The sequence below is a fragment of the Acartia tonsa genome, chromosome 6 (genome assembly GCF_053477335.1).
Source record: "Acartia tonsa isolate MP-2025a chromosome 6, ASM5347733v1, whole genome shotgun sequence".
NCBI classification, from domain to species: Eukaryota; Metazoa; Arthropoda; class Copepoda; order Calanoida; family Acartiidae; genus Acartia; species Acartia tonsa.
The window spans coordinates 40,818,667-41,076,563 of NC_137265.1; the positions used below are offsets into that span (position 1 = coordinate 40,818,667).

Here is a 257,897-nt window from a genome sequence, read left to right on the forward strand (position 1 = left end):
TTTAGCGGTTAGAAAGATCCTTCGCTACAGACAAAAAAAGCTTAGGATAATTTGTCACAGTTAGTGTGTGTTCAACCACAAACACACAATTAGGCAGACCAAGGTGCTTATGCTACTTTAAGCTAGACTAAACAGTTAGGGTTATGTATAGATTTTAGTGAAATAGAGTGGTAGACTACAGTGAGTGTGATACTTTAAGCTAGACTAAACAGTTAGGATCAAGCATTGATTATAGTAAAATAGAGTGGTTTATTTTAGACTAAAGTGCTTAGGCTACTTTAAGATAGACCTAACAGTTACGGTAATGTTTTGATTATAGTGAAATTGATCGTTTTATTTAAGAATAAAGTGCGTATGCTACTTTAAGATAGACTAAACAGTTAGGGTATTGTATTGATTACAGTAAAATACTTTATGCTATGAAATTTATTAATTTGTAACTGACTCATTATATGAAAGAATCATATTCATATTGGCTCCATTTAGAAATAGCACATCTAGAATTTCTATATTTATATGTAGATTAGCTGCTTTATTACACTGAGTTATTTTATGGCCCTCACTGTGCAATATAACCCAGATGAAAGTTACATCTGATATAACAAATTCAGGGATATCAAGGGATAAGACAATTGAGGATAAATAAATGTACACCCTCCTAAAAATAGTTACTCATATGTAGATTACTTTTATTGGTGGAAAAGTTTGGACACAGCTAGTTTGTGTCTGTCAACCAAACTAAAATGATTGAACCCAACGAATCAAAAAGCGTGTTTGTAAACTAATAGAATTTTTCATAATGTCCAATGCCCCCCCCCCCCACCTCCCTGTAACAAAGTAGAGAAATTAAAAAACACACAGACAAAAAACCACTCTCAAATTTCTACCCCTACCATTTTATATCAAGTATGACGACATCTATTCAAGCGAAGCTCGCAAAATGGAAAAAAATGACAAAACAATTTTACACAACAGACACTTTTCATGGGTATACTTATAAAGAATCTTTACTACAATTCACAAAAATTCAGACATTGGACTTGTACCCAAAGTTTGAAAAAAACGAACACTTTTTTGTTGGCTGAAAACTTGTTTGAACATGTTTTACAAATATCAGACTATTCTTTCAGTTTAAATATACACCATGCTAGACCTATACATTAGACCTACATACTTAATTCCCAGTACTGACGTTGTGAGTGACGTTCAGAATATATTTATATGTTAATTGCGCTCCTAAAAAAAGGCACTTTTGCAATGTGCAATAGCGCGCTAATCTCGCTCGCTCTTTTCGTTTCGCGCGATTCTATGGTTCAGGGGAGAAAGAGAGGAGAGGGAGGGGTAGTTGGTCATAATAATCATGGATTTAGGGATAATATATTACATTGGCTTCAAATACATGAATCATAGTGTATTTAAGTTTGAAATTTTGCTGTTAGTAGTATAAAATCATAGGGGTGTGCATTAATTTATCTGCTAATGTACCGTCCCCTCCCTTCCTGTATTATATATTATTTTTGTAGTATATATGTATTAGTAGGGTGGTAAATTGATGGAGAAAGGAAAGGAGCAAGTCTGCTATAAAGAAAGGAGGGGAGAGCGGAGGAAAGGAGAAGTGTGTTTAAGACTTGTTTTTACACAACATGAGTGCCGCTTTTTCCGCATTTTCAAAATCATACACTTTTTAGATTTGCCTAAAATTTTTCAATTCTATACAGACTATTTGCATTTAAGTAATTCTTAAATTGTTTTTTGCTGCCCTATTTATAGAACAAACTTTCCCTCTGTATATCAATCTAATTGGAGCACAAAAAGATATGATATATTTTCGGTGACACCCGCGTTTACTCAAATACACTTTCAGAGAGCCACCCTTCTTTTTTCCTTCCCTATTATCGTCCCTTACTCACGCCTTCTTCCCCACACACCGGTATTATCCTCCTCACCACCCTTGCTACCTTCCCTTTCTCGCCCATTTCATTCAGATACTTTCTTTACTCCACTACTCACACTTTATATACTACTCACCCCCCCCCCCTTGTGTGTCTACATCAGGGGTATAAGGATAGTATAATGGGTCATAGATTCAAATTTATTGTTAGAATTCAATATGCAAAATTTATTTAGAAAATTAAAAGAGATACTTTTTTGAACAAGGAAGTCCAAGGGGGCGGGGAGAGATATTAACCCCTCTCTTCACTAAATAAATTTTCCCCAAAATTTTTGGAAATACATAATTTCTAAATCATTTTTAGTTACTTTGTGTTAACTTGTTGTTCTATAATAATAAGAACATGATGTCTTTGCAACAAAAGAATTTAAAAAAAGGATCATGTTACTTGTTGGTTTAGCGCTAAACCTACAAGTAAAGGAAGATAAAAAAAGAAGATAGGCCGACAATGTTAGTTATCCCAGTCAAACATATGTCATCTCTCCAAAAAAATTAAATGACAATTTCAAATTCATAGAAATGATAGGAATTCATTTTTGTAATTTTCCCCCAAATGCCAAAAAGATGAAAAGAATGTTTTTTTTCATTGAAAATGAAAAGTGAATGGCCAGCATTTATTTTTCATTTTTGTAATTTTTCGAAAAATGACCCGGCATTAAATTTTCATGTTTGACTTTTTCCAAATTATGCCAAGAATCTTCATATCATTAAGAGATGAAAAATAAATGCTGGTCATTTACTTTTCATTTTTTTCACGAAAAAAAACATTCCTGTCATCTTTTTTTCATCTAAATGACTTTCATTTTAATTTTCATGCCATTCTTTTTTTCTATATTACATGTTTAAAAAAAATCCCGCTAGAGGACTCAAAGGACCTAGGAAATCTTCTACAAATCCCTTATCCCTTATCCCTGCTTGTATGTTTGTACAATAAAGTTGAGAAATTTTTTATGTAGATTTCTAAAATGAGGTTGAATTTTTAAAATTTTGCTTTTTTGTATGTTTTTTTTGAACAAAAAATTTAATCAACACATTTAGACAATTATCCGCCATCTGAAAAAAGCTTTAGATATTTTTTGATCTATACCGCCTTAGAAGAGTTTTTTAATTTTGAAGATCAAAATTTTCAATATAATTTTAAAAACATTTAAAACTTTAATCTTCTATTATTTCTTTTACTGCGATTAAGTTTTCAACTAAACAAAATCTACAAAACACATTATACATTAACACTCGTTTTTTTTTTATTTCACAATAGATTTAATAAGTTTTAAACGAAGAACACTATGAAAACAAATCCAAGGCTTAAACAATAATAACCCATATTCTTAACTTGAAAATTTTGCAGCAGTTAACAATAATTATTTGACATCAACATCACCCTTTAAATATTTCCCATGTGTTATTTTGTAATTTAAGGCTTAAGTATTTTAAAACCCTTTTAAAGAGTATTCCTTTATTATTCTTGACTTCTATTGTATGCAGACACTTGTAGTATGGGCTTACAAACGTTTTTGTATAGGTGCTTTGGAGGAAAATATTGTAAATACTCAATTTTATTGTTTTTAGATCTAAAATACCCTAAATAGCATCAAAAACTAATAAAATTTTACTTAAGTTTTCCCCAAACGCTTTTATGAAAAAGTGTAGTAAGCATTAATCAATACAATCAAAAGAATCATTTTATTGGGTAAATGTTGCCAAAATTCTAATACTATTATGGCCACAAATCAAACAAAAACCAATCACAAACATAAAACATTCTTTTAACGCACCGTTAAAATAAAATTTAACCATTTTTCCCTATAATAAGAATATAGAAATATTTATATAAAAAAGAATGGTGACACTTATGGCGGATTAGAATAAGTTTTCTCAATAAAAAGACGACATTTTACATCTTAAGGCGGATTTTTCCTAAATTAACCGATTAAATTTTTTTTATAAAAAACTATAAAAATAACTTATTTTTCAAAAAAATAATTTAATTTATTAAATCTTTAAATAAAATTTCACAAGATTGTTGTAACACTTCTTTCATATAATTGATTCTAGGAGGATTTGCGGAAGATTTCCTAGGTCCTTTTAATTTTAAAGGGCGAATATAGGTTTGATATAATATGAGCTTATTTCAAAGGTGCCATTATATAGATTATAAATAACTTAAGGATATTGACATATCTAATTGTATAAGTCTGTTTATAGCTTAAAACCTTTCTAACTCAAGATAATATTATGTAATAAGTGTGGTTCCCTAAGAACCCAATTACCCTAGCATCACACAAGGCTTCGTAGCAAGGTTGAATTAAAAAGCTTTCGTAAAGGATAGTCGTAATAACGTGGAAACTAATTAATCAGGGGTAAATATACCCATCTTCTACCTTAATACAAATTATATAAAGTAAAATATTTAAAAGTTTAAAAAAACATCAAATAATGTAAAAAGTAAAAAAAAATAATTGATAAAATTTTCTTGGAGGAAGAATGATTTCAAATCCCTGTTTTTTTAAGGTTCGTGTGTGTGTGTGTTAAAATTGCGTACATCAGGGTTTTTATATTTTCCAGAATTAACCAATGATCTTTGTACAGAAAATAAACTTTAAGACGTATTATTTACCCTAGTCAAAACTTTTACGCAAATTATTTCTACGCTTTTAAAAAATTGAATTAAAGAGTATATAATCTAAAAAAATAAACATTTAAATTATCTTTTAAGGTGCGTGCCATTGTAATAGTCAATCAAACTTAAGCAAAATAGTCAAAAAAAAGTCTTGTAAAGGGCTAAAATAAACCGTTTGTCGTCAATCTCATTTATCATATGTTCAATTGAAACAGAAAATTGCAAAATCTACTTAAGGATTTTTTTGAATTTTTAAATTTGGCATAGATATTCTAAAAGTATGAAATGGCACCTTTCATATAAGCTCATATCATATCAAACCTATATTCGCCCTTTAAAAGTGGGAAAAGTTAAGTAAAAATAAATTTAATTAAAATTGAGTAATTATTATGTTATTAGAAAATATAACGGAAATATTTTTGAACATGAAAGGAATTTTTAACATTCATTTAAAATAAAGAAATCTTATTTGAATTACAATTTCAATTAGTCATATAAATGACTAAATTCAGTGTCAACTACAACACATTATTTATTTTAGTAATATCTTTGGCCATCATACTTAGGTACATGTGGCAAGTCCTTGGATGCTGCTTTACATTATATATTATTTCCGTAAAAAGATGACCTGGAATGTAAATTTCATTTCTCTACAAACATGACTGTCATTTAAAATTCAGATCTCCACAAAAATGATTGTCATTTAAAATTCATTTCTATAATCATCAAAATCGGTGCCATTTTAGAAGGGAGTTGATTCTGAAATATCCCTGATTTTCATTTTTCTGGCATGATGATTTTAAATGAATAGATGTAAGCGAAAAAGATGGAAATTAGATGAATTTTAATGAAAATGTTAGCTGGGATATTTTTATTGAAAATAAGTAATTTTTGTAATTTCTAAAGAACTTCAAAACCCCAAACAACTTCCTTTATCTTAAACAAAATTAAACCAGTAAAACTCCTCCCACTCTTTTTCTCCTGAGAAATTTCCACCAATTTCTAAATTAAACCTTTGATTTAAAAAATCTATCTCCACCCTCTGGAAAATATAACTCAGGACACTTTCATGTACAACCCCCTCCCCCCCTTCTATTACAACCAAATTAAACCAGGAAAACTCCTCCCACTTTTTATCTCATGTGTAATTATTTAATAACATTTTTGCATCTATTCAATACAATTACTAATAAAAGTTTAGCTAACAAATTAATCTTATTTTTTTCTATTTATAATTATATTAGTATCTCTATAAGGAATGGAGGGGGGATATTGCTAAACCTACAAGTTACATGTATGAGTTTGCATAACATACAAGTAACATGTGATAAGCGCTAAACCTACAAGTAACATGATCAAAAAAAAAGTTTCATCAGTTTTGTCCATGATGAGCAAAAAATTTACTTTAACTCATTGCTTTATCCTTATATCCCTGGTCTATATAGTGAGTGTGTGTGTGTGAGTGATTCCAGAGGGGGGCAATTGTCAGGGGGGGGGGAAGGAGAAATGAGAAAAAAGAGAAAGGACGGAGAGGGGGGGGGGGCAGAAGTTTAACTTTTTCAGTACGTTACAAGCTTTCTGCTTAGTAACACTCCGCGGTTGTTATTTTAGTGTAAAAAATCCACCGAAATGTAGGCGAAAAATCCGCAAAACACAATTCACAATCAAACAGCTGATAGTACAGAAGTGTTTGTGATTCAATAATGTAATATTGTGGCGGTTATAATACAGTTTTGTGCCTTTAAAGTGACAGTTTAGTCATTTTTTACCAAAAAAATTAGACGTATAGTGATACAGAAAGGGAATAAATTCTCATTTTAAAAACATTCCCTGTTAAAAAAAATGCTTTATTAAAAGGATTAAACCTCATGTGATAAAGTTTTAAAATGTTTGTTTTATACCAACCTAAACTTTATGGTTAAAATTCTAGTGAAAAAACTTAAAGCTGTTTTTTCTACCTCGATTTTTTATATTTGATATAGGGAAAAGTCCATCTGAAGAAATTTCGATTAAGGGATTTTTATATGTATATTTTCTTGCAATAAAACAATACTAGTAATTCTTTTTTGTTTGTTAGTTTTTTAATATGATGCTGTAGTTGTTATAAACAAGAAAATTTTAAGGCTTTTAGGAACATTTTTTTTTGCAAAAACTATTTCTTTTAAGATTTTCAGTATTGATAGCTTGCATAGCAAATTGTAATACATAAAAACCAATAAAAAAGGCACTAAGAATCTTAGGGATTGCGATTTTTATAAGCAGAAAAGTTTCAAGCAAAATAGTTTCCTCTAGGATGAAATATCCTTTCATCGTATATATAGTTGCGTGCACAGACATTTGCCTGGAGTGCGTGAGCTTGATTTAGAGGTACACCCCCTTTCTGGGCTGGATCTTTAAATCATTTCAATGGTGCGCTAAATCGGGGTGAGCCAACTTTCCACCAATGAGAGCACAGCATTTTACGAAATGCCGCGCTGTGATTGGCTGAAATTCGGGTCACCCCGATTTGGCGCACCATTGAAATGATTTAAAGATCCAGCTCTGGACGCCTCTATAAATTTTAAAATAAATATACATATAAAACTACAGGGTCCTGAATACTACCTCTGGATATAGACAAAAACTAGACCCCAAAAAGTGCATCGTTAAAAGTAACACTGTGATAAAAAGTGTTTTCATTACAGCTGAAAAAAGCCTAATTATCATATCCATAAAAAGTGATAGCTAAAAATATTGTTTGTGATAATCATTTTTTTTATAAGAGTGGAAGCAAGATACTTCAACAATCTGATAAGAATAAGAAAAAAGCACTTGAATATAAAAAGTGAGCATGATTTGTGGATGGCTTTTCAAGTGAAATAGTGATAAGAAAGCTTGTTTTTATTTTATAATAATAACAACAATAAGTTGAGAAGTTTTTGTGCAAAAATGGAAACAATAGAACAAATTGACAGGTGGGTCAGTTTTTATTTTAATTTTGTCCTATTTATAGAAAAGTTTAGGATTTAATTGTCCTTATCCTTGTATAAAGTAGTTATGTGTTTCTGTCTGAAGCTAAAGTTCTCGGAAACAGCAGGTTTAAATTTGTGCTTTTCTGAGAACCTTTAAAATTGCCATAAGGTGGTTTTAGGACTCTTGTTGACACTTCCTTAATTCTTGTCTAGGGGCGAAGCAGATTTTTAAAAAGTAAGAGTTTTCATATTGATTAGTTTTTACTTTTTAATATATAAAAAGCATCTTTTGTGTAAAAAATAAATAAAAATAAAACAGAGCTATACAAAATTAATTTCTTCCATAGGACTAAAAGGCGTTATTTTGAATATTAGAGAAGCTTCGCTTAATTAGGATTAAATTAAAAAATAGATAAACTTAATTAAACATTTACAAAATCTAAAGTTTAAATGTCTGAACTTTTAAAAGCTAAAAAAGTCAACCTTAAGCTATAAAATAAAGAAGAAAATTTTATGAATTAGTTTACGTAAAGATGATTAAATAATTGTTATTTAAGATTGTCGTGCACCCCGAGTTTAAGGGATGGTGGTTAATTTAGGGTCTGATTTTGTACACTTAATATTTTGTAATTATGTTTTCTAAACAGCTTTTTTTCTTACTAAAATGTATAAAACAATCATATCCTTAATATCAAATTATTATCAAACTTAAAAGATATAAATTTTTAAGTGATTATTTGCCTTTTTACTTTTCAAACTTATGTACATTCTCTGTCCACTGAGAGTCTGTAATCGCTAAAGGTTGTTGGATCGATATTCTCAAATTGCCGGGGAGGTTTGGCCATAGGACAACTCATTTTATAACAGCCAATTCAAAACATGTTCATTTTTTATTGTTTAAAAGAATTATATGTTGAAAATAAGCTTTTGTGTTGAAATTATATCAACATAAAACTATATGTATTAATGATGTCATTATTGATTTATCTTTAATGAAACTAATATGACAAGATCAAAAATAAAGTAGTCATCGATATATATTCGTTGTCATGTCAATAGAATGTAAGCCACTACCACTTTGATCAAACACCATGCTTCCACGTTTGATAGGGTTAGATTTCTAAAATATAAGCATTTCAAAATACTAACTATATGATATATAGAGTAGGAAAAGTTGCTTTTGTTCTTTGTACAGATATACTTAATCTTCCCCTCTCATACACACACACACACACACACACACACACTTACACACACCACCCCTAAATTGTCATAGTTGTCAGGGATCTTGAGGGAAATGACACTGGACGATAATTTAATTTACATCCCCAATAATGACAAACAAAATTACCCCTTTTTTGTATATAATTTCTTTTTATAAATCAATTCTAAATAGTTTGAACCTTCTGTAAAAGTACCCAAAGTTTTAATCCGGTGAATAAGAAAGTGTGATTTAAAAATGTTGGGAACCAATGAAATTTTCAGTCCAACATCCCTGCCACCCCTGTCAAGTTATGCTCTCTTAAATCCGGAGGGGGAGCGGGAGGGGGGGGAGATGAATTAAGAATAAGGTCCCCAAATTATTACTGCCCCGAGAGATAACAGTTTTATTATTGGTAGGGTGGAGAGGGGGGGGGGATATTGCAGTAGGGATTAACACGGAAGATATTAAACAGATGTGGGAGGGGGGGGGGGATATGAAGCAGGAATAGGAAATGTAGAATTGCACCAAATTTTTATTTTCTCAGGGGAAAGGGAATTGCATATTGGCGTCTGAAATCATTTTTTTGTGGTTATCTTTTATTTTAAAGTGGTTTGAACATTTTTTTTTTAATAAAAATTATAATAACTGAAATATGTTATACCTACTTTGTTAAAATAAATATGACTTGAGTTTACGTAAACTTCACTACTCTGAGCATTATTTACTACCAGAAAACTATATCTACTCACATTTAACTGGTCCCCAAAGTTATATAATAACGTTTTCTTATTCGAAGCATACCTAACATTTTTAGGACTTTTATTGAGTTTTAATGGATGGCTCATTAAGTTTAGTTCCAAACTTTTGAACCACTAATTGTAATCTACATAAGGGGTAATTTTGTGTATTATCATTGGGAAGGTACATCAATTTATCGACCATTGTCTTATCCCTTTAAATCCATGATATAGACAGAATTTTTTTCTTCTAAAAGCTTTCTCTATGTCCCTGAACTGCACATATGTACATCGGAATGAACTCTAATCCATGAGATATAAGGGTTGCAGCAGGGCAAATTAGTTGAAACTGAAAGTTGTATTGATTTTCAGATTAGCAACATGATTGCATTTATAATTCATTCTTATTTGCTCATTCCAGCATTAACAACTGCTCAATTGGATATATTATAACTTATGGATCGTACACCAGATTTTTATGTTGTCTATTAAATCCACGTATAATCTACATCCATTACTGTTCAAGTATTATAAAACTTGGTTATGTTCTTATATTTTTTAGCTAACATCGATATTTTCGTCTTTGTATATTGAAAGATTTAAGAAAAATATAGATGAAATAAGTTACCCAACGACTTATGATAGTTTAGTTCATTAAGCAACATCCTAGCAAACTAAAAATTTATATATTATGTTTTGTCTATTGTTCGTCCGTCAGTCTATCTTAAAAAACGTGCAATTAAATTGTAGGTAAAAAAGTTGAATATTTTTAGAATGAGCTGACATCACCCCCTTGAAAAATAAATTAGGAAGAACTAACTTCTCTTTTTTTCATCCCATCAAGGCTCAAACACCCGTAATAATTTTGCAAAGATTTGTAAGTTTGTTGTTGCTGTGCTACTTGTCAAACTTTAAATGGAAAAATTAAAAAAAAGAAGTTAATATATGGTATGTAAGTATAGGTATATATGTATATGTATGTTTACAAAAGTGACCTGCAGTTTAGTTAATTTGCACTAGCATAGTTTTGGGCATTTTAACATATTTTGGCCGTGTCATTTCAAATTTGTAATTAATATCTTTATTTCATTTGTACGCCCTACATTTTTTCTTTCTCCAGTTTTTACAAGGATCTTAAGGAATAATACAATGGAAGATAAATCGAAATACATCCCAAATATTCTGCGAGTAAAATCAGTTTGGACACTTCTAATCTAGAACAAACCAAAAACCAACAAAATTCAATAATATTATCTAGAGCTTTTGAGCCAACAAATGACGTAGTTTAAAACTTTGTGTACCATTATAATTTCAGTCCAATGTCTCCTCCCTTCATGAGTTCTTTAGTAATTGTCTGTATAGCCCCGCCCCTTATTTTCCAACTGTTTACAGCTTATGCAGGCTGGTCAAAGCCTTGCGGGTTACAAATCTTCCTAACCTATAAAAAGGTCTGTCATTGTTGGCTACAAAATTTGAAGACATTTTTTATTAAATCTTGTAATAAGGGGTAATTTTATTTTGATATTGGAGTTGTGCATAGGTTTATCGTCCATTGTCTTATCCATTAAGATCCCTGTATACGCCTTTCTTTTATAAAGATGTATTTTGACATTTTTTAATTGCATACCTTCTTTATAAGCATAAATATATGATCCAACTGACTATACATACATTTTACAAAACTGACCACAATAAACGGAATATTTATTAGAATTACCCCATTAAAAACCCAATAAAATATTTGTTTATTAAAACCTCATTTACTAAAATAGTAAATCGATTCTGTTGGTTTTGCACCTGTTTTTTTGTTTAAATAGTTTTAGTGCTTTTAAATTATCACTTTTAAAGCTATAGTTCAAATTAAATTAAATGCATGAAAGATAGGTAAAACATTTAAACATTTAAACAATTTTAAACATACTCGAGCAGTTATAGTAATGTGAGTTAATATAAAACTAAACGATAGTTCCTTGAAGTATATTTCTTGATATGGTCAGTTGGACGTAGTAAGTAACATTTAATAGAGTAGTAGCGATACTAAAAATACGATGTAAAACTTTTCTAATCACAACAAATGATTGTAATGTATAAATTATGCCAAGAAGTTTGACATCTATGGCTTATTTTTATTTATGGTCCTTTCTTCTGTAATTACTACGATTCTATCTGCTTTACCTACTCGAGATGGGGTTTTAAAAAATGCCGCGTTTTTTCGACAATTTTTAGACATTGATTGATTGAACTAAGACGATGGGATTTTAACACATTTTTTAGCCATTTGTATAATGTCTAATACAGATCTAAAAAGATGCATTAATAAATATGCAGTTAAAATGGATTTAAGTTGTATTAGACATTATACAAATGGCTAAAATAATAATTTTAAAATTTTGAATTCTCAAGTTGTATACTCTGTGTTGAAATCCCATCGTCTTCGTTCAATCAATCAATGTCTAAAAAATTGTCGAAAAAACGCGGCATTTTTTAAAACCCCATCTCCGGCTCTATCAGGGAGGAAAGGGGGCCCCAAAGTTATACTTGTCTGGTACCCAAAGTTTTATAAACATTCTTTCATTAAAATTAGATCTTGATTGGTTGGTACAAACTGGCTGTGTCAAAACATCAATTTATTTTCCTTTGTCTTATCCCTTAAGATCCCAGTTCCCTATTAAACCTAGAAGAGTTATGCTGACTTCCAATTATGATGGTTTATGTCGACTGTATGTCATATAGGTATGTTAGGTAACCCTAATTACGACGCCATATAATGATTTTTAAATACATACCTATTGAGATGTTGCTATAATAACAACGCAAAAGTCTTAATTTTTCCATCAAACATAGGTATCTTAGTTAAGATCCTAATTTATTTAACAACTAATCTAAAAAATAACCTATGACTCATTATTTTCTACTTTTTAATATTTTATCTTAAAATTCTGGTATAAAAATATGAGTCATATCTGTATGATTTGCTTTAAAAACATGGTTTAAGCAAGGATAACCATAAACATTGCTGTATAAAAATTTATGAAATAATAGTTTAACTTTGTATTGTTGAAAATATTAATTTGTAGCAGGTATTGTCCATAAATCCATAAAAACAATATTTCATAAATGGCTCATATCAATTTGGGCAGTTTATGATTAATTTTAAATTCTACTAACAAACAAGGAATAGGCTTATAAAGCTCTAAACTATAATTTCCTTCTAAAAGTCGAATAAAACCAGAGATCTGGAGGGTTTAGACTACGGACGATAAAATGATGACACCCCAATTTATGTGATAAACAATACTACCTCTGTTGAAGATTGTAAATATTGGTGAAAAAGTTTGGCCATAATCTAAGCTTCTATAATGTTTGAATGAGAGTAGGTGTTTTAAAACTTCAGGGATTAGTAAAATTTACTGTCCAATGACCCCTCCCTCCCGGGATAAAATAAAATATAAAATATGTGCCTGCTTTCTTTCTTTCTATCCGCCCGCTATATTGATTTTATCCATCTGTTACTTACAGTTAATAGTACAACAATATGTTTCAGTTTATAACTTGAATGTCAGTTAAGTAAATGCGGGTTTCCTCTCAATGATCTAAAGGGATAAGACAATGAACGAAAAGTTAATTTACATCCCCATTGATGACACAAAATTACCCCTTCTGTAGATTACAATAAGTGGTAGTAACCTTTGGACACTCAGCTTAATGAACTAGCCAATTAAAAATTCAATTGAAGTCCCTAACTTTGTTAATCCGACGAATAATAAAAGGCTATCACAAAACTTTGGGGACTAGTGTAATAAACAGCACAATGTCCCCTCCCTCCCTGGGTCGTTCAGTTATTTTATTAGTAGCGCAAATGTTTTACAATTACGGTCTGTTTGTGTCCGTCCGTCTGTCATGGATACTTACGAAATAGCCGTCTTATATATCAAAAAGTAGAAACGTTTTTTTTTAATTGTGCATTACTATCTTGTTAACCAGTAAACCGAAAAAGTTCTCTCCCTTTATATAGATTTTGCTTAGTTTTAGGCTATTTTAATTCTAACTAGATGCTAGTTAGACAGTCACTAGTAGTAATATTATCCTTCTTTTCTATGTAGGGGCGCTTAAACATTGAAATGTAGGGAGGACTAAATTATGTATAATGCTAGAACATTTTGATATATTATATTGTGTTGTAATCGTTATCAACAAAGAAAATAAAATAATGATACATAAATGGAACTATTAAATAGATTTGCATGGCATAGATATATTTAGTATTATTTGATATCCTATTTACCCAATTTCCAATATAAGTAATCAATTGATAAAGAAAATATGAGTATAATAACCCGTATCGATCAGTTGACTACCCATAACCGCCCCCCCCCCACCAAATTTTTTTATTATTCGAAAATATTGTTTATATTGTCAAGGAGGGAGGGTACATTTAATACACTAGTCCCAATTTTTTTACAATAACGTTTTCTTATTCGTTGTCCTAACAAAATTGAGAACTTTAATTTTATTTTTATTGGTGGGTACTAAAGTTTCAACCACTAATTGTAATCTACAAAAGGGGAAGTTTCGTGTATCATTACTGGGAATGTACATCGATTTATGGAGCACATTGTCTTATCCCTTAAGATCCCTCTTTTATCATTAGGATAAATGAAACTCTTATTCAGTGGAGTTCTAACTCGTTTTTTACCTATTCTCTTATATAACAAATTAAGATGAGGAGGGGGGGGGGAGAGTTCTTTTGTGATATAAAGGATTTTTTCCCAAAATATTATATCATTTGCAAATAAATAATAAGTAATCTATCAACATATAAGAAGAGAATATAGGTTAGTATTCAATATTCCATGCACATATTCAGGGGTTGTACAATGGAAGATTATTTTAGTTTTTTTGTACAATTAAAAATGAAATATCCTTTTAATAAAAACATGAGTTACAGCAATATTTTTTTATTTTTAATTTGGAGGCAAAAAGTTCCTCTTACAGAAATAATGATACTTTTCATGATGCATGTCGAGCACAGAGCCCGCCCTCCCCCTATCATTTAGTTTTGACTAGCACCTTTGGGGGTTCTAACCTTGCGGGTCCTATCTATACCTACGCTGTACTAATTCTAAGTAACAAATTCAAACCAACCTAGCATGACCTTGAGTAACAAACAAAAGTACAAAAACTACTCCACCCTTACTTCACATTTTAATAATAATTGGAGGTTTTTGTACAGCGCCGAAAAGTATATATTTATTATAAATATATTATGTATAAAACAGACCACTGTGGGCTAGAATTGAATCAAGACAAAAGTAAGTGCCGAGCCCTGGGACTTATGTGTGGTAAAAATAGACATAAAACCATGATTATTCCAGGTAAAACCAAAATATTTCAGCGGGGGCTTTTTGAGAAAATTAGATTTGAAAATTTCAAGTTCAATTTCCACCCCCTAGGAGTTGCCGCATAATCATGACAAGAAAAGCAAATATTATTTATTTTAAATTTTGAACAACTTTGCTTTTATGAAGTCTTTCATAAAACCTCTCTATATATGATTTATTTTAGGCTGAATTTTCGTGACCTTTGCAAAGCAATTGATAAAAATGGCCATTAATTAACTCCCTTTTAAAGTGGTTTTATAAGGAACATTATAAAAGCAAAGTTGTTCAAAATTTAAAATAAATAAAATTTGCTTTTCTTGTCATGATTATGCGGCAACTCCTAGGGGGTGAAAATTGAACTTGAAATTTTTAAATCTAATTTTCTCAAAAAGCCCCCGCTGAAATATTTTGGTTTTACCTGAAATAATCATGGTTTTATGTCTATTTTCACCATACATAGGTCCCAGGGCTCGGCACTTACTTTTGTCTTGATTCAATTCTAGCCCACAGTGAGACATAATATGATGTATATGTAGAATATTGATACTCTATTCTTATTCCACTTTCATTAATATTCCATATCATTCTTCTATTATATTATCAAGCAGCTGCGCTCATAGCTTCGGGGGAATTCGTTATATATAGGCCAAGGGGGTTTGACTTCTATGAAGCTTCCTTGAAAAGGAGAAATCAATCGGCGTTGGTCAAACAGACAAAAAGACTATTTCTATTTTTTAAAAATTTAAGAAAGAGGTCTGATTTTTGTTGTGTAGATTTCCCTAATATTTATATCTTATGGACAATTTTGATCTTGTATTATTAAAAGTTCTAGTCAAATGTTCTAAATTTCTCGTAAATGAATAAGATTTTAATTAGTAAACAAAATAGATCCTCCTTAGATCTATAAAATCTGTAATTAAAGATATAAAGATAATATAGAATGGGCTATCAGGGCACACGCCTAGACTAAATTGATAAAGGTTTATATATAGGGGCCACCACATGGCCACCTGCCATCATATCAAAATTCAATTTTATACGCCTTGAAATTTACCCCATTTACCCCCTCATGTAAAATATTTGGCGAGAGACGCACTGTAGACTGATAATGTGTGCAAGTTTAAATTGTACAGTAAAGACTGTACATTATATTGAAAAAGTTATTCCGAAATGTTTTTTAAATGAATAAAACAGGGAGTAGACCTTTCAGCCTTTAATTGTAAGCTATATAAATGGTAGTTTTGTACAAAATATACACTACAAAATCTGACCCTGAATAAATGACTCATCCAATATTTTACTCCCTTTAACTATCTACCACAGACCACAAATATAATTTATATTTAATTAAATAAACAAATTCAAAGCGAAGCTTTTTTGCGTGTATGCTATAGCGGATATAAGAATGAGAGACTAGAGACGTCCAAGCTTTTTATTTTGAGGGGGTTAAATGATGGGTTTCAAATGTTTTAGGGGGGGGGGGGTAATCTAATGTATTTCTTAAATTTTTGAGGAGGTAAATACGGGGTTTCAAAGTTTGAGGGGGTAAACACCTCTTTACCCCCACCCTTGGACGTCTATGTTGATAAACTATCTTTACGTAAAGATGAAAGTCATACTTTGATTTTAATCATCATGGTTTTATATTAAGAAATGTTTTTAAAAAATTTTTCATGGAAATTAACATTCTTGTTTAAGTAAATTTTAATAGTATAAGATGCATTAATTCAATTATTCATTGAATTTAAATAATTTTTAATTTTATAATGAATGATAGGTATATCTTGAAAAAATCAAAAAAATCAACCCATGATTTTGATATTTGAGTTTAAATAAATGTTGAGGAATTCTAAATGCAATGTTATGGATCTTAATCTATTTTTTACTTTTGTTAATGAAGTTTTCATGCAGAAACACATAAGGATAAGAGGTAGTGACATTTATGTTGCAAGTGGACTACCCGTAAACCCCTCGTATACCCTCCACCCCTCCCAAAAATGTTTCTATGTGCATTAAACTTGCAAGACTCTGAACCTGAGAGGATCTTTTGCTCCTTTTAAAGAAATGCAAGTGAAATTTAAATGCAAGGGAGGTATGTTATGTTTGTTGAACTTGCGATTTAAGATACTCTGCTAAGGGGGGGGGGGAGGTTAAAAAAAATATAAACAAGGATATTGCACCTGAAAAAATGTCTGTTTTGTCGCCAACTTTACTGATTATTCATAAAGGAAAGCATTTCTTAAGTATTTAGAGAAATATGCAGAAAAAACATTATATTTTAATGTTCAAAATTATCATTTCAGCTGGCCAAAAAGTTGGGAGTTTTCTTTAAGGTCCCCTGTCCATGAGAGAATTTTATGCCTTGGGTAAATTTTTTTTTCAGGGATAAATAATAATATTTTGAATGAGAATTCTAACTTTAAGTTCAACAATATACCTTCGAAAAATTTTGTTTAATTGTATTTTAATATTTTTTGTTTTTTTTTATGTAATTTTTAAGTTACTTAGGTACCTATGGATATTATTTTTCTTGTTATTTATATAAATTTTATGAAAATCAGATAATGAATTTCTAAAATGGCCAGCGCATCTGATAAAGAACTTGCTAAAATTAAGCAATTTAAAGCAACCCGTAATTTTCAAATTTTTGGCATGTAATTTTTGGTTGTAAAACATTGAAACACAACCACAATGGATTTATTATTACTTGGATCTTACACCAGATTTTCATGTTCTCTAATAGAGTGGAACTTGTAGCGGGCTAAAGTAACGATATCATCCATTACCCCATCCCGTACCCTCCTATTAGGTTAATGAACTGATTAATAACTGACAGGGAAAATAGTAACCTAAATTGACGACAATTTTTCCCCTGTCATAATATCCACATATATTCTACATCCATTACAGCCACCGCCACAACAAAAAGTAATGAAATTACAGACTTCAAATTTGTTTTCTCTGGCTTGTCAGGGCAAAATTATATTCATTCTTATTTGAATTAATGATGGTTATTGTCAGGGATTTTCAGGGATAAGACAATTAACAATAAATTGATGTAACTAACCAATTATGATAAACAAAATCACTCCCATTATGTAAATTGAAATCATTAGCAACTAATCACGATTTAACTGAAGTCTCTAAATGAGAGAACGTGTTTATGAAAGTTTGAGGATCAGTATAGTTTAGTCTAATGTCCCCTCACTGTTGTAAATGTTTCAATCAAGCTGTTACTGAGATCTTATACTTCAGAGGAACAGACCAATAAAACCACACAAAAAACAAACAAAGAAATATTTTTAGAAACACTGATGTTTTTAAATCCAAAAGATTTAGGCAACTCCAAAACAAGATAGTAAAAAGTTTTGTTGAAAAAAATTTTAATCTCACATTTCATTGGCCCCATTTTATATTTAAAGTTGCCTGGGAGGGAGGGGATATTGGACTGTTTATTACACTACTTCCCAAAGTTTTATAACAACGTTTTCTTATTTGTTGGCCTTACAGCTTTAGAGGCTTGATTGGTTGGTTCATCAGAGTGTTAAAAAGTTTTAACCACTTATTGTAACTTAGAGAAGGGATAATTTTGTGTATCATTATTTGGGATGTACATCAATTCATCGACCATTGTCTTATCCCTTTAGATCCCTGAAAGTTGCCCACATTGCAAATACATTTCTTTAGAAATTCAGGCTTTTTAAGGATTAGATTTTCTTTCTAAACTTGCTAAAACAGATTGTTAGAAAGATAAAAAAGTCTCAAATATAAAAAAAACTATATTTTTCTAAAACCATAAAATACTAGATTAAAATAAGAGCTAACCGTTAGTAACGAACAAGAAATTGAGTTACAAAAATGTTAATCCTGAATCCTAATAGTGTTAATGAAAGAAGCATGTAAAATGAGACATGAATAATCCTCCCTGTTAAAAAAAAAAATCCACAAATCTGCATTTTTACAAAATTGGCTTCGTTCAAACAGGTTTTGATGGGGTCATCGCCCCCCCCCCACTCCATACCTATTTGAAAAAAAGATTAAAAATGTTGGGGATTATTTTACAGTTTAATGTCGCACTTCTTTGTAATGAAATTCTAAGAATTGTAAAAGGATTCCGTTTACGAGATCTTTCGGGACACACATATACAACTTTATAGAATAGGATATGCTGAAACATATATAACTATTAATATAGGCATCTACACATCGGTGATCCATACATAATATAACATTAACCATACCTACTTAAATTTTAGATCAATTAACCACATAGGTAGGTATACTACGTACCTAATGATAAAAAATATTTTTTAATTGTATCTTGATGCATAATATTTCCAAATTGAAACAGATTAAAGACGGTTAAATATATATACTTCCTGTCCCCTCCTTATTAGTCATACAACAAATCTACAAAAAAATACCTTCTTATTTGAATCCGTAAAATAGTTTTAAAAAGCTTTAAGAATAAAAATGTAATTCTAACTAAACTACTAAACTTCGCCAATATCTAATAGCTTGATTATAAATATTTGCTATTGTGAGCTTTGCAGTTATGTAAAACCATGCTAATGTTATATATTTTTTTGCAGGTATGAATCTTTTGCGGAATAGATGAAACCCCCAGTTGGGGGCGAAGAGGGTATTTAAAAGATTTGAACTGTATATTTTACCAGGGATTGAGGAGACATAGGGCTAATTATTAAACCAGTCCCCAAAGTTTTATAATTACGATTTCTTATTCGTTGGCTTAATTTCTTTGGAGTCTTTTATTGAATTTTGAGTGTTGGATCATAAAGTTGAGTGTCCAAACGTTTCAACCACATATTGTATTATACAGAAGGGGTAATTTTGTGTATCATTATAGAGTTTGTTACATCAATCATCGGCCATTGTCTTATCCCTTCAGATCCCTGATATTTTTCAGTGGGTATTAACAAGTATTTAGGACTTGGTTCACAATGCCTAAATACATCCTTAAGCTCTATTCAACAACCTTCAAAAGAGAAGATTGCTTTTTAGTAGCGCAGCTTCTCTATAATTAAAATAAGGCACAATTTCTGACAGCAACGTTTAGAATGCAGTAGCGATAAAGAACATGTAGTAAGGAAAGTGATATTGAAATTAGACGAAGCCCAATCTGTCCCACTTTTGAGCAAGACGATTCCTATATGACGTCATATAAAGGGAAAAGAAAAAGGGAAGTGGGGGGGGGGGGGAGAAAATCTCTTCAAAAGAGATGGAAGAAAAGGGAATCGTCTTGCTCAAAAGTAAGACAGATTGGGCTTCGTCTTGAAATTAAAGTAATTATGATCCCTAAGTTTAAGTTTATGTACTCGTTTAGCCTTCCGTTGGATTCAAAACTAACTGATAAAATAGTAGAGTCCAAACTTTAAAAACCAATATTTGTAATATAATTAAAAATAAGAGGTAATTTTGTTCTTCAAAATTGAGGGTATATTTATATTGTACCTTTACTAGTTCTATCAGCGTAGATACTCTACATGTTGTACAAATTAGTTTTAAACATATTTGCAATAAGCATTTCTAAATTGTTATTTTTTTCAAATAAAGAAATAAATGCATAAAAAAGTAAATGATTATATTGAATAGTGAATCTGTAGGTAGGTGAATATAGTGTTGTTTAATATCAAATTTCAAATCTTGTATTAGCTTCTTATCCTTATATATATAATACATAATACATGTATAATAAGGCTAATGCAAGTTCTTTTTGTGCAACTGCCTTTTTGTCATAAATGTCACCTAAAGTTCTTAAGTTTTTACTTCAATATCACAGAAAGTGGCGTTAAGCAGTCGATATTTTACTTTTTAATTTGATTATGGGTTAAAGATAAAGCATTCTATGTCCCAAAGCATTACAGTACAATTGCATTAATTCTAAATGAATATGAGCATTAGGTATATTTGGAGATATTTCAACATTGTGATATCTTTATGCTAGAAACTTTTATTCTAAAAGGGATGTGTTCCATTTTTGTTTCTTCGTTTATTTTTTGTTCTTTCTGCAAAATGCATTTCTAGAGTGGTATACAGTTTTCAAGTATTATTTGATAGCAGCGCGGCTTCTGTAAAATTGCCTTTGTATGTATGTTGATTCTTTATAGATCCTAATTGTGTGTTCAAAATTCAGGAAGGTTATTATTAAGTTTACTGATGTGTGGCTTAAGTTTTGCTTTTTTTAGGTAATCTGGTAGCTAATGACCATGCTTACATTTAACCCAATTATTAGGCCCCTAGAGGCTAAAAGTGTGGCCGCTATTATTGTATTAATGAATATGTTATGAATATATTTATCCTTGCTAAATTAAATACTACAAAAGCAAAAAAATATCTGTATCAGTAATTAATCTGTCAATAGGTAAAATAACAGTTCTAGATTGCAAAACTAATTAAAATTGTTAATTAGGGTTGGTTTTGGCAATAAAAGGATTGTTTAATAGCCATCTAAAAAGTACATTTTTGAGTTGGATTTCAATAAGATTTAAACGGTTTAAATCAATTAAAAGCAATTAAGAAGGATTTTAAAAGTGCTAAAAAGTTATTTTTTCATTAATAGTGGCTGTGCGTAAAGCATATAGGAGCTCTGTATCTAAAGGGGAACGATGTAAGCAGAAGATAGTCGAAACCATGCTATCAATTCAACTTTTAGATCAAATAGCCTAAAACACACCCTGGAACCTATGAGAAACTTCCATGGAATTCAAGATCTTAACGACAAATTTGAAATCCATATTGATATGATAAGTCATGTTTTTGGCACATTGAAATGATTTTTATTTTGTATAAAACTGGAGATATATAGTAAAATACCTTGTAAATGCATTTCATAAAACTTTATTGGTCTTTCATGTTTCTGAAAACTCTTTTTATTTTACAGCCAAGATTTTCTACATTATAGAGTGTCCCTTAATACCCAATATGTCCGTCAATTTAATAGGGCATGTATTTTTTCTTCTTCTTTTATAAGTTTTTGGAAATGGTTTTTACAGCATATATGCAGAAAATTGCAAATATATTTTCTGTAAAATTATTTTTTCTCGAATAATAAATTAATGAAAGCGCAATATAATAAATAGAATGGAAGCTAAAGTAAAAATATACACTAGGAACGGTATGATTTTGTTAAAATTCTGACAACGTAGCAGAGAGTGGATAGAAAAAGAAAATACCGAGAAATCATTTCATTACTTGTTTTCCGGCTTCAGGGAGGAAGGGGACATTGTTTTATAAATCATACTGGTACCCAAACTTTTATGAACACGTTCCCTCATTCGTTGGCACATAAATTAGGCACTTTTATTAGATCTTGATTGTTTAAACTTTCTAATAATTTAAACTACGGATGGGGTAACTTTGTTTTTATTATCAGGGATATACATCCATTTATCGTCAATTGTCTTATTCCTTAAGATCCCTGAGCATTAAATACAAAAATATTAATAAAATGAAGTTCACATCAGTCAAGGGGTAGCAACTACAACCTATAACTATTTTTTAAAATAACAGTAATCTATAAATTTTCACAATATAGAAACCATGCAGATATTGTATCCTATTATATAAAGTAGTAAGCTTTTTTTGTCTGTAGCGAAAGATCTCGCTAACCGCTGAACCGATTAAGTTCCCCTTAACAGGGTAGCTTCTCATAGGTCCCAGGAAGGTTTATAACTATTTTGGGGGAGGGTACATTGACCCTCCTAAGAGAAATCGCCCCTAGAAAAAAAATTCCCCCCCAAAAAATATTTTTTTTTTACTTTTTCTTTTAAAATCTAAAATAAGAAATTGGGCGATCAAATTGGATTCCCCTCTCCTCAAGTGCCCCTAGAGGCCTCTAGGGGCGTAGCCGCTAGTTAAACAATATTTTAGCTAAAGATTGACGTACAGATTTACTTAAACTGTAGAATAGCTGTTCTCAGATAGTTTTTATCTATTGCTAAAATCAGAATTGCCATGCCTACATATTTGAATCTATTTACGACCTGTTAATAGCCTAGTATTGAAAAGAGCCCGCTGTTCAAAATCATGGAGGGAGGGGATATTGGGCTGTTTATGACACTAGTCCCCAAAGTTTTATAATAACGTTTTCTTAATAGTTGGCTTAACAACATGGTGACTTTTCTTGAATTTTGATTGGTTTGTTCATAAAATTAAGTGTCCAAACGTTTCAACCACTAATTGTAATTTAAAGAAGGTAATTTTGTCTTTGTGTATTACTGGGGATATACATTATTCATCAATGTATCGGTATACCTAAGCTACAGAAATTAAAAATAAGAAAAAATTTTATCCAGAAAATTACTGCTGATACATTACAATTGTTTTTTTCTTGAATTTTACTTGATCGATTTAAAACATATTGTAACATAGAAATTTTCGGCAAATTTGGTAAGAAACCCCCTCCCCCCCCATCACTTATTTGGACATGGCACACAATGATACAATGGACTTGAGTTGGAATTAGGTAAATCAGATAAGAAATTCACAATTCTTAAAGCATGGAAATATAGGAAGGGCATTTTCATCAGAGGGAAAGGAATACCTAACTCACTCATACCATAATATCTTAAGTATGTTATTGAGTATTTTCAAATTTGATCCAGGGCAGGTTCTAGGCTATTTGATGGGTCTTGGTGTCACCAAGCTCACTTACCAAAAAAATGACACAAAAAAAATTATCACCCCAACCCCAATTTTTTTTTGAAAAAAAAACAGAATATGAGGACCTACCCCTTAGTCACATTTATCGGCGAAGCCCCAAAAGGCAAGGGGTGAAGTCACTATAATATATATATATAACATATCTAATGATCATTTTTATAATTATACAAAATTCGGTTTTGATTATAATTTGTTAATTTATGCCTACTAGGCCCTTTTAGCTATTTTTGTCTGTAGTTAGTTTTAACCTTCAAAACTTTCATTTATGCATGTTTGCTTGAGGAAGATTGTATCAAGGAAAGACACACGGATATCCAGTTATATGTATTTATATGTATAGACTGTAAACAAACATAAAAACATTTTATTTATCTGTCCTACAATACCAGGGAAGGAGGGGATATAGGACTTAAAATATACTGGCAACCAAAGTTTTGTAACATTCTTTTTTATTTGTTGGCTTAAAGCTTTAACTTTATTAAATCTTGACTTTTTATTTCATGCATCTTCCCTTGTCTTATCCCTTGTGATTCCTGGCTTTAAATGAAATAAGAAATAGTTATGACCGTTATTACCAGTTTTAAGATTGATTTTGGAAACATGCTAACCGCATAATTCAAATCTTGAAGTTGCTTCAATTAGAATTTTTTTCCCAAAGCTATTTTTTGTCATAAAAAGCTAAACAAATCTTTTTTTTAATATACAAGGCAAAGCTTTCTTTTTTTCCTAGAATTGTTTTTATTACTATTATGGTTATTTTACAATTTTTTGTTTTAATGTTTAGCTTCGCTTTTCTGGATATTGTCTTCCTTGTTTTCACCCTTAACCTATTATTTTGAAAAATACCCTATATACATGACACAATGTCCTTTGAGATCATCCAGGGAAAAAGGATGTGATAAATGATAACTTTTTTGGACAAGGGGGTATCCTACACCTTTAGAAAATAACCTAAAACAGAGACAAAAGACAGACAGAAATCGTACTACTTTTTTAATTTAAAAGGGGAAAGAATGGGGGCAGAAAATATCCTAAAACCACCCCAATGCTAAAATATGAATATTACAATGGCCTAAAATTATACCAGGATCTTTGTGAAGCTTTTCTAAAAGAGAAAAACTCAATTAGTTCAGTAGTTATTGAAATCTTAAGTCAAAAACCTTATACTTACTACTTTATATTGTAGGATAAATTTTGCAGTCAATATTAATTTTATTTGGATAATTTTTCACGTTTACCCATCCTTGATCCCTGCATCCTCTTGCATTGTTATGTCCTTTAAAATGTGTGTAATCCTGGTTTTTACTCATCCTATTTGACACGGCATTGTCCTCCTTTTGTCCTGTATCTTCGTAACCATCAGGGCTTTTAAGGGATAAGACAATGGATGATAAATTGATTTCCACCCCAACCATGATAAACAAAAATAAACCTTCTGTAGTACTAGTTGAAGTTTATACCATACAATCAAAATTAAATAAAAGTACCAACAAATTAGAGAAAATGTTCATGAGACTTACTTACGGTACAATATCCCTTTCTTCCCTGGTAAACAATACAAGGTAAAAGTCATGCCCATCTATTGTTTAAATTTACCACTTGGAACCTTGTCTGTCCATCTGTACATAATATATACATCTTATACATTTAATTAAACACAAGGTCTTTATCTCTTTTTATGGCTGCTTTATCAGGCTTGTGACATCAAGATTATTATCCTATCATATAAGGGTTTTTGTATGTAGCTTATGATTTCGATAACTGCTGAACTGATTGAATTTTCTATTTTTGGAAGCTTCTTATAGGTCTCTGAATTATTTCAGGCTATTTAATTCTTATATCTAAGTTTGGTTTTAGGCAATTTTCGGACTTTCCTTACTCCTTCGAATACAGAGCTCCTAGATGCTAGGAGCGCAGCTGCCAGTGTACATTTAATATAAATATACATAAAGAAAGTGCAATAAAATATATTGTCTGCAGCTTTTCAATTTCCAATTCTTCAAGATCAGTATAAGGCTTACTTGAAAAATTTAATCCAATTTAAAGATCAAATAAAAAACTTACAGCTTTACAGCTTAGATTCATTGTAAAATACATTGTTTGTCGAACTTATGGTTATTTAAAAGTATAAAGGTTGTGAAGGTTATTTAGATTACACACCAGGGTTCTTAGGGGATAAGACAATGGAGGATTAATTGATGTATACCCACAATTGTGATGAACAAAAATACCAAAATAATATTAAAATTATTTGTTGAAAAGTTTGAACTTTGCTAGTTTGTAGGAATCAACTGCAAGACTTTAGAAGTACCACATTTTTAAAAGTTAATGAATCATAGTATGTTTGGTTATCAGTTTGATATGCAGGCCAATGCCCCCTCCCTCCCGCCCTGAAGAACACAGATAGCTAAATATTTGCTTATCTGTAATCTACATTTGAATTATGTTACCAGGGAAGGAGAGAACAATGGCAGATTATCTATTCTTTTCTTTTTGTCTACCATTTAGTTATTGTTATTTGTATTTTTTAGGTGGTACGGAGGGGGATAATTTATTATTTACCATTGTCCTATCATTAGAGAAATACACTATCGCAATGACCATGTGTCGACTCTCAATTGGGCCTTTGAAAATCAATCAATGGTAACTGGAATATTAACACGGCCAAGTAGCAGAAAACAATTTGCTAGCAGACGAAAAAGGTCAATACTATAGATCTGTTGTCCTATCTCTGCAATGTTAGACAAAATATTCACAATTTAACATGTGTGCCTATGAAAAGTGAAAATGAAATAGATAGATAGATAAGAAATCAGATTAAAGATGTTGTCTTAAATCCATCAAATTATGCAAACAAATTTATCTTAAACTAGAATTAAATCTTTTTGTTTTGAGTTTGAATCAATTTTTTAATCGTTAAATTTATATTTCTAATTTTTTTCTTCCAAATCGTACGTGAGTCAGAAATTTTGTTGTAAAAAAACATGTCCAATTATTGATTGATAAATACAAAGTGCTGAAAAGTTGGCCCACAAAATTTTATTTAAAGGCTAAGCAGCCGCTCATACTTTGTCTTGGCTTTTGCGGTAAACTGTCGAAAAAGGACTCATTGGATGTGACCGCTTAGATTCTGCGGCTGATCGAAAACAAATAAAGTATAGGCCGCTTGTTGATAAAAAATCGTTAGCTGTGCAGTTTAATTTAATACTTTAAAGCTACTGCAATGCTAAATCGCAGTTCTGAAACATTTTTTTTACAGAGTTCCATTGCTTTTTAGATTTTGTTAAATTAGAACACCCCCCCCCCCTTAGTTAAAAAATGTTATATTTTTGTATGACCCCCTTCGTTCCGTATTTGAAAAGATGTAGGGTGGGGCTAAGTTGTAAAGGAGGAGAAAAAAGATTTTAAAAGTCCTAGTTTTGATTGATAATATCTATTCCCCAAAGTATATTTATTGAAAGTAATGTTTTTATTCGCGATAGCTAGGTAGTTTAACTAAATATGTATTTCTTTAGTTATTTCTTTACAGCATGTTTTCTAGATTTGATACCACTAATATCATTTAAATGAAAAAGTTTAAGATCTCAATAAAAACTGAACCGATTGGGTTTTCTTTTTTAGGTTTAGATAGGTCATGTTTTGGTTTTAAGCTATTTCATTTTCATATTAAAGCCTTAAGATGGATTTAATCTATTTTTGTATCTTCCCTCGACCCCTTTAAAAAAAAAAACTTTCAACCCTTGCGGGAGGCATTAGTCTAACAATAATACCTATTTTTACCAAGGCTAACCTATTAAACTGTTATTCGGTATTCGGTTGAATATGTGAAATCCCATGTGCGTTAAATCTACTCTCACCGACCTAGAGGGCAAAAATTTAAAACCATCAACTTAACATACTTTGACAGTTATGTATAGAGACTTAAAAATTTATTTATTTCAGGGAGTGTGCCGCGCTGGGGGGCCTCTTTCAACAAGTAGTCAATGACATGAAGGTAAGAAGACGTAACCAGTTTTTTTGCGGGGCTCCAGGAATAAACGGATACTTAAATGTGCCAGTGGATATATAGAATATACGTGGATATTATGACAGGGGGGAAATAGTTGTCAATTTATTTGCTAACATGGACATTATTTATTGGTAAGTTTGTTAATCCAGTAGGATTGGAGGGGATGGGAAATTGGGAATTGTCATTATAGCCAGCTACAAGTTTCACTTTAACAGAGGACATGAAAATTTGGTGTAAAATTCAATTAATAATATATCCATTAATGCGCCTAAAAAATTAACCTCCATTTTTTTTTAAATGACAAAACTTTTTTGGGATGTTTAATTATTCTTATTTTTTTCAAGAATATATTAGACATTACAATTTCTAACCCAATTTTAAATGGTTTAAAGTCAGAGGCAAAACAGTTGTCCTCGCAATTTCTGTCCTTATATTTTTAGATTAATTTAGAAATACCTTTATTTTAGACCTAAATATACAACTTTTTTTACCACCTTATAAATTAATGGTATTCCATTAGGCCAGATTTTTATCTTTGTGTATGTATCAAGATTATTTGTATTCTAAAGGTGTTTTTGTTCCAGCCTTTATCTTATCTTTTAATTGAGTTTACATTTTAGTAAGATAAGACCTACAAATATAATAAAAAGTATTTTTTGCTAATTATAATTAGCCATTGTTCATGAAATGGTATTCTTAAAAGGATTTATTTTTATACAAGGACTTTTTATATCATCTGTATATTAAGCTCATTTTTTAACACATTCTTATTTATTCGCCTAAAAGCTTTGGTTGCTTTTATTAAATCTTGAAAAATTGGTTTAAACCAGCAATTTCTTAGGTAACTTTTCAACCAATAATTTAATCTTCAAAAATGGGTAAAATGTTCATGAATAGGGATATACTTCATTGTCTTATCCCTTTATATCCCTGGGTTAAACCAGTAAAATCCCTGAAAATTTATTTTTCGTCCTCTGATTTAATGCTGACAAAACTGGCACACGGTTTTTGTTTAATGTGGTTGTAAGAATTTAAAAAGGGTTGTAATGTACATTTTAGTTTAATGCTTTAACACCAAAAATGGGAACTTTAAAGTAACACACACACACACACCTTCACGTACAATGCATTGAGGGAGGGGGCATTGGGCTGTTTATGACACTAGTCTCCAAAGTTTTATAGTAACGTTTCCTTAATTGTCAAAAACCTTGGGGACTTTTATCGAATTTTGATTAGTTGGTTAAGGGAGTGTCCAAAGGTTTTAACCACTAATTGTAATTAACAGAAGGGGTAATTTTGTATAACATCAATTTATCCGTCATTGTCTTATCCCTTTAGATCCCTGTGTTTACGGGGGTGAGTCCTTTGCAGAGGGTGGTTGTAGATTTAAAGGGACTGTGATTTATTGGTGGTTGTTTTTAGGGTCTAACCATTTAAAGTAATGGGGATTTTAATTGTTTTTATACAACATTTTTCCATAAAGGATATTTTTTATCGTAGATTATGAATCATTCAAATTTGCTATGCATGTCTTGAAATCTGCCCTATTAGGCAATATTTCTCATGTTTATAGGACGTAACTAATTTTCTATTTAATATTTAATTAAAATAAAATAAATTGTGTAGAATATAGGTTTGTGAGTACAGGAAATATCCTTCTACTCTATTCTTATTTTCAATTATACAATTCAAAGAAAATAAATTTCTGAGAAAATTAGTTTTATTTTTTAAAATATAAGTTTCGTCCCTACCCTCTATAGTCTTTTTTATATGGGCATTCGGTAAGGGGATAGTAAATGGCTTAAAACCATTCCAAATGATGATTAGGAAAATATCCCTTCTTTAGATTAAAATTATCAGTTGAAAAGTTTGGATATTATAAGTTTTGAATCAACCAATCAAAATAAAATCAAGGCCTTAGAGCCAACGAATAAATAATATTCAGTTTAACAACCCCTCCCTCAATGTTAAAAGTAAAACCATATCTTACTTGACAAAGCTATTTTCAAAATCTTTAGAATTAATTATCTATACATTTTACTATTGATAAAGTTTCTTTTTCTACCTAATTGATTTATGATAAGGGGGGGGGGGGAAGTTTGTACACTTATAGGAAATGAAATTCAGTATCAAAGTTTGGGAGGGACGTGTGGGCTTGTTTTTAAAGTTATCAATCTAATTCTTTTTGTGAAATCTCTTATATGACTGGATGTACACGGAAAACTTTGAAAATTGAATTTTGGTACTTTCCTTCAAGAGGCTAGTGGAGCAAAAGACCCCCCAAAACACTAAAAATATGAGTTCTGAGCTTATTTTTAGAGATATCAACCTAATTTTTTAAATGAAAACTTTTTAAAAATAACTGAACTTAGTAACCATTACACATTTCATTTTGGGACTTTCCTTCTAGGGGCTTGTGGAGCAAGAGACCCCCCAAAACTAAGAGAAGGAGTTCTGAGCTTATTTTTGAAGATATCAACCTGATTTTTTTCAAAGAAAACTTTTTAAAAATAACTGAACTAAGTAACCATTACACATTTCATTTTGGGACTTTCCTTGTAGGGGCTTGTGGAGCAAGAGACCCCCCAAAACTAAGAACAGGAGTTCTGAGCTTATTTTTGAAGATATCAACCTGATTTTTTTCAAAGAAAACTTTTTTAAAATAACTGAACTAAATAACTACTACACATTTCATTTTGGGACTTTCTTTGTTGGGGCTTGTGGAGCAAGAGACCCCCCAAAACTAAGAAAAGGAGTTCTGAGCTTATTTTTAGAGATATCAACCTGATTTTTTTCAAAGAAAACTTTTTAAAAATAACTGAACTTAGTAACCATTACACATTTCATTTTGGGACTTTCCTTCTAGGGGCTTGTGGAGCAAGAGACCCCCAAAAACTAAGAAAAGGAGTTCTAAGCTTATTTTTGAAGATATCAACCTGATTTTTTTTTGCAAAGAAAACTTTTTTAAAATAACTGAACTAAGTAACTATTACACATTTCATTTTGGGACTTTCCTTCTAGGGGCTTGTGAAGCAAGAGACCCCCCAAAACTAAGAACAGGAGTTCTGAGCTTATTTTTGAAGATATCAACCTGATTTTTTTAAAGAAAACTTTTTAAAAATAACTGAACTACCTAAGTAACCATTACACATTTCATTTTGGGACTTTTATTCTAGGGGCTTGTGGAGCAAGAGACCCCCCAAAACTAAGAACAGGAGTTCTGAGCTTATTTTTGAAGATATCAACCTATTTTTTTTATAGAAAACTTTTATAAAATAACTGATCTAAGTGACCATAACACATTTCATTTTAGAACTTTCTTTTTAGGGGATTGTGGAGCAAGAGACCCCCCAAAACACTGAAAATATGAGTTCTGAGCTTTTTTTTATAGATATCAACCTTATTTTTTCAAAGAAAACTTTTAAATGTAATTGAACTAAGTACCTAACTGTTACACATTTCATTTTGGGACGCTCCTTCCAGAGGCTTGTGGAGCAAAAGACTCCCCAAAACTAAAAATATTAGTTCTGAGTTTTTTTTAAAGATATCAACCTGATTTTTTATAAGAAAACTTTTTAAAATAACTGAACTAAGTAACCATTACACACTTTTGATTACCACTACATTATTGATATCTTTAAAAATAAGCTCAGAACTCATATTTTCAGTGTTTTGGAGGTCTTTTGCCCAACCAGCTCCCAGTAGGAAAGACCCAAAATGAAATGTGTAATGGTTACTTAGTCAACCTGATTTTTTTAAGAAAACTTTTTTAGACAGAACCGTACTAAGTAACCATTACACATTTCATTTTGGGACTTTCCTCCTAGCAGCTTGTGGAACAAAAGATCCCCCTAAACACTAAAAATATGAGTTCTGAGCTTATTTTTAAAGATATCAACATGATTTTTAGCAAATCTGTTGTGGCTACGTAGTTCAGTTAAATGAAAAAAGTTTTCCTTAATAAATCAGCTTACCTAATATCTTTAAAAATAAGCTCAGAACTAATATTTATGGTTTTCAGGGGTCTTTTGCTTTACTAGCCCCTAGAAAGAAAGTCCCAAAATTAAATCTGTAAAGGTTACTTAGTTCGGTTATTTTAAAAAAGTTCCTTTAAAAAATCAGATTGATATCTTTAGAAATAAGCTTAAAACTCCTATTTTTAGTTTTGGGGGGTCTTTTGCTCCACAAGCCCTTAGAAGGAAAGTCCCAAAATGAAATGTGTTCTGGTCACTTAGATCAGTTATTTTTAAAAAGTTTTCTTTTAAAAAATTCAGGAAGATATCTTTAAAAATAAGCTCAGAACTCCTATTTTTAGTTTTGGGGGGTCTTTTGCTCCACAAGCCGTTAGAAGGAAAGTCCAAAAACGAAATGTGTTATGGTCACTTAGTTCAGTTATTTTTAAAAAGTTTTCTTTAAAAAAATCAGGTTGATATCTTCAAAAATAAGCTCAGAACTTCTATTTTTAGTTTTGGGGGGTCATTTGCTCCACAAGGCCCTTAGAAGGAAAGTCCAAAAATGAAATGTGTAATGGTTACTTAGTTCAGTTATTTTTAAAAAGTTTTCTTTAAAAAAATCAGGTTGATATCTTCAAAATAAGATCAGAACTCCTATTCTTAGTTTTGAGGGATCTCTTGCTCCAAAAGACTCTAGAAGGAAAGTCCCAAAATGAAATGTGTAATGGTTACTAAGTTAAGTTACTTTTAAAAAGTTTTCATTGAAAAAAATCAGGTTGATATCTCTAAAAATAAGCTCAGAACTCCTGTTCTTAGTTTTGGGGGGTCTCTTGCTCCACAAGCCCCTAGAAGGAAAGTCCCAAAATGAAATGTGTAATGGTTACTTAGTTCAGTTATTTTTAAAAAGTTTTCTTTGAAAAAAATCAGGTTGATATCTTCAAAAATAAGCTCAGAACTCCTTCTCTTAGTTTTGGGGGGTCTCTTGCTCCACAAGCCCCTAGAAGGAAAGTCCCAAAATGAAATGTGTAATGGTTACTAAGTTCAGTTATTTTTAAAAAGTTTTCATTTAAAAAATTAGGTTGATATCTCTAAAAATAAGCTCAGAACTCATATTTTTAGTGTTTTGGGGGGTCTTTTGCTCCACTAGCCTCTTGAAGGAAAGTACCAAAATTCAATTTTCAAAGTTTTCCGTGTACATCCAGTCATATAAGAGATTTCACAAAAAGAATTAGGTTGATAACTTTAAAAACAAGCCCACACGTCCCTCCCAAACTTTGATACTGAATTTCATTTCCTATAAGTGTACAAACTTCCCCCCCCCCCTTACTATAAAATTAGGGACAATAAAAAAGAAATTTTATAACGTTTTGTGTGTTGATAAACAATGCCGAAAAAAGACACAATGACACTTTTATGGTTATAGTTGTTTTAATTAGTAATTGTGTTGCGTTTTATAAGTTTGTCATTTCTCATAATATCATTTAGAACCTTAGATTAATTGAAATAAATGATTTTCATAAAAAATACAGTAGTAACAACATTGAAAGACCTACGGACTTACTAGCAATAATAACTGAGTTGCTACGCTTTATATTTGTCATAGGAATCATATTACTAATTTAAATAATGCAGACGTTAAAGATAGGAGTTATACGTAACGTATTGACGGATCAACCCTTATTATATAAGAGCTTCGCTTCGATAATTCACTCAATATGCAAGGCACTAAATATAGTAGTAGTAGTAGTAGTAGATTTATTTTCCAATATAAAAAAAAGACAATAAAATAATATACGATAAAATAAGCATAAGTATATTTATAATTATAGAGTTTCATATTTGTGTTGCTTCTGCAGTTACATTGGCAGCTAAGATGTCGCGTGAGCGGTGTTGTCTCTAGCTGTTGAAAAAAAGGCAACTTCTATAGTTTCTGAAGCAAGAAAAATGTACATATGTACATTTATATCAGGTCCCGTTTTCCCGCGTGCAGCTTTGTAGTTCCCCCCTTTATACACTTGAATTGTGTATTTAAAAAAAGAAAAAGTTTAGTACTGAAAACCTTTCAGTTGAAAAATGAAGAAAAAAATAAAAAAACATTAAATTTTTAAAGGTTTAGATGGCATACAGGGCAGAGTAGTCTTGAACATTCAATATTAATAGAATTAATTAGATGTGCTTTAAGTTTATTTTTAAATTGAATTTTACTGGCTAAATTTTTGATAATTTGGCAATCAAAATCATTCCAAATTATAGGAAAATTACAGTATGGCAATCTTTTTAAAAGCCCAATTCTAAATCTAGGAATTCTAAAATCAAGATTGTTTCTTAATTGATAATTATCATTAAATTTTTCATTAGTTTCCCAAGTGTTCAAAAAAGATCTTGGTAAATTATTCATTTTATAATTATGCATAAATTGTAATTGAAAATATTTGACAAGCAAATCAAATGGTAAAATATTTAGTCTTTTAAACAATGGAGAAGTGTGAGCATTATACTTAGAGTTCATGATACATCTAATGGCCATCTTTTGCTTAGTTATAATTGGTTTTAAGTTGGCAGAGGCAGCAGTAGAATAAATGAGAATTCCATATACAAGATGGCTATGAAAAAGTGAGTGATATAAAGAAATCATTGATGTTTTATCAAGTATATTTTTTGATCTTCTAAGAATAAATAATGCTTTTGAGAGCTTTAGACTCAATTGTTCAATGTGATATTTAAAATTTAAATTAGGATCAAAGTAAATACCAAGAAATTTAATGGCAGGAATTTCACTAGAATTATTAACATAATCAAGTTTTTTTACTAGAGCATCATTGTAATTTGAACAATTAGGATCATTTTCATCTATAACTAGGTTGATATCATCCCAGGGTATATTTTGTCCTTGGGTGTGAAAAATAGTAAATTTAGTTTTAACTGGATGTAAAGACATTCCATTAGCCCGAAACCATTGAGAAATTTTTCGAAGTTCAATATTTACAAAATTGACAAGATCATTAAGATTTTTTCCTGAAGCTAGAATAGTTGTGTCATCACAGAATAATAACATAGATAGTAAAGTTGATCTTGGAAGATCATTAAAGAAGATCAAGAATAATATAGGGCCTAAAATACTTCCTTGCGGTACACCACTATCAACTATGAGTAAGGAAGATTTGTCTTGGCCTATTTGAACAAATTGTTGACGTTCAGTCAAGTAGTTTTTGAACCATGTTAAAATGTTTCCATTAATACCTATTTTGCTTAATTTATTTAATAACAATCTTATTGGAACCATGTCAAATGCTTTGGTTAAATCACAAAATATTCCAATGGTAAACTCCTTATTATTAATAGCCTCAGTGATTTTATTAAGTAAATGAATCATGGGATGGGTTGTTGAGTGGTTTTTTTGAAATCCAAATTGGTTTTTGTCTATTATGTTATTAGACAATAAAAAACTACTGAGATGATTACATACAATTTTTTCTAGTAATTTATTGTACTTGGTCGGACGGACAGACAGACTCGAGTTAATTAATTTGCTCGATAGCGGGAAAAATGTCACAATTAGTGAATTCCAAGGTGTTTGAATTTTCATGTTATGATGGTGGTTTATATCAGGGATCTAAAGGGATAACACAATGGCAAATAATTTTTTATTATCCACAACGATGGTACACAAAATTACCCCTTTTGTAGATTACAATTGGTGGTTGAAATCTTTAAGCACGGAACAAACCAATCTAAATTAAATTAAATCCTCAAGGTTGTGAAGCCAACGAATAAGAAATCGTTATTTTAATACTTAGGAAACTAGTGTAATAACCAGTAAAATGTCCCCTTCCTCCCTGGTTTATATATCTCACTCTAGTGGTTATATACCGGTACAATTTGACCAAATAATCATTAAACTAAGCTACAAGTATCATTATTTTAATCACAATGGTCCAGTAAGAGATATTTAATCTGATGAAAATCTTTTTTGTCTTAAACTTTTTAACCCATTATAATTGATTGTTATTGTAAAAAAATAAGGGCATATAAGTTTTTCTTGTGGTGAATGTTTTTCTTAACCATAAAAAAGTTTTCCTCTTATTTGACTTTAACTTCTCAGCTTTTTGAACAATTTTAATTGTTCTATGCCACAGTGTTTAGTATATTATCTCATATGTAATGGTGTTCGTTCTTTCACCAAAGAGTAATACATGATTCCGTAAATATCACGTTATAAAGTGTTATTATCAGCAAAGGGACTATAGCAAGTTTGATTATAGGGCAAATGTATTTTTTGTTAAATATCCCCAATGATGACAAACCAGTCCATCTAGTTTTTAAAGTAACAAATAAGAGAATGTGTCTACAAAACTTAGGGTAATAAAACGAACCTAGATTTTAACTTTCTACAATTTTAGTCTCTTGCTAATATAAAAAAAAATCCTTTTACATCAACGTTTGACCACCATATGAAAGTATCCTACTGAAATGATACACTTAATTACGCATTGAATCATTTGCTTGAAATGTAATTTCACAAAGTATATTATATTATTATTATTATATGGCAATTACACTTTATATATGGTCTTACTATAAGAAAATTAATATTTGATCATAACAAATTACATTTCAAATGTTGTGTACTTTGAATTTTTTTCTTAAAGCTTGATTTCACATTAAATGATAAAAATGTGTTAAAACGATAAGACGTAACAATTAAATGCAAATACTATTTTTCTGTAGCGTAGCAATTTCAAAATTATATAAGTTATGTTGGTCCGCAATTGCTTAGAACTTAAGTACTTTCATCATTAAAATAAATTAAAGATAAGGAAAGTTTTGTTATTTGTTTACTATAAGGTTAGGTTAGTTTAGATAATATTTGGTACTAGGTAGCCCCGCAGTGGTTAGGCATACATAAGAAAGAAAACTTGTCCCCTTATTTCCATTTTATTAAAAAAAATATAATAGAGAGTAGGGGTCTTGAGTGCTCGACCGACACTTTGAGGGCAAGCACCGTTTAATACCTTGTTTGACTACATTATGCCTGATTTATCATTCTTTTTAAGATTATGATTATTGTTAAGTATGTTATAACTGCACTTCATATGAATTTTTTTATCCTTGTGCATTCATATTTGAAATCAAGGCTATTGTTTATCATATTTTTTTTATTGAGTTATGTAATTTTGTTAGTTCATTTTAAAATTTATATTGAAATAAGAAATCGATTATTGGCTGACGAATAATCCTTTTTTTATTTAATCCCTTACTAAATTTAATTAAAAAATAAACTTGATATGTCTAAAAGAAGCCATATTCATTTAGAAAATATTTTTTTACTTATTAATTTATTTTTAGATGAATTTTGTTAAGACTCTTCAATTATTAATTAAGTTGACTAAAAAGTTTCCCCTCGTTTTTGTTTGGTTATGAATACAGGGATCTAAAGGGATAAGACAATGGCCGATAAATTCATGTTCATCCTCATTGATGATGCACAAAATTACCCCTTTTGTAGATTATAATTTGTGGTTCAAACGTTTGGAAACTCAGCTTAATGAACCATCCAATCAAAATCTATTAAAAGTCTCTAAGGTAACGAATAAGAAAACTTTATTAAAAACTTTAAGGATTAGTGTAATAAACAGCCCAATGTCCCATACCTCCCTGTTATGTATATGTTTACTGTTGATCTATTTGTGTGTGTTTGTTTGCTAATTGGGCGGGTAAATCAATTAAGAAAATATAGATGGCTTCGTCCTTAGCTTTTAAGATCTCCTGTCTCATAGGAGATAAGCTGTATCCCCATTACTTATATTAGAACCTTCATGGAGTGATTTCTCTTGGGTTTTAACTTATCTTCTCCCAAAACAGTATGAAACTTCTCTGAAAAGGAAGGATTACGATCGAAGCACATAAATCAATTCTCCTTCGATTATAAAATTTATAGACAAACATATGGTAGATAAACCTTTTTATCGAGAAGATGCTCAACATTTAGAAGAATCTGCATATTATATTTCAGCTTGCTGTATCTACTGTGAGCCTAGAAAATTATAGCTCTACAGAGGTTAAGACAGACGGACAAAGTGAGTTATAGAGTACCTTCGTTAATAAAGTACAAGAAGAAAGTTTTTTTTCTTAGTAATGTCAATGCCCTTGACTTCTCTTTCAACCCTATAGGTATATATCCTTTTAATAATATCCGTTTAAAAGGGAATATAGTAAATAAATAAATACAACCCCTATATTAAACAGGATAGAGAATTCTTTTCTTAGAAACAAATATAGTTTTGTTATATATTACTTGGAACTAGAATATTGCACCAAAGGAAAATCTAGCTTGCCTCCTGTCAAAGAACCTCTTTCAAATGTATTTACATATGCACTTCATTGGACACATTCAAAGCATGTCTTTCCCCCATTAATAGGGAAGTAGTTTTAACAAGCAAAATATTTTTCTTGGTTTTTAATACTTAATTATTATTTTGATCAACTCCGTGATGAAATCAAAGGCTGATCTGTTCATAATTATTAAATAAACATGTCCGTATCCGTGTACAATACACAACTAGTATGTAAAGGGAATATTTGTATAAGGTTACAACTACTGTACTATAGTTGTATATTGGTTTGAGGCAATCATTTTATTAAACCTTATTAAAAACCACTTATCAGGTTAAGAAGGTTTATACAGAGGGGATATAAGTTTGGTTAAGTGGGGCTCTCTCTCACCCCTACACTTGTTGTTATTCACATTTTTTACTCTCAGTTAGATACACAAATTGATTACAGAGTATTAAATTTTTAAAATTCAAAATACAACATTTAATTTATAAACTACCAAATGAAAATTCGTAGCTACCCACTTTCCAAAGAATAATCCCTTTATTTTGTTTTTTTCTTTATGGTCCTTTTTTAATGTTTAATTCTGAGCAGATTTAATAATTAAGCTAATGTGATTAAACACCATTTATATTTATTTTGTATTAGCAGACAAATCATTATTTTTTCTAGAATTGTCTGCTTTTAAATTGCCGCGGTTTGTTATATCTCCATCCGCCAATTGGTGATTGGTTGATACAAAAAAGGCAAATCCTCATTGGTTTAGAGCGATAGCTACTTGGGAGCGTCCGCCAGGGACGACATTTAATTAGGAATTAATAAAAGTTGCAATATCCCTTTAGAATCTAGGCCGGGACCTAATTAATGGCCAGGTTTCCTATCCCTTATCCCTGAGATTTGTTAATGGTTCCTTTTGAAATAAACTTTTGTACAACGTTTAAGATAGGTTTCGAATTGACAAATTTTGATTCCTTTCCTGTATTAATTTCTACCAATTTGCAGCAGTAATCCATTCGTTACCCTTACTGTAATTATTGATTGGGGTTAGAAAATATCTAATTTCCTTTGATTTGTTTGCCGTATGGTTTTACTTTTACAAAACAAGGGATTTTTTTTACAATAATCTAATTAATGTATTTATTATTCTTATCATGCAATATATGTTTATGTAGCTATTTTCAACCCTACCATATTTTCGATAGGATGTTAATTAAGGATCCGATTTTATACAGTACATATTTTGTACACACAGGAATTTTTTTTTATTTTTTTTTTATAGTATTTGTAAAAAGGTTTATTTAATTAAATGCAATAAACTAAGAGATTTTTCAATCAAGGTGTTAATGTAACTTTAATGTACTTATTAATATTTAATTACTAGTACTTACGCCCCTAGAGGCCTCTACAGGGGCCCTTAAAGTAAATTGGAAGGAATCGACCCCCTCCTCATTTTGAGTTTTTAAAAAAGAAAATAAAGAACCTTTCTCCAGTTTGGTTATAACCCTTCTTAGGACATATGAGAAGCTACATTGTAAAGGATAACCAAATCGGTTTAGCAGTTAGCGAGATCCTTCGCTATAGACAACAAAACCTTACTACTTTATAGAATAGGATAATGCAGTACTTTTACAGAAGATTATAGTTATAAAATTAAATAGACCATTACATTACTGCATTTGTTTAAAAGTGACATATCAACATTGATAAGCTAATTTTAAAGATAATTATGTTTATGTTAAAAACTATGAGAAAAAAAGATTATTTATAAACATAGATTTTTTATGAATTTTGCCATCCTTGTTTATTTAATAAAATCTTTTTAGGGTTGAATGATAAATGAAAGTTAATCTAAGCTAAGATTAATTCCTAAGATGTTTCTCTAAAAGGCTTTGTGAAATTTTTCTAATCCTTTCTTTCTCTTTGGATTAGTGAGGGAACGGGCAATGGATGTTAATTTATTCTACAACCCAATCTTTCTCTCACTTTTTTTTTCAAATTACAAATACCAACCTATTACACCAGGGATCTAAAGGGATAAGACAATGGCCGATAAATTGATGTACACTCCCAATGACGGTAGATTAAAATTAGTTGTTGAAGCGTTTTAACACTCAACTAAAGGAAGCCATCTAATAAAAAACGTTAATTTAAAACTATTGGGACTAGTGTAATAAACATCCCATTGTCACATCTCTCTTTGCTAATACACTCTGCAGAAATCAAATTGTCATCCATTGTCCTATCCCTATATCCCTGCCTTTCTAGACTTTTTTCTCTTCTTAGCGTATTCTTGCTGTCAGATTGAATTTAAAGATTTCCTAACCAAGAAACCATATCTATCTTTTTATGATGGCTTTAATAGGAAGAAAAATAGTTGTGTGATGGTTGGAGGGGGGGGGGGGGGAGGCAGGCTGCAAAACCACAAATGAGGGCCTATATATTTCATTGGTGGGGTAGGGGTGAGTGTGTGGTACTGGGATGTTAGGGATAGGCAAAGAAAAAACTAACTTGTACCACAAAAAATGCTTGAAGTTTTTTTGTACAATTTTTTACATAACAAAATAAAGTGTTACAATTTATAATTTTTTACCAGCTCATAAACGAAATGCAAAATAATTTTTCTATGGTAACTAATCTCTACCACTTTTTAGAAAAATCCTAGAAAGCCTTACTTATTTATTTATCTTTTCCTCTATTCCTGGCGTTAAAAGAAATCTATTTAACCTTAGCTTTGACCTTAGAGCATGAATATAGCGAGTGTGTTTATATTTTAGTGAAACTTGTAACCAAAACTCTTCCAATATCCTTCTTTCTAGCTGTTATTGATTTTTATATCGTCATAATCCTTCCAATACTTTGTAGACATACCTACAGTATATGTACATGATATTAATTATAAATAATCCAACAAAGTAATAATAATTATCAAACAAAAATCTTTGCTTTATTTGTAGTTCTAGTAGCTACGCCCCTAACATCTAGGGCTGTGTATTGTGATGGAAAGGGTTGGGCTAAAAAAATATAAAGTATCCTGGACCTATGTGAAGCTTCTCTAAAATGGACATCTCAATCGGTTCAGTAGTTATCTATGTTTTAATCTAAAGATAAAAGCACTTAACTATATTATATAACAGAAAAACAAACATCCTATTACTTTATTATAAGTATAGGATATCATTATATAGTATCTGTAATTCGTTCATCAAATACCTTTGTTTATAGAGTGGCTGCGCTACTAAAGATATGAAAATCTTAATTAAAAATTCCCCCTCCCCCTTTAAAAATGTTACCTAGTCAAAATGAGTAAATTAAGTCATTATTTTTATACATTACACTTCATCATTTTTAAAGGTAATTATGAATAGTTAAAATATTTGCATAAGGCTTAATAAGGCAGACCTTGTTGTAACATAATGGCTTATTTATATACTAACAAGCACGGCATTGTGCATAGGGAAAAATGGAATATTCTCTGTGTATACCTACATCTTTAAATTTTTTAAGAGATTCAACCCTGTGATGTAAAGAGATAAAATAATGGATGAAAAATTTATGTAAACCCCAAATTATTATAAACAAAATTACCTCATCTCTAGATTATAATTTTGTGGAAAAGTTTGGACACTGCTAGTTTGTACTGACCAATCACCAAAGAAAGATTTTAAGAAAATCAATGAGAGACCTTTTTTTTAATTTTTAAAAATAGTTTTTAAAAAAAGCTAGCTAGTCAAAGATTTTTAAAAAAGTAGACATATTATTGATTTAAAGAGAATTAAAGTGAAATTTACTCTTTGACTGATTTAATTATGTAATTGTTAGCTAGTAGCAGAGCTACTCACTGTATAATGTTTGTTTGTCATTCAGCTTAACCACAAGTTCGTCCTGCCGTCACTAGAAGATTGTTAACAGTATAAACAATATAGTTGTACAGTTTCTATGCAGTCTATACATTACAGTATTTCCTCTGCGCATATTGCATTTTCTCATCTCACTACTGAGTTACAGTTTGCCCTTCTTTTTTCATCCTTTAACTTGTTGTTTCCACTATACTCAATAACATTATTATTCTTGTTTTTGAAATTGGAAGAGTTGAGGTTATGGACCCTTGATTTGCTAATCGGAGCTTGAAGAGTTGTATGCATTCATACTCTCCAGGGATAGGATAATGGATGATAAATTTATATTAAATTTAATTCAGTTGATATATATATATGTATATATAATATATTCTTAGTTGCATTGGGACATTATAATATTCTTTTATTTGAAGAAACATAATTGTTACTTTGATCTTAATGAAGTTTATGATTTTGTGGGTTTTTATAAACACCAAATTTTAATACTAACGTTTTCTTATTTCTTGGCTCAACAACTTTGGGGACTTACATTGTTTTGTGATTGGTTAGTTCAACCACTAATTTTAGTCTAAAGCAGGGGTAATTTTGTGTTTTATCATTGGGGATGTACATCAATTTGTCGGCCATTGTCTTATCCCTTTAGATCCCTGGTATATAGTGCACCTATACTCACACAAACGCACCCTAGTTTCCCCTTTCCATAGAAAATCAGGGGATGGGGGGAGGGGCGATATAGGAAATGATACAATTTCAAAACCAGAAAAGGATTAGAAAATTTGATAAAGTAAAACTCCCATCCATTCTGATATTGATAAATAAGATAAAATTTATCTTTCATATTTCCTTAAGCAGTGAAGATATGATAATCTGATGTGAAATTTTGGCAGTTATTGTAAATAAATCAAATAATTTAAGTTTTTGTCCAATATATTTTGACATTGTGATAATTGTATAGTTATAGAGTAGCTTCGCTGTTAAAAATGTTAACATCTAACCGGGGATCTAAAGGGATAAGACAATGGTCGACAAATTGATGTACATTGTACATCCCCAATGATAATTAACAAAAGTGCACCTTCTGTTGATTTCAATTAGTGGTTGAAACGTTTGGACAAACAACTTAATGGACCAACCAATCAAAATTCAATGAAAGTCCCAAAGTTGTTAAGCTAATGAATAAGATTTTGGGGACTAGTGTAATAAATAGTCCACTGTCCCCTCCCTCCCTGAATTTTCCCGGTGTTTTTTTTGAATTGTGTTGAATCATATATGATTGAAGAAATTGATCAGCCGTGAAATCTAATTTATAATTTTCTCTCTTCCTATACGAGTGTTACAATATTTATGCCTTTATTATATTTTGGTTGCCTATCTACTCTAGGATTAGAGCGTGCCAGTATGTTGAACTGTTTATTACACTAGTCCCCAAAGTTTTATTATTTGTTGGCTTTAATCTTTGGGGACTATTAATGATTTTTGATTGGTTGGTTCAAATGTTTCAACCACTAATTGTAATATACAAAAGGTGTAATTTTGTTTATCATCATTGGGAATGTACATCAATTTATTAGCCACTGTCTTTTCCCTGCATAAAACATTTCCTTTAGTTTAAAATACCAATATGTTTTTGATTTTTTGGTCTTCTTAAAAAATCGTGTTTGCGCTACCTAAAGCAATTAAACGCCATTATTTGGTTACAAAATTTTGTTTATTTTGTGAAAAAAATGAAGAAATTGCCTGTTATTAACAATCTAAAACAAATATTAACTTTTTAATAAGTTAATTTCTGGCGTAGAAGTATTTTTCCATTTTTCAACTTTTTCCCTTCTTACTTAAAGCTGGGTTCTAAAGTTATAAAATATTTGTATTTCAATACACACATAGGTCTAACTTTACTGTGATGCCACATAATATAAAAACCCTGGAACCATCTTAATGTTTATAACTATAGAACACAATGTTTCTTTATAAATTCTTATATACTGTTGTACATTTGTTGAATAGGTTTTTAAAACTAATTCAATTTATTTTACTATTTTTATTTATTTAATTTCATGAAAGAGAATTAATTTCTCCAAATATAAATTAGTGATCTTCAGGTATAAGTATGAAAAATAAATTATTGTACACCCCTAATATTTTTTATTTTTTGCAGATTTTAATTATTGGTGGAAAAGTGTGTAAAATGCTAGCTTGTACAATCCAATCTATATTAATCAAAGCCTCAAAGTTTTTAAGCAAATGAAAGAATTTCTAGGGCCCAGTAAAATCAACTACTCTATGTCCTCTCGCTTAAAGGGATTTATAAAATAGGATACCTTTCCAGCAAATTAAAGTTAAATTATCCTTTTGATATAAGAATACAAATAGTCAATTAAAATGTATGCTGGCCTGCCATTGGTAATTTAGTCTGGCCTATTATTGGTCATTTTTATTGTATGGCGTAATTTTTAATAGGTCTAATAAACAGCTTCCATCTCTTTGCATAAGAAAACTAAAAATTTTTATTTAAATACTAAAACATGAAATAGTTGGTTGCTAGTGAAAATTGAATTTAAAATTGGTAAAGATGTTAAAAGGTGGAGACTAGAAGTAACAAAAATAAATGGTTTTCCTTTCAGACTTTTGGGTTAGGATACTTTACAGCTAAATTTCAGATTTATATTTTCCAGTATGGCTTTAAACCATTTAATATCCGCTGTATTATAGCGGGTTCTTAGCCATACTGAAAATCATGTATCGTTTCTTATTATAGACATTTTCCACTACTAATAAAATAATTCTTTTACTATCCGTGGAAAGCTGACTATAATGATAAATAAATATTTATAAAAAAGCAAATATTTTATTGAATTGTTAATTAGCATGAAAAATATAAAGAATTAAAAGAAAGATTTGCTATTTTTTTATATAATTTTAATACACTCTATTCTTACTTTGTTACCAAAGGAAAATAAAGGTAGAATCACTTATTTTGGAAGTTAACAATACATTTCCCCTCAGAAAGGCAGGGTACATTTTACTTACATATGCTGGTCCCCAAAGTTTTATAAACACGGTCTCTCAATAGATGACTTAAAACTTTCAGGAACTTTAATCAAATTAGAGGAATTAAATTGTGCAAACTTGTCGACCGATTAATTCATCCTATAAATTTGAGTTTTTACTGAAATTGTGGATTCTTGTTAGATCTGTTTGAGAAATATATAGGATTTTGTGCCAAGTCTAAATGTAGGAGCAATGGAAGTGTAAATAGAATTAATTCTATTCTTCCCCAGACTAAATTGCATATATTCCAGGGATCTGAGGGGATTGGACAATGGATGAAAAATTAATGTGCACCCAAAAAATACTCCTTCTATAGAAAAGTTTTATTACTGTTAGTTTCTACCAATTAATCAAGACCTACCTAAGTCCCCAAAATTTTAAATAATAAGTGAATTTATTTATAAAAACTTTGGGGACCAGTATAAAATTACAATCCAAAGTTCCCTTCTTCCTTCTTCACAATATTGTAAAATCTCTTTGCACGCCCTTATATGATTACTTTGACCCCCATTCACATCTCGACAACCCTAATTATTTTTTTCTTCAACGTAAAGAATTAATAAGACCTACATTTTATTTTATACAAGAAGGTTTTTAATATGATTATGTATAATATATATTATGAGAAGCTTTTTATTGATCATGGGCAGGTTTTAGTCTATTTGTTGAAAGAGTTGTAGTTCCACCTCTTTCTGTATATATGTTCCTATGGAAATATCTGAAATATTTTTTAGTATTATGACTTTGCATGGCAATTGCGATAGAAGCTGTTAAAATCTTTAAATATTTAGATTTTAAAACTAAAATTACCCCCTCTCTTTTGCTTTCATGAAAAAATATTTGTAGCAAGGGGCGAAGTAATCCGTCAAAGAATAAGCTATAGAATATAAAAGTTTCTTCGAGAGTAAGAAAACTAGTTGAAACTATTAAAAATTATTTTGTGTCTCTAGTGTTTCTCATTACGTTTTATATTTTAGGTGAGTTAAGAATCAAAGCTAGAAGAAAAGTCTACATTCATTTAAAAGTTGTTTGATCAAATTACTATTTATTGAAAGTCTTCTTGATTATTAAAAGCTGATATTAAATTTAAATTCAGCTTAAATTTGATAAATCCAGAATTAGATATGTCAGAGACAATGAATTGATGTACAATAACAAAATTATTATTACACCGAAATTATTGGTGGAAAAGTTTTGATACTGCTAGACCCCAAAATTTTTAAGCCAACGAATGATTCAATCAAGTTTTCCCTTCCTTCCTGGATAAATTTTTAAGTCTCAGATTAAAATTTACATAATTGTGACTCCTGTTTAAAATTGGTAAACATTATCTCTGAAATATCATGTTATTCCAATTTACCATATATGGCCATAAGCTGTTTGATTTTGCTAAAATAAGTTCCATAAATGGAGAAATTTTATTTAAATGCCCATTTTTAAATGGTTATATTTTTGATAACATTGTCTAGATCAGGGATCTTAAGGGATAAGACAGTTGATGATGAATTTATATGTATCCCCAATGATGATAAACAAAATTAACCTTCCTGTAGAGTAAAATTAATTGTTGAACAGTTTGGACACTACTAGTTTGAAACCAATCAATCTCAAAGTTCAAACTTAAAAAACTTTGGGTACCAGTGTAATTTACAGTACAATGTCCCCTCCCTCCCTGCTCTAGATATAAAGATATTGTAATAGTAAAATCACGCAATCGTGTTAGAAATTGGACAATTATTATGTCCAGTGGGTAACACAAACTTAAATTAGACCATTTTTCTGATGAATCAAAATATACACAAAATTATTCAGAATTTTAATATTTGGACTCCATATTTTCTTTCTTTGTATTTATATACTGACTGTTTTTGTATAAAAATATTTGGAAATAATTCCCTTTTCTTTCAGAAATTGTAGAATAATTTCTTAGAAAAAATTAAGGGGATTTTATTTTGGCAGAATTGTTTTTGCCAAACCATTTTCTAGGCGTTTGATATTATTTCTTTTGAAGGTTTTTGCTTTCATATTGTATTGTCCTGAGAAAATGTTATATGTTTTCAAGATTATTCCTATTATATGATTGTTTCTTCAACTACAAAACCGATTGAGTTATATATTTTTTGAAAGTTCCCAAAAGGTATAGGGATGGTTTTAGGCTATTTAAATTAAAAGTTTCAGTCTTAAATAGTTTTGGGCAATTTTTCTGCCATTACCTAGATGCCAGGGGCACAGCTGCTAGTGAATCATAAAGTAACAGGATTTTCATTTATGCCAAAACATACTAGACTGTTTAGTCATTAATTTATAGGAAGCTTCGTGCTGATCTGTGTAAGAGTTCAGACTATATTTAGAGGGTGTGGATTAAAAATCGCTTCCAAAAAAGTTCCTTTCTAGAAATATAGAAACAAAAAATATTATTGTTTCAAATAAGATGCCCTAGAGTTATGGGGTGCAGCCACCAATAAGCTAGAAAAAGTAATAAAACTGATTTGTAGGAAGTAAAGAATTTCTACCAGATGTATGTGATTAGTTTAGGGTTAAAGCAAAGCTAGCATAATATGCTATAAAACATTAATAAATGTGCAAAATTTTAACGAACAAGAAATTATAATATCATAATACAATATACCTACCCCTCCCCATTATTGAAATTTAATAAAATGGGGGGGGGGGGGGTGTTTCTGTGCTTGAAACCGCCTATTTTAGTACACAGTTTTTTCAGTAATTTCTCAAGATATTTATGCAATTTACTTGGACCTATAAGAAGCTTCTTTTAAAGTAAAAGCATATCGGCCTAGTGGTTAGCGAGATCCTAATCTACAAACTTCCTGTTACTTTTATATGAGAATTATGGTATACCAAGTAAAAAAAAATGTGTACCACTGTGAAGTCTGTGTAGTAAATATTCAGCTTCAGCTATAAAACTTGCTGTTCTCACTTTCTACAACTCACTATGGTATCAAACAGATTGTTAAGGACAAAAATAATATTTCACAAAAAAATTTAGAGTAAATAACAACTGGTCAGATAGAGTTTTCCATTTAAGGAAAGCTTTGAAAGTGAAGTGAGGTTACAGGCTCTTAAGTTTATAAATATAAGTCTTTTACTGCCCTCATTACTTAGTTGCTGGGAGCGCAGCTGCTAGTTATCAAAAAAGAAATAGTATAATTGTATGAAATCTAGGCAAAACAGTTTTACATTAGGTGATTTACCCCCTTCATAAGTGTTTTCATAACAGTTTTCCCTGTATATAAAAAAAGTATGATGACCAGTTGTAACCTAATGTGTTTGATATTTGATATGATGAGAACTAGAATATAAAACTTTAAAAGGGGGAGAAAATGTAGGTTATATCATATTTAAAAATTCTCATAAAGTCTTCATGCATAGGTCTTTGGACTCTTTCTCAACAAAAAATTGTTATTTATTTTCTGTTTATTACATAAGTAGCTTTCTAACATATGTACCTAAGTAGTTGTGTGTCTGTGTGGGTGTTTCCTAAGACTAACCCCTAGTCAAAAATAACCCTGAATTAAAAAAAAACAGATATACCACCAAAAATATTATCCAAAGCTAGAAGAATGAAAATACCTAGAGGAGAGAATTTTTTTTAAACAAATGGATTTATTATTACTTGAATCTTACACCAGATTATCGTGTACTCTACTAAAGTGAAACTTGTAGCTGATCATACACCAGATTATCATGTACTCTGATAACATGAAACTTGTAGATGGCTAAAATAATCCCCCCTTTAATCAAACCCCTCTCCTCTACTGGATAAACAAACTGGCCAATAAATGATGTCCATGTTAAAACCTAAATATACTACATCTATTTTAGAACAACACATTTAATGCGTTCAATGTAAAATCCTAACATATTTGGAACAGGTGAAATATTAAATTGAGTATTACTAAAACAATATAGATACATAAAGCATACTTACATAACATATGCTTTATTATTAGTAGCGTAGCTACTCTATATTCTACATATAATATGTCCGTCGTCCGTTAAATATATTTTTGTCTACGCAGTTATTTCTTTGTTTCCTTACACAAAATACCCTTTTCTATATATTTTTGCTGTATAAAACTTCATTTGCCTTTTTAAAGATCTTAATATGGAGAACATTGTCCTTGGTTTAAATTACGTGCACACCTTCACTCTTGAAATTAAGCTTGTTATCAGCAAGTTGGGAGGGACATTGGACTGTAAATTATACTGGTACCCAAAGTTTTATAAACCCATTCTCTTATCATTGACTTAAAAACTAGTTGATATTTTTAAAAATCTTATTTGGTTGGCTCAAAATAGCATTGTCCAACGTTTACAGAAGGATCAAATTATGTATCGTAATTGGGTATGTACATTAACTTAATTTCCATTGTCTTATCCCTTAAAATCCCTTGAAATCAGTAATTTGTAATTTAATCCTTTCATTTAATATGTTCAAACTTAGATTAGGATTTCAATGGGGATCAATTATTCATTAGTTTGGGTCTTCTTTGTTAGAGTAATGAGATGTTAGTCTGTCTTTATGTGAGTTTCCAAAGTCCCGACCAATTACATTTTGATGGATGGGAGGGATTTTTACCTCAAGATAAACTCTACTATCTAATGGATCTTATGGGTTAAGACCTTGCACGAAAAATTGTTGTATACAACCAATTATGATAAACAAAATTAACCCCTTCTGTAGATTGAGATTGTTAGTATGATTTTTTTTACTCTAATAGTATGAACCAACCAATCAACTTCAAAATGTATTATTCTCAAATATTCATATCGAACAGCTTAATTAAGTAAGTAAAGATTATATTTAAATTATGTGATTATAAAATTATCATAATAATTACATGTAAGTCATCAATAGTCAATTTATTATCATAATTTGCCATATTATTCACATCCAATAACTACATCATATAGTACATACTGCATTTGGTGGTTTTTAAGACGTCTATAAATATTAAGGTGAAAATTAACATATAATAAAACATTGTTTAAAAATATTAAAATAAAATAATCTACCTACCTACTTATTTTAAAACAATACATTTGTTGTGAAAAATTTGAATTAGCAAAAATGTAAATGATCTTTTTTTTTTGGGGGGGGGGGGGGGAACAAGTACCTATACTTTGAAAAGTGTGTTTTTAAAAAAGAAAATGTTAATAATCTTTTCTTTAAAAATTAATCAATATATTTAGAAAAGCTTTTGTTTTTATTTAATACTTATTGAATATAATATTATATTGAATGGAACTTTTTTATATATGAATTAAATTTTTGTATAGGTATACTGTATTTGTTTTTGAAATAGGGTATTTTTTTTATTCTAAAACTTTATTTGCAATAACTGCTTTTGCAATTTCATACCCAAGCTTGTTGTGAAGAAAAATACAATTATCAGCTAGATTTTTCAGGACATACGGAAATTTCCCTTTTTCTTTATAATGTTTATATTCAGGGAGGGAAGGAACATTGGGCTACACACTAGTCCCCTAAGTTTTATAATAAAGTTTTCCTATTCGTTGGCTTAAAAACTTTTGGGACTCTTTCTTGTATTATAATTGGTTGGTTTATTAAGTTGAGTGTGCAAACGTTTCTATCACTAACAGAATGGGTAATTTTGTTTATGATCATTTAGGATGTTTATGAATTTTTTGGCCATTGTCTTATCCCTTAAGATGTCTGGTTTACATTAGCATCGTTCGTTCACCTTTCACACATAGAAATAAAATTATTTTATTAGCAGTAAAGGAAAGAAATGAGATTAGAAAATGTAAATAACCTATTATTTATCTTGTAGTTATGGATATAATATACGTGGATATTACGGGGAAAATTTTGTCTTCAATTTAGGTTGTTACTTTAGTCCCTATTTATTGGTAAGTACTTTTCTCTAGTTTAAGGAAAGGGTATGGGGTATGATGGGTGGATTGGGGATTATCGTTATATTAGCCAGCTGGAAGGAACATTTTATTAAAGTAGGCGAAAATTTGGTGCCAAATCAAAGCTCTCCTGGTAAATGTGAACCTTTCGGTTCAGTGGTTTTAAATATATTCTGGTAACTATGTGTATGATAAAATAAGTTATTTATTCAATAAAGAAAGGAAATATTTTCTTTTGAATATCCTTTATAGTTGCAATAAACCCAGGTAGGGAGGGGACATTGACATTGGGCTGTTTATTACTCTAGTCCCCAAAGGTTTAAAATAATGTTTTCCTGTTCGTTGGCTTAGCAACTTTGGAAACTTCAATTGAATTTTGATTGGTAGGTTCATTTAGTTAATTATCCAAACATTTCAACCACTAATTGTAATTATATATATCATCATTTAAGATATACATCACTTACCGGCCGTTGTCTTATCCCTTTACATCCCTGCAATAATCCCCTTCTTTTTCAGTTTTTCTCACCCGTTTGTAATTTTAGATTAAGAGATATTTATATGAATAGCCCCTGCAATAGAAAAATATAATAATGAAAATATAGAAATTATATTTTTTTAATGTTTTTATAAAGACTTATACAACATTTCTAGCTTCTTTGCTAAGGATATTATGTTATCCCTCAACAAAACTAAATAGTTTCAAGATTTTAATCTAATATTTCTACCAAAATAACTTGAATATATTGAGTGTAATAAATGCAAAAGAATAATTATCCTTCCCCTTCCTTTGAAAGAAAGAAAATATGAAAATGTAATATATTATTGCATAAATAATTATGCTCAAGTGTGCGTTATTAATATTATGCATAATAATAACATATAATTTATACCACATTTACTCAATGCATTCAAAAATGGATACACAACAAGAATAACAAGATCCATAAAAAATATCTTACAAATAAGACAAATACATTTTTTTAATGTTCAAAGAAAAATTAATTACTTTATTTGTCTTATAGTAAACTAGCGGCTTCGCCCCTAGCCTCTAGGGGCTGTGCCCTAAGACGTGATCAAAAAAAATTTTTTGGCGAAATTTGTAAAAGGACCAAGAAAATCTTCAGCAAAAAAAGGACCAATGAAATCTTCAAAAAAAAAAAAATGGGGGGGGGGGAGTTTTTTGGTTTTTGGGGGGGTTGGGGTTGTCCCACCCCTTAAGAAAATAGCCTAAAACCACCACAGGACCAGTAGGTATTTAATGTAAGATTATAGAAAAAATCTCCATGAATATTACTTTTATTTATGCAAAGTGTTTTATTCAAATTGAATGTAAAATGTTAAGAAAATAAACATGATTATGACCTTTCCTATCAAAATCCTTTCATTTCCTGCCTTAAACTGTTTTGATAGCTAAACAAGCTTTTCGTTTGTACTTTGGGTTAGATTTCCATCTTTCAGGGGTGTATGTTTTCAATAGAGTTAAAAAAATTTTTCCAATAGCAAAGGCCCTAAGGATAGAGGCTAAGCTGCTAGAATTATTAATATGCAAAACAGCAGTTTTATTGTCTGTTTTTACGCCCTATTTAGTATATCCCTCCCTTTGCATAAAATTGAATTTAAATATATATGGTCTAAAAATGCGAGTAATTTGATAATACTGGCAACAATAAATGTGTCCTTGTTTTGCTTGTTAAGAACTGCATAAGCTTTATCAATCTTTTTTTAAAAAAATAATGCAATAATTTATTTCCAGTATGTCTTCGAAACCGATCAATATCTGCTGGATTAGAACCGGTTTTCATTCGTACTGAAAATCATGTATAGCTTCGTATTACAGGCATTTTTCCACGAATATAAAAATAAAAATCATAAAATTACCTAATACTTGTTATGTTAACCCAGGCCTTCGGCCTCTTGGGGCTTACAAAACTGGTTTGAATCTTACAATTTTTCATTTTTATATCATCGGATAGCTGTCTTTAATACGATGCGATATATAGTTCAAAATTTTTCACACAAAATTTGAAATATAAATGTGACTTATTTTGCAAAACAGTTTAATTTTCAATCTTTCATAATCTTAAAATATCCAAATATGAAAAATCCAAAACTGCAAAAATTAATTGCAACTAATGGGAAAAAATATTTAGTCATGTGTTCAACAAGGATACATATTACATATGCAGGGAGGGAGGGGGCTTCAAGCTGTTTATTACACTAGTCCCCAAAGTTTTATATTAACGTTTTCTGATTCGTTGGCCTAACAACTTTAGGAACTTTAAATAAATTTTGATAGGTTGGTTCATTAAGTTGAGTGTCCAAACGTTTCTGCCACTAATTGTAATCTACAGAAGGGGTAGTTTTGTGTATCATCATTTGGGATGTATGTAGCTCCCCTATTAAAAAGGGCAATCAGTAATTATAAATTTGATGCATTATTAACATTTATTCCAGTTTCATAGCCTATTAATCACATTACAAAATTGCTAGGTGTTCTTATTAAATAGTATATAAAAATAATTAAGTTAGCTAAAAGTGTAAATGTAATTAGCATTTTTAAAAAAGTAAATATGATTAGTAAAAAAGTTTGCTAATTAAAAGTTTGTAGCATATATGAGGGGGGTGAAAAATTAACAGGGATCGGCAGCCGTCTATTTAAGAGGCAGGTAGTTAATTCATTGAAAATTACAACTGCAAAATTCAAACTTTTGCGGCTGCAGGGCACTAAAAATTAGTTTGGTGTAAGTGGATGTTTTTGATGTATGCAATTAATTTTAGACACACCGGGTCAGCAAAGCAGAAAATTTTATGAAAAACAAAAATAAATACCTATTTATATAATTTCGATGTGTACAAGTTTTAATTAGGTGTACAAAAATCTCACAAAAAGTCTTGCATATTATTTTTTACAAAAATTATTGAATTTTATTTTATTCCTAAATTCTTCTATTATTACCTACCAATTAGAAAATTTATTAAATAAACTTCTTTTTGTCTATCCATTCTATAAGCTCTGCTTTTATATATTAGTTAGAAACTTTTTACATTTTATTAGCATGTTATTGCTGCGCTCATAATGGCCATAATTATCCTTGTTAGGATAGATAAAATGCATCAAACTGAGAAATCGTGAATTGTTACATCATTAAATTACTCTATATTGACTATCAGGGATCTAAAGGGATAAGACAATAAATTGATGTACATCCACAACGATGATTCACATAATAACCCTTCTGTAGATTACAATTAGTGGTTAAAACGTTTTGACATTCAACTAAATGAAACAACCAATTAAAATTCATTAAAAGTACTTAAGTCTGTTAAGCCAGCGAATAAGAAAATGCTGATATAAAGCTTTGGGTACTGGTATAATAAACAGCCCAATGTCCTATCCCTCCCTGATATTGACTGTATAGAAACAACGGTAAATGGATGGAAAGAAAAAATAATTGCAGATCCAAACATAATGATTGCTTTAAATTGCCTCTGACCTAGTTTAGAGCAGGGAAGGATTGGGCAATAGACTGTAAATTATACTGGCCAAACTTTTTTAAGAATTATTTTTATCCACAGAATTTGTAAATTTATTTCTCGTATTCATTCGAATCCGGTGGATAGGACCCGGTTCTCATCCATACGAAAAAACTATGTCTAGCATCGTATTATATCTAGCTTTCTACGAATATAAAATGTACAATCACAAGATTAAAACCAGTTTTTTAGCCGGTGCCTTCGGCACCTCGGGGCTAAAAAAACTAATTTTAATCTTATAATTGTACATTCTATATCCGCGGAAAGCCGTTTATAATACGATGCGAGAAATAACTATTATTATAATTATTGGTGTACATTACTTTTTCCTCGATTGTCTTATCCCTTAGGATCCCTGAGTAAAAAGTCAATTATCTTGTTTGTTGCATAGCTACTCTATAGCTAGAATATCAGTACGTTTTCTCTTTATCCGTTAGAGTAAGTTACATATTTTACTCTTTTTTTGTTAAAATATATTTAAGATTTAATGATATTCACCGCAGAAAATTGCATAAGCTTTTCTTACAATAATGTCATATTTATTTATTTATTGACAATTTAATGCCTATTAATCTAGGATATTTAATTTTGACAAAAAGAATAGTTTTACTGTATAATACCTTATTGTTATTTTTTATTGTTAGCTGGCTAGTGTTACGGTTCCAAACGGACATTTTTCTTGTTTTTAGAGGCATTGCCGTTTTATAAAAATCAATTATTATTGCACTTCATGTATTATAATAAATCATAATTTTACATAAAATAATATAATAAATCTTCTTATAGAATCTATATAACAAAAGTTGGAGAAAAATATTTGTTAAAATTCAATTATCGAAAATTGATATCATAACTTATGGGGATTTAAATAGGGGGGAAAAGCTTTATTTTCAGTGTGGGGAAAATAATCTTTTCTTCTAGACATTTGTTCTAAAAAGTAAAATTATCTGTGTCACCACTGAACCTTTATGGTTTTCCTTAACAACGAGAAAAAAATCCCCTCCCTCCCCAAAAAAATGCCTTCTCTGTTTCTTTTTAAAACTAAAATAAAAAGTGGATGGTCGACTCCTCTCCCCCTCTCTAGGGGCATATCAGCTAGTGTATTCTTTATGCTGACTTTGTCTCAAAAAATACGGTGGTAAAGAGCTAGACTACACAAAAATAAACAGGCTTCTCCATTACAATATATATTTTGCTTTATTTAAGCCTTCTCAATTCTATAAAATAATAACCATATTTGCAACTCAAAAAACAACCATTTTTGCAATTAAAAAAAACAACAAGCTTTTAACTTGAAAATATTAACTATGCTAAGTAATTAAGAGATTTTAATCAATTTTATTTGTTTTAGGCTGGTGTACCCCACTACGAGGATTTTATCAACAAGGCTGGAAAACTACATTCACAACTCAAGTAAGTATTTTTAACCAAGATATGACAATGGCGGATAAATTGATGTTCATTCCCAATGATGATGCACAAAATTCCCCTTTCTGTAGATTACAATTATTGGTTGAAACGTTTGGACACACAACTTAATGAATCAACCAATTAAAAGTCCCCAAAGTAGCCAAGCCAACGAACAAGAAAACGTTATTAAAAACTTAGGAGACTCGTGTAATAAACAGCCCAATGTCCCCTTCCTTTGTGGTTTTTATCATCTTTTATTTTTTTACTTTCAATTTAATATCTTTTACATTTTAATTTGTTATGCCTTTTTATCTATGGCTGTGTTAAAAGATATAATTGGATATTCTATTTAACCTTCTCTTTTGTTTTTCATACATTTATCCATATCGAAAATGGAAAATAGAATTAGTGATATTAAATTTTTTCTGTTCACTTTTTATGAATCCTCATTTGGAGCCCTTCAATTTTTTATGCTTAGGTATTTGTTGTTCTTATAAAAATTGTACAAGTACTTGTAACAAAATAATCCACTCATTATATTTTTCATAAATTTTGGTTATATATCAAGTGCATAGAGACGAACATAAAAAGTTTATTAATAAAAAGAATGTGCAGTTCAGTAATTATAATTATCTTTGGCTAATTTATTTACATGATAATTAGTCTTGGCGTACAATTAGGTGAAATACAGGCAGATAATTAGAGGGCCAATTCAAGAATATACGTGCACAGGAATTTACCATTAGTTTGTGAACCTCTGAAATGAATGTGGAGCATAACCGACAAACTGACAGATCATATGAATTACATACTGGATGCTTATTTGTACAAGAAATTTTCAAAAAATATTTCAGCTGTCTATTCTATAGAATCCGAGAAAATCCTATAGCGTTACGGACGGACAGACAAAGTGAATTATAGAGTAGCTTCCCGACTAAAATTAGATTTTAACACTATTGCTTGCTCTAATACTTGTTTTGTAAGATACATGTTATAAGCATTGTTATACTTAACATTATCTACATACCCTAACACACACACACACACATACACACACACACACACACACACATACTTACACACACACACACTCTAAATAACCTAGTAAACAAGAGGGTAAATATTTGAAGCACATACTTTGTTGGGGTTACTAAATACCCATTATACACTTCATAAAAATAGTTGTAGGATTATTAAAAAATTCTTTTTAGTTTTGGTTATTCTATCTTTCTATTAGTCTACATAATTGGGTAATGTATATCTATAGGTCCTCAGTCAAAATAACTTACAACTACTATTGCCATTTGTATAATGACTATAACTTATCGGGTTTACGAAGTATATCGATCTCTTTGTAAACCCACACGTTCATAAAGTTGAATATAGTGTTTGACTTTATGCTCTTAAAATATGATATTTTTGTGTTTCAAAATTTTGTTCTTTTAAACTTTCATTAATGAACACTATTGTAGTTATTATAAACTTTTAAGCAATTTTAGTTTATTTTTGTTGTTGTATAATTTTAGCACAACTTTTAACATATAGACACCCTCATCACACTCACCCTCTATGTAGCATAAGATTGTGTACTTATTTGTTGTGTGCTATCAATTCCACATATTGTCATATCTGCAAAGTCTTTCATTTATTCTGGTACCCAAACCTTTATGAGCACGTTTTATCATTCATTGGCTTGCCAATTTTGGTACTTTACTTTAATATTGGTTGATTTGTATAAGCTAGCAGTTTTGAAACATTTACCTAACAATTATATTGACAAATTTACATAAAGGTTAAATTTGTCAATAGAATTACTAATTAGGTGTTTTTATTAATTTGTCTTTCATTGTCTTATCCCTTTAGATCCCTTCAGATTCTCAAAAAAATGAGTGCAAATAAATTTGAGGGTGTGTTTGCGCTGTAGCAACAAATTTCTGATGATTTAATAAATTAGGTGGAAATGAGGGCCCATCCATATTTGTATATATCCATAATTCAATATCAGAGATTATATGTAAACATTCATGACAACACTCTAAATTATAAATCAAATCAGTACATATGCTTTTAGTGCATTTGTGCAACAATTAGAAAAAAATATTTTTATTTTAAAATAAAAAAAACTACCTATTCATTTTTGATAAATATTAGTATCATATTCAGGGGATCTTTAGAGATGGGTCGATAAACCGATAACCAATTATGATATGGAATAGTTAGAAATTATTGGTGAAAAAGTTTTCTATCTGAAAGCCATTCAAGCTTTACTATTTCCCAAAAATGTTTTCAAGTCAACGAATAACAGGACGAGCTTATAAACTATGGTAGGCCATAGGATTTATATTTCATTGTCCAACCCCTCCGTTCAATAATTTGTTTTAGTGAAAATACCCCTTTGATTGTGGTTCTCAATTAATGGCCAAAGTAAGTAACGGAAATTAATCCAACATCCTTTGGTATCTCATATATGAATGTGTGGGAGGGGATTAGATTATAAATTAGTTTATTTGCCACTACCCTATCTGTTAATGAATAAATCAAATGTTTTATACCTTTCCATTATTCAGATGCACAATCCTGGCGCTTGGATCCTTCCTGGACACCTTCCAGAAGATTGCAGATTCTGCCACAAACACAAAAGGTAAAATTAATTTATACGCCTCGCTTTCTATTTGTGTAAAGCACAAATTTTGCTAATTTTGGTATCGAAATGTTTAATTTAAAGTTAAGTTTTATAGGGGAAGGTTTTTAATCTATTTTTACAGGGGGTTGATGAATTAAATATTGTATTTAAAACCATTTTTTTTGATAGCGTCAATATAGCAAGTGTTTTTATTTTGAAATAATTTAAAAATACTTCAATGTTATTGCTAATCCATTTTTGTTTATTTAGATACATATTTATAAAAATATAGCTAACAATTCAAATAATAATATAAAAGCTTTTGATAAACAAACAAGTATAGACCTATTCATTTTAAATAATCTATAAGAATAACAAAAGATTTGATTAAGAACCTAATTTCTAAGAAAATATTTGTTGAATGCACTCAATGGCCTGTAATTAATTTCTTTTTCTTAATTTTCCCGACAAAACATTGTTTGGCAGATTAGATTTTTTAAAATTTATTTGATAAAAGAAAGAGAGGGAGGGTATAATTGACTAGGAATCACAGTTTAACAAACACATCCTCTCATTTGTTGGTATAAATCTGGGACCTTTATTAAATCTTAATCGTTTGGTATAAACTAGCATTGTTCAAATTTTTCAACTGGTAATTTTATTCAACAAAAGAGGTGAATTTATTGTCCATAACATCTCTGAATCTACAGAAGAGGTTTAATTTTGTTTATCATAATTTTACTAATTTTACGTCCATTGTCTTATCCCTTAAGCTCAATAATAAAAGAACAATTAATGGGATAAATCACAAAATATTAGGTTTTAAGATGTAGGTATTAAGATGTAGGTATTTTAATTATCTGTTGAATGTTTTGTGTTACACTCATGAATCTAAAGGGATAAGACAATGGCCGATAGATTGAAGTACATCCCAAATGATGATGCACAAAATTAGTGGTTGAAACGTTTGAAAACTTAACTTAAGTAACCAATCAAAATTCAACTTAAGTTCCTAATGTTGTTAAGCAAACGAATAAGAAATCTTTATTATAAAACTTTGGGGACTAGTGTAATAACAGCCCATTGTCCCCTCTCACTCTGGGTACACCATAATTGTTTTTAAAAGCGAAGCTTTTCTATAATTAGGGCCGGTCCGTCCGTCCGTCCGTACGTCCGTCCGTCCGTCCGTACGTCCGTCCGTCCGAGATAGATAGCTTTTATTCCTTAATTTAGGCATGTTAGAATTGTCCTATCGATTTTAAATTTTGCATGATGATTCCTGTAGTAGTTAGGTACGATTTAGAAAGCGTAGCAATCCTATAATCATTACCAGAATGTCCGTATGTCCAATTGAAACATGTTGATTTTTCTACTTTATTAACAACGAATTTTTATGTGATCTAATTATCCGTTTGATCTGATTTTTGGTATATTGATTCCTGGAACAACAAAGAACAATATTATAAGCAAAGCAACTCTATAATCAAGTCCTAAAAATGTAAGTATGTCCATAAACATAATCCTGTATCAAGCAGTTTTTCAATAAATTTACTTACAATTTTGCTTCGACTCTTATACTTTTATATTCTAATCATTCAGTTTAGACACGATACAAGTGTTAATGTCCGTTTGTCCTACCGTTTCGGTGCTTCGCTTTTATGGATGTTGTCATCCTTGTTATATAAACACCACTTAAATGGTTTTAAAAGATTTTCTTAAACTTGTATTATGTTATTGTTGTTCTAGGATTATACCAATAAAATGACGAATTTCAATAGGATTTATTTTCTTAAAATGAAAATAAATTGTAAACTTTGAAAAATTCTTAAAGCAGGGATAAGACAATGGCCGATAAATTGATGTATATCCCCAATGATGATACACATAATTCTCTCTTCTGTAGATTACAATTATTGGTTAAAACGATTGGACACTCAACTAAATGAACCAAATACGAGTTTACATTTTTATTAAATTGTATGATACTCAATATTCTTTAATTTAGGAGCCACCAAAGAGATAGGGTCCTGCCTGACCCGCATAGTGCTGCGCCACAAGTCTATGGAGGCAAGAATGAAAGCCCTATGCTCCGCTCTTCTGGACTGTCTTGTTCTACCTCTACAAGATAAACTTGAAGATTGGAAAAAGGTAAAATTTTAATTTGTTCAAAAACAAGGATGACAACATCCATAAAAGCGAAGCACTGAAACGGTAGGACAAACGGACATTAACACTTGTATAGTATCTGAACTGAAAAATCGGAACATAAATGTATAAATGTCGAATCAAAATTGTAGGTAAATTTTTTGAAAAACTGCTTAAAAACAGGATAATGTTTATAGACATACTTACATTTTTGGACTTGATTATAGAGTTGCTTCGCTTATATTATTGTTCTTTGTTGTCCCAGGAATCAATATACAAAAAATCAGATCAAACGGATAATTAAAACACTTGAAAATTTGTTGTTGAAAAAGTAGAAAAATCAACATGTTAAAAATGGACGTACGGACATTCCGGTAATGATTATAGAGTTGCTACGCTTTCTAAATCGTACCCAACTACTACAGGAATCATCATGCAAAGTTTGAAATCGATAGGATAATTCTAACATGCCTAAATTAACGAATAAAAGCTATCTATCTCGGACGGACGGACGGACGGACGGACGTACGGACGGACGGACGGACCGACCCTAATTATAGAAAAGCTTCGCTTTTAAAAATTATTAGACGATATCGTATACATACAATTTTCCACAAATGTCAAAATAAAATCATAAAATTAATACCAGTTTTGATAACCCGGGACTTCGGCCCTTTAGGGCTTACAAAATTTTAATGTTATAATTTTTCATTTTAATATCCTGTGAAAGCTGTCTATAATACGATACGCTAAATAACTATTCTTTTTCTTTGATTATGTAGTAAAATAATTTTGGATGTAGTTTTTGAGTAAATATGAAGTAACATTCTGTTCTGAAATCTTTATTGTATATTTAATTGTTAATATATTTAAGCTTTTTCAGTCAGGACTACGAAAATAAGTTTTATTAATAAAAATAATTCCTTAGTGAAATAAATTAAATTATTTTAATAATATTTGGTATCTCGTACATTTGAAATTAACGTAAAAACTTAATTAACTATTTAATTTTGAGATTAAAAGTCAAATTAAAATTTTACTCTGAATAAATTTCTAGCAAGGGAGAAAAATTTTTAATTAAAAATGCGTAATTCATAAAGAATTTTAAACCAGCAATCAACCAACTATGGGACCGATACTAGGCTTATGGCTCTAATCTATATGCATAAGGAACCCTTTGATTTCATAACCTTTAACTAAAGTCCTAATTGTCTATAATAAATGATATTAATGGATATCTTATTATCGCTATCCGCCTGACATTGCATCAAAACAAGGATGACAACATCCATAAAAGCGAAGCACTGAAACGGTAGGACAAACGGACATTAACACTTGTCTAGTGTCTGAACTGAATAATCAGAATATAAAAGTATCGAAAGAGTCAAATCAAAATTGTAAGTAAATTTGTTAAAAAACTGCTTGATACAGGATAATGTTTTAGACATACTTACATTTTTAGGACTTGATTATAGAGTTGCTTTGCTTATACTATTGTTCTTTGTTGTCCCAGGAATCAATATACCAAAAATCAGATCAAACGGAAAATTAGATCACATAAAAATTTGTTGCTAAAAAAGTAGAAAAATCAACATGTGTAAAATGGACATACGGACATTCTGGTAATGATTATAGAGTTGCTACGCTTTCTAAATCGTACCTAACTACTACAGGAATCATCATGCAAAGTTAAAAATCGATAGGACAATTCTAACATGCCTAAATTAACGAATAAAAGCTATCTATCTCGGACGGACGGACGTACGGACGGACGTACGGACCGACCCTAATTATAGAAAAGCTTCGCTTTTAAAAATATTTTCTGCTGTTATTTGTCATCCTGACGCGGTACGTTATACACTTGACCTCCTAAAACCGACACAATGCCAGAGAGGGAGGAGGCTGTACACGACCTCTCATTCTTTGGTGGAATAATTTGCATTGTCTAAACTTTTCAACCAATGATTATAATGTACATTATGGGTAATTGATGTTGTACATCCATTTTCTTATCCCTAAAGACCCCTGCGAGATACCAAAAAGTAATAAATAAATTGTTAACATTTTGTTTAATTTTGTATAACACTCTTGATTAGATAATAGAGTTGATTTAACAATACTAGATTATTATATTTTCTCCTAGTTTGGTTTAATCGTAGTTTTTACCATAAATACAAATAAACAAGGACAAATAAGTCCAAAAGTAGCGAAGCAATAACATGCTAACAATACTTTTTTTGAAACAGAAAATATTAGGTATAGAAAAGGTAAATCTTATGAAAATTTATAAAAATCATACAATTAATAATAGTCAAAGATATAATATGAAATTTTAAAGGCACTAAAAAGAAATTTAAGAAAGCTTTTTTATTTTAAAAAGTCAAGCAATCCTATTTTCATTTCTATCAAGCATATTATAAATAAAAATGTCTTTATATTTTGTTGCCAACTGTCGCACCTTATATTGATTTATGAGTCAGACATAGGTCTTTGTGATAATTTGGAAAGGCGTGCCATCTCAATAATTATTATTTGTCTTTTTTTCATCAAATTTTCTCCTGGGGGATTTTCTAATTTATGTTTTCTTCAAATAAAAGTAACAGGACGTCTGTAAGTGGGTGTCGTAGGATCTCGCTAACCGATGAACTGATATGGTTTCCCTTTAAAGTGAAGCTTTACATAGTTCCAGGGAAGGTTGAAAACTATTTTGGGGGAGGGTACCACCATACTTTTAGGAGAAATCGCTTTTTTTGTTGTGTTACTTATGAATACATTCATTCTTGTTTTAATACCTATTTATCCATATTTATTGATAATTTATGCTTTTATATACAAATACAATACATAAATATATTACAACAAGAATGACAACATACATACATAGCGTTGCACAGAATTTGAATTGTTTAAAAACATATCAAGAAACGGTGTTTAGCGTCTATCTTAAACAGAAACCATATAGATTTATTACTATCTCTACAATCATAGATACCAAGGTGGGGTTAAAAGGGTGTTTAGTGTTTACCCCACACAAACTTTGAAACCCCTCATTTTACCATCTCAAAATTTTCAAAAATACATCAGATTATTCCCTAAAACTTTTGAAACCCCTTATTTAACCCCCCTCAAAATAAAAACCTTGGACATACTTCTCTACAATTTGTTAAGGAAATCCTCACAAAAAAAAATGCCAATATTTTTCGTTACGGACTAACGGATTGACAAAAAAACAAGGATAGTTATAGTGTTGCTTTGCTACTAATAAATCACTGTAAAGTTTCAATAATAGAAAACATACAACAATAAAACTTTTCTAATTCTCTTTTACAATTAAATTCTTTCTTTTTAAAACTTTTATAAAGAAAATTTGTTGGTGAAAATACAAATTATTTTATTTATTTTTGATAAATTACTAAATACAAACATTGTAGAGCTAGAAAGTTTGTTTTTGGTTGGTTTAAGCTATTTTCATGATTTGTAAATAGGGTAAGGGCGAATCTGCTACATTATATGTGTAATATATATTACAAATTGAAACTCCGAATGCCCCAAATAATATAATATATGCTTATCTAGCATACCAAAGTACATACCTACGCATTTATAAACAAACCAATTCTAAATACAATTGATATTTCAATTTCTAAAGCTTTGATTGATCACATGGTTAGTAGTATAAGGTGTAGAATCCTTTCCGCAAAAGGACCTGTTTTTATTGTATTTATATTTTTAAAAAACTATCAAACCCAAGGATCTAAAAGGATAAGACAATGGCCGATAAATTTTATGTACATCCCCAATAATGATATACAAAATTACACCTTCTGTAGTTTACAATTAGTGGTCGAAACGTTGAGATATCCTACTTATATTACCTACAAATAAAAGTCCCCAAAGTTGTTGAGCTAACAAATATTTTTTTAAATAAAATTTTGAGGACTAAAAATGAACAGCTCTATGTCCATTTTGCGTGATTATTTATTTGCTGTAAAGACACTTTTGCAGATGTGATGGAACACCGAATTTTATTAAAGGCTTATGGGTGGAAAGTACGTAGGGTTGGCTTAGAATTAGTTTAATCTTTTCTCATTCTATTCTTATAGATTTAGATATATAAATAAAGGTATGCAAACTGTACATGTGCTGTTTCTGAAATCTTAAAGAACGCTTCATACGCTTATACTGTAATTAGAAGTCTTAATTATGTCTTGTTATTTTACCATTAAATATTAAATATAAAGGTAGATAAATAAACAGAATTGAATGAAAGTTAATATTTTGAAAGTTCTAATCTCTACGAAACCAAAACATTATTCCAGATTAATATAGGATGACTTTACATGTAAAGGAAGTAAGGGGGAAGTTGAACTGAAAATTATATTGGTATCTAAAGTCCTACATAAACGTTCATTGTTGATTTTAGAAAAATAACATTTGCTACTTCTATCAGTTGAAACTAGCAAAAAAAATATATATTGGCTTATCTCAAAATTATCCTTCTTAAATTTTTCTTTATTTCCAAAAATTCTTAGATTAAAAAGTAAAGTTTCATTGTGGTAATATTATTATGATTTTAACTTAATTTCTATTGAGACGGGGAGACAGACAAAGGGTGAATTTAATTTAGAATTTTATTTCCAGTTTAGCTTATAAACCGACTGATATCCACTGGATTAGAACCGGTTGTCAGCCATAATGAAAAATCGTGTATAGCATCGTATTACAAAAATTTCTATGGATATTAAAAATCATAGAATTACGGTAATATCAATTAAAGGAGCACCTTTAAAGCAGATATTTAACCTTTCAAATTTCCAATTGTATGTATAAGGTATTACATTGATGTATGTATCATATAACAAGGACAATCATGCCCAGCAATAACAGCAATAACATTTTAAATGAAAGGAAATAGCCAACAGTTTGGGCTTATAAAAACTTGAATAAAAAAACGCATCAATGATGTTCTATATTTAAGAATATATTTATTGTACTAATTTCTTTGACGCTGTGACATATAGACGTACATATATGTATACCCTAGTTATAGAGCAGCTATGCTACTTTATACTATTTCATTTATGAATGTTAACTTCACCTTATCCATCAAAACCATTCATACAGATATCATTTAAATAGATTCGACACATGCACTATAATGTCATTCTCATGTAATAATAATGCGTTTACATCCAGGGATCTAAAGGGATAAGACAATGGCAAATAAATTGATGTACATCCCTAATGATGATATACAAATTACCAACTCTGTTGCGTAAAAGTGGTTGAAACCTTTGAACACTAAACTTAATAAGCCAACCAATCACAATAAACTAAAGTTCACAAAGTTGTTAAGCCAGCAAATAAGAAAACGTTATTATAAAAATTTGGGGACTAGTGTAATAAACAGCCCTAATGTCCCCTCTCATCCTGACTATAATGTCATTCTTATATAATAATGTGCGTTTACATGTATTATATGTTTGTCACATTTATTTCATGTTATTCAATTCATACTTCAATACTTGGCTTGTTTGCGGTTCTAACTTATTTTTCTTAAACTATGTAAACAAGGATAACAAGGTTGTGCAATATAATAGACAAGGCTGCTAATAAAAAAACTAGGGGTAGCTGTTTCATATAGCAATATAGGTAATAATAACGGCGGCTATAAAGCAGCTTATGGAAATTTCGACAGCTAACACTATTTATTCCTATTGTTAAAGGCGAACGAATACATAAAAAAGCAAAAACTGACCAAAAACTTTCAGTGTGTAAAATACACCCCTCAAACACCTACCCTCCTTATCCCTGCATCTTTTAATCTGGTAAAATATGAATTATCTGGATGTTGGCAGGGATCTTAAGGGATAAGACAATAGACGATGATTCAATATACATCCCTTAATCCTTCTGTAGATTAAAATTAGTAGTTCAAAAGTTAAGACTATATTGTTGTTCTAACCAATTAAAATTCAATTAAAGTAATTAAAGTTATTGAGCCAACCAATAAGAAAAAGGTTGTTGTAAAACTATGGGTAACAATATCCCTTTTCTCCCTGAAGTGTTGCCATCTTTTGAATTCAATAAATTTGCCTGGCGGCCACTTAAACAAATCATTATTTCAATTCATAAAAATTGTTTTTAGGAATGATAGAAATTTTTAGATTTACTTAACATTCATGTTTCTAAGTTTTTAAAAACTTTTGTAATACGAGAAATGGCACAAAAAATATGCATCGGGGATCTAAAGGGATAAGACAATGGCCGATAAATTCATGTACATCACCATTGTAATAATGATCCAAAAATTACCACTTCAGTAGTATAATTTGTTGTTGAAACGTTAGGACTCTCCCCTTAATAAGCCAACCAATCAAAATTCAATAAAGTTCCCAAAATTGTTAAGCTAACAAAAATAAAATGTTGTTATAAAACTTTTGGGACTAGTGTAATAACAGTCCTATGTCTCCTTCCGTAGTAGAAAACATTCATATATTTGTGGTTGATAATTAAACCTTAAAATTGAGGGATATTTTTTGAAGATAAATCAATGGCCCCTTTCCTTCAGTAAGTTATTTGAATAGGCGTTCGAACACGCCTTAGTTATAGAGTAGCTCTGTGCTAATACTAGAAAAAATAAGGCGAAAAGCATGCATGTTTTGAATAATCAAAACGCATTTTAAAAATCAGGCTTTCTAAAATTCGATCACGAATTTATTGAAAAGATATCCTCTAGCTTATATTTAATAGAAAATTTAAAATTTCAATGAAATTACAACCTTTTTATTTAAATCACAATGCCCTGTAGTTGTTTCAAATTCATCAGATAAGTGATTTTAAAAGTTTTAGATTTGATAAAATCAAATGTACATCAGATTTTGATCAAATATTTAATTTCTAAAAATCCCATTTTAAATAATATTGTTTTTAATATTTGGTAAAGATATCAGCTGAGAAAATCATATTTCCTGCATAGCGCTACATACTTTAATGGACCGATAAATTGAATTATAGAGTAGCTTCGCTACTAAAAAAATGAAGAAGTTGTAAAAATATCAAAATTTGTGAGAATTATGCATTTTGTGCTTTGGTTATGTCATATAACGGAACAATCATATTAAAAAAGAGAGAGTAAAGTATAGTATACCTTATTTCTAAATTTTGCAGAACATTAGGACAATTCAAGTCTTTATGAACCTTAAGAAAACTTTGTGGATTAGATTCCTGAATTTTTATAGAAGTAGTTTGAATTAGGAAGTATACCTAGTTGGTATACAGAGAGAGAGATGTCAATGGGCTGTTTATGACGCCAGTCCACAAAGTTTTACAAAAACGTTTTCTTTTTCGTTGGCTTAACAACTTTGGAGACATTAGTGAATTTTGATTTGTAGATTCATTAAGCTGAGTGTTTAAACATTTCAACCACTAATTTTAATCTACAGAAGTGGTAATTTTGTGTATCACGATTTGGTTTGTACATCAATTTATCGGCCATTATCCCTTTAGATCCTTGGTTAGTAAGGCTGATATTTATTCATGCAATTGGTTGATTTATGTCATGTAATATTGATGATATTAATTCTCACGTTTACGCGTTTTATTTGTCCTAATTGATCATGTTCGCGGCGCACAACATGAATTATTTCGTGCTATGACATTATTATTGTACTAAAGTTGCATAAAAGAAACGAGTGTGTGTGAGTGTGTGTGTGTGTATTTGTGTGAGTGTGTGTGCTAATATTAAGTCCATGTCACTTTGCAAGGACCTATGTTTTGAACGTCCGCTAGTTGTCTCGATGGTTAATGGGTTATATTCTCAGTCCAAACCTCGTTTTTGTTGTATTCGAGATAAAACAATGGACGATATTTTATTAATAATATATTAAATTGAGGTAATCTAGAGATTATTGGTTATAAAGTTTGGACACTGTTATTTTGCACCTAATAATTTTTAATTACCTTTTAACTTGTCAGCGCGAATATCCGATGGTGCAACCTTTTATCATACTGCCAAATCCTTTAGTCTATGGTCGTGCAATTTAAAGGGTAGGTTAATTTGGCTGTAATGCTTCAACTAGGGCGCAAAAAGCACTTAGCGTTGTTAGATAAGATTACCTAAAAGTCTTTGTTAGTCTAAGTTACTATGGATAATCACTTTAATAAAACATTGACTGCACAAAAAGAACCTGATCCCAAAACTTGACACATGCATTGTATAACAGAGGAAAAAACTTTTCTTTGCAAAAAGGGGGAAAGGGGATTTTTCCTGCGAATTAACACGCTATTTTTTGGTATCATTTTTAATTTCGCAGCTATTCTGTAACTTAGACATTATGTAGGCAACTTGCAATTAATCGTGCAATACATGAAATTACTCCTTCTGTAAATTTAAAATTTTGACACTGATGGGTTGCAAACCAATCAAGATTTAGCAAAAGTACCCAAAGTTTTAAGCTCCCGAATGAGAATTTATAATTTTTAACTTTGGTTACTAGTATAATTTACAGTCCCCGTCCTCACTGCTGTAACTTTTTGTGACAGGGTGCTAAAAATATGTAACACAAAAGACAGATTTGTCGATCACTGTACAATGCTTATTTAATAAAGAAATTAACTTATTATTACTGCGCTTTAATGGACATGACTATCCTTGTTATTACTGCGAATATCATATTTTTAAGAATGATATTTTGATATTGCATTTAAATCTAAATGCAAAGCTATTTTACCAAGATAATTTCGGGATAATTCTAGGGTTGATTTTAGGAACAAAATGGGGAACGCCTCTTTTTACTTTTTTAACCCTTTGTTTCGATATCTTTGTATTTTTTTCAACAAAATGTTGATAGCTACTCTTTAACGAACGTTGTACGTTCGTCCATTCTTGTATATGATTGAGAACTTTAGGAAAATGATCTGAAAATTTTAGTTTTTATGACAGATTTTTAAACATACATTACTTTATTGCAATTTGCTTTGTTATAATGTTATTTTAGACAGGGAGGGAGGAGACATTTGGCTGTTTATTACACTAGTTCCCAAAGTTTTATGATAACGTTTTCTTATTTGTTCGCTTAATAACTTTGGAGACTTTTACTATATTTTGATTGGGTGGTTCCATAGACGTCCAAGCTTTTTTTTGGGGGGTAAAAAAGTTTAAGGGGGGGGGGGTAATTCGTATTTAGAGGGGGTAAAATGGCGCGCGAAGCGTGCCGAAATTTCCCCCCCCCAAAAAAAATTTTTTTACCCCGGGGTAAAATTTGCTTGGTGGGGGGTAATTACCACCCCTGAAATCTGTTGGCAGGGGTAAATTTAGTTTACTCCCCCCAAAATTTACCCCCGGGGTAAAAATTTTTTTTTTTTGGGGGGGGGTATTTATCGGCCATTGTACTTTCCCTGACTTGACGGTTGAAAAAAGCTGCTTGTTAGCCGCTTCCTTAACCCCCCCCCCCTTATCTAAGCAATGTTTATCATTTGGGTCACATTATTGGAACAAAAACCCTTTCGTCAAATCATTTCAATCTGTTGAAAATAAAAACTTTAACAGATTTATTAAACAATTGTTTAGTATCCTTAATGGAAACAGGGGTGGGACAATGAAAGTTAATTTTATATGTTATCTTATATTGCTTATAATTATTGGATTACAAATTTTGTAAGTTAAAAGAAGAAAATTTATTTTAACTTTTTGAAAAATGATTTCATATTTTTGCAACATGAATGGCAAGAAAGTTATATAGAGACATGCAAAAATTCTTTACATCTTACACATTGTGTCAAAGTAGGCAGGGATCCTAAGGGATAAGACAATGATAATGAATAAAATTACCCCTTCTGTAGATTTAGATTATTGGTTCATAAGTTAAAACACTATTAATTTTGAACCAACCAATCAAAATTCTTCTTAAAACTACCCAAAGTTTTGAGCTAAATAGTAAGATATGAAACTTTGGGTACTAGTGTAATTTACATTCCAATGTTCTTTCCCTCCCTGAAAAGTAGGTGAGAAGCATAAATCATATTTTTGTCCAGAAAATATTGTCAAAGCTTTTATCCTTATGCATCACTTTTTTAGCAGGGAGGGGATATTGGACTGTAAATTTTACTGGTACCCAAAGTTTTATAAATACGCTATCTCATTCGTTAACTTAAAAACTTTGAGGACTTTTATCAATTTTGATAGGGTTGTACAAACTAACAGTGTCTAACCTTTTCACTAAGAGTTTTTATCTTTAGGATTTATAATTGTGTTTATCATAATTGGGGGTGTATATAAATTTATCGTCCATTGTCTTATTTTTTAAAGAATTATATTATTGTAACTGCAAAAATAAGTGAAATTTAGATAAAATTTTCAAAATTAAACTTCGGTTAAAATAGTATGACGCATTTTATTATGAAGGCTATTTTTATATTTCTCATTAAACTTTTATATTAAAATATAGAATTTTAATATTCAAATATAAATAAGCAGAATTTTAATTATAAAGAAAAAAGGCATTGTTATTTCCTATATAGTGACATAGAAGTGTGGATTACTTTTATTATTACTTGGATCTTACACCAGATTATCATGTTTTCTAATAAAGTGATATTGTAGCGGGCTAAAAAAACAGTCTCCTTACCGCGTCCACTCCTGGTGAATGAGTGAACTGACCAATAAATGACAAAGGAAATAGCAACCTGAATTGGCGACAATTCTTTCCATGTCTTAATATCCACGTATATTCTACATCCATTTTGTGGACATACTGACATATCAATAGTCGCTGCGTTACAAAAATTATTGAATTATTTAAAAATAACATTTTCCAATTTAAAAAGCACTTTTTAAATTAAAAATTTAGCTCATGAAGTAAGGTGTTGTTATTTTGGAAGGGTGTATCCGCCCTAATTTAAATGATTCATTTGTCATTTAGAATTAAACTTGTTTACAGCATTGTTGCCATTTTTACCAGGAAATAGATGATACATCCCCAATGATTAGAAACAAAATTACCCTAATTACTAACCATCAAGATTTAAGAAGTACCCAAAATTTATGAGCAGATGAATAAAAAGCACGTCTTTAATATTTAGGTACAAGTATAATTTATATTCCAATGCACCCTTCCTCCCTGTATTTCACATTAGCGTTTGTTGAAGTGTGGCTTGTATATATGTAGTTAGGATCTGTTGGTGCGTTGTTGGATCTTACAATATTACGTCAGTAAAACATGATTCAGAATAAATATTTAGGTACACAGTTTCTCTCTATGCACACAAGCTTCATCGGTTGACAAGGGTTATATGTAAATAATATAAAATATATATTTCTACATTTTAGCTGTGTGTTTTTGTGGAAAGTTTTTTTCAACATCAGTGCAGCATATTTTATTGAATTGATGTATGCTTGTTTTGGCTTCGCCATTTATGAAGATTTATTCTTGTTGCATTATCGTGTAAAAAGACTCTTAATTTATGTAGGCAATACTAATGCTAAAGCAAAGACTGTATTAAAATGATCTATTATGATGTTTTTAGTAAAAGTGTTTGTTGGAAAAATCTCTTATTTCGAAATAAGATTACCCATTAGTATTACCACAATTGAAAAATTGTTCTTGACAAAAAGACACAATCTGGGGGTTTACTTTCAGGTTAGGCGAATAGGAATTATTGAAATATGAAGGGTACAAGACTCCTGCTGGGACAAGGAATAAGTGTTTTGGGGAGGGGCATTTAAGGTGTCCCACCTGCGATATAAGTAATTCTATCTGTTTGTTTGAATAAAACAACTGGTGTATGATTTATTCTTGATGGATTGAAAAAAGCTTTCAGCCAGTTGTCTTCATTCAACAGACAACATTGTTATTTTAATACTGCATTACAATAATATGTCTCAATTCTGATAATTCTTATATAAAAGTATTAAGATGTTTGTTCACTGTAAATTAAGATCTCGCCAGAGGCATCTTGAACTTGATTCACTTACTGTTTTTTTTTTTTATAATTAATCAACTACTTTCAACAAATATTACAAGATATGATGTTTTTTTTTCTACAGAAAACTCGTAAAAATTTAAAATTTATAATAAATGAAAAAATAAGCTCTAGGTTATAGTCTTTCTCTTTTATACTTTTAATTATCTTATTTAATTTAATTTTTTTGCTTTTAGGTCGGACACAGCCTTGACAAAGAGCACAGCAAAGAGTTTAAGAAGTTGAGAGGAGAACTTAAAAAGAAATCAGATAATGCCTCCAGACTCATTAAGAAACATAAAAAGTCCAAAGGGTAAGCACATTTTAAATTTGTATTTAAATGACAGATAAATTTAGGGTCCGATTTTGTACAATACATAATGTTAATATACTAATATGTACAAATAAAAGTTTCTATAACCAAATATTAGATACCATTTATCGGTTAATTGCCTTTGTCCTTTTTAAACTGCGTACATTATCGGACTCTTGGGTATCTTGTCATCTTTATTGAAGAACCGAAATCCTCGTAGCGAAGCAGATCTACAAACCTTCCTCTGTATGTCATAAATAATCACGGAAAAAAATTATTATAATGGTTCCTAATACCTTTTGATTGGATGTTTCTAAGTGTACTAAGAGCTCCATATATATCCTGTAATTTTTTTTTACCGCTTGACCCATGTACATAACACATAAAGGTTCAAATATGTTATAATAAATTTAAAGATATGAATACATTAAATTTAAAGTAGTAAAGCATGTTAGAATTAAGGAGGCGAAAGAATATTTTGTGTAAATATATTTTGTGTATGTACATAAAGGAAAGTAGAATCATATATTTAAATGTAAAATCCTAGATACTTAGGCTAGACTTCTAGGCTAGGTCATTAGGATTAAGAATTTACTTTATAAACTTAAAAGGATTACCCTATTGCAAAGAAGTGGTAATGTTTTGTCTTTAGCTAATGCTTTTGAGTTCTCCATTTCAGGTTCACATATTTTGTTTTTAGATTAATGTATTGGGATTCTATTAGGCTTTTCTTGTCTTTATCAACTTATTGCCTTCAGAAACTTCGCTATTTATGGACATTATTGTACTTAGATACTCAATAATTAGGGAGTGTCCGTACGTCCGCCTTTTTGTCCAAGCGCCCATATGTCACAACTGAAAGTTTTCAGTATTGTTCTAGTTTTTGTATTTTTTATGGATATACAATTCTTTAATTCATGTAAATTGACCAAATTCTTGTTTCTTTCTAATATTGTTAATTTCCAATCCTGCGCAACTTTAAGACATAATTGTCCTTGTTTTGCTTTGGTTTGATGAACCCAACCAAAACACATTCATAATCCTGAGGAAAATAAGGAAATAAACTCTGAAAATTTACATTATATCTTATTTCCTTGCAGCATATCTTAAGTTTTCAATAGATACAGCTGAGACTTTAACCCTATCTTTGTAATATTGTGAAACAAGGATAAATTTATCCATAATAGTAAGGATTACAGTCTTTAACAATAGATTTTTTAAGCAGTTATTGTCCAGTAATCAATTTATAAGACATTTTTTGTTAATTTGTTTATGTAATTTTAAGAATGTTAATAGTCATTTTTACCAAAAATTATGGAGATGTTATGCTATTCCTGTATTCAGTGAAATGGATTATTTTTCATTTAAAATACCAAAGTTTGCAAAATAATTTCATATTGGAAAGGGTGACTTTAGCCAGTGAGTAATATTACAGGGTGCGCCACATAAATCCGGACTTTTTCTTATTTTTAAAAAAATGAACATAAAATCGTCAATTTCAAAGATTTTTTTGAATTTTAAAAACTGGGAAGCAAACTAGCTATATGTCTATTAGATTATTCAATAAAATCGCCGCCAGCCTCAATCACCGCCTCTACCCGCCCCCTGAACCGCCCCAAGACCCTGGTCACCATGTCCCTGTCCAAGCTGGCGAAGTTCTCCTTCATAGTGGCAATGAGGGAGGTCTTTGTGGTATGGGCGCGTCTATTGGTTCATGCTTTAATGGCGCTCCAGGCCCAAAAGTCAATTGGATGAAGATCGGGGCTGCTGGGAGGCCATATCTCCTTAGGGACGTGAGTAACTGCAGGATCCAAATTCACCCATCTTTTAAGCTACCCTTCGACACGGCGGCTCTCATTTGGGCCACAATTAAGCTAGAACAACGTGCAATACCTTTTTGGAAATGGCATGAAGATTAAGCTAGGGTTATCATCGCAACACATAGTCTAAAACGAGTTTTAAGGTTACAAATGGGCCCATGTAGTCGAGAACCGAGAAATTTTCACGAATTTTCACAATTTTTGACGTTTTTGACCTCTCAAAATCTGCCACGTTTCACTTTGATGGAGTACTACGGCCAAGCCATTTCAGATAGAGAGCTCTAGTCTTTTTTAGTGTCTTACTTATGTATCTAACAGTATCCCCAGCAAGTTGTATAACTCTACCTCACCTACAGATGGGCTGAGGTCAGATTTAGTGGGCCCTAATCAAGAATCCAGGGTAAACTATCAGCGCGTTTCGATTCTGCCATGTTGAACATAAGCGCTGCCAGCTTGGAGAATACGTCCTCCATCGTCTAAAAATTTTTATGGGCAAAAAGATAACTACCCAAGCTTTTTATAGTGTGGTCAAACGTCATGATTGGTCAAGTAGTTTTGGTGCTATGGCCGTTTGAAAAAAGTCCGGATTTATGTGGCGCACCCTGTATTTCATAATCATGTTATTTCTATAGGAAATAAATATGAAAATTGCCTAATGTATAATAAAGTTATTCAAGAAAGAAAATAAATGTAAGCGTGGACTAAAGCATTTTTGAACAAACTATTTTAGCAGTCTACTAATCATTTATTATATTTAAAACCCTCACAAATTTTCCTTTTAACATTTACTTAGCATAAACATTAAAACCAGTAGGAAGGGACATTGGACTAGTCCCCGAAGTTTTATAATAACGTTTTCATATTCGTTAGATTAACAACTTTGGGGACTTTTAATGAATTTTGATTTGTTGGTTAATTAAGCTGAGTATCTTAACGTTTCAACCACTAATTTTGATCTACAGAAGGGGTAAATTTTTGTAAGTACTGTACAAAATCAGACTATGATTTAACTCGAGTGTTACTTCATTATTTGTTGATAATTTTAAAAATCTAGAATGAAAAAATTCTCTGAAATAATCTTACTTATAAAAATGTCATATTAAGTGATTTTTTTTGAAAATATCTGGCAAATATTAAGTTTAATATTAATTACTGCGCTACTGAGGGATGTAACTATCCTTGATATTCATCTTTACTTAACTGTAAAACGTCTTTCAGACACACAAGCGTAATTAAACATAACTGCGGCTGTATAACTTTTTTATGGTCATAAACAGAATGCTTCAGGGAGGGAGAGGACATTGGAATGAATATTATACTGGTGCCCTAAGTTTTGTCTCATTCCTAAGCTGTAAATCTTTGAAAAGTAGCATTGTCTAAACTTTTCAACCAATAATTTAAGTTTATAAAAAGGGAAATTTTGTTAATCATAATTGGGGTATATTTATATATCTTATCCCTTAAGATCCGTGGCATGTAAGCATACAATATGAAAGTGAGTCAAGACTGTGTGCAGTAATTGAAAAGTAAATAAGGTTTATTACTATTTTCTGCAGCTTGCCTCCCTAAACAAATAATGATTACAGCGATTTTTTAGAAGAATAAAAATGAAATACATAGTTTTTCTTTGTAAGTTACCAAAAAGTATATCATTTATTTAGCAATGTTTCATGAATAATTTTAACAATTTTTGCTATGATGATTTATTTTCAAGGTATTATGAATGCAATGTTTATTCTTCATTTATGGTTGGCGGTCCTGTTAGACGTAGATGCTGTTATTATATCAACATAAGACATGTTGTCATTACAAGCAGCTTTATATTGTGACTAAGCCTTAAATTTAAACCGTTTGGATGCTACGAATTTTTGTTTTGGAAAAGAAAGAGATTCCGAGCCTTGCATTGTATAATTAATGCTACAATTACATATGTATGTTAACAAAGGCTTCTAGGTCTAACATGGTCTGCAATGAACCATTTATAATATTCCATACTTTGGTTAGTGAAGTAAGCCTAGCCGAGGGAAGATAGGGTCGATTAATTGATGTACATCCCACATTATTATATACCAAATTACCCCTTTTGTAGATTACAACGCTTGGAGACTCAACTTAACAAACCAACCAATCAAAAAGTTCCAAAAAGATGAATAAGAAAACGTTATTATAAACCTTTGTCCCCTCCCTCTTTGCATATTACTATTTGGGGGCAAGAGAGTAATGTAGTTTAATTTACTTGCTATTATCCTCTCCCTCCTTGGATGTGCTGCATATTAGCATTCAGAAAGTAAACCATACCTTACCTAAGTTTCTCATAATGACACCAATTTATTTCTACAAGTTTGCCCAACCTAGTTGCTTTGCATTTTTAAAACTTACTGTAATTAGTTTTACAATTTTCTCTGGTTTATCCAGGGATCTAAAGGGATAAGATAATAGCCGTTAAATTGATGTACGTATACAATGATGATACACAATATTATTCCAATCAAAATTCAATAAAAGTCTCTAAGGTTGTTAAGCCAACGAATAAGAAAAGTTATTGTAAGAATTTTGGGACTAGTGTAATAAACACCCTTCCTCCCTGGAAAAATGTAGTTCCAATAATGCGCAAAAATAGTAAAAATAGTGCATCATATTATTGACATAAAAGTTAGATAACCCTACCTACTAAGGTGAACCAATTATAAGGAAAGGTCTACTTACTAATTTAGTTGATATCCTATTATAAAAGTAGTTTGTCCGCTTTGATCTCACTCAATACATTTCTGAAAAGCTTATCATAGTTCTAGGGATGGTTTTAGGCTATTCTTTAATACAAGTGTTATGTTGGTTTAAACTTTATTTATCCTCATTCCCCTAGATGCTAGGAGCGCTAATCTGCACTCATCAATGAGTTTCAATTATTTTTTTTGTAAATGGGTGAAAAGAAACATCTTTTCTCTTTCAAATTCATCTTTGTTTGCTGAGTAAAAGTTTTTCCAATTAATTTGTTGTATACATTTAAAGTCTACCTGTCCTGTTCTCAGGGAAGGAGGGAACATTTGGCTGTGTATTACACTAGTCCCCAAAGTTTTATAATGTTATTTTCTTATTCGTTGGCTTATTAATTTTGGGACTTTTATTGAATTTAGATTGGGCGATTTATTAAGTTGAGTGTCCAAACGTTTCACTTTCAACCACTTATTGTAGTCAGCAGAAAGGGGTAATTTTGTTTATCATCATTGGGGATATAAATTAATTTATCGGCTATTGTCTTATATCCCTGTCCCTGTCCCCCTAATGCTAGGACAGATAAAGTTCACCAAAACTTTATAATTTCCCCCCCCCCTTTACCCTCCCCTGATAAGTCGGATAAAGGAGAAGGTATATGAAGTTTAAATTTGTTCCTTAAAATAAATGATTTCTGGGTGGGAAAGAAGGAAAGACTGATTTTTTTTGTAGAAACTTCATGCTGTTTCTTAAATATGAATTAGGACCTATCAACTCTTTAAAAAACACAAATTATGTCAATATAAATAATTATATATATCTTTATGCTTTATATTGTTATCACATTAACCCTGTCCTTTTATACCATTAGCAGGCTAAATTCAGAGACAGACTTGAATAAACATTTTGGAAAATCAAACAGGAAAAGTTTTGCTAAAAAGTTTGCTATTCAATAGGTGAAGAATTTGGCAGCTCTGATAAAAAACCTATCGGTGTGTAAGCTTATAAGTGCGCTCTTTTTGGGACTGATTAGGGTGGGGCAGAAAAGAAATGTCTCAATAGTAAACCGTCTAAAACCATTCCAGGACCTATATAAAACTTTCCTTAGTAGTAAACACAAATTGTATAGTAGTCAGCAAGATCTTAACGGCAAACAAAACATACAACTTTATATATAGAATAGGATATTAATTTAATTAACAACCAAAATTTAATTACAATTAATTAGTGTCATTTGGACTTTTACAAAACATTTGATAAAAAATGAAAAAGTTTTCTTCTAAAATTCAAATACATTATTCATTCTGTTTTTCTGTAAGTTTTAAGTATTGGACCCAGCGAGGACTGTAAAAGTTTTCTCTTTCTTCTAGATGAATAAATTTGTACAATCTGAACAGACTCTGTCTAGATCAATACTAAACATTTATTCACTTTTTTTTTTTAAAGGGGTCGTACCAAAAAAATTTGCTTAGATATATTAGCGATCTAAGGGGATAAGTTAATGGCTGATATATTGATGTACATACCCAATGGTGATACACAAAATTACCCCTTCTGTAAATTACACTTAGTGTATAAAACACTTGGACACTAAACTTCATGAAATAACCAGTCAAAATTCAGTAAAAGTGCCTAAGGTTGTTAAGCCAACAAATAAGAAAACGTTATTTTAAAACTTTGGGAACTAGTGTATTAAACAGCCCAATGCCCCCTCCCAACTTTGGATAAATTAGTCCAAGTTCCTTTTAAAGAAGTACCCCTTTCATTAAATTACTTTCTTCTCAGCACTATTTATTGTGGGAGAAAAAGGTGTAATGGCAAGGAAAAGAAATTGTAAAAAGAAAATTTAATCTGGTAAAGTGAGTTTTTCCTTGTTTGTAGCTGAGACTTTTTTGGCTGATAAACAGTGTGTCAACTACTAGATTTACCAGCAAAATTGCCAAGGATTAGGGGAAAAGACAATAGATGATAAGTTGATATAAATCTCCATTGATGATAAATAAAATTACACATTCTCTAGATTATAGTTATTGGTTGAAAAGTTTGGACACTTCAATCAATCCAAATTAAATGAAACTACCTAAAGTTTTTGAGCCAAAGAAAATGGTATAGTTTTTTTTTTAAACTTTGGCTACCAGTGTAAATTACAGTCAAATATGTCCTTACCTACCTTATATCGTAAAGCTATAAATCATCCAATGATTTTTAGAAATTGAATAAGTTTGCTTAAAACACAGGACAACTATAAAGCTTAGAATATTTTTAAAAAACCAATGCACACTAACCAGCTTACTTTTTTACAAAGAGGAATAATTTCATTTCAAGGTTACCTTTTTTAGCTGAATTAATTTTAAATCTGGTCGACTTATTTTTCTAAAGAAAAAGTGTGTTACAATTTGCCATTTTCCCATTTTGCTCACTTTCACATCTACTGACACACTATCTTAATGGTTTACTAGGTTATTCTCATACACTAAAATATGTAGACTAATGGTCAGGTAGCTTATTTAAACACTTTCACATCTACTGACACACTATCTTAATGGTTTACTAGGTTATTCTCATACACTAAAATATGTAGACTAATGGTCAGGTAGCTTATTTAAACACTTTCACATCTACTGACACACTATCTTAATGGTTTACTAGGTTATTCTCATACACTAAAATATGTAGACAAATGGTCAGGTAGCTTATTTAAACACTTTCACATCTACTGACACACTATCTTAATGGTTTACTAGGTTATTCTCATACACTAAAATATGTAGACAAATGGCCAGGTAGCTTATTTAAACACTTTCACATCTACTGACACACTATCTTAATGGTTTACTAGGTTATTCTCATACAGTAATATATATAGACAAATGGTCAGGTAGCTTATTTAAACACTTTCACATCTACTGACACACTATCTTAATGGTTTAATAGGTTATTCTCATACACTAAAATATAGAGTCAAATGGTCAGGTAGCTTATTTAAACACTTTCACATCTACTGACACGACACACTATCTTAATGGTTTACTAGGTTATTCTCATACAGAAAAATATGTAGTTGCATGGTTATGTAGCTAATTTAAGCACTTTCAAGATTTATTCATCAAAATGAAAATGATCAAAATTTCTAATTGATTTCTTAGAGAACTTAATGTATTGATAATGGTAATGAATTCACTTTTCATAGGAAGCATTATATAGTTTCTGGTATGGTTTAAGGCTAAATTGTTTTTAGATTAAAGTATTAAGCTTTTTCTACTACCGCCCCTCAACGTTAAATACTAATACCCGTAGATGCTTAGGACGCAACCACTAGTAATAATATATGTTACTGTATATGTACATTGTACGTGAGTGTGGGTATTTGTGTGTGTGTGTGTATGTATTTATGTGGGTGTGTGTGTGTTTGTACGTGTAAGGAACAATTTAGTTTTGGCAAGGCGGACATGCCAGCAAAATTACACCATGGAGGATCTACAAAGATATTAACATTTTAAAACAGCCAACTTTTAAAAATCCATGAAGACAGTAGTTTCAATTCTTAAAGTTAGGGAGAGGGGTTAAAATTTGACTGTAAATTATGCTGGTATTTTTATATAAGTTTTCTCTTCTTCGTTGACTAAAAAACTTTGGAGACTTTAAAAAAATCCTGATTTGATTGGTGTAATGTCCAAACCTTTTCACAATAATTTGAATTTACAGAAAGGGAAAAATTATTTATTATCATAAGAGTGGGTAACCATTAATTTATTGTATAATATTGTCTTATCCCTTAAAGAACCTAAAAATACGAAACAATTCTAATCATTTTGTAGGCCAACTCCCTCTTGAGTGGCCCTTCACATAGCCACTACTCCCTTAGGACAGAGTAATTAATATAACTCAACCATAATTATGCAACCTATACCTAACAACATTTACATTTTGGCTAGAGTGTTAAAAATATCCAGTTATACTTATTTTTAAAATAGGTGTACCTATAACTTATACAGCTAAATCAAAGTTATACATCCATGTTAATATAAGTTAATATATTATGTTTGTAGAGTTTATTGTCCTATGCCTTTACTTTTACACCAATCATATGTAGACTGATATAAACTTTTCAAATTACCATGTACAAACTTAACCAAAATAAGCAGGGTTTATAAGAAGTGGGTTATTCAGGTTTGGCGACAAATAGTTATTTATAGCATCGTATTTTAAACAGCGTTCCGCGGATATTAAAATGAAATACCCAGAATGGCCGAACGCCTGGGGTAACAAAATATCTTAATATTCGTTAATAGTCGTCTATAATAGATGCTCTACGTGATTCTTCAGTATGGCTTAGAACCGGTTCTTATCCAGCAGATATTAGTCGGTTTCGAAGCCATATTACTTCCATTCAATATTTATATGCTACCAAAGGCACAAGTATTTTGGGGGTAAAATAATTAATCATATCCCTTAATCCTGGGGGGTTATTAGTTTTACCACATGAATATTTATTTTTTTCTGTGTTTATTCTGATTGCATGCAAGAGTATACCTGTCACATACAGGGATATACCAACTATAAATAAATTGATGTACATCCCCAACAAGAATACACAAAATTACCACTTTTTTAGATTACAATTGTTCGTCGAAACCTTTGGACACTCAACTAAATGAACCAATCAATCAAAATCAATTAAAGTCCCTAAAGTTATTAAGCCAAAGAATAAGAAAACGTTATAATAACTTTGGAGACTAGTGTAATTAAACAGCCCAATGTCCCATCCCTCCATGTGCAAGAGTATACCACCTGTCAGATACAGGGATATACCAAGTAAAGATAAATTTTTTTGCTTTTTTTTTATTTTTGAAAAAGACACTTTTAATAAATTTAAAACAATATGTATATTTTTCTAGCATATCTTTAAAACCGATTAACATCCGCTGGATAATAGCCGATTCTCAGCCATACTGAAAAATTAAGTATATCACCGTTTTACAGACAATTTTCCACGAATATTAGAATAAAAATCATAAGATTAAAACCACTTTTGTTATAATACGTTGCTATAAATAACTATTCTTTTTGTCAATAAAAAAAATATTATCGTATTACATTCAATTTTTCCAGCTGTTCTCAAGATCTTATAGAACAAAATTAATACTTTGACTAACCCTGTATATGACAAAAGATATAAAAAGAAACTTTATTGGCAGAGTTTTGTATTTATTTAGCATAAGACACACACACACAAGCACACCCTCTCACCAGGGAGGGAGGGGACATTGGGCTATTTATTATACTAGTCCCCAATGTTTTTTTAAAAAAAATTTCTTATTCGATGGCATAACAACTTTAGGGACTTAAGTTGGATTTTGAATGGTTGAGTGTCCAAACAATTCAACCGCTCATTGTAATCTACAAAAGGGGTAAGTTTGTGTATCATCATTGGGGATGTACAGTACATTAATATATCCGCCATTGTCTTATCCTTTTAGAACCCTGCCCCCACACACATAAGCAGACAAGTTTTGGAGATATTGTGCAACATAGAATACTAATATATATCTTTATATATTTATTTATCAATCTGTCCCCCCATAAACAATAACAATTTTGCACTAAAATTTCGCAGTAATAACTATATTTTTAGTAAAGATAAATGAATTAGAAAATATTTAAATACTGAAAAACCATGTATAGCATCATATTATACAATTTCCACGAATATTACAAAAAAATAAGATTATTAGTTCTAGTTTTGTTAGCTTATTTCTTCAGCCCCTCGTGTTTAACAAAACTGAGGTGGATTCTTAAAAAAATTTGCCCCACTAATCGCTTAGTGGGGCAAAATTATTTTCGTGAAAAATACACCAAAATCATATTAAAAATCTACAAAAATTAAACAAAATCATAGAAGGGTTACCTATTAACATAAGATTTTATTTAATTTTTGTAGATTTTTTATGTGATTTTGGAGGATTTTACACGAAAACAATTTTGCCCCACTAAGCGATTAGTGGGGCAATTTTTTTTTAAGAATCCACCTCTGGTTTCAAAATTTTTTAAATTTTCTTTTCAATATCCGCGGAAAGCTGTCTATAATACGATGCCATAAATAACTATTCCTCCCTGCTTTTGTGCTTGGTGTAGCATCATATTAAAAATTCAGTCAATCTTTAATGAACCTTATACAGGGAGGGATATCACAATGTTTGATAAAATATACACTAGCAGCTACGGTCCTAGAAGCCTCTAAGGGCACTTAATTGGAGGGTAATTTTTTCTAGGTGAAACTTATGTTGGGAGGTTGGAGAGACCCTTCCCTAAAATAGTTATAAACCTTCCCTGGACCTATAAGAAGCTTCACTGTAAAGGAGAACAATATCGGTTAAGCAGTTAGCGAGATCCTTTGCTACAGACAAAAAAACTTACTACTTTACATTATTTGATACATTCCAAACTGTCCTTTAATATTTTTAAGCTTTCAATGGTAGAATTTTGGAGAATATTTTATCATCCATAGTCCCTGTATTCTTGTTAATGAATCTTTTTCTTATTAGTAAGTAAGAGGGTTTTGGTTGAGGGGGATTTGTGGGGTATTCAACCCCCCAATGGAATATAAAGAGAAAATTAACCTTAATTTAGAGGATTTTTGTTTTTGACATGTCTCTAATATTTTTATATAGTAGAAGTTATTAATAGTGGTTAGAGCAAAGTTGAAATATATTTCTATTTCATATGTTCACCTTTTACTTACATAGGAATGCCTAAAAAACATAGTTTAACCTATTTTATGAAAGTATAGATTTAACATAGTGATATTCAATTATTTTTTCGTCAACTATAATAGATTATAATTTAAAAAAAGACTTTTTTCTTCCTATTATAAAAAGAATTTTAAAAAGGGGGATAGTTTCTTATTTTTTTTTTTAGGTTGGGAGGGGACATTGGACTGTAAATCAGACTTGTACCAAAAGTTTTATAACCTTTTTTATTTTTGGGGTAATTTTATAGTACTATTGTTCCAAATAATTCAATCTTTAGAAGGGTTAATTTTGTTCGTCATGACTAGGTATGTACATCAATTTATCGTATTTATTGATGTTATCATTTGTAACGTTAAGAATGTAACCAAAATTTATCTATCCCTCTTTTTTAAAGCCCTTTTTCATATACCATCAGGTTTACATCACGCAATTTTTAAAACAATTAATATCTCCTCTTACGTTCATTTTTCACCTGAGAAACCAACGGTAAATAAAACCCCCTGTAATACTGATAAATGAATATGACAGCTTTTTATCCTACCTCCATAACAGAAAATATATATACACATACAGTATAGCAAAGATCTAAAGGGATAGGACAATGGCCATGGTGATACACAAAATTACCTCTTCCTTAGATTACAATTAGTGGTCAAAACTTTAAGACACTCAACTAGATGAACCAACCAATCAAAATTAAATAAAAGTCTCCAAGGTTGTTAAGCCAACGAATAAGAAAACGTTATCATACAACTTTGGGGACTAGTGAAATAAACAGCCCAATGTCCCCTCCCTCCCCGACAGTATAGACCCTTACAAATAGCATTACCGCAATCTTTTTATGAAAAAGATAATTTGTCTAAATCTTACTTTAATAAGATTGCTGTGTACATAACACATAAAACTTATATAAAACATATTTTACAAAATATATCTGAAAACACATTTCTAATGTTTCGCAAATTTACTATAAAAACAACAAAATGTTTGAATTGTTTCTTTTTCGCTATCGCATTGATATCGATTGAGTTCTTAATTTAAAGGAAGTTTTACATTGGTCTCAGTATGGTCTTTGAATTTTTGTTTTAAAAGTTAATATCAGGATTTTAGGTTATTTTTCTTCCCTCCCTTCCCTATATGTTAGTTTGGCAGCCGCTTTTTCCGTTAAAGAATAATTGATGCTCTCTTATCTTAATGATTTTTTTTAGACTTGCACCAGACCCAAAGGTTGAGCAGACACTAGCCGAGGCCAACAAGCAGGCCGCTACACTCCACGACGTCGAAAAGTCGGCCGTCCGTCGGGTCCTAGTTGAGGAGAGGTCCCGCTACTGCCTGTTCATCTCATGTCTGAAGCCTGTCCTAACGGAGGAGATCTCGATGGTGTCGGAGTTCCAGCAGCTGGAGGAGGTTCTCACCAAGCTGGACAAACACACTGAGGAACCTTACAAGCTTCCAGAGGCTTCTGAACAGGTAATATTCAAGTTTTAGTCAGAGATCTTAGGGGCTAAGGCCATGGATGAAAATGTGTTGTTAATTCCGAATTACCTCTTTTTCTGTAGATTAGAATTGTTGGTTAAAAAGTATGGACACTACAAGATTGATACAACAAAGATTTAATAATAATAACCAAAGTTCTTAACTCAAAGAATGAAAGAAAGTTTATATAAGATTTTATGTACCAGTTTTATTTATATACCAATGTCCCATCTTTTCCTGGGTAAGATTGACATTTTGGTACACATACCAGGAAAGGAAAGGCATATAATAGTTTGGGTCATTTTAAAACAAATTTTGGCGTTGGTTTCAATTACATTTTAATGAGGTAAAATGAAGGATAATATTGGAATAGTACCAATCCTGATTTTTCTGCTTAAGGACAAGCTTTGATGCATAATAGTTTTCTTTAAATAAAACTTCTCTCTGATTATGAATATACTGAAAGAAAGTGTTATTTTTTTCTCAAAGTTTGAAGTTAATAAAAAGTTTTGTTTGTGGTATGGCAAGTTAGGGTACTTAACGTTTTTACAACCAGCAAAAATACAGTTACTGTGTTTTTGGCAATATTGTTATTTTTAAGTGGATTTTACAAATTTATACTTAAACACTTCAATTTTTTTACAGCATATGACTAAAATATCTCCTTATAAAGTTGACAAATACACACACTTTTTGTTAAAAAACAATGGTTGTTCTTTTGCTAATTGTATAAATGTCAGCACTCTGCAAGTTATGCAAAGTTACTGACATCTTCAGCTAGTTGTGGTCGAGGGTTGGGGTTCAAGTAAGGGGAAACTTATTATGTTTTTTTTAATTCATGTAAATTAAAAAGTAAAAGTAGTACATAATATTGACTGTAACGCGACAGGGGATAACATTATGGATAATAGATTAATATACATTCCCAATGATGATATACATAATTTCCCTTTCTTTAGATTGAAATTACTGGTTGAAAAGACTTTTCTGGTTTGCAACCAATCAATTCAAATTCAAAAAAAAGTACCCAAAGTTAAGATTATGGGGTTTCAAAAATTTAGACACCAGTGTAATTTACAGACCCATGTCCTTCCCTGGAAACAAAAGTCTTGAGTAGTCTTCCTTATCCCTGCTTGATATTTTATAAAAAAAAATAATACAGTTATGATCTATATAGCTTTCAGGTATATTCTATGTGTATAATATTACATTTTGCATACCAGAAAAATGGGGAAAAAAGGAAACTAGATATTGTATGTATTTCTATTTGTACTCAGCAATACTTTACTTTTATGTAAATTCTAGGGATAAATAGACATGTAATCAATGCTAGTGTATGTTTAAATAGTTATTATTGATCGCATCGTATTAAGACAGTAGTCCGCGGATAGTAAAATAATAATTTCAGTCTTGTTTGACAGAGGGGCTGAAGGCCAAGATCAACAAAATTGATTTTTATTTAAGATTCGTGGAATATTGTCCTTAATTCGATAGGAGAGTTCTCAGCATGGCCAAGAACCGATTCTAATCCAGCGGTTTCAAAGCCTTTATGTTTATTATCCAAAAGCTTTAAATCAAACCCCTCAGTCAACCAACCCTTTGAAATTGATTGTTTGCTAGTCATTCACCTTTTATTAAGATGGATAATATTAAATGCTTATAAATAATCTTCGATTGCGATATCTCTGAACCACTAAAGGTATAGTAGAAGAAAGAAGTCAAACTGTTTTTTTTTTTTCATTGTCCAACCCTAAATCCATGTGGGTATAGTAATACTGTTGAGATGAATGAATACAAATGCTAGAATTAGGTAAATGACAACAGGAGATTATTCCCAGGGAACTTAAGGTATAAGACAATGGAAAATAAATTGATATACAGCCCCAATTATTATATTTCAAACTTCTTCTTCTGGTGGTCTCTGCTATTAAGATGAAATAAAACTTTAAGTCTTCGAAACAGAGATTGTTTTTTAAAACTTTGGGTACTAGTATGACTTACAAACCAATGCCCCTTCTCTCCCTGGATTATTCCATACTAGGATAAAGCGATATGCAAGTAGATTTTAAAATATTACATTTAATTTTAAAAAGTTACATTTAGTTTCTACCTAGTTTTATTAAATATTTTATTTTTTAGCTACATAAAATGATTCTTTGGTTTAAGATAAAAAAAAAATTTCAGCCCAATGTTAAGCATCTAGTGGCTATCAATTCAAGGGATGTTTTAAAAATTGCCTAAAAACATCCCTATAAAATTTAAATACAAGATAACCTAAAACTACCGGGTTCTTAAGTGAAGCTTCCCTAAAATTGAAACTAAATAGGTTTTAAGAGTATTAATGAATATAACACATTATTAGTCATTGATAATTTTATTATTAACCTTTCTATTGAAGCTTATCTTTTATTCATGTATTTGAATTTTTAATTGTTAAGCATTATGAAATTAAGGGGGGGGGAAGTTTGTACAGTTATAGGAAATGAAAATTCGGTACCAAATTTTGCCCTGGCCGTTTAGGCTTGTTTTTATAGTTATCAACCTAATTCTTTTTGTAAGCTCTCTTATATGATTGGATCTACCTGTAAAACTTTGAAAATTGAATTTTGGGACTTTCCCTCTAGGGGCTAGTGGGGCAAAAGACCCCCCGAAACACTAAAATTTTAAGTTATGAGCTTATTTTTAAAAATATCGAGCTGATTTTTTAAATGGAACCTTTTATTACATAGATGAGTTGATTAGCCACCCCATATTTCATTTTTGCACTTTACTTCTAGGGGCTTTTGGAGTAAAACAACCCCCCCAAATACAAAATTTATAAGTTTTGAGCTTACATACCCCTAGAGGTAAGGTGCAAAAATGAAATATGGAATGGCTAATCAACTCATTTATGCAATAAAAGCTTCCATTTAAAAAATCAGCTCGATATCTTTAAAAATAAGCTCATAACTTAAAATTTTAGTGTTTGGGGGGGTCTTTTGCACCACTAGCCCCTAGAAGGAAAGTCCCAAAATTCAATTTTCAAAGTTTTACAGGTAGATCCAATCATATAAGAGAGTTTACAAAAAGAATTAGGTTGATAACTATAAAAACAAGCCCAAACGGCCAGGCCAAAATTTGATACTGAATTTTCATTTCCTATAACTGTACAAACTTCCCCCCCCCCCCCCCTTACCTATTAATTCATTAAATTAAGGTCAATTTTTAAAAGATTTAAGGATAAAATTATTTTGTTTGGAGCTAATTTACTTTTTTATTACAAAGTATCCTACCTTATTTTTGCAAAGTAAAAGGTTTAAGGCGTTACTAAAGGCAAATTAACGCCTGTTAAACTTTGAATTATTGTGTTGACTTGCAATTTATCGACATATAGGTTAACAGCCGGGAGTAAATTATGCTGGTACCCAAAATTGCATAAATAAGTTTTGTCATTTGTGGGCTAAAAGACTTTGGGTATATTTAATTAAATTTTTGATCTACAAAAGGGGTAATTTTGTTATTATTATTTTATATGTATTACATCAATTTATAGTCCGTTGTCATATCGATATATGTTGATGTAATAGCAGCATAATGTTCAACATACAGACTCTGATATCACCTTGAAAATTTTATATCTTAATAAAAGTAATATACATACATAATTGCCTTCAGATGTTTATTTTATTTTATTGCCTAAATAAATATGTAAATAGCAGGGATCTCAAGGGATAAGACCAGGGATCGGAAGCCTCACGTAAGCCGCGTGTAAGCCTCAGTGAAATCGTGATTTTATCACTATAAAATTCAGCTGGATGTATAAAACGGCTCTTTAGCAGAAAATCCTTCTTTCTGAAATTTTTTTTTCTGCTCACAAGCAGGTTTAAAACTGAGGCTTATGCGCGGCTTACGTGAGGCTTCCGATCCCTGGATAAGACAAAGGATGATAAATCTCCAATGATGATCAACAAAATTACCTATTGTGTAGGTTACTATTATTGGTTGAAAAGTTTGAACACTGTTATTTAAACCAACCAATTTAAATTGAAACTAAACAAAGATTTTGGGCCAACTAATGAGAGAATAAAACTTTAGGCACATGAATGAAATACAGTCCAATGTCCCCTCCCTCCCTGGTAAACACAAACTAGAGGAAATTAAAAATTCATGCAAAAAGTTGACTTAATGTTTAATTAAGTAGCATTAAATATTCATGGCTAGTTTGTTGACATAGAAAAAGCAATTGTTTTTGTCATATTAATATGAAAATTTTTCTTTTTGTTACAATTTTTATAAGATTAAACAAAGCTCGGTCTATTTACTATGTTATGCGTATTACTGGATGTATTTGGATTTTTAGATTTTTCATCAATTTTTATGTTTTTTTACTCAAAAAATGTTCACCATCTTCCTAGAACCTTCATACTTTAATGAACTGCGCCAGTTGCCAGACCAATGTTGCTTCAACTATCCTTTTTATTGGCACGCGTCTGACATGTCAGGAGTAGAAATCAGGGATCTCAAGGGATAAGATCATTAAGAATAAAGTACTCCTTCTTTTGTAGATTTCAGATATTGGTAAAAAAGTTTAGACGCTGCTAGTTTATACAAAAAGTTATAACAGTAATTTTTTAGTCCTATATCCTCTTCCTTCCTGGTAGATATAAAATATAGTATCTTCAGTAGGTACTACGATGTTTGAACCGAGATTTGAACCTATCACCTATTCGACTTGGAAGCAAAGTTTTATACCTTGTTAAAAATAAAATAAATATAGATGATATTTCATATAGAAAACAAATGCAGAGAGGAAGGGGACATTGGGTTGTTTATTACACTAGTCCTTAAAGTTTATAATAAAGTTTTATTAATTGTTGACTTTTGGGACTTTTAAAGAATTTTGGTTGGTTTATTGACAAAACGTTTCAATAACTTATTGTAATCTTCAGAAAGGGCATTTTTTTGTGTCATCAGTAGCGATGTACACCAATTTATCAGCCAATTGGTTATCCCTTTAGATCACTGAGAAAATGATACAATTTGCAACTATTTATTTAGGTCACACAGTCGCAAAGTTTGGAAAAATACAACTTTTTATCAAAATAATTCTTTTTCTTCTCTCTTGGATAAAATTGATTTTTCTTTACTTTTTTTGTTGTCAAATATTCTTTTGTTTTATAGTATATTGTTTTAATTATTTATCCTATATACATACATGGTTACAGCAACTTTTATATATTCAAAACCAAGAACAAGTATAGCGTAGTAGAAGCGATGTGTTTAAAGAATGTTTAGTAAAAGCAAAGGCTATATGTTAATGAAATAAGCTATTACCATGATGGATGTACGAAAAAATCGTCGCCAATTTAGCTTGCTAACATGGAACACGTTTATTGGTCAACTCGTTCATTCAATTGAAGGGGAGAGGATTGGGTAAGGAGAGTGGAAGGGGGAAATCGAAATTTTAGCCCGCTGAAATTTTCACTTTTTTAGTGAACATTAAAATCTAGAGAAATATTCAAGTAATAAGATATGTTCATCAACATTATGAATCATTGCGCAGTGTCCCAACTTTTCAACCATTAATTTTAATTTACATATGAATTAATTTTGTTCAGCATCTTTTGGTATTAAGTAGCAACAGTACTTTCATTTTTAATGTACATATATGTACAAAAAATGTATTGTGTTTCATCTAAAAAACGCATTTATTGTAGAACAAGTGTTAAGGGAATTAAATTTTCATCACATATGTTAAGTTTTGTAATTTTGAAAAGGATGTTATTGATTTTTTACATATTATAATTACGACTGAATTTAAATATATATTTTTGGTAATGATATTTTAAATAGGTTGCTAAAAATCAAAACTAAATTTTGATCAAAAATGCATTTTTAAAATTAATTGTGTTGATTTACTAATTAAGTGACATTTCAGGTATTAAACGATATAAAGACCAGTTCTGGAGGTATCGTGTTCCAGACCCCGCCTAGCTCTCCCTCCAGCCTTGGCAGCCGCAAGAGCAGCATGTGCAGCATCAGCTCAGCTGGCAGCAGCTCAGGGGGTAGCACTAACTCACCCAGCCATCATCTTAACAAGAACAGACAGGTACAAAGATCTTTTGCACTTATAATAGTTTTGGTCTGCTAGGAGTATAACAAATTTAGCGGCATTGTGTTTTAAGACATAGTCAGAATAAGCAAAGTTTCGTTGGTTTCAGAAACCAAAAATCTAAGACAACTAATTGCATAAATCTTAGGTACATTGTTACATCCTTTTATCTCTAAAATATGGTTTCAATCTAGGTAAGCAGTTCTATATTTCTATAGTTCTACAAATATTTTGGAAATGATTGCATTGCATATTTTAAAAGAAGGTGTATCAACTTTTTTTTTTATAGCTAGCCGGTTCTTTTAGTAAGTAGTAGATGTAAAATTTTTCATAGAATTCAGATATGCAATCGTTTTTTTTGTAGATTTCTTATTTTTTAAGTAATTTAAGTCTTAAAAAAAAATAATTAAGTCGGTTTTAAGGTACTAAAACGCAACAAAATAAAAGAAGAAAATGGCCAGTAAGAACAAAAATAGTAAGATCTTTAATTTGACACCTTACTTTTAAAATTCTGTTGAGTAATTATTGTAAAAATCTATTTTTTTAACCTCGGTTTAATAAAAACTTTAGACCTAAATATTTTCTCAAACAGACATAAAAACATGGGTTCATATATACCTTTAGAATCAGAAAAATATTACGAATCCATTGTAAGCAAAATTGAAAAAAAGTAAAAAAAAAAAAAATGGCCAATTATATTTTTTGTTCAGGCAACACTATCGTCTTCCCTTTTTACCCCCTCTTTACCCCCTTCCCATTTTTATACTCAATTCAAGAATTAAGACGTTGCCTGTACAATATAATATGATATTTTCATATAATTCCTTTTATTGTAGTTTATATACTATATTGTAAACTTTTTTTTTCAATTTTGCTTACAATGAATTCGTAATATTTTTCTGATTCTAAAGGTATATATGAACCCATATTTTTTTACCTGTGAAATAATAAAATTAAGTTCAAAGTTTTTATTCTCGTGGGTTTAAAAAAATCGATTTTTTCAATAATTACCTGACAGAATTGAAAAAGTAAGGTGTCAAATTAAAGATCTTACTATTTTTGTTCATAATGGCCATTTTCTTTCTTTTTTTTGTTGCATTTTAGTAGCTTAAATCGATTTAATTTTTTTTTTAAACTTAAATTACTTAAAAAATAAGAGGTCTACAAAAAAAACCGATTGCATATCTGAATTCTATGAAAAATTTTACATCTACTACTTACTAAAAGAACCGGCTAGCTATAAAAAAAAAGTTGATACACCTTCTTTGAATATTTGTAGGAAAAGTTACTTAAACAAAATAATACTTTGCCTCGGGGACATAGTGATAGGACAATAGAATTTAGATATCTTGATTCTTTAATATGAAATTCTGCCGTTAAAAGTTTGTAAATTTGTGGGAAAGAAAGAGGTGTAGAACTTATTTTTCATTATCCTCTCCCTCCCTGACTTTGCCTGCAATAAAAGTAGGAAGTTTTAAATGACATTTAAATTCTATGCCTATCTCACATCTCCCCTATCATCAATACTACCCTCTCCTTCTCTCTTTTACAATATTCTTTGTTCTTTATGTCAGGGATAAGGGATGCTGTAATAGAAAAAACAGCTGTAGGAATAACAATCTTTTTGTTATATTATCTTTGAAGATTTTATACAAATATATTATCATTTTAACTAATATGTACAATATGTCCTTAATGTCTCATCCCTTTTCCCCTGAATATTAAACTCTAGGGGCAGTCAGAAATGTACATTATATTGTTGCAAGGTATTCCCCTTATACTAATAACATCACCTTTACATTATTTTAGTTGCAAATCTACTATTTAATTGTATGTGCTGTATTAATGATATTTACAGAGATCTTAAGGAATAAGACAATAAACAAAAAAATGGTGTACCCCCGGCTTAATTATGATAAACAAAATTACTCCTTATATAGAGAAAAACTGTTGGTAAAGATGTTTGAACATGGTTGGTTTTTAAATAAGAAGTCCCTTAAGTCTTTAAGCTAGCGTATTAGAGAACAGTATAATTCATTGTCTAATTTACCTCCCTGAAATTTAGTTTTTGTGATTTCATTGAAAAATCTCTTTCTTAGCTAACCCCAAAACTAAAAAATCTAAATTTAAATAAATTGTAAACTTTAAAAAATAGATAAATCTGTCAAAAAGCTTGCATGAATTTATTTTACATAAATAAAGAAAAGGAAAACAAAAATAATTTTGTCCATATGAAGAATAAAAACAAAAATATATTTGATTTTTAAAAAGAAAAAGGGACAAAATACAGTAATTCAAGAATCAAACTTCTCCCTTTTTTTAAATAAGTGGAAAGTAGGATAGGGTAGGAGGGGAGGGTTTCTTTGTGCTTAACCCCTGCAGGGTTTAACCTGAGGTGCCCCAACCCTTTGTAGCAACCCCAGACCCAATATGACCTATCCTAAAGTAAACAAAAAAAAGTTTTCTGGGTTCGTTTAAGTACTTTTGGGGAAAATGCCAGAATGTTGTTTTTTTGTATTTGCCCTAGTTGTAGAGCAGCTTCGCTACTAAAAATGTCCTTTGTTAACAAAGCCGCGTCGCGCAAAAACAGGCGACAAATATAAAATGGGGTTCGATCATTTCCACATAAAGACCTAAATTAAACTCTTAAATTAAACCATAAATTAGCAGATTGTACGATTGGTGTAAGATATCATAACTACAAATATCAAGGATCTAAAGAGACAATGGCCGATATATTGATGTACATCCCTAATGATAATATACAAAATTGTCCCTTTTGTAAATTACAGTTAGTGGTTGAAACGTTGAAACACTAATTAATGAACCAACCAATCAAAATTCAGTAAAGTCACGACTAAAAAACTTTGGGGACTAGTGTAATAAACAGCCCAATGACAAAATATCCCTTTTATCTATTTACATTTAGATTGATTTTTTATGATGTAGAAAACTTTGCTAAAATGATATTTGCACAATTTTGCGCAAGTGAATGAACACTTTATAATCTGGCCAGGTCTTTGTTTCTACAGTATCAATTTTCAAACAATATTGACTCTACCTAATTTTTGCATGTTCTACTACATCTTGTCCACCAATCCAAAATAGTTCCTTAAAACATTGTATTATCTATTCCAGTATGGTTTCGAATCCGATTAATATCCGCTGGGTTAGAACAGGTTCCAAGCCATACCTAACAAACATGTATAGCATCGGACTATAGACAATTTTCCAAAAATATTAATATACAGGGTGTTTTTTTTAATAAGTTAAAAGTATTGCTTAATTTAACCCACTTGCCATTGACAGAAATTAAAAATCTATATCTTAATTTCTTCATTGATGTTGGACATTCTGTATGAGAAAAAAATATTTGGCGATTTTCAACAAATTCTGCCTTAAAAACTGGTTTTTCCAAAGTACCTATTTTGGAAGATTTTAGTATCATGACTAATTTAAAGGGTTTGCAAAAATGCGTAAATTTTTAAAAATCAAATAGCGCGGCTTGCGTTAATAGTAGAAAAATGTTATGCATATCGTTAGAATTGTCATAAACTCTAGTTTTTGGAAATATATGTAACACATACAGGCTATTTGTAGTATAGAAGCTACATTGGAAAATGTGAGAAATGGTGAAAATTTTAAGCAAGTTGGAACATTTTACCACGTAGCTCCTAAACATTACGTAGCACAGGAATAGTTCTTAAACACCTAAAAACTAGAGTTTATGACGATTCTAACGATATGCATAACATTTTTCTACTATTAATACAAGCCACGCTAAAATCGCTAAATATTTTTTGCTCATACAAAATGTCCAACATCAATGAAGAAATTAAGATATAGATTATTAATTTCTGGCAATGGCAAGTGGGTTAAAATAAGCAATACTTTTAACTTATTAAAAAAAAACACCCTGTATAAATCATAAAATTAATACCAGGTTTATTAGTCAAGGCCTTCGGCCCCTTGGGTCTAACAAAACTTATATTTGATACATTAAAACTTTTTAAAGGTTTGATAAATGTTTGTCAAGAAAGCAATAAATCACTGTAATCAATGGATTTTAATATCTTAACTGAAACTGAGTCGATCTGTTATATTGACACCTCCTTATAGCCTAAAACCTGCCCTGGACCTACAAGATCATACTGGACATAGGTACTCCTCTTGTTACTAAAAGCATGTATTTTAAAACTTTGTATAGCCTTTATCTACAATGTGTATGCATGAATAGATAAAAGTAAAATGTATGTCCATAAATAATTTTGAGAATAAATCACCGATTTTACACCCTCTCATAAACAGATATTATATTATATTATAGATTGGGGGAAAAAGGTAAAAATCTAATGTTGCAATATATATATTTTAATAAAGACGGCAAAAAATTTAATTGCTTATTTATTTTTATCAAAGATGTTATTTTTAGGATTAACACGTTTATTATGTAACTTTGGATTACGTTTAACTCCATGTGTGTTTCAACAGTGCATCTTCTATTCAGCCAATTTAGTTCAACAAATATTAAATAGAAAAAAGTTTGGGTATTATCCCTTTCGTAGAAACAAACGCCTCTTAAGGGGCGTTTCGTCGCATTTACACTGTAGATTTTCTCCTAATTCTAGCCCTTGCAGGGTGCTCTATCCTTGCGGGGCCAATTGCCTAACCTTGCGGGGAAATAACCTATTAAAAGCCAGTCTGAAAATACGACGAATCGCCCCTTAAGAGGCGTTGCCACGAAAGGGCCTATGCCCCATTCTTTTATAAAATTGTTTATATTCTTCCATATTTTTCTACAAGATAGGCCTTGAACTAAAACGAAAAAAAAACACATTTTTCTGCATGTATTACACACATTTATATAATGCTAAAAAAATATTTACAAGCTCGACTCCTATTATGCAATATATAATGTAAGCAATAGGCATTGTGTTGTCAAAAAGTCTGAACGTAAAGCTCAAAGTACAAGAATATTTTCTTTTTAACAAAAGAATTGAAACCTTTGCCTTTCTAATGCAAATTTTTGCTTTTAAACATAAAGTAAAAACAGATTTACATAGTATACCTATAAAAAAATAAGAATAAACCCACTATTCCCAATATTTAATAAAAGTTATCTTGAACATTTCATTGCCTTTCTTTATAGTTTAGAATTGATAATATCCAGGGCTCGGCAACGCGGGTCAGTCGCGTGTAAGCCTCAGTGTCATCGTCATAATGTAACTAAAAGAACTGTTATGCAATGCTAACAAAAGTGATTCAAAAATATCTCTGGATAAGTCAAACCTCAAAAAATGTTGCAGTGACTTAAAGTTATACTGCAACAGTAATGAGCAGTACAATCGCAATTGGACCATTAGAATTCATGGGCTATCTGTCTCTTCTGAGCTTGTTAAGAAAGTGGGAGCTGATGAGGCATGCATTACTACTGCCTACAATGCTATCATTGAGCCTGTGCTGAGGAAGCTTACCCCTAAGCCTGAAGACACTGATGTGAACACAGAATGGGGCCCTACTAAGATTGACTCGGTTCCTAAAGTCTTTGATCTCCTTTCTAATGGTCATTTTGTTGGTAAAAAACGAAATAATCTTCCAAGAACTATCATCATAAGATTCATGTCAAGGTATATGAGAAATCTGTTCCTTAGGTATAAGAGAAAATTTATGCCAAATCCAACGGCAGCAGAGACAACAATGGGTGTCAAATTTTATTCTGCATTTCCTGATCTTACAGCAATGAACCATAAATATCTGATGGCCCTGAAACAAGACCCTAGGGTTAAGGCTGCTTGGGCATTTGATGGGAACCTGAGATTCTCTCTGGCTGACAGCAAAGGTGAGGAGTCTAATGAAACTGGAGCTGGGTTCTCAGAGGTATTCTTTGTTGAGGATATAAGAACAGATCCTACAGCAGAGGTTGACAAAGCTGTTGCCTCCCTCAATGACTCATCACCCTCCAGAAAAAGTAGAGCAGATCTTCCTACAAACAATCGGCAACTGAGATCTAAGGGCCCAGTTAGAGGCAATGGAGGGTCTTGGAGCCAATCATCTGGACATGGTGGACATAGTGGAGTGCCAGCTGGACGTGGAGGTGTTCCTGGTGGACGTGGAGGTGTTCCTGGAGGACGTGGTAGAGGGCGTGGTGGACAGTATTCTGGTCGGGATGGACAGCATGCTGGTGGAGCCCAAGGAGAACATAAGGATTCAGGAGAAAGCAGCTGGCAGGAGGTAAAGAATGGAGCTACAAAAGGTGAAATTGAAAAAGGTGAAGGTCTATTGCCAAATGATAATGACCTTGCTTGCTCTACCTTTAATGTTAATTCATTTAAAGATTAGATTTATCAACATATTCCTACAAGAATCTACTTTTAAATAAAAAAAAACCTATTTTTTTCTCCTAAATTTAGCATTAATTCTTATCTGATTCCTCTGGTTTTTTTTTTCTTCAATATTTAATAATTTTAGCTCTAGTTAAAAAAAAATATTTTATTATAATACTTAGGATTTTATTCAGTACCTTACAACTTATCTTTTATACCTCTTCTAAAAAACATTTGTTTTTCTTTAATGATTTTAACATTTTAAAAATTTGTTGGACACCCCACATATAGGATATGAAAAATAGTAAAAATTGTCCGTGTTACCGGAAATATAAGATTTATACCTACCCCCTCCCATTCTCATACCTTTCTTACAACCCCTACACCCTTGTACACCTGTATGTATGTATTTATGACTTTCAACCCCCCCCCCCCCTTTTTCCCACCCATATCCAGTCCCTCCTTTTCCTGCACCCCCTCTTTATCCTTTCTTACTTTTGGTGTGTATGTTTGTATATTGCTTATTCATACATTGGATTTATTCTAAATGAATGAATCATTTCATAGATTTGGGACAGACAATCTAAGTAACAAAAATTTTCACAGATTGCTATTTGAAGAAAATGAAGATTTTGATATTTATCGAGAAATTGATATACAGAGCTCATACTATTCTCCTGATAAATTTTGTGAAAAATTTAAAAATTCTAAAAATATTTCTATCCTCAGTTTAAATATTCAATCTATTAATTCTAAATTCTCTAGCCTTTCTGATCTAATTCATTTTTGGAAAGAGAAAGGGGTTATTTTTGACATCATTTGTTTACAAGAATGTTATTCCATTGTTATTCCATCCATCTTTGAAATATCTTTATATCACCCTATTCTATTTAAAACAAGAACAACTTTTGTGGGTGGAGGCGTAGCTTTCTATATTAACAAATCTTTAAATTTTTCTGTTCTAAATGAGTATCCCATTTTTCATGAAAAAATTATTGAAAGTTTGTTCATAGAATTGGAGTTTAGCAACAAGAAAAAACTTGTTATTGGTAATTTCTACAGACCCCCTAGCACTGGGTTAAACAATCTTACACCTAATATGCAAATAGAGTTATTTTTGGAACATTTTCAAGGCATTTTAGACTCTATTATGGAGCGAAAATGTAAAGCAATTCTTTGTGGAGACTTTAATTTAGATTTGTTTGCTTACAATGTACATAATTATACAGCTGATTTTGTCAGCATGCTTTTTAGCGCTGGCTTTCTGCAGCTGATCTCTAATCCTACAAGAGTCTCAGCCCATAACAATACAGCTACGCTTATTGACCACATCTGGACAAATGATATTAAGGATCAAATGGTTTCTGGAGTAATAACTACTTATTTGAGCGACCATTTCTCAACTTTTCATCTTATTAGCACTAATAAACACAAGACAAACCCAAAAGTAATTTCCACTAGAGATTTTTCTGATGTTAATATTGAAAGCTTTAAAGATGACTTAAGTAATTTGTCTTTTAATGAAGTCTATGCAAAAAATAACCCCACAGAAAGCTATGCTATTTTCCAAAACTTATTTCAAGCTTCTTTTGAGAGAAATATTCCTGTTAAGGAAGTTAGATTTAATAAAAACTACCACATGATCCAAAATTGGATGACCAAAGGTATATTAAGGTCTAGGATTAAGAAATTTGAATTACAATCTAGATTAGCAAAAGTTCCAACAACTGAGAATAAGGAATTGTATACTAAATATAAAAATGTTTATAACAAAGTTTTGAAAACTGCAAAAAAGTTATATTATAGTAATCTTCTTGTCTCCAACCAAAACAATCTTAAAAAGAGTTGGCAAATTATTAAAGATGTCGCTGGTTTGAACTCAAAAAGAAAATTTTCAACTAATAAGATTATTGTTGATGGTAATGAGATTATTGGTGATAAGAACATAGGAGAGGCATTTAATAGGCATTTTTCTAGCATTGCTTTTAATATTCGACAGGCTATACCCCCCACTGAGAGATCCCCTGACTCTTATCTTGAAGAATCTGACAACCTATTTAACATTCCCCCAATCACACCTGCAATTATAACTGAAATTGTTAATAATTTTGACCTAAAAAAATCTTGTGACTACCTTGGAATATCATCTTTTTTATTGAAAAAAGTCGTTTCACAAATTCTAGATCCTTTATGTCATATTTTCAATAAATCAATTGAACTTGGCTCTGTACCTGATCAATTTAAAATGGCTAAAGTAACAGCTGTCTTCAAAAAAGGCGGAGATCCTTTCAATCTTAATGATTACAGGCCAATTTCTCTTCTTCTTATTTTTTCAAAAATTCTAGAAAAGTTCATTGCCATTAATTTGCAAGCTTATCTTTCTGATAATAATCTTATTGATGAACTTCAATTTGGATTTCAGGCAAATAATTCAACATATCATCCTATGATTCATTTACTCAATCATGTAAGTAAAGCTATGAATAATAAGGAGTATACTATTGGAATTTTTTGTGATATTCGCAAAGCATTTGATTGTGTGCCTAAAAATACTCTACTTATGAAGCTACAGAAATTTGGTATTAATGGGAACTTGCTTAATTGGTTCGAATCATATTTAACAGATAGAAATCAATTTGTTAAATTTGGTTTTTTTGACTCTGATCCATTAGAGATAGACAGTGGAGTGCCTCAAGGTAGCATATTAGGTCCAATTTTGTTTCTTATATTTTTTAATGACTTGCCTAAGTCAACACTTTTAAAAGTCCTACTTTTCTGTGATGACACTACTATATTAGCCTCTGGTAAAAACCTAAATGAGCTTGTTGAATTTGTTAATGCAGAACTCAAAAATATTTCCCAGTGGTTTAGGGCCAATCAAATGTCTTTACATCCCAACAAAACAAAATTCACTATATTTTATCCTACTCCCTCCCTTATTCAGTGGAATGAAATCAATCTCTATTTTGATGATAATGATCCAAATACCCTTAACCCTAACCCTTTACTTAGACATAGAATTGACTTTGTCAACCATGAAAGTGATATTCCAGCTATAAAATTCTTGGGTATTAATTTGGATCCAGCCTTAAATTTTAAAGTTCATATAAATGAATTGAACAAAAAGCTCTCTAAATCATTATTTTGTCTCCGAAAATGTCAAGGTCTACTCACTGAAAAAGCTCTCAAAGCTCTATATTACTCTATTTTTCATTGTCATTTAGTTTATGGAATCCTTATCTACTCATGTGCATCACCCACAAATCTTACTGGCATAATCACTAAACAAAAAATGGCTGTGAGATGTATTAAGCAAGCAACTTACTATAGCCATTCTAGTCCTTTATTTAAAAATCTCAATATTTTACCCTTTGAATCTCTAGCACATTACTTCAAACTAAAATTTATGTATGAGTACAAAAATAATTTGTTGCCAAGGTCTTTTAATAATATGTGGCCTAGACGAGGTGAATTAAATGGTAACTTCGTTTTGAGAAACAATAATAATTTAACTATTCCCTTTTCTCGAATTAACTTAGTAGAGAGGCTTCCTATTTGTTCATTTCCAAAGATATGGAACAGTTTTGATGACCGTGATAATATAAGAAATGCCTTAAACCTAAATCAATTTAAGAGTAAGCTAAAAAAATGCCTTCTAGCAAAAATAGACATAACATGTTATAGACTTCTTTGCCGTTCTTGCCACCTAAGAATGTAAAACACTTATTATGTCTGTTCTACAAGTCTTCACTTATTTACCCTTCTTTATTAATTAAAAATGTTTATAGTCAATATTACAAACGCACATCATGTTATTTTCCCCTCCAATTCCTTTCCTTTCAATTCCATATTATAATCCCCATAATATATCATTGCGTAAGTTCTTGTTTTAAATAATTATGTTTCATGTTATCTATTATTTTTTTATCATTTTTTCTTATCTGCAAAGGCTACTTAATATTACCTCGAGAGAGATTATTTAGTCCTTTGACACGAATTTTGAATGTGAATAATATTATCTTTATTATTAAACTGTAAGTAATCATGATCAATTTTATTGTTTGTTTGTGATTATACCATGTTATGTATATATATTTTTTGTATGTGTCATAAAATAAATATTTCATTTCATTTCATTTCATTTCACTTTAAAATTCAGCTGGATGTCTAAACGTGTTCCTAAACAGACAATCCATCTTTTAGGAATTTTTTTCTTCACACAAGTGGGTAGTAATTTGAGGCTTATGCGCGGCTGACGCGCAGCTGCCGAGCCCTGATTTTTTCTTTTTAAGAAATAGGTCAAACATGCAAATTTTGTTTATAAAATAAATACATTTAAAATGTATGACAGATATCATAATGGATAAACTGGGATTTAAGTTGTTTATTTACTAAACAATCTCCATATTTATTTATAGAAAATAACCTTTCTCCGTTTATTGGGAATGTTAAGATATCTTTCATTTAAACTTTAGTTTGATATTCATTTTTTTTTATTTGAAATGTAATATGTCAGGGAAGGAGGGGACATTGGGCTGTTTATTACACTGGTACCAAAAGCTTAAAAATAACGGTTTTTATTCATTTGCTTAACAACTTTAGAGACTTTTATTAAATTTTAATAAGTTTATTCATTTCTGGAGTGTCCAATTACCGCTAACTATCCACTAATTGTAATAAAAAAGAGGTTATTTTTGAGTATCATCATTAGGGATGTACATCAATTTGTCGGCCATTGTCTTATCCTTTTAGATCCCTGGTAATATATTCGTTGATTAACAAATGTTGAGTATAATAAATTTCTTTTAGTTGCATTAAAATCATTAATAATAATGACAAAATACTCGACAAACATTTATTAAACCTTCAAGAGTTCTAATATATTAATATCAGCCTCAGGGAGGGAGAGGACTTTTGACTGCAAATTATCTGTTAACACGTTCTCTTGAATGTTTTACAAAAAAAAACTTAAATCTTGATTGGGTTTTACAAAGAAGCTTTATATGAACTTTTTTTACCAATAAAGGGTTATTTTGTAAATCATAATTTGGGGTTTATATAAAGTTTTAGTCCATTTTTCCCTTACAGTCCTTGATATATAACTAAGAAAAAGTTAGTAGTAGATTAGGTGCTTACTAGGAATTTATAAGAAATTTCAGAAGTCTATCTTATATAGCAGCTGTGTAAATTCTTTTTTTAATTTTCTGTATAAACTTTTTGATAGTTGTATATGTACTAAATATGAAGAAACTTGCAGACTCAATTTTCCTATTTCTGCGCACAGCTTAGACCAGAATCAGTTTTTATAAATTAAAACACCTTATTATACTTATTTTATTAAACATTATCCTAATAGTAAAAGTATTACTATTTTTTTGTCTGTAATGAAGGTTTTCCTAGCCGCTGAACCTATTTGGTTCTCCTTTGCAATGAAATTCTCAAAAGTCCAGGAAGGTTTATAACTATTTTGTGGATGGTTACCACTAGGGTTGGGCCGGATATCCGGTGTGGCCGGATATCCGGCCATTTTTAATATCCGGCCGGATACCGGATATTGAAACTATCCGGCCGGATATCCGGCAATATAATCTTTTATATTTTACAACAAAAATCTCTGTTTTTTTTTAATCTTAAATGGCTGTAATTTTCTTTTTATTGAAGCTAGAAGAAAATTTTTTTCTGAATATGTTTATCTTATGTAAATTTTATAATAGAAATCTCAAAACATAAATTTTGGCGGTGGCAGCAGTACTTTGCAGCTGCCAGCCGCAAACCGACGGTTGGCAGGTAAACGGCAACGTGTTTTATGAAATTGTAATAAGTCATGAAGATATATAAAAAGCTTAAGTTTAAAATTTGAAATCTTCAAGTAAAAAGTTGCGGTCACAGAAACCATTTAAAGATTTCTGGAGACCTAAAGGTTCAGAACTTGCAGGATTATACCTGGAACCTGAAATCGACTTGAACATCTATATTACATATGAGGATGTACGACTATAGGATATTTTAGTATGAAATGCTTTGTTTAAGTAAAAAAAATATTTTTACTTTTTACCTGAATGACCTTACCAGATTTGCTGGCATCCTGTGCCCGCCAGGAAGGAGGTATTAAAAATTTTCAACTCTTAGTTATGTGTCATACCAATATTTCGAAAGTCACTCAGTTGTAGCCCTCTACCTTTTATACACAGAAAATGGGATAGAAAAAAACAAGGGCAGGCATTTCACGCCACCTCCCCGCCCATCCTCCAACCGTTAGGGGTTGATATTACATATTGAGGGTAGTAATAGTTAATTAGATATATTTGCTATGGAGATTTAATAGTTACTTAATTTTTAAGTTTTAACCTTAATTTTATCCTATTATATAAAGTAGTAAGCTTTTTTTGTCTGTAGCGAAGGATCTCGCTAACTGATGAACCGATATGGTTCGATATGGTTCTCCTTTTTAGGTCCCAGGGTGGTGGTTTTAGTCCGTTTAATTTTTATAAAAAAGTCGTTGTAAGGTTTTAAGTTATTTTTCTGCACTTTCATGTCCTTTCTAATATCCCTAGATACTAGGGACGTAGCCGCTAGTATAATATAAAACACCAGTTTATGAAGAATTTTTTTGCGGGTATAGTCCCTTTCGTGGCAACGCCCCTTAAGGAGCGATTATTCGTATTTTCACAGTAGCTTTCCTCCTATTTCTAGCCCCTTGCAGGGGACTCTAACCTTGCGGGGCCAATTGCCTAGCCCTGCGGGGCAATCACCTAACCAAATATAACCTAACCTAACGTAAAATAACCTATTAAAAGCAATTTTAAAAATACAACGAATCGCCCCTTAAGGTGCGTTGCTACGAAAGGGACTATATCCTTTTTTGATACTTTAATATGTAGTAATTTGGCCGGTTATCCGGCCGGATATCCGGTAATTTGGCCGGATATCCGGCATTTGAAATCAGCCGGATATCCGGTATCCGGTATCCGGCCAAAAAACTATCCGGCCCAACCCTAGTTACCACCACCCTTTCAAGTAAAGAAAATAGAGGGCTGTAAGCACTAGTAAAATGTAGGTTTTTTAGCCAAAAAGAGGAATACTCTAGAAATTCGACCTGTTATCATTTATTTATACCTAAATAGAGAGACCCACGTCTTTATTTAAATCATAAGTGCATAGCCTAATTTTTTTCATATTTTTATATTTTATAGCTGATAAAACCCTCTATTTTCCAAAAATCTAACATCATTTCAACAAGTTTTATTCATTTATTTTATATGAAGTTCTTTTAAATCTACAATAATATTTGTTTGTTTTTTTTTTGTTTAGAAATACATTTAAATAACTAAGATGGCATTAAAAATTTTAAGTAAATTTCAAAGTATATAAAGATTTCAAAAAAATTATTATAGCAATTCAGATTCTCATACTGGAATAGATCACTAGGACAAATGAACATTAACACTAAGAGAATAATTATAATATATGTAAATATTTTAAATGTACGGACATTCTGGTAACGATTATACAGTTGCTACGTTTTCTAAATAAATACTCAACTACTAAAGGAATCATAATGCAAAGTTTGAATTCAATAAGACAATTCTAACATGCCTAAGTTAACAGGGAAAAAACTATATGGACGGGCGAACAGACCGTCACTATTTTTAGAACAGTTTTGCTTTTAATAGACACATCACTTTGAATTTATAATTCATAATTACAAATATGTTTTACAAGTATTACAAAGACCTGTTAGTTCCTTCATTTGCACCAGATTTTTAAGAACAAACAACGTTTCATTTTTCTCTTAATCTTGCCTTTTCTTTCACAAGCAACACAAATTGTTTTAAAGCTTTTAAATGATCTATTGCAAAATATGGCATGTTTGTTACTTATGTCACAATCACACTAATATTGAATTTTATTACTAAAAAGCTTTCCGGATTTTTCATATTTTGACTTGCGGATTTTTTTTTATGAATTTATTAGGTTAAAAACACATTTTTACAGCTTTTTTTCAAGAAAAACTATACTCAAGTTCAAATGCAATTTATTCTTTAGGCTATGCACTTATGATTTAAGTAGAGACGTGGGGCTCTCTATATAGGTATAAATAAACGATATCAGTTCGAATTTCCAGAGTATTCCTCTTTGTGGCTAAAAAACCTACATTTTACTAGTGTAAGGCCCGTATCCGATAGTTTCTAATAATTTAAAAGAACCATTATTCAATAATATTTAAAATTAGAAAGAAAAAAAAGAAAAAATAAGTAAGTTTACTTTTCTTGTACTGATAATTTTAGTACTTCAGGGTAGAAGATTATAACCTTTTGAATTGATGTCTGTGTTTTAAAGCCTTTTTTCTCATAAAAAATATTGATTTAAAAACCTGACTTTTGGTCGAATTGTGTCTAATCTTTGACCAAATTCTTTCATCAAAGAGAGAAAAGTTAAAAGATTTTTTCAGGAAGGGAGGGAACACTAGTCCCCAAAGTCTTATATTAACGTTTTCTTATTTGTTGGCTTACCAACCTTGGGGACTTTTATTAATTTTGATTGGTTAGTTCATTTAGTTGATTGTCCAAACGTTACAACCACTATTTGTAATCTACAGAAGAAGAATTTTGTGTATCATCGGGGATGTACAATGTACATCAAGTTATCGACCATTGTCTTATCCCTGAAGATCCCTGAAATTTTAAGAGAGACTTTGCAAGGGCGGAATATAAAGAGGGGTAAGATAAAAAGTGGAGTAAGAAATGGATTCAAAAAGGGAAATGCAAGAAAGAAAAGTTAAAATAAAGAAAATATTTGATTTCTCAAGTTTCTCTTTAAAACTTTTTTAAAATTCCTGTTTCAAAGAGTATATAATTTAAGTAATTAAGTAACGAGGCTATTCTACATGTTACCAATGTTGGCATATCTGTTAATAGCTTTTTATTGATTATCAGTATTCTATTTGTCTAAGAACATTGTTGATATTGGGCATAATCATCCTTGTTTCATTATTATTATTCTTTTCAGGGAGTGAACACAATAGTCGGACCTATGCGCCTGAGTTCCATATCCTCGCAGGACAGTGGCTTTACCAGCCAGGACACACTCTTCCTTAGACCTGGCAGCCCACACAGGTATAGTTCTATATCCATTAAGTTTATTTTGGGACATCTGCCATACTTGAAATGGTAAGTGGAGTATTTTTTCTCTCTTAAAAATCAAATTAATTATTTTTATTCAAAATGTAGGTTTGCTTTTAGTATCAAAAATGTCTTAAATACTGCCAAGGATTAAAACATAACCTTCCTTTTAAGGCAATCACCCATTTTTAGAATTTAAGATTTTAAAACACCGCATACAAAAAAAAGACATTATTGTTTTTGCAAAAGTCATTATGTGTTCTAAATTCAATTAAAGGGTGTGGAAAAAGGGGAGGAGGGGGTCAGTTTAGACAGTTTGGGAATTAGAAATTGCAAATTTTTGCAATAGAGAAATTGTTAACAAATTGCAACAACATCCCCGCACATTCTTTAACTCTGTGCAAATATTTTGCTTGCAGATTTGTTTAATGATGTGCTAATTCCTCTCTTCTATCTAATACACAGTTCCTGCCAAATAAACAAATACTTTAATGTTCATTTCCTTTCAAGAGACGGTGTGTCCACGAGAGAAAGTGCTTTTTCTGTAAAAGTACAAAGTAGTTGGATGTTCGTCTGTCTGTTTGAAGAAATATGTAGACTTAACCAGGGGTTCGAAAGCTAGTTTTTTAGTTACCAAGATTATTAAAATAAATTGGTTGACTTTTCATGGAAGCTTTTTAAATGTCTTGGGGTAGTTTTTTTTCTGATTTCTCCCGCCCTTCCCGAGAGGCCACGGGTGAAGCAACTATTTTAGTATATGATTAAAAAGAAAACATTTTTCTTGACCCGAATTTTTTTTCTCGTTTATTTTATTATTTGAAATGTGATATTTATGTCAAGTTAAATATCATTGTTTTTATTAAATATTCCGGATTTTAATATTTAATCTTATTATTAATTGAATATTAATCATATTTTATTGATTTGGTTATAATTTATTACTAGTTTTATAAGAAAATATTAGTTTTTATGAATCTAAAATTTTAAGGACATACAACATATAATCATTGTAAAAAAATTCTTTATGTTTTAAATGCATTTCAAGACAAGACAACATAATATTATGTTCTAATAAGCTGTTTCAATTATAAATTTGAAAAACAAAAGAAATTTATTGTGCTTCTTTATCTAAACTGTATTAGCTCCTTGTTTGGTGGGTATGAATTTATTCAGGTTCTGATTTTCTACAGTACATATGTTGTACACTAGAGGTTTCTGAAGTTTTACATTTTTTATAGAAGGTTTTAAGAATCCTAAACCCAAATATTATTTTATCTTAGTGGGTTATTAGTGGTTCTTTACCCTTGTACTGAAATTTACATACATTCTCAGGCCACTGGCTGCCTGTTTTTCCTTTTTATGTCTCTGACCAATAAATCTTAATTTTTTTAGAAACAAGACTCCCAACGGGTCCGACCAGGAACTGTCTGGGTCCGGAGGCTCAACTCCAGGAGGTGTACAAGGTGGTGGAGGATGGCCTGGCCTGCAGGCTGGTCAACGTCATCAAGGACTTGTTGCAGGTTAGTAATATAGTTTTAACCACGTAAATTGTTTTCTATACCTAATGCTTAGCTTTTTCATTTAATTTTGATATTCTTATTATTGCCTTTCTTGTAAAGGGACCATAAATTTAAAGAATTCACCTAGTAATCCATTCCAGCTTATACAACGAAATGAATTCGGAAAACAAATCTAAAAACCTATACCTGATTTTCAGCTGTCGTTGGGGGCATACTTGATGATAAATATTATTTTAGATTTAATCGCTTGTTCACTGCACCTTATTACTGAATCCATTTTGTATGTATGATAATTTGGACAGGCAATCAAAATTTTAGAACACTGTCAAAACATTTAGTACACATGAGCATGTGATTTAATATTCTATTATTTGTCAGGTATACCTGGACCACCGCTGACTGACCGTCCCCACACCATAAGCTCCGCCTACGAGAAGGGTGGCCAACATCACAGACCAGCCCTGCAACCTTACACATTCAACCCACCAGAACGCATTCATGAGGTGAGATATATAGGCTAGTTTTTTAGTTACCTAAAAATCGTTGAAATTCTCCATTTAACAGACACACACCTACAAAAACATACGAACAGACTTTAAACATAGATCCTCTACGACCAATATGAAATTATTGCAATTAATTAGCTTATGAGATCTTTATGGACATACATACATGTACATAACTACGAACATGATGTTACTTTAGTATTTAGGATTAGACTTTTTCTTAATAGAGAAACTACACTGCAGTTTCGATATTTTCATTTGCCAGTGGTCTTCTAGAAAGCTGGTTCTAAGCTACATAACATTTAATTTTATATTAATTAAACTTTACAAAAATTTTTATAAAAATCTTGAGGTGCAATATTATTTTATTTATGTACGAGCTAAGAAATGTGCAAACTAAGGAATTTCCTGGGAAATTTTTGCTGATCAAAATTTCTGTCAAATTAAATTCTTTGTTTAAATGCACTTTACCGCTTACTCTCTTCTTTTAGAAGCGAAGTTACCAGGGATATTTAGGGATAAGACTATGGAAGATAAATTCATGTACATCCCTTAATTACGAAAAACAATATTTCTCCTATGAAGATTTAAAAGATTAACTTTGGATGTTAAATGTTTGTACAACTTGAAACTAGATTAAATTAATCCAACAAATAGGAGATTTTCATTGCAATTTATTGAGGCTAGAATTCTGTACATAATTTTGTTTGGGCGCTAAAGGTTTTAAGACTTGAAACTTAATCTAAAAAATGAGAGATCCTGTATAGAAATGTTTGGGCTAGAATTCTTTACTGTCCAATGTACCTATCCTCCCTGTTAAAATTATTCCATGTTTCCGTCCAACGATCAATATGCTTTATATAATATATAATTATATAATAAGGTTGTTATTGCTACTCTGCTACCTTTGGACACAACTGTGCGTGTTTTCTTATTTCTCCTACTCTCCCTCCCTCTCACACACAATTTTTTTTTCTTCATGGGTCAATGATTTATATTTTATTTAATGCAAAATAGATAGTATGTTGCACTGTTATGTTATATTATTTTTATTTCTGTCAACTTTTGTATTTTCAAGGTGTTTATGAATTTTGACTTTTTAAATGATGCATTTACAAATGGTTGTAGAATATATGTGGATATTAGGATAGGGGGAAAATTGTCATCAATTTAGGTTGCTAACATGAACATCTTTTATTGGTTAGGTCGTTTATCCTGTAGGAGGGGAGTAGATGGGGGGTAGGAATTGTTATTTTAGCCCGCTGCAAGTTTCTTTTTATTAGAGTACATGATAATCTGGTGTAATATCTGTAAAGTAATGATAAAACTTGCCATTTACATGGATAGATTAAAATTAAAAATGTCAAAATTACCAGACATTATAATTAAAATTTGTGTTTAGATTTAAAATATTGCTTAGAGACTATCAAAATATAAACAGCGCTAGATTCAGGGAGGCAGGGCACATTGGACTGTCAATTATACTTGAGTACCCAAAGACTCATAAATGTATTATCTCATTCGGATGCTTTTAAACTTTGGGTACTTTCATTCAATCTTGATTGGATGGTTCAGACTACCAGTTTCTAAAGAACGTAGTAATAGTGTCTAACTTTTTATCTTTGTGATGAAAGGGGAGGTGGGTCCTTTGTCTTATCCCTTAATATCTCTGATGAGACTTGTCGCAAAGTGCTTGAAATAATAAACATCTAAAAGGCTAAAAGTTCAATAATCTGTGATAATATTTTAGCACGAAATATTTTTAACACAAAGTTACATTTATTGGTTTTGTGTTATTCTCAAAAGTTATAGAAAATAAAACGTCTTTTGGTATTTTATTTTTTTAAAACTGTTAAATTCGTTATATTTTTTTACGATTTCATAAATTTTGTAGGTGTACCTACATACCCATATCATATTAAGGTTTCTCTTTTTAAGGGAAGATTCACTCTGATACTGAGATTGTTTTTGACTATTTTATTCTTAGATATAATCCTTGGGAAGGATATTTTTCTGTCCCTTCTTACCCCTATTGAATATAGAGCCCCCAGACGAAATTATTGATAAAAATTAAATATTGTTATTAAAGCATTGTTAATGCTAAAGGATATAAGAAAAAAAGGGACTTAATTTTTCCTGCAGACAATGTGCAATTTATTTTCACTTTCACCTTTTCACTTAGATAATAGTTAGTTGGTAATGGTTTTGTACAGTTTTATTCTCGCAACTTTGCCATCAAAACACATTAAACCTAGTTAGATCGGAGTAAAGCAGCCGCTTTAAAGCTGTCTGTTTAATTCATTAACTAGTTGTTTATTCTTTGCTCTTCCTAGTACTAGTTGCTAAATAGCAGCTAGTTATAAAGTTAGCAGTTGCTAATGGATATTTGATATATTTTATTTATTCCAGATGCTTATATAAACAAAACAAAATAACAAGACTTATAATATCTACTTCACTAGGTATTTTGTCTGACAGTATTTTTACATTTTTTAATATCAAATTCTGTTGTAATATGAACACTTCCTTAAAAATTTTAATACTCTTATTGAAAAATGTTTTGATATTATGCAATTCCTGGATTTTAGTTTAAAACTGTGAAGTGCAGGCAAGCGGAAACTAAAAATGCTTTTGCTTGCATTAAACAAAATTAATATCATTTAAGAATTTTATATTTGATTGATTTAAATAAAAAATATTTGGGTATAGTCCTTTCCATGACATCGCTCCATTTTTATTCTTTTCGAAAACTGGCTATAAATTAAAGAGGTATTTTTCTAGGGTACAAGGCCCTTAGTTGCTTCAACCTTGCTCAAATTAGTTGAAAATCTTACCAGAACATATTTAAAGCTTCCATGAAAAGAGTGCTCAATCGTTACAGACATAATTTCTGTTGTAGGCAAAACACTTTTCTCACAAAAATTTCTCATAAACTAGAAATTTTCGAAAGAAAGTAATTTTTATAACTTTCGCTGATTTATAAATACCTCATCACGTATTTGTGTGGAAATAAAACTTATTGCAGCCTGGGATTTAGGATGTTCGTTCAGGTCCGCAGAAATTCCTTGCCGAGAAAGCAAAAATCCATAAAAAAAACACCTTACATTGTTATATACCTGCAAAGCTACAATAAACAACAAGATAAAAAGAAGTTGGATCTACTGCAGTTCACGGTAAAATATTGCTGGTAAGGAATATTTCCAAAAATCTATGAATTTTAAAGGCTGCTAGCTGCCAAACGGCTGAACGTACAGATCATACCCGCATACCATTTTAAGCAATAAGAAGGCCTACAAATAATCTGGAATATCCAAGATCCAATGATGCACAGGGAAAGCTTCACTGAAGAAAAAACGCGTAAAATAGGTCTTTTTCGCGCATTTCTTTGCACTGCGAGATAATTATGCATTATTGATTTATGGCTATTCCAGATTATTTGTAGGCCTTCTTATGCTGCTTAAAACAGTGTGCGGGCATGATCTGTACGTTCAGCCGTTTGGCAGCTAGCAGCCTTTAAAATTCATAGATTTTTGGAAATATTCCTTACCAGCAATATTTTACCGTGAACTGCAGTAGATCCAAGAAGTTTTGATGCTTAGAATAATAGCAGATGTATGGCATTTTGTGGTTAAACAATTTTAAATTTAATTTGCGTACGTGAGGGAACACCTGGGATTTTATACTTTGATTTTTATCCAACAAAATAGAGAAAGTCTAAGCATTATATGATACCAAATTTTATAGATAATATTTTTTTTATTACTTAGCAATTGTGGTCATTCATATTTGTTTTTAAGACAATTTAGATTATTTTAGTAATTTTTCTAAAACATGTAAGAGTTAACTTTAAATCTAGCTTTGATTTTTTTGAAAATTGCAAAATTTTAATGTATTTATAAATATATTATTGATTGGACAAACGCACAAAGTTGAGTAAAAGCAGAAAAAATCATAGGAACATCACGAAACCTTTAAAATATAAGTGTTTGTTTATTTTGACCGACAGACAGATGGATAAAACAATGTATAGACAAGATATGCATATGCCAAATGAATCTACACTGTAAATTTCAGCAGTTAACATTAATAGCAGCCGAAAAAATCTATTCCCTATAGCGTTATGGTCTGACCGGCTAACTAACGGACAAACTTGATTATTTAGCAGCTTCGCCACTAAAAATCCAGATTTTGGTTTGTCCGAAAATTGTCTTTGTCTAGCTAATCAACTCTCCTATCTATCCTAAAACTTTTTGTCTTCTAATTTGGTTATAGTCCAAACTTTTAATTGACTTTCTAACATGAAAAAAAATAAAGAAATGAATGTTAGATTTTGCATGAATTGTCATCAAGGACAAATATGTTCATTGTAACACAGTCAAAAACAGGGAGGGAGGACACATTTGGCTGTTTATTACACTAGTCCCCAACGTTTTATAATAACTTTTTCCTTTTCGATGGCTCAACAACCACGGGGATTTTAGTTAAATTTTGATTTGTTGGTTTATTAAGTTGAGTGTCCTAACGTTTCAACCACTAATTGTTATCTATTGAAGGGATAATTTTGTGTATTATTATTGAGGATGTACGTCAATATATCGGCCATTGTCTTATCCCTTTAGATCCCTAGATTTGCTCGCTAGTTTTCTCATGTTTTAAAGCTTTTACAAGCTAATTAAAAATAAGGAAGTCAAAGTAATTTAAGTGTGTTTAAAGGAGAAATGTACAGACGGACATTTCATGATTGTAGATTAGCTTCACTACTGAAAGAAATACCTAAATATCTTACAAAATGTAACTTTCACACATTTAATGACAGCCTTAATTTTTTAAAACACGAACAATTTCCCTTAGGGAAGTTTTTCCCTATGGCCAAAAAATGTTGATTATTTTTACACTTCATGTATGGAGGAAAATTTATCATTTAATTTTTAAAAGATATTAAGTAATTTAAAGGAACATGCTAGAAATATGTGAAAAGAAAAAGAACAATATATTCTAATACTTAATTATCATGAATATAATTTCATTACAGCAGGGATGCTGATGGATAAGACAATGAACGATAAATTGATACACAACCTCTAAACGTAATTACACCTAATAAAGATGAATACTATCACTTGAAACTAACTAAACAAAATTCAATAGAGGTCCCCACATTTTTTGAGTCAGTCAACGAATAGGATAAAAACCTTGAGTACTAGTGTAATTTACAGTCCACTGTTCCCTCCCTCCCTAGATTATATTAATTTTGCAATGTTATAAGAATATTTATCTTTGTTAATTATCTGAATATTGTAATTATTTGCAGGAGGATGAAAGGCCCGGATCAAGCAGCTGTGATTACGAGGAGACTGGATCCACGAATTCTGGACCTTGTGGCACAGGGTCCAAGCCTCCAGTTCCACAGAGACACTCTTCAACCTCCAGCTCTAGGCATGCAATAGTCAATCTTTTTTAAATTTATATATTCGTAGTTTATTGACATGGAGAGAAAAATCGCACCACTATGCGTAGCCGCAGCGATTTTTCTACCCGAGGTTTTAACATTAAAGATACACGTTTTTGATAAAAATGTAAACATTAACATTTTTCTACGCACTAGGAAGTTTTAACGTTTCCTTTGAAGATTAGGTTTTCAATGCTTTTTTCGTAAGTTTGAGATTTCAATGTTCATCTAGAATATTTAAAAAAAATGAAATATCTTTGAATTTTATTAAAGTTTTTCATTTTTTTTTATATTTTATTAAACAAGCATAAGTAATTTTTCACCCTTTTAAAACGCTAAACTATTTATCATCTAAAATATATAAATAGCTTTATAAATTTTGCTGCATAATCAAAACAAATTTTTACTAAAATAAATTTAATTAAACGCAATTTTTATACTAAATAATTAGAAATTACATAAAAAAAATAATTTCAAAAAATATTTTTAGAAAAAATCTTACAAGTCATATTTTATAATTGACCTTTTTTTAGGTAGCTAGTTAGTAATGCAAGCTAAAAACTTTTTAAAGCATTCATTTTAAAAATCTTAAATACACATAAGTAATGACAAGTATTGATTAAATATCTAATGTTATTTTTATATCAGTGATCTAAAGTGATAAGACAATGGCCGATAAATTGATGTCTCTATGATGATATACAAAATTACCACTTCTGTAGATTACAATAAGTGGTTGAAATCAAAATTCAATACTAGTCCCCAAAGTTGTTAGGGCAACGAATAAGAATCCGTAGAACGTTAATATGAAACTTTGGGGACTAGTTTAATAAAAATCCCAATGTCCCCTCCCTTTCTGATTTTATATTGTCTTTATAATGCCGACAACAAAAGAAGAAAAAACATAATTAAAAGTGTGAATCTTTATTTATGCTAACGGTTAAGAACCAGGGAGCGATATTTCTCTAAAGAAAACCTAATCTATTATATAATACTAGCAGTCTTGGCCCTAGCCTCTAGGGACTTTGTCCCAAGAGGTAAATAAACCACTACATTTTAAATTGCATAAAAAAATTATGAGGATTTTTTTTGTTTTTGGGTGGGTTGGGAGTGTCCCACGCACCAAGAAAATAGGACCAGTAGATATGTTCCCTGAAGAATAGAATCCAATCGGTTCAGTGGTACTAAGATCTTAAGGGACAGAAAGACGGACAGACATCAAGCTACTTTGTATTATAGATTTCGCCAGTTTTGTCAATTAACAAGCATTATGATCCTTTTTTCAAGTAGAAGAATTTTTTTTTTTTTGGGGGGGGGGAGGGGGGGGGATTAGTTTTTCTTGAAGTTGAATATCCATCCCTTGTTAAAGACACAAATTTATTGCCCTAACCGGAAGTTGTATAACTTTAATTGTGTCCAAGCTTATAAGAATATCACATAGATATAATACCCTAAGATAGTCAATCAGATAAAACAATGATATGATCTCATAGTACGAGCGACTGAATTTTTGGGCCATAGAATATTCTCAAACAAAGATGTATTCTAAGAATTCAACTATAAAAAGCTGACTTATACGGATAAAATGAAAATAACTGCTTTTAGACTTTCTAATCAATCATGTGATTTTTCATGTACATAGTTTCTTTTGGCCCAATTAAGGAATTGTTCATCTAGACGTTCTATATTTATTTGATACAGTGTACATGCTTGTAAGAATAACACTTGTCCTGTGTAATTTTACAATAATTAAAGTTGTATTATTAAACACTAAGTCAATTTAGTAATAGCTGCTTTAATTTTGTCTCTTTTTTTGCCTATACAAAAAAAATTATATATAACTCCGTATTCGAATATTGAAACAATAGCATTAATTATAAAAAAAAAATTTAAAAATGAAATAGCCTAAAACCACCCTAGGACCTATGTGGAGCCGCCCGAAAATGGAGAACTTAATCGGTTCAGTAGTTATTGAAATCTTAAGCTTAGGACAAAAAAACCTTTCTACTTTAGATTATAGGATTAAGAGTTTTTCAACAACAAATGTAAATGTAGTGGTCTCTTTTACATGTAAAACATTTATTACTGTTTCTTAGTACCCTCCCACTAATTTTTTGAAATGGTCAATGAATTATGACAAAAGCTATTAAACACCCTTACTTTTAGGAGGAAGAATTTATCCGTAAAAACCTCGAGAAGCTTTTTATGTTTCATTTGTCATGTTAGGGAATAGAAATTTACTAAAATATAATTTGCCATTGCTCTTAGCCTGAAGGGGTTTTGCATCTCAGAAGTTCTTGGGGGAAAATTTATGCATTATAGAATATTCAAAAAGAGATTCAACCTGTTAAAAACAAGAATAGGTATTCTCAAGACTTTTCTAAACATTTTAAATATATAAATCAAGCCGTTTAACATATCTTACTGAAAACACTCATAGATTAGCTAGCCCTTTCCTTTTTGCTGAATTATTATCTCACCATTTAATTATATTTTTGCTGAGTTATTCCCACACCCATAATAATTTGATTACACCTTTAAACAGGAAGTTTCACTTAAAAATAATAGATTTAAAAACAAATAGACTAGCATAACTTTTTTCAAAGCAAAAAGGAGTGGATGATAATCTGGGATCTAAAGGGACAAGACAATGGGCGATAAATTGATGTACTTCCCCAATGATGATACACAAATAACCCCTTCTGTAGATGATAATTAGTGGTTGAAACATTTGAACACTCAATTTAATGAAACAACTTTTCAAAATTCAAATAAAGTCCCCAAAGTTGTCAAGCCAACGAATAAGAAAATGTTATTATAAAACTTTGGGGACTATTATAATAAATCTCCCACTGTCCCCTTTCTCTCTGATGATAATAGAGCTTGAATTAATCTGCATTCTTTTTTTACCCCTATAGTTTCAAGGTACCAAAAATAGAAGGAGAAGTTAAAGATTATTTTTTCTTAAGTTCACGAAAATTTTGTATCACAATAAATATCATGTCAAATAAGATGATAAATTTTTCCCTCTTTCCCAAGTAAAGTCTACTGGCATGAAAAGGATAATTAAATGGCTTTGGCTACCACGTTTTCATTCATTTGTCATTACATAGGGTTTCATAGAAAATTTCTCTTTTTTTGTTAACCACATAAGAGATATAAAAAAATTATGTCTTATTTAATTTTATATAGCGCAGCTACTTTTAAATTGTTCTTAATTGTCCCAGGATAAGCATTTTTAAAATATAAAATCATAAATTTGTTTATGAAAACACACTTTATTTTATCATATTATATGGTTTAAATTTGTGGCCATATATTGCAAGCTTTGGTTAATTAGAAACTAAAGCTGCACGGTTTTAAATTTCGTATTTAGAAATTTTCCTCATTTAACAAAATCTGGAAATTTGGTATAAAAAGCTAAAATGGTATTTCAATACATTAATACCCTAAAATCAAATCCGCTAATAAAATTGCTATTTAGTAGTTTGGCGACAAACCTTTAATTAAACGTCCTTCCCTTACTTCTAAACATACGGACAGACTGATTATATTAATAAAGTAGCTTTGCTTATAGAAAAGAAGGTTTAGGGTTTGAAGACTTGTAGAAGGAGAAATCTAGCTAATCATGCTTTTTGATCGTTACTCCCCAGGGAGGGAGGGGACATTGGACTATAAATTATAAACATGCTCTTTAATTACTTGGCTAAAACTTTGGGTACTTATGTTAAACATTAATTGATTGCAGTGTTCATTCTTATCACATAATTATTTTACAAAAAGGTGTAATTTTATTTATCAATAGTGATGTACTCCAATTTATCATCCATTGTCTTATCCCTTAAGATCCCTGAAACTTACTGTTTTTTTCTTGATTATAGCATCATGCTGTGTTTCTTTCATAATCTAAATATACGAGTCCTTCACGCACAAGTTTAGGCGTTTTCCCTCCAATTGCCAGTCAAGCATTGACCTCCCCCCCCCATATTTTTGAAAAAAAAATCGAAAAAGGGGGTTGAAATGTTATTTTGTTTGTTTATTTTATTTGGGTAAGTTCTGTTATATCGGGTACTTGGAAGCCCCGCAGTGTTAGGAACCCAGGTGGATGGAAGGGGGGACAGTGCTTTACAGTCACTTTGAGGGAAAACACCCAAGTTTCTCAATGGAAAATTAGGATAATAAGTTTCTATTATGATTTATTAATTCATTCACTAACTTAATTTTTAACTAGCGGCTGTGCCCCTAGAGGCACTGTATTCATGCACGGTTAGGACTTGCTAAAGAAGATCATGCAATTAAAGTGTTATTTGTCTATTGAATATTACTTAACCTAATATCCATGGTTACATGAACGATGCCCTATTAGATGACATCTTGATGAACTCGCCCTTATATTTAATATAGTAGAAAGATTGACTTATTGTATGTGATATACCAGGCCATATGTTCCAAGCAAGCCTGCACAATTTAATGTCAACGGAGTACCAACTTTCAACTGTGCACAACCTGATATGGGTAAGTCAAGATTTGATATAGTTTTATTATTTGTCAGTAAGCTCTTTATAGTTCTTATAAAAAATGACATCTTACAAAAAAAATAATCAATTTACCAATGGTAGGCCAGTATGACATCATTTTTTATAGGCACTATAAAAAGCTCCATGTGTCAGATCCCTATTATGTGTACAACATAGATTTGTACCGGCAAGAGATTCCTCTTTTAATCATATAGTACCCACAAAAGGTTAGGTTCAGTAGAGGTGAGCTATCTTTTGATCCCCGTATGGGTGTAAAAATAAATAAACCAATACTGCAGTGGGGTAGTTTGAATAACATGGATCATGGTGTGTGAAACGTGAAAAATTTTAAGGAGAACAATATTTAGAAACTATTTGAGTAATGGTTTAACAGCTAATTTTGAAATTAATACTTCTGTTTATTATTTAAATATTTTCACGTTTCACTCCCCTTGTTTCAAATAGTATTTCATTGTATCGAATAAAATAGACGATGAATTTAAATTACTTTTTTAAACATTTAAATGAAATGTAAAGAATTTGTCAAAAATGTATTTTCTAACATGCTGAAAGATACGTCTAAGAAAAACTTGAAAAAATCAGGGATAAATGGACATTTAATTATATTTTTTTAACCAATAAGACACGTTTTCTGTTTCATATTGTACCTTATAATGTCATAGGCTTTTTTGAAGTGAGGGATGACTCATCTGAATAAAATAAATAGAAACATGTTCATCTTTAAAAAATTAATTACATTTTAATATTGTACACTAACATATTTTTAATTGTTAAAAAATTGAAAGATTGTTTTACATATTGTTAAAGAATTGTGGCAGATTTTTGTCTTTGTATGCCCTATCCCTGCAATCTATGCAAAAAAAGGGATTGTAATATTGTTTTGCAATAGTGTAAGCCAATATCTTATATCTTTTTAAAGGAAACTATAGCTAGGATTTCAAGATTAGATTAGCAAATCTTATCAAATAAGCTTCCACACTTCTTTTTTGCAATTATTATTTCTATGTAAGTAGCGCAGTAATAACTAGCTAATAGGTTTTTAGATTTTTGTTTAGATGAAGCTAAATGAAAGTTAAGACTATTTTTATTTGGAGGAAAATTAAAGTGCTATTGTTAAATAAGTCAGCACTAATTTAACTTTCTTTGATAAACGGACGGACCCACCTATATTTATATTAGCTTTTTTTGGATTGTTAGTCATGCTAACATTAGCTTAAGTTTGTTTGTATTTACAGGGGCTTTTGTTTTACAACAATTTGTCTCTGTGTCCTTAATCAAACTAACAACATGTCCTTTTTTTGTGTAGTTGTCCCGCAGCCGGTCTACATGAACATGGCAGATATGAACGCTATGACGGCGGCCAAAAATAACGGAGGTAACATCGGTAACGGAAATAACGGTTCTGACGACAGCATGGAGCTCAAAACTCCGACGGCGGAGGATTTGGGCGGGGTGGAGGCAGAGGCGAATGAAATGGCGGATGGAGGTTATTGTAACGGTTAGTTTTTGCACTAATTTTGGGGTTTTTTACTAACATAATTATTGCTGAAAGATATTTAACAAAATTAAAATTACATTTGTTAAATATCTTTGATTTTTGTTTTAAAAGCATATCTAGACCATTGGGATAATGAAAATTAAGAAAACGAAGTAGCGGGTTTCATCGTATTTTCACATTAGCTTTTGATGCGAACATAAGTTTAATACCATAAAAAGATCTAGATATTCTTTTGAAATAAAATCAACTGTCTTGTTATTTGCTCGTCTGCTTTAAACGTGTTTGTTCTTGTCCGATGGGAATTTTAACATTGATTTGCTTTTGTATCGTGAATATTTCTTTTTTATTTCATTTCGGGTTTGTGAAATAAATTATGATTTGAATCAGGACTCGGCAGCTAACAATTTTGCTGCTTGCAAAACTGCCGAGCCTCGATTTTAATACTTACTTTATTATTTCAAATGAGAAAAATTGGCCTTTTTTCTTTTTAATTAAAAATGATTCCATAGAAATAAAAAGATATAAATTTAAAAACATTGATTAACTTTTTTTGCTTTTTTAAAAAATCCAAATTACATATTACATATGTAATTGTATTATTTTGCCAATTTTTAATTTTTTTCTCAATAATTTTTTCTAAACGGCAAAACAATATGATCATATTTCCAGTATGACTTCGAAATCGATAATATTCGCTGGATCAGTACCGAATCTCAGCCATACTGACAAATCATGTATAGCATCGCATTACAGACAATTTTCCACGAAAATTAAAATTATAAAATTATTACCAGTTTGGTTAGCCCGGGCCTTCGGCTTTTAATAAACTTTTCATTTTGATATCCGCGGAAAGCTGTCTATAATAACGATGCGATAAATAACTATTACCTAACCCCCTTCATATAGGAGGTTATGGGACGCTGGGTCGCAAGCCCCCCAACAACAAACAACTGCACCCCAACTTCCCCCAACACCATGGTTTGATGACCCCGTCACCCTCCCGAGGGGGTAGCATACTCCGCCCCCACTCATTTACCCCCAGCCCAGAAGCAGCTAGTACACCAACTAACTTGCGTGGTAGGTTTAGTTTTTAGGTTAGGTAAAAATATTTTAGTTTTATAAAATATTTTTACTTAACCTGCATATTAACATTACAAGAGGGATATTTTACCTAAGGAAAGACTGACTTCCCTATAACTTGATACGCCATTCAAAAATGCTTTGTTAATTGATGACATCGTTAATAATTTTTATACCTGTCCGACGGAAAAGTTGTAGGTAAAATAGTATTTCTACAGGTTTAATATCCCCCGTTTCTTACATTCCCCTATGCATGATGTTTTTTTTGCTTGAAAGTGCTTTATTTTTTATTTTGTTCATGGGTATGGCAACCAGGGATCTTAGTGGATAAGACAATGGACAATCATCATGTACATCCCCAATAATGATAAAGAAAATTGCCCCTAAAGTAGATAAGACTATTGGTTAAAAAATTTTGATTCTACTAGTTTGCAACAAACCAATAAAAGTTTAATTAAAGTACCCAAAGTTTTTAAAATAGCGTAGTTATAAAACTTTGGGTACAAGTATAATATACAGTCCAATGTCCCCTCCCTCCCTGGTGACAGCAGTCATAAACATTATTCACATATTCCCCCCATAGAAATATTTCTATTAGAATGACCGGCTAGCTAGGTACTAACATTTATGCTTCCTTTATGCGTTTTATAGGTGGAATCACATAAGAGATAGTTATACCTATATGATAGAATTAGATAGAAGGTACACCTGTAGTTTTACTTGGATGTTACATCAGATTTTCATCAAATATCGTAAAACTCACTTTATGCTTCCACCCCCTTTAATCCATTCTACTAGATGAACAAACTGACCAATAAATCAATTCTGTGTTAGCAACCTTAATTGAAGACAATCTTTTCCCTGTCATAACATCCACGTATATCTTATATCCATTATGCCTAAATATTTTATATAAGTCCATGATTAATAAGTGCCAGACTTAAAAAACCTAAATATTATGCATGTTTTAAAAAGCATTTTGTAATTATTAGTGCATGATATATAAATATATGAACTGTTAAATTTTATTGGTAGCATAGATTCTCTATAACTAGGTATTTCTGGCCAACCGTCTGTCAGAGAATGTTATTACCATTTTTTCTTGTAATACTCTTGGACGAAACTCTCCTTGTCAAATACATGTTTGGATGACAGTCAAATTCAGGGTACGATTTTGTACATACTGTATTCTGTAGACATCGATTTTTCAATAATTTTGAAAATGTTTACATACTAAAATGTACAAACTAAGAAGTAAAAAACCAATATTAATTAAATCAACCTATAGTACCATTATTTTAGGGGTTATTTGCCAGGTACTTTTTAAACATACGGACATTTTCAGTCTACAGGTTATCTGTCACCGCAACTTTGACCTTATTTTTTATTACATGCTTTTGAATAAAAACAAAAAATGTTCAAGTCACCCCCATAAATTTGGAATGTAATAATAACAAATCCTACTAAGCCTTGCAGACATATTTAGGCATCTAAAATATTCAAACATATTCGAAATTGTGCGGATTTGTCTCTTGTAAAATATACTACGTGTCCAAAATATTTTAAATTCAAATTTTAATTGTCCATACGAAAGACATATATTACGTTTTAAACAAAATACAAAATTATTTTTTCCGCTGGATTAAAATAGGTTTTCCACGAAAAAAAATATAAGTATAAATTCCTCTTTTTTAATCTGGGGATTTGGCCACTTGGAGCCCATATAACTGGAATTAATAATACTACTTAATTAAATGATCATTATCTTTTTATTATCACGGACATAAGGATTGACATAACTTATATTTTAAGAAGCAGCAAAAACATATTTTTTTCTTATTTGATAATTTTTTCCTTAAGTTAAGGCCAATTTATTCCGTAATAAATTTAAATAAATTTGTAAAAGGGAATTTAAAAGGGTCCAAACAAAATAATTTCTTTTTTTAAAATTGTATTAAAAATCTAACGTCAAAGATCTGTCTAATATTTAATCTTGTTAAATATTCAATTTAAACTTTTAACGAATTTGCAGTGCAGAAAAAGAATTGGTACAATCTTAAATTTTGCAACTGGACCATCTTATAATCCACCCCCCCTCCCCTCTTAAGTAATTTGCTAAAAGTAGAACTTCTTGTGGCTCATAACCTGCGGGGTATTGGTCGCAGAGTTTTCTCATGAATTTAGTTAAAATCTAACTTAAAGAAGCACAGTTTGCTATCTGCTAAAATATTTGAATACATGGGGAGGGTGGAGGGGTTATTGTTGATCATATAGCAAAATAAGGAACTATGTCACAGAATCATCAATAATTGGTTAAAAGTTTTCAATACTGATCTTGATTAGTTGGAGTTACTTTAGATAGTCCGTTCATTGCATACTAACCAGGGAGGGAGGGGACATTGGGCTGTTTATTACTCTAGTCTCGAAAGATTAATTCGTTTCCTTCGCAACCTTGGGAGCTTTCATTGAGTTTTTATTGTTTGGTTCATAAAGTTGAGCGTCCAAACGTTTCATCAACCACTAATTGTAATCTACCGAATAGGTAATTAGATGTATTATCATTGGAGATATATTTCAATTTATTAGCCATTGTCTTATATCCCTGATCTTAACTTACATTAGAGATAGTATAGTATGCACTGAAGATAGACTTGAGTTAATGATAGGTTTTCGCTTATAAATTGAAATTACCAAAGATTTGAATGTTTCCTATTATTGCCATGTCAGGGGAATTACTGCAAAAATATTAGTAGGATAAATGCATAGACCCATTAATAATACGAACTTGTTACAATGGTTGTTATTTCCTAGGATTGATCGTCTTGTGGGTGTTTCTTTACCTGAAACTTCCCCTTCTGACACAAATCTTATCCTAAGGCTCTTGCACCTGTCCTTACAATATAAGGTACAAAGCCTTTTTGTGACAAACGACTAAAGCATTAAATCTCCATAAATATTTTTGCATAATTGCTATTAGAAATTCAATTTATATCAATCAATCTTACTAATTTGATTTATTCATTATGCCTAAGATCACCAAAAGATTGTAGGTATTATTCCACGAAATTATAAATGTAGCAACCATCCTAATCAAAATTGATTATTTTCTTTGCATTTTTTTTATTTTGGACTTCATGAAATTGATCTTAATAAGCTTTCTTTTTATGATCACTCGATAAAAGCAATCAATCTAATTTAGGTCTTGTTTTGCAAGCATAAACATAGAAAATAAGTTGATAAAGTTTACCTTTACGGACGAACCATGAATCTAGGTGTAGCTTCGCTTCTATATATTTTACATGCATTCCCTGTAGAACCTTGGGACCTTTTGTATTCAAACATACACATTCAAATATATATATAAATGCTTAGAAAGCAAGGATACAATAAATAATATATATCCCTAATTATGATAAATATAACTACCCCTTTTGTAGATTAATAAGATTGCAGACACTACTAGTTTGTACCAACGAATCAAGGTTGAATAAAAGTTACAAAAATTGAAGCCAACGAATGAGAAAACATGAATAAAAACTAGAAGTACCAATTAACTAACACTCAGAATTTTTTTTCCCTTCTAGAAAGAAACCACTTCCAACACTTCTATCTAGACATTTCTTATGATGACATTATGTCTGAAGTCTAATGTCGATATAGCAACAACATCCATGTTTATTGGGGTATTCAAATTTGCAACAACACTTGCCGGTTTTTTTTTTACTTGAATGCATTTTCAATTTGTTTCAACCTTGGAAGTTGTGTGAAGAATGGGCTTCCATTATTTCCGCCCGATCATCAACAATTGATATTAACTACTAAAGTCATGGAAAAAAAGTGCTTTTCGATTTTTTTGATACATAATTTTATCTATTACAGGGATCTTAGGGCATTTAAGAATGGACGTTAAATTTCTGTACATCCCCTATTATAAACAAAATTACCCTCCCCTAGATTAAAATTATTGCTTTGAAAGTTCAGACACAACTAAACAATTAAACCAACCAATTAAGATTTATTTACAGTAAAGTTTATAAGCAAAGGAAAAAACATTTGGTTACAAAAATAATTTACAGTCCAATGTCCACATCCTCCAAGATATATTTTGAAGAAATAATACATATTTTTTTTGGTGAGGAAATGATTGCACACCAGGCAAGAGTGCAGCAAGCAAAATAAATTCAATTTCTGGGTATCATGGAAGATCTACAATAATTTGGAGCATTTTTGTACAATTTTTAGTAAGTAATTATGAATACTGAAGAATATTATATATAAGGAATAGTATTCTACCTTTCATTGTCAAATTATTAGTCCTCTCTTTTTCTAAAAGTTTTTTTGTTTTGTTAGTTAATAAGATCTATAACAGATTAATGTATACACTATGTTTTCTTTAAGCCGGCTTATATACCATTCCATAGCTTAAAAACGTTGGTTGTTTTTTAAAAACTAACTGTGTTCAAACTTTTACACCAATAATTGTAATCTATAAAAATGGTTAATTTTGTTTATTTTAATGAGGGATTTACATTGATTAACCTTCTATTGCCTGCCCTTTAAGATCTTCGTTTTTTTTATTATTATTTTAAATTTGAAGATACACCTTGTACAAATTTTGAAATAAAATGTGTCCATCTGATGATGATTGTAGAGTAAGAAACTTTGTATCTGCATTGATTGGATCTATATTAAGCTTCAAGGTTCACAAATCTTTAATTGCCATCAAATAATTATTTTAATGCACTCTATAAAGAACCAAAATTTGACATTGGAGTTCAATTTATTAATTTAAATTTTTGTATTTAACCTCAAAATAAATAAAAATAAGATAATTTTTTTGTTGCATTTTTATCAATACTTGATTACTAAATATCCACATAGCAGAATTTCATTCAGAAATTTTCTAATTACATTTATGTGCAGTAATATTTTTATAGCTTGTCCGATTAACAATTTTGAGGGTAGCTTAGTATTGGTTCTTGGAAGAATGATGATGTTCAAATTAACCCTTCAGTAGATTACAATTGGTGAAACGTTTGGACACTCAACCAACCAATCAAAATTCAATAAAAGATTCCAAAACGTTATTATAAATCTTTGGGGATTAGTGTAATAAATAGCCCAATGTCCCCTCCCTGCTTTATATCTCAACTACTAGACTGATAAAATAGTTTGAGTAGTTCTGGTGAGAAATATATTAATATTAAATTGAATGCAGATACTCTTGAAAAGCCAATACTTCCCATCCTTCAACCACACAGACAGAGAATTTAATTCTAAACATAAAATAATTTTAGATTCAAGAAACAGTCATTATTTCAAACTAATAAAGCCCCCCCCCCCCCTTGTGGCAGATCTAAACCACTTCTGATTTAAGTTTAAAAGGAATTATGGGAACTTTCTCTTCTCTGGACTTCACCTATAAGGAGCTTCACTGCAAATGAGATCCAGCATTAAGCGAGATCAGACAAATTTTAAAACAAACATCCTGTTACTTTTTATATCATGATAAGAATTTTAACATTTTACCTCTATTATCAGCATATATTATTATTAAATGCAAACCAAAAACCAACAAGTTGTATGTCAACTAAATGGCTCCAAGTTTAACTGGGAATGGAAACAAGTATTTTAATGGAAATAATAATAGATATGACTGTTTAATGAACTGTTTTTTTGTATTCTTTGTCTCTTTAAGCACTTTTAAGAAAGTATTTTTTTCAAATACTATTTTTTTGGCTAGGTTAAGAAACGAATAAAAAAAACAACTAGGAACACGTTCTTTCAAGAAGTAAAAGTAAATAAGGGAAACGGGGGTGTCTATGGTACAATTATCAATATAAGTGATTGTACCAGAAACTTTACTAAACTAAAATTCTGTATTGAATTAAATTTAATATCTGCAAACCTGAATAGAATAATTTTGTTTCAACCAATAAAACTAGTATACTACTGCTTTGAAAGCATTAGTAACAGCGAAATAAATTTCCAGTTGTGCTGTGTAGTTATTCCATAATTGAAGTATTGCGTCCTTGCATATGTCAACGGATATAGAATACGTGGATATTGTGTGAGATTCTGGCATACCCTGCATGATGATATTACCATCCCCCATTATGTCTGGAACAATATCCACGTATTCTATATCCATTCATATGTTCGTAAGTTACAAGGTTTAGTGATTTTTAAAAAAAATTTAAAAACAGTTCACTGTTCTATTTTGATACAAGCTATTTTAAACTTCCATTGCTGCCCTACTTATGGATTTTTAAACAATCCCCTGTATAACAAGCTAAAAATACTTAATTAGGTATATAATTAGAAATTTTAGATAAAATCATTAAAAAAAATATGTAGACAAGTATCCTACCTAACTTAACCTATCTTTCTTAATACCAAAAGATATATAATTGAAGAAAATATATTGAAATTGTTTCTCTATTTCAGGAATGGGTTCCACGCCCCGCGGAAACGGCACAATCCTAAGACGTAGTTTGTCCCAGAGTTGCGGTGAAAAGCCGCCAGGAGTGATCAACAATATAATGCAAGGCGGCCACCAAAATCGGAATTCCAGCACTGGCATGCAGTTCATGCACGGCGCCAATGGCGGGGCAGATCAGCTGATGTCACCACAATTTCCGCCACCGCCGCCAAATGAGGCATCTGATGTCGGCGGCAGCAATAATACAACACCCAGAGGCAGCATGGAGTTCCTACCGCCGCCCCCTCCTCATTTACTCCACAGTGATGAAGAGGGCGATAATGATGGTGCAGCAGCTCCTAATGAAAGCAAAAACGATAATAATTGCAGCATGAGCGTGTCGGAGAGTGTAAGAAAACTACAGCAAAGACACCATAGCATGATCAACAACCAGAACGCTCACGGAGGTATGATGAGACCAGGCAGCCCGGCAACTCTACGGCGTGTACAAAGCATGTCAGCCGCTACCCCACCACAAAACACACCACCTTCAGTTTTTAATTCCAGCTTGCAACATCATCAGATGGACCATGGTCAGCGTGCCAGCCTGAAGGCAAGGCTGGAAGCTGCCATGTCATCACCACGGGCACAAGCTCCAGGTAGTGCAGCACAACATCGGCCACAGTCACCAAATCCAGCTGCCGCCGCTGGCGGCGGTAACAATGAAGTTATTTACGCTCCTGTTGCAGCGCTGCAACAAAAGATACAGCAACAGCATCAGAAGGCGGCAGCCGCGGCCGGACATGGTGGACCTGGCGGTAACATGATGATGAATCCAGGAATGGTTCCGCATCCACCAGGTCCAGTCTTCCAACAACAGGTATTTTTTTTAATCTTACACCAACTCATTTTATTTGAAACCAATGATAGACTATTTTGCTTCAAACTTCCATATTAAATGAGGAATTCGGGTGGAGGGAACATTGGACTGTAAATTATGTTGTTACCCTAAGTATTTTAAGTTTTTAACCCAGTTATTTTATTTGTAAAGCTTTGGGTATCTTCATTTAATTTTAATTGGTTTGTCAAATCTTTTCAACCAATAATTTTAATCTATAGAAGAGGTTGTAAATCAATTTATAATCCATTGTTTTATCCCTTAGGTTTCTATTAATAAAATGATTTTTTTCTGCTTGCAAGCAAATTTTATTTTATAATATTGAATATTTTTTTTAGCCTCAACACAACAGCTTTCAACATCAACCACAACAACAGAATAATACATATTACAACAACAAACCTCATAATAATTTACAAGGTAAATAATTCATATTACAACAACAAACCTCATAATAATTTACAAGGTAAAAAATATATATTACAGCAACAAACCTCTAAATAATTTACAAGGTAATTAATTCATATTACAACAAAAACCTCATAATTATTTACAAGGTAAATCTAATATTATGAAGTTATTTGTGTAATAGTTAAATTTGGTAAATTTTAGGTTAGAATATTATCCACCAAATCTGATACTTAAGTTGTATGTTATTTTATTTGCCTTATTATCTTAGGAGTTTACCCACAACATCATGATCAACAGCAGTATGGCCACCACCAACAACAACATTATGAACAAGGCCAGGCAGGTCAGGCATCCACGGAATATGGATTTGGAATGCAGTTTCAGGTAAAATAATCTTTAACAAGATTAATTTTACAAACTCCTTAAAACATCTAGAAATAATTTTCTGTACCTAACTTAAAAGCTATAAATATTGGAAATTCAAAGAAAAAAAAGTGAAGATATGCAACAAAAAAAGGAGACACTTTGGAGACCACTATTTTACAGGTCCCAAGGGCCACGCAAATAACGAGAAAATATTTTTAAGATTTGAATTCTTTTACTATACTAGCAGAAATTACTTTTATTTATTTCTTTTCTAAATTTAGGTACAAGCAAATCAGTGGTATAACCAGAGCTACTCAAATCATCAACACTACAACCATGACCAAATAATGCAGGTATTGTCTTGAATTTCATTTGAATTTAAACATATAATAATAATTTGAACTTAAACGTTTCTGTCCATCAGTTTTAATCTTTATTGGATTAAATGTATTTGTTTTTCTTTAAATGAGTTTACAATATCATGCTAAGGTCGTTATCGACAAAGAATTCAATAATTCAATAATAGAAAATAACTGTTATTTTTAAAGACAATATAGGTTTATTCTTATGATATAATTATTACCCTTTCCTTTAATGCAATTGCCTGTAAACTTTTTAAATCCTCAAAATTGTAAAAGACTTTAAAGAAACTGTCCGATTCTGATAATAAATATTTTGTAGGACATGGACCCGACGCTGGGCCAACGGCCGCAGCCACCCTCATTAATGCAGGCCAACAACCACGGATCAGCCGCCAACAGTAACGCCAAGGTCCGCCAGTGGATTGAAACCAGAACTGTCGCGGACGTAAGGAAAGTGCGGCCGGTCCTTAATCAGGAAATACAGCGGGGCTTCTCCTTGCGGAAAACGGTCACAATCAATGATCGGTCGATGCCAAGGTTTTAGAAGAAAATTTTATAAAATTGTACACACAAAAAAATATTTGTATGGAAATTTATCCTGAAGAGGAAAAAGAAATATGGACCAGTCAAAAAAGATATTCCTGTGCGCAAATTTGAAATGAGCTTATTTAAAAAGAAAATATTATTAAAGTTGTAATTAAAGCTTACAATATGTTAGTCAACAATACAGAAGTGAACTGCAGAAGTGTATAATAATAATAATGCCAAATATCTCCACTAATCAGTGATAAACTTTCTCTCATGTATAAGTAAACCTGCTTATACCATGGTTGAGAAAGAGATGAACTCATATCAGAACAATTTTTGTACAAGTTTCATATTATTCCTACTTTACTAGTTCAAGTGCAGCTATTTATTTTATCAATTATCAGGTTTTTACAGGGTGGTCAGTTTTTTTTTTGTTTATTTTGAAATGCAATTTTGAAATAAAAGTTTGAAACTTCAATAGAAATTTACAACCATTTTTATGAATTATTAAAAATCCACGAATCAAACAAAAAAAAATTCCTAAAACGATGATTCTTACATCAAAATAGCTTTTAACAACATAAGAATGATTAAGCATACTCAAAGAAACAAACTAAATGGACACCCTGTATTTTCAGCTTTTTAAAAATTCACAGATAAGCCTTGGATTTAAATAAAATTATAACAATCAGATAACAAGGCTGCTATATACTATATAAAGATGTGGCATATCACAAAATAAACTTTTTGCAACATTTTACAGCTTTTTGCATTGAATAATTAACTTTTTTTGCACAAATTTTCACTGCTTAAACTTTTATAACAACTTACGAAGAAAGTTTTCAATTAGATATGAAAGTATTATGTAGTAATAGTTATTTATCGCATTGTATTATAGACAGCTTTCCGCGGATATTAAAATGGAAAATTATAAGATTAAAACCAGTTTTATTAGGCCCAAGGGACCGAAGGCCCGGGATAACAAAACTGGTATTATTTTATGATTTTTATTCTAATATTCGTAAAAAAATTTCTGTAATACTAGGTATGCTAAACATGATTTTTCAGTATGGCTGAGAGTCGGTTATAGTCCAGCGGATATTAATCGGTTTGGAAGCCATACTGAAAAGTAATATTTATATGTTATTGTTCCAAGTCTAAAATAGTGCCGTATTGTGAAGGAATACAATCTTTTTTTACTTTTTTATATACATGTAAAAATGTTGATCTTTACACACATTGTTAACAATAGTTTTTAAGCTTGATACACTGCAATTATTGTTAACACAAAATTATTTGGAAAAGTTGAAAATTGCCACTGTTATATCAAATTAAATAATATGCTTTGTAAAACAAATTTTTGTTGACTAAAAAATATTTTAAATAAAAATTTCATTTGGTCTCATTTCTTTAGTAAAACTTTATACATTCTTACAAAGGATCTTTCAAGACGTTGTTAGAAAATTTTTTTTTTTCTTCTCATATTTGATCTCTTTGTTATTGATTAATAAAATGTAAACTTTTTATAAAATAAAACTAAATTTATGAATATGAAATGCTATAATGTTATTAGATGCTTATTGTTTAAAACATTTTGTATCATTAAACATTTTTTATGTGTTCGTGTTTTTCAACTCTTTTTTTCTGAGTTTTATGTATAAAATTTCATGAGGTTATTAAATCTCCCAAAGTTTTATAATTATTGACAGTAAAATTTTAGTTTATTGTTTGTATGAAAAATTAATTTTTACATGTTATCATCGCATGGATGTTATTTTTGAATGTATTTAAGCAAAGACTGATAAAATTATTTTGTGCTTTTCCAGCTTTCTGAAATGTTTGTTTTTCTTAAAAATTCAAAATGAGTTTTACATATAAATACTAAAAAAGAAATTAACTTAAATTTGTAATATGAAAGTTATGTAAAGGCTTATACAATGTTTGAGAATGAATTATAATTAATTGAAAATTATTGCTAGAAGCAAATATTTATATCAATTCTTAAATATTGGAAGCCTGTATACCTAAGTAATGTAATGTAATTATTGATAAAGATTTGGTTAATTTTGTTACTAGTCATTTAAGAAATACATTCTGTTCATTTTGCCGAATTTAAAATTGTTTTGGTTTATTTTTCAACTTTGCTAATATTGCAAGGATATCAACATTCAGAAGTAGCGAAGCTCATGAAAATAAATGTGCCTACCCAAGCAGAAAGACAAAGATGTTTATTGTTGAAGGAAATCGTTACTTTAAATTTGGAATTGAAACAAATTTCTCTTATAGAAACTAAGAACAACCATATTTCACGAATAGATTATCCATCAAATACACAGCATAACGGATGAAAAGATAAAAGGCAATGTTAATTCTTAGTGGTCGTTTGATTCTTTACAAAAAAAAAACATTACCTAGTTATTGATAACATCTAAAAAAAAGAGATACTTAAATGAAAAAATCCAATGCATACCACAAAGCAGTACAAAAAGACCAAGGTCTTTAAAGCAAATGAGCAAGAAAAGTTGGAACATTGGACTGTAAATTACACTAGTACCTAAAGTTTTAAAACCAAGTATTCTTATTTGTTGACTTAAATGGTTTTTAATTGGTTGTTCTGTCTAAACGTTTCAACCAATATATATAATCTACAGAAGTGGTAAGTTGGTTTATCATCAATGGGATTGTATATCAATAAATCATCCAATGTTTTTATCCCGTAAGTTCCATTGAGAACAATTCTAATTTGATTTTTAAAATTAAAACAAAATAATCACGCAACCTTTCACTAGAATAAAGTTTAGTTACATAATAATTAATTATGATTAGAATGATTAACGTACAGAATAGAAATACGCAAATTTGTATGTTGTGCAATTATTTAATCATTATGAAATGTTTTAATCTACATGAATAATTGTTTTGCTTAATTTCTTCTTAGAAATTTAGAAACAGACTCAAATTGATAAAGAATATATGCGAATATTACAAAAATGGGAAAATTGACGTTAATTTAGCTTCCTAACAACAAACTCATTTATTGGTCAGTTCGGTCATCAAGTAGGAGGGTAGGGGATTGGGTAAAGGGGTGTGTGTGTAGCCATAGTTTCTTAAGGTTTGGACCTAAGTAGTCATGGAGTTGGACAAGACACTTTTGTATGCTAGCTCCAGGGCCAGCTCAAGGTCCACGCTCAAGTACAAGTACTTGACCCGCTGTCTCAAGGGACCTACTCTTTGTTGACTCACCCTTGCTTAGTGTGGCAGGTGTCCCAAATTAAGTCACCACAATGAATGACGCTCTCTACAGAGGAGCTTGGGTAAGGGTTGTACTGATATTATGTACTTGAATATTGAGTATCCAAACTACCCAATTATCACCCTTCTTACACAACCAAGGGGAAGTTGCGTGAATGAATTGCGACTGAGAAATTCGAGTTGCCATATGGGGACTTGAACTCGAACTCTCACTACCGTAACCACTGAGCTACGACGCCCCTACTGGGTAAAGGGGTTGTTTTAGCCTGCTTCTTATCTCACTTTATTAGAGAAAATGAAAATCAGGTGTAAGATCCAATTATTAATATATCCATATCCCTAATAAGTTTTTAATGCTTTTCTTATAACTTTTTAAAAGCGAAGCTTTTCTATAATTAGGGTCGGTCCGTACGTCCGTCCGTCCGAGATAGTTAGCTTTTATTCGTTAATTTAGGCATGTTAGAATTGTCCCATCGATTTCAAACTTTGCATGGTGATTCCTGTAGTAGTTAAGTACGATTTAGAAAGCGTAGCAACTCTATAATCGTTACCAGAATGTCCATACGTCCATTTTAAACATGCTGATTTTTTTACTTTTTTAACAACAATTTTTTATGTGATAAAATCATCCGATTGATCTGATTTTTTGATTACTGATTCCTATTACAATAAGGTACGATATTATGAGCGAAGCATCTCTATAATCAAGTATTAAAAATGTCAGTATGTCCTTAAACATAATTCTGTATTTAAGAAGTTTTGCAACAAATTTACGTATAATTTTGTCAAACCATATATTTTCATATTTTGTATATTCAGTTCTGACAATCAACAAAAGTTAATGTTCGTCTGTCATATCGTTTCAGAGCTTCGCTTTTATGGATGTTGTCATCCTTGTTTTCTTATTAGTTTATATTGTTCATGTTTAAAATCATTATCAGCATATTATTTTATCAAATGATGATTTATTTGTATATATAAATTTATTAATATATTTAGATGATTTTACTCTATAAATAACTTATTATGATAATTATTTAAACATTTTTAAAATGTTAAACTTCATATTATCCTGCAAGACAGCTTTAAAACCTAAGATCATGCTATAAATATAGAAAGATTAAATGATAAATCAATTAATTGGACAATTAGTAATCCAGCGTAGAAACAATCCGACCACTTTATTGGTTAGATATTGTACATTTTTTGTCATTCTTCTTGTTGTTCAAAAATTTCATGGCTAGTCTCTGTGAGACATAAGCATACAAAAAATAATGTTATAATTAATATTTACATAATTTTATGCATGGTTTGATACATTCATAACCTGGGTTGACCGTAGGCAAAAGCTGAAAATACCAATAGGTTGTCCTAGGAGTTAGGATTTCCTAAGTCTTCCATTTTCCTTGATATCTATGTAAGGCAAAGGAAACCCTAACTCACAGACAAGCCTAAGATATTTTAAAAGATTTGGCCCATTTTTTTTTCTTACCTTAAATGATACTATTTTTACGTCTTATATGTAGTCAATTGTACATTGCTGCGCTACTGATATCATTGTAAAGGCTCAGCTAGAATAAACTGCGTCATCCCTGTCTTATCAATGGATGCAGAATATACGTGGGTATTATGACAGGGGAAAAATTGTCGTTAATCCAGCTTGCTTACATAGAACTCGTTAATTGGTCAGTTTGTTCGTCCAATAGAAGGGAGGGGATGGGGTAAAGGGGGTGGAAGGGGAGAATCGTTATTTTAGCCTATTGCAAGTTTCACTTTATGAGAGCTTTGAGGACATAAAAAACTGGTGTAAGATCCAAGTAATAATATATCCATTGTCTTATCACAAATGAAGAAAGGTTTTGATAAGAAGGTCTCTATAGTTTTTCGATTGTTTACCTTACAAAACAGCTAGAATAATTCAAATAAATTAACAAAAATGATTAAAAGCGAAGATTTTTTATAATTAAAATCATTCAGTTCGTCCGTCTGTAACGGATATCTCTTATCGTTAATTTAGGCATGATTAAATTAATTTCAAAAGATTCCTGTAGTAGTTAGGTTCGTTTATCCTATTATTTCAGAGCTTCGCATTTATGGATGATGTCATCCTTATTTTTAAATTATTTAATCCAATATAATTCTTCATTCTTCATTATATTTTATCAAAATGATTTCAGACACTTCAAGAAGTAAAATTTACATTCATTGTAATTCACAGAAATTTTCCATGGCAAGCCCTTTTTTTCTAACTTTAACACTAGTTGCTTCGACAACAGCCCTTCGGGGATTTTGGTACAAAAGGGAGCAAATTTTCCCCCCGCCCTACTCCCCCTTTAAAATAAAGGTTTAAAATCAAGAGCACAAATCGTTAGACAAAAAAAAACTTTACTACTTTGTATTATAGGATAAAACTTCTACAACAAAATTGAAAATACTCCAGTTAAGTGGTTTTCAAGATTTTAAAAGAAAAATTGGAAATATAGGTTATAAATATTTGTTTTTAGTTGTAATAGGAAAATTTTGGGAAATTAATACTTATGCAATATAACAAGGACCATAATGCTCATAAGTAACGCAGCAAAAACAAACTCTCATAATATTTAGTTCTGCAATATACAGTCATATAGCCTAATAAGCTACCTTGGCGGACGTAAGTACGGACAGAACCTGGTATTATTGTAGCTGCGCTACTTAAATGCGCTTTAATATGAGGTACCAACAATTTTTGTTGCCATCCAATAAAACCGGCAGTACTGTCGTTCCCAAAAAAAAGTGTTCACTCAAAAATGTGAGTTCGAGCCTACTTTAAACGCAATTAAAATTTGATGATCCTTTAAGTTGATACTTGAGTCAACGCTATGAAATTTATGTCTACTTTTATTTTAAATGTAATTTGGGATTTTTTATTTACGATTTTATATGGACAACCATTTATTTACTGCCTAGAAATCTTGTTTTTATTCTTGGGTTTCTTCCAGGGAGGGAGGGTACATTGGAAAAAAAGATTACATATTCAATACTGGTACCCAAAGTTTTAAGAACAGTTTCTTTTATCCATTGTTTTAAAAACTTTGGTTACTATTTATTAATTCTTGATCGATGGGTTCCAACTAGGAGTTTCCAAACTAGGGAATGGGTAATTTGTTTATAATCATTAAATTTGTACATTGTCTTATCCCTTAAATCCCTGAGTTCTTCTTATGCATGAGTATTCCTGCAAAGCAGTCTAAAGATTAATCAACCATGCTTCCTTATCGTAATCTTTAAGTAATTCAAATATGTTTTCCTGTTTTATTTTCTATAAGCATTTGTAATATTTAAGAGGGGCCCCTAGCAGCTGTAAACTATAGCAAAAAGTTGGGGGGATTTTTTCTATTGACAACTGAAAAAAATGAGACTTAAACAGTGGACTGTATAACTCTACGGATATTTTTTTAATGTCCTGTTATCTAACAGTAGTATTTTTATCATTAATAGGAGATAAACTTAAATAAAATGTGATAATTACCAGGGAGAGAGGGGACATTGGGCTCTTTATTACACTAGTCCCCAAAGTTTTATAATAACGTTTTCTCATTCGTTGCCTTAAAAACTTAGGGGACTTTCATTGAGTTTTGATTGGTTGGTTTAGCAAGTTGAGTGTCAAAACGTTTCAACCGCTAATTGTAACCTACAGATCATAATTGGGGATGTACATTAATTTAACGGCCATTGTCTAATCCATTAAGATACTATGTTAAATGCTAAAATATTATCAAGACAGTTTTGTCTGAACTATTATAGATTTCTTATGCGCAAAACAAAAACATTTCCTCTCAGTTGTTATCCGGATTTCTAGGAGTCAAGTACTCAAAATCAAGTATTATATAATTGTTATTTATCGCATCGTATTGATAACAGCTTTCCGCAGATATTAAATTGAAATATTACAGGATTAATACAAGGTTTTTTAACCTCTCAGGACCGGAGTCTCGATCTAACAAAACTGTTATTAATTTTATGATTTTTCATTTTTAATATTCGTGGAAAATTGTCTGTAATACGATACTAACCTGATTTTTTAGTATGGCTAAGAACCGGTTCTAATCTAGCGGATATCAATTGGTTTCGAAGCCATACTGGAATAATACTTCTTTCTAGTTAACTTTTGTGCTGCTATCATATCAACATAAGACAATAGTTATTGGTATGATATTAACACAAAGCTTTGTGTAGTTGTTATAGAATTCTAGTAGCATTTTGATTTTGTTTATATATACATAACTCCAAAATGTCTACATCTATATTAACATAAGACATTTATTTCTCTTGGGATGGTGTAGGTATTTTTATTAACCTACCATGAGAATCTTAACTAAAAAGGAGAACGATATTGGTTCAGCGATTAGCGAGATCTTTACATACACACGAGCATACAGACATCCTGCTAATTTACTATTTAGAATAGGTTTCTAGAATTATATCAATGGTTTTATTAAATAGGATTATTGAAAAGTTACTGTTTGAAACATAAATTATTGTTATTTAGAAAATTCAATAAAATGGCTGAAGTAAACATAGAGGAATTTGAAAGCACTTCAGATAAGGTGAATATTTACAAATAATAATTATACAATATTAAATGCGAAGTAAACAAGACCTTATTCGGTCATAACACATACAGTAATGGCAATAGAATATACGTGGATATATTGACAGGGGTAAATTTGTGATTGATTTGGGTTGCTAACATGCACCTCATTTATTTCTCGGTGCGTTAATCTAGTAGAAGGAAGGGATGGGGTAAAGTTTGTCGATGGGGCGTATCGATAATGAAGCCAGCTGTTAGTAAAGAAAATAAATAAACACAAAATAACGTCTATTACATAATCGTTACGCATGTACTTTATGGAATTTCTTTGAATAAAGCTTCTTATTAAGTTATTCAATTGCTTTGTAAGAATACAGTTTGTTGATTTAAAAAGAAAATTTTAGCCGCCTAAAAGTTGGATTGCATCTTATTGACCACTATAGGGTAATTAATCTATTAATTAACAATAAATCTGGAACTAGCCAATAGTGCTCATAAAAAATGACGTCATCCAATACAAATTACCAATGTTAGGTCACTATATCTTTTACGAGAAAGACCAAACTACATAACTTTTGTGTCACTTTTGAGGAAGACGACTACCTTTTCTCCCATCTCTATTGAAGAGATTTTCTTCCTCCCTTCCCTTTTTCTTTTCCGATATGTATATGACATCACAGGAATCGTCTTCCTCAAAAGTGACACAAACGTTATGTAGTTTAGTCTTTCTCCCTTTTACCATTAGTCAATTAAAATGTATACTGGCCTATCATTGTTCATTTGTATTGTATGACGTCCTTTTTTAAAAGCTGGTTCTTAATTTAAGTATTAATCTAGGAGGGAAGTCTGGATAGTTTCGAGATTATAGACATTGAAGATCATGAAAACAAAGAAAACCAAGATAAAGAATGTATTAACAAGGATAAGAAGGTAATATATTTAAAGAATAGAGGGTGGACGAGCTTTATTAAACTCTTCTCACGGGGTGGAGACCCTTTTTCGACTTTCAATTGGGTCTTTAGATATCAGCCAATAGCGTCGGCAATATTACACCGCTACAAAAGAGCAGATAGCAATTTACTAGCAAACGAAATGGGTCCCCACCATTGGGCCAGGTATTGTCTGGGTTATACTGTGGTATTCGGCAACCGTGAGCCATGCCTATGGCACCCCTGAACTAGGGTTCGGTGGAGGGTCAATGGCCCTCCCCCGAGTCCTGGGGAAGGGGTCTGACGACCCCCTCCCTATGCTTAAAATTAATGATTGAATCTGTCATGTTTATTATGGTTAACTGTATTCTTAATTCTCCCCACCCTTTCCAGGGATGGGGGATCATTATTGCCCAAACTGACTATTGTATATGTATTATAATGCTTTTATGTTATGATTATTTATTCCTATCCATGTAGCTATTGTTTGTTGTATATAGCTTTAGTATCCTTTAAACCTTCAATAAAGTGACAACTGAAATAGATGTTGATTATTATCTAGTGAATGCTAGAGAAGCGTAGCTTCTCTATAGTAAGGTGTCCACGTCTGTCACACTGCCGTAATCTAATTGAACTCCGGTGTCTGCCATTTATCCTCGGATAGAGCAGACGCGCATCTGAGGCCAAGGTACTCCCAGCAGTGAAACTGGCAAAACTGACACAAGCAACCTGAATTACCCACCCTGGACAGCAAAGTCTAACTCTGCATCCGGCAGTTGTGGAAGCGAGACAGCAAAACCTGACGAAGAACCGCGAGAAGCGCCGACATCTAACGGAGAATTGAGAGCTGAAACAGGCCTGCGGACCGGCTGAAACAAGCCAAATAAGTGTAAACGGCTGAAAATAGGCCAACTTTACTGCAAGAGATAGCAGGATCCGAACCAGTGGCGCCAGCAGGACGGGACATTCCCTGCCGCCATCAGCCGGATTTGGATCAGCGGCGCTAGCAGGACGGGACATTCCCTGCCGCCGATAGGCTGAAACATGCCATATAGCTGCGAGCTGCGAGCCAACATACGAGTGTAGTGCACCAAAACAGAGAAAACTACGTCAACTCCAAGTATCCTGAGAGGCTACAACGCAGCCGCCCATCTAGCAAAACAGATATTATATCACATTTGCAGGGATTACCACCCTGGTGTGATGGCTAAACAATAGATTTATGAGCAAAGATTGGTAAACAAATTGTTGTGTTGTGATAAAACTAAAAATAGAACAGGCTTGGATTTATTGTGTATTGTGATAACAACTAAAAATAGAACAGGGTTGGCAAACAAATCTGTTATGTAATTGTGATAAGGACACAAATAGAAGCCAAATGTAATATAACAAAGCCCCTGATATACAATCTAATCACCTCAAGCCTACAGCACAACAACAATACACCCCTTATTCCAGAGGAAAGGGAGGAGCCCACTCTCCACTGAAGGAAATACAATCAAGGTGATATAATAGATTAGCCTAGGATTAAGGAGAAAAGGCACCATTACTTCATCACACAGTTATTTCAAACCCACAGCACTCCCCCCTTCCTCACAGGGGGAACGGACGGATTTACCCCCGTCCCCTCACGCGCTTCCCCCCTCCTACCCACACTAACCCAAGTCCGTCGACGGTGTGGAGCTAGTGACCGGGAACACAGAGCGCCATTTACGGACAGCGCAACGGAGTGCGGCAATATCATAAAATTCAACGGACAAGCGGACCAATGAGAGAGCGAGTTGAGGGATAAGTGCGCGTTTTACCCGTGTGCGCGGATTTGACGGTGCGTAAGCGCGTTGCAAGAACGGGAGATTTCACACACACACACACACACCGGAGCGGAGCTACTTCATAGCATATAACAGGGATATTTTTAGAAAACAAATAAAGAATTCTAAGCTCCCTCCCCCTAGCTATAGTGTGATAGAGGAAAACCAAATCAGTTCTTGACAGCAGTTCAGACCCTCAACATCTATCTACCCCTACCAGCCTACTCTACCACCTCAGAATCCAACTAGTGATAAACACAGCTAAGCTATATTTTTGTAACTAAACTACCAACCTAGTGATAAAAACAGTGTTGGCTGTTAGGCTAGAAAGCCTCTAGTGACAAACCATTTATTCTATTTACGTTATAACTTTGCGTCCCGCCGTTGAACCGTTGCCCCGATGGAACAGCCGCAAGCGCCAGGAGGTGACCAAGCCCCAGTATGGCTCCAGGATGACCCTCAGCCGGCTCCAGCCGAGTACCGCAAGCTGATGCTGAGTAACCTGCCAGAGTTTAGAGGACCGCCCAAGCAATCCTGGAGTTCACATATCCGCAGACTCGAGATGTCATGGGCGGCTTACCGCGTGCCACCCCATGACTCCCTCAACCGCCGCAACGCCCTTCTACTGTCACTGGTAGGGCAAGCGGCGGAAATGGCGTCCCATCTGTTTGGCGAGGCAGGCCAAGCCTTGACCTACGAACAGGTCAAGGCCGAGTGTGAATTGCTATTTCGTCCTGCTTTTGAATCCCAAACGCTTAAACAAGCGTTTAGGGATTACAAGCAACACTCGACAGAACCTATACAAGCGTACATATCAACTAAGTGCGCCTTGTATAGGGACGCCTACAACCATGAGGATCTCGAGTTGTTGGTGGACGAATTAAATCGTGGAATTCGTAACGCCAATGTAAAACGCATCATGATGGGCCATGAAATTACGAGTGTACCTGAGTACACTCGTAAGGCCATGTTTACCGTCACCATGATTACCAAGCAACTGAAGGAAGGTGTGTGCTTAGTGGACTCGACCGACGGGCTGACTGGATCTGCCTGCATCCAGTTGCCCCAATATGACGAGTCGGAGCCAATGGAGATTGGCGCCTTGGCTCCGGGTCTCCACCAGATGGGGAGGGTCGCTCCAGATGACAAGGTTCCAGGTCGCTGCTTCCGCTGCCAGGGGAGAGGCCACAGAGCTCGAGACTGCCCGACGCCGATGGAAGTTAGTCTAGAGGAGAGACGCACCCAGCCACGCTGTGACCGTTCTGCCAAGTGCGAGCGTTGCCACTACGACGGCCACACGGCGGCCGAGTGCAGAGCTGACTGGGCCCAGGTAGCCAGCCGCAGGCGCACCGCCGACAAGGGTGCCCCTCCAGGGAAGCCCAGCAGAGTGGCCCACATGGAAGGGAGCGCGCCCCCAGCACCACCGCAGCAAGCAGCCGCCCCCAGAGCCGCGGACCGAGCCGACGGGATGCCGCAGTTTGGGACCGTTCCAGCCAGGATCAACGTACTGGGCGGCGCGGCTGAACCCAACCGGGTTGGCCTGGGCTTCAGTCTCAACCACCTGGGGCCGGAGCTGGTGCAACCCTACAACATCGCCGAGCCAGAGGTCCTGAGGCCCCAGCCTTTTAGCCTCAACATGATGGAGCCTGCTCGGCCGAGCCTACCCAGCAAGAGTGGAGGGGCGCTACCCAGCGTCACTGAGACGATGTACGGGGAGGCCCTGGCGGCCGCTGAACGAGAGAGGCAGGAGGCGCTAGCCAGCGCATCAACATCGATGTATGGGGCGCCACCCGGCGCCGCCACCTGTGATGACTGGGGGGTGCTATCCAGCGCCTCCCACCTGGTGCCTGGGGCGACACCCGTCGCCGCCACCGAGATACCTGGATCCTGGAACGAGCCAGCCTCCAACCTGGTGCCTGGGGCGACAACCGTCGCCGCCACCGAGAGACCTGAGTCCTGGAACGAGCCAGCAGTCCCAGAGGAAGGGGTGACACCCGTCACCCCCAGTCAGCCAGCGCCACCAGCCTGCAGGGAGAGCCCAGCTACATGCCATCCAGAGCCCCCTGCCAGCCGAAGGAACCCAGCTGCTCAACACCAGGATAAGTTGAATTTGTTAAATATGTTGTATCCAAGCCATTGTAAAACCCCAGCCTTGCCTGTGCCCCCTGCACCAGAGGCTGGGGAGATTGAAATTTGGGAAAATAAGGACTTGCCTGTGCCACATGCACCTGAGTTCCTAGGGCAGGGGAGGGAAGTGAGTAAGGGCGAGCCTGTGCCACATGCACTTCAGCCCCATGCCACTGGGCATGTCTTGGACAAGGGAAGGGAGCACTTGGGGCTAGGGGAGCCGACACCCAGGCAAGTGCCAGTCGCTTGCCAGTCTGTCATTGGGGAGGGTATCGGGGTGCCCCGGCCGCACAAAGATAACGCTCAATGGAAACTTGTATCTAGCCAGGAGCAGCCCAGCCGTGTCCAGCCACAAGAAGCAGCCGTGACCAGAGCTGAAGATCCCCAGCCGCGTGTGAGAGGTAGATGGTCGCCTGGAAGCTTCTCCCATTGGTGGATGGTCCTGTGGGGCCTCCTGCTGGCAGCCGTGTGGCCTACAACCAGCTACGTCCTGGTGGGATGGGACTGTGCCAACCCCACCCACGTCACATCCTACAATAAAGAAAAGATGTGTAACACGGAGCCTCTACACCAGGAGGTGCCCCTGGGCCATGAAGTGCACGTCCTGCAGCAAGTCAAGGTGAGGGAAACAACCGGGTACAGTTGCCAGCTCACCGTGTCCCAGTGGACATTCAGGTGTGGGGTATGGGGTCACCTCAAGGTGACCTCGGTCCCCACCCTCCTGAGGCCAACCAAGATAGACCCAGAAACGTGCCGAGACCTGGCCAGGAACCGAGTCTACACGCTGCCAGGCAAGACCCAGCCACTGACGTTCCAGCTGAACCACCCCTTGTTCTTCACCCTCGACATGGTGGGCGCCCTCGTCAACAGCCCCGAGGGGGTGGGTTGTGAAGGGGAGGACGTCCACTTCGAGGGCCAGCTGTACCGCAATGAATTAGTGCTCCAAGAGCGACGGCTGCTGGTCAAGGAAGAGACCTACGTGGTAGAGGATGGACGGGTGGAGTCCCAATCTGACCACCTGACCCTGGAGTGTCCCCATTCTGAGCTGTCTTGCATCACTGGGGAAGCAACCTACGTGTGGGACCACCTGGGGAGAGATTGCCCCTTGAGGCTGATTCGCAGCCTCCAGCCCAGCCTAGTGATGGATGCATACCTGGTTGACCATCAGGCCCAGTTTTTTATCAACATGACCAACCCCACCTCGATAGTGAACTGCGACTTCGAGGCCCATGCCACCAACCATCCAGCGTTGTTCGTGGCCGCTGACCCAGCCGCGGCTGCGCTGCCCAGAGTGTCGGCCAGGGATGTTGACGTCCCCCTACAAGCCCAAATACATGCAGGCTATATTGGGTTTACCCTGGAAACGCGCATGAAAAGCACAGCAGCAGAAGAAGTAGCGGCCAACTGCTGGAAGCTCCAGCAACTAGACCTGGCCCACCCGGTGCGTGTCCAGGGGAGCACGTTCTCGGTACTGAGGGGAGACATCCTGCTGCAGCTGACCTGCCAACGCAATAAATACGTTGTCCGCGAACACAAGGAGTGTTGGGACAAAGTGCCAGTAGAACCCACCGGATTTGTAGACGCCGTGACACGAGTATATAGTGGCCACGCCACCAAGATTCCCTGCTCCTCCACATACCCCCTGACTGTGCACGCGGAGGAAGGCTGGATAGAGTTAACCCCCGCTCCTAAGAAGAGGCCACCCCCGCTGGATACGCCTAAGCAATTGCTGACAGAGCCCTTGGATGACTTCAGTTCAGGGGGCTTGTATTCGCAGGCTGAGTTGAACGACTGGCAACAGCTGCTAGCGTTCCCAGCATACAAGAGCGCCATGCTGACCGGCCTATCCTATGGCTCCTGCGTTCAGCAAGGCAGCTGTTCGGCCACAGGAGACCATGGGATAGTGTCCTACAACATTGACCGACTGGCGGAGGAAGGAGAGGCCGCCCTGGATGTCTGGGCTGGATTTAGACAAGCTATCCACGAGTGGGGAGATGGCGCAGCCATACTGTGCTTGCTGTTGTTGATCCTCAAACTGCTGGGGGACCTAACCATCATTTCTCTGGCAGCAGCACAAGGAGGCGTCCGAGCAGCCATGAATGCGATGTCACAAGTGTTCCTGTACCATCCAACTTTGTATAGGAAAGCTCTGGCTAGAGCCAGGCTCACCCATGCCAAGTCCCGGGACTTTTCAGTAGACTGGGATGCCATCCCCATCGGCCGGGAAGCAGCCGAGGAGATGGTGTCTATGCAATCAGCTGATAGCGGGCATGACCGCCCAGGTAGGCCAGGACCGCCCTCTGGCAGACCCCGCGGCCCCTCAGGAGGACAGGCCGCTGCCCAGACGATCAACCTGGCAGCCAGCGCCCCAGCCGCTGCCAACAACAACCAGCAGGCCCCACTGCTGACCGTCCCAGCAACAACTGTGCCACCTGCCAACCTGACACCTGCCGGCGCTGAACAACGTGTCCAACCAAAGCCAGCCTCTGCCTTCTATCCCACGTTGGGAGCCCATCAACCCTGAGAAAACACTCACCACTAGGATTCCATTGAATCATTATCGTTTGTATATATCTTAGCCCTAAGGAGCGGACCGAAGGCCTCAACCACTGTCGGAAGTCTGGTAGGGAAACCCTCTCCCAGCCTTCCGAGGGGAGAGTTGTGGTATTCGGCAACCGTGAGCCATGCCTATGGCACCCCTGAACTAGGGTTCGGTGGAGGGTCAATGGCCCTCCCCCGAGTCCTGGGGAAGGGGTCTGACGACCCCCTCCCTATGCTTAAAATTAATGATTGAATCTGTCATGTTTATTATGGTTAACTGTATTCTTAATTCTCCCCACCCTTTCCAGGGATGGGGGATCATTATTGCCCAAACTGACTATTGTATATGTATTATAATGCTTTTATGTTATGATTATTTATTCCTATCCATGTAGCTATTGTTTGTTGTATATAGCTTTAGTATCCTTTAAACCTTCAATAAAGTGACAACTGAAATAGATGTTGATTATTATCTAGTGAATGCTAGAGAAGCGTAGCTTCTCTATAGTAAGGTGTCCACGTCTGTCACACTGCCGTAATCTAATTGAACTCCGGTGTCTACTACTACACTACTAAAGTATCTGCCTTTGCACATTAACGTCTTCTCCGATGGTAGAAGGGTTGTTTAAAGAGTCCATGATATTTTTGCGTTTACGCTGGATAGCCCTCTTGATCGCGCCAGTCTTGGGCATGAATCCAACGCCATATGGCACTTCAGCTTTCACCTTTAAAGCATTAAAGGAAGCCTGCAGGAAATGCGCCACTTTAACTGCTGAAATACTGCTACAAGTAGACCAAATACCCCAAATTTGAAGACCATAGCTTTAATAACAAAAAGTTCTGGGCATTAAAAAAAAACATTTTAAAGATTTACAACTGTCTCAAAAGTCATTATAACTTTTTTATTATTGAAGTTGAGGGCTTCAAGTTTGGAGTATTGAGTTTACTTGTGACAGTTTTACAGCAGCTAGAGTGGTGTGTTTCCTGCAGGCTTTCTTAAAGTAGTTAGTACCATGATTCAGGCAAATACGTGATACGTGACTTAAATTCTACAACCTTCACATATGCATAAAACAATTATATAGGATAAGCGTTATTTTAATGTACAGTCAGACAGACGGACGGATGGACATCTAAATAAAAATCACCAAATCTTTCTTAATTTAAAATAATCTTATATGCAAGCTTTCAATATAAAAATACCTTATTTGTAAGGTTTTCAACCACTGTTCTAGTTGGAACAATTGGGTTCTTCGCAGCATAATTAATTGCCTCTTGTTCTGCAGCTCGAACTATCTCTTTTATAAGATTATTGTCATGTAGATGCTCGCCTTTCACTTTGACAACTGCGCAAGTCGCAACATCCACAGATAAGGTCACCTTGCAGCTATACCTGAAAATTTAGCATTTATAAATCTATTTCTATATGACTTGGAAACTGATTAAAATCTTCTGGATTAGTACCGGTTCTCAGCCATACTGAAGAGTGTATAGCATCGTATTACAGACAATTTCCAATGAATATTAAAATAAATAAAAAAAACACAACTTGATAATATTTTTTTTAGCTCAGACCTTCGGCCCCTCGGGCTAACAAAACTGATTTTAATACTATAATTTTTCATTTCAATATCCTCGGAAAGATGTGATACGATGTGAAAAATGGCTATTATTTCAACAAGAAATCGTTATATGCAAAAGAATATTAAAAGATAGCATAATAAATTAATTGTGTATTTATAAAATGATTCAATGTTTACAACAAATTGTGCAAATATTTTAAACATTTTATTGTACATGTTTCTGATCATAAACAAACCTTTTACTTCGTATGATCTCTGCAATGGTAGTAATTCTTCTTTCCTCGTTGCAGCCTCTTTGAATATTCATAGTTAAGGAAAGAATGTTGAAGATTAAAGTCATCCCAAGTATTTAAAGGGCAAAGCTTCTATCCTTTAAGGGTTCTCAGTATTGTTCATATAAATTCAACTATTTTTCTACACTAGACCTAACAATCGGCCTCAAATTGTAAAATAAGCTCCTATTTTTTGAGTTTGCATGCCTCATAGATGCAATACAGACTTGAGCTGTGCCACTTTTCTATATATGATGCATTGAAAGTCCTTAACATCCTTTCCATACTGAGACATAGGCAAGGTATGCCATTTTTTGGTATATGGTGTAGAAGGAGAAAGAGAGGAGATCAATAGGAATATTGGAGATTCAAGAAAATAGTGGTGACTTATGCTGTTTCTCAAAAAGTTTTGTACTGATGAACGTTTTACATAGGAGATGGATACCCCCCTAGTACTTTGTCCCCTAGAGGGTTTGTCGCACTAGAATCGCTCATAAAAACCTTAAAGTTTTTCTTCTGTAGCTTAAGATTTCGATATCTTTTTATCCCATTGAGTTTTTCATTCTATGGAAGCTTCACATGGGCTCCATGAAGGTCTTAGGTTATTTAGTTTATAGATTTAAGTCTTGGGATGGTTTTAAGGCTATTTTCTGCTGTTCCTACCCTCCATACATAGAGCTCCTAAATGCTCTAAAGTAGTCAAAAAGTTTTTTAACAGCTAGTTTGATTTAAATCAATTTAGGTATTTTCTAATTTAGGATAAGAAGGATATAGAAAAAGAAAATACAAAAACCAAGGATGTGTGGACTTCCTATGTTAAGGTAAACTATAAAACTATCTATTAATTATAAATCTTACCTTCTGTAGATTAAAACGATTGGATAGAAAGTTTGGACATTGCTAGTTTAAACCAACCAATCAAGATTTAACAAAATTATTTAAAGTATAAAAGTAAACGAATGAGAGAAACACCTCCTTACAATTGAATACAGTCCAACGTCAGTGTTTTATTTTACGGGTATAGTCACTTTCGTGACATCGCCTCTTAAGGGGTGTTTTGTCGTATTTTCATAGTACTTTTGAATAGATTATTTTAGGTTTGGTTAGGTTAGAGCATCCCGCAGGGTCTAGAAATAGGAGAAATAAGAGTCGATATCATGAAAATGACAATACCAGAAAAATCTTTTAAATTAAAATATTGTATTTTCAGAAAAATTTAATGGACAACGACATTCCAAATGGCGGAGATACAGAAACCTCATCTGAATCAGAATGGTCTGGACAGCTATGGACTAAATATATCACTACTGTATAATATTGTAAATAAAATAAGCTAAAATTACTTGATAATTACTAGGTCCACCTTTTCCACATAGGCGTACCTGTGTTAATTTACTAATAGTATCATCACAATCATATTAACCTATTTTCTAATATTTGGAATGGTATATAATTTCATGAATTAAATAAATTTATTTATCAATATAAATGTCGCCTTTTTATATTTAGGAAAATTGTTAAAGATGCTTCAGGCTAATTTTCAGCAACTATTTATGACCATCTAAACTTTTTTTCTTTTTTCTAGATCAATTTTTCAGAATTATTCTTCGTGGACTTAATAAAATCTTATTTTCTTTTATATTATAACTAGAGTGTAAAAAACCTGTCAATTCCTTTCATAAGTTAATAACATAAACTTTCAAATCTTCAAAAATGCAATTTCATTTCTACAAAATTTATTTTAAAAAACATGTTAATAAACAGAATTACTATTTAAATGAATAAAACTATTACAAAGAAAGAAAATAATAGCAAGAAAATAAAAGAACATGACAATTTTCATAACACATACAAAATTGCCATAGAAAAAATTCACTGGTTAACGGCCTTTGAAGCTTTGTTAAAAATCCCATCTTAAAATTTACAATTATACATTTCACTCAATTTATTTAGGCAATTTAATGAGATCTGCAGTTAAAAAACATTCATTCAAAAAGTGAGCAAATGTATAAATATAATTAAAATGAAAAATAACAACAGCAAAATAAGCTCATTATTATTATTATAAAATAATAAGCATTATATTGTACAATAAAACACACATTTAGTTATAGGCAATAGGCATTTATGAAACTACTGGTTCTCAAACAAAAATTTGAGGATTTTAAAAATCATATCTAAAGTTCTATAATCACAACAATAATAGACCCTAAAAAGAAATTTACAGGGGGCCTTTCCATCCAACAAGTATCAGTTATTTTGAAAAAAGTTACTATTTTAAGGGATCTATAGGGATAAGACAATGGCCGTAAAATTGATGTACATCACCAATAATGATACACAAAATTACCCCTTCTCTATACTAAAATTAAAGGTTGAAACGTTTGAACACTCAACTTAAGGAATAAACCAAACAAAATTCACGAGCTAGCGAATAAGAAAACGTTATTTATAAACTTTGGGGACTAGTGTAATAAACAGCCCATTGTCCCATCTCTCCCTGAATTGAATCCTCCCTTTTTTAATTATATTAAAATGTAACTATTTCAAAAACATGTATTGAAACTTGAAAGTGTTGGAAAGTCACCCTGTATCTAATACATTTACATTATATACAACATCAGAAAGAATTTAAAACCAAACAGACCTGACAAACAATTGTTAGAAAATTCATCAATTAAAGAAAGAAAATTTAATTCTATACAAATTATTTTTTTTGTAAATTTGAATTTTTATATACAAATGAAACTAATCAATTTTTTTAATGCAAATTTGTTATTCTAAATAATATTCTAATAGTTCAAAAATAATTTAATAATTGAAAAATAAACTATAATTATAAAAAAGAAACAAAACATTAAGAGAGGGATTATGAAACTGACAAGTTTAAAATTGTCGTCTTCACATGAATTTTTGACTAGAATTCAACACTCGCTTTTTGTGAGATTATTCTTTCAAATAATTCTCAACGTTAAAATACATTTTATATACAATTAATTTTTTACAATACATACATTATTTGTAAAAGAAACAACATGAAATAAAACTGCTAAAGAGCTTAAACACATTTTGCAAAGAAGTTAATAAAAAATTACCTCAAAGTTTTTTTTTGTACTTTTGACAGAATACTTGTGTATTTGCATTTAGATGTTAGATGAATGAATTTATAAGAAAATGTTATAGTTGGGTAAAGAAATGGATCACTTGGTATTGGAAGAGAAAACAATTTGATTTTCATGCCTTTGAATAAAACCTTGATTTTTGTTTGGTTAAGTGGGTCATATACTACTTATTGTTCTCTACAAAATGATCCATTCATGTGCACAACTATTGAAAGTAAATTGTTTAGTGTGTGTTTGTTTGACTACATAGCAGATGAGGTTAATTACATGAAGGCATGTTTAGAATGTGGGTCAAAGTGAATATTGCACATTTTCCGGCCCAAGTACCCCATCCCTCCTCCTCTACAGGGTGTCTCATTTCAATTGTCTCAATATTTCTTAAAAGAGGCTTATTTTTTCTAAAAAAAATCTTAGTAGTTTGTCCCTAAACCTATAGAAACTGCCATTTTTCATATGTTTACATAAAGATAATCCGTGTCTTTTTATTTGATTATTTTTTATTAGAGTTACAGAAAGAAACAATTCAAATGTCACCCTGTACAAGAAAAGAATTGAAGACTTACAATATTTTTACATAGAATTTGTCATTCATCAAATTACAAAAAGAGACCTACGCCAAAAAAAGTCATTTTATCTTTTTAAAATTAGATTAAATCTTTCAAATGGAAATTGAAATTAAATTACATAATTCTACTTTCTAGATTCACCTAATTTTAGCAGAGAAATGTTAATTAATTGAAGGAAAGTAGAGGTCTCTGTTTGCAGAAGATGAAAGTTTTGACATAATTAAGGCTTTTGACTCTGTCATTTAGTCAAAATTAATCTAAAACTAAAAATAATTATTAAATACAATACCAAAATTATTTTAATTTGAAGAAAAAAATCGTGTAAAGGAATATGGCCCTCCGAGGAAAAATATGGTGCCTCCAGCTTTTTAACCATTTATAAATTAAAAGTTTTCTGAAACTCTATTTTTATAGATAAAAACAATAATAGCAAAGTTTAAAAATTTTATATAGAGAAAAATAAAATTTCTTTTCTTGATGCTTTTTTGAGAAACATTGGATGCATCATAATTTTTCTTCAAGTGACATATTCTTTTTTGAAAAATTTTAGCTTGATGGTAACATTTTTATTACTGATTTGTCTTTTCTGCATAATAAGACTGAACACTATGGCACTAATATTTTCACGGGCTTATAGCTCTAGCTCTACATGACAAATTAATAATCAAACAAAATATCACAGTTAAAAGATAATTCTAATCATTCACACACAAAAAATCATTCTTTCTCTAAAATTCACAACATTTTTGGCGGTTAAAAGACGTTTAAAAAGTCATTTTTAAAACCAAGAAAAACAGATCTTTTTTCCAGCTTACAACTTGAATTTTTACTTCAAGAAAATAGAAAATTTTACACAAAAAAAACATTTGATACAAACATACATTGATATATTATTATTAAGAATAATAAATATCCATTTATACATCTTTGGTATTTCAGCTGTCTTGAGAAGGACTTTAAACTCTTTATGCAAGAGTTTTACAATATGAAAAAAAAATACATATTTACATAAACGGATTGTGTAATGTTAGTGATCTAAATTTAATTAGATAATCTAATTAAAATCTAAAATAATATATTTACAAAATTAACTAAATTTCTACAAAGACAATAGCAAAAATTTTCAAATTATATATGTTAACTTAATCTACTATATTTTGTTTTTATATCAGTATTTTACTGGATTTGTAATTTGGACTCAAAAAAAGTGACACAGACCCTGAAAAAAACCTCCTAATCCTAGTAAAAGGCCTTCCAATTAGGGTACAGGGCTTTGTTTTTATAACTAACAGATCTTTAGTTGATGTGTTTTTTGCTGTAAAGAAGGTGTATCAACTTTTTTTTATAGCTAGCCGGTTCTTTTAGTAAGTAGTAGATGTAAAATTTTTCATAGAATTCAGATATGCAATCGGTTTTTTTGTAGACCTCTTATTTTTTAAGTAATTTAAGTTTTTTTAAAAAAATAATTAAGTCGGTTTTAAGGTACTTAAACGCAACAAAATAAAAGAAGAAAATGGCCAATAAGAACAAAAATAGTAAGATCTTTAATTTGACACCTTACTTTTAAAATTCTGTAGAGTAATTATTGAAAAAATCTATTTTTTTAACCTCGGTTTAATAAAAACTTTAGACCTAAATATTTTCTCAAACAGACATAAAAAACATGGGTTCATATATACCTTTAGAATCAGAAAAATATTACGAATCCATTGTAAGCAAAATTGAAAAAAAGTAAAAAAATTAAAAAATTAAAAAATGGCCAATTGTATTTTTTGTTCTGGCAACACTATCGTCTTCCCTTTTTTACCCCCTCTTTACCCCCTCTATACCCCCTTCCCATTTTTATACTCAATTGAAGAGTTAAGACGTTGCCTGTACAATATAATATGATATTTTCATATAATTCCTTTTATTGTAGTTTATATACTATATTGTAAACTTTTTTTTCAATTTTGCTTACAATGGATTCGTAATATTTTTCTGATTCTAAAGGTATATATGAACCCATATTTTTTTACTTGTGAAATGATAAAATTGAGTTCAAAGTTTTTATTCTCGTGGGTTTAAAAAAATCGATTTTTTCAATAATTACCTGACAGAATTGAAAAAGTAAGGTGTCAAATTAAAGATCTTACTATTTTTGTTCATAATGGCCATTTTCTTTCTTTTTTTTGTTGCATTTTAGTACCTTAAAATCGACTTAATTTTTTTTTTTTAAACTTAAATTACTTAAAAAATAAGAGGTCTACAAAAAAAACCAATTGCATATCTGAATTCTATGAAAAATTTTACATCTACTACTTACTAAAAGGACCGGCTAGCTATAAAAAAAAAGTTGATACAACTTCTTTGCAAATATGCTGCTTAATGAACATCTTATCCAGGCATTTATACATCAAGTTATTTTTTTTGTCTAATTGGAAAATTACATTCTACATTATACATTTTGAAAAAATAACAAGTACATCTATTTCTGCTGGTTGTAAAAATTGCAGCAACCTCCCCGTCAATATATGAAATCTGACCTATTAATAATAAGCTTTGACTAGTGGTTTAAGTTTGATTATAAAGGTAATGGGAGGGGAAGGGGGGGGGGATTTGAGAGCGGTTCCTAACTCCTCAACTTGGAAACTCCCATTGATGTGAAGGCAAAATGTCAAGTAAATCACTTAATCACTTTCATCTAACGCCGCAAAAATTTCGAGAATTTAATATTTTTTTTTATCCTCTTCTGAAAAAGTTAAACATACATAATCCGAACATTTTTGCAATTGTCCAAAAAAAATATATTTTTTTCCGGCTAAATTTGATTATAAAACATCTATTTGATAAGATTTTCTTTCTTTTAATAGTTTCAATTCTTTTAAAATAAAGATAACTAAATATTAATAAGAACTAAATTAATTTTAATACTATACACAAAATTTTTAATGCCCAAACATCCCATAAAGAAGTTTTTTTAGGGAAATCAACAAAAGTCATTTGTCTTTAAAAACTTCTAAGGTTAATGTTAAGTAAAATACAATATTAAAGAACATCTATTAATAATTTGGTTTATTTACTCTGTATGTAACAGCTATTTTCTAAAATCCTCCACAAATTGCAGATTATTTCATGTAAATTTCTTGTGTTTTTTTCTGACTTTTCACAGACTTGCTTAAAAACAAATACAATTGTTTGAAAAAATTATTTTATGTGTCTTTTTTTTTATTGTTTGAAGCATCAACATTGGTGGGTTGATAATGTAATGCCCTGTAATAAGTTTTCAGATGCATGCGATTTTGAAACTTGATTGCGATGGGATTTAAAAATCTACCAATGAGTCATCTGATTGTTGAGTTGAAGAGCAACATCTTCCTGAAAATTTTCCAGTCCTTCAGAGATGTACTGCTTGATTCTGAGGGGTAGGCACAGCTGATCTATCTGTTCTTCAGCGGTCAGCTGTTTCAAGATGGTGGCTCGGCATCTGTAGAGGAAAAAAATTATGAGTTTTGATTGAATAGAGAATAATATGAAATGTATAGGAAAGCTTATAAACCAATTAATAACTATGCTACTGTTAGAGATGAAGGAACGGGCATTTTGACTGGTTGATAAATTAGAGAAAAACTGGATATTTTTACGATAAATCATAAATTTTTATTCCATTTTTTATAAAAAAAAATTTAATTTTTCTAAACCCTGCAAGGCTCTCCAAAACATTATTAACCTAACTAAAATATTTTTGGATCTTCTGAATAAACTGATGACCCACCTGTCTTGTAGATTCAGAAAATCCCGCTTCAACACGCCCAACGACATCTCCGTCTTGGCCGCCGTGCTGCAGATGATCGGGTATACCGGCTCCTTCACCTCGTTCAGCCCGGTAAATGCGACGCCGAGGTTGACACCGTCCTTGTAGTAGGTCAGCGTCCCCAGGATCCCGTCGAAATACATCCCGATAGTGGTAGAAACGTTCTCCCGAAAACACTTGACGTATTGCCTAAACAAAATTAAGACTGATGAATATAAAGTAGTGGATTTATTATTACTTGGATCTTACACCAGAATATCATAAACCCTCATAAATTGAAACTTGTAGCTGGCTAAAATAATGACTACAATTTTTTCCCTATGTCCACGTATATTCTATATCCATTTATACAATATTTAATTAAAAGGCTTGGGGTCTACATTCTTTTAATCGACATGTATATGCCATTTGATTAGAGTGGCCATGGCTAACATATTATCGACATGCTGACTTTGATATTATATAATAAAAGCCTCAAAGTTTAACAAGGAAAACGACAACAATATTAGTTTTCTAGTAAAACATGGAATTTTGTAGTAAGAATAATCCAGAGGATTTTAAAATAAAGCTATTTCTATTTATAGTATTTGAAATGGGCAGAAAAAGGATTTTCCTAATCACATAAAGAATGTATTCTTAGTATGTTAGTAGCGCAGCTACTCTAAAAATAGAGTGTGTCTGTCGCTATAAGAATTAACTTCAAAAATACTTTTAACGAGACGTCATATGGCTCTTAGTAATATTTTTTTCAGTGAAGCTATATTAACAAACCTGCTCTATCTCACTCTATAATGCTATAAAGTCCATTAGTTTTTATAAGTTCAATCATGCGTTTGCCCATAACTGATTACTTGGTACCATAGGTCGAAAAAAAAGTCTGTTTAGTAATCATTTTTGACAGAGTTATTATCAAATAAATGATCGAACATATAAAAACAAGAGGACTTTATTACTATTACTAAAAATGTTATTATTGCATCACTACCCATGGACAAACTTGTCCCTATTAAATTGTTGTCTTACTAAATGCAAAATATGTCTCAAACAAATTGATTCAATAAATACAAGTCATAAAAAAGGTTCTACACAAAAAATATTCTTGAAAGATTCCATTTAATTATTTTTCATGTAAGATAGTTAAATGTTATGAAAAGGGACTTTTTAAATGCATATATTTTTCCTTTAAATGTACTAGCCCCTAAATAAAAAAGCATGGACGCCCTTGGTAAAGAAAGTAGGAAAATAGCCTAAAATAAAACTTAGATATAGAAATTAATTAACCTAGAAACATCCGGGGACCTTAAAAATGCTCCCATAAAATGAAGAACTCAATCGGTTCAGTAGTTGAAATCTTAAGCTACAAACAAAAAAACAAATTATGTTATTAATGTATTGTTATTATTATTTTAATATTTAAATTTGTCAACACACAAGAGTGTCCCTTAAAGGTATGTTGTCACTTTGAATTGTAAAATATTTATTGCAGAATATTGTCCCAGGGATGTGATTGTGCATACTCATTGCAAAATTGGCAGGGATATTTAATCTGAAGAATTTTTCTTTGCATTGCAAGGGTATAGTTCTTTTTGTAGTATTGTGTCATTCTTGTGATCAAACAAAAATAGCCTTAAACCAAAACAAGACGTCAATAAAAAAATCTCAATATCTATAATAAATCCCTAAATTGGAGAACTTAATCGGTTAATCGGGTATGCGAGAGCTTCTCAGACAAACAAAAATTCTTTTCTATTTTATATCATAGGATAGTTTAAAATTAAAAATTAGAGGAAAGGGGAAGAAAAAGTGGAGGCAAAATAGTTTTTTTTTTCTGATGAAATATCCCTACCCTCAGATTGCAAAGTCTTTGCGGGAAAAAATGTAGAAGACAAATTAATTTGATCAGTTACATTGGGTGTGAGTACAGGGTGGTTTATATAATTTGTCCTAAGTTCTGATGTTTAAGATGTAAATGCAATATTTATAACCACTTATTTCTTGCCCAATGGTTGGTTGCAAGGAATACATCAAATTACCGCGGTGTTCGGAAATTAAAGAACCTTTATAACTGCAAATTTTAGGGGTATTTTGGCATTTGAAGATAAAAATTTGGCGTCTTCCATAAAAGTGCCTTGTTGAGCACAAAAACTCTCTTATATTCTTTTTATAAATTGAAAATAAAGAAGGGAGGGTGTAATTATTTGTTTTTATCTTACTTTAGGTTAGGATAGTTTGGGTTATTTGGTACACGGTAGCCCCGCAGGGTTAGCTCCCCATCCCCCTGTAAAGGTTTGGCATAGATGTAGTAACTGATTCTAAAAATATTTTAATAAGTTGCACCCTGTATAAATTTTGTTTATCTGCGTGGTCACAATTTTGTGTATTTTTGTAGTTCGATTTGATTTTTAAAATTTAATTAAAGAATCAAACTATTTTCTCTTTAGCTTTTCCGTCACAGTTACAAATTATTTAAACCAAAGGAAATTTTTTAGAATTATTGGTTGGAAACTTTATAAACAACAAGACTTATCAAATTTAATAAAATTACCCAAAGGTTTTAAGCCCAGGAATAAAATAGCGTGGTAATGAAACTTTAAGTACCAATGTAATTTACAGTCTGGTCCCTTTCCTCCCTGACTTATTTAGATCAAACATACTATCTGATAATGCAAATATATTGCAAATATTTTACACCTGAATCAGAGACATAGAGTAGCTTCGCTTATATTTTGCGTCGTTCCAATTTCTAAAATATATGTTCTGTTTGTGTCAATTGTTTGTACCTAAGTGTATTTGTTAAAATTCTGTTTTGAAAACTCGAATCTTTTTCACTATGTATTCAAAATGTTGTACCTTAAAGTTAAAGGATTAAAGCCTATTTAAATCAAAACATACATCATTTTATGAAACCTTTTGTGCCAATATAATTGTTATGATTTTAGAGAAGCTATTTTATTCGGGAAGGAGGGGACCTTGATCTGTGAATTATCAAGGTACCGAAATTTTTATAAACAAGTTTAATTATTCGTTGGATTTAAAACTTTGGGTACTAAAATTAATTTTAAATATTTTACGAATTCGAAGTATCCAATATTTCACTACTAAATCTTAATCTAGAGAGTGGGTGTTTTGTTTCTAATAATTGAAGGGTGATCAAGTACATCAATTTATCGTAATTTGTTTTACCTCTTATCAATGAATCCAAAAAATTTTATTAATGTGAACATAAATATTTTTCAAACCTTTTTTTCTCTGCACAATGCGTTCCTTGTCTTAAATTTGTTATCTCTATTTTCATCGACAAAAAGCATTTCAGATTCAAATCTGTTGTCGGATAGAAAAAGAAAATTTTTCATTTTTGAAAGAGATAACTCTACTTTACTAATGAATTTTTACTTTACTGTCCCCTTTGGAAATTCAAAATTTGTAAAACAAATAAAATACTTATAGTTTTAAAAAAAAGTTTTTAGTTAAAAGGAAAAACAGTCAAAAAAATTCAGATACCTTTTAAACAAGTGCGTCTACTATATTCCTAAGTATGTTTTATGGCTATCCCCAAATTTCCAAGATTATCTATTTTATTTATCTCCTTTTTCTCTATCTTTGTCTTTACTTTTCTCTATCTTTTATGATTTTCCTTACTGTTTAACTTATTATGTCAAGCAGCTTTGCTGCTATTAGACGCAATCGTCCTTATTAACTGAAATTAATCGATTTTAACTGCATTTTTACATTACTGATGGACTAAAATGCCATATATGTCACTAAACAACACGGAATAACGATGAATAAAAGAATAATTGATTTATAAACTATTTAACAGCAGCACATTCTTAAATTATCCAATATCCATAAATCTTGCGGATTTTCTGTTCGAGGAAAATGCGCGTAAAAAAAATGCGCTCATCAGCAGCAAGTGATTAAATTATAGTTAGTCGACTTTAGTAGGCTTGAATATGGTGTACTTAAGTGGAAAATCAAATTTTTTTCATTTGATATTTAGACTAAGATTGATAATTTGACATTGAATTTTGAACTTTTCTAGTACCCAAGGTTTTATAAACGACTATACTCATTTGTTGGCTAAATAATTTGGGAATAATAGATTAAATTGGTTGGTTAGTTCAAACATGAAGTGTTCAAACTAAGATATTTATCTACAGAAGACGTAATTTATCATTCACTGGGTTGTACATCTATTTATTGTCCATTGTCTTTATGGACTAGCTGAATCTTTATTAGAACCATGATCTATTAAAAAAAGAGCCACACAAGTAAACTATAGTCCTTAAAAATGCCACGCCGTACAATACAAATTCTTAGAATACAAAGTCTTTGTTGCAGTGCAAATTTGACAATTTTACCATAATTTATTATCAATAAGTTAGTACAGTTTTTCGTCAATTTGAAAAAGAAAAAGAAAAACTATTTTCGGTCGGTGAACTGCTGTTTTAGTTATTCAAAAAAATGACGGTTGCCTTTTTAGCCTGTAAATAAAATAAAAATAAGTTGAAAATTCAAATAAAAGTTTTTTTTGTAAGAAAAGAATTTAAAAATTCTTTTAAAGACCATAATTAATGATTAAACTTTAAATCTGTTCTAAATTTGCAGCTTCAAAGGCGTAAAATATCAGGGAACTTAAGGATAGAACATTGGACGATAATTTGATGTACACCACCCAATTATGACAATCAATATTCCCCTTTTCTGTATATTAAGATTAATAGAGGAAAACTTTAACAAATTAAGATTTACTATAGTTTTTAAGCAAAGTTTTTGAGAGAGAAGGTGAATGTAAAACTTTGGTTACCAGTAAAATTTACATTCCCAATGTCCCCTCCCTCCCAGTAAAATTTGCACTTTACGCAATATATAGATAGTAAAATCTAAACGGGTATTTTAAAAGTTATAAATTATTGTGAAACAAGGAAATGTAAAGTACGGGGGTACAAAGTATTTTCTTTCTTTTTTTGTGTGTCAAATAAATGACTTTCAAAATTTTACTTTGTTTTTAAATCCTGTCAAAAAAATGTGTAGTTTTTATGTCAATATGATATCATTGTGTCGATTATAAGTCAACTATGACCATACTTCTCTAAGTAGACTTAATCATAGTCAACGATGGCGATAATATGTCAGGAAACGACTGCAATTTCATTAATGCTATATATAGACATAAAACAAAAAATTGCATATAGGCAGATTTTTTAACCGGGAAACTTCTATTTTAAAACACTTTTACTATACGGAAAGTACCAATCTCTTAAATATTTGATGCTGTCATCAAAGTAACATAGACTATAGCGTTCTTTGGTATATATTAGTTTTTAGTATTAATACCAATTGTTTGTTTTCTTTTTATTAAATTATAATTATTATAATTATTAGTCAGGTATGACCACTTGAAACGTTATGAAATTGTTTTTTGAAGCAGTGAAAGTGGTTTTCCACAAAGGGCCTGTCGAGCCTCCCCCTCTCCCCTCCATACTCTCATCCATTTTTGAACTAGAGGTTGGGTGGTGGTTAGTTTTTTTCCCCATAGATAACCCCTGGGGAGCCCTGTACCTAATATAAACTAACCTATTTAATATGATCAAAAGTAATACACAAACAAACTAAAAACTGCCCTTCTTTATTTCAATTTTATTTCATATTAATGGTTGGGTGGGGGGAGGGGGCAGTGTTTAACAAGTCACATTAAGGTAATCGCCGCAGTGCAGCCGCCACTTATAAATTTGCAATATTGCTTACGTTAAAATCAAATATGATCGATTATGACAGAATTTTAAAACTTAAAATTTTTTCTTTGACTTTCAAGTTTACATAAATGTTCGAGCTTTTCATAATCTCTGATGTTATGAAAGCATTTGATTCAATTTTACATGCTGACTAGCATCACAACATTCTAGATGGAAAATTCAAATTCAAACTTTGAATTTAAGATTTTTAAAGCTAGGAAATTTAAAATAGATTTTTCTAGATTAAAAAATAAAACATTTAATTTATTTTTTGAAATTGAATAATTTATCATATGAAGTATGACTTCAAAGCCGAATAATATCCGCTGGATTGAAATAAAAATCATAAAATTAATACCAGTTTTGTTAGTTCTGACCTTTGGCCATTCGGTGCTAACAAAACTCGTTTAGCTGATAATTTCCATTTTTATATCCGCGGAAAGCCGTCTATAATACGATGCGATAAATAACTATTTCGGCCTTTTTCTTTTGTACGCAGATAAGTTTTGAAAGATTATAAATGATTTTCTAAAAGTATAAATTTAAAGTGTCAAAGAATATTTTTCTCTGAGTGAAAAATTGTTAAGCTAGCATGAGAATACTTAACGTATTATCACAACAAGAACACATACGTCCATGAAAGGTAAGGAGAAATTTGTTGTAAATAAGGACACATACATTGAAGTCGAATGGTAACAATATTAGATTTCAAAAACTGGATAGTGTTTAGGGCTCTCGCTTACTACAGAACCAATTAAGTGTCCTTTTTAAAGTAAGCTTTACTAATGTTCCGGGGTGGTTTTAGCATATTTATTTTTAGTTTATGTTCACTATGGGTTTCAGGCATTTTATGCACTCTACCTCCACTTCTAGTACAGATAACACAAATGCTCAGGGCGCAACCGCTATTGGCATTTAATAAAAAGTCTCAGTTGACATTGTATAAAAAAAAACATAATTGATATTTTGACTGGTGGTAAAGTGTGTACCTGTGTTGACCCTTGTGCCAGACGAGCCCCTTGTGGCTGAGGCCCCAGCTCTGTTCGTCCTCCCCCAGCATATTCACAAAAGCGTCCACGTGGAGGCGTGCCTTGGCCGTCCCTATGCCGAACATCATACTCGTTCCAAATATCCTAAAATACAAAACAAAATTAGTTTAGGAGTTTTGTGGTAATCTTGGTTGAATTCATTGGAGTGGTTTAAAGTAGGACAACTGCCATTTAAAGTCACTGAGGGAAGAATGGGGACATTGAACCATAAAAGAAACTGGTACTCAATGTTTTATATACAAAATTCGCTCATAATAAGTAAGCTGCTTTGCTTTCATATTTAAAATATTTTGAATAGAATTTATAACTAAAATATTCTTTTATCTTAGAATTGTTTAAAAAATTTAAATTCAGTTTGAAAGTGATATTTAATTTTAACCTTTTTGTTTTTAAATATTTTTAGTTTTGACGTTGTTAAAAGAAAATGTGATAATCAGTTAAAGGTAAAACTATTTAGTTATTTTAATGATGACAGAATTTGTTCCATGGGGATTTATTTTCATTTAAACAAGGACATTCATATGCCTATGCTTAATTCTTTATTCTTAATTCGAAGATTTTTTAAGAAGAGGAGAACTTTAAATTTTTCATTACTTACCAAATTTTGTCTTTATGAAGACAAAATCAATTATAAATTTTACTTTAGGTCAGGTTAGGTAAAATTTTTAGAAGCTCCAACGGGTTATTGTTAGGAAAAAAGGTATAAAGAGGAATACTCTCTCTAGAAATAAGTTACTGGATATAGAGGGATGGTTTTTGCTTGATAAAACGGATATATTATATATATTTATATTAAATTTTCAAATAAAATCTCCTTAACAAAAATGCAAATGAATTAAAGAAAATCTCCACTCCTTGTTTAAAAATGCTGGGTTAACAGCCGTAAAAAATATTTGTTTGAAAAAAAATTTAAAAATGTGAAAAATTGCATTCCAGACTTCCAATTATTATTACACAAAAGGATAACACATAAAGCACACACACACACACACACACACATACACACACACACGCACACACACACACACACACACACACATAGGTGCGTCAAGCATTTCTGGACAGATTTACTTTTAAAAACAAAAGTCTTCCAGCAAACTTACGCCTTTTAAATTGCTTAAAGCTAACTGTTAATGTTATAAATATGAATATCATATTATAGTATTAAAAAAATTTTCTAATACACTTTTTAAAGAAAAATTTTAAAGAATATTTTTCAGATGTCACTGGTATCTTGGGACAAGAATGTATTTTTTTTTAAATTGACAATAAAAGCAAAATTGTGGTTTGTATATGATAAGGCTGTAAATTTAGTCATACTTTGTGTCAAGGGTTGTTTATGGATTTGAACCCTTAGGGGTGTATTTCAACCCCACTTAATTTTTTTAGGGGGTTGGATGCACCCTCCTTCTGCAGGCATCTGATACCAATTATATAGGAAAATCTTTATTATTTAGTTCATAAGATTTTTGGAATATTTTGATTTAATTTATTGCAAAAATATAAGTTTATTCTCATAATTGCACATTTGTAAATCAAATATTTACAAAATATAGAACTTATGAATACACAAAAGGACAACAAGAAAACTTAGAATACAAAACGATGGAGGGATAAACACAGGGTCCGATTTTGTACAGTATATATTCTATGCTCATGGGTTTTTCTTTATTTTTCTAAAAAGTTTTATTTCCTAAACTGTACAAAAAATAATTATTAAAACCAAACTTATTTACTTGAATTATACTTTTAGTATTTCGCTGATCATCTGCTATTATACTTTTAAAACTTAAGTACATTCTCGATATACTAGGTGCCTGTCTTAAAAAAACAGGCCTTGTCTTGTTATTGAAAGCCTAAGATAACAATTTCCAACTTTTTATTTGTTGAAATGTAACTCATTAAAAAATTCTTGAAATATCCTTTCAAACACTTCAATATTATTTGTTGTTTTTTTCTCCACACGTGATTTAAGAACATTCATAATATTTTTAAATTTTTAATGCGTAAAATAGCAGTGATCTAAAGGGATAAGACAATGGCCGATAAATTGATGTACACCCTCAATGATGATACACACAAATTACACCTTCTGTAGATTAAGATTAGCGTTTGAAACGTTTGAACACTCAATTTAATGAACCAAATAATCAAAATTCAATAAATGTCCCCAATGTTGATAAGCCAAAGAATAAGAGAACGTTATTATAAAACTTTGGTGACTTGTGTAATAAGCAGCCCATTATCCCCCATTAAAATAGTGCCTTCTACAAAGCTTATATTTGCTCACTATAAGTATTTTGTTTTATAATGGGATCTTAAATATGCCAAATCTTAAACAAGCAAACTTTTCATTGACGTTACAGGTTCGAACCTATGATCTACAATAAAGTTTTAAGTTTAGCATACTTTTTTATCTTTGTTGTTTTTGATTAATCTTTTCAGAATGCCATTTTACACAGGGAATGAGACATTGATAAAATGACGAAGACCCCAAGAATATTTAAAATAATGTTTAGTGTTCACCCTTTTGTTTATAAAGTTTGGACACTCTAAGTTTGACCAACAAATCAGGATTTAATAAAAGTACCCAACAAAGATTATAATTATAAAACTTTGAGTATCATAATTTACAGTTTCAATGTGATTTACACGATTTAGCAAGAAGGTATTAAAGTGCCTGCTTCTAAGAAATTACATAAATTTGTAGAAGCTAAAAGTTCACGCTTTCAATTCGATTACACATTAAATGATGCCTTTTATTGCCTTAAAATACACACAAACACATCTATTAACAGGCGAATAGGCTTGAAAATTATGTAATTTTGAGTATTTTGGATTTCCCCCCAAAATTTACCTAATTACCCCCCATTTTCTAAGAATTATTTAAGAATTTCAACAGAAAATATATGCAATGAACTGTAATAATGTTTACACTGCACATTATTTAATATGCCTCAAGAATAGTTTAAAAATTCCTATTCCTATTCATGCCAAGTGTATCTTTTATAATAGCTGCGCTATTTATGGACACCAGTGCAGTGGGTAAGGTTAAATTAATGTTCTAGGGTCTGTAACATTTTAAACTATATTAGGATACATGAACAATTTAACAAGTACAAGATCAAGCACATAATTAGCGCAGCAACATCAAGCTAATAACATTGTATAGAATTAATTTTAAGTGTAGCTAGAATAATTTACATGTATTCAGTCAAAACAAGCATAACAGAGAAAAAAAAACTTGTTATTTCCATTACTAAGTTACAATGGATATCATATTATATAAAGTAGTAATGATTTTTGTATGAAGGTTAAGATTCCATTAACTACTGAACCGATTGAGTTCGCTATTTTAATAAGCTCAACATAGGTCCTTGGGTGGTTTTAGGGTATTTTAATTTTATATTTAGGTTATGGGATGGTTTCAGGCTATTTTTTCAATCTTCAAATACAAAGCCTCTAGATGCTAGGGACGCATCCACTAGTCAACAATTAAAATAACACAATAAGTTTTAAAGTAACACATTTTTCAATAACAGTTAAAAGTCAAAACAAATTTTGAGTAGCTACATTATGTAAAAAAATAGTTATTTGTAATTTGACCACACTACGCGAGAAAATATAAATAGTATTTATACATTTAAACTAATAAAAAAGTTAATAAACTTCAATTTCAAGAAGTAAATAGTGCTCAGATTAATTGATATGAATTAATTAGAGTTTATTTAATTACAAATGAAACAAAAGTTTTGTACGTGCTTATTTTGGTAGCTAAGTATACAGTTTATTTTCTATCAGCGGCTACGCCACTAGATGCCTAGAAATATTTTTTTTTGGGGGGGGGGGAGGAAGGGGTATTTTTTCAGTCTTGGGGTACCCTTCTTCTCTAAAATAATGATTATAAACCTTTAAAGGACCCATAAGCTAACCTGAAAAGGAGAACCATATCGGTCCAGCGTTTAGCGCCACCCTTCGTTACACTTAGACAGGTAGACAGTCTAAAAGACATCCTGTTACTTTTTTGATGACTTTTTAAGAAAAAAAGATGAAAAGTAAGAAATGAACAAATTAAATACTTGTTCTTTAGGAATAATATTCTCAAAAAAAATTTCAATTTTTCTGTAATTTTCAAATAACCCTTTTTTTGCAGTAATTTTGCTATTTTGCAAACATACCCCACACCCATTTGTGCAAAATTATGTTTTCTCTTAGTCTTATTGTCTAAATATAAACTAAAAATATACACAAGAAACACTGGGCAATAATCAGGTCAATATTCTAGAAATTTTTAAAAGAATTAAGACATCTTCTAGGTCTCTATGATCATTTTAAAAGTTTAGAGATATACCTACGTTCTAAAGTAAAGTTTTCAGCAATTTGGCTTATAGGTTGATTATTTTTCTATTTGTATTTTTTAAAGTAGCACAAAACATGACCCAGGGTCTTAAAAACCTTTTCAGAAAATTACTAAACTCTCAATATAGCAGATTTTTTCAACTCTAAAGGGCGATTTAAACTTTTAGAGAATAAAGAAACAAGTATTAATTAATATATCCGTACTAAAAGTAGATTAAAACCTGACCCACGGTAAAAAAGTCCTGTATTTATGAGGTCTCAATGAACACATAAACTTCTTTTTTTTTACTGAATAGAATTAAAAATATTTAGAAAATTAAACAAAATCTAGAATAGGGTTCCAGCATTTTTAAATTGGCGGCGCCAGAATTGATTTTCCACCGACTTGACACGAGTCATTTATATAACAACTACGCATTTGCATAAGTCTGCACAATTTAGCCACACCAGGTTTCTATATTACATTAATTGACTTAATATTTAGATTGCTTAAAACAATGCTTGGTTATTATATTTAATCTAACTTAATGATATTATTTCAAACACTAACGGCTACGCCCCTACCATTAAGGGGCTCTGTAATAGAAGGTGTTGAGATGGGCTAAAAAAGCTTAAAACCATCCCAAGACTTAAAATAAAATAGACTTAAACAGAACCTATAAAGCTAACCCAAAATAAAGAACCTAATCGGTTCAGCAGTTACTGAGATCTGAAGCTTCAGACAAAAAATTCTTACCATTTTATATAATAGGATATACGTTAACCAACCATTTGATTGTGCTACCTTTGTCTGATATAGCATAACTTTGTTTTGAAAGTTGTACCTGTTTATGGACTAAAGCATATAATATATTTTTACAGATACTTAATTTTCTAGACCTTTAAATTTTGTTTTGATACTTTTATTTTGCCGTCTTGCATCATTTACCATGACATAGTCGCATAAAACCAGGATTCTAAAGGGATAGTCCAATGGCCGATAAATTGATGTTAATCCCCAATAATGATACATAAAATTACCCTTTGTGTACAATAGTTGAAACATTTGAACACTCAATTTATTGAATCAAACTATCACAATTTAATAAAAGTCCCCAAAGTTGTTAAACCAGCGAATAAGAAAACGTTATTATAAAACTTTGGGGACTAGTGAAATTTACAGCCCAATGTCTCCTCCCTCCCTGCATAAAACTAAACATAAAGTGTAAAAAATTATCTTGTTAACATTGTTTTTGTTTGTTGCGTTTAACTTACAAAGAAAATAAGAGGCGTACACATTTTTTGCCATGTTTGGATTTGAAACGTTTTTTACTTTTTTTTGTTAAAAAAGATTATTATTCTAATCAATGGGGGGGGGGGGGGAGGGGGGAGGATATGGACAACGGGATGTTTAGTACATTAGTCTTATAATAAATAATGTTTTCTTATTTGCTAGCTTAACAACTTTGTAGACTTTTATTCAATTTTGTTTGGTTGGCTCATTTAGTTATGCGTCCAACGTTTCAGCCAAAAATTGAAATCGACGGATCTCTGATTTTAATAACAAATGAATGGAAATTATATTTCAAAATTTGATAAATCTAAGATAAATCATAAAATGAAAAAAATTTCTAGCATGGCTTTGAAACCGATTAATATCAGCTGGATTAAATCCGTTTCTATGCAATACTGAAAAATTATGTATTACAGACAATATTGAAAAAATCTTAATATTAATACCAGTTTTGTTAGTCCTGGCATTATAGTTTTAATCCTGTATTTTTTTATTGTAATATACGCGGAAAGCTGTTTTTAATAACATGCTATAAATTACTATTATCTTCTTATCTAAAGATGACGAACATACGAACAAACCATACTAATAGCGTAGCTGTGCTACTAAGATTAATTAAAAATGATACATAATTATTTTAAGAACAGTTTTCCTTAAAAAATAGAATTAAAGGCTGACTTTGTAATTTCATACAGCTTGACTAAAACAAAACATTTGATAGTCTAAGTAGGTATACATTTAAGGACAACGAACAATGCATTATATAATATGTATAAATAGTACATATAAGTAATAAAAAGTTAAACGGTTATTCTGCTTTTTACTATAGCTTTAAGTCAGAAAACATCGGAAGTATAGAAATATAATGAAAGCTAAAATTTTAATTATTCTCTATTTTATTAGAATTTTACAGCAGGGAGGAAGGGGACATTGTTTGTTTTTTACACTAGTTCTCAAAGTTTTATAATAACGTTTTCTTATTCGTTGCCCTTACAACTCTGAGGACCTTTATTGAATTTTGATTGGTTGGTTAACTAAGGGGTAATTTTGTGTATCATCATTGGGGATACACATCAATTAATTGGCAATTGTCTTATACCATGGATCCCTTATAGATACTATCAATTTTGAATGGCGGAAAAATAAAAGGGGTAACAACCCACCTTTTAGAAACAGTAATCTCCCAGTAGAATCTGCCCCCATTGAGCATCCTGGTTCCCCTGACTCCTGCGGACCCGTTCGACCAGTTCGGGTGGAAATGCGCAATTCTCTGCTTCGGACCACACAGCCGGACCTAACAAATAATAAATCCTATTATGATCAGTTTAGGTTATCAAGGGAAATTTTTCTTTGGAAAGAGGGGGGGGGGGAACAGTAGTCCACCCCCCTCCCAAAATAATAAACTTCCATGGACATATGAGAAGCTTCACTATAAAGTGGTTAACAAGATCATTCGTTACATAGTGACAAACATTATAAATTTTTTGTTATTCCGTTGATTTCTTTAATCTTTAATGGAATTTGTCATCCTTGTTTGTTGTTCTAAAAAAATTACCTCATGTGATTTATCATTCTTATTCCAGGACCAGTGATCCTCACAGCCCTGGCTGAGGGGCGGGGGAACTGTCACAGGTAGGGGGTGATCACGTGATACATGGCTGTGATAATGGTGTTGGGGGGCCGGGGAGTTGTACCCGTTCTGGATGGCGGGCACAGGTAATCGTTCAGCCCCTAGAACAAATAAAAATGATATATTATTACTTGGGTGTTGCACCCGATTTTCATGTACTCTGATAAAGTGTTGCTCTCAGCTGGTTAAAAAAACGATACCCGCATCCATCCTTCTGGATAGATGAACTAACAAATTTTCTTCTGTCATAATATCCATTCAAACAAAATAATTATTTTATTCCAACGAATAAAGGAAAAGTTAGTAGCCTGTCTAACTTTGTGTACCGAAGTTGTTATTATTATTACAGGGCTCATCAGCCGCGATTTAGTCGCCTGTAAGACTCAAATAAATCAACCATATACAATTTTAAAAATCAGCCGGAAGTCTAAACCTGACATAAAAATGGCAATCCCTCTTTTAAACAAAAAATTTAAAGCATCCAAGAGGGCTTAGTCAAGTTACATGTTAAATGCGGACGTTTCTTGACAAAAATTGAGATTTTACCCACCCCAAATTGGAACACACAATGAGGACTATATTTTTAATATTTCTCGATAAAATGTGTTAATTTTACCTGAGGCAAGATTGTGATTTAAATTGTGATGCAAGTTTTCCTGCTGGCGAACTTGAGCGCCAGGCGCGTCGCCTTGCGGGACTCCAACCTGTATTGGAACCCGTTCAGGTAGGACAAGGTGGCCAACTTCTGGGGCAGAGTAGTCTTCCAACTCAGAGTCATCTTGCACTTCCTTAAGTTTGAACAGTTGGATTGTTAAAAAATCTTTTACAACTCAATGTGTATATATTACGTAATAAATGAATCATAAGAGAAATGTAACAAAAATTTATAAAAGATTTTATTAACTTTATACATAAGATTTATCCATCACGTTTTGTGCCTAATGTTCAAAGAACGCTCACTCCCTCCTCCCCCTCCTACTTGAAAATAGGAGGAGGGGTCATTTTCGCGATGCCCGAACGATACAGGATTACAGAGTACCCAATATAACCTAACCTGATCTAGCATAAGTTAATAATTAACACCATGAGGGGTGGGAGATTCTGTACTCAACTAGGAACTTTGGGGGAAACTATCATAGCATTTACACATTTTGCTTCAATGCTAATTCTAATGTTACAAAATTTTGCCGTTGATTAGGATTATAAATAGCTTAAAAATTAAAAATTTAAGCCAAAAAAATGAAAACGGGAAGTTTTATGCTATAATGCTATTAATACCTGTTGGTTTTGTTGAAGGTCTGGATGTGCTCGTTGGTGGTGGGGATGATGGTTCAAAATGTGTCCGCTAGGAGGCGGCACAGCTGCGGCGGTTGAGCTTGACTTGTTCCACCACATTGTCAACCACACGATAACTCATCCTAAACAAGTTTTAAAATCATAATTCATATTAATGGTTATAGAATATACGTGGATGTTAAGACAGGGGAAAAATTGTCGTCAATTTAGTTTACTAACATGGAAATCATTTATTTGTCAGTTCGTTTATTCCATAGGAAAGGAGGGAATGGGGTAAAGGGGGTGGATGGGAGGGATGATCGTTATTTTAGCTAGCTACAAGTTACACTTTATTAGAGTACATGATAATCAGGTGTAAGATCTAAGTAATAATAAATTCATTTTTGTTTTGGAAGTGAGTTTAATACAAATACAAAAAAATGTTAAGAAAAAATTAAAATGTCTATAGAAAAAAAAGTAGTTGTGTAAAGATATCAGTTCATGTACTTTTTGCTATAGAGGTGACTTCTGAAATGTTGTCCCTTTTTTGCATTCATTAAGATAATTTAATTATAAAGCATTCGCAGTAAAATAGTTTTAAGTCTGTAATACACTTATTTAATCTAAATAGTATATGATCAGTTAAGTAACTCTTTTGTACAATTAATTGCAACCCCCAAAATACTTGACGTCCAATAAATTCAACTAACTTAGTGCCTATTAACTCATTCACTAAGAATTGCATATTGTTTGTCTACCAAAATTGTTACTTAATTGGTCATAAAGTATTTTTGCAAAAGATTAAATAATTTGTATTGTAAACTTAAAACTATTTTATAAGGAACTCTGATAAATTAATTCATTAGATCCATAAGGATAGACAAATATTTTTTAGCTACTTAGATTACTTAAATGGCCAGAGCAAAACTGTACATAAATATGCTCTTAGCCCTTCTCAAGGGAATGTCCATCAAAAAAAGATTAAACAATCATATTGCAAACTTAAAACTATTTAATGGAGAACTCTGATAAATTAATTCATTAGATGCATAAAGTTAGACAAATATTTTTTAGCTACTTAGGTTACTTAAATGGCCAGAGCAAAACTGTACATAAATATGCTCCTAACCCTTCAAGGGAATGTCCATTAAAAAATAGATTAAATAATTATATTGCAAACTTTAAACTATTTATTAAGGAACTCTGATAAATAAATTCATTAGATCCATAAAGATAGACAAATATTTTTCATCTACTTAGGTTACTTAAATGGCCAGAGCAAAACTATATATAAATATGCTTCTAACCCTTCAAGGGAATGTGCATAAAAAAAAAGATTAAATAATTATATTGCAAACTTTAAACTGTTTTATAAGGAACTCTGATAAATTAATTCATTAGATGAATAAAGATAGACAAATATTTTTTAGCTACTTAGGTTACTTAAATGGCCAGAGCAAAACTGTATATAAATATGCTCCTAACCCTTCAAGGGAATGTGCACCAAATAAGATTAAATAATTGTATGAAATATTTCAAACTATCTAATAAAGAATTCTTATAAAATAATTCCTTAAATGCATGAAAAGAGAAAAATATGTTAGGAAGTTAGCAAAGTGATGTGTTCCATATAGTAAGATACTATATTTTTTTAAGTCTTCAAACTTTATGATAGGGAATTAAAAGTATTAAAAATAATAAGCTTAATTAAGTTACTTTTTGACCTAAGAAAGACTTTAGAAAGATATAAAAAGCACCAGAAATACCTAGTTCTTGCCGTTTTCATATTGGTGGTTAATAAGAAATTCAAGGAAGCATTATTAAATTATGCACCTATTTCATTTTTAAAAGTTTTCTACTGTTATCGTCGTTTCTAACATGACGGTAAAACTAATTTCTATCTTCCGAAATTTTAATAATAAGCCACTTTGCTTTTAAGAATATCTTGGTATCTTAATAGTTTCTGAGATATATTTTTAGGAGTCCCATCCCATGAAGTAAGGTATACATTCTTTAAAAAATGGAGTAAGGGGAGAAAAGCCCCATGGAACACACACTATATGTTTTAAAAAGAGACATAATTAACCAGAAAAAAATAGTTTGTAATGCTATTTCAAAGTATGCGAGTATGTGTATGTGTGAGTGTGTGTGTGAGGTTCTGAGTGCAACATATTTCTCTTTTAAACTGCCGACCTTGCACAAGCTAATATTTCAATTGCAATTATATCAACTCCAAACAAATACATATATTATACAGGGATCTAAAGGGATAAGACAATGACCGATAAATTAATGTAAATCCCCAATGATGATACACAAAATTACCCCATCTGTAGATTGAAATTATTGGTCAAAAAGTTTGGAATCACAACTTAATAAATCAGCCAATCAAAAATCAATAAAAGTCCCCAAAAATGTTGAGCCAAAGAATAAGAAAACGAAATCATAAAACTATGGGAACTAGTGTTATGAATACCCAAATTTTCCCTCTCGGCCCTGAATATTATATGTTTCTTTTCTCACATAGAGAAATGTTAATTCCTTAAGTAATGAAAGTCTATTCTAGTGTTTAACTTTACACTAAAATTTAATAATTGAAAGGTAACTGATACTTAAGCTTTAATTTACAAGAACTACTTGGAGATTGGTCAACTACTAATAATTCCTTTCAACTTTAATAATAGAAATCCTATTTTTATTCAGTATAAACAAAGTTTAAGAACAGAATATTATTCTACCAGCTCTGATATGCAAAATGCAACCCAAATTCCTGGCTAGAAAATGAATGAATAAGTAAATAAAGAAAAATATGCACTGCAGGCACTTGGACATCAGGGTCAAAGTAAATGAAAGGTAGTTTCACTTATTTTGCCCCCCTTATTTTTTTCCAGTCTGGCTTCGAAACCGATTAATATCCACTGGATTAGAACCGGTTCTAGGCCATACTGAAAAATCATGTACAGCATCGTTTTACAGACAAATTTCAATGAATAATAAAATAAAAATCTTAAAATCAATACCAGTTTTGTTAGCCCGGCCATCGGCCCCGGGTAACAAAAACAACTGGTTTTTATTTTTAAATTTTAATACCTATATGTTGAAAGCTGTCTATAATACGATGCGATAAATAACTACCTCATGTTTGGGGATAAAACCTTGTGTGACTTTCCTAAAATTTAATGAAACAAGGATGACAACATCCATAAAAGCGAAGCACTGAAACGGTAGGACAAACGGACATTAATACTTGTATAGTGTCTGAACTGAATAATCAGAATATAAAAGTATAAGATTCGAAGCAAAATTGTAAGTAAATTTGTTGAAAAACTGCTTGATACAGGATAATGTTTATGGACATACTTACATCTTTAGGGCTTGATTGTAGAGTTGCTTCGCTTAAAATATTGTTCTTTGTTGTCCCAGGAATCAATATACCAAATATCAGATCAAACGGATAATTAGATCATATAAAAATTCGTTGTTAAAAAAGTAGAAAAATCAACATGTTTAAAATGGACGTACGGACATTCTGGTAATGATTATAGAGTTGCTACGCTTTCTAAATCGTACCTAACTATTACAGGAATTACCATGCAAAATTTGAAATTGATAGGACAATTCTAACATGCTTAAATTAACGAATAAAAGCTATTTAAAAAAGTAAAAAAAATCAACATGTTTAAAATGGACGTACGGACATTTGGGTAATGATTATAGAGTTGCTACGCTTTCTAAATCGTACCTAACTACTACAGAAATCACCATGCAAAGTTTGAAATCGATAGGACAATTCTAACATGCTTAAATTAACGAATAAAAGCTAACTATCTCGGACGGACGGACGGACGGACGTACGGACGGACGTACGGACGGACGGACGGACCTACCCTAATTATAGAAAAGCTTCGCTTTTAATAATAAAAAAGGTTAGGGGTGGAAGGAGGGTTTTCTCCTGGCGAATTATGCAATTTTGAAAATGAATTATTGTTCATATTAGTCAACAATATAATTTACAAAGGTTTGAGAGATGTAATTAGTTCAAGGTTAAATTGGGTACAAAATAGCTATTGTTAGCGCAGCTACCCTTTAACTATAATTAATAATATATTCTGTTTTTTTTTTCAAGTTAAATTTACAATAAATTATCGATGTCTATTTGAGTAAACCTAACGTATAACAAGAATAGTTTTCGTGAAAACTGATGCCTTTTGAAAATGAAAAAGATTACCGTCCATTTTTGTAGTGTCTTAGATTAATTAGGCTTGGTAAAACATTTTTAATGTGAAAATTATTCTTCTAGTAAAATCTATAACCAAAGTTAGAGTTAAGGAACATAAAGACAGACTTACAGATGCAATGTACGCACAAACAGACAAACTTTTTTGGAGACTATCGTTTTAAATGTCCCAACACACAATTAAATGACGAGAAAGCATTGAACAAGTGAAAACTATTTGCCTTTTTTTCAAAAACGAATAAAAAACCTAACTATTTCACATATTCTCTCCGCTACATATGATAAAGATTATACTTGAATTTTATTCTATAATTAATTAATTTATTTGAAAAATTAAATATTGATTTCAAAATAGCCATTATTAGCAACAAGGGCACAGACGTTCAAAGGGGGGGGGGGGTGGGGTATAGGGTTGATTACCCCCACCCCTCCAATGTTTTAAATGTCCCAACAAACAATTAAATGACGAGAAAGCATTGCACAAGTGAAATTATTTGCCTTTTTTTCAAAAACGAATAAAAAACCTAACTATTTCACATACCTATTCTTTTTGCTAATTATGATAAAGATTATACTTGAATTTATATCTATTATTTATTATTTGTTTGAAAAATTAAATATTAATTTCAATGACTACTACTTTTTACTCATAATTTAAATAATTAATGATACCTATCCTTTGATTTATTTGGTTTTAATATAAAATCCAATGTACAATTATAGGTTTATTTATAGAAAATTTTTCAACATAAAACTAATTTTTTTTTATTTTTTTATAATGTTCGACTAGAAACCTAACATAACGCTTTTCTTAATCCATATGAAATCCAATGTACATTTATAGGTTTATTCATAGAAACATTTTTAGTTTAAAAATAATATTTGAACACAAGAATGATTTGTGTTCATTTAGAAACATCTAACGCTTTTCTCATAATGTTATAGTTATATGTTATTATATATAAAGCATGGGATAAAGGGACTAAAGGGATAAGTCAATGGCAGATATATTTATATACGGTGCTAATGATGATACACAAAATTATCCCATATGTAGATTTCAATAAGGGGTTGAGCACCCAACTTAATAAACCGACCATTCAAAAGTTGTTTAGTCAACGAATAAAAAACGTTATTATAAAACTTTGGGGACCAGTGTAATTAACAGCCCAATATCTCCTCCCTCTATGATTTAAAGCACAAAACTGTAATAGGCCAATATTTGACAGATTCTGATATAAATAAAATTGAATGTGATATAATTTTTAAAAAGAAAGAAATAGGCACAGTTTTGTGATATTTGTTTCCTAGTAAAAATGCATAAAAAAGTATATTTACACTTTTACAGTCGCAGACATTTAGATTTTTCACCTGTTAGTTTGCCCCTCCCCCCTTTTCCAGCCCCTTGTCTGTCCCTCACCTGCCCTGTATCGTCATAACAAGTGGACAGGCAATACATTTGTTTTAAAGCGAAACTGCTCTATAATTATCTACTGCAGCAATAGTTGGGTAGCTTTTCATGTACTATATCATTTTACATAGTATTATATAAGTGCTAAGGTTTTTTTTGTCGGAAGCTTAAGATTTCAATAAGTACTGAACGGATTGAGGGGCGCAACCGCTAGTGGTTACAATAAAAAAAATGTTTTCTTATATTTGATTTGAAACAAACTTTCTAGAATACCATGTTATTGTTCATTTGAAATGTCACATGTCTAAAAATATTGAAATAATCAGGACATTTCTTATATCTTTATTACAATTGCATTATGTAGTTTAATACCCAATTCATTGACGATTTTTACGTTATTTGTCTGTAACTTAAGAGCTTCGCTTTTTAAGGATAATGTGATGCTTGTCTAAGTTTAAATGAGGTCATGTTGGGTATTTCCTAAGCCGTGTCCACTTTTAGGACTTCTGGTGCATGTAGTGCGGGACAAATATTTACTATAGTAACAAAAGCAAAGCTTTTTAGATTTTAGGTTTGTGCGACTCTTGATAATAATATTATTGCTTTATTGATATTTAGTAAAAGTTTTTATTAAAAAAACTTTGAATTGAATAAAATTAAAACTATATATTTATTTTTTTCTGTACAAGTTAAGCAGTAACGCCCCTAGTGGCCTCTCCAGGAACCTTAGAATGAGAAGGGGGGGGGGGGGTAGTTAGACACACCACCTTAAATTTAGTTTTTTTGGAAGGATAATTTTTTGTTTAGGTGAGATTTCTTTTCGAAAGGGTGGAGTTACCCTTCCCCCAAATAAGCTTAGACATCATATCACTTTAAAAGGATATATACAGGTATTTCAGTAGATATAAATTTGTAACTTTAATATATTACTTTGTTACCTATGTTTAAAGTTTTTAAAAAATTATTTGTACAGTCAGTTTGACGTTTTTCTCCTAAGAAAAACAAAAAACTTTGCTCTAAAAAATGAAAATACAAAGAAAAGTACGAAAAAACAATAATGAATATTTTAATGACTTTTCGGTTGAAAAAAGTATTTTAAAAACTTTTATCCGCAGAAGTATGAATAAAACAAGAGACTTTTGTTTACAGACATTGCTAACTTTTTAAAAATTTAGAAGTTATTTGAAAAATATAAATTCCATACCTTTTGAGGTCAAATTTCTACATTTTGCAAATACTTTATGCATGTTCAACTTATCATTTTAAGAAGATACAGCTACGTAATAACTCACTTTGTCTGTCTGTAAGAATTGATTTACTTAGATGTCATTAAAGATAGAATGCTGATTTTTTTAGTGAAGATTGTCCCCTATACATGAGGACTTTGTCTGTAGGTCCGTTGTTAGTGCTAAGGGCTTTTCAATTGAAAAAATGTAACCTTTTCTAATCCTTTTATTGATAGACATTTGAAATTTCAATGGGCAAACTATGATTGTGTATTTAAAACTATTATCTTAAATGGTAAAATATGAAAATGCACTACAAAATAAGGCCATGAATAGACAAATGATCTCTCTCTTTTCATGCATTTATTGTTTACTGCTAAAGTGCAATTTTTACTCTAAATAGTAAATACATCTTGGAAAAGAATAATGGGTCTTTTTAAAGAACATTAGTATAGTTCTAAGTATTATTTCAAGTAACAGCATGTCTATCTATCTGTAGTTTAAGATCTCGCGAACTGCTGGACCAAAATGGTTCTTCCTATAAAAATTTATTTAATTTTTTTTATAAAACTAAAATAAAAAATGTAGGGTCTACCCCCCTCCCTTTCCTCAAGTGCTCTTAGAGGCCTATTTTTATGTAAAGTATGAGTTTAAATTATCTTGTGGCCTTAGGAAACCACATTTTATCAAATAATGATAAATAATAAATCAATAAATAGACATACAATAAAGATAGTAATATAAGTGCGTGACCAGGGAGGGAGAAGACATTTGACTGTAAATTATGTTTGTCCCCAAAGTTTTATGAACACGTTTTCTTATTCGTTGTTTAAAATTTAAAATTTATTATGTCTTAAATGAGTGGTACTAAGTAGCAGCGTCCAAACTAATCCAAAAATACTTTAATCTACAGAAGGGGAGAGTATGAAGCTATAATAATTTGGTACATTAATTTTCTTCCATTGTCATATCCCTTAAGAGAGTATTCATCAGGGAGGGAGGGGACTTTGGGCTGTTTATTACACTAGTCCCCAAATTTTACAATTATGTTTTCTTGTTCATTGACTTAACAACATTGGGTAATTGTATTGCATTTTGATTGGTTGTTTCAACTACTAATTGTAATCTACAAAAGGGGTAATTTTGTGCATGATCTTTGGAGATGTACACCAATTTATCGGCCATTGTCTTATCCTTTGAGATCCCTGGTATTCATATGATAATAGGAATTATTATATTTGTCTAGTAAAGTAATGTCTCTTATCAGCAAACACACACTCACGGAAAAAGATGAATAACTCAAATAAAAATGTTTTTTTTTTCAGTATAACTTCGAAACCGATTAATATCCGCTCGATTAGTACCGGTTCTTGGTCAAACTGAAAAATCATGTATGGTTTCGTATTATAATAAATTTTCTACAAAGAGCAAAATGAAAAATCACTATATGCTTTACATTATTTTTCAGTATGGCTAAGATAATCCAGCGGATAATCGGTTTCAAGCCATTTTGGAAAAACCTTTAAAATTGAATAAAAACTGAATCTTTTAACAATAATTCCTTAAACATCAATAGTCTTATTATATTTTAAATATTAAAATTATTTAATTAATCCATATCTTTGTTTTGATAGTAACTTTAGCTCGTGTCAAATTGACAACTTAATAAATATTTAATTACATTAAATACACAAAAATTTGCGCCATTTCGCCATTTAATTAATACATTTTTAGTGGCGAAGCTACTCTATAATTTGAAATGTCCGTCTGTCCGTATGTCCGTCTGTCCGTCTGTCCGTATGTCCGTCTTAGTTTGGGGGAAACGTGATTTTCTCAGCTCCTATAAAAGATAAAAGGCTGAATTTTTTTGACAACATTCCCATTATCAAGGAGCACAATTAACTATAAAACATCAATGGCGATAGGACCGCTTTTTAGCAGGTTTTAGGCTATTTTTGTGTTTTTCACATTTTTCTCCATATCTTTGGTGTTTATGGTCCGATTTCCAAAATTTTTTCAGTTATAGAATCAAAATTAAATTTCCTGTCGTTTCAAGAAAACAACTATGACGGTCAGACTGCCTTTAAGCAGGTTTAAGGCTATTTTTGTATTTTTCACATTTTTCTCCATACCTTTGGTGTTTATGGCCCAATTTCCAAAGTTTTTCAGTTATAGATATCAAAATTAAATTTCCTTTCGTTTCAAGAACACATCAATGGCGGTCAGACTGCCTTTTTGCAGGTTTTTGGCTTTTTATTGTATTTTTCACATTTTTCTTCATATCTTTGGTGTTTATGGTCCGTTTTTTTTTAATTTTTGTAGTTAAAAATATCAAAATTAAATTTCCCGTTGTTCTGAGCATCCAGTATGTAATTTACTTTGACCGTCAGTCTGTTAGTCATAGTACTGTAATATAAATAAATATTAAGAAATTAAAAACAAATGTTGAAAAGGTTTCGTGATTTTTTCCTAATATACATGCTTTTGTCACCTAATATCTAAATTTTTATTTAATTGTTTATGCTTCGCTACTTATGGATGTTGTCATCCTTGTTTATTTAAATTTGGTATTTAAATTTTTGTTTAAAAGACAGATTTTTCTGTTCTTTCATTAATCATTGAAGACAAACAAAATAATCTAATAATCAATAACACAGGCCAGATATATATGTATACAATAATAAGTACGTCTATGCAGGAAGGGGACATTGGGCTCTTTATAAAATTTAGTCCCCAAAGTTTTGAAATAAAGTTTTCTTTTATTGAATTCTGATTGATTGAGTTAAAAAGTTGACTGTCCAAACGTTTAAACCACTAATTATAATCTACAGAAGTGATAATTTTGTGTTTCATCATTTGGGATGTACAACAATTTATCGACCATTGTCTTATCCCTTTAGATTCCTGGCGTGTATGGCATTTAAATTATTGTATCGATTTATAGAGTAAGTGTATTTATACGACTTCAAGTCAATACATGAATAACAAATTTTTGTATTTGAAAAAAAATGCTTTCTAATAATTACTCTGAAATCTAATAAAGCAAAGCCAACATGAAAAATTTATATAGAAAGTCTAATATAACATTGATGTTTAACTTTAAATCCTTATTAAAAAAATACATTTACATTTTAATTATATTTTTTGATAAGACGCAATGTTCAATACATTTATAATTATTTTTAAAATAGTATCTAATAATATAGATATGATATTAATTTATGAATATAAAATTTATCAACAATGAGCAAACAATACTTCTAGAATTAAAAAGGAAACAACAGTAAATTGTAATACTCTGATAGACTGCATAAAAATGTTAGATAAATACTACTGCGTAGAGAGTGTAGGCCATTTACATACATACTCGTATTTTCTGTGCCATTTAAACTTTTTGATGACTCAGGGTTTTATTAATTAATGAGAAGATAATCCATATCGATTTAATTATAAATCAATGATTTAGATATCTGTATATACACAGTAGTTGAGTGTCTATCATTATAAATTGCATTTTTGTAATGGGATAGATCTATTAAAGATGTTTAATGGGTTCTGCTACTTGACTTCATATACATCAAATGTGTTTTTTAATATTAGAATTATTCTAAGCTATCTTTGTAAATAATTTTGAAGAAATAAACCTTTCATTTAGTTTTTAATTAACATTAATGATACAAAAAATAAAATCGTCATTTTCTAGCAGACGAAAAAGGTCCCTAGCACTTAAACCAGGTAGCTGTCTGTGTTATACATCTAAGCGTATTTATCATTTATTTATCACATAAACTAACACAACTAAAAGCCTTTATAAATTATCATTAAATAAACTATAAAAGTTACTTATTTTTATTAGATTTTCTTCATAAACCTACCCCTTATGCAATCTTGCAGTTTTGGTGTTTTCATTAATTTAGGCAAATTGGAACTTTTTCTCCACAATGTACTGTAATTCAGGGATCTAAAGGGATAAGACAATGGCCGATAAATAGATGCACATACTCAATAATGATGATACTCATTCTGTAGATTGCAATTAGTAATGGAAACGTTTGTACGCTTAACTATATGAACCGACCAATCATAATTCAATAAAAACCCCACAAGTTGTTAAGCCAACGATTAAAAAAACGTCATTATACAACTTTGGGGACTGGCGTTATAAACAGTCCAATGTCCCCTCTCTCCCTGCCTGTAATTACTTGTTCTCAATCTTTTTTTCAAGATAAATTGGAGTTGAAATACAATAGCTTTGGAAATTATAATCAATTGGGTTCATTGTCTTTATCAACCAAGGAGGGAGTGGACACAAGACTGAAAATTTTAGTGGTCTCCATACTTTTATAAACACATTCTCTCATTTCTTGACATAAAAACTTTGGGGACTTTTATCATTTAATCATGATTGAGTTGTACAAATTAACAATTTTCATCATTTTCTACTATTTATTCTAATCTTCTGATGAGTTAATTAATTTTTCATATTTAGGATCATACATGAAACTATTGTGCATTGGCCTATCCATGTTAGTACCACAGTTAAACTTTGCTCAGTTATCAACAACATTTGACTATAGAATAAGAATAACATTTCCAGTATGGCTTCGAAACAGATTAATATCCGCTGGATTAGAACCGGCTCTCAGAAATAATGAAAAATCATGTATAGCATAGTATTACAGACAATTTTCTACGAATGTTACGAATAAAAATCATACATTTGATACCAGTTTTCTTAGCCTTGGACTTCAGCCACTCAGGGTTAACAAAAATGGTTTTAATCTTATAATTCTTTATTTTAATGTCCGCGGAAAGCTGTCTATAAATAGGACGATGCTATAAATAACTATTAACTTAACAGTTATTATTTGTCAAAAAGGATAACATTTTTAAAAGCTCATTGTTTAAAGACATTAATAAATGTAGTAGAAAGAATACAACATTAAGAGATAGTTACACCTATGTATGTTAAAATAGGTATCCCTCATATTCTTTTGATTAAAGATCTTATTTATTTATATCTATTAACCCTAAAATGAAAAAGGGTTCGCTGACCTGGCTCAAATAATCTATTATTTACCAAATGCCAGGGATCTAAAGGGAAAAGACAATGACCAAACTAATGTATATCCCTTAAAGATCATACACAAAATTATCCCTTTCGAAGATTACAATTAAATGGTTGAAACTTTTGGACCTGAACTTAATTAAACATCAAATCAAAATTTAATAAAAGTTCCCAATGTTGTTGATCCAACGAAAAAGAAACATTATTATAAAACTTTGGGGACTAGTGTAATAAACAGCCCAATGGCCCCTACCTCCCTGCAAAATGCAAAAAGTTGCACCTTAGTTGAATACAATAAATTATACTCTTAGAAATATCTAAAAATCTTTAGAAAAATGATGATATTCCTTCACAAAAAATATAAAATTTACATTACAAAAGTTAGAATTTTAACATATAATGATATTTTTCATTAAAGTTTTAACATCTTTAATGAAAAAAAGTCTTGACCCTAATGAAAAAACAAACTAATTTGATGCACAATATTTGCTACATGAACTATATGATAACATTTTAAACAAAAGTTTGACAGGCAGAACAGTTGAAGGCAAATGTTCTTTTTTATAATAAATTAGGATAAACAAAATTTTGACAGGTAGAAAATTTGGAGGCAAATGCTTTACACTTATATAAAATGTTATTTTTTTTATAGTGAATGCATATTTCATAAGAACAACTGGAAAGCAATAAAAATGTTCATAGTTCAGATTGGATCAAATTTCGGGATAGGGATGTTTCAATTCAAGAAAATGTTTAGTTTAAAAAAAAATTATTTATTGATATCAATTAGCAAATACTTCCTTTCAGCTAAATAATGATATCTTCACTGACACGGACGTTCAAGCTTTTATTTTGAGGGGGGTAAAATGAGAGATTCCATTGGTTTGAGGGAGGAAATCTAATGTATATTTTTTAAAAATTTAAAGGGGGTAAAATGAGGGCTTTCAAAGTTTGAGCGGGTTAAACACCCATTTGCACCCTCTCTTGGGCGTCTTTGTTCACTGGATAGTAAAATTAAGGGATTTTTTCATTATCATTTTATATTCAACCACAAATAATAAGGAATAACTGCTTTTATCCTAATAAGTTCTACATTTTATTAAAGTATTTCCAAAAAAATGGGAAAATTATGTAAACCTATCTTATGACAAAAGATTACCTATATAATTAAGATATGTAAATAGTTATTAGAAGATGCCTAAAATATTTTACTTTTCTTTAAAATGACAGAAATGTAAAATTATCTTTAAAGCAAGGTAAACACCAGTGATCTAAATGGATAAGACAATGGCCGAAAAATTAATGTACATCCTTAATGATGATACTCTTCTGTTGATTAAAATTAGTGGTTGAATCGTTTGGACACTCAACTCAATCAAAATCCAACGAAAAAAAAACGTAATTATAAGACTTTGGGGACTAGTGTAATAAGCAGCCCAATACCCCAGTCTTAACTGGGTAGAAAAACTAAATTTTAAATTTGATTGTCAGAACTACAAAATTATTTTATGAAATACAACTAAAAGATTAATTTTATTAAAAAAGGATTGATGACTCAATTTCAAACACTTGTCTATTTAATTTAATTCATTAAAGTATCATCGCAAATTTCACCATGAAAAGTCAATTTTATCCAGCAAATATATTTCAAAGAAAAAAGTTTAATAATTTTTTTATAAATTACTCTCGAAAAGGTCTTATATTTTTCAGTATGGCTTCGAAATCGATCAATATCAGCTGTATAAGAATTGGTTCTCACCGATACTGAAAAATCATGTATAGCATCATAATATAGACAATTTTCCACGAATATTAAGAATAGAAACATAAAATTAATACCAGTTTTCTTAGCCAGAGCCTTCGTCCCCTTGGAGTTAACAAAACTGATTTTATCATTTTAATATTAAATTTTCATTTTAATATCCGCGGAAAGTAGTATATGATACGCTGCGATAAATAACTATTATTTACCTCTATGTGATGTAATGTTGAAAGTGTGTTGTCCCTCTAATAGAGGGTGTGCTGTGTAGTAAAGACACTAATAACTATTCATATGTTGCTAGATCAATGGTTTTTAAAGAAATAGAAAAATATTTATGATGAGCCTTTCTACTATTTTAGTTGAACTATCGTTCTGTACTCCCCCCCCCCAGACCCCTATATCCCCCCGCCCCCTTACTCTGGGAGGTGGTGGCGTATTTTTGGAGAGGCGCAACGTGTTCGTCTCCGTGAGGAACTCAGAGAAAGCTACTAATACTAATTTTCATATTCTCTTCTCTATTATAATATCCCTCTCTCTCTCTCTATCATCTTCTCTCTCTCTCTCTCTCTCTCTCTCTCTCTCTCTCTCTATATATATATATATATATCACTATAGCGAAAGCTCTTTTTACCTTCCTATAACCTTACTAAGTAAAGAGCACGACAAATTGGGTTAAAATTGGACTTAATTCAAATTTTGAAATTAAACAATTTTTCAAATTATGAATGTACTTTTGTCCCTCTTAGGTTGATCTATTTTAGAATATAATAATATTTTTTTTGACTCGGAATATTTTAAAAAAACAAACTTTTTTATCGCCTTAGTAGGAGGAAGGTCGTTGTTATTAGACTTAAAATCTCAATGGCAGAAATCTATAAAGGTTTATTCTAAGTTAATAATTATTAATCCAAGTTCAAGAAAGCTATATAAATGTCTTGGTGTGGTTTTAGGCTATCATTCTGACCTCCTAGGCCAGGGGCGAAGGAACTAATGTTTGATAAATACTATAGATAGAGACTAATTTAAAGATTTTTTATTTTGCTAAATTTTGAACAAAAAGGTGCAAAGTACAAATTTAAAGGGAAATATCGGAGAAATACGAAGGAACGGGAGGGGGGGTTCATCGGAAGTAAGAGGGGGAATTTACCGGAAAGGGGTCAATTATGTCTACAAGAGGAAAGGTGCCTTTAACATTATTAAAAGCAGGTTCATTTTATCTTTGAATAAGCAATATTTTATACTTAAAAAAATAAATTATAAACAAATTCATATAAAAACACTAATTAATTATTAGAAGAAATAAAAAAAATAAAGGTATTCCACCTGCTAAAAATATTTAGGGAGGGGGTTTGGGGGAGAATTGTTTTGAAAAGGAAAGCAGGGGTGGGGCGATATAATAAATACGTAATGGAAAAAATATGTTACGGGGGGGGGGGGGGGCTTGTTATCTATTTTCAGAATACTTTAATCAGTTAGGTAAATTAATGAGTTTTAGTAAATTAAAAAAACTTTAGTGCTGTTTAAATTTTGGTTTGTTAATGTTTAATGTACAAAACTTGTATTTCAAGCTTATTGAAAAAAAAAACAAGGTTGTAACGTTCCCCAAGAGAGAAAACTACGATAAGACGATGATTAAAAATCCACTAATACAATCAATTATTAATACACTTATTTAGATTAAAAATTAAGAAATGAACAATCTTATTTCATGTGCATTAAGAAAGTATGCTAATTTTTTTATGTGTAACAAATTTTCACATCAATAAGTTTATTTTTTATTTGAGGTTTTAATTCAAACTAAGATCATTTATTAAGATGCTATTTATTATCCCGCTTTCTTCTAAAGTGTAGCTATAATGGGTTTTAGGAAGCATGTAAAAGATAATAGTCCATCTATAAAAAGATACATCAATCCATTTACATATCTAACTCTCATTTGCAAAAGGGAAAATTTATTCATACATATGAATAAATCAAAATAATACAAATAAGCAAAAAAATATAAAAATGCAAAATTTAAACATATGCCTTTATTTTTATTTACAATGAAAACCGAAAAAAAGTTTTTTCTTAATAAAAAGAACCACCTGGATTTAAATAAGAGGTCACCATAGAATTGACATGGTGTTTTGTCAAAGTAACCTAAAAGAGGTAGAATGTTTGTGGGGTTGTTAATTGTTATGTTTATTAAGATTTTACAAACTACTGGTTCAATGAAATTTTATTATCAGAGAAGCCTAATACATGTTATTGTTTACTGTTCTAGACGGTTTAAAAAATAAGACACACCTTTCAAGAAGAAATGTCATCATTAAAAATATATTTTCCATCCCTTCAAATATGGAAACACCAAACGAAAATAGTTTCTACATATTATATATTTGTTTAATAGTTTAATGCATATTCTTATACTAAAGTAACAGGATGTCTATGTGTTTGTGTGTTTGTACCGAAGGATCTCGCTTACCGCTGAACCGATCGGGTTCTCCTTAACAGGGTAGCTTCTCATATATCCCGGGAAGGTTTATAACTATTTTGGGGGAGGGTACCACCACCCTATCAGGAGAAATCGCCCCTAGAAAAAAATTACCCCCCCGAAAAAGAGACTCCAACGAAACATAAACCAATTATTTCTGTAATTAGATATTTTAAATAAAAAAAACATTCAAAGTGCCACTAGAGGCCTCTAGGGGCGTAGCCGCTAGTTTTAATATATAAAGTAGTAAGGTCTTTCATATGTACGTTAAGATAACCACTGAACCGATAGAATTTTCCAATTCGGGAAAGCAAAGCAAAGCAACTAATAATTTAGAAATTTTGAAATATATTACATGTTTTTAGTAAAATGTGTGACATGGTGGGAACGTCATGTGACAAGGCACGTGGCATACATACGGGAACAGGTATAAAAAAGGGAAATATATTATTTTATTCAGGGGGAATGAACTTTTCAAATATTCAAGTGGCTTGAAGAATGCAAGCAGAATCATTATGCGGATTTCAAGGTATAATATAGTGAACAACACAAATTATCTCTTCTGTCGATAATAATTATTGGTTGATAAATAAAAACACTAATATTTCGAACCAATCAATTACGATCTTTGATAAAAGTACCCAAAGTTTTGTAGCCAATGAATAAGAAAGTAAGATATGATTACTTTTATAAAAGGCGTTTGTAAATAAACTTGTATTTCAATAATGTTCTAAACTAACGGAAAAGTTGGAGGTAAAGGTTTTCTCCAAATGAAGAAAAATATCCCTCCCTGACTAAAAATAATCAGGGATTTCAACTGCTAACTACCCCTTCTGTAGATTAAATTTAATTATGGCAAAGTTTGGATACTAATTTAAATTTAAAGCATCTAAAGTTGCTAAGCCAAAATATTAAATATCTGTTCAAATAGAACAAGGGAAGTTTAAAATCCAATGTCCTTTCCCTCCCTAAAAATCAATTTTTTTCAAAATTTTTCTCGCTGTCAATATTGATGAATAAAAGACAGGAAGCGCAATATTACAGGGATCTAACGGGATAAGTCAATGGTCGATAAATTGATGTACAATGTACATTCTCAATGATTATACACAAAATTTTCCCTTTGTAGATTACAATTAGTGGTTGAAACTTAATGAACCAACCAATCAAAATTCAATATAGGTCCTCAAAATTGTTGAACAAACGAATATGAAAACGTTATTATGCAACTTTAGGGACTAGTGTAATAAACAGCCCAATGTCCCCTCCCTTCATGCAGGAAGCGCAATATGGAATATTTAACTTTATGTTATTATGACATACATTTTAGCACATATTTGGACAAAAAGAGAATAGAAAAATATTTTAAACTTTCACTCTTCTAATTAGCGGTTCAACAGCCGCAGCTTTTCAAAGCTGTTATATTTTTGTCATATATAGCAGTAACCGCTTTATGCTAATCTACCGCCAAAGAATACATTTTTTGTGTATTAGTAAATTTCGGATTGAATAATTCGTTCATTTATTTCTTTCAAACAGCCGTTTTATTAACGCAGCTGCATTACTATATTATACTTGTAGCCGCACAGTTGCCAAATATGACAGTTGTTATATGATAACTTATACAATACATTCTTCTTAAAATCAGCCGGCAGCCCTTTTTCATCAATCAATGCTAATGACATAAGAACGGAGTACGGTGGTTTCCCTCATATCGCTTAAGGACCACAAACAAAGTTTTTTATTCTTATATCAGTTTAAGTAAAGAAGATTCCCGCATGGATAGCTTTCCCCTCCAATTCTCAAGGGCTGAAAACATGTTTTTACAGATGCAAAGAGGAGTGGAGGGTGGTTTAATAGTCTATTAATAGATATGAGTGACTGCAGCAAAACGGCTGCCCGGCCCTGCTTTAAATATATCCTAATTCAAAATTTTAACTCCCTAATTTAGAGAAATTATCCCTTAATCACAGGTGTAATTTATGCCTATTAATAAAGCAGAAAAAATGAGACAAAATATTTTAAAATTAAATTGTAACAAGGATAATCATGCCAGGGTACATTAGGACAGGGTAGTGGCTGTTTACAACAAAGTTTCATATTCGTTGGCTTTGAGGACTTTTATTGAAATTTGATTGGTATGTTCATTGTCCAAACTTTTCCACACTAATTGTTACCTTCAGAAGGGGTAATTTTGTGTATCATCATTAGGGATGTATAATGTATATCTTATCCCTTTATATCCCTGGTAACAAGGATAATTATGCCCTCAAAAAATATTTCAATAGAAATACAAACACAAATGAAAGGTGTAAAAAAAAACAATTGCTATCAATTTAAACTGTACTAGAAATATGGGAGATAGACCCTATTTATAATGTTTTTGATGACCTTAAGGTTTCTAACCCAATCCTTGCAATTTGGCATAAAAAGACACAAAAATTGAGACATGACGGCTCTGTCTTTTTTAGTCTATTTTAGAAAGAATATGAATAAAGAAAAACCAAGAAAAAAAATCGTTCAAAATAAAGCTTCCGTTTAACTTATTAATGTTGACAAAACAAAAGTTTCACACTAAATCAGAGAAAGAGATAGTTATTTATCGCATCGTATTATAGACAGCTTTCCGCGGATAATAAAATTTAATATGAAGGCCCGGGCTAACAAAACTGATATTGGTCTTATGATTTATTTTAGTATTCGTGGAAAATTCTCTGTAATACGGTGATATACATGATTTTTTAGTATGGCTGAGAACCGGTTTTAATCCAGCGTATATATATATTGGTTTCGAAGTATACTTGAATTAAAAATGAATTACTTTCTTATTCTATTAAAAATATTTTTTTGCAATTTAATGCTTATCAAAGATTTTAATCAAAATGTTTTTGTGTGATAAGACAAATATTTTGATATGGAAACTTTCTCCAATTTGAATAGAAAATTGCATGAATAATCAGGGATCGCAAGGGATAAGATAAAGAACAAAGGTACATGTATTCCCAATGATGTTAAGTAAAGTTACCCAGGGATTGTTTATCACAGTAGTCTCCAAAGATTTATAATAACGTTTTCTTAATTGTTTTCAACTTTGGGGTTTTTGGTTGGTTGGTTCATTAAGTTGCGTGTCCTAACGTTTCAACCACAAATTGTATTCTACAGAAGAGGTAATTTTGTGAATTATTGGGATGTACATCAATTTATTGGCCATTTTGTAATTCCTGTAATCATTTAGATGATTACATGGTCAAAAATCAAATAAGTTTTCTTGTTTGGGTAGAAGCAAGGATAAAATATTTTTTTGTTTATCTGTCTGTTTTTTAAGATCTCTAAAATTTCTAAGTACAATGATAAAATCTCCCCTGTCCCTATTTTTAAAAATAAATGAAAAATAAGAAGAATTTTTCCTTTAGTTAGGTTAGGTTTAATTTGCTTACTGGGTAGCCCCGCAAGGTTAGGGCACTGCAGGTAAAAGCTCTGCAGGGTTACAGCTCCCTTGGGGGCTATAAATAAAAAAACACCATTCCTTATTTCAATATATTGAGAAAAACAAGGATGACAACATCCATAAGTAGCGAAGCACAAAAAATCGTGGATGGAAATACGTAAAAGTAGATTTAAAGTGTATTTATCCCAAAAAAGTTTGAAAATTGGACCAAAAACACCAAATATATGGGGAAATATTTAAAACATATAAAAATAGCCAAAAACCTGATAAAAGGCAGTCTGACCGCCATGGTTGTTTTCTTTAAACGACGGGAAATTTAATTTTGATATCTATAACTGAAAAAATTTTGAAAATCAGACCATTAACACTGAAGATATGGAGAATAATGTGATAAATACAAAAATAGCCTAAAACCTGCAAAAAGGCAGTCTGGCCGTCATGGATGTTTTCTTTAAACGACGGGAAATTTAATTCTCATATCTATAACTGAAAACATTTTGAAAATTGGACCATAAACACTGAAGATATGGTGGAAATGTGAAAATACAAAAATAGCCTAAAACCTGCAAAATGGCAGTGTGGCCGTCATGGTTGTTTTCTGTAAACGACAGGAAATTTAATTTTGATATCAATAACTGAAAAAATTTTGAAAATCGGACCATAAACACTGAAGATATTGAGAAAAATGTGAAACATACAAAAATAGCCTAAAACCTGCTAAAAAGGGGTCCGACCGCCCTTGATGTTTTATAGTTAATTGTGCTCCTTAATAATGGGAATGCTGTCAAAAAATTTCAGCTGCCTATCTTTAATAGGAGCCGAGAAAATCACGTTTCCCCTATTCTGTCTTACACGGACAGACGGACGGACAGACGGACGGACAGACGGACGGACGGACGGACGGACGGACATTTCGAATTATAGAGTAGCTTCGCTACTAAAAATAAAGGGGAGGGTTTATCAGTGCTCGACAAGCATTTTGTGGGAAAAGTACCATACAACAAGGTATAGACACGACACAAAGGGGTCAGAGAACTTTTAAGGGGTGCATATAACTCAGAAATCTAAAGGGATAAGACAATGGCCGAAATGATGATACACAAAATTAACCTTCTCTAGATTACTATTAGTGGTTGAAACGTTTTGACACTTAATGAACAAACTTATCAAAATTTAAGACAAGTCCGAAAGTTGTTAAGACAACAAATTAAAAAACGTTATTATAAAACTTTAGGGACTAGTGAAATAAACACTAAACAGCTCATTGTCCTCTCTCTCCCTGGATATAAGTATATTCAGACACATTCAGGGGAATTTAAATACCCTCGTTTTGCATTCTTGTGCAGCATTTTAAGTATGTTTGTAATGTAATATGTTGATGAATTTTTCTTACATAATTATAATGTGTATTTCAAGTTGTTTTAATTGGTTTGTTAATAATCATTTTTCGCATCGTTTTAAAGACAGCTTTCCGCAGATATTAAAATGAAAAGTTAAAAAAATTTAAACCAGTTTAGTGAACCCCGAGGAGCCAAAGGCCCAGGCTACCAAATTAAGTATTAATTTTATGATTTTTTATTTTAATATTCGTGGAAAATGGTCCCTAGGGGCACTTGAGAAAAGAGGGTAAAGGGTAATTCGAACCTCCACTTTTAATATATTTATTCAAAGAAAAAGTAAGTAAAATTATCTTCTTTTTTTTTGGGGGGGGGGGGGGATTGATGATATTAATAACGAAAGCAAGACTTAATTTATAATACATGTTCAAATGAAACAGGGAAAAAGTTGAGACAAAATTGTTTTTTTTTTCCAACTATCTATTCTTTAAGATGAACTAAATTCCCTAGGTTGCACTAGGCATGACCTGGACACAACTTCCTGTAAATAGACGCGCAAACTTGATGGATAACAGGGGTCTCAGGGGATAGGACAATGGACAATAAATTAATAATAAACTGTCTAATTATGATTGAAACAAGGATGACAACATCCATAAGTAGCGAAGCACAAAAAATCGTGGATGGAAATACGTAAAAGTAGATTTAAAGTGTATTTATCCCAAAAAAGTTTGAAAATTGGACCAAAAACACCAAATATATGAAAATATGTAAAACATTTAAAAATAGCCAAAAACCTGATAAAAGGCAGTCTGACAGCCATAGTTGTTTTCTTTTAACAACGGGAAATTTAATTTTGATATCTATAACTGAAAAAATTTTGAAAATCGGACCATAAACACTGAAGATATGGAGAATAATGTGATAAATACAAAAATAGCCTAAAACCTGCAAAAAGGCAGTCTGGCCGTCATGGATGTTTTCTTTACACGACGGGAAATTTAATTCTCATATCTATAACTGAAAAAATTTTGAAAATTGGACCATAAACACTGAAGATATGGTGGAAATGTGAAAAATACAAAAATAGCCTAAAACCTGCAAAATGGCAGTGTAGCCGTCATAGTTGTTTTCTGTAAACGACAGGAAATGTAATTTTGATATCAATAACTGAAAAATTTTGAAAATCGGACCATAAACACTGAAGATATAGAGAAAAATGTGAAACATACAAAAATAGCCTAAAACCTGCCAAAAAGGGGTCCGACCGCCCTTGATGTTTTATAGTTAATTTTGCTCCTTAATAATGGAAATGTTGTCAAAAAATTTCAGCTGTCTATCTTTAATAGGAGCCGAGAAAATCACGTTTCCCCTATTCTGTCTTACACGGACAGACGGACGGACAGACGGACGGATGGACGGACATTTCGAATTATAGAGTAGCTTCGCTACTAAAAATTACCCCTTGGTGGTAATTTTGTAGAGACAAATTTATGACCCCATTTTATACTAACAATGGAAGAACATTTAAATAAAACATTGGAAGTCAGTAAAATTTAAAATCCGATGTCTCCTTCCTCCCTGATGGATAAGAACATCTTTATCAAGCTCAAATTCAGGAAAGGATACATCATTTCAAGATAAACTATTATACCTCTTAATATTTCTTTGAATAGAAGTAAAAGCAATTATCTTTTGTAAGAATCTTAAATGTGTACCGTAGATTTTTAGTAGCGAAGCTACTCTATAATTCGAAATGTCCGTCCGTCCGTCCGTCTGTCCGTCCGTCTGTCCGTCCGTCTGTCCGTCCGTCCGTCTGTCCGTGTAAGACAGAATAGGGGAAACGTGATTTTCTCGGCTCCTATTAAAGATAGACAGCTGAAATTTTTTGACAGCATTCCCATTATTAAGGAGCACAATTAACTATAAAACATCAAGGGCGGTCGGACCCCTTTTTAGCAGGTTTTAGGCTATTTTTGTATGTTTCACATTTTTCTCCATATCTTCAGTGTTTATGGTCCGATTTTCAAAATTTTTTCAGTTATTGATATCAAAATTAAATTTCCTGTCGTTTACAGAAAACAACCATGACGGCCACACTGCCATTTTGCAGGTTTTAGGCTATTTTTGTATTTTTCACATTTCCACCATATCTTCAGTGTTTATGGTCCAATTTTCAAAATTTTTTCAGTTATAGATATGAGAATTAAATTTCCCGTCGTTTAAAGAAAACATCCATGACGGCCAGACTGCCTTTTTGCAGGTTTTAGGCTATTTTTGTATTTATCACATTATTCTCCATATCTTCAGTGTTTATGGTCCGATTTTCAAAATTTTTTCAGTTATAGATATCAAAATTAAATTTCCCGTCGTTTAAAGAAAACAACCATGGCGGTCAGACTGCCTTTTATCAGGTTTTTGGCTATTTTTATATGTTTTAAATATTTCCCCATATATTTGGTGTTTCTGGTCCAATTTTCAAACTTTTTTGGGATAAATACACTTTAAATCTACTTTTACGTATTTCCATCCACGATTTTTTGTGCTTCGCTACTTATGGATGTTGTCATCCTTGTTAATTTTTTTTTACCAGATAATTATCTTAGAGAATAGTGTTACGACAGCTTTAACATAATCATTATTTCATTTATTCCAAACATTGTTTAACTTTTTTTAAGAATCACTAGAAATACTTACAGGCAGTACCCAGCAGTAGGCACCAACCACACACACAGTTACAAGGCAAACTAGTTTTAATAAACACACACAAATACACAGAATAAAGCCCCCCCACACACAGACACACACAATATTCATTCACTTATGGCCTCCTTGGGAAAAGAGAAAGAGAAACAGGAGAAAAGTTTAAGAAAGAAGGGAATATAAAGGATGGAAAAAGAGAGAATCAGCTGATTTGTACCAATGGATTAGATAGATAGATAAATCAGATTAGGCCTCCGACATACTGTCAGAGTAATCCACCACTCCCCTCTACCCTAATCTCACGCCGTATCTTAATGATATTAAGATATTTTGTCATGTAAACAAAACAGACCAGAAATAGGTAATAAACAAGAGAAGGGAAGTAGAGAAGGGGATATTGGATTAAATGACAAACCCCAAACTGCCCCAGTTTAGGCAAGACGATTCCTGTGACGTCATATAAAAAGGGAGTGGGGGAAGAAAATCTCTTCCCTTTTCTTCCATGTCTTTTGAGGAGCTTTTCTTCCCCCTTCCCTTTTTCTTTCCCGAAACGTATGTGACGTCACAGGAATCGTCTTGCCCAAACTGGGACAGTTTGGGGTTTGTCGGATTAAATTATACTGGTACCCAAAGATGTTCTGTCATTCATAGGCAGAAAAACTTTTAGTACTCTTATTAAAACTTAATTGGTTGATTCAAACTGGTAGTGTCCAACAGAAGCAATAATTTTGTTTATTATCATCTAAAATGTATATCCATTCAGGACGTCCCTAAGGTTCCAAGTTCTTAATCAAAATTTAAACAATTTTAACGTTGATTTCAAGTGAATTCTAAATATTTATTATTTAACCCCCAAGAGTAGTAATAGGAATAATTTGAAATCAAATTCATAAAAATATATATATAATTATACAATACTGATTTATTATAATTATAAGTTTTTTTATTGAATTAGATAATCATTAATGTAAGCAAAGCATTCGATTAAAAATCCAGTTTATAAATTATTATTTAATTACTTTTATGGCAATAGGTGTGTTGACTTCTAATGTGTAAATAGTAAAAAAAATCACTTCAGATTTATCAAATTTTAGTTTAATTTTAACAGGTGCACGCCTAATAATTCTTTTGGTGTTCATGTCTTAATCGTATTAAGGGACAACGTGGTGATAGTACCCTTTCCAGAGCAAAGTTTCTGTCATTTTCTCCCCTTCTTAATATAAATATTCCCTCTCTCTCTCTCATAGGACATTCATTCTCTGTCAAATGCATTCCTGGTAGGGGGGGGGGGGGATATTTTCCCTAGGTAAATGCAGGAATGAAAGGGACAATGCACTGTTTATTACATTAGTTCCCAAAGTTCTATAATTTTTCTTATTTGTTTGCTTAACAATTTTGAGGGACCTTTATTGATTTTGATTGGTTGGTTCATTAAGTTGAGTATCTAAATGTTTCGACCACTAATCATGTTATCTAAAGAAGATAATTTTGCAAATCATCATTGGGGATGTACATCAAATTATCGGCCATTGTCTTATTCCTTTAGATCCCTGGGTAAATGTGTTTCCTCTCTCTTCAATTTTACATATATACTTGTTCTATAGTGCACTCTTTTATATATTGATTTTTTGGTGGCACGTATTAATAAGATTAATACTACTACTATTAATTTTTGGAAAGCGACTTTTTTTCTCTCTTAATATATAGTAGTAAGGCTTTTTGTCTTAAGCTTAAGATCTCGAAAATTGCTGGCCCGAATAAGTTGTACTTTACAGGGAAGCTTTACAAATGAGAAATCATTTGTTTTCATTTGCTATGTGAACCTTTTTGGGTAGACAAAAAAGGAATAATAGGTCTTTCCAATTTTGATTTAAGATGGGGTGTTGACATACACAGAAAACCTCAATAATAAAAAAGATTGGTAAACTATAATACATTTTTTTTAAAACATGTTTTCCATTAGGCTTAGAAACCGATTAATATTCCCTGGATTAGAACTTGTTCCAAGCCATACTGAAAAATTATGTATAGCATCGCATTACAGACAATTTTACACTTACATTTAAGTATAAATCATAAAGTTAAGACCAGTTGTGTTACCCCAGGCCTTCGGCCCCTCGGGCTAAAAAACTGGTTTTAATCTTTTAATTTTTAATTTCAATTTCTGCGGAAAGCTGTCTTTACTACAATGCGATAAATAACTATTATCATTAACATTATCATTCTTTATTACATTACATACATTATAATACAAATTAATTAAAAAAATAAAAATAATTCAAAATACAAAATAAAATACATTATAACAAGGATGACAACATCCATAAAAGCGAAGCTCTGAAACGGTAGGACAAACGGACATTAACACTTGTATAATGTAAGAACTGAATAATCAGAATGCGAATATATAAGAGTCAAAGCAAATTTGTAAGTAAATTTGTCAAAAAACTGCTTGATACAGGATAATGATTATGGACATACTTACATTTTTAGGACTTGATTATAGAGTTGCTACGCTTTCTAACTCGTACCTAACTATTACAGGAATTACCATGCAAAATTTGAAATCGATAGGACAATTCTAACATGCCTAAATTAACGAAAAAAGCTATTTAAAAAAGTAAAAAAATCAACATGTTTAAAATGGACGTACGGACATTTTGGTAATTATTATAGAGTTGCTACACTTTCCAAATCGTACCTAACTACTATAGGAATCACCATGCAAAATTTGAAATCGATAGGACAATTCTAACATGCCTAAATTAACGAAAAAAGCTATCTGTGACGGACGGACGGACGGACGGACGGACGGACCGACCCTAATTATAGAAAAGCTTCGCTTTTAAAAAATGTACATCACAAAATGTTTGAAAAAAATACTTAATATGTTTTGAGATTCAACCCAACAACTTAACCTTTAATACATTATTATAATAAGTAAAAATGTAATTTATCTTTATAAACCGTGTGCTCTTTAAGGCATATGAAAATAGTATAAGTAGATATTTAATTGATAAATCTAATTAAGTGAGGCAATCTTATGTTAATAACCCTTTTATGATTTTTTTTGATTTTTTGTAGATTTTTTTGTGATTTTGGAGGAATTTTTACAAAAATAATTTTGCCTCACTAAGCGACTCTATTTTTAAAAAGAATCCACATCAGTTACATTAAAGAGAAGGTTTTGTAAATTTCAAAAAAAAATTAAAAGCTTCAATAATCAATAGTCATGAAAGTTTAAGCTCTTTGAATCTGCACATATCATGTTTTGGTTGTTAGTTCAACTCAAATGTTTGTGGATTTAATTAAAGTCGGATTTATTTAAAAAAGGATGACAACATCCATAAGTAGCCTAGCATAAAAATATCAGGGATAGACCAACGGACAAAGTGAGGTAAATAAAAGATGTTTAATAAAAGGATGTAGTAAAAGAGAAAGATGGTAAATTTATGTATAGAAAATCACGAAACCTTACTATAGATTGAAAGCTTATTAGCACAGGAAATCTTAATCAAAACATTGAACCAATGAACTGTCTATCATTAATAACTACTGAGAAACTGACATTTATCTCTTTCTTATAGACTGACGTACAGATAGACGGGCGTTTAGACTTTATATTAGCTTCGCTACAAATAAAATATTTAATAAAGATACACTAGGTATTGAATCTATTTTTTTTTAATTAAGGAAAATTTTGAAAAATGCATTTATATTCTGTTTTTAAAAACTCTATGCACAAGCGACTTGTCCTCAAACAGCTGTCTGATTAAATACACCTGTAAAAAATATAATTATGTAAAAAATTATTATTATTTCATTTTTTGATGACTTACTTTTTTTAACATTTACCAAGGTGCTTTCGCACAAAATGCCTATTTCCCCCCCCCTCTTTTTTTGTTGTCGAAATGAATCGAAAAAAAAGGGAGGAGAAGTTTTTTCACTTTGCCTAAGCCCTGCGGGAAGCCCTAACCTGACATAAAGTAAGAAACAAACAAACAAAAATCTTCCCCCATCCACTTAATTTCGATTTATTAAAAATGGAGGGGTTAGGGGGGGGAGTTACAGTGTTCCTCATGGTAATTTGTGTGAAAGTGCCATTGTAACAATTATTTAGCAAAGCAACTCTATAGCAGGGATAAGAAAATGGACGATGAATTAATGTACATATCCTATTATGTTAAACAAAATTTCACCTTTTGTAAATAAAATAATTGTAAAAAAAGGTTAGACACTGAAATGTTGGGGCTCCAAATCAAAATTTAATAAAAGTACCCAAAGTTTTCAAATAACCAAAACAAGTTTGAGCTTATGAAACTAGGTACCAAAAAATTTAGGGTCCATTTCCCCTACCTGCCTGAGATTAGAAAGTAAAAGGTTTGGCGATTCTCATACTCAAATTCAAAATTCAATAAAAACAAACAATAGGGATGCAGTTGGGTTAAAAAATAATAAAAGAATGTACCCCATCTTCTTTAAAAATTAAATGGCACACCTTCTAGAATCTAAACTTAGCCTAAAGTCAAAAGACATTTTACCTCAAATTCAATGTTAAAATTACCTGACTTAAACCAACAACAAATATGAGCATAAGATGAATTGTTGACCACATATTTATTTTTGATAAATTGTTCTCTCCCTGTGTACTATCCTGTATACAATTAATTAATTGTTAGAATTGTTCTATCTTTTTAAAACTTGAATATGAATATGATGAAAAACGTCATGATAATTATTTTTTTTTTACAATGGATATATAATTGCTTGGGTCTCGCACCAGATTTTCATGTTTAGTAATTAAGTTAAACTTGCAGCAGGCTAAAATAAAATTTCCAACCCCTTTGCTTTATCTCCTCCCCTTTTACTGGATGAACGAACTGGTCAATAAACGAGATCAATGTTAGCAAGCTAAATTGACGAAAATTTTTCCCCCTCTCATAATATCCACATTTATTCTACAACAATTTTTGAAACTGGCAGTTTTTTTTATCAGCGCAGCTACTCTATAACAAGGATATGTCCGTATGTCCAATTTCTACCAAAACTTACCGAGCTCATATGTGCATTGTACATCATTTGAAAATGTTTCATCCGACCAACTTTAATTCTGACAGCGTGTATACTATTATGGATTTCACCAACCTAGAATATAAAAAGAGATAATGTAGAAAATCTTATGTGTACCCCCTTCCCCCATTTTTAATTGTAGTTGTTGTTTTTTTTAGAAGGGGGGGTGCGGAGAGTTGTCATTTTTTTCTAAGGGCGATTTCTCTAAAGACCGTGGTGGTACCCTCCCCTAAATGTTTATAAACCTTTCCAGGACATATGAGAGGTAACACTGTAAAGGAGAATCATATGGGCTCAGTGGTAAGCGAGATCCTTTGGTACATACAAATACACTGACAGACAAACATCCTGCTACTTTTATATAAATATTTAAGAATAGTTAATAATCAAATCGTATCATAAACATCTTTCCGCGGATATTAAATCTAAAACCAGTTTTGTTAGCCCCAAGGTGCCGAAGGAACAGCATAAAAACTGGTAATAATCTTAATTTTAATATTCTTGAAAATTGTCTGTAATACGATGCTATAAGAAAATTTTCAACATGACTGAGAATCGGTTCTAATCCAGCGGATATTAATCGGTTTCGATGCCATACTGGAAAATACTTACAGTCATATCAAACATGGCAGCTTCTCCTTCATTGCCCTCCATCATTTGTTTCATTGCTTCTTCCTCTAAAATATATTAATCCTATTATATAAACTAGTAAGGGTTTTTTGTCTGAAGATTAAGATTAAATTAATTGAAATCTCGATCTTAGGAAAGTTTTTAGGGATTTTAGCCTTTTATATTTTAGATTATTCTCTTGAAATTTACCTGTCCTTCCTAGGGAATACAGAACCCCTAAATTCTTGGGGTGCAGCCGCTAGTAATAGATATAGAAAGTCTAGATGATCATTTCCCTAATTGGAATAGTTGTAACACAGGGTAGGAACTACCCAACCACATTTTTGATTAATAGATATGCACATTTTGGGCAGTTTTTAAAATCATTAATATGAAGTCAGCTATAAACATTAAACAAACAACTTCTTCTATCCAGCTATCCAGATGTAGACGAAGCCTAATCTGTACAACTTTTGACGTCATATTCTTCATCTCTTTTTTAGGGGTTTTCTTTGCCACTTCTCTTCTCATCTCCTTCATTTTATGACGTGACAGGAATTAACAGTGGTGCAAAAGTGGTACAGATTGGGCTTCGTCCAAGATGTACAGCTCATATTATGAGATTAAATCATATTTCATTCTCACTTCTTTGATAATTCTATTTTCAGCAAAGAATATGTCTATATAATTTTAAAGAGTTATTTTTTCACCTCTTCAAACATTTGAGTTTTAGAATCTAATTTTTCTGGAACAATTTACCAAACTGTTAGAACAACATGGATAATCATAATCATTCTGCGAATTGGGTGTTCTCTAATAAATTTAAACTTTTAGCGGGATAAAATTACGATACCCCCTTTATCTAATCCCCTCCCCTCATTTTTTCCCCTATCATAATATCCATATATATTCTAAATCCATTATAAAGAGGACACACATAAATGACCAACACTAAACACTTGTATAGAAGCTTTGTTACTTAAATTCTTACCAATATCTTCATCAAAATAATCATCATATTCATAATCAATAGCATCTTTAACTGTTACCTAAAAAATTTAATTTGATTTAGTTCTTCTTTTGTTTATTACACTAGGTCAGGTCAGGTTAGATTATATAAGGTAGCCAGCAAGGACTCCCAGTAAACTAACTCCCCTCATTCTAAATTTATTTTAGGTACAAGGGGCGGAGGGTTCATTGCTTCACAAGTCCTTTGTCGCAAGGCATCACGTTTGTTATGTTGGCTATTTTTACCTCGAACCATACATGTTTCTCTGACCATGTTGACATATAGTTACTGAAGCATAGCTTATAATCTCCCTCATCTTGGTGAATCTCCTCATCAAATCTAAAAAGAATATAATATATGATTTCTGCTGCTTTGTCAGGCGAGTTTGTATGTTGGGCTTTAATTGCATTAATAATGTTAATGTCGCGTGGGTGAGTTGCAAATGGACTGAACAGTCAAATTGTCAACTCAAGGCCAGACTCTTGGTCCTTCACCTCATACCCGTGGTACAGTACATTGCAGACAACCAACCCTTTGATTGCACGATCTTTGTCTGGAGATCCTAACTGTGCATGGTATTGAGTTGCGCCTGTTTGGGGCCAAGGCATTCCCCCTATTCAAACTCTTTAATGTCCTGTGCCGAACAGAGCAGGTAGGTACCATTTTTAACGTCTTTGCTATGACGCGAATTCGAGTTTGCATCCTTCCCATCAATTCCCTTGACACTTTAATTAGGGCTTGTGGGTAATTTACACTTCAACCTTATAGATGGTGAGTTAAGGTTTTGTGATTTTTGTCACGATATTATTGCGACTTTTAATGCAACCAAGGCACAGGACGTGGTGCTGTTTTGACAACGACACAATGAAGTCACATCAAATCCTAGGGACTTTTCAGTCAACCTAGTATTCAAGGATGACTCCCAGTAGATGAACTAACAAACGCCACTAACACACTAGCAAGCTACTACACAATGCTAGTCCACAGGGACTTTTCAGTCAACCTATGACTGAGCAATGTTTTTCGATCACTAGTGTACCATGCCAAGGACCACCCATGCGTACCTGATTTAGGGCTAAGGCTTCCCCCCTACTCTTACTCCAAATCTCTAACGCCTGAAAGAGCAGCAGTAGGTACTAATTTTTACATCTTTAGTATTGATGCGGTCTGGGGACTCGAACCCGACACCTCCCCAACAGATAAGCGGACGCTAAACCACTGCGGTTTTTTTTTAATTGCATTAGTCCGCAATGTTTTATTATAACATTTTTTTATTAGTTGGCTTAACAAATTTGGGTAATTTTATCAAATTTTGATTGGTTGGTTTATTGATTTTAGTGTTCAACGTTTCAATAACTAATTATAATCTACAGAACAGGTTATTTTGTGTATCATCATTGGGAATGTACATAATTTTTTCGGCCATTATCTTCATCCATCAGATGCCTGATATAATACACTAATTATAGATAATACATTTGTCTTAGAACCAGAGACAAGACAATACAAAATTCTAACGAAAAAATAATTATCTCTTCTGTAGATCAAAGTTATTTGTTGAAAAGTTAGATTCTGTCAGTTTGAACCAACCAATCAAGACTCAATAAAAGTCCCTATAGTTTTTAGCCAACGAATATCTTTAAAAAGCTTTTGATACAAGTATTATTTTTATAGTCTAATTTCTTTGTTTCTTAGAACAGACGCATCGTGCGATAAATGGATGTTTTTATCCTTGTTACAAATTAAAAAAATAAAATTTACTTACACTCCTTCTTTATTTCTTTCAGAATATAAAACTGTTAACCTAAAAAAAAGAAAATAAATGACTTTAAAAATAGTCTTACTATATTTTTTTATCGAACAATATTTTCTAATTTTAAATAAAAGTAAACATATCTTTTTCTTCAGTATTGTATTTTTACTAGGACCTATATCTATTTGGAGGGTTTAAATAGTTCAAAATAGTTGAAAATATTCCTTGGACCTATAAGAGGCCTTACTTTAAAGGAGATACTGTAGTACCATAAGTACGCGATGTCTTTGGCGTTTTATTAGGCACTGACCCCCCGCCCTTACTTTTAATTAATGAGAAGATAAGTGGAGAGAGGGAGTTTTTCGTTTGATTGTTTGTTTATTACTCTAGATCAGGTTAGCAACGCAGGGTTAGAATCTCGTTAGGCATAAAAAAAGAAAATAACGACTCCTTAGTTTTCTAAAATAATGAGGGGGGCCGGAGGGGTGGGGGTTAATAAGGTATTAGTGTATAGGCTGAAATCATCAGAACTTGGGGTATAAACAATAAACATACAGACAAACACACATCCTATTACTTTTATATGCAGATTTTTACTTACTCCTGTGCTGGTGATATCAGCCTGGTGTGGATATCCCAATTACCAGTTGTGGCACTTGTTGAGGTTACCTAAATAAATTAAACTTTTCTCGTAATCATTCGAATCCGGCGGATAAGAACCCGTTCTCATCCCTACGAAAAAACTATGTCTAGCATTGTATTGTATCCAGCTTTCTACGAATATAAAAATGTACAATCATAAGATTAAAACAAGTTTTTTTAGCCTGTACCTTGAGCACCTTGGGGCTAAAAATCTGGTTTTAATCTTATAATTGTACATTCTATATCCGCGGAAAGCTGTTTATAATACGATGCGAGAAATAACTATTATTTGTCTAAGGAAGGTTTCGTGATTATGTTTTCAAAAAATGTATCAAAATTGCCAAGCAAATATTTTCTATGGTTTATGTCGTATCTCAGTGGTTACAACTAGTAGTGTCCAAACTTTTTAACCAATAACTTTAATCTACAGAAGGGGTATTGTGTATTTAACTTCAATAGAATTGGATATCCATTGTTTTATTGAGATTCAAGCTTATATGAATGTTGTCATACCATTATTTTTTATTGTACCTGATATTCAACTTCTATGTGCTTTCCAATTTTAATATCTGGAATGTGGAAACACTCTTCAGCTCCAGGGGTTACCCAGACAGTTAACTAGAAAAAAAGAATGATTATTTCTCATGAAGCAAAGCTGTTTTAAAATTGAGAGATGTGAAGCTTTCGTTATAGAACAGATCGTGCAATTTTCTAGTCCCTTTCGTAACATCGCACCTTATGGGGCGATTCTTCGTATTTTTCACAGTAGCTTTTCTCCTATTTCTAGCCCCTGCGGACGGCTCTAACCCTGCGGGGCCAATTACCTAACCCTGTGGGGCAATTACCTCACACAATATAACCTAACCTCACCTAAAATAACCTATAAAAGGCATTTTAAAAATACGACGAATCGCCCCTTATGGGGCGATGTTACGAAAGGGACTATTCCCCAATTTTCCTCTAACCTACTATATAAAGTTTAAAGGTTTTTGTCTTGGTTTCTTTAACAACTTGACTCTATTCTCTTCTAAGGGAAGCTACACATAGTTCCCTGGATGGTTTCAGGCTATTTTTTACCACTTTGAATACACGCCCCTAGATTCTAAGAGCGCAACCGTTAGTTTTATAAAAAGAAAACCAATAAAGGAAAGTAAAACATAGTAGACAGAGGGACGGACATACTTGTAGTGCCTCTTAGGGCGCGCGAACACGCTAGCCAATATAATATTGTTATTATTTTTTTAGAAGCGAAGCTTTTCTATACTTAGGGACGGTCTATCCGCCCGTGGGTCCGTAACGGTTAGCTTTTTTCGTTAATTTAGGCATGCTAGAATTGTCATATCGATTTCAAACTTTGCATGATGATTCCTATAGCAGTTAGGTACGAGTTAGAAAGCGAAGCAACTCTATAATCGTTACCAGAAAGATCGTAAGTCCATTTTAAACATGTTGATTTTTTACTTTATTAACAACAAATTTTTATGTGATAAAATTATCCGATTTTGGTCTGATTTTTGGAATAATGATTTCTAGTACAACAAAGTACATTGGTATGAGCGAAGCATCTCTAAAATCAAGTCCTAAAAATGTAAGTATGTCCTTAAACAATATCATATATTTAGGCAGTTTTTCAACAGATTTACTTACAATTTTGTTTCGTTTGACTTTTATACCAATTTATATTCTGATTATTCAGTTCTGACGCACTATAAGTGTTAATGTGCGTTTGTCCTTCCGTTTCAGAGTTTCGTTTTTTATCGATGTTGCCATCCTTGTTAAAAGCGAAGTTTTCTATAATTAGGGTCGGTCCGTCCATACGTCCGTCCGTCCGTACGTCCGAAACGGATAGCTTTTTTCGTTAATTTAGGCATGTTAGAATTGTCCTATCGATTTAAAATTTTGCATGGTGATTCCTTTAATAGTTAGGTACGATTTAGAAAGCGTAGCAACTCTATGATCATCACCTAAATGTCCGTACATCCATTTTAAACATGTTGATTTTTTTGAACACAGTAATAGTGTCTGACTGATTATGACGTAACAAAAAAAAATTAGCCAATGAGAGGCCGTTATTGACCAATGGTAAAATTTATAGTGGCCTCTCATTGGCTATTTTTTTTTGTTACGTCATAATCAGTCAGACACTATTACTGTGTTCGATTTTTTACTTTTTTAACAACAAATTTTTATGTGATCTAATCATCCGATTGATCTGATTTTTGGTATATTGATTCCTGGGACAACAAAGTATAATATAAGCAACTGTATAATCAAGTCCTAAAAATGTAAGTATGTCCTTAAACAATATCATATATTTATTCAGTTTTTCAACAGATTTACTTACAATTTTGTTTCTTTCGACTTTTATACAAATTTATATTCTGATTATTCATTTCTGACGCACTATAAGTGTTAATGTTCGTTTGTCCTTCCGTTTCAAAATTTTCGTTTTTTATCGATGTTGCCATCCTTGTTTTATTTAAATTATATGTAAAATTTAATATTTACCGAAGATTTAAAATTAGTGCTTTTATTGGGTTCACTGTAGCTTATATTTAATGCTAATATAAATAAATATAAGACTAGTCTCATTTTTTTCTGAAATAATGATATTTTCATTAAAAATCCTTTAGTAGTTATTTAACCCATAGTATTATAGATAGCTTTCCGCAGATATTAAAAGATTAAAACTAGTTTTGCTAGTCCCGAGGAGCCGAAGACCCGGGCTAACAAAGCTGGTATTAATTTATAATTCCTATATCAATAATCGTGGAAAATTGTCTGTAATACGAGGCTAAGATTTTTCAGAATGGATGAGAACGGTTCTAATCCAGCGGATGTCAATCGGCTTCGAAGCCATACTGGAAAAGATTTACATTATTTCACTTTATTATCATTAATTTAATCATATGAATTTAGGTATACCTCAAATAGGTATACCCAGCACCGCAAGGGTTAACCCATCAAATAAGATAGATAGATCTATCTTCCTTAAAAGTAAAACTAAAATATATAAAGTTATAACTTTAATGTTAAAAACAAATATAACACATCGATAAAAATTACAGCTGTTTTATTGATTTAGAATATATGTGGATATTATGTCAATGTAGGTTCCTTATGGAACTTATTTATTGGTCAGTTCGTACATCTAGTAGGAGTGGAGGGGATGGGGTAAAGGGGTTGGATAGAGAGAAATCTTTATTCTAGCCAGCTGCGAGTTTCACTTTATTAGAGAACATGAAAGTCTGGTGCAACATCCAAGTAATAATATATCGATTCATTCTCATTAAAGTGTCTTAAAAGATTAACTTTTTCACCTTTTTAGCATTAGTTGAATCATAGGAAGTTTTGTATACCCATCATTGCAAGGGTTACCCCATCAACGAAGATAAATCTATCTTCCTTCCAAATAAAATATAAAGTTATAACTTTGATAACACATCTTTATAAATTACAGCTGTTTTAATATAGATTGAAATAAACAAATTTGTTAAATCATACTGAAGGGCCCACATGTGTTTTCACTACTAATAACAAAGCAACACATATCTTTCAATATTTTTATGCAAGGCTCACATTTTCTCTTATTTCTATATTTTGAATGTCAGTCTGTCCGTTTCTTTATCAGTAACGATCACTATTTGAAGCTTATTAAAGGACCTAATTCGTTTGCTCTACTAATAAAGCAACACGTATCATTTAATACTTTAAAGCAAGACACACAATTTTTCTATTTTTTTGTGTTGTCAGTAACGCTCACAATATCGGATTTAATGAAGGTCTATATTTGTAATAAATAAAAATAAAATGATCTATCTGTCTGTCTGTCAGTAATGCTTACAGTATGAAATTTAAAAGAGACCCAAATATGTTTTCCCAGAGTAACATGTATTATCCAATATTTTTAAGAAGATTGACATTTTCCCTACTCACTTTATATTTTTGTCCGTCTATTTTCAGTAACGTCAAAAAGCTATAACTAACGGGCGAACGTACATACCATCCCATATTAAGAAGAGGCTGGCGGCTGTGCTACTAAAAAAACATGCACTAAAAAAGTGCGGTTATGACTTGAATAAAAAATTACAACTCTTCGCCACATATACACACTGAATATATGTTAAGCAGCTGATTTTTACACATTTATAAGGGCTTATGTCATTATTTTATAGTATTTATTTTATTTTGAGATTTAATATACACCCCTTGCTCTAATCATTTTCACTTTTTGCATTAAAGCATGAAATTGATCTTTGCCAATTCATGAAAAAATAGAAAATTTTAAGTTTATAGACACTCAAGTAAAAGGGAAAGGGGTGTAGGAGGGTATCAACACCCCCATAAAAATTTAAATTTCAATCATACTTTCCCATAAATTTAAACCCTCATGGCTCACAAGCATCTGGCAAAACCCTGTGCGCGCCACTACTTTAAGCAGTAAGAGATTAACATTTAACCTCTACTGAAGGAAAAGTAAAAGTCAAAATATATCCTAAATTTTTAAGTTGAATCAATATTTGGTTTAAAAAATATATCTTGGTTTTATACATTTTCTTAAATAAACATAATACGCCCAAAATTAATTTCATTATAAAATCACCAAACCTAGACAGACAAATGTTATTAAGTAGAATATACGTGGATATTATTACAGAGGAAATTTGTCGTCAATTTAGGTTGCTAACATGGACATCGCTTCTAATTCTAATCATTTGCTGGTTTTAAGATATTAACTGTGGTGTGGAATAACCTTAACAAAAAAATCTTCATTTAAAAATAAAAATAAAAAACATGAGGGCACAACATAATAACTTTAACCTTCTTGAGGCAGAGCTTCTGGAAGCTAGAAGCGCAGCCACCAGTGGTCTTACATTTCTAAATATTTTCTTAAAATGGGGTTGTTTTTTATGTCTTTTAGATCACTAAAAAGTAAAATAATTAGAAATAAGTTTTTGGTGGCCAGGTAAATGGTTTTATACTTATTCTTTTTCAAAATCTCTGGGAGGAAGAGGATTGGAGTGTAAATTACACAAGTACCCAAATTTTTATAACCACGTTTTCTTATTCGTTCGCTTATAACCCTAGGGTACTTTCATTCAATTTAAATTAGTTGTCCTAACCAATTCTTTTTTAACAAATAATCTTAACCTTTATGGAAAATTTTATTATTGAAAGAATAAGATGTATATCACTTTATTATCTTATCCCTTGGAATCCCTTGCAAGACCCCCAAAAAGAGCTAACATATAAATCTTACTTAAAGAAGAACTATTATACCTACAAATTTTCACCAGAAAACAAAATATTTTTCAATGCTGGAAGGAATCGTGTATGTTTCATATGAAAGCTTAGCTTTGTTTAAGCTGGTGATTTTTTGCATAAATTTGAATTCTGTAATGTGATAATCGTGATTTGATAAGCTAACTCTGTCTTTTTACATCAGCTTAACTTGCCCTGGTCGCAAAAATACAAAGAAAAAAACGTACATAAAAGCGAAGCGAATCATAATACTTAAGGAAAAACTTAGTGTGTTGGAATGATTTTTCTTGTATTCCCTGGCAAGTTCGAACCCATTAATTCCCTTTTCCTTACACCAGAGAATGAGTGTGTTACGCGGCATTCCTAACTATCTCCGCGCTTCGCTTGTAAACAAACAAAGGCGCGCACATTTTTTCCTTGTTGATTCCCATGTGAAGAGCTACGTGAATAAAAATAATGTATTGGATGGATATACATGCGCTCTAATCCGTGGAAGATCTCAAATAAGCCTTCCTGCTTAGTTTGACGTATAATGTGGTAAGAATTTATCTTTAATTCTTAATAATAAGTGTAGTATGGTATATTTTTACGAAGAAATTTAAAACATTAATTTTTCAACAAATAGACCATTTAACTGCTAACTTTTGACATACGAATATTTTCCTTAATTTTATTGATCATTTGAATCTAAAATTATCAATTTCTGATGCTATTTAATATGTTTCGTGCCAATTTAAAGTTTTTTAGAAATTTTATATTTTAATTAAATTGAAATCACGCAACCTCGATATACAAAAATAATAAACCATTAATATTATGTAATTAATTTTTATATTTTTGTTTTAGATGCACCGTTTTCATGGTAATAAATACACATTTGTAAACATTCACATGTTGGTCATTCGGAGGGCTTGGAGATTAAGATTTCGTGTACGGCAAGGCATGCGTACCGAAACAATGAAAACGAGACAGAACAGATGCGGCTAAGAAAATATCTGTGAAGTTTTGTGAATGTGTTGGTTGTGATACCTTACCACACACTATTATAATCGTAATCAGTACAGTTAATTATTGTGACAATCATGGGTCCTAAAAAGAATAAAGGCGCTCAACTGGGACTACGGCTGCGCCCAGCCGTCGAGGCCCTAACCAGTGAACTAAATAAAGTGATGAAGTTGGTCAGTGAATCTTCAGAGCTTGATGTTAGACATTTCACTAAGGAGTCAATCCTTGTCCATGACAAGTTCGAGACATTCGATAGCATTATGGTCGGTTTTAGCAAGCTTGGTGTGAGAATCCAAGAGCTTGAGGAGTTTAGTGACATTTATTCTAATATAATTACTGTGCAAAAGGATTATAACGCTCTGAAAGATGCTCTAGATGCTATGGAGGAGCTCAGTGACATTCAAAGTGTTGTTGATTTAGTTGGTGATAATTTGCCTGACCATAAGGCTGAACTATATGATCGTTGCATAAAGATTGTGAAAGTTATCAAAGGGTCATACTTTCCCTTACCAGAACCAATTATAAACACTTTGTCTGCTTTGATGAAACGGCTGGCCGAGGTTAAGCTTGAACCTGTGAAGCCGCCTACAACGACGGCGGGTGCTTCGACAGCATCGCCATTTGTGTCGCCGTTTGGCACACCACAGTTCGGCACCGGTTCTATATTCACGCCAGGATATATGAATCGTGTCGACGAACGTCTTCTTCCAAGCTTTGACGGCTCAGAGTCAGCCTACGTAAGTTTCAAGGACAATTTTAAAAAGCTTACCGTAGGACAGGACCCGTCATATTTACAGTTATTGTTGAGCAGTGAAAAGGTTTGCAAAAATAAAGAGTTGAGACTTCAGTTAATTCAGATTCAATCTCATGAATCTCAATGGGCTTACCTCGACGCACGTTTTAAGTCCAAAACACGTCAGATGCTCTGCCTTTTCAACCAATGGGAGAAGAAGCCTAAACCGTCGGACTCCAACCAGATTGTCACAGTCTTAGCAGAGTTTGGTGGTGCAGTTAGCCAGCTCGAGCAGCTGACTAAAGATGATGATGATGAAGAAGTCACCACAAGCCAGTGGTTGACCATTATTCTTTTGGAAATGTTATCCAAAAAGTTGCCACGTGATTTCCAGGACAAGCTCAACCTGGCGTTGGGCTCGATGGATACCCCAAATATTCCTAAGCTGTTGAAGATTATAGAGGAACAGCGTGGCGCCATTTTGATGAGGTGTTCAATCGATGTAGACACCCCCTCCAAGAAGAAAGGTAATCCTGCGGCCGCAGCTACAGCCGTTGGTAAACCTGGGTCTCCAGCTAAGACCAAGAAGAAACAGCCTTGCCCGTCGGAAGGTTGTAACTCTGATCACCTGTTGTTCAAGTGCTCCAAGTTTAGGGATATGTCTGTTCCTGAACGCAAAGTCTTCATCAAGAAGATAGGCGCCTGTTTGCTCTGCTTACAAAAAGGGCATCGGGTGGCCGATTGTCCCAGAGCCGATAAGCTTGGCAGCTGTACCATTGACAGTTGCAACCAGCCTCATAATTCATTATTACATGAATCGGTTGCTAGTGGACAAGTTGCGGCAGTGTATGAGTCACAATTGTTTAGCAAGAACAATTTTATGCTGATGTTGCAGCAGGTCCCGGCGTTGGCGGCTGACAAACGTCAAGTCACCGTCAATGCCATGTGGGACAGCGGAGCAAATTTGACGTTGATTTCTAGAAGTATTGCCAAGAAGTTAGAGTTGCCATCTACTGGTCGCACAGCTACTATTTCTCTGGCAGATGGAAAGAGCCAAGCATGTCCTACAGTCAAGATTTGTTTGGTTGACCGCAACCGGAATTCACATATTCTGGAGGCGGCGGTAGTGCCCAGCATTGGTACTGAAGAAGGGTTGCGTTCTATTGATCCTACAGCCGCCGCCGACATTTTCAATATGAAGCCTGATAATTTTTCTATGGTCGACGGCAAGATTGATGTTTTAATCGGCCATTTAACACCAGCTATGTTCCCGTGTGCAGATAAAATGGTTGGTGACTCTAGACTGTACAGAAGCTTATTTGGTACAGGCTATTTAGTTGTGTCTGCAGATGGCAGGACTGTTGCTAATCCTGTCGCCTGTAAAGCTGTGAAGTTGGAGGTCAGCAAGATGGAGTTCCTGAGTACTGAGAGTTTGGGAATACAGCCGCCATCAATGTGCAGCGGTTGTAAGAACTGCCGTCATTGCGCCGCCATAGCCGCCGGGCAGTCCGCCTTGGACGTGCGTAAGCGGCAGCTGATTGAAGAAGGTCTGACATTAGATCTTGAGAACCATATTTGGACGGCCTCATATCCCTACAAGCAGCCGCCAAGTGTGTTATTTGACAATTCAGAGCAGGCTTATAAGATCTGCTTACGTGACCGGCAGAGAATGATTAAAAAAGGTGAATACAGCACCTTCTGCCAAGTGTTTCAAGAAGCTGTGTCTCGTGGAGTGTATCAGAAAGCTTCGCCAGAAGACCTAGCTTATACTAAGCCCGTGTATTATTCGAGCCTAGTCTGCGCATATAAAGAGTCTATTTCCACGCCGTTGAGGATATGCGCAAATTCCAGCCTCTGCTGCAAGGGGCTAAGCCTCAATAGTATTATGATGGACGGCCCAGTTCCATTATATACTCTGATGCACAATCTTATCCGGTTCAGAAGTTATAAGTGTGCATTCGTGGCTGATATTCAGAAGTTCTATAATTCATTATTAGCTACCTATGAAGATTCTCAGCTGAAACGTGTTTTTTTGGCTGATACAGTTGATGGAGAGCCAGAGGTCTACCTTACCAAAACCATCAACTTTGGTGAGGCCCTGGCTGGAGATATGGCCGTGACCGCCCTCAGACTCACTGGTCGTATTTTTGGTGGACGTTCCCAGCAGGATGTTCAAGATGTTTATGGATCTGAGAAAATTAGAGGTTGTGACGTTGTAGCCCAGCAGGATGTGTGAAGAGATGTTCAGCAACCACTCAGTTCTGAATTTGTTTTGTATCAAGATCCTCCATCGGTCAAATTGGAGACTTGTACTTACGTGGATGACTGTTTGAGCGGTCATAATAGTAAACCTGAAGCTGTCCAGCTGGTCCAAGAGCTGGAGGATATGATTGCACCTGGCAATTTCAAGTTTAAATCTGTTGTTTATTCTGGAGATGATGTTGACAGTGTAAAAGTTCTGGGCCTCGTTTGGGACCCTAAACAGGATAAGTTGTTCCTACCTGTCAGAGCCAACCACGGCGAGAAGATTAAGGGTAGAAAGTTACTAGAGGATCTGGACCTGGAGGATCTCTGGAGAAGTCTACCTGAGTTGATAACTAAACGTGAAGTTTGGAGAATTGTGCAACAACTTTATGACCCAATGGGTCTAGCAGCGCCATTGCTGCTTAAGTCCAAGCTTTGTCTGCGCTCAGTTTGCATACATGGATGTAACTGGGATGATGTTATACCTGGAGAGTTGAGGTCGGAGCTCGTGTCCAGCCTCCAGGACCGTTCGGCACTTGGAAATGTGTCGTTCAGACGTTCGATGGTTCCTGATAAGCCGTTGGGGCTTCCAATGCTTGTTGGTTTCTGCGATGCATCTAACCAGGCCTATGCAGCCATCACCTACCTGAGATGGCCAGTTCCTGGAGGATATGATGTAGTTTTGTGTTGCGCCAAGTCACGTGTCGCACCAGTGAAGATTGAGTCTATACCAAGGTTAGAAATGCTTAGTTGTCTAATTTTGGCCAGGCTTGTGGATACTGTAGCCAGAGCTCTACCTTTCAACATTTCTGGCAAAGTATTTTTTAGTGATAGCAGCTGTGCCCTAGCTCAGCTATCCAGTGACAGTGTTATGTTAAATGTTTTTAACAGTCATCGTGTTTCCGAGATACAACAGTTGACGAGCCCTGAAGATTGGAGATGGGTTCCAACCCAACACAACATCGCCGATCTGGCGACGCGTGGTTTGTGTACGATTGAGGATGTACAACCTGGATCTACATACCAGGAAGGTCCAAGCTGGTTGCGCCTGGAACAGGACCAGTGGCCCGTTAAGACGGCGGGTGAGGTAAATGCATCCATTCCCGAGAGCGAGCTAAATCCCAAGATGGCGAAGCTCAAGGTAATGTTCACACAGGTAGTGGACAACGATTTCTGGAGGTCCCTGGCAAGAAGGACCTACAGGCAGGCAAGGAGGACTGTAGCCGCAGTTCTTAAGGCTGCCAACTGCTTTAAAACGCTGCTTATCAAGAAACGTGGCGTTACAACAATTGAGGATGATGTTAGCAACAATGATAGTTCTAAGCATTATGAGAACTATACTTTCACAAATACATACATGGATTCTGTTTGTGACCTGTTTTTGACTTCCTTCAACCAAGAGAAGGAGATGACCATGGACGCTGAGGGGAAATTCGACTCCCTTCAACCTTATCATCACAAGGTCCAGGTTTGTTGGCCCATTGTGGGTCATGATGGATGTTATCCCTTTAGGACATTTACAATATTGAAAATGTCCGGGAGAGGAGATGAGGCTCTTGAGGCCGCTGCTGGAGGCCCCAGGAAGATTATGAAGGACAGCCCAGGTGTTGTCTTGCTCAGCCGCCACAACAGGCTGGCGCGGCTCATCCTTCAACAGTCCCACGATGAATTGGGGCATGGAGGCCATCGTAAGACGTTGGCGCAAAGCCGCAGGTATGCATGGATCACACATGGCCGCATGGAGGCTATGAAAGTGGTCAAGAGTTGTGCTGCATGTTCCATTGAATATGCCAAGCGTTCGAGTCCCGCAATTGCTAATATTCTGCCAGATCGTGTCGAGCCCTCTATGCCCTTCAAGGAGGTGCATATGGACCTTGCGGGGCCGATCGAAGTTACGAAGCCTGGCGTTGGCACCAGGAGTTCCAAGACCAAGTACAAAGTTTGGTTGTTGATTGTGGCCTGTAGATTTACACAGGCTGTGTTTGTTGATGTGTTGACTGATTATTCAACTGAAGCCGTGCTGGTCGGCTTAAGAAAACTTCAGGCGTTTTACAATATGCCTAGAAGGGTTACCACAGACAGAGGCACCAATATGGCTGGTGCCAAACGAATTATGGATGAACTTTTGAAGGATACCCGAATGCATTTTGAATGGCATCTGGTGCCCACCGCAGCACACTCGTTCGTGGGTACTGTGGAGAGGCAGGTTGGGCTGGTCAAGCGTGTGTTGAACAAGAAGTTGGCTGGTGCTACTGTAACCTTCAATGATTTATTGGTGTTGTGTGCTGAGACTGCAAAAGTCTTGAATTCTAAGCCATTGACCTATGCCACCCAAGGAGATGACGTCAATTGCTGGAGAATAATTTCACCTGCTGATCTGTTAGGCGGCAGGACCAACGATGCAATCTGCACCTTTGAGACAGGTTGTAAAGAGCCCATCACCAGGAGGCTGGAGAACTTGGAGGAGTTGACCCGTCAGTTCCATCAGGTGTACAAGGAGCAGCTCATGCCTGAGCTACTCAAGTCCGTCAAGTGGCGCAGCAACAAGGTGCTGCTCGAGCCGGGAGACGTGGTGCTGATCGACGATAGCACAAATTTGATGAAGAAGTTCAGATTGGGGCGTGTGGAAGAAGTGCGCCCAGGTGGGAGGACCGTGGTTTGCAAGTTCAAATTATCAGATGACGCAGCCGCCACGAGTAACGAGACTTCCGCAAGACGTCTGCTCAAGATCAATCTACCCAAAGTTTAGTATAAGTATCGTTCTTGTTTAACTTTGAATTTTATTTTTACGGTAGATTTATCAGATATTTTTTTCGAAAGACAAAAAACGCAAATTTTGACTCAATTTCGTTTAAACTTTCAAATCGACGCAAGATTTTTTTCATTTGAAATGCAAACTTAAGTTATTTATACGTTTACGCAAGTTTTTTCAATGATTTAAGTCTTTCCGGGACCAGGGATTTTTTTCGCGGAAATTTTCCTAGGTACCTACGCAAATACGAACATTTTTATCCTTGTTTAATTGAAATTCGATATGATAAAAAGTAACACAATGAGATTTTTACATCATATAAATATTTCTTAAGATTTATTATAATCACATAGATAATTTAATATTACATATATTAAAATTATTTCTATTTACCTTTTAACCGATGTACCTAAAAAAAAATGCAGATTTTTTTCGCCTTGAATTAAGTAGATTCTTTGAGTTCGAAGATTTAAGCTTAATAAGACCGCTCTATAGTGTATCTTAGCTCTGTTACCTCGGCCAGACATACTACAGAACGGCAAAACTAAAGCATAAGATAATTTTATTTTGATTGCTTTGACTGATGATTTTAAAGTTTCTTGAATTATTCATGATTCTTTTAATTTTTGATTTGATTTAAACATCACTAATTATGTTTATTTTCAGTTGATGGAGCCCTGCGCCAGAAATCCTGTCGGAAATTATGCAGTATCAAAAATTTGTGATGGAAAGACATAACGTCCGTCAGGATAGCTGGAACACGGCATTATTAATATTTGAAAGATTGGTTAGTTTGTATCTTGAGGGGTTCATTCTAACTGAGGCCCCAAATTGCCTTAATTTTGACTGTATGAATATGTACAAGTTGCTTTCTTCTTAAAACAGAGAGAAATTGCAAACTCAGCATTTAGAGAAGTTCTTTTCTTATAATTGAGCTTTTGTTTTATTTTGGTAATTTAATTTGCATATTTCAATTGCAATTTTATTTTACGCAATTCTGATTCACGAAGATTTAAAATTATGAAGTTTTAATTTTCCGATGTTTGATGATTTTTTACAGTCATATTTTATTTAGATTTAAGTATCTATTTTATTAAACATGTTAGATTTAAGGATTTACCTATCTTATCTAAGAATGTCTAGATGTAAGCCCGAGTATTTTTCCGCTGGAGAAAATGCTTAATTTTGAGAAGTTTTTTATGAAAATTTTACTCTTCTTTTTTAGCAAAAAGATTTAGTAGAAAAAATGTCATTATTTAATCTTTCTTTCTTTTGATTAAAAGTTTGAGTTGATTATTTAATTATTGATGCGATTTTTAATATAAAAATCATTTGCCTATTATTATGTAGGTACCTAATCAAAGTTTAGGTACTATTGATTATTAATTCATGTATTCGCAATTACATGGTCTGTAATTCTAACTTTAATTGAGATTATGAGGCCATGATTAATGAGATGTGTGAGTGGTAAATGTGCATTTCATGAATGTTGAATGCTTTTCCCATTCCTTATTCCTATCCTTATGTGGTAGTGGAGTCGGTTTGAGTTATTGTGGTATTCGTAAGTTACCATAATTAATTTTAGGCCTGATGGCCATGCCATTTTAAACTCTTGTAATTTATGCGTTATGAGATTGTGATTTTGTGGACACTGTCTGCACGCATGATGCTAAGATGAGTTATTGTGTTCGATTCCCAGTGACTAGACGGGTGTGTGTTGGAATGATTTTTCTTGTATTCCCTGGCAAGTTCGAACCCATTAATTCCCTTTTCCTTACACCAGAGAATGAGTGTGTTACGCGGCATTCCTAACTATCTCCGCGCTTCGCTTGTAAACAAACAAAGGCGCGCACATTTTTTCCTTGTTGATTCCCATGTGAAGAGCTACGTGAATAAAAATAATGTATTGGATGGATATACATGCGCTCTAATCCGTGGAAGATCTCAAATAAGCCTTCCTGCTTAGTTTGACGTATAATGTGGTAAGAATTTATCTTTAATTCTTAATAATAAGTGTAGTATGGTATATTTTTACGAAGAAATTTAAAACATTAATTTTTCAACAAATAGACCATTTAACTGCTAACTTTTGACATACGAATATTTTCCTTAATTTTATTGATCATTTGAATCTAAAATTATCAATTTCTGATGCTATTTAATATGTTTCGTGCCAATTTAAAGTTTTTTAGAAATTTTATATTTTAATTAAATTGAAATCACGCAACCTCGATATACAAAAATAATAAACCATTAATATTATGTAATTAATTTTTATATTTTTGTTTTAGATGCACCGTTTTCATGGTAATAAATACACATTTGTAAACATTCACATGTTGGTCATTCGGAGGGCTTGGAGATTAAGATTTCGTGTACGGCAAGGCATGCGTACCGAAACACTTAGCAAAATACTAGTGGAAACGCCCCTTGGGTATTTGTAGGTTGGAGGGGGGGGGGGGGGTTACTATCCGTGCTAAAAGAGGATCTTCTCTAAATAGGGTGTCCCATAGAGTAGTGGTTAGCGCACTACGCTGTGTTTGTGAAAATCCGAGTTCAAGTCCCCTCATAGATATTGCACTTGGATGACAAATGCTGTTGCAATTTGTCAGAATATAATCACGGAACCTTCCCTGTGATGCCCTTAGGTTGTAAGGAGGGAGATTTGTAGGAAGTTAGGATCCTACCTATCAAGCAATTGTAATCGTGCTTTCCCTCGTCCATGCTCCTCATTCATATGAGAGTGCCATTAATTAGGGTGGCTGAATATGGAACACCTGCCAAAACTTAGACCAGGGTGATGTAATAATTGAGTAGCTTCCACGAGAATTGCGGGTCAGCTTGTAATGTAACACAGAATACACTCAGCTGTGCGCGAAGCGTACCAATCTAGGATTGGTCAAAAGATTCTCACCTCCAATCTCCTTGTGCATCTGAACCCTAACTTCAGAGAATCAAGGCTACATACATATATACATCTTCTCTAAATCTAGAGTCGGTTAATTTCTACGAACGTAAGTGATAGCTCTGTTCGGTATTTTATGGGTTTTATATTCGTCATCGATTCCAAACTTTGAATAATGATTCTTTGAGCAAAAATGTACAGTTTAAAAGCGAAGCATCTGTAAATTTATGTCCTGAAAATTTATTTATATATACACTTAAAAAGATGGTTTTCATCTTTTTTTGCAATATATCTTCATACAATTTTGTTCAAAACTTATACATTTTTTGCTTCTTTAAGTGATGTGTATAAGTGGTAATGTTCGTGTGTCTTTCTGTCTGATTTATTGAGCTTTGCTTTATGGATGTATCACTATCATCCTTGTTCTATTGATATTTATTTATGGTATATATTAATGGATGTTATCATCCTTGTTTATGTTTAATATCAATGTTGGACAACTTGCAAGAAGAAAAAACAACGACAATACATCATTTTATATATGTAATTTTATGGTCATCATAATAGAGATAGTAAATATAGAGAACAAACATTTCATATATTTATTTTCTGCGCTCCTAGACACTAGGGTCTTTGCCCTAAGAAGTTATGTATGTATGTACTAATTTAGCCATGATTCTTTGATTAGGATTCAGCTGCAAACGGAGATAGAAAGTGGGAATCCTTTGGCCAATCATAGAAGGTGTGTATGGGGGGGGGGGACCCGACTTTTACGTGTTTTTATTGGGACTATATTTCTTAGGGCATTATTTTTAGTAGCGAAGCTACTCTATAATTCACTTTGTCCGTCAGTCAGTCCGTCAGTCCGTCAGTCCGTCAGTCCGTCAGTCAGTCAGTCCGTAACGCTATGGGGGAAATGGGATTTACTCAGCTCCCATAAAAGATAGAATTCTGAAATTTTTTGACAACATTCCCATCATTAAGGAGAACAATTGACCATAAAACATCATTGGCGGTCGGACCGATTTTTAGCAGGTTTTAGGCTATTTTTATATTTTTCACATTTTTCTCCATATCTTCAGTGTTTATGGTCCGATTTTCAAAATTTTTTCAGTTACAGACATCAAAATTAAATTTCCCGTCGTTTAAAGAAACAACCATGAAGGCCAGACTGCCATTTTAGCAGGTTTTAGGCTATTTTTATATTTTCACATTTTCCTCCATATCTTCAGTGTTTATGGTCCGATTTTCAAAATTTTTTCAGTTATAGATATCAAAATTTAATTCCCGTCTTTTAAAGAAAACAACCATGACGCCCAGACTGCCTTTTAGCAGGTTTTAGGCTGTTTTTTTTATATTCTTAACATTTTTCTCCATATCTTCAGTGTTTATAGTCCGATTGATTAATTTTGTTTCAGTTATAGATATCAAAATTAAATTTCCCGTCTTTTAAAGAAAATAACCATGATGGCCAGACTGTCTTTTTAGCAGGTTTTAGGCTATTTTTATATATTTAACACTTTTCTCCATATCTTCAGTGTATATGGTCTGATTTTCTAAATTTTTTAAGTTAAGGATTTAAAAATTAATTTTTTTGTCGTTTTAAGAAACAACCATGGCGGCCAGACTGCCTTTTATCAGGTTTTTGGCTATTTTATATGTTTTACATATTTCCCCATATCTTTGTTTATTTTGATCCAATTTTCAAACTTTTTTGGGATATCAGTATCAAAATGATTTTTCTCATTGTTATGAACATCTTTAACATAATTTACTTTGACCATCATGATCATCATCATAAAAAATAAAACAAGGTTTCATGTTTATTTTATCCAATAAATCTATTCTTGATTTTAGTAAAAACCTTTTAAATCTACTTGTACGTATTCCCATCTACGATTTTTTGTGCTTCGCTACTTATGGATGTTGTCATCCTTGTTTCATGTTAAATGGCAAAAATAAAATATAAGTTTCTTAACAATTTAATACGCTTATAAGAGAAAAAGCTATAATCTGACTATATTTGATATGTGATTGTCTTGTTATTGCTGCGCTACATTACATTCTTGTTTTTTATTTGGTAGAAAAAAATTATAAAACTAAAAATATTGGATCACGATAAGGAAAAGAAAACGAAGTAGAGGGTATCGTCGTTATATTTTCACAGTTGCTTTTCTCCTATTTCTAGGGGCTCTAACCCTGCGGGACAATCTTAAACATTTACTTAACCTAACCTAAAATAACCTGTCAAAAGCTAATGCGAAAATACGATGAAACTTACTAACTAACTTACTTCACTTCGTTTTCTTTCCATGATCTAAATTATTTCCTCTTTTATTTCATACATCCATGTGATAAAGCATTTAGTTTCTTGGTGTTATATCACATTCGCGAATTTGTCATAATTGCAAATTGTGGCATTCGCAAAGATACATAATAGCAAAAAATTTAGATTTTGATTAATCATGTGATTTTTTTTAGTAGGGGGACAAAGTGTCTCAAAAATCAGCCATGTGACGTCATATAAAGATGAGAGGAGAAGTGGGAAAGAAAAACCCTAAAAAAGAGGTTGATAATCCCTAATTTTATGACGTTCGATGGCTGATTTTTTTAGACACGTTATTCCCCTACTAACAAATTGTGGTTATGATGGTTTTGAAGTGAAAACAAGTCCTTTTGCATACAAGAAAGAAATCCTTGTTTCTTACAAGACCCATACATCTAACCTACTTGTTAAGTATTGGGCTGCCAACTCAATTATTGGTTCTTTACCAATGGATGTATTGATACTTGGATCTTACACCAGATATTAATGTTCTCTAATTTTAGTGTAACACGCAGAGGGATAAAAAAAGATATTATCTATCCCCCCCCTCCAGGGGGGGGGGGAACTAATTAAAAAATTATGGGAAATAACAACCTAATTTGATGACATCCACGTACATTCATTTCTATACCATAACTCTGAAGAAAAGCTAAAAACACCTAACTATAATTTCCCAAGGATCTTAGGGGTTAAACAATGGACGTTAATTTGATGAACACCTCAAATTATGTAGAAACAAAACTTTCCTTCTGTATATTAAATTTATAGTATTATTGATTTGGACAATGCTAGTGTAAACTAAGCAATGAAAATTTAACTAGAGTACCTAATAGTTTAAAGCTCACGAATAAAAAAAATTGTTTCTAAACTTTGAGTACAGTAAAGTTTAAAGTTCTATATATGTAACCTTCGTCCCTGATCTAGAAAATATTTTAAAAATATATGTGCCCTAAAAACCTTTATTAGTAAGTTGTAGCACAAAAAAATTAGGTTTGCCTATTAATATTTAGTTAGGCTAACCTAATTGAAACAAAAAGCTACATAAACTGGAAGATGGTATACATAAATTTTGAGTGTAAATGATTGTCTATAATACAAAGTAAAACGATGCCTGTCCGTCCGTCAGAAGCTAGAGATCTCAGTAACCGCTGAACCGATTGGGCTCTTCTCTCCAGCGAATATAAATACTGGTCCTAGGTGGTTTTAAGCTATTTTGTCTGGGGATCTACTATAATATATCTACATTTTTCTCCAAGTCATGAACTGGCATGAAAAGTAAGGGTATGGCAACTTGGATTAAAATTTCTCTCCCTAAACCTTATGCAGTATTTCTTATTAACCACCCATTCAACCATCCCTACCCCCTCCCATCTTTCATTTCAATATCATCAAACCAAGTACACCCCCCCCCCACTCCCCAACTCCGCGAAAGTTGCCTTAAAAATGACACCTCTCTCTAGTATACCCATCCCCCATTTTAATTCTGTATTGGTTCATGCCAAAGTGTTTCTGTGTGGTTGTGTTTGTGTGTGTGTGTGTGTGTGTGTGTATGTGTGTGTGTGGGGAAATTTAAAGGGAAGTGGGCAATGTTATTAATGCCAAACATGAAATTTTAAAACCTCTGCCTTAAGCCCCAAAAAATCCTCAAAATATTATTGAGCCATTTTAGGGATCTTAAGCTAAAAGTGTCTTATTTGATTATAGAAGAAATATCACTTCCGGGGTTAGGGTTATACAAGATGGGTTAAGCTGCTACAAAAATAAGGATAAGAAGAATGATTTGTTGGGAGGGAGGGGGAAATAATGCAAAAATATTCCAAAAATTGGGGCTGGGGTAATACAGTTAAGTGGGTTGAGAAATTTAATGGTTTGATGAAGAGAAAAGGTGGGGAGGGGGGAAATCTCATGCTGTTAATAGAAAGAAAAGGGAAAAGGAGAGAAATTTTCGTATGGAGAGCTCCCACAGAGAGGGAAAAGAGGACGGGGGGAGGGGGGGATGGTAGAAAGCTGTCGGTTCAACACTGATTTGGGTGGCGTTCTCAAGAAAGGGGTTTTTGGGGAGGCCGGTACCTCAAGAAATGGAACGTGGGGGAAAGTCGATTGATGGAAAGAAAGGATGGAGAGGGGGAGAGGAGGGATGCCGGAAGAGGAACGGGGGGAGAGGTCTTTCCTTATTTTATTCAACTCACACACACACACACACACACACTACAACTTCTTATTTCCCCCACCTCCCCTCCCCCTCTTCTTCTTTAGTCAATATTAGAGGACCTCGAAGTGCGGTGAAAAACGAAAAAGAAATTTAGCAAAACAAAGTTTTATATGGTTGTAATTTTTAATAAATTACGCTTTATCCTAGCATTTTGTGATAAATATTTTGTGATACACGGATTTTTCAATCATTAGTGACTTATTTTACCACAAAAAATAATTATATTTGTAAGTGAAAAATCTGCAAAAATAATGTTTGAAAAGTTGTGATATATTTTAAGGCTACCTGGCTCCCAACATAATATATCCATGCTATTTTCACGGATTTTTTCAATACACAGCCACACACACAGACAGCTTTGGGTATATAGTAAGAAAATTAATTAGATACTAAATACTTATAATTGTATTTGAATTTTTTTTTCATTTTAATAATTTAGAATTTGTTATGTTATTCTAGAAAGTCAGCTAAAATTATGCAAAATGAAAAATTTTGTGCTGAAAAATAAGCAACCCCTGACACCTACAACTCAAATCAATAAATTTTGCACATTAAAAATATCAATTACAAACCTATTTTTTTTAAATTTGCAAAACAAAAATTACAAAATACTCAGTGTGCATTAAATTTTTGGGTCAATTAGTTGATTTAGGCATTCCTTTTAAGTCTGCAAGTCTTAAAGTTGTGTATCTATAGGAAAGCTATGACATTTTAAGGACATTCTTACATCAGCTTTTGCAGGATAATCATTTATTTGCAAATTAAGATTGTATATTGAGATTTTTAAAATCTATGACATATTCCAGTATAGCTTTGAAATCAATTAATATCCGCTGGATTAGAACCACTTTTCAGCAATACTGAAAAATCATGTATAGCATCGTATTATAGACAATTTCCCACGAATATTAAGATAAAAATCATAAAAATATTATCAGTTTTGTTAGCCTGGTCTTTTGGCCTCACGGGGCTAAAAACAGTGTTAATCTTGTATCCTTTTTATTTATATATTCGCGGAAAATTGTCTATAATACGATGCGATAAATAACTATTATGATAGAAAATGTGACTTCATAGGTTTATATTTTTATACTTCAAAAGTAAAACTTAAGAGCTAGGACCACATAAAAATAAACTCATCATAAATTCTATCTCGAAAAGGTGTACTTATTTCCTTTAAAGATAAATCTATCTAACTTAAATCTTAGTAGAAAGGTATATGTACCTATCTTTTATGAAATATCAATATGTTTTTAGGGTTAAAAAACTCTTCTTAAATATGCTTTTACATAATTATTTTTAAATATTAAAAATCTTAGGTCATTTTATGTTAAATTCTATCAATCAAACTGAAAAAGTAATTTTATTTTAAATAGCTTTATGATTAAAAGTTGGTCCTTTTTGATACTTAGGTCATTTCTGATATTTTATTTTATTTTAATAATAAATTAATGTTATTAGAAATTTTCGCTAATTTCCAAATATCTTAAAAGAATGAACTATAACGAAAAATGTTAGTTATGTAGGAGATACTTAATCTTTATAATCTATAGAAAAATTTAGATCAATAGATCATATTTGATTACAATAGACACATATACGTTTCAGGGAGGGATGGGAAACTTGGCTGTTTATAACACTTGTTCCCAAAGTTTTAAAATAACGTTTGGGAATAGTCCCTTTCGTAACATCGCCCCATAAGGGGCGATTCGTCGTATTTATAAAATTGCTTTTTATAGGTTATTTTAGGTTAGGTTAGGTTATATTGGGTTAGGTGATTGCCCCACAGAGTTAGGTAATTTGCCCCGCAGGGTAAGAAAAAGGAGAATAGCTACTGTGAAAAATACGAAGAATCGCCCCATAAGGTGCGATGTTACAAAACGGACTATACTCTAACGTTTTTTATAAGTTGGCTCAACTATAACTTGAATGTCCAAACGTTTAAACACACTAATTGAAATCTACAGAAGTGGTAATTTTGTGTATCATCATTAGAGATGTAAATCAATTTATTGGCCATTGTCTTATCCCTTTAGATCCCTGTATACGTATAGATAACGTTTCATTCCACAAAAATCAATATCTTATATCATAACTAAATGTGGGATTTGAATAAAATATCGTCTATTTATGCGATTAGTATAATATATATTTACTAGCGGCTTCGCCCCTAGCCTCTAGGGGCTTTGCCCAAAGAGGTAATTAAAAAAATGTAGAACATGTGATGGATTTTCATCTTCATCATCAAAAAAAAAATTGATGATCTTCATCTTCAAGAAAATAGCTTAAAACCACCACAGGACCAATAGGTATATACCCTGAAGAGTAGAATCCAATCGGTTCAGTGGTTACCAAGATCTTAAGGGACAGACGGACAGACAGACAGACGGACGGACGGACAGACGGACGGACGGACGGACGGACGGACGGACGGACAGACAGACATCGTTCTACTTTGTATTATAGATAGCCCAAAACCATCCCCTATTTTGATTAACAATATTACCTCGTCTGTAGAATAAGCCAACTGCAAGTTTGTTTGTATCAAATAATCACCATTTAATAGGAGACTCTAACGTTTCAAGCCATTTGTAAAACTTTAAATGCTATTATGATTTATAGTACAATGTCTCCTCCCTTCTTGTATATATGTAAATTGATATATCAAATCTGTATCGTTTTTCATATAATTACTATGTAATTTACTTTTATAATTTCAAAATTAAACCATTTTTATATATAGTTCTACTGATAAGAAATCTAAAATATCCAGATGAAAAATCATTAGTTCACTCAAACTCCGCACTATAACAATTCATGACTGTCATTAACAAACCCTTTGGATTTTCTTATCATCAGGGATCCAAAGGGATAAGACAATGGACGATAAATTGATGTATATCCCCCTATCAATTATGATAAACATAATTACCCTACATTTAAATTGTAATTATTGGTAGAAAAGTTTGGACACTGTTATCTTGTAAACCGAAGATTTAATAAGACATGAAATAAGTTTATAAATTATGACGGAGATTATAATTTACAGTCCAATGTCCCCTCCCTCCCTGTTTATTATTCATATAATACATTCATATTTTTCATATGATCGTTTACTCATCATTTCAAATGAGAATATTGGACTGTAAATTATTCCCAAAGTTTTATAAACACAAACACTTATTCGTTAGCTTAAATACATTGAGTGCTGTTATTGAATTCTATTTGGTAATTTTGTTGATCATAAATTGGGGTTGTACACCAATTTACCACACATTGTCTTATCCCTTAAGATCTCTGTATATAATACATTCATATATTTTCATATAATCGTTTACTCATCATTTCAAATTGACGTGAATTGTCTTTTTAATATTACATGAATGCATAAGTTAATTAGTAATTAAAATTTTCCTCATTTTTGATTAAAGTAAATAATAGTTATTTATTGCATCATATTATAGATAATTTTCCGTGGATAGTAAAATGATAAATTAAAAGATTTCAGTTTTGTTAGCCTCGAGGGGCTGAAGGCCTGGGCTAATAAAACTGGTATTAATATTACAATTTGACATTTTTATTCGCAGAAAGTTATCAATTATACAAAATGATACATGATTTTTCAGTATGGCCCAGAAACGGTTATAATCCAGCGGATATTAATCGGTTTCGAAGCCATACTAAAATAAGTTATAAACTTTTGAGACTTTTTTTTATTCAATCTTGATTGGTTGGTGCAAACCCTTAATATGTCCAAACTTTTCCATCAATAATCTTAATCTCCAGGAGGTTTTTTGTGTCATAATTGGGGGTGTAACTAAATGCATCTTCCATTGTCTTATCCCTTTATTTTCCTGACTTCTAGTAAATATATTATTATTACGACAATCTTATGTTGAAATAAGCATTGCCTTTCCAGAAGATTTTGTCATAGGTGTCCATTCAAACTTACAAAAAAACAAGTCAAATTACCAAATTTGTCCAATGAAACATTGGATTAAAATGAAAAAATAAATCTACAAGCCTTTCTTTTTCACAATTTTGAAAATACAACCTAAAACCATCGGAGGACCTTTAAGAAGCTTCACTGTGAAGAAGAACCATATCGGCTCAGGGGTTAGCGAGATTCTTTGCTACGGACAAAAAAAGCTCACTACTGTATATGATAGGATATCAAACTTCAAATCTATTTTGCCATTTTCAAAATGATCTACTAAAAATGATCTAAAATTGTAAGATTGAATGAACACTATTGCTGTAATGTCTTGACCTAACTGCACCAAATATATAAATATACTCATAATACTACAGATATAATTATACCAAATTTTTATAGAGAGACAATACTCCAAATATATAAATATACTCATAATACTACAGATATAATTATACCAAATTTTTATAGAGAGACAATACTCCAAATATATAAATATACTCATAATACTACAGATATAATTGTACTTAATTTTTATAGAGAGACAATACTCCAAATATATAAATATACTCATAATACTACAGTTATAATTGTATTAAATTTTTATAGAGAGACAATACTCCAAATATATAAATATACTCATAATACTACAGTTATAATTGTATTAAATTTTCATAGAGAGACAATACTCCAAATACATAAATATACTCATAATAATACAGATATTATTGTACCATATTTTTATAGAGAGACAATACTCCAATTATATAAATATACTCATAATACTACAGATATAATTGTACCAAATTTTTATAGAGAGACAATACTCCAAATATTTAATTATACTCATAATACTGCAGATATAATTGTACTTAATTTTTATAGAGAGACAATACTCCAAATATCTTAAAAATAGAAATAAGTAAAAAAATTAAATAATTTTTATGTGGAGTCCCTAAGAGTTCTTGGTAAGTTTATAAAAAGATAACCTTAAATAGATAATATACTATAAGATATTTTGCCCTCTATATCTAATAAACTAATTATAATTACATTACCTATGTATGAACATTTTGTATGATATTTTGTTAACTTTCTGTATCTAATAAATTAATTATAATTACATAATGTAATCATTAGTATGATATTTTGTTAACCCTCTTTATCTAATAAGTTAATTATAATTACATTATGTATGAACATTAGTATGATATTTTGTTAACCCTCTATATCTAATAAGTTAATTATAATTACATTATGTATGATCATTAGTATTACATTTTGTTAACCCTCTATATCTAATAAGTTAATTATAATTACATTATTCTATACCTATATGAGCGATTACTTTTTCTGTTTTTTACCTTATGAATTATTTTCGACAGATTTTTTATAAAACGGCTTGCTTTATTGCATCAAGATCCATGACAGATCTATATAGGAAATAAACGTCTATATATGAGCTCGAGTCTTCCAATAGTAGAGTGTTTAATACTCATAGTGCTTCAAAAACCTATAATAAATTCTCATTGACCAGAACTATAAGACCCATTATTTTACTCTTTAAAGAATAAATTCTTTTTTTTAATTTCATGTTGCTATTTCAATTATACTAAAGTATTAAATTTCTATTCATTAAATAGAAAATTTGAATTTATAAAATAGTAAATCAAAGAAAACTTAGTTTTAAAATTATTTGATACTAACGCTGCGTCTGTAATGTGTTCAGATATTAAACTAAAATTTAACATTTAACTAAATATCTTAACCCTTTGAGGACGATAATTTGAAACAAAAAAATTCTAGGATCCTAAAATATTTCAAAGAAAGAGAGATAAAATTATAAATACGGTTTTAAATAAAAATAATGAAATTTAAAGATGGAAGGAAAGGGTAGTGAGAGAGAGGGACATATAATCTCTAAAAAATGATGAAAAAACGAAACTAAAGTCGTAGTATCTTTTTAAAAAATCTTTAAGTGTAGTAACTTTTTTGTAGTTGGGTTGATATTCAGTGGTTGGACAATGGAAGAAAAAGATTAATATTCAGAGATAGGCCAATGGAAGAAAAAGATTAAGATTCAATCTAGCCAATAGCGAGATAATTTTAGAATGCCTCCTCTAGTGTATGAATATTAGTATGATATTTTGTTAACCCTCTATATCTAATAAGTTAATTATAATTACATTATGTATGAACATTAGTATGATATTTTGTTAACCCTCTATATCTAATAAGTTAATTATAATTACATTATGTATGAACATTAGTATGATATTTTGTTAACCCTCTATATCTAATAAGTTAATTATAATTACATTATGTATGATCATTAGTATTACATTTTGTTAACCCTCTATATCTAATAAGTTAATTATAATTACATTATGTATGAACATTAGTATGATATTTTGTTAACCCTCTATATCTAATAAGTTAATTATAATTACATTATGTATGATCATTAGTATTACATTTTGTTAACCCTCTATATCCAATAAGTTAATTATAATTACATTATGTATGAATATTAGTATGATATTTTGTTAACCCTCTATATCTAATAAGTTAATTATAATTACATTATGTATGATCATTAGTATGACATTTTGTTAACCCTCTATATCTAATAAGTTAATTATAATTACATTATGTATGAACATTAGTATGACATTTTGTTAAACCTCTATATCTAATAAGTTAATTATAATTACATTATGTATGATCATTAGTATTACATTTTGTTAACCCTCTATATCTCATAAGTTAATTATAATTACATTATGTATGAACAGTAGTATGACATTTTGTTAACCCTCTATATCTAATAAGTTAATTATAATTACATTATGTATGAACATTAGTATGACATTTTGTCTGCATACTAGTAAAGAATGTCCTATAATCATCTTATATTGCTTTTATTATAATTAACACAATTGATCTAAAAATTTCGAATTATGAAAAAAATGTATTAAATCTTTGCATATGTACTTTTTAAAAAAATATTCAGAATTTAGAAAGCTGAAAAGTTGGAAGCAAAATAGTTTTTTTATGTGAAATATTCTAGTCTAATTGTTTTGAAGACTGAAGCCAAAAATGTCGTAGAAATACGCCCTTTGAAATCCTTAGGTGTGATTCTTTAAAATTTCAACAATTTTTCTTCATGATAATTACAAGGGTGTTTCTTTTTTAAAACACATTACTACAATTTTTGAAAAAAACAGACCTTTAGTTTAAAAAAAACAGAATTGTATTTACTAATTTATTATAGTCGCTCTCAGGTAGAGGGTGAGATAGATAACTAATGTTTTTTTTCTCATTCATTGGCTCAAAATTTTAAGTATTTTAATTAAATCTTGAGTCATTTGGTCAAACTGGGAGTGTCTTATCATTTCAACTAATTATTTTAAATCTACTTATTGTAAAATTTACCATCATTAGGTATGTACGATGTACATCAAATTATAGTCCACTGGAATATCCCTAAAGATTCTTGAGTAGCTCCACTAAAGAATAAGTCAGGGCTCGGCAGCCGCGCGTCAGCCGCCGTAAGTCTTAGAGAAAATCAGCTGCGAGTCTAAATTTCATCCAAATATGGCAATAGCCTTTTTAAAAGTTTCAAAGCATCCAAACAGGTGCAAATTTGAGGTTAGTTGCGGGTGCCGAGCCCTGGAATAAATAATAATATACATGTTTGGTATTGAGATGGTAAATAATCCATGACTGAAAGATGTTCTCAATAGGAAGATATTGATACGTAATCAAGAAAAAAACTAATTAATCCACATACATTTATTTATATTAAAAATAAGAAATATATAAGATGTATTACTTTCTTATAATGATCAGATCATAATGCCTTGTCGTAATATTAATCTTTACTCGATTATGAGAAATCAATATGCATAAGCTACGCTTAACTTGAACTACACATAAATTTAAAAAGGTTTAATGCTGCCATTTTTACAACCAGTAAAACTGCAACTGGTTACCTGGCATAAATGCAACCAGCACTGTCATTTATACAATAAACATCCATAGATTTTGTCCAGCGGCAAAATACGTCCAAATTTATCAAAAATATCAATTTTATTCCAATTTTACATCTTTTACTTATCCACATAAAAAGCAACAGAATATCCGTGTGTCTGTGTGTATTTATAGCGAAAGATCTCGCTAGCAGCTGAACTGTTATGGTTCTCCAATACAGTGATTTTTCAGAGATGGTTTATAACTTTATTGGAAAAGTTACCACCAACCTACCAGGAGTAATCGCCCCAAGAAAAAAAGACCCCCAACTTTTTCTTTTAAACACTGAACTTAAAATGGAGGGTGGACCCTCGCGCCCCTTCCCAGAAGTGCCCTGAGGCATCAAGGGGCGTAGCCGAAGGTTGTGAATTATAAAAAAAATCAATAATTCCGGCCCTTTTAAGTATAATTATAGAAAAGCTTTGCTCTGAATAATAATAAGGGAATTATAATTACGGTATGTTACAAGTACCAATAATATATTAGCTAAAAGCCCTGTTAAACAGGAAGTTATTGTGCTGACATTCAGTTTTAAAATCTATACTTTGTTGTATTTAAAATTAATGTCGACATGGTATCTTTAAATGTACCATTTTTACTTATTTTTTACCGTGTCAAAACTGTAAGTAGTCTTTCGATTTGCTTTCATAAATGTATAAGTATAGATGTATAATCAAGACATTAGATACTTTGTAGAGAGTCGGTTTCAAAGTTACATATAGCTCATGTCTCCTATTCTTTTACTTTAATCTAATGATATTAAAACTACATACTCGTTTATCATAGTGCATTGTTGATATAATACCAGCACAATAGTCTAACATTGCACATAACACCAGATTCTTTAATCAAGAGCATACAATTAAATATTCGTAGCTCACTAATAGTTTATACATAAACACGTTGATATAATTGCAGCACAATAGTCAAACATATTGTACATAACTCCAGATTCTTTAATCAAGAGCATACAATTAAATATTCGTAGCTCACCAATAGTTTATACATAAACATGTTGATATAATTGCAGCACAATAGTCTAACATTGTAAATAACACCAGATTCAGGAGCATACAATTAAATATTCGTAGCTCACTTTTAGTTTACACATAAACATGTTGATATAATTGCAGCACAATAGTCAAACATATTGTACATAACTCCAGATTCTTTAATCAAGAGCATACAATTAAATATTCGTAGCTCACTTTTAGTTTATACATAAACATGTTGATATAATTGCAGCAAGAAAGTCTAATATTGTACATAACACCAGATTCTTTAATCAAGAGCATACAATTAAATATTCGTAGCTCACCAATAGTTTATACATAAACATGTTGATATAATTGCAGCACAATAGTCAAACATATTGTACATAACACCAGATTCTTTAATCAAGAGCATACAATTAAATATTCGTAGCTCACCAATAGTTTATACATAAACATGTTGATATAATTGCAGCACAATAGTCTAACATTGTACATAACACCAGATTCTTTAATCAAGAGCATACAATTAAATATTCGTAGCTCACTAACAGTTTACAAATAAACACGTTGATATAATTGCAGCACAATAGTCTAACATTGTACATAACACCAGATTCTTTAATCAAGAGCATACAATTAAATATTCGTAGCTCACTATTAGTTTATACATAAATATGTTGATATAATTGCAGCAAAAGAGTCTAACATATTGTACATAACACCAGATTCTTTAATCAAGAGCATACAATTAAATATTCGTAGCTCACCAATAGTTTATACATAAACATGTTGATATAATTGCAGCACAATAGTCTAACATATTGTACATAACACCAGATTCTTTAATCAAGAGCATACAATTAAATATTCGTAGCTCACCAATAGTTTATACATAAACATGTTGATATAATTGCAGCACAATAGTCTAACATATTGTACATAACACCAGATTCTTTAATCAAGAGCATACAATTAAATATTCTTAGCTCACCAATAGTTTATACATAAACATGTTGATATAATTGCAGCACAATAGTCTAACATATTGTACATAACACCAGATTCTTTAATCAAGAGCATACAATTAAATATTCGTAGCTCACCAATAGTTTATACATAAACATGTTGATATAATTGCAGCACAATAGTCTAACATATTGTACATAACACCAGATTCTTTAATCAAGAGCATACAATTAAATATTCTTAGCTCACCAATAGTTTATACATAAACATGTTGATATAATTGCAGCACAATAGTCTAACATATTGTACATAACACCAGATTCTTTAATCAAGAGCATACAATTAAATATTCTTAGCTCACCAATAGTTTATACATAAACATGTTGATATAATTGCAGCACAATAGTCTAACATATTGTACATAACACCAGATTCTTTAATCAAGAGCATACAATTAAATATTCGTAGCTCACCAATAGTTTATACATAAACATGTGGATATAATTGCAGCACAATAGTCTAACATTGTACATAACACCAGATTCTTTAATCAAGAGCATACAATTAAATATTCGTAGCTCACCAATTGTTTACATATCGGTTAAAATACAAAACTACAAAAGAACCTTAAAATAAGTCTATTTTTTTAGGGAATATCCCTAATGATCCTACCTTGGTTTTAGGCTATTTTACGTAGGTTGGTACACTCCAAATAACTGAACCTTTTAATACATATATGTACCTTTTATATAAGGGAAAGTTAAAAAAATAAGCACTGATCCTAGTATAAAAGCTTTTTTATGTAGAATTTCGAAGGATTATATTTGGCATGCTGTTTTAAAGTCAATAAGGCAACAAGCACACCTAATTAAGATAAACAAAATTTCCCGTTCTAAAGATTATGATTATTAGTAGGAAAGTTTGGACACTGCCATTTTTTACAATCGGATCAAGATTAAAATCCTCAAAGTCTTAAAGTTAATATCGTGTGTACTTTGGGTACAAGACTAATTTATAGTCCAGTGTCCCCACCCTCCCTGGGCATTGCATATTTGTATTAAGAAATGAATATTAATGAATGTCAGAATTGTGGGGTTCTATCATGTCCACAGAAATTTCCCTGTTCCCAGCCATATTGAAAAATCATGTCTATCATCGGATTACAGACAATTTCCCACGAATATCAAAATAAAATCAAATGATTAATACCAAATAGTCCTAGCATTCGGCCCTTTTTGCCTAACAAAACTGGTTTTAACCTTGTAATTTTTCATTTTAATATCAGTGAAAAGCTGCCAATAATACGATGCAATAAATAACTATTTTTCTTCTACTTTTAGAAAATAAATAACACCTCCGCGGAAGTTATAAAACACTAAGAAGGGTGGGGGTTTATTATTAAAGATATATTATATGTGCATATATTTTACGCATCGTCATTCAATAATTACATGGAAAACATAAGAAATCTATTCAAGCAACCCATAAAGTAAATAATTTAAGCATGAAGTGAAAAGATAATGGGAAGAATAGTTATTTCTCGCATCGTATTATAAACGGCTTTCCGCGGATATAGAATTTATATTCGTAGATAGATGGATATAATACGATGCTAGACATAGTTTTTTCGTATGGATGAGAACCGTTTCCTATTCACCGGATTCGAATGAATACAAGAAAATTATTTTTTTTTTTGTTTTGTATTTTCTATTGTCCTATTTCTGTTCTCCTAGCTTAGATTAAACTAGTTTTTTTTTCAGAGGGAAATCAAACCCTGAACCTTCTTGATTATAAAGACTAATAATTTCCAGAGACGGAGGGGACATTGAGCTGTTTATTACACTAGTCCCCAAAGTTGTATAATAATTTTTGCTTATTCATTAGCTTAACAACTTGGGGACTTTTATTAAATTTTAATTATTTGGTCATTTAGTTCTAAAGTTTCAACCACTAATTGTGATCTACAGAAGAGGTAATTTTGTGTATCATCCTTGGGGATGTACATTAACTTATCGGCCATAGTTTTATACCTTTATATCCCTGAATATTTTCTGATTTCTTCTATTTCAAACAAAAAAAGACAGCTATATAAAAAGATATTTTATTCAACTTTTCAGTCAGTCTAGATTAATTACTACTAACTAAAATGTATTAGTTTTACATGTTTTAGTATTTTCAAATGAAAAATACAAAAAAGGCAAAGAAGATCAGGATCTACTGCAGTTCACGGTAAAATATTGCTGGTAAGCAATATTTCCAAAAATCTATGAATTTTAAAGGCTGCTAGCTGCCAAACGGCTGAACGTACAGATCATACCCGCACACCATTTTAAGCGGCATACAAAGGCCTACAAATAATCTGGAATAGCCAAGATCCAATTATGTACAGGGGAAGCTTCACTGAAGAAAAAACGCGTAAAATAGGTCTTTTTCGCGTATTTCTCTGCACTGCGAGATAATTATGCATTATTGATTTATGGCTATTTCAGATTATTTGTAGGCCTTCTTATGCCGCTAAAACAGTGTGCGGGCATGATCTGTACGTTCAGCCGTTTGGCAGCTAGCAGCCTTTAAAATTCATAGATTTTTAGAAATATTGCTTACCAACAATATTTTACTTTGAACTGCAGTAGATCCGAAGATTATCCTCAGATAAGATATCCCTTCCTGATTTGGGTCCTCTTAAACCTTCCTTCCACCCACGGAGGGAGGGGACAACTGAATTTAAATAATATTAGTAGCCAAAAATTTATTCGAACAAGTCCTTCATTTCATTCGATAACTAAAAACTTATGGTGCATTTTATAATTATAGATTGTTTTTTTTTTCAAACAAAAAGTATCCAAACTTTTCAATTTACAAAAGAGGTTAATTTTGTTTAATATTAATGGAGATGCATATAATTTTATAGTCAATTGTCTTATCCCGTAAGATCCCTGCATCTTGAACCTTCCTTCCACTAGACAGTTCTTTTAAAGTCCAGTCATATAGAAGAATACAATAAAAGGAGTGAGGACATTTTCTTAATCTTTCAGGGAGGGAAAGGATATTGAATAGTAAATTATGCTAGTCCCCAAAGTTTTATAAATACGTTATCTTATTTGTTTTTGCTTTTACAAAATCTTAATTGAGTTGTACAAAGTAGCAGCAAAGTGTTGGAGAGGCATTGGACCATAAATAATTCTAGTCCCCAAAGTTTTATATAGCTTAACTAACGTCTTTAAAAAATCTTGATTGGTTGGTTTAAACTAGCACAATTTAAATCAACAGAAGGAGTTTTTTTGGTTATGAAATTGGTGGAGTACAATCTATATCAATTAATAGTTCATTGTTTTATCCCTTTAAATCCCTTGATTTTTTCATCCTCTGCAGATTTGGGATCATACGGGGATTAAGAAATGGGGAAAAAAATCAATCTTCCCTTCAGCTAACAAATTTTGGAGGGAAAGAAGGGTTATAAGTTAATTAATTTATTGTCTTTTCTAGTGACGTGCACAGAAATTTGCCTACCCTTGAATGGTGGCAAGAAAAGAAAAGGCAGTTAAAATTTTTAGGAGGGTGTTGAAATCCAACCACACCCCACTCCCCATTGAAATTTTGTTGTTGGGTCATGTGTTCCAAACATAATGTAGGTAGAATATTTTATGAAGAGTTCCGACTAAAATTTGCATCCAAATGTCTGTATCTATGTGTGAATATACATGTGTGTGTGTGTTTGTGTATGACGTGTGTGTGTATGTGTGTGTGTCTTTGTATGTGTATGTGTGTGTGTAAATGTGTGAAGAATCTTTCAAAGTCTTTTGAATATTATCTTTTATTTGACTATTTTCTAGACTGGACTTATTGCTTTTCTAGAATTACTTATATAGAGGGCTGGGACATGGGACTGTAAATTTTACTTTGGAGACTTTTATTAAGTTTGATTTGATAGTTCAAACTAGCAGTGTCCAAACTATAGAAGATGTAATTTTGTTTATCTTCATTGGTGATGAATATTAATTTATCGTCCCTTGTGACACTAAAACAGTTAATCTATAAGATTGAGATAGTTATGCATATTAAAGGTATAACCCAGCTGTCAGCTGTTTATTACACTAGTCCCTAATGTTTCAAAACAACGCTCTCTTATTCGTTGGATTAAGAACTTTCAGGACTTTTATTGAATTTTAATTGTTTAATTGAGTGTCCAAAAGTTTCAACTACTAATTGAAAGCTACATAAATGGTAATTTTTGTATCATCATTTGGGATGTATATCAACTATCAGCCATTGTCTTATCCATTTTAAACCATGGGTTTACCTTCTTTTAGTAATTTTATCATTTATATTTGCAAATGGTATTCAAATGATGAAATAGTTCTTTATTTCATCGTATTATGCTTTTCGAGGATATTAAAATGAAAAATTAGAAGATTAAAACCAGTTTTCTAGCACCAAGGGGCTTAAGGTATTAAAAAAACTGGTATTAATGTTATGATTTTATTTTGATGTTCATAGAAAATTGTCTGTAATACGCTACTATACATGATTTTCAATATGGCTGAGAACCGGTTCTAATCCGGCGGATATTAATCGGTTTCGAAGCCATACTGGAAAAAGTTCTATGCTAATATTACAACAGAACAAGAGGGAACACATATGTACAAATATTTATCCACACCTCAAAAATATTCAGGGATACGACAATGGAGATAAATTGAAATAAACCATTAATTATAATACACATTATAATACCACTGATATGTTTTACCAAAAATCAAAATTTGATAAAAGACCCCAATGTTTTTAATCAAACTAATAAAAAAACCTGTTTTTAAACTCCTGGGTACCAAAATAATTTATAGTTCAATGTCCCCTCCCTCCCTGATATCAGCACACATACACTCACAAGTTATTCTATATAAAAAAGTTAATTACGAGGGGAGAAACTTTGCCATTGTAACCATTCATTAAACATCTCCCCTAGTTCACATCATTGTTTATCAGCAAGGACTTATACTGTAGCGATAAGTAACGCAGCATTAGAAGTTAGCAAGAGGTTCGGGCGATAATAGAACAGTAAAATAATATTTAAAAAAAATAGAATTAAGAAATTACCTATAGTAGAAAACTCTATGGTGAGTAAAATACTCCATGATCACCTAACATTTTAAGCTAAAATACTTTAACATAGACGGTCATAACTTAGTTATATAGAAGATGCGTCAAGAATAGATAATAAACAATAATGGTTAGGTATTATTTATTAAAATAAAAATATTCAAGTTTTATTTTTTTCCTCTTTTACATCAAGAAAGCACCAACTAAAAAGGCAAAATTTCATATGGAGTATTATTAAAATCATATATTTACTACCATAAAACTGGTTTCAACCTTATAAACATACAGAAAAACAAATTATTTTGTCTCTTTTGTCTGACTGATAAAAAAATACGTTTAATGAATACGTTGAAGTCTCTTAATGAAGAACTACTTTCTGTTTCTCAGAGTTAATTTACATTTTTATACTAAACTTATCAAGAATATGATATATATGTATATATACTCTCATCAAAGTAACAATTTAAGACAATATGCTTTAATTAGTTTCTTTTTAGTTATTTCTGCTCAAAAAAGGGTTTTAATTGTAACTTTACAAAGTGTCTTAAATTTCAGCCATTTGACGCCATAAAAATGAGGGAGATGACAGGAGAAGTGAGAAAGAAAACTCCTAAAAAAGAAATGGATAATGCCTCATTTTTATGACGTCACATTGCTTATTTTTGAGACACTTTGTAAAGTTACGTTTTGATTTATACATTTATAACATGGCAATATATTAAGCCTTTTTTGAGCAAAAGCATTCCCTATTTAACAATTTATGTCGCGCATCTGACAACGTGGCACTAGGTTAAATTTTTAACTCTTAAGGTCTAACGCGTTTTGGGTTAAGATTCGAACCCGATCACCTTTCATAGCACTAAGGGTAGCGTAAGCAACAATTCTAACACATTATCAAGCCTACCCAACTGTCTCATTGAAGTTGTTTGCTGATCTAATTATGACAGGTGTTCTAGTTTAGATATTTTTTTTCTGTCTTCGAGACGATGGAAAGTATTTCATTTCTGTGATTACTAATAACCTAGGTAATTTTTTCAAGTTTAAAGCATAAAATGAAAGAAAATAGCAAAGATATATTTTTATTCTATTGTCCTCTCCCTCCATTTTCCTAGCCTGCACTAAATGAGTCGGTGGATGATAGGCAAATATAGAATCTGATTTTGTACACTGTATAGTACAAGTTCTGTGCATATTGATCTTTCTGGAGTTTTTCAATTTAAACAAAAATGTAGGTATTATACAAAACAAAGAAACTTGAAAATCCAAATATTGATTCAACTTTTAAAGCATATTTTGGTTGTGTTTTCATGTACTTTTCACTTGTGTACATTATTGAATTGCTGGTTACCTGTGACCAGTCTGTGAGTTCAAGTGTCTGCGCACTTTAGTCAGGTCTGCACTGCACATCCAGAAAAGGTGTTCCTTCATTCCCACAAATTTGACATACCTACTATTTGATTATTTGACCATCAAAAGAACTTAAATATTTTCACCATGAAAACAATCTCTTAAAATTGAAAACTTTTTTAGTATGACATTATTCTTTGTTTGTCCCATAAGATCTCATTAATCACTGAACAATTTGAGTTGAATATTTTAAGGAAGCTTTACGTAGGACCCAGGATGGTTTCCGAATCAAAAGTCTTAGGTTAGTTTAAGGCTATTCCATCCACAACCCCTTTGAACACAGAGCCTCTAGAAGCAAAGGGTGTAGCCGCTAGTAAACCAACCAGAAAAATCTATTTTATTGTGTTTAAAAATAACTGGCAGAATATTTAGAAGCATAGTGTTAACTCTTTTCTTAGACTAAATTATTGGAAAGATGAATTATAAATAGGAAACATTCACACCAACAACCCAGGTAGGGAGGGGACATGGGCCTATTTATTACACTAGTCCCCAAAGTTTTATAATATCGTTTTCTTATTCGTTGGCTTAACAACTTTAGAGACTTTAATTTTCATTTGTTGGTTTATTAAGTTAGGTGTTTGAACATTTTAACCACTAATTGTAAACTACACAAGGAGTACTTCTGTGTATTTATTTGAGAGACACATTAATTTATCGGCTATTGTATTATCCCAAGATCCCTGCCACCAACCATAGGTTTAAGTTCAGCTGCACATCAACTTTAGATACTTTAATTTACTTGGAAACAAATTAATAACATTTTATTTCAGGGAAGGTGGAGACATTGACTAGTAATTATACTGGTACCCAAAGTTTTCACTTCGTTGACTTAAGAGGGATTTTATTAAGTATTCATTGGTTAATTCAACTAGCACTGTCAAAACATCTTAATCAATTATTTTATTCTACAGAATTAATAATTTTATGTATCAATTGTTCATTCATTATCTTATCCCTTTGACCCCTGTCAATTACTTATTTCTTCTTAACAATAATTATCTTATTAAAATCTGAGCTCGTACCCATAAATGAAAAATTACAGGTTTAACTTAATTCTTTAGGTTCTCTATGGATTAGGAAGTAAAATAGCTTAAAACATGATTTAACTTCTTCAAGAGTTTAGGTAGATATTCTTACAGGAAGGAAGGGTACATTGGTTTAAAATTATATTAGTACCCAAAGTTTAAATTCGTTGGCTTGAACACTAGGGGTATTTTAATAGCGGATTTATTGGGTTATCAAATTACCTATGTTCAAAATTTTACTTTAAAAAATAATCATTTGGGATGTCATTGTACATCAATTCATCATAAACTGTCTTACCCCTGAATATCCCTACAATTTGAGAAAATACTTGGTTCATACAGACGTACATCTTACTACTTTATATTATATAAAAGTTACTCTTCTTTACCATATTAACCTTGAAATAAGATCGGCATTAAGCAATACTCTACAAGGCCGCCTCTTCCCCCAAAGCAAATGCAAAAAAACTTTATTCCCTATTCCAACATACACACTACATATGTATTGTATCATCAGGTCTGCACTTTCAGATCTTAATCTACAACAAGTTTTTCCCTTTCTATTATTATCATGTCAGCTACAAAAGGCAAATTTTTACTGTATAAACTCATCAAACAGAATAAATAAGACTATCTTTGAATTTAAAAAATTTATTTACTCCACTAAAATATTCAATTTCAAGTTTTTATATTTCAATTTATATTTTTACTAGCGTCTACGCCCCTAGAGGCAACAAGGGGTCCTTGAGGGCGGGGGAAGGAAGTCGACCCCCCTCCACTTTCAATTGTAGTTTTTTTTTAAATTTGGGGGGATATTTTTTCTAGGGGCTCTTTCTCTTAGATGGGTGATGGAACCTCCCTCAAATGGTTATAAACCATCCCAGGACCCAAGAGAAGCTACCCTGTAAAGGAGAATTATATCGGTTTAGGGGTTAGCTAGATCCTACGGTACGCATAGACAAACACACAGAAATCCTTTTACTGTATTATAAGGATTAAATATATTCTGAATACTATTTAAGGTAGAAATTTTGTGAGTCTCTCATACAATTATTTGATAATTTTTGTAGTGAGAAGACAAGGTTTGTAAAAGAAGATATGAATTATTAAGCAGGTATACTTCTTTAATACCCCTTTAGCCCCCTCTTTCTCTCTTTATTCTATGGCTTTCTCCTTCTTTTTTTCTCACTCTTTATGCTACGCCTTCAATCAGAGAGGACATTGGGCTGTTTATTATAGTAGTCCCCAAAATTTTATAAAAACCCTTTCTCGTTGCCTTAACAACTATGGAACTTTTATTCAATTTTGATTGGATGCTTCATTAAGTTGAGTGTCTAAACGTTTTAACCACTTATTGTAATATACTGAAGGGGTAAAATGCTTTTCACATTGGGAATGTACATCAATTTAACAGCGATTGTTTTATCCCTTTAGATCCCTGGCCCTTCAATGCTCTTTTTTCTTTCCTTTTTATTACGTTAGTGGTGTAAAGATATAAAAGCATAAAATAAAACACTTTATAAGAGATTTTTATTGTTATTTTAGTATATTAAGATCTATTAAACAATTAATAAATTAAGTTCTCCTTTTGATAGAAGATAGTAATATTTAGTTTATATTTACACTTATTTCAAAGATGATATTTACCTCTCGACTTATAGCTTAATTCCTACCAAAGTCCAATACAATTCTTCCTTAAAATTACATATTAATAAAGTAGAATCATGTTAAAGTTAAATATTTTGTGTAAACACAAATTTTAATGTGTATTGTAGGAGGTTAGGTCTAATAATGTAATGTTAGCTAGAAAGAAATAACAAAAAAATGCATCTTATTTACTTTATGTAATTTTCTATTCATAAAATTCAAACATATATTACACATTTAATCTGCGGAAAAGTTTAAGGCAAAACAAAATTCTTGTCTTAAATTAAGGCTTAATATAATTCCCTTTACATTATTATTTATTCTTATTTAATCTTTTACTTTAATAAAATAACATTTTAACAGTAAAAGTCCCCAAATTGTAGAACAACCTTTTTGATATTATTTTGTTCTAAAATATAATAGGAAGTTTTTTTTTATTTTTTTATTTTTTAAATAAAGCTTACACAGGGGGCTATGGGCGCGTAGCCGCTTGAATATTTAAAAAACTGAACAACTTACTTCATCATTTTGTATGAAAAAAATTCTTAGAAAAATCCTCGAAGTTTGATATAATCATAAAAATATCAAAAAGTTCGACTATAGTTTTATAAAAAGCTAGGCGTGTTTTTGTTAATATTTTGTCTTGGTTTTCAAAATACTCCTGTTTCCGGCTTAGATAATACAAAATTATTACAAATAATATTTTCCATAATTTAATATTAGTACCTAAAATTGTATGAAGTTTTTAAAGTAGATTTAAAGAGAAATAAATAATAATGAATATTAGGATAAAAACAGGGATCAGACAATTGACGATAAATTTATGCACCCCCCCCCCTCCCCCTATCAATAATTATGATAAATAAAAAGAAGATTGAAATTGTTGGTTTGAAATTTTGAAAACTGTTAGTTTGTACAAACCAATCACATTTCAAAATTTAAACCTAAATTATTTAGATAAAAAAATAGCAGATCAAGTTGATAAACTTTTGAGAGCAGTATAATCTATAGTTCATTATCCCCACCCTCCCTGGATAAAAATAAAAAGCTCTTTTTGCGATTCTACAATTTGTGACGTAAAAAAGCATTGCTTTTTATACTTTTTACCCCAATTCTATATGAAGTTTAATCAAAAAATCACTAATTAGATTTACGAAAAGAAGTGTCTTTTTTTCAAGGATGATAGACTTACAAAATCAAACAAAATATAAACAAATCTTTTATTGGCACACTGATACTTTTATAGGGTTGCTAACTTCAATTTTGACTTAAAATTTCACAACTGATTAACTGTTTATATTTTTTTTGGTAATTATTGAAAAGCTACGGTCCCAAGAAAAGATATTCTCTACTCCTCATTTTAAAAAGTTCTGAATCAACATTTTCCAAATAATTAGGTTCTTAGTTTAGTTTTATCTTCTTTCTTATTTTTTTTTCTTATATTCTTTTTGTTATTTCTTCTGTTTTCGTCATATTGATAGATCATATTTAGAAAGTTTACATTATAAATCTAAATGATATACTAATCATCAATACTGAATACTGAAAATTTTTGGAATTTTTTTAGATTAGATATCATTGATTTTAATACTTGAAGACCATAGTAATGAAATTCATAATTTAATGATGTACCCCCCTTCTCATTGAGAGAAAAAAGTTTCTTTAGTAACAAAAAATCATATATGGTAGTTGTTTTTTGTAGACAAAGATCGATGCTTTCCCACAAAGTCCTGGCAGAGCACTGAAACCATACCCCCATGTTTAAAAAAAAAAATTAAAATAAGTCTCTATGTCAAAAGCTTGCATGGTCTATACCTGTACTAATTTATAATTTATTTTATAAATAATATGGTTTTTTTTTTTTGTGGGGCGGTGTTTAGTGCTCAATAGGCACTGTACGCCCAAAATTAGGGTTTCTAGCCGCAATTCAATTAGTTCAGGCGATTCTCGCGACTTATTTTATTAAGTAGAGTGTTTTTGACTATTACAAAACATTTGACAAATTAATAAAAAAACGTTATGTGTACTTCTCCCCCAGTCTGTATTTTCATATGACTTGTCCAAACTTTTCAACCAATAAATATAATCAACATAAGGAGTGTTATTTTGTTAATTTTGGTGCTATCATTCGACCATTAGGTCCCTGGATAAAGGTCTCATTAATAAAAAGTCCCTTTTGTATTAAAAGATTCTGACTGACAGTTAAGAATCCCCTAGTATATAAACTAGAAAGGCCTCTATAGAGATATTGAATGTGCTCCACTCCGCAGGGAATATTCTAGAAACATATTGTAGAAAGCTCAAGTTATCTTATAGTGGGAAACTAATACTTTGTACTGTATTTTCATTCAGGGATTTAAGGCATTGGTGCAAAAGTTTGGATACTGATTCTTCGCACCAACTAACAAAAATTTAAAGGGTACAAAGCCAAAGATATAATTTGGATACCAGTTTAATTTACAGTCCAATGTCCCCTCCCTCCCTGAAACAATATGGAAGTAAATATCCTGGAGGGATATTTCACCTGTGGAAATAAACTTTGCTTCTAACTACTTGTCAAAAGTAAAAGTAGCTTTTTATAAAGTTAATATTATTTTCTTTTTTGATAACGATAACAGTTAAAATTGTTAATAAGTAAGTAGCAAATTTGTTTGATTTTTAAAAGTCCCCTTAAAATTAAAAAAAAAAACTTTTCCTCATAGCAAAATAGCCTAAATCCTGCACATAATTCATTAATAGAATCACCAACACATTTTACTTTTGGCTCTGCCGTTATATAGATCTTAAATAACACACAGACAAAAACCACCACAATTGGTAGAATTTTTATTGTTTTTAAAATAATTAACAAATAGAAAACATTTTAAGGAAAATTACTTAGAATCCAACAATTCCCATCGATCATCTTTCTTTCAATATAATTCTTTTTGAAAAGTTGTGCGATTAATAGCTTTTCCATTTGAACAAATAATTTATCAAATGTTGGTGAAGGTCCAATCTAAAAAGAGAGAAAAAACATATTCATTTTTATAATTTAATTAATTTGTTTTTAATATTATTATTTTTCAAAATTTTGAACATGTGAGATTTTGGGAAAATTTGGTGCTGATAAAATTATACCTAAAGTTTTGTAACAATGTTCTCTTTTTGTTAGGGAACTTGATTGCTTGGTTCAAATTAAGCATAAAAACTATAAATTATTCTGGTACCTAAAGTTTTATAAGCCTGTTCACTCATTCATTGGCTTAAAAACTCGGGATTCTTGATTTTTTTTGCTGCCAAACTTCAGTTCCAACTCAGCTGTCTGTCTACAGGGGTAATTTAGTTTTATCAAAATTGGGGGTGTACATCAACTTATCGTCCATTGTCTTATATCTTAATATCCCTGTATAGAACCCCCCAAAGAATGTATGGTAATAATACGCAAACTTAACCTATAAATATGTTTCTACCAATATATTGGAAATATTTTAGCATTACACCCCCCCCCCCCGTAACCTTATCCCCCCCCCTCGCATCTTAATATGAAAACTTTTTCCACTCTAAACATCGAAAATTAAAATGTACGGCCCATGTCGAGTATTCGAAACCCAATTTTAGGCAATAGTCCTATTTTTCTGCAACTAACTTATACTATTAAAAAAGTATTAAGGTTTTTTTTTGTCTTCAACTTTAATATTCAATAACTAAAGATTAAGTTCTCCATTTTAGGGAAACTTCACATAAGTATTTAGTGTGACATCTTAATCTATTAAATGTGTCTGAAATATTTTGTTATTTTGCATTTAATTTGTTGAGCTAATGTAAATTTAGCATAAAAAGATGTATTTTTGACAATATTGGATGTATTTTTGCCACTGGACATAAGCTAATTGATGTATAAATAAGCGGTTTTAGTTGCAGTTATAGCAGTAACCTTTTATATGGTTGCTTATTTTCGAGATTTATACCTTTTGACAAAAAAAACCTCCAGCTGCAATTCTGCCGCTTGTAAAAATAGCAGGATCCTACTATACAAAAAAACTTTATATAAATAAATTTTCTAGTTTTATAACTTTAGCAATTTTTTCATCTTAATATGAATATTTTATAAAAACCTTTTTTTGTACAGACATAAAAATCTGAATCGGCAACAATTAATTCAAGAGGCTGAGAACAAAAACTAAATTTTTCAGGGAGGGAGGAGGGGACATTGGACTGTAATTTTCACTGGTACTCAAAGTTTTACAACAGTGTTATATTATTGGTTGGCTCAAAAACTAGTAGTGTTCAAACTTTTAAACTAATAATTTTATTCGTTAGAAGGTGAAATTATATTTTTTTTTCATTGAGGATGTAAATAAATTTATATTTTATTGTCCTATCCTTTACGATCCCAGAAATTTTTTGTTTTTTCAAAAGTTTTGGATTCATAAAAAATAATATACAATAAAATGCTATTAATATATTTTTAGAAGATGAAAAATAAGCAAATTTGATTTTATATTAACACACTGCAAATATTTTAATCAAGCATTAAGTGGTTAAAATATTTGATATTTATTTTGAATTAGCCTTTATTTGAAATTTACAAATTGTTTTAGGTTCAAATAACACTTCAAAATACAATATTTTATTCAGCGATTCTTATTATATTTAGGGTTGGTCGGTTCGTCGTAAACAAGTTTTACTCTAAAATTACCCCACAAAAATAGTTTTTTTTTAGCAATTTCAGATGAAATTAATTTGCTGAATCATGACCCCCGCAAAAAGGGAATATGAAATAATTTTTAATAACTCTGCTTAATGTATGTTTTGTCTAGAGTTGCTAATTGGACAAAAATATCTTATTTTTATGATTGTTTCTAGTATGCCCTTATTAAATTTGAAATATTTTAAATCTTATTTTCAATTCCAATAAAAAAAAGAATTGAGATTTTCTCTCATGAAATAAATGGATATATCATTACTTGGATGTTGCACCAGATTTTCTTGTACTCTGATAAAGTTAAAATACTCGCAGATGGCTAAAATAACGACAATACATCCAATACATTTACCCTATCCCCTCCCCTTCTACTGTATGAACGAACTGACCAATAAATAAGGTCCATATTAGCATGCTAAATTGACGACGAATTATCCCCTTTCAATATATCCACATATATTCTATATCCATTATAAAATATCTAAATAAATAATTGAATACTTGAGAGAAATATATAAATGAAGGGAGGGAGGGGACATTAGGTTGTTTATTATACTAGTTCCCAAAGTTTTATAATTATATTTTCTTACTCGTGGGCTTAATAACTTTGAGGACTTTTAATGCATTTTGATTGGTTGTCTTATTAAGTTTAGTGTCCAAACGGTTTAACGACTAATTGTAATCTATATAAGGGGTAATTTTGTGGAATAACATTGGGGATGTACATCAATTTATCAACCATTGTCTTATCCCTTTAGATCCCTGATTTAAATGTCATCCTGTTTTATAATATTTTTTTGCTAAACTACAGATGGTAGGATAGTGGACAATTTACTGTCACGTCTCGCGGTCGTAGCGATCATGCGTCATATTTAAAGAGTGACGAAAATTTAAGATCTGGTTTTTCGCTGATTTTTCTTCATAAGATAAAAGCGATGCTTGCAAGATTATTTAATTCGCTATAATATAAAGATGAATTTTTCTCAAATCGCGAAATCATGGATCTGAAATTTGCGTCACCCCCTTAACCTGAAAGTGGGGAAGAGAATTAGGGAGGGGGCAGAACCGGTTATAATAATGTTTTGTTTTCTTGACTTTAAATTAAACTCTACCGATAGTAGATACGTGGATGTAATCAAATCATATTTGCAAAATTTTGAGATCAGAATAGCATAAAACAAGGAATCAAGATTCGACAATAAAGTAAATAGGATAATTATATCATAAAATGAAATATATTTAAAAAAAAACTAAACTCTTTGTTTAAAATTGACACACTTATTGTATTGATTTTGGAGTTGCAATGCTTTTTAAATCGAGTTTCAAATCACTAGGACAATTCTAATTATTCCTAAATCATTGATAAGAGCTATCCGTTTTGGACGTACCTACACTAGATGTAGAAGAGCTAAGACAATTTACAAAAAAATCCCCCCCCCCCTTCGCTCTCCCTACATATTTTAATTTAACTTATGTTTTATTAATTAATTAGTAATTAAGAGTATGTTAATATGCTTATTGTTTATTATGTAGTTAAGAAGTTAGTAGTTTCAGCATACACACAATATGTGTGTGTGTGTGTTGGTGCGTGTGTGTGTATGTATGTGCATGTGCATCTCTTGCACATCGTGTGTTCGCTGCATTTATGGGAGGGATCTTAAGGGATAAGACATTGAACTATAAATGGGAAATTGGTAAAAAAAAATAACCCTACTTTACATTATAATTATTTGTTGAAAAATTTTTACACTTATAGTTGAACTAACCAATCAATCAAAGCAAAAATAAGTTTTTAATCCAGCTACCGAAAATATGTTTTTAATAAAACATTGGGAACCAAATAATATGTTCCCTTCCTCTCTTATTTATCAGGAAAATAAGGTAATGTAAAAGAAAATTTTTACTATATGAAGAATTTTGTAAAAGTAATGCATACTTATATAACCACAAATTATAGTATAGCTAAAATGAAGTCAAATAAGCCTATATAATGAGATAAGTATTACTCTTATACAGTAAATAACAGTAAAAATTGTTATATGATTTTAGTGGATTTTTGTTGTTGCATTAAGGTATCCCTTGCACCGTGTAGAGCACAGTGGCTGTAGATTGAAATGCATATTATAATAACCACTACTTTATACTACCACCCGTCCACAGATCAAGACGGGGGAAACTTACCTTTTTTTTAGATGTCCTTCAAAAGTTTATAGAATTTGTTCTAATTTCTCGAAATGTTAGGTAATCTTTAACTGAGATTATTTTAATTTTATTTCAAGTCTTATTCTTTAAATATTTTTCTTTCTTTTTACAAGTTAGCGGGGTTATTATTTTTAAGGGGCCATTTCTCGAAAATCAATATATTTAACTTAGCTTTTAAAAATTGTTCCTAAACCATCTCAAGAATAAAATTAGAATTAAAATAGCCTAAAACATTCCAGGGCCTATAATAATATTATTCCCTTAATGGAGAACTTAATTTGTTTAGTTACAAAAAAATCTTATACTTTATGTAATAGTAAAAAAATGTGAATAATCTGTCTAAACGGCTCTGAATTAATATTGAAAATTTATTCTGGTATGGGTATGGTAAGCTGGTATAAGTCCACAAGGCTGATGCACAAATTTATATAAAAGTGGATATAATATACGTGGATATTATGACAGGGGAAATTTGGTCGTCAATTTAGGTTGCTACAATAATCCTCATTTATTAGTAAGTAATTTACTCCAGTAAGGGGGAGAGGATCGGATAAAAAGGGTGGATCGGGGTATCGTTATATAAATCATCATTTTTTTAGAGTAGGCGAAAATATGGTACTACATCCAATAATTTTAAATCTATTTATATGAATACATATTTCTGATTATACACTCAATTTAATAATCTATACATACACCCTTGTTAAAGTGAAAGCATCGTGCTGACTACTAATTAATGTTTTTTTTATGGTTGTTCTTATTGCCAGGGAGGGTGGGAGGAAGTTTTATATACACGATTTGTCATTCGTTGGCTCAAAAACTTTATGAATTATATTAAATCTTGATTTGATTGTACCAACATTGAGTGTTAAAATTTTTCACCAATAATTCAATTTACAGAAGGGGTAATTTTGTTTATCGTTATGGGAGGTGTACTTTAATATCACAACTCTCATATATCCAAAGCATAAATGTGTTGACCTAAAAATAAATATGCATAAAATATACTGTTATGCATATTTTAAAGTGTAAAATCAAATAAAATCGTTTTTTTTCCAAAGGATATTTGTCATATTTAAGTTGAGACCTAGGTATTACACATTAATGGATATAGAATATACTTGGATATTCTGGCAGGTAGTAAACTGTCGTCGTTTCAGGTTGATAACTTATTAGTCAGTTCGCTCATCCAGTAGGAGGTAAGGGAACGGGGTAAAGGGGTTGGATGAAGGGATCGTTTTTTTAGGGAGCTGCAAGTTCAACTTTATTAGAGCACATAATAATCTGGTGTAAGATCCAAGTAATGATATTTCCATTAACACATTACAGACTAAATGCCAGAAACTTATTTTTTGTAATAAAATGTATTTTTAATAAGCAGTTTAATTGAGGGATAAGACAATGGTCGATAATTTGATGTATATCCCCAATGATGATACACAAAATTACCCATTCTCTAGATTACAATGGGTGGTTAAAACGTTTAGACACTCAACTTGAAACAACAAATAAAAATTCAATATAATTCGCCAAAGTTGTTAAGCCAACGAATAGGAAAACGTATAAATTAGTTTTGCTGCCGATAATGGTTATCAAAAACAGACATCTAATTCTAGATATTGAAAATGCACTAATTGACAGGGATCTTAAGGGATAAGACAATGGACGATAAATTGATGTACACCTCCAATTATTATCAACAAAACGGCCTTTAGTAAAAGTTATGATACTGCTAGTTTGTATCAATCAATCAGTATTGAATGAAAGTACCCAAAGTTTTTAAGTCTACAAAAGAGAAAACGTGTTTATAAAACTTTGGGGGCCCGTTTTATTTTACTTCATGAATATTTATTGATTAAAATACAATAGGACAATGGATGATAAAATTAATCTTTTCCTTATCCTTGAATCTGATATTCTGCTTTTGGTAGACAACAAGGAAAATAATAATAAATATATAAGAAATTTTTTTTTCATATTTATTCTTAAGGAAAAAAATCAATTTATTTAAATCAATTTTAAACAAAATGTTTGTACATTACATTCCTGGTTTTGCTATACAGAACTGAAATTCACATTTAGAGAAAGTTTTAGGTAATTAAATCCTAGTAATGGCATTACCATATTAACATATATACACTCTAAAAAATAAATATTGTAATTTTAAAACTTTTTTTTAGAGTTTTTTACAGAAAAAGTTCATTTTTTTGGAGGTCTTTTGAGGTGCGATTTATTGGAATAGTTATAAACCTTGCTTGGACTTGTGAAAAGCAACTTTGTATAGGAGAATTATAACTGTCATTCTGTTAGATAACGAAAATATTCGAAAACTGATTTAAAAAAAGAAGTTTGATATACATAGCACTAATTTTTAACAGTGTACTTAATACATATATTTATGTTCTGAATTTTATATTTTCATATTCATTCAAATTTATTACAGCTTTCATAATATACGTATGAATTTTAGAATAAAAGATTTTCTATTTTAGATAGGTAAAGTTAATTCAGATACTCATAAATCCATTTTCAGACTGAAAAACAAGCAAACAAAAGTAACATTTAAATTTTACTAAATCATATTTTTATGAATAGAATGTATAGAATAACAGATAACTCATGCTGGTTATTGAAATTTCTTAAATGCTATATATTTTGCCCTAAACTCTCATCTGAATATATCAATTATATATATTGTTAAAAGCGAAGCTTTTCTATAATTAGGGTCGGTCCGTCCGTCCGAGATAGATAGCTTTTATTCGTTAATTTAGGCATGTTAGAATTGTCCTATCGATTTCAAACTTTGTATGATGATTCCTGTAGTAGTTGGGTACGATTTAGAAAGCGTAGCAACTCTATAATCATTACCAGAATGTCCGTACGTCCATTTTAAACATGTTGATTTTTCTACTTTTTAACAACAAATTTTCAAGTGTTTTAATTATCCGTTTGATCTGATTTTTGGTATATTGATTCCTGGGACAACAAAGAACAATATTATAAGCGAAGCAACTCTATAATCAAGTTCAAAAATGTAAGTATGTCCATAAACATTATCCTGTTTTTAAGCAGTTTTTCAACAATTTTACCTACAATTTTGATTCGACATTTATACATTTATGTTCCGATTTTTCAGTTCAGATACTATACAAGTGTTAATGTCCGTTTGTCCTACCGTTTCAGTGCTTCGCTTTTATGGATGTTGTCATCCTTGTTTAAACTACATCATATAACATAAGTCTCCGATTTGATGCGATTAAACAGATTTTGCAAAAAAAAGATCTTTATGCTGAGGGGAAATGGGAATGTTCTTACCTAATATTTTATAAACAAATTCTCTTATTTATTTTCCAAAAATCGTTGGGGACTTTGATTAAATCTTAATTTGGTTATACAAATTTTTTTTCTCAAAAATGATAATCTGCGGATTGGACAATTGTCGTCCATTGTCTTACCCCTTAAGATCCCTGGGTGTAAAAGTTAAAATTTATGTATGTGGGGTAAAGAATAGAACTAAAAGTTAGCTAGCGGTGGTTAACTCTTTTAACATTTTAGTAGTGCAGTTAGTTTAAAATATAACATGTCCGTTTGTCTGTCCTATTATATGATTATTGATCTTCAGGAATACAGCATTCACGCAGGCTCTTCTGGGATGAATTACTGAATGTTTTCTTGAGCGATAATCTAAGGTGCTGCTGGATATGATCAAAATTGGTTTAAATAGAATTATTTAAAAATTACTTTTACTGAATAAGTCATCAGATACTATTCTGGAGTTTACTGCTTTATTTTCATTTAACATAGCCAACATATCAAAAGAAATAAAAAATCTTTATTAAAAACATATTTAGCTTGTTATTGCTGCTCTATCATACTTATCCCAGAAAGGGATGAGACATTGGACAGTAAATTATGATTTTTAAACGCGGCCTCTCATTGGATGGCATCAAAACTTTTGGACTTTAATTTAATTGTATTGGTTTGCACAAAACTTTATTATGAAATAATTCAATCTAAAGAAGGGTTAATTTTGTTTATCATAATTGGAGGTAAACCAATTAATCGTCAATTGTCTTATCCCTTCAGATTCCTGATATAAACCGTGTATGCTAATATTGTTGCAACAACTACATGGGTTAAAAGGACTCTCCACAGAATAATCAACTTTGGATTTTTGAAAATCTAATCTGAAACTATTATTCTCTGTTCAATTTTAGGCATTTTTTGTTTTTGTGGCATCGCGATCGAAGCCCTTTGAAAATTTTGTCCGCCGCCTAATTGTACTGCCGCTATAACAATATATACTACACTTTCCTCCACTCAATATATGTTTGCCGCTAAAGAACATTTGCTCCATTGCAACCGGCCGCTCTACGATTTATCCTCTTCCTTGACTTGACAATCCTGCCGCCTCCATTTTGTGTTCGCCTCCGCCAAATATAACCATCTTTTGCCGCAGTTGCCGCATTCATCGCCCTTCTCCGCCACTACTCCGCTATACATTGCGTACGTTGCTATACACAACACCACCAGCCTCCATTTAATTTCTGAACAAGGGAGAGGGGAGCATGTATTAAAAAGCGATGAACAGCGGAGTAGTGGCGGCGAAGGGCGATGAATGCGGCAACGGCGGCAAAAATAGAAGCTAAAAATCACTAAAGCAGCACAAATCAAATGGCGGGAGGATTCACTTAAAGGAGGTAAAAAATTTCAAAGGGCTTCGATCGCGATGCCACAAAAACAAAAAATGCCTAAAATTGAACAGAGAATAATAATTTCAGGTTAGATTTTCAAAAATCCAAAGTTGATTTTTCTGTGGAGAGTCCTTTTAATATAATGGATTTATTGTTACTTGGATCTTACACCAGATTATATTGTACTCTAACGAAATGAAACTTTTAGTGGGCTAAAATGACGAATCCCCCTTTAACCCATCCCCTCCCCTTCTTCTGGATGAAAGAAATGACCAATAAATGATAGAGGAAATAGAAAGCTAAATTGACGACAATTTTTCCCCTGTCATAATATCCACGTATTTTCTACATCTATTGTTGATATTGAAGAATTGACACAACTTTTAATATTAAACATTCTTTACATAGCAAATATGTGGCACCCTGCCATGTCATAACCAGCAGAAATACGTCTTGATTTTGTCAAAATATATAAAATTTTGCAAAAAATACAGTAAAGTAACTGCCATAAATACATCTAATAATGACATTTACAGGTATTCAATACTTTGATTACATGTCTAGTGACAAAAATACATCCAATATTGTCAAAACTGCATCAATTTTATGCCAAATTTACACCTGCTTTCACCAATTAACATCAAAACTGATTAATTCTCTTATAGCTTTTCCAATCCCCCTTTTTACAATTTGTAAGTCAAAGAGTGCTTAAATTATTCTACATCTCTTTCTTTTCAATAATTATCCTTACAAACAAATAAGGAAAAGAAATACTGCTTTGATTTTGTTGAACATGGCGAGTGTAGAACAACTTACCGTCCAATGCCCTACCCCTTTATTCCTGGTTTATTCCTCACTTTTATATTTTGAGTTGCCAATTTATTTGTGCCTAGGCAGTTTAGGCTATAACAACTTTTATTTATTCAGGGATCTAAAGGGATAAGAGAGTGGACGATAAATGTACATTCCCTTAAGTATGATTCACAGATTACACCATCTGTAGATTTAAAATATTGGTTAAAAGTTTAGACACTCTTAGTTTGAACCAGCCAATCAAAGTTTAATAAAATTTCTAAGAGCACTTAATTCTGATTTATAAAACTTTGAGTGACATTATTATGTACAGTCCCAATATCCCCTCTTTCCCTGAATTTATCCAATTTAACTTCATATTTACTGCATATTATTCAATATTAAATTTTCATAAGTTTAATATTCAACTTATGTGCTTTGCAAAAGGCATGAAAAGGAAACCCAACGTACCAAGTCTTTTTCTAGGTAATTATTTAGACAAGAAAAACTTCCTTATATATGTTAGATATCTGTTAAATTCATTATAGTGTCTTTATATTGTTACGCTACTTTTGAGCATAGTATTGTTTGTCCTTGTTATTTTATCCTTTTTCTGGCATAATTATATAATACTTGCGTCTACCGGCCGAGAGAGTGCCTAATGCATTCAAAGTGCAAAGTTTAAGTTGGTTCCTAAGATATTTATTGCTGTCATATTACACCAAAACATAATGGTGTCATTGACTGTAATTTCAATGTTATCCTAAAGTTTGAAAGCGTTTATAGAATTGCCCTAGTCGGGATTTGGATGACCTCCGAATTAGTTGCCGAATGTGTACGCAGTTTCCTGAGTGTTTCCTCATCCTAGCTCAATATTTACTACTAGCTAAAAATCTTCAAACTTCCCTCAAAAAATCTAAATTTGAATGTATAAACGATTTATACATTATAAATTTGAATTTTTCAAATTTTGATATTTTTTTTAAAGTTTGAAGCTTTTTAAGCTAGTAGTAAATATTGAGCTAGGATGGGGAAACACTCAGGAAACTGCGTACACATTCGGCAACTAGATATCAGGCTATCGGGATTTGTGGTGGTTGATCAAGAGGGAGAAATGGTGTGAATACTTTTCAGCTAAGTTTCTTTTGGGTCTGGTGTACTTCAGAGAAAGAATGGGGATAATGGTCTGTTATTACACTAGTCCCCAAATTTTATGATAACGTTTTCTTATTCGTCAGCTTAACATCTTTGGGACTTTATTGAAATTTGATTTGTTGGTTTATTAGGTTGAGTGTCCAAACGCTTCAGACATTAATTGTAATCTACAGAAGGAGTAGTTTTCTGTATCATCATTGGATGTACATCAATTTATCGGCCGTTGTCTTATCCCTTCAGAATCAAGGATAGCTATCGTTTGCCTTTTGGTTACAATGTATGTAAACTATACCGGTAGTATTGCAGGACACTTTTATGTAAAGGAGAAATTAAATAATACAACAGGAAGGAAAAAACAGTATATTTAATTGTTATGGAAAATTATTATAATTAAAAATATTACTATTAAATGCATTAAAAATAGTTTTTCAGTAATGTTGTTAAAGCAGGTATACCTACATTTTTATTTGATTCTTGCAATATTTATTGGTTTTAATATTTTTCGATTGTATGTACTTTGTTATTTACAGGGATCTAAAGGGATAAGACAAGGAATGATTAATTATTATACACTATACAAAAAAATGATGAAAAACAAAATTAACCCTATTCTAGGTTAGGAATATTAGTCAAAAAGTTTGGAACCAACAAATCAAGATAAATTAAAATACCCAAAGTTTTTGTGTCATTTAATGAGGAAGCATGATAAAAAACTTTGGGTACCGGTGTATTTTTCAGTCCAATTTCCCCTTTCTCTCTGGTTATTTATAGTTGACAAAGTTTAATGCCCTTTTATTATTTATTAAACCTCCAGACGCGTTCTATAGATCTTAGAATCTTATTCATACTTAATTTTTCATTTACATTAAATGAAACGTTATGCTGCAAGGTTACACAAATGAGAGATTTTTCCTTAAAATTTTCTGCTGGTCAAATTTAATGATTGAGATTGAGGTGTTGATTAATTAATCGTCCATTGGCTCTACCTTTATGATCATTGTAACCTTATGCGAGGCAGCAAAATGGTAACAAATTTTGCTTTTTAAGAGAACTTGTCCTACATAATAAATATGAATTTTTAAATAAAAATTAACAACTTTATATCACACAATGGAGGGAGGGGACAATAGCAGATAAATTTCAGGGAATTTAGAATGGATAAAGGAATGTACATCTAAGCCAATTATAAATTCTCCTCCCCCCTAAGGGATGTCCAAGCTTTTTATTTTCAGGGGGTAAAATGAAGGATGGATGAGGGGTTAACATCCATTTGCCCCCACTTTTGGACGTCTATGTTCCCTCTACAAATTATTTTGTGCAATTATTTGCCTGAGGTACATTTTCTTTGTACTAAAAGATTACAATTTAACATTTCCCGATGAAAACTGTAATATCAAAGGAACACACTGTACAATACTTTATATTTCTTTTCCTTTAAATATAAATACAAAATGATTGTCCTTTCAAAAAAAAAGAACTAAAGTTGACAGTTTTTATTAAGATTTTTAAAAGCTTCAGCAAGAAATCCTAAAAAGTTTAAAATCTTTGTAAAAGTTTGTAGAATATTATTCCGCTTTAAAGTTGTGAGTCGTCGGGTTAATGGTGTTCATTCGATTCCCCATAAAGACTTGTACTTTAATAGCAAAATTGCATTATATATCTAAACCCTTGGATAACAAAATAAAGCTTAAAACTTTTTCAGTAGTTATTATATCAGCAGAAAATCCTTTAAAAAAGATCCGTTTGATTTAATAAATTGTGATTTAGACCTTAGATAAAGGTGGGGGTTTTAGACAAAAAGAAAATGATTTTTTTTATATATATTTATAATTATGCACTTGGTAGGAGAGAGCCAACCTATATATCCTTAACCAAAATAGATATAAACCTCATATGAAGATTTCCTAAATGGGTGGTTCATATATGTTTAGCAGTTAGATCTTGCTGCTGTTGTTGTTGTTGTAGCCCTGATTATCTGAAGCTAGGACTTAGGTGCACAAGGAGACTGGAAGTGAGAATCCTTTGGCCAATCATAGATTGGTAGATCTTATGCTACTAGTTAACACAAGATTAAGATATACAAGCAAGCTGCTATGCTATTTTTTAGCATTTTCTCGGATGTGGTAGAACCCCCAGGTTAATATCCCACGGGAAAACTAACATCTCTCTCTCCAGTTCTCTCTTCTTTTTTCTCTTTCTCTCTTCCTTTCTCGTTTTCTTATTGGCTGGTTGAGTTTCTAATTTATATTTGTGCATAAGAGAACAACTTAATAGAAATATTTGATAGAAAATCATTTTAAAAATATGTTGATATAAAAACAGCTTGAGATTTCGATAACTATGGATGCCTTACATAGGTCCCGGTATGGCTTTAGACAATTTTTCTGCTTTACCTGTCTACTAGATGCAGGGGCGCAGCCGCTAGTATCTTCAAAATAAATTTTCTATATCCCATATCATCTATTATAAGTAAATAATAGTATACCTAACTAAAGTTATACTTTCAAATTAATATTAAGATTTTGTCTGTGAATGTTCTGTCAGTCAAAACTATGTTTTATTTAAACTGTGAAAATACTGATGCAATATTATTCAGTTGCCCTATCACTCCATCTTTATCAAAAATAAAAATTGATTCAACAACTCTATTTTTGAATTGTCTATTTGCATCCCTCCATATTTAATATTTTTTTTT

The 257,897-nt window shown here is 31.7% G+C and overlaps 4 protein-coding genes across 9 annotated transcripts; 2 read left to right on the forward strand and 2 right to left on the reverse strand.

Moving 5' to 3' along the window:
* Window positions 1-6,163: 6,163 nt before the first annotated feature.
* LOC145322680 (uncharacterized) lies at window positions 6,164-132,597 on the forward strand. 5 transcript variants are annotated; one of them, XM_080164876.1, is made up of 21 exons: window positions 6,164-6,597; window positions 7,161-7,525; window positions 27,469-27,520; window positions 55,513-55,574; window positions 58,139-58,212; window positions 60,200-60,342; window positions 72,498-72,613; window positions 85,106-85,367; window positions 91,291-91,461; window positions 106,797-106,903; window positions 108,302-108,429; window positions 108,808-108,932; window positions 114,247-114,371; window positions 118,823-118,899; window positions 120,229-120,420; window positions 121,327-121,497; window positions 127,948-128,801; window positions 129,158-129,239; window positions 129,499-129,614; window positions 129,878-129,949; window positions 130,278-132,597. In XM_080164876.1, the coding sequence occupies exons 2-21, from the start codon at window positions 7,500-7,502 to the stop codon at window positions 130,500-130,502; spliced, it is 3,180 nt and encodes a 1,059-aa protein (XP_080021002.1). In that variant the 5' UTR covers window positions 6,164-6,597; window positions 7,161-7,499; the 3' UTR covers window positions 130,503-132,597. The 5 variants fall into 5 exon arrangements, with proteins under 5 accessions (XP_080021002.1, XP_080021003.1, XP_080021005.1 ...); XM_080164877.1 differs by lacking the exon at window positions 121,327-121,497; XM_080164879.1 differs by lacking the exon at window positions 121,327-121,497 and having other exon boundaries at window positions 120,229-120,297.
* A 4,923-nt stretch (window positions 132,598-137,520) lies between these two features.
* Window positions 137,521-149,060, forward strand: LOC145322684 (uncharacterized). Its single transcript, XM_080164884.1, has 5 exons — window positions 137,521-137,597; window positions 138,267-138,324; window positions 139,146-139,238; window positions 148,330-148,392; window positions 148,782-149,060. The coding sequence occupies exons 2-5, from the start codon at window positions 138,280-138,282 to the stop codon at window positions 148,884-148,886; spliced, it is 306 nt and encodes a 101-aa protein (XP_080021010.1). The 5' UTR covers window positions 137,521-137,597; window positions 138,267-138,279; the 3' UTR covers window positions 148,887-149,060.
* Window positions 149,061-153,851: 4,791 nt separating this feature from the next.
* Window positions 153,852-194,304, reverse strand: LOC145322683 (SPRY domain-containing SOCS box protein 3-like). 2 transcript variants are annotated; one of them, XM_080164882.1, is made up of 8 exons: window positions 194,036-194,304; window positions 170,377-170,516; window positions 169,715-169,886; window positions 169,024-169,199; window positions 168,632-168,762; window positions 161,777-161,920; window positions 155,014-155,241; window positions 153,852-154,725 (listed from the first exon to the last, which is right to left on the reverse strand). In XM_080164882.1, exons 2-8 carry the CDS (start codon window positions 170,491-170,493, stop codon window positions 154,572-154,574), a joined length of 1,122 nt encoding a protein of 373 aa, XP_080021008.1. In that variant the 5' UTR covers window positions 170,494-170,516; window positions 194,036-194,304; the 3' UTR covers window positions 153,852-154,571. The 2 variants fall into 2 exon arrangements, with proteins under 2 accessions (XP_080021008.1, XP_080021007.1); XM_080164881.1 differs by lacking the exon at window positions 194,036-194,304 and adding an exon at window positions 184,287-184,571.
* A 2,029-nt stretch (window positions 194,305-196,333) lies between these two features.
* On the reverse strand, window positions 196,334-205,718 carry LOC145323383 (transmembrane emp24 domain-containing protein 5-like). The gene is made up of 10 exons (XM_080165808.1): window positions 205,633-205,718; window positions 203,656-203,742; window positions 203,084-203,151; window positions 202,495-202,533; window positions 200,975-201,068; window positions 200,712-200,769; window positions 199,724-199,788; window positions 199,094-199,186; window positions 198,606-198,695; window positions 196,334-197,823 (listed from the first exon to the last, which is right to left on the reverse strand). The coding sequence occupies exons 1-10, from the start codon at window positions 205,714-205,716 to the stop codon at window positions 197,755-197,757; spliced, it is 747 nt and encodes a 248-aa protein (XP_080021934.1). The 5' UTR covers window positions 205,717-205,718; the 3' UTR covers window positions 196,334-197,754.
* Window positions 205,719-257,897: the final 52,179 nt, after the last annotated feature.

What these genes read in the sequence shown, in the direction of transcription:
- LOC145322680 (XM_080164876.1), top strand. Translation starts at nt 7,500, where the DNA reads ATGGAAACAATAGAACAAATTGACAG. An exon ending in ACAATAGAACAAATTGACAG is followed by an intron (nt 7,526 to 27,468) that starts GTGGGTCAGTTT and finishes TATTTATTTCAG; the next exon opens with GGAGTGTGCCGCGCTGGGGG. An exon ending in ACCATGACCAAATAATGCAG is followed by an intron (nt 129,950 to 130,277) that starts GTATTGTCTTGA and finishes AATATTTTGTAG; the next exon opens with GACATGGACCCGACGCTGGG.
- LOC145322684 (XM_080164884.1), top strand. Translation starts at nt 138,280, where the DNA reads ATGGCTGAAGTAAACATAGAGGAATTTGAAAGCACTTCAGATAAG. An exon ending in TTGAAAGCACTTCAGATAAG is followed by an intron (nt 138,325 to 139,145) that starts GTGAATATTTAC and finishes GTATTAATCTAG; the next exon opens with GAGGGAAGTCTGGATAGTTT. An exon ending in TGTGGACTTCCTATGTTAAG is followed by an intron (nt 148,393 to 148,781) that starts GTAAACTATAAA and finishes TTGTATTTTCAG; the next exon opens with AAAAATTTAATGGACAACGA.
- LOC145322683 (XM_080164882.1), bottom strand. Translation starts at nt 170,493, where the DNA reads ATGTGGTGGAACAAGTCAAGCTCAACCGCCGCAGCTGTGCCGCCTCCT. An exon ending in GAGATTACTGTTTCTAAAAG is followed by an intron (nt 161,921 to 168,631) that starts GTGGGTTGTTAC and finishes TTTGTATTTTAG; the next exon opens with GATATTTGGAACGAGTATGA. An exon ending in TGGCACAAGGGTCAACACAG is followed by an intron (nt 155,242 to 161,776) that starts GTACACACTTTA and finishes AATTTTGTTTAG; the next exon opens with GCAATACGTCAAGTGTTTTC.
- LOC145323383 (XM_080165808.1), bottom strand. Translation starts at nt 205,716, where the DNA reads ATGAGACTAGTCTTATATTTATTTATATTAGCATTAAATATAAGCTAC. An exon ending in AGAAACATGTATGGTTCGAG is followed by an intron (nt 200,770 to 200,974) that starts GTAAAAATAGCC and finishes TAAATTTTTTAG; the next exon opens with GTAACAGTTAAAGATGCTAT. An exon ending in ACAATGCACATATGAGCTCG is followed by an intron (nt 198,696 to 199,093) that starts GTAAGTTTTGGT and finishes AATTGTATACAG; the next exon opens with GATAGTACACAGGGAGAGAA.